The 288,358-nt window shown below is 37.3% G+C and overlaps 10 protein-coding genes, 3 long non-coding RNA genes and 1 other non-coding gene across 18 annotated transcripts in view; 9 read left to right on the top strand and 5 right to left on the bottom strand.

Annotated features, from left to right (window-relative positions):
• LOC123879710 overlaps positions 1–86,798 on the bottom strand; it is a 93,684-nt gene extending 6,886 nt beyond the window's left edge. The window contains exons 1-9 of one of the 2 annotated variants that reach the window (XM_045927694.1): positions 86,470–86,798; positions 67,340–67,841; positions 30,261–30,364; positions 21,451–21,633; positions 20,819–21,013; positions 20,100–20,276; positions 7,319–7,384; positions 3,848–3,932; positions 1–60 (exon numbers count right to left, since the gene is read on the bottom strand). The exon at positions 1–60 is cut by the window's left edge and continues 15 nt beyond it. In XM_045927694.1, the coding sequence (XP_045783650.1) occupies positions 30–60; positions 3,848–3,932; positions 7,319–7,384; positions 20,100–20,276; positions 20,819–21,013; positions 21,451–21,633; positions 30,261–30,364; positions 67,340–67,841; positions 86,470–86,551 (1,425 nt within the window). In that variant the 5' untranslated portion in view covers positions 86,552–86,798 and the 3' untranslated portion in view covers positions 1–29. The remainder of the gene's footprint in view (positions 61–3,847; positions 3,933–7,318; positions 7,385–20,099; positions 20,277–20,818; positions 21,014–21,450; positions 21,634–30,260; positions 30,365–67,339; positions 67,842–86,469) is intronic. The other variant, XM_045927640.1, reaches the window with a different exon arrangement.
• Positions 4,462–28,059, top strand: LOC123879998. The gene is made up of 3 exons (XR_006799140.1): positions 4,462–4,471; positions 5,004–5,007; positions 27,995–28,059. It is a non-coding gene; the product is annotated as an uncharacterized LOC123879998 (long non-coding RNA).
• A 4,904-nt stretch (positions 86,799–91,702) lies between the features above and the next one.
• LOC123879842 (transcription initiation factor IIB) lies at positions 91,703–99,515 on the bottom strand. 2 transcript variants are annotated; one of them, XM_045927754.1, is made up of 6 exons: positions 99,433–99,515; positions 99,122–99,232; positions 97,069–97,369; positions 95,379–95,513; positions 94,579–94,800; positions 91,703–93,789 (listed from the first exon to the last, which is right to left on the bottom strand). In XM_045927754.1, exons 1-6 carry the CDS (start codon positions 99,447–99,449, stop codon positions 93,628–93,630), a joined length of 948 nt encoding a protein of 315 aa, XP_045783710.1. In that variant the 5' UTR covers positions 99,450–99,515; the 3' UTR covers positions 91,703–93,627. The 2 variants fall into 2 exon arrangements, with proteins under 2 accessions (XP_045783710.1, XP_045783750.1); XM_045927794.1 differs by having other exon boundaries at positions 99,344–99,454.
• Positions 99,516–104,971: 5,456 nt separating this feature from the next.
• Positions 104,972–105,078, top strand: LOC123869495. The gene has a single exon (XR_006796905.1). It is a non-coding gene; the product is annotated as a U6 spliceosomal RNA (small nuclear RNA).
• Positions 105,079–116,029: 10,951 nt separating this feature from the next.
• LOC123867363 lies at positions 116,030–117,115 on the top strand. Its single transcript, XM_045909363.1, has one exon. The coding sequence runs from the start codon at positions 116,030–116,032 to the stop codon at positions 117,113–117,115; it is 1,086 nt and encodes a 361-aa protein (XP_045765319.1).
• Positions 117,116–124,469: 7,354 nt separating this feature from the next.
• Positions 124,470–182,865, top strand: LOC123878083 (tribbles homolog 2-like). Its single transcript, XM_045925181.1, has 5 exons — positions 124,470–124,755; positions 124,919–125,327; positions 134,262–134,551; positions 178,519–178,710; positions 180,190–182,865. The coding sequence occupies exons 2-5, from the start codon at positions 125,016–125,018 to the stop codon at positions 180,452–180,454; spliced, it is 1,059 nt and encodes a 352-aa protein (XP_045781137.1). The 5' UTR covers positions 124,470–124,755; positions 124,919–125,015; the 3' UTR covers positions 180,455–182,865.
• A 2,307-nt stretch (positions 182,866–185,172) lies between these two features.
• LOC123864291 (NADH dehydrogenase [ubiquinone] flavoprotein 1, mitochondrial) lies at positions 185,173–190,962 on the bottom strand. The gene is made up of 8 exons (XM_045904628.1): positions 190,826–190,962; positions 190,473–190,688; positions 189,746–190,038; positions 188,841–189,071; positions 188,263–188,495; positions 187,246–187,449; positions 187,020–187,087; positions 185,173–186,608 (listed from the first exon to the last, which is right to left on the bottom strand). Exons 1-8 carry the CDS (start codon positions 190,872–190,874, stop codon positions 186,469–186,471), a joined length of 1,434 nt encoding a protein of 477 aa, XP_045760584.1. The 5' UTR covers positions 190,875–190,962; the 3' UTR covers positions 185,173–186,468.
• Positions 190,963–191,694: 732 nt separating this feature from the next.
• LOC123867950 (beta-lactamase-like protein 2 homolog) lies at positions 191,695–196,034 on the top strand. Of its 2 annotated transcripts, none has more exons than XR_006796541.1 (6): positions 191,695–192,109; positions 192,743–192,903; positions 193,098–193,241; positions 193,851–194,032; positions 194,998–195,346; positions 195,888–196,034. XR_006796541.1 is itself a non-coding variant. In XM_045910286.1 (6 exons), exons 2-6 carry the CDS (start codon positions 191,988–191,990, stop codon positions 195,268–195,270), a joined length of 882 nt encoding a protein of 293 aa, XP_045766242.1. In that variant the 5' UTR covers positions 191,695–191,814; positions 191,967–191,987; the 3' UTR covers positions 195,271–195,497. The 2 variants fall into 2 exon arrangements, 1 of the variants encoding a protein (XP_045766242.1); XM_045910286.1 differs by lacking the exon at positions 195,888–196,034 and having other exon boundaries at positions 191,695–191,814; positions 191,967–192,109; positions 194,998–195,497.
• A 2,155-nt stretch (positions 196,035–198,189) lies between these two features.
• LOC123867912 (mRNA-capping enzyme) lies at positions 198,190–208,231 on the bottom strand. 2 transcript variants are annotated; one of them, XM_045910248.1, is made up of 12 exons: positions 207,901–208,231; positions 207,690–207,826; positions 206,794–206,961; positions 205,776–205,879; positions 205,471–205,543; positions 204,345–204,581; positions 203,780–203,912; positions 203,104–203,249; positions 202,269–202,434; positions 201,826–201,926; positions 201,031–201,218; positions 198,190–200,458 (listed from the first exon to the last, which is right to left on the bottom strand). In XM_045910248.1, exons 1-12 carry the CDS (start codon positions 208,084–208,086, stop codon positions 200,337–200,339), a joined length of 1,761 nt encoding a protein of 586 aa, XP_045766204.1. In that variant the 5' UTR covers positions 208,087–208,231; the 3' UTR covers positions 198,190–200,336. The 2 variants fall into 2 exon arrangements, with proteins under 2 accessions (XP_045766204.1, XP_045766205.1); XM_045910249.1 differs by having other exon boundaries at positions 205,471–205,540.
• On the top strand, positions 204,845–232,110 carry LOC123867962. The gene is made up of 3 exons (XR_006796543.1): positions 204,845–204,857; positions 207,086–207,089; positions 227,257–232,110. It is a non-coding gene; the product is annotated as an uncharacterized LOC123867962 (long non-coding RNA).
• Positions 208,931–223,506, top strand: LOC123867943 (carboxy-terminal domain RNA polymerase II polypeptide A small phosphatase 1). The gene is made up of 5 exons (XM_045910272.1): positions 208,931–209,108; positions 209,434–209,747; positions 216,397–216,578; positions 219,560–219,713; positions 220,253–223,506. Exons 1-5 carry the CDS (start codon positions 209,036–209,038, stop codon positions 220,415–220,417), a joined length of 888 nt encoding a protein of 295 aa, XP_045766228.1. The 5' UTR covers positions 208,931–209,035; the 3' UTR covers positions 220,418–223,506.
• Positions 232,111–235,094: 2,984 nt separating the features above from the next.
• On the bottom strand, positions 235,095–247,586 carry LOC123867904 (alsin). The gene is made up of 9 exons (XM_045910238.1): positions 244,273–247,586; positions 243,844–244,175; positions 243,492–243,706; positions 243,087–243,414; positions 240,315–240,574; positions 239,091–239,267; positions 237,446–237,633; positions 236,582–236,745; positions 235,095–236,178 (listed from the first exon to the last, which is right to left on the bottom strand). The coding sequence occupies exons 1-9, from the start codon at positions 247,343–247,345 to the stop codon at positions 236,131–236,133; spliced, it is 4,785 nt and encodes a 1,594-aa protein (XP_045766194.1). The 5' UTR covers positions 247,346–247,586; the 3' UTR covers positions 235,095–236,130.
• A 592-nt stretch (positions 247,587–248,178) lies between these two features.
• On the top strand, positions 248,179–251,469 carry LOC123867934 (eukaryotic translation initiation factor 3 subunit H). Its single transcript, XM_045910259.1, has 5 exons — positions 248,179–248,328; positions 248,967–249,184; positions 249,685–249,844; positions 250,351–250,555; positions 250,960–251,469. Exons 1-5 carry the CDS (start codon positions 248,251–248,253, stop codon positions 251,310–251,312), a joined length of 1,014 nt encoding a protein of 337 aa, XP_045766215.1. The 5' UTR covers positions 248,179–248,250; the 3' UTR covers positions 251,313–251,469.
• A 15,021-nt stretch (positions 251,470–266,490) lies between these two features.
• On the top strand, positions 266,491–279,699 carry LOC123865186. Its single transcript, XR_006795935.1, has 3 exons — positions 266,491–266,530; positions 273,505–273,507; positions 279,553–279,699. It is a non-coding gene; the product is annotated as an uncharacterized LOC123865186 (long non-coding RNA).
• The last annotated feature ends 8,659 nt before the right edge of the window (positions 279,700–288,358 follow it).

Genomic DNA, 288,358 nt, shown 5'->3' with positions numbered 1-288,358 from the left:
CTATAGTTAAGCCAGGTCAAATCTGGTCACTAGACGAGCATCGGTTCCATTGCTGGCATGCTAAACCAAAAAAAAATTTAATTTAAAATACCAGTCAAGTGCGATTCGGTCTCACCCACGAAAGGTTCCATACCATCGTACAATATATGTAGACCTACCTAACACTTTTATGTAGAACACCGCAAGTTAATCTGATTTAAACACATTTCAAATTTTTTTTATGTGATGTAACCACAAATTCACGGTTTTTGGATTTTTTCTTTACTTGTGCTATAAGACCTACCTACTTACCAAATTTCATGATTCTAGGTCAACGGGAAGTACCTTATAGGTTTTCTTCATAGACACGACAGACGGACAGACAGACAACAAAGTGATCCTATAAGGGTTCCGTTTGTCTTTTTAGGTACGGAACGCTAAAAAGGGAAATGTTTTATGTAACGTAGGCCTATCAAGACTCAAAAATCTAGGCTTGAGCAAGGTTTGACCACCAGTTTATAATCGTCAAATGCATCTATGATGCGCAAAAAATGACTTCTTACGCGCCATTTTAACTTTATGTGTTAAATGTACGATTTCAGTCCTGATTCTTAAGGTGAGAGGTCTATTTGTTATGGACTATATATACCACTGCTTCAAAATGCCTTTCCATAGTACATAATTATAAATTGTAAAAGTAAAATGCTGCCAAGTTGGTATAGATACTAAAAGTTATCAAAAAATGTTTAAATTACAAGGCAACGCAAACAAAGTACGGCGTACTGAAAAATCAATACAATAATTTGCTGGACGTATTTTCCCAGTGCAAACAAACGCCTTGGTCACAAATCAACGTTAATGGAGCTACTTCCTGTGACGTGTGCTAACTGCCAACCACAAGCCACTTTGCACGACGCGACCTGGCTAAATATAGGTTCAATACTGGTATGTTGTGCCTTTCATAGCGATCTAAATCGTGATTAGATGACTAGAGAGGATATTCATACAACCAAACCCAACAAATACCTACTGCCCTCAGCCCTGTAGAAGTTTTCATCAAAGATCAGAAGCGGGATCAAGACTCAGTCGTTCTAACATTCAAAAGAGTTAATAAATTGAATGGCATTCAATCATCCAGAGTAACCCTAGGCGGATTACGAAGACTAAACTGAATTAAATTATTGATTAAAGATATTTTTCCAGGTCCAAACAAACGCCTTGGTCACAAATCAACGTCAATGGAGCTACTTCCTGTGACGTGTGCTAACTGCCAACCACAAGCCACTTTGCACAACGATTATAGATTATAGATCGTCCACTATACTATGAAAAAAGAAGCAATTGTATTAATGAATTTCACACACCCTTCGCTACGTATCCTCGCATACCCTTTGTGCCTAAATCTGGCACTATAAACAGAAACCGTTTCCTGCAGTTTCTGAGAAGTTTGATCAATATATTCGTCTACTTCATAAAGTTATGTCACGTGGCACGCTCTGTTACGTCGTGCCCTGAGGTTATCACGTCGCATACAAAGGAACCATGTGACTCACCAAACTGTTACTGATCAACTAACCTCAACTGCACTAATTGCATTTCTGACAAAGCATTCCATCTGTCACGCTCGCTATAAAGCTACCATCCCTGGACAAAGTGAGTTACTTTTACGATATCTTAACGAAAGACATAGTTTTGGCTATTATTCACCAAGAATGTGCAAGAATGCGTAGACAGAAAGAATATGTGAGACCCAAAAGAATAATCGTTTCATTTATTTTTAAGCTTATAATAGCTGAGACGTTGAACTGATGAAAAAGGTTACATGACTGTTATGAAAATGAAGCGGGTCAAGTATAGGCAGGGCAGCCCAAATGTAGTTACTGAAAAGTTTCATCAATATGTTCATCTAACTATTACTGATCAACTAATCTCCTACATTTCTGAATAAGCGTTCCATCTGTCTAATTCGCTATAAAGCTATATAACCTAGATAAAGCAAGTTATTTCAACTACGTACGTTCTAAGGATATGCATAGATTTGGCTATTATCCACCAATGATGTAAACCAATGAAGGAAAGAGGAAGGAATATGTGAGATCCAAGGGGATAATCATTTCTTTTTGATTACTTAGCTCATAACAGCTCTGTTCAAAAAAAGTTACACGAGTTATGAAAATGAAGTGTGGGTATGCCTAACTTAAGTATGGGTTGCCTGGAAGAGGTCACTATAGTGACAAGGTCGCCCTTTTTTGTAAATCTATCCTGTACCTTATTCTTTGTCATAGTTTTAAGCAATTAAGTTGTTTAAATAAATAAAATGAAGCTGCTCTTGGCAGGGCAGCCTGAACATGCAGTTACTGGAAAGTTTGATCAATATAGTCGTCTACTTCGTGAAGTTATGTCACGTGGCACGCTCTGTTACGTGTCCTGAGGATATCACGTTGCATACAAAGGGACCACGTGACTCACGAAACTGACTGATCAATTAACCTCGACCGCACCAATTACATTTCTGACAGAGCATCCTATCTGTCACGCTCGCTATAAAGTTACAAAATAGAATAGAATTTCTTAGTTTCGAACTGTTGGTAATTTAGTTACAATCAAAATTTTGGTGCTTCAAAAGAGGTCGTATCTAAATATTAATTTGCATAAAGATCACTTTGATTTAATTTTCAAAGAGTTTATGTAAAAAGTTGGCGACTCTACCTTTATTAAATAACAAAATTAGATTTCATTACATTTTTCATCGATCAAAATTACTGCATGCCTTTCATACTAATATTTATTACAAATACGTTTATTACAAATATTACAAAGTGTGTTTGTTAATCATTTATTGAGTAAACTAATAAAATGGATCGATACTAATAAACCGTTTATTTCCAAAGTTGGTTTAAATATTAAAACGTGCTCAAAGAAAAGGCTATTTAAACAGCAATTTGTTTACGAAGCGTGACTTATCGTCCAACGTTTTATTATTTATCGGAATGGTTTGAACTTGAATGCTTGAATCACCGACCCTACAAAAACGACCTATTAAACGAAATAATATTAAACAACCATGCTATTAAGTATAGAATTTACCTAAGTAATTACCTAACTTTTTATAATGTTGACAAGTGTAAATTAAAAATTTATAACACCCCCGACAAGTGAAGGTTACATAACTAGAAAAGAGCTGATAACTTTCAAACGGCTGAACCGATTTTCTTGGATTATAGCTAAGTACACTCTCGATCAAGCCACCTTTCAAACAAAAAAAAAACTAAATTAAAATCGGTTTATTAGTTTAGGAGCTACGATGCCACAGACAGATACACAGATATACAGATGCACACGTCAAACTTATAACACCCCTCTTTTTGGGTCGGGGGTTAAAAAAGAAAATATTTTTTTGAAAAGAAATATATTATTATATTACCATATCCATAACTTAAGAGTGAATGCTGAAGGTGGATGCGACGGATCTGCCCGCGAAAAAATTTAATTTGGTTTTTCGCAATTTGTAAACTAATACGACAAAGTAGGTTTATGAATTGAATGAAAAGATGAGTATTGAATATTTGCATGCTATGTAGTAGAATATGTAGTTATAATATTATATAGAACACCTAGAAGCACGAACGACCTCCTGCCCGCTGGACCGATGACCTGAAGAAGGTGGCGGGGAACGGGTGGATGAGGAAGGCGGAGGACCGTGTTTGGTGGCGCGCTCTTGGAAAGGCCTATGTCCAGCAGTGGACGCATACAGGCTGATGGATAGATGGATGGATAGAACACCTTTGTACTCAACTCACATTCAGCAAATAAATTTTCATTTCATTTTCATGTCATTTCATTTCATTTCAATGGCGAAGAATCTTACCGTTTTCTGTATTTGTATATAATGAGCACGATGAACGCATTTCCAATGAACAGCGCCGCTATCAGTAGCGACGGGATGACGATGTCTGAAACAAAACAATACGTTACTAACTAATCCAAATGTAATCTCAATATTATATGCAAAGGTGATTGACTGACTGATCTATCTGGTTATTCCACTAATCCCCATTGGCAATCGCCGTCATTGGGGGTTTGTGAACTTTTCTTCCACAAATCCCCATTTACGAGCTCTATACATAGAGAGTCCATGGGGGTTTGTGGAAGAAAATGGAGAGTTGTGAACTTCTCAGCACACAGCTCAAACTACTGGACGGATTGGACTAAAATTTCGCATGCAGATAGCTAATATGACGAAGATATCCGCTAAGATGCATTGAATTTTTGAAAATTCAACCTCGGGGGTAAAATAGGGTTTGAAATTAGTATTCAGACGTTCCACATCCCAGCAGTTTAAATTTTTGAATTAGGAACGAGAGAGCTAATCGCTTCGGATACGTAAAACCACAAAATAAGAAATGTAAAAAATCAAGTTCCAAGAGAAGAAAATAATAGAGAATCCACTTAGCAAAGTGACATGAAAATAGCTCAAAATAAAGCCATTTATGTACCTCGGTATTAATACGAAATGTTTCCAAAGAACTCAAAATAATATCCTCCAAGCAATTCAACAAACACCTGCGTCCTTAACGCTTGAGTTCCTACCTACTGTTGTAAATTGCTAACCGCGCTCAAATCTAGCGAGTTCCGCCTCAGCGGATGTCGGGCTTAACTTTGTTTCCAAATTAGACGAAAGGAAATATACGAGGGGGATTACTCACCAACTCATCAACATAACGCCTAAAATAATGTGGCTATATTGTAATGTAAATATTATGGCTTACTTCACCATTGCAGAGCGAATTTGCAAAAGACAACTTAACTAATTTGTCGTTATTCGAAAGTTTGATCAGTATTCATAGATATCATATTATTATAACAAGCTCTGTTCTTCTGTTGGTCTCTCACTCAGCATGAAGACAAAGACTAAAGGCATGGCAACTTAATAATAACAGAGTTGCATAGTGTAAATACAGTGGCAGTGATGGAGGGAGGGCTGCTGGGGTTCAACCTGGATACGAACCTCTAACTTTTCGGAGCTATGTGAGTTTTAAGCAAATACGAGTAGGTACCTAAGGAAACCGGCATGCCTGAGAGTCCTTCACAACGTTCTCAAAGGTGTGAGAAATCTGCCAATCTGCATTTGGCCATCGTTGTGAACTCTGTGAACTATGCGTCACAGGCAGATGTGTAGATGCAGGCTACAACGTATTATGTATTATCAGCATAGTGTGAACAAAAATCACGTTCACACTTCACACACTTCAGTTCACACTTCACAGGGGATCACAGTGAGCCTGACAGTCGGTGGCTGACAGGTGCTTACGGGATGTAAAGAAATTATACCTACTGATAAATGCTGAAAACTGGGTTTTTATTCTATGGCTGAAAATAATTTTATTATTGATGGATAGTTACTAATTTATATTATACCATTTGACATTTTTATATTCCATTCATTTTTATTTCCATTCTGTGTCAATATATGAAGTTTTGACATTTATTTCTTTCTTTTTTTATGACTAGATAAGTCTGAGATAAGTATTGTTGTGTTTAATTTGCCTGATCGCCACCAGCTAAGTAGTAATGTGCGGTTTTAATTAATCGAAATGTAGATTAAGCTTGATTTGTACATCCTTGTATGGTATTGTAGAGTGTGACATGTACCCTAATGTAACTTAAATGTAATGTAACTTTTTATAATGACATTCATACAATAAATAATAAATGAATAAATTTAAAGTCTAAGAAGTCTAAATCGTTATTTTTGTAACTACTCTGTGGTCCTGGCAACGTCTTGGTTTCAACAGGATCTCTTTAACATTCTAATTCTAAAATATCTATTTTGGTCAAATTACGAACGATCCCTTTGAAGACTTAATTCGTAAAGTTGCGTACAATTCTCAGGACTGCTATTAAGGATTCCAACTCTCATTCCTACTTCGTAATTTACATAAATACCTTCTGTTTCGGAGATCCAACTAACGTTTAATGGACTGTTAAATTATTCGTGATACTTTATAAAGACTTTCAAAGGGTATTTTATATCAGATGTTATTATACTATTATTATTCAAAATTACGCCTAATTGCGGATTTCCCCTTTTACATTTTAAGTACCACTACTTAGAGATTTTATAGATCAGTAATGAAGCTCTAATTTTTGTTTTATAACCTCTTTTCTAAACGGGTGCTGAGTTACAAGTCGAGAATGAATTCATTTTTAATCACATATCAAAAATTGCAGAACCGGCAGGATTCGAGCCTGTGTCTTCTGGGTTCGCGCCCGACGCTCTGTCTGATAGTTTTCCGATATTATTTGCCTTCTACCACCTTCTACACTCAGGAAACAAGTAAAACGCACCCCGACAATTTCTGTGGTTGGTTTTGATTACACATATCCTACAAAACTTTCAAAAAAGAAAAGAGCAACCGCCGAGTTTCTTGCTGGTTCTTCTCGGTAGGAACAGCATTCCGAACCAGTGGTAGATTATTTTGACGATTCAAAAGCACTTGTAAAAGTTTAATTGAATAAAAATAATTTGAATTTGAATTTGAACGCAATACACGCAATATTTATTTTTCTAGGTCTCTTAGTAAAAAATAGATTTCGTAAATTGTGATCGGTATCTGATGCTTATGTGTGCAGATTTAAAAAAACTCAATATTATTAATGTACCTACCCAAGGAAGTTTGCCATTGTTCTTTACCTACTCGTTATAATATTATTACCAATATTTTAATACAATTCAAATTACTTGAGATATGTTACAACTTTCTCTCATTCTAAAATTTTATCACTTCTGAAATTTTATACGAATCACTAATGAAACTCTAATTTTGTACTGAGAGTTATAATGGCCATTGTTTTGACCTCTTTTCTAAATGGGTGCTAAGTGCTAGCACTTGCTCTTAATTTTCTCTTACTTACCCTTGTTAGCCCTTTTTAGGTTTCAGTAACGTAGTCAAAAGTTGCCTTATACATATTTTTTGCATATCAATCCGTCCTTCTGTCTGTACGTATTATGTAGTAGGTTTGAGTTACGAGTTGTCAGAATAACAGCTCATTCACACAGGCTGCGTAAGCGTTGCGTAAGCGTAGACGTAGCGCGTACCATTGCGTTGTAATGTATGGAACTGTATGAAACATGGCATATCGCTTGCGTGGCGTGAACGTTCACGTAGACGTAATGCGTGCAGTTACGTCTACGGATTCACGCGCCTCACTACGCACGTGTCACGTATACGTGCTGCATACGCAATTGGTGTTAATCGGCCTTAACTCACATAGAGACCTATCAATGACTAACGTTCTTTCTATTTAGTCGAGTACTTAGTGATAATAACTGACTCACCAACTATCATGTTAGCCTCGTTGTGCGGCAGTTTCGTGTCCCCGGCGACCTTTGAAGCCGCCTCCTCTGTAACAAAAACTTAGTTTTACATCCCTTCCATTCTGTTCCGAACAGTTCGCAACTCAGTTACAGTTTGTGATAAGCTGATTTCCACTTCCGTGGTTTTACTCGTAACTTCAGTTAATCGAGAGCTAAAAGGTAGCCGACTGCACTCAGCAGCCAAGCAACGAGTAGCCGCGACACTACTGGTTTCATAATATGGGTACCACCCAGTATTTCTAATATCGCTTGATAGAGAAACATTTAAAAGAGATGGGCCTGATAGCCTAGGAACCTGTCCCTAATCGGAGGTCGGATTCTATCCCGAGTGCATGGGTAAAGACCTCGAGAGTGACATAGGCTAGCATAGGCTACTTTTTACACCAGAAAATCAAATGTTACCACGGGATTTTTGAAAACCTAAATCGACGCAGCCGAAGTCGCGGACATCGGTTCAGATTTCACAAAATTATGGAATATCACCGGTCAACGCCAACAAAATGCCTCACAGAGCCTCCTTTATTTTAGGTCTTGTAAATATAAATAACAAATTCGAGTAATAAGAAATTTACTATCCGCTCCCGCGGGTTGACCGAGGCAATTTGGCTCAGCACGCGCCGGGGAATTAAACGAAAATATATAATCAATCTCTACTTCGCGAAAGCGAAGAAACCACAATTATTTTTTTCTTATAATGGAAAATCTTAAAAAAACTATCTTGACTGCGGTTGCTCAATTACTTATTTACTAGTTTATACCCGCGACTTCGTCCGCGTGGACTATACTTACGGACAAACTCCTATATTACCCAATTACTCAGCTGTTGAATTTTTAAAAATCCTTAGTAGATGTTACGTCATGTAGCTATCTGCCTTGCATGCCAAACAACCCGATCCATCTAACAGTTTGAGCTATGCATTGATAGCAATAGAATTACTAGAATTTGATATCAGTCAGCCGGTCAGCCGGTCAGAAACCTTTTATTCTCATATATTTAGATATATCTACATGGCTTATTGTTGTAAGTTTCCAAAAGAACAACCGCTATGTTTCTTGCTCGTTCTTCTTGGTAGGAAGAGCATTGCGAACCAGTAGTACATTCACTTAACGAGAGACGACTTATTAGTCATCAGTTATCAGTGTCACACAAATAGATGATACGTGCAACAAGTATAACAACATAGTTTTATTATTCGGGAAAGCAATTTTCGTGTAATTTAAAGGGGTCCATGGCATAGTTCTGACGTTTTTAAGGTTATAATGTACGCATCCCACGGGGCCTCATAAGTCAAGTTCACTGGGCTGGATCGATTTTATGGCTCCGTGAGCATGGCATCTATTACCTTTTATGCCTTTGGAGGGTATAAATCTATTAGTGCTTTGAAATAAGTACCTATATAACGTGTAGTTGGGGTATCTTAGATACTATCTACATATTAATTTATCAATAACACGTTATCTTCATTTCACTACACCTGGTGTCTACACTCTAAAGTAGAACGCGTTAACCTGGAATAGGTCATTGAGTAAACCCTTACATGGAGAAAGGATCTAGTGACCTTCTCTAGGTAAACGGCGTTTGGGTCCCATTTTATTCCTTATCTTTTTTTTACTGGAACTCATCTTAATCGAAGACGTTATGGCCACAGACTAATAGTAGAGATTTCCAGCTTTGGTAACTAATCTAGGCTATCCAGCAGGAAACTAAAACTCAGCTAAATTGCCGTGGCACCCATCAATAAAGCTTGGTATTTGAGGACACTGACACTCGACACAAATGTCGAACTAATTTCGATAACACGATAAGTAATTTGGTGCCATCGTTGTCGCAAACTACGCCTAAGTAGTTATGAAGGGAAAGGAGGAAGAAGAGAAAAGGCCTCACCTTATTTTCAGTTGCAGAAGCACATAAACTCAAATTCAAATTCAAAATATTTTTATTCAATTAGACTTTTACAAGTATGTACTTTTGAATTGTCAAGAGCATCTACCACTACCAAATATTTAATTTACTATGCCCAACCGCACTTGGCCAGCCTGGTGGATTATGGCCTAGCCCTTCTTATTCTGAGAGGAGACCCGTTCTCAGTATTGGCCGGTTATGGATCGAGATGATGACAATGATTCGTTCGCTAAATTAATACATCATAATAGGGCAAGGTCACTACTCACTTCATGATTTTCACCCCAAATTATTAAAGTGACCCTCGTGAGACCAACTTCCACCCTTGGCAAATTAACTCGCATCCCTTTTATAATCAAATCCAAAAGCTTTGTCCCTTTTGTTGCAATATTAAGTTATGTGACTTAGTCAACTTCTAGTAAAGTCCGTGAACTTAGGTAGTTACATAATTTTAGGGTACGATACGTAATTTATTAATCGAAGATTGAATTTCACGATCGGTTCTTGACCAGTATTAAGAATCTTTTACTCTAAGCAAAAGTAGAGTTTCGTGGATTACGATCAAGGGATATATGTCTCTCCTGCCGTTTTAGCTTTATAAAGCTGAAATCTATGTCGCCTCAAACGAAGTTAAAACGAGACAAAGTTATGTTTCGGCTATAAATCTGTCTCCTGCATTAGTAAAGTACTTACCTACACTACCTACGTTTTATAGATCTAAGCCTAAGTCAAGTCAGAAGAAAATATAGTTACGTTCTATATCAAAATCTCAGCCAGCGTTCCCGATTTTGGTGGAACGCGGATGTCCCGATTTTTAGCCAAATATTAAATGACTCGAGACAGCGTCACTCGCAAGAATCCCGCTTTTATACTAAAAAGGTTTCAAAATCCTGCTCTAGCCGAAAAAACCAGGTAATGCATACTCAGCAAAACAAACACTTCTATGACTCAGTAATGTCAGTTCCCGTAAAATGGCCTTGCCAAACCACACACCCTAACATGGCTTTTCCCATAAAATATTAAAGTACCTACCTCCGAGTTAAGTGTATAGGGAGACTGAGTCCTTTACAAATAAACTTGCATCTCTTATCCCTTTTTATAATTAAATCATAAGCCGTCCCTTTTGTAACGGATGAACTTACAAAGTTCTATAACTCTACGCGTTACATAAGTTTGTGTAATTTACAGAAGATTCACAGAGAACTTGTTTCTTATGACCGTGTCAAACTTGGTTTCCAAGTTAGTTTATTAGGGTTTAGACATTGTAACAATATGTTCATGGTACGAGTAAAGAGATTTTTATGATACTCGTCTTCATCGTTGCCAACCGATAGACGCCCACAGCTGGAGAGTTCCTTGTAAGAACTTCCACACGCTACGGTCTTGTGGTGCCTGAATCCAAGGACGGCCTGAGCTGAATAATGATTTCGGCCAAAAGATATAATATTTAATACTAGAGGATGCCCGCAGCTTCGCCCGCCTGGATTTCGGTTTTTTAAATCACGCAGGAACTCTTTGATTTTCCGGGATAAAAAGTAGCCTATGTCCTTCCCCGGGATGTAGCCCATGTCGGTATCTGTGTATCTGTGTGTCTGTGTATCTGTGTATCTGTGTATCTGTGTATCTGTGTATCTGTGTATCTGTGTATCTGTCTGTGGCATCGTAGCGCCTAAACGAATGAACCGATTTTAATTTAGTTTTTTTTTGTTTGAAAGGTGGCTTGATCGAGAGTGTTCTTAGCTATAATCCAAAAAAATTGGTTCAGCCGTTTAAAAGTTATCAGCTATTTTCTAGTTTTCTTGTGGAAAAGAAGGTTAGATAACCCTTAGGTTCATAATATTCAAGTGTCAATTGACAAATGTCAAGCTGTCAAGATGGACGTTGCCTAGATATACATAATTATTTATTTGAAAATGATTTGTCGGGGGTGTTGAAAATTTTTAATTTACACTTGTACATTATATTATAATATCCTCTTTGTGACACTAATTTGCTCTAAAAATAAAATTATTCAAAGGCCTACTGAAACTAAGTATGATAATATTATTATCATCTATGAAAATAATTGACTATCCATATTAAGTTCTAGTGACAAAACCCCAGTTTACTTGAAAAGTTAATCGTGTTTCCTTACAACAATAATTTTACTGTTGTTTTACCGTTATAATTGCAAATTGCTGTTCTTGTTTAATCTGGGCGGTTAACCAAGTTTTGTTATTCTGTATTTAACTTTCGAGGTTTGAATAATAAAGCAATGTTGATGAATAATAAATCTAAGTTTACTATAGAATTTGGTTTTATTGCTACATTAACATTTTTTAGAGTTGCGTACCAAAATGGTAAAAATGGAACCCCTTAGGGTGCGACTTTATCCGTCCGTCTGTCAGTCTGTCACAGTCTTCAGTTCAGTAACAGTATCTACTTTCTTGATTTTTCGGGATAAAAAATAGCTTATGTCACTCTCCAGCTTTTGAACCATACCCGTCAAAAAATCACATCAATTTACTGCCCTGTTGCGATGTGATTGAAGAATAAACTAACAAACAAACTCTTGCATTTATAATATTATGGGTACGTATAGTGATATTCAAAATTTACATTAACAATAATCTCAAATGGCAGGTAGTGGAAAAATAACCCTCTATAAACCGTGCATTTTAGGGTTCCTTACCTCAAAATGGGGTTCCGTACGTCAAAAGGAAAAGCGGAACCCTTATAAAATCACTTTGTTGTCTGTCTGTCTGTCTGTCTGTCCGTCGTGTCTATCAAGAAACCTATAGGGTACTTCCCGTTGACCTAGAATCATAAAATTTGGTAGGTAGGTAGGTCTTATAGAACAAGTACAGGAATAAATCTGAAAACCGCGAATTTGTGGTAACATCATTTAAAAAAATTAAAATTTCAATTTTCAAAGTAAGATACCAATTGTGGGGCTTAACCTGTACATTCTAAACCAGATTTTTATTTATTTTTATGCATAAAAGTTTTAGATTTATCGTGCAAAATGTTGGAAGAAATACCCGAGTACGGAACCCTCAGTGCGCGAGTCTGACTCGCACTTGGCCGGTTTTTTTACCATCACGTTACCATACAGCAACGTCATCAGTCAAAGAAGGATCACGATCGCATCGATTGCATATCCAAGTGATCAAAGTTCGTTATGACAGGCTTCAAAAGCATCAAAGGAAAATAAAAATCTTTTGAACATGTGCGCGTAATGCAGAGTTACTCGTCTGGAAATTGAACGGCTCCGTAAAAAGGAAGCTCAGACTAATTATAGTTAGCTTTCACAGCTCTGCAACAGCTTGCAAGTGATGTTCACTGAGCAATGATACGACGCACTGTTATTTATTTATTTACCTACCTATACACCTTTATTGCTTAGTACTGTGACAACAAAGAATAAAAAACAGGCGGATATACTTAAAAACAAAGGGCGTCCTAATAGTGATACTAATACATTATTAATTCTACGTAAAGAAGCGACACTCACTCCGCTCGTCAATTTGTCGTCGTCCGCAACGTTTTTAATTAACCGACTTCCAAAAAAGGAGGAGGTTCTCAATTCGTCAGGATCGTTTTTTTTTTTTTTATGTATGTTCCCCGATTACTCAAAGACCCCTGGACCGATTTGGAAAATTTTTTTTTGTTTGAAAGGGTATACTGTGCAGGTGGTCCCATATAAATTTGGTGAAGATCTGATGAATATCTTCGGAGATGGAGAACAGAACTCCTCAATGGATAAGAGCAAATTGCTCGCGATCACTGTAATAGCTTAGTAAACAGTAGGGTTTTAACTGGGCATAGCATATTATAGTACAGTGGGGCCACTAAAAGTTGTGAAATAAAAAATTTTCAAAAGAAAAATAAAACCGACTTCAAAAACCAAAAACACTAAAAAGTAGAAAATAATTTTTGTTTAGCTACACATGTAATGTACCTAGGTATGAAGTCGGGCGAGCTTCACTCTTGGATTTCTAATTTTGTTTTAATATGCTCGCTCGACTTCATACCTAGGTACATTACATGTGTAGCTAAACAAAAATTATTTTCTACTTTTTAGTGTTTTTGGTTTTTGAAGTCGGTTTTTTTTTATTTTTATTCAGATACAAGTTAGCCCTTGACTGCAATCTCACTTGGTAGTCAGTAATAATGCAGTCTAAGATTGAAGCGGGCTAACCTCGAAAGAATATGGCAGTATTTAATAATACCCCTTTGGTTTCTACACGGAACCGGAACGTTAAATCGCTTGGCGGCACGGCTTTGCCGGTAGGCCGGTTAACTAGCCACGGCCAAAGCTTCCCACCAGCCCCTGCCGGGAATCGAACCCGGGACCTCCCATTAGTAAGACTACAGCGCCTACCTTGCGTCAGGGAGGTCGTCAAATATGATTTATCTATCAAAAATAAAAAACCGGCCAAGTGCGAGTCAGACTCGCGCACCGAGGGTTCCGTACTCGGCTATTTTGTCCGACATTTTGCAAGATATATCAAAAACTATCGTGCATAAAAATAAATAAAAATCTGTTTTAGAATAATGATACCCCACTTGGTATAGTTATCTTACATTGAAAATTGAAACACGTTTTAATTTTTTTTTAATGATGTTACCACAAATTCGGGGTTCGGGGTTTCGGGGTTTCGGGATTTGGCAGACCTACCTGCCAAATTTCATTATTCTAGGTCAACGGGAAGTATCCTATAGGTTTCTTGACAGACACGACGGAAAGACGGACAGACAGACAGACAGACAACGAAGTGATCCTATAAGGGTTCCCGTTTTTCCTTTTGAGGGACGGAATCCTAAAAAAGGGAAATACACGACGTATTTTTTAACTGAGAGTCAAGTGTTCACAGCTTTGCCAATGCGACAGGTTCAAAGACACGCCGCGCGGCGTGACACTTGTTACAAGTGGCGTGACAGTTCTAATTAATGCAAGTAGGCGTGCTTGCGCTAATTGCGAGTGTCACGCCGAGTGGACACAATATTACACGATTTTTCGTTAACAGGGTTTAGTGTAAAATAAACCGTTGGGAATATCTTTATACCGCTATAAAAATAACAAAAAAAAATTCTAATGAAAAAAAGTGTTATTTCTAGTACGAACGGTACGGAACCCTTTGTGTGCGAGTACGACTCGCACTTTTTTTAGGTCATGTTCGTACCCTCGTATGACGTACTATGTTCAGTCTTATTTTCGTCTTTTTCAGACAGCTTAATTGGACTGTTTTGTCATTTGATCATAACATTTTAGGGCCTTGTTCGTAGGATTTGCCAAATTATTATACTCGTAATTGATAGTAATTATTTTGAATAAAAGGTATATTATTAGATACAAGATTTTTTTGACGTAAGTACCTATGTTTTAAACTAGCGAATTAGGAACTATCTTGTAAGGCTAGATGTACCTAAGTGTTGAAAATAAAAAATGAAAAATAATATCAACTGACAATACTGATAACAGCAAGACATTAAAACTTAACAATTAATACATTAACAAAGTGAACTTTTCGAGCCGCTAAGAAAGTAGGTAGTTAGGTAAGTCTGTTTCATTAAAGTCTACGAAGTTTAATCTCTTATCGGGCTCATTTCAGTGAAACTACTTATAAACTTTTTACTCTATAGATAAAAGTTTAATAGCGGATTTTGTTCGGAACCAGTCTTAATTGAATTTTTAATTACTTATATAAGTAACGATACCATCATTAAGAATTTATAAGATACAAAAGAAAAACTTATTAGGGTTCCGTACGTCAGAAGGAAAAACGGAACCCTTACTCACTTTGTTGTCTGTCTGTCTGTCGTGTCTGCCAAAAAACCTATAGGATACTTCCCGTTGATCTAGAATCATGAAATTTGTCATGCACGTAGGTCTTATAGCACACAATAATATAAGGAGAAAAATCTGAAAACCGTGAATTGTGGTTACATCACAAAGAAAATTAAAATGTGGTCATAAAAAATAATTTGTATTTTGTTTTTCAAAGTAAGATAACTATACCAAGAAGGGAATCATATGAAAGGGCTTTACCTGTACATTCTAAAACAGATTTTTATTTATTTTTATGCATATTAGTTTTTGATTTATCATGCAGAATGTCGGAAAAAATACCCGAGTACGGAACCGTCGGTGCGCGAGTCCGACTCGCACTTGGCCGGTTTTTATTATAAGATAGGTTTGCGCTTGACTATAATTTATCATGTCTGAGAAACAGAGATGGTGAGATCTAGGTTGGGACGCGCTTGGCTGTTTAATTATATTTAATTAATTAAATAAGTACTCGTATATGGGTGGTAGGTACCTGGTACATACTACATAGGTATATTAAAATAATAATATCGAAATCATAGGCGTAACGAATTCGTTGTCTGGGTGCCGTAGAGTAGGTATTGTTAAGAGGGCTCTCTCCGTCACTCGTTTCATACAATCGTAGTTCCAATTTCATTTGAATATTAAGCAACCAAAGTCCATGAAAATTTGCAGACATATTCTAGAAACTAATATCTATGTCTGTGGTTTTCCAGATTTCTGTTAAAATATTCGGTTTCAAAGTTACGCGGTCTTAAAAATTTTCATACAAATCTTTGAGCCCCTGTAATTTTAAAACTACATATTTTTAGAAAAATCTAAAACACCACAGACACAGATATTAGTTTCTAGAATGTCTGCAAAATTTCATGAACTTTGGTTGCTTAATATTCAAATGAAATTGGAACTACGATTGTATGAAACGAGTGACGGAGAGAGCCCTGTTAATTAGGTCCGCTCCGTATGCCCTATTGCGAATGACGAATGCCCTATTTATAGCAGTTATTAAATATTATTACGTGTAGACTCGTAAAGTACTTACATTATAACTACGCTATTATCAAAAATCGACAACAACAACAACAGAAACAACATTATCAACAGGAAACTGTGGGTGTAAATTCTACACACTACTTAATTAGGGTTGCCACACGTTTAGGTTTTTTCGGATTTGTCCCCGTTCGGAGGACGTCTGGGAAGAGTATGAAGAATGGACTATGGAATATAAGTACAGAGTGAGAATACATGTCACACAGAGAGGTTCGACGCAGCCATCTATGATCTAGGCATTAAATGCTGGACAGAGGAGTGATCCGAACTGGCCTACGTAGTTGGGGCTCTATATTAAAGGGTCGTCGTGGTCGGCATTTACCACGAGATCAAAGTCGTCCGACTAAATATGTGTCTCTCTTTATACTGTGGCACGAGCACGCATGAGTATGGAGTTTAACATATTATCTACTGTCCAGATTTTTTTTCGCGCGCTATCCATCGCGGCGCATTTGTATAAATACATAGGTAACGCACTTTGTTTAATTTTTGAATGATATTATATACTTAGATAGATATCATAAATAAATGGATAAGTAATATCGTACCTTATTTAATTTGTGAGATAAAAGGAATAGACGTCATGTGAGATGCGAAATCCAAGATTTTCGATTTTTTTTTAAAACAGATGGCTTTATTGGCAACCCTATACCTTATTAATTATTATAGAGATTCAAGATAGCTTCATGGCGATGTTTTTAAATAAAATTATTTTTAAGCGCCACTAGCGTTTATGTTCAGTTACCATACGGTTACAGATCTAGAGGTCTGTACCTATTTCTCGCCTTCATGACCGCTCTCAAAATAAATAAGAGCCTAAATGGCTCTAATAGACTACAGGCCCATGTTTAAAAATGGGTGGGTCATATGAACCACCAGGTGACGTATACAGGACGATATAAGAGCATAAAATAATAAGTTTCAGCACTATGCCGTCACTTGTAAGCTGTCCAACAGAGTGCTGGTGAGAATTGAAAAGTGCAGGTAGAGTGAGTACATTTTGGTCATATATTTTTGTACGGCATTTTTACCATCGATAGATCCATGAAAAATAATAAGAAAGCGCGCAGTGCCGTAAAAAAATGGTGCGCCACAAAGTCAGTAAATGTTTTGATTTTCTGACAATTTCCGGGGTAAATTTGGTCATTTGATTCTGTACGGCACTAGTTTCATACTGTTTCAATACAGCCTCTAATCCATTATTCCGCAACGCCGTACAAAAATCATGCGACAAGGGGAAAAAATTGAGGGTAGCAACCCCCTCTCTTTCCGTGGTCCGGGGGGTGATTTGAAACAACATAAAATTAATTTATTTTGAAAGTGTTTTATGCATAGATAATATTTTTTTACATGCCGTACATTTTCGTTGGTCCAAAGGTTTGTAGGGGATGTGGATATTATATACACACCCGTTCACTTCAGTTAGACGGCATAGTGATTTTATCATATTATCAATTGTTCTCTTCAAAAATATGTTAATGCCGTACAGTATCAGATGGCCATAAAGTACTACCCTTAAAATGGTAGCGTCATTTTCATCAGCCTAAAAGATATGGTCTGCATTAAAATGTACGGCATAATTTTTTCCTAATTTATTTATCTTAATACTATTTAAAACAAGGGAAAAGCGTAGAAAATTGCTATATTTTATTAATCTATGAATATTTAAACTTTTGCAATAATTTGAAAAATTTCAGTTTTTGTATTTATCTATAATTTTTTTTAGAACAGTTTCTTTTGAACGGCAATACTATATAACAATAGTATTTTACACTATCATGTTAAAAAAAAAGTTGCCGTACAGAGTCAAATGATTTTACAGCTTTAAAAATTAAGTATACCATGAAATTAAGATAATTATTGATACACATTCAAATGAACACTAATTTTTTTACGGCATTATTTTTAATAGTACTTTTGAGTGCTAGATAATGTTTTGGAACCAAAGCCGTACTTTCTCAAATCACCCCCCGGACCACGGAAAGAGAGGGGGTTGCTACCCTCAATTTTTTCCCCTTGTCGCATGATTTTTGTACGGCGTTGCGGAATAATGGATTAGAGGCTGTATTGAAACAGTATGAAACTAGTGCCGTACAGAATCAAATGACCAAATTTACCCCGGAAATTGTCAGAAAATCAAAACATTTACTGACTTTGTGGCGCACCATTTTTTTACGGCACTGCGCGCTTTCTTATTATTTTTCATGGATCTATCGATGGTAAAAATGCCGTACAAAAATATATGACCAAAATGTACTCACTCTACCTGCACTTTTCAATTCTCACCAGCACTCTGTTGGACAGCTTACAAGTGACGGTATAGTGCTGAAACTTATTATTTTATGCTCTTATATCGTCCTGTATACGTCACCTGGTGGTTCATATGACCCACCCATTTTTAAACATGGGCCTGTAGTCTATAACTGTAGATACCTACTTAAGTTTGTCAGTTCTGAAAAACGCTAAATTTTTTCCTGTTTACGAAACATGTGTGATTGATGAAGATTGCTAAAATTACTGAAGTACATTTATTAATATTTATGATCATTATTATAAGTAGGTATAGACATTATAGAGTACTCTATAGATGGTGATGAATAAGCTGATTAAAATTTAATTTAAAATTTGTACATTTACAAGGCTAGATAGAAACTAAACAAAAAGCAACCACAAAAAAAAATCAGTTTAGGTATTAATAACATCGATCTCACCTAATCAATAAAATTCCAAACACTCAACTATCACAAACCACAAAAAAACGTAAATAAAAGATAAATATTATCTGAAACTCACGTTTATACAAAAACACGTGGCTAGCTTTGACACGCGGGACAAAATCGGGACTATCGGGATCCAAACGACCGCTACCGAAGCCAAACACCGAATACTGTTTACGAAAGCGTGCCTGAAGTCGGAAACCGTAATAATCCTCTAATTCAACCAAAACTGAACTTTATTCCATTATCACAAGACTTAAAATACAATTGCAAGAAAGAAACCCCGTCATAATCTATAGCTTTAAACAAAATTAAACTTTATGTCTCAACAATAAGACTTACAATACAATTTTAAGCATGTGACAGTAATAATCACAATGAAACCGTAACGTATCAACGTAGTATGAAGCTGTTGCCTCGCTCGTAAGATATACGACACAAGTGTAAAAAGGAAAGAGAATTTCAATTGCGCATGTACGTTTTTTTTGTCACACGAACGAAAATAAAGTGAGATGACTTTGAAGTTTTTCATTATGAAAGAAACTTCAATAAAATTAAAATTTTAAAATAACTGTGAACTGCACAGTAGAAAAGTAGGTAGATACCTAGCAAACAATTGAAAAAATGTACACTACAAAATAAGGATGTATCTATTAGGAAATAGGTGCTGAAATATTTAGTTTAGTTCTACTAAATATTAACGATTTACAACTTTTCGTTTATTTTAGTAGGTAGGTACTAAAAACTGGAAAAAGCTCGGAAATATCTGAAAAAAGCTGACAAAATATAAAGTTTGTGTAGCAGCTTAGTTATAGGCCTGGATCCACATCATGAGGTTTAAAAATGGGACACGAAGTATTCCGTACCATCGTACAAAAAATAACACTTTAATTTTTTTTTAATTTTCATGGCAGCCATTTTCAAATTTTTATTATTAGTTGAATATACACATTCTAAGACAGCTCTATACCTATTACGGTTCATTAGATACAGCCCGCTGACAGACAGACGGACGGATGAACGGACAGCGGAGGCTTATGGTAATAGAGCCCGGATGGCAACCTTCGGGTTAGGAACCCCAAAAAGCTCGGAAAAATCTGAAAAAGCTCGGGGAAATGTGAAGTAGATAGGTACCTCCGTTCCGTGAAAGTTTGTATAGAATAACTAGAGAAGGGCTAGACCTGGACCCACATGATAGTTTTAAAAAGTAAATCTAGACATGCAAAGCCATTTGCGATCGGTGCTATAAAAAAATTGTCTCACCAATGCATGAAGGTAGAGTTTCATTCCACCTGTTATCGTCGTAGCACCATATAACTCGCGCCCTCTGCCGCGTGTCCTCAAAGACAAAGTTTACATTGCACATGAAGTGGGCGACGTTTTCGTTGCGGTATACCAAGTAGCCGTCAGATGGCGCTGACAAAGTCACACAACCTACGCCTGTTGAAAGAAAATTATTTTAAAAATAACTTAATTAAATACAGAACAGTGCTAATTTAACGTTTTTACTTTAAAAATTCCAATATTTTGCCTTGATACACATTACCGTTAGTGCTGTAAAAAATATTTGGCAGCACCAGATAATATTATGTGACGTACATAAAATCTCCTTGGGCAACCATTGTGAAGAGTTCTCGTAGTAGTACATAAAAATTCTAATAGATGGCGCAGTACCGTGAAAATGGTGAAAAGTTTCCCCCCGTTTCCGAATATCAAAATTATAAAACTGGTACAAATTACTCATTCATTTTACCATACTGATGCGAAAGTATGTGTTACATTTTCACGATCCTACCATTGGGTCAATCTTGAGGAAATTATTTTATCAACGGAACACAAATAGATAAGTACTTACTGCATTTTGGAGACGGACATAGGATACTTTTTATCCCGGAGAATAAAGGAGATACCAGGAGATTTTTAAAATCGAAACCCCCGCGTACCCAGTCGCATCAGCTAGGTGTTACAAAATTTCTACTCACTTTTATAGTGTAACAACACGCCTCTCTTCGGGAAGGCACCCTTGGAGTTGGCTTTGACGACAATTTCCACACTGTCCACAGTGGACGTGAGCTGGAGAGGCCAGAACACCTGCTGGCAAGTGGACAGGAGGACGCTGCCGTTCGAGTCCTCCACCGACACGAAGTCCGTACAGGAGTCTTCAAAGGGCCCAATACCTGCAAAGGTGGAAAAAATACAAATTAGGAGGACTTACTACAATAGGGTCTTGGAATGTAGTAATAAAATGATGTGATGTTTTGTATAGAAGTAGTTTATGGCTAGAATTCATTATTAAACAGAATGTTTAAATAAAAACCATGATTTTTCTTTATCTTTAACATAATAATTAATTATTATTAACATCATACCGTACGGAAGGCGATCAATGACGTCACAAGGCTATAAACGACAAATATTTTTCAATTTTTTACACAAAAATAGAGTAATTTCAGAGGGAAAATATTTTAGCAGCTTTTTAGTTATGTTAACAATTATAGGCTGAGATACTTTTCATAAAACCTAAGATATAGTCTAAGACCCTATTACTGGCTTTAACTAAAGCCTTTAGGTAGGCTCTACCTTTAGGCTAAAGGTTTGGTGCAAGTAAACTTACTCCTCAAGTCAACGTCCAACAAGGTCACCCGTATCCTCTGCTCGGGATGGACACGCAGCCTCCATCTGCACTCGTCTTCGACGTAGAAGTGCGGATACCCCGGCGTGCGGATGTACCCCTCGCTCTCTGGACCCTGCGCCGATATGGAGACCTCGCGGTTACAGTAATGGATCGATACTAAATCTGAAACAAAAAAATAATATGTATTATGTATAAGTAGAGCATAAGAGTCGATTGCACTGAGCATATTATTTTGGCACCACGAAAGAGGAACTCTGACCTTTGTACCGGTGCAGTGGGCGATTTATCGGTCTATTTGATGGTACGTCAGCGAGGATGTCTGTTCTGCTACGTGGTTGGTTCGTTAATCAAACTTTTGTTTCCCGCCCGACACAGACGGATACCTACTTCCCGTTTCAGCCAGACCTCTTTTTATTCGAAGTCAACCGTAATCAACGTTGACCCAAGTGGTAACTAGATGGGTGACCGATTTTGGAGATCTATCGATAAAGAGTACTCTCCCAAAAAAACTCCTGTCACGAGTCACGAGCCGCGACCCTCAGAAATGAGGAATACGATGCAGAGAGGGAGAGAACTATATATCTTCTTACTAGTATCATCATCATATTTAACCCATTCTCCGGCTCACTGAGAACGGGTCTCCTCTAAGAATAAAAAAGATTTAGGTCATACTCCGCCACACTGGCCCATTGCGGATTGGTAGACTTCACACACCTTTGAAAACATTATGGAGAACTTTCAGGCATGCAGGTTTCCTCACGATGTTTTCCTTCACCGTTAGAGCAAGTGATATTTAAATGTTTAAAACTGTGAACCCGGACTTGGGATCAAACCTTCGACCTACCGAATAAGAGGCCGATGTATTAACCACTAAGCTATCACGGCTTATACTAAATATAGTGAGGATAAAATAATAAAAAGAAAACATTAAAAAATAAACGGGCCATTGATGCGGTATCATAAAACCGGTGAACAGATAATAATCCGTCTAATTAATTAAAACAAGTAGGTACGATATAAGAGGTATAAAGAAAACCTACCTTTTCTATTCAGACTCTCTCCCTCTATTCTGTAAATGGGGAAAAAACGTGAAACAAGCTTTATCCGTACTTAATTACTTTCCCGTAGCTACGTCGGGCGACCTTGACCCCGCCCGGAGCTCTAGACGTAGACCGTCTACGAAGGTGATAGAGTGACCATGCAGTTTAAACTTTCAAAATATTTTCTTTTTAATGACCTTATATTATGATGGTATATATACGAGTAATAATGTCTGTATGTCCATAATCATATTATCATTATATCTGTATAATCCATATTTATTTTAAACTTGACAGATTTCCCATGCACGAACTGTCAAAATGTCAAATTATATCGGACTAGCTGATGCCCCCGACTTCATTCACGTGGATTTTATAGATTTTTAAAATACCTTCTTCTTCCTACCTACGTCTTCCTTTCTCGTATTACCGTGGATAGTTCTTTGAAGCACTGATTTGCACTTCACTTTATTTGATTTAGATAAGTTTATGTGGTTTTAATTTGGTTTATTTGCGGGTTTAATCAGCGGACTTTTTGACTGACAGGCGCGAGATAAGTAGGGAAAAGGAGCGTGTGTGGGTGAGTGTTTTGGATGTGTATAATAATAACTTTTACTATGCGGCGTGTACACAAACTATCGCCGCGATAGTATCGCCCTGTGGAGATTGGCTCATAGAATTTGTATAAATTTTGTCACAAGGCGATATATTGCCGTGGCAATATTGCCACGATTCTCTCGTCCGTGGAGATGGCGCCTTATGTAGTCTAGTATAATAAAAGTCCCACAACTTCACTTCTTTATTTATTACCTACTCACTGCAAACAAGTCTATTAACCACGAAGTTATAACTATTAATCTTGCTGCATAATGTCTACCGTGCGCGTTGCCAAGCCTCGCAAACTTGAACTTTTCACGACCTTAAGATTAAATGTCTAGGTTAGTTTCTAGAATAAGTTTATATTTTATTGGATAAGCTTGGAAATTTAAAGGCCTCTTTTGGCCAAAATAATTGGTACCTATATGTATAATATTAAAAAATTATTGTCCCGCAAAATAACTCAGTATAATGGACAACGCACGTATCTAAGTCTATTTTTGGATATTTCAAAGGTATATCTATCTAAACTATATACACACTACTTTATGGCACTTTTTAGGGTTCCGTATCTCAAAAAGAAAAAAGGAACCTTACAGGATCACTTTGTTGTCTGCCTGTCAAGACCCTTCAAGGTTATAGGGTAGGTACTTCTCGTTGACCTAGAATCATGAAATTTGGTAAGAAACGTCTTGCAGTACTTACAAGTAAAGGGAAACATCAAAGCGATTACAAACTCATATTTACAGTTGGGGAAAATTTAATTAAAATAATTACACGCATCCTTCCAAGGTACGGAACCCTCGGTGCGCAAGTTTGACTAGCACTTATCCGGTTTTTTTTTTTTTTTCAAATCCGTAGGTCTACTGATTTAGGCTTTTTCTCTAAACTAATGAGAACGAAATAAAGTAGTGGAACAAATCTGCTATAAATAATAAGGCGAAGGCCCCAATAAGGCCCCTTAATAACTTTTCCACATTATACTAATGTGGTTCGATAACCATCGGCCATGAAAATCAGCAGTAATATTGATATATGAGCTTATTATGCGATCACCCTACATTGTGATCGTGCTTATTATGGACCACGGGATATTATGTACCATGTAATATTATAGGCATATGATAGCAATCATACTTTATCTATATGCTCTTTCCCATGGAACTAATTTAGTAGGTACTAAAGAACATCAATATAGAATCTTATATTTCAAACAAATATCGTGTTCTACAATCTGGCAAAAATCCTCTCCAAAACAAATAATCGATTTCCATCCCAAATAAACTAACTGTGCCAAATAAATCGATACATCGCACGTGCTACAAAACGATAGACGTAATTTACAAAACTCTCGAATCCCGACGTTTCTTGGTAAACGTGTCACTATACCGACAAGAAGACATGTCCAGAATAGCAAGACCCATCAGTGTGGTGGATCTGTTTAATTTTTGTAAAAGAATAATGGGGAGGAAGGGGTCTCAGTGGGGTGGTTTACAGAAATGGCACGGATTTGCAAGGGGAGTCTGAATTGCCACTGCATCGTTTCGTTTATCGCGTGTAACCACAATTTGAAAGAAAAAAATTATAAGCCAACGAGAACATTGTGACTCTTTAGGGTTCCGTAATAAAATCTAAATAAATAAAAAACATTTGGACTCAAAAAACTGTTTCCAGAGGGTTTCTTTATGATGTACAAGTAAAAGCAAGGTAAAAGCCTGAATTTTTCGAAATTCTCACGGAGCACAGCCGCGAAATAACTAGGTAGTCGACCATGATAATATGTAGTTGTCCAAGTTGGAAATTGGAAAAAACACAAGTAGACAATTTTACTGAAAATACAACCTTGTTGTAACTGTTTGTCTAACTTATGCGTGATCTAGCACGTGCTCTTCCAGTTATTTAGTATAATTGTTAAGTATCATAATACGAGTATCTAAGTTACTCATAAGCGTTAGGCTGCTTTTCCACCAGAGATGTGCTATCCTACGTTCATATGGATGTGTGTGATTATCTACCAATCATGTTCATTGCTCCCCAATCCACATAGCTTAGCTTTGGTGGAAACGGATTCAACGAAGCTATATTTGTTATGTGGAAGGAGGCGTGCTGTCACAGATCACTTAACAAGCGTGCTGTGGATGGGAGCTACGGATGGGAGCTATTGATAGGAGCTAAGGATGGAAGCTCTTGATGGGAGCTACGGATTGGAGCTACAGAGTACAGATGCGCGAGTATTGTAGCTACTCGTATGTGCAGACGCCGTGCCCCGTGCTCTCCCTACCATTGCCAATGCATTTTTAGCTTGAGTCGCGCATCTACCTCGCACAAGCTACCTCACGGCAGCTCATCTTCATAGCACATCTCTGTAACACCGCTTAACATTAGTGAAAACGATCACATAGTTTCGCAGCTTAGCTTTGACTACCTCACAGAATAGCAGCATAGCACATCTCTGGTGGAAAAGCAGCTTTAAGCCAACCAGTGCGAAGTCAAGTCATGCCAACTGGTCATTTATATAAATATATTTCAGCGAACAAGACTACAGATGACTAAATACTTTGGCAGTAAATAGTCCTCGTTAGTCCGCACGTGTACAAAATTGCTCTCGTCTGGCACGTGGCATACTAACGCGCTGGCAATCCCTCGCGGGATAGCCGAAATCAAGTAAAAGAGGCGATTGTGGGAACAGAATGTTGATAGTTTACTTGATTCACCCTTTTAGATCCTATATTGTGGGAATACGAGTATAATCGTGAAAAGATTTACTTTTTAACCCCCGACCCAAAAAGAGGGGAGTTATAAGTTTCACGTGTGTATCTGTGTGTCTGTGTATCTGTGTATCTGTGTATCTGTCTGTGGCATCGTAGCGTCTAAACGAATGAACCGATTTTAATTTACTTTTTTTTGTTTGAAAGGTGGCTTGATCGAGAGTATTCTTAGTTATAATCCAAAAAAATTGGTTCAGCCGTTTAAGAGTTATCAGCTCTTTTCTAGTTTTCTTGTAGAAAAGAAGGTTAGATAACCGTTAGGTTCATAATATAATGTCAATTGACAAATGTCAAGCTGTCAAGATGGACGTTGCCTAGATACATAATTATTTATTTGAAAATGATGTTTTGGGAAACTCAAATACTTTGTCGGGGCGTCGGGGGTGTTATAAATTTTTAATTTACACTTGTCACTTGTTGACATCCTCCACATTTTTCTCATGGTTTTCGTCTGGTTATTTATTAGTAGCTAAACTTCGTCAGTGGGTAAAAATCCCGTGAGAACTTTTTAATTTTTGAGCTTTTTTTGAGATAAAAAATAGCCTGTCACTGTTCAAGACTAAGCGACACTTAACCATACAAAATATCACGTCGGTCCTTGCTCCGTTGCGACGTGATTGGAAGACAAGCTAACAATCAAACACACTTTCGCATATTTATAACAAAGGTAGTAATGGGATGGTTTTACCGCGCTTTAGGTTTGGGTCGACCACGCTGGCCAACTGCGGATTGGCACTTGGCAGACTTCACACACCTTTGAGAACATAATAGAGAAATGCAGGAATGTATTATGAATGCAGGTTTCCTCACGATGTTTTCCTTCACCGTTAAAGCAAGTGATATTATAACTGCTTAAAAACATCTTTTATCACACTAATATTATAAAGGCGAAAGTTTGTATGTGTGTGTGTGTGTGTGTGTGTGTATGTTTGTTACTCCTTCACGCAAAAACTACTCGACGGATTTGGCTGAAATTTGGAATGGAGATAGATACTATCCTGGATTAGCACATAGGCTACTTTTTATCCCGGGAAATCAAAGAGTTCCCACGGGATTTTTAAAAACCTAATTCCACGCGGACGAAGTCGCGGGCATCGGCTAGTAGTCTCATAAATTATTATCTCTTGGTTCTTTAAACTATGACGCTATGGACATAAACAATGTCTACTCCAAAAGTTCCCCTCTACCTCTTATAGATTTCTTATACTTTCTTCTTTAAAAAATATAGGATCTTGAAAAAGTAAGAGCCTTATAATTTTAGATAACTTTGTTTGTTCTTCAATACATCGACAAAATCATCTAAAAGATCGTCTTTAAAATTAAACTGGTAAATAAGTTTGAGCAAGCAATTTCACCTCTTGCTTTGAGAAAAATACTGGAATTTTATCTAAATACTTGGGGATTAGAGAGGTTCTTTAGCTTGTGTTTATCTTTTTAAAGAGGGTTTAAACGGATGCTGGACTAAGTAAAATTAATATATAAGTAATAGTATTCTGTTTTTTAGATATACCTACAACATTTTTTTTTTTTGAAAAAAATAACGTTTCTACGCTGCTTTGAAAACAGATCGATCATCTTTCCATACTTAATACTAATATAGTATGTTTGATATTTATACTTATAATAATAATGGTTCAGAAAATTGCATTGAATAACTGACAATAGCCCCTATAACATTTAACGCTTTAGCCAAATAGGGGCAACTATTATACATAAGAAAGGGCATAAAATAGGTGCTTTTACCCCAAAATCGATCTTTTACGCCTTTAGCACACCGACGCATCCAACCGCAGGAGCGAAACGTTTTTTCGATTGCATTTTACCTCTTAACTGGATCTTTCTGATAAGTAATGGTGTAGTTTAAAATACAAGCGCGCTAATGTTGAACGGGTTTAGGTTTTTTCTTATTCCACTACAAGTTAGCCTTTGACTTTGATCTCACCTGATGGTAAGTGATGATGCAGTCTAAGATTTTAGCGGGTTAACTTGGAAGGGATTTAGCAGTTTTTCTTATGCCCATACCCCTGGTAGTTGGATTTGACCCGTACCCCTAATCAGTTTCCATATGACATCGTACCAGAACGCTTAATTCCATGGTGACATATCTTTGTCGTTAAGTGAATATTTTCTCGCTCAAGAAACGTATAATCGATATAGGTAATATGATTCCGTGTCAATAAAAAGATATAGTTCATCGCTCTGCATTCGCCAGCGAGAACTCTCTCTCTACTAGTTTATCAAATGATCGCTGCGACAAGAGCTATCAAAGAAAATTTCGCTCAGCAACGTTCTTTTGGCGGTCAGAACACTCGCGCAGTTTGCGCAGTTAATAATTAATCTATAATGGGCGATTACTCTTCCATCGCACTCACGCTTTCGCTTATAGCCCAGCGACAAATAACTGCCCTAACCACTTACTCACCAGTCACCACTCCACTCCACCACTCTAGTTGCTCACCAACTCGTAGTTTGTTTTTAGCATAACTCGTTTTTCGCTAATCGCCGGCGGTCGGACGACTACCTCTATGCCATAGGCACATAGTAACGCGTGCGAATGTGTCGGTGTACTAAAGAGTTTATACGTGCGTGCGTTTTTGATAAGCGTGACGTCACAATGTCACACGTCACACATCTGCCCATGTATTGATGGGAATCAATTTCACGCCTCGTGCCGACATGTGTAATGTGTGAATGTTATTTATTTTAAACGAATGGGGTAGCTACTAGCTAGTTCTGTTATGGACATGTGGTATCTTCAATGCAATTACGTGATAGTGGGGTGCGATGGAGATCTTAATTGCAAGCAAAACTGTTTATTTAGCTACTAAAGCAACTCGAAGTAATATTAAGGATAGATCGTAAAATGATACAGTTCGCTTGATTAACTATCAATCTTGAACTCAACCATCAATCAAACATTTCAACCCGGTGTCGCCAGCTTATTATTTGAAAACAGTTTAGGCCACAGTTCGCCATACTGGTCAAGAACGGAATGGCAGACTTCACACGCCTTTGCGAACATCTAATAGTCGGGCAACTCTCAAGCAAATCAAATTTAATTGCTTATAAAGTAACTCCAAAAAGATTGTACCCCGGAATAGAAGGTCTTAACCACTACCTAGGCTATAATATGACCCATTTCGAACTAAGAACATATCGATTTATAAGTTATGCATTTAAAATGCATGTCGCATGCTGCATGTTGTACCGTACAGATTTGCCTTTTTCAGTGGATTATAGCAAATTAAGCGTTTAATTCCTTGTATCCACTGTTAGGGCCTAGGGCTCGTATAATGTACGTATGGAATAACAAGTAAAAATTAAAATTAACAAAATTCCATAAAATGTAGAACATGTTTGAGAATAAAATATTATAATGAAAAAAGGCTTCAAAAAAATTCAGTAATTTCAATAACAATTATAACAGACTTACTCGTACATACAAATAATTCAACCAAACCCTCTTCACATAGGTATAGATGATAAAACTATCCGTTGAATATCGTTCCATATTAATATATTTATGAAACTGTGAAGGCTTAAAAGGATTATGTTTATATCATGCTACATCCCGGCGCTCATAAAATATTCTGTTTTGTGAAGCCATTTTAACTGGATTTTAACGTTAAATTGGGTCAAATTACATGGCCCTGAATATAAAATTACTTAATTAAATGACTGAAAATTTTGCTGTAGATAATGATAATTAGGTACAGACTATGAGTATGTTTGTTGGCATATTTTTGTAAAAAATAGGCAAGTATAGTACGAAAACAATTTTATTATAGCAGCATTGGACCCTAGTGCTAATCAATTTATTTGTAACACCCCCGACAAGTGAAGGTTACAGAAACTAGAAAAGAGCTGATAATTTTCAAACGGCTGAACCGATTTTCTTGGATTAGAGCTATGAACAACACGATCAAGCTACCTTTCAAACAAAAAAACTAAATTAAAATCGGTTCATTAGTTTAGGAGCCGCAGACAGATACACAGATACACTCGTCAAACTTATAACCCCCCTTCTTTTTGGGTCGGGGGTTAGATTGAACCGTAATTGTCTTACAGAAAACGCACAAGCTAAACCGATGAATCTAGAAACTTGAAATTTTGCATATAGGTTTTACACCGACGAAATAAGCTTATTTTGAATTTGAATTCTACACGGCATCATACCGGAAAGCAAGAAATCGCTTGGCGGCACGGCTTTTGCCGGTAGGGTGGTAACTAGCTTCGGCCGAAACCTCGCGCCAGACCAGACCAGCGATTTAGAAACTATAAAATTTCAAACCACAGCCAGGAATCGAACCCGGGACCTCCCACTAATAAGACCACAGCGCTCACCACTGCGCCATGGAGGCAGTCGCATTATAAGGAGACTTACCATCAAAACAAGCGTATTTTATATAGACGACGCCTGGTGACCAGCTCATGGAGGGAAGGTAGTCCTCAGCCAGCACGAAGCTGCAGTGATTCACCCCCGTACATCTGTAATAGAGAGACTGACTAAACTCGACTGAAATCAAACAAGACAAAAGTTTTTAGCTTATAACCGATTCGCCCCGACTAGGCAGGTTAAGGCCCTTACTGAGAAACGCCTCATGGGTGTAATGGCAATCTTATTTGACCATGAATCATGGAGTTCCAGATACGAGATCCAGTTCGGGCAAAAAAAAAGTTATGTGCTGCTAACTTTCATTAGGAGCATAGATTGGGGGGTGCTACAACCCGTCGGAGAGCACATAAAGCCGCTGGTCCTGCGCCTGATCTCTCTCCGATCGTGTCCAATGGCAGTCCCACCGGCTAAAAGCCGATTCACACCAAGCACGTACACGTGACACGCGCGTAGTGACTCGCGTGAATTCTTAGGCATAACTGCACGCATAACGTCTACGCGAACGTTCACGCCACTCAAGCGGTATGCCATGTCTCATACAGTTCCATACATTACAACGGAATAGTACGCGCTCCGGCGCTTAAGACAGTGCGAGAATTTAGAGTAGGTACAACTGTGTTTACGTACATATTTAATACACTAGCTGTAGTTGGTAAGTCTCCACTGATATTGGCTACCGTTGTCGAAATTCGTTCAGTAGAATTGCAGTACAGCCATGTAGGCTATATAAATATGTATATGTACTGTACTGTATACATTATTACGAGTTTTCTGTACAATTGTGGTGAAATTGCATGCATTTTCGGAAAATAGCACACGAGATAATATAGCTTAATTTCCTCGGAACTTACCTACTGCGGAAAACGTAAGCGAAGGCAGCGCAGACGTGCGCTAAGACTAGTGATATTATACTATCACGGAATAAATGTATGATAGATACTTTCATTGCGCATATGTTAATACGTGTTCATAGTCATACCATAGGTAAAGTACATGGTGTATACTGTATAGATCCATCCTCGCTGATGGGTAAGAAAGAAGATACAAAAGGAAGGGGATAGAAGAGATAGCCATCTACGAAGTTGAGTCAAATTTAGTGAGTGAGTAGTTTTTAGGTCTTCAATTTAGACACCTATATCTGTATTCTGTATCTATCTGTACGATACACGTGTATCTAACATAATATATGTAATTATTTATTATTTAAGTTATAAATTATGTGTACCTGGACTGCGATTTCATCTGATAGTAAAAGATAATGCTTTCTATAGTGAAACACAGTGTTTGCTATTGACAAAACATATTAAAATTCAATCAACCTAACATGAATATTTACTCATCGTTCAATGAGGATTACTAAACTCTCTTTAATCGTTAAAAAACCTCAGATATCAGAGACTACTAACCCAAAAGTTTGATTAAAGATAGGTACCTAAATAGATTTTATACATGAAATAAATTAAGATAAAAATTAAACCGAAGTAAGACTGTCTTGTCGGAGAGCTGCGCTTTTATAAAGCTATTATATAAAATTAAAAGGAAATGACTGGCCTGAAAGTTGTAATATGAATGATTAATGAACTTTATTTTTTCCGGATATGAAAACGAAGGGCACTTTCAATGCTTTGTGCAAAATACCTAGCAAATAGGGATTTTGAACAGTTTACAATTTTCACAATGATGTAACCTACAATTCCCTTTAATAATATACCAATTGTAAGAATATTTGGAAAAAGAGAAATTGCTAAATTTCTTTATCATTTCTTCATAAAAATTCAGCTGTAGGTAACAGAAGCGACACAAAGTTTTTACCCTACCGAGTAATTCCTAAAAAGTAGAAATTTAAATTTGCCTTTGTGTTTTATCGGTAACAGATTTTAACTTTACCACTATTATACTTTATTTTTAAAATGACTGTGACAGACAATAATCAAGCAGAGGGACTAGATGAAACTACAAGGGTTCCTTGTTTTATAATATTATAGAAACCTAAACATCGAGAGCATACTTGGACGAATAAACGTAGGTATTTAGGTAGGTACCTATTAGTAAGCGACAGATCGAAATGGTAATCGAGATAGGGATGCCCCGCACAGCGCCCGCGCTGACCTTGTGCGGGATAGTACGGGTGAGGTGCGGATGTGCAAGGCGTCCCCCGCCTCATACCAGGATTGCCATCTCGACCTGTCGTGTACTATACTTGGACGAATAAAACATTTATATCGCTGACCTATCTACATCCAAATTCGATGTGTGTGTGAGGGCAGTTAGACTTAATTTTATTACCAACCGATTAGCAAACAACAAACATGATAAAAAAACGAAATTATCAGATACTAAACGTTATGGTAATAGGTGACAGGGCATAAAACCCCCCATCTTTGTGGCAATGCGCCCGCGCGCGACCAACGGAAAACGGCGCTTAAACGCGGCCATTTTCGGAAATGACGTCACGCGCCGCCGTAACGCACTTCCGGTAGTCCCCACCTCGTAAGCTATAACGATAAATCAAGCACTTATCTGAATATGGTACTTAATGAACAGCTACTTAATACACTTTACCCTAACCAAGGTGGATACCAGCTTTTTAGAGTTCCGTAGTCAATAAAAAGAACCATGCGGTTGCGCCATGTCCGTCTGTCCGTCAGTCCGTCAGCGAATTAGTTCAGAGACTCTGTGTAGGTACTACAAAGCTGCGATTTGGCATTGATATAGGTGAAGGTAGATACATTAATTAATCTCGCCGACAAAGTGGTAAAATAAAATCATGGAAAAAATCTAGGGTAAGTACCACTACCTACATGTAAAGTTGGGTCGATTTTTTTTCTCGTCAATATCGTATTGTGGAGTATCGATGGATAAGTCTTTCAAAAATATTGCGGATGTGTAAAAATCATTTTTCTATTTACACTTTTTAACCCCCGACCCACAAAGAGGGGTGTTATAAGTTTGACGTGTGTAGTGTGTATCTGTCTGTGGCATCGTAGCTCCTAAACTAATGAACTGATTTTAATTTAGTTCTTTCTTGTTTGAAAGGTGGCTTGATCGAGAGTGTTCTTAGCTATAATCCAAGAAAATAGGTTCAGCCGTTTGAAAGTTATCAGCTCTTTTCTAGTTACTGTAACCTTCACTTGTCGGGGGTGTTATAAATTTTTAATTTACACTTGTTGCGACATAATATTTCACAATTTCATTATAATGTGCTTGCATCACAAATTCAAGCATTTATAAAATTTACAGTTATTAAAATATGAACCTCAATGGTTAATTATATTTTGGATACTTTCAGAAATGAACCTTTGTAAAACTTATCAGCTTTCCCATGCAAAAATTATGGTTTATCCATACAAAACATATCGTCGGAGAATCAGTTTTAAAAACTGTAGCGTAAAGTGTTCTTTAAATATACTTGTTTCTGAAAATAGACATCATCAAGCATTCACTTCTGTATTTGTGTCAAGTGTCTTTCTGAAGATACTTTTGAATGGGAACGATTTTCTTGGTATTTCTTTAGTATTCGTGACATTTTTAAGAAATGTGTATCTGATATCTTTGCGGAAAATGTAAAAAGAGTAAAGACAAACTGTGCACATTCCTTATATATTTGAGGGATCCCGTACTTCGATAGGAAAAAGAAATCCTTATAGGATCACTGTTTTCTGTCCGTCTGTTTGTCTGTCTGTCAAGAAAACCTATGGGCTACTTCCCGTTGACCTAGAACACGGAATATAAAATAAGTCACACTATGCTAATATTCTAGCTTTTCACGGCCCATCCGTTTAACCAGTTTTGATAAAATTTTGCACGGGGTAAGCTTGCATGAGGGTGGACATAAGATAACCGACTGCTGGACGAGGTCATTTTGTAGAGTCTTCCACAGACCCCGGTCTAGGTTGAATCCAGCGCGCTCTCTACGACTCGTTTGATGTCTTTGTCCACCTAGTAAGGGGTCTTTCGACTCTGCACTTCCCGTTACGAAGTCACCATTTAATTGGTGTTTTGAACTATTTCACAACTAAAAGTTTAAAATAAATTAAAAACATTTTTTATTCAATTGAACTGTGAGAAGTAGGTACTTCGGAATCGTCAAATGCATCTATGACTGGTTTGGAATGCCTTGTCTTGACAACAGATTTAGACGGGTCAATAATATAGAATCGACTACCAGGTACAATATTCAAATAAAGTTAGTACCTACGTTCGCGATGGTAAACATGCAGTGAATAAAACTAAAAAGTTCTAATGTAATAAAGTTTTATCCGGGTTACTTATGCAGCGGCTAGGGTGTTCCAGCTATCAGATTGGCGTGCGTCCAACCGACCGTGCAACTAAACCGGATATGTTTGTGTGCAAATTTTTTTTATTTGCTCACATTAAAACTTAGTTAGGTATAATGTGTAGGTGAATAGCAATTTGAGTTTATCACGCAAACAACGAAGGAGAAAACATGTCTTGAAAAAAAATCTGAGGTACTATATAGCCTAGCTTCATTTAGCAAGATTAGCTTTTACTTTCATAATTCCTGAGAATTTACTTCTGATTAAACTGTACTGTAAGATTAGTACATAATACTTATTGACTACCCATAATACAGACCTATCACACGAAGGGTTCCGTAGACTAAAAGCCATGGTATAAGAAAATAATAACATATTTTTTTGTGATGCAACCACAAATTCACGGTTTTCGGATTTTCCCTTTACTTGTGCTGTAAGATAGTGCCATCTGCCTCTCATGATCCTAGGTCAACTGAAAGTACCCTATAGGTTTGTGATATATTTTGAGATATACGGAACCCTAAAAATTACGTCGCTCCGTCGCGTCGCTCCGTCGTGGCGTGATTGAAAGTCAAATTAATAAACAAACACACTCACGCATATTAGAAGCTGACATTCGTCTCAAACACCAATGTTCGAAGTTATATTCAGCCAAGTAACAAACCAACAACGCCTTAATTAGCAAAATCAGCTAATGATTTAGGTTCAGACTCATAAAGCTTTATCAAGAACCTTGACCAAAATGAATCAAAGCAATGAGCGAAATCAATTTTATTACTCTTGAATCACGCGATCCCATGTTACTAACGACAACGCCACGAAACAATAATATATTTCAAAAATCCTAAAATACTTCCTTACGTAAAACCCTTATATTTTTAGAAAACCCTTCTTTCTTTAGATTTTGTGTCATAATTTTGTAGTCGATGAAGTGCCATCAAGTCAGGGCAGGTTTAATTCTTTTTTTAAAGTTCCGTACCTCAAAAGAAAAAACAGAACCTTGACAGGATCACTTTGTTGTCTGTCAGCTGTCTGTCTGTCCGTCTATCTGTCTGTCCGTCTGTCGTGTCGTACTGTTGACTAAACCACATATAGATGGCGCTTTTACCATTAACTTGCAATGTTGCAAATACAAGTTTTAAAATATCTTGTACGATGGTACGGAACCCTTGCGTGTGCGAGTCCGACTCACACTTAACCGGTTTTACGAGCTTTTAACTTTTCAAGTTAACATTAGGTACTGTGAGGAAATCTACCAAAATAAATGATCATCACTGTTCTCTTACGTCTCTCCATCATCAACTTAGATACAAACAGTTTACCTTAACGTGATCTTAACTTGCAAAATTACTCTAGATCTTAGTTTCTAGACGTATTTACTACCTACAGTTAAACCTATTATGATTGTTTTAATGATTGAAGTTAATTAAAATGTATTAAGTCTTTAAACACCTAAATCAAAGCGTTGCGTAAACCATGAGCCTTGAACAAAATTACGTGAATGCATTGGGCGAAAACAATAAATTAGTAAAAAAGCACGAACGTGAGGCTCACGCGGAATTAAAATTCAGAGTTATTGGGGTATTTCAAGTTAAGTAATTCTTATTTTTGAAAGAAAATATATGGACAGGACAATATGCCTAGGAGCCATGACATGGCGAACTATAAAAAGTTGGCATTTTTTTTAAATAATGAATTTTCCGTTTCTCCTTTGGGGGAAGTAAAACGTAATTTTAGCATACAAATTCGAAGAATACATAACTGTTATGGGAAGTAGGCAAAATTGGTCAAATACGAGTCGGATTCTCACACGAAGGGTTCCGGACCATCGTACGAGAAACAAAACATTTAAAAAATTCATGGCAGGCATTTTGAAATTTTTATTATTTGTTCTTACAGCGATAGCAGAAATACAGATTCTGTAAAAATATCAACTCTACCTATTACAGTTCACGAGATACAGCCTGCTGACAGACAGACGGACGGACCGACAGCGAAGTAACAAGACATCCATCGGGTACGGAACTCTAAAAAGGAAATTAGGCACAGCTTTAAACGTTTCAACAGCGTTATTATACAAAACGAGCTAAAGATCAAAGTTCAGGAAAATTTAATTATGCAAAGACGGCAAAGTTTCCTTTCTACTGTTATTAAAGTCAAATTACCTTTAATTATCTTTGCTTATAATCCTTTGAAGATCTTTTGTTACATAACCCTTTCTCACTATATATTATACATTAATCATCCCTGAAATATTATTATTTTCAAGACCTAAATAATCAGTTCATAATAAGCCTTTTCAAAAGGCTTTTTTAAAATTAAAACCTTGAGACTTTGAATCCGATGTCTTAACGTGGTCTAAAACCTTACCCATAACCTTTTATTCGTCAAAATAAGAACCTAAGTAACATGTTTATTTCAGAGCTGAAAAATTAGGAATCGAACTCTATCTGGCCAATAAATTGGACAGATTTTCAATACTTACAATCAAAATTCCTTACTTTGAGATTACTTGCCAATAAGCGTCATAAGCTTGGTCTCATCCTCGAGCAATAGAAAAATAAACAGAGAGAGATTCTTTAACAATTTATGGACAATTTTATAGCCTACATAATTTTACAGTTTATGTAATGACGTACATTGTTATAAAAATATTTAGACGTGTATCAAATTGTTATTTGATCATCTCTACTTTATGGTTATTGCAAAATAAATGTGCACTTTTAAAATTATATAGATACATTATGAGTTTATTAATATTTTATGGATTTTATATGGTACACAGAAAACTACACACTTATATAAAGAAGCACATAAGTACTGTTTGTACCTACCTTGTTTGTAGAGGTTTTTACAAGTTTTTAACCGACTTCAAAAAGGAGGAGGTTTTCAATTCGTCGGAAGCTTTTTTTTATGTATGTTCCCCGATTACTCAAAGATGCCTGGACCGATTTGGATTTTTTTTTTGTTTGTATGGAACCACCTACATTGCAGGTGGTTCCATATTTTGGTGAAGATCTGATGAATATCTTCGGAGATGGAGAACAGAACTCCTCAATGGATAAGAGCAAATTGCTTGCGATCAGTGTAATAGCTTAGTAAACAGTGACGTTTTAACTGGGCATAGCATATTATATAGTACAGTGAGCCACTAAAAATTGTGAAATAAAAAAATTATACGAAGTACTCCAAGTTCCGCACATTCCCACGAAGCATAGTTTGCTTATCATTTCGCTGATTAATTTTGACAAAATCTCGAAAGTAAATTAATGACATTTGTCCAATAACCATTAGTCATAAAGTTTTATTTTGAACATCGTCACTGCCTCGCCGCGTTGCATGAATTATGAGCTAGATACAATGAGCCGAAATGATTAACGATGTTAGGGAGTGAAAATAAATAGTATATCTTTATCTTAAGTGGCAACAGTCATTCGTATTTAAAATTTATTGAATAATAGAAGAGTCTTGTCAGTCTTGTTTATTTTACTTTCAATGCCAATATTAGGTACCTACTATACAGGGTGTAACCAGAACACTAACAAAGATGAAGACAGGTGATAGTACTGATGTTTACTGATAAGATACCATAAACAAACTAAGATTTTTTTTTAAACCCCTGTATTTTATAAAAGTTCACAATTGTACAGGCCGTGTATTATCAACGATCTATGAAAATCCAAAAAATTCCACTGGATTTAAAAACCTAAATCCAGGCGGCAAAAATCACGGGAGTCATTTATTATTATAATCTTAAATACTGTTCTGCCGTAAGTCCGTTTGAATCCACATCTTATTTCTTGAAGACAATATATTAGCTTTTTTTTTAATCCTTTATTTATAGGCTTTTACATTATATGCATGTCAGCCTCATTGTACCCTATCTTATCATACAAAGTTACTTAGGTAGCCTGTAACCATCTAAATGATCTAAACAGATTGCAAGCTCCGTCTGAATTTGGATTAGCTAATAAGCTATTAAAGCGATTCGTATTATTTTGTTAGGTTAAGAATTTCTTGTTTTAATTTCACGTCCCTACTTAGATTATATTGGAGCTTACATGTACTTAGATAAACAATACAAGTCCCTAAATAAATAAAGAAAAAAAACTGTTCTAATTTTGACAAAAGTCAGCCTAACTACTAGAACGAGAGATACACGCAAGCAAAGCAGAATTTTAAATAAAAACCTCTTTCTGCCATCTCACATACAACTTATAAGCCGTCTATTGTTCTAAAGAGAGGGTAACTCAACCGCACGCAACCCTAATCAATACATAACGATATTTTTAAATCTGGAATTTTCTGGAAAAACAAAGTTGCACATAATTCCTGTCGGACGTGACGTAGTTCTCGGATTCCAGATTTACCTAAAGCCGTCTATAAAATAAAATCAAATCAAATTGAACGCAAACGATTTTATGACTTTCCGAACTGATGCCGATACATAAATCAAGCTTTGATTTATTGTGATCCAATAGTTTTATATTTTAAATTCCGATAAGTTCGGATATAGGATATTTTGTGAACATAGGTTTTTATTACTGCAGTATCCTAGATCGGTGACAATTTAGTAGTTTAGACATCGGCCTCTTTTTTAAGGATCCAGAGTCCTTAACCCCCAGGACTAAACCCCGGATCCTTCGAAAAACGCAAACCTGGTGGAGATTACTCTGAGCAATAAGCCTGCCTTTGCATACAATGTTTTTAGTTTTTGTTTCCTCGTTTTGTCTTGAATATTTCATGCTTTGTGTGCAATAAAGTTTTTATCTATCTATCTATCTTTTTTTTAAATTGCGTACTCCGTGGTTCGTATTCCGTACCGCCACACGCCATATGCGTCACATACAAGCGCACTAACCTGTCTTCACTGTCTGTAACTCAAATACTCAGCTTTGCCCATCTAAAGTTTTTCTTAAATAATATGTATGGGTAAGTAATACGTCTAAAGTAGTAACAGACGATCGAACTGAACCACGAACTGAACCACGACGCGGTTCGCCGTCGTACCAATAATGTACGGCGTACCGTGCGCCACACGATTGAACTGGTACGACGGCGAACCGCGTCGTGGTTCAGTTCGTGGTTCGGTTCGATCGTCTGTTACTACTTTAATAGTACGCGACAGGTTGAAATGACAATCGGAGAGGGAACGACCGCACAGCCCCAACGCTAATCCGATGCAGGCGAGCGCGGGTGATGTGCGAGTGTGCGGGGCGTTCGCTTGCCTCATACCCCGATTGCCATCTCAGCCTGTCGCGGACTGTACGTGTTGAAAATAAATTTACAAAATCTCTGTCCTGAAGTTACTCTGCACCATACATTCTGTACAATGTAATACAAACTTGATACGAGTATAAATTGCTGCCAAGTTATATAGTTTCAGAAACATTATTGCGTTTTGATATAGTAACTATCCAAGCTTTGATAAAACTTTTAGTTTTCAGTAAAAGCTGTTGTCTCGAATGAAAACGCGGTGTTTCAATATGCTATCACAGACTAATGAAATAAGATAGACTGAAAACAGACTGCCAACTTGAATCACATCTTCAAATATCAACGGAGTTAGTAAATAATTATTGTGATAGTCATGATGCTGACAATAATAATTACATTTTTTTTTAATTATATTAATTTTGTTTAATTATACGAACTACAAACTCTATACAAACATATTACGCTGATTATTCTTTTATTTGTTGTTCTATATCTAAAACTGCCAGATATCGATTTGTATTTGCATTATCTTTGCTCGACAACCATACATAATATAGTAAATTTTTATTTTGAAAGTTATGGCCCTTTAAACATCTCTATTTTTGGTCTAATTTTGAGGTGTAAATAAACTATGTAAAAACTACAAAATTAAGAAACGTTTTTATTCTGAGATTTCGATAGTTCCATCTGTCAGCTTTTCTTTAGACAGTGCTATGGTGCTGAATGTCTGAAATTTCAGACAAATGCATCCCAGACTTTCACAATAACCGCAAACAATTCAGCTCTTTTCTTTTGTTGTTTTATGTAGCGATGACAAAATGAGTCTGGTATGAATACCTAAGTACTTTATCATTGTTGCCACCAATAGAAATAAAACACCTAAGTATGTAATTCACTTTAATTTTATTCATTTATTTTATGGAAACACACAGTACAATAATTAACAGGGCTCTCTCCGTCACTTACTCCATACAATCGTAGTTCCAATTTCATTTGAATATTAAGCAACCAAAGTCTATGAAATTTTGCAGACATATTCTAGAAACTAATATCTATTTCTTTCATAAAATATTTGGAGTCCAACTCCTCAATCCTGATGCTGCAGGGGATCTGACCAATCCACGCGGGCGAAGCTGCGGGCATCAGCTAGTTATATTATAAGCATTATTATAAGTCAATGGTTGCCACCGAAGTTCAAGGTTTTCATTCTAACTACTAGGTATGTAGTAGAAATATTTTAAAAGTTACTGATCCTTTACCAATGTCATTTATAATACAAAGGTAGATTCCTCCGTTATGATACGAAATACGAAACAACTTTTTTATTGTTTGATAGTTTCTCTTCAGCAATTATTATTAATTTAGGGTTAACTTTTCAAAAGGATTACGAAACGATTTTATCTTCCGCATTTCTTTAGCGAATTCGAATTTTAGAAAAGAGCAACTGCTGAGTTTTTGCCGGCTCTTTTCACTAGAATCTACTTTCCAAACCGGTGGTAGAGGCCTAACATATTATAAGTGGCAGATAGTTCTACATGAAGTAATTTCATTTCATATCCAAGTTCATATCTATGTATAAGGGTTCCTTTTTTGGAACCCTAAAAATCAAATAAAATTAATTGTCACTTCATTGAGCACAATCATGCTCCACGGAAAAGGAAATGATTTGTTGTTTATTCGTTGACTAAATAATTGAGTTACAACAATCAAGCGTGCATTGCTTTGATTAGTGCCTATTAATTGAGAGCAAAGAACACCCACTTCGTCAATTAAACTTAATAATCGGCCAAGTGCGAGTTGGACTCGCACGCGAATGGTTCCATACCATCGTACAAGAAATAATACTTTTCAATTTATTTTTTATTTTAATGGCGGCCATTTTGAAATTTTATTATTTGTTTTATAGCGGCAATATAAATACACATTCTGTGAAAATTTCAACTCTATTTCACGAGATACATGCCGCTGACAGACAGACGGACGGTCAGCGGAGGCTTAGTAATTGGGTCCCGTTGCATTCTTACTTGGCTTGGATTTTTATATGTACACGACTGGCCAAAAACAGATGTGTAATGTTTTCAGGGTTCATGTATGTAGGTATGTATCTGAGTTTCCTTGTTAAATCATAACTTCTAAATACCTGAACAGATTTGGATGTATAGGGTATCTTTGGAATCCTTACATCATCCTGAGTACCATATTTTTTTTTTGAAAATAATTCAATATGACAGTGCATTCGTGTTTTTTTAAAATTGAAATATTTTGTATCCAAAAATTTACTTTTACAAGTAATTTTACTATAAACGAAAATATAATATGTACCTAAGTATTATAAAAATAATTTAACATAGAAATAGATTACGTATTATAAACCATACACTCGGGAAGGTTTTCTTGACAGACACACGACGGACGGACGGACAGCCAGACAGACAGACAACAAAGTTATCCTATAAGGGTTCTGTTTTTCATTTGAAGGTTCGGAACCCTAAAAAAGTCCTTATAATCAATTAGAAGCCCTGCGGTTACCAGGAAATAAATTTGTTTTCTGTCACAATTACCCACTTTAGATTAGATAGTTCCAATAACGGACAGGCAGGTGTGTTGTGACTTGTGCCTAAACCGTGACTATCACCATTTGTACGTATTTGTTGATACTTCATTTGAATTTCAATTCTGCTACAATCTACATAACAAAGAACATGACCCTAATGACCTAGTAAATGCCAATGCAGAGGACCGGGAGAAATCAGTCAAAAATCAAATAGCTAGTCAAATAGCTGTTTATCGGACTTTTATCTTAAACAAGCTGATGCCCACAACTTGATCCGCATGAATTTCGGTTTGTCGGAGTCCCGTGGGTACTCTTTGATTTCCGACATAAAAAGTAGCCCATATGCTAATCCACAATATTATCTATCTCCATTCCTTTCAGCCAAATCCGTGTAGTACTTAGTTTTTGCGTGAAGGCGTAAGTAACACACACACACTCATACATACTTCGCCTTTATAATATTAGTATATGATATATAAAAGGAAAAGCTGACTGGCTTATCTATCAACGGACAGCGGAAACTACTGGATGGATCGGGCTGAAATTCGGCATGCAGATACTTGTAGCTATTATGACCATAAATATGTAATTATGACGTAGGCATAAATAATAAGTATGTACACAGAACTTATTTATTGGGAAGCTACTTAGAAGATGGAATTACAGATCCGAAATACAATTAAAATTGGGAAGTGGCTACCAAAATAATTTATGAATGATTTAAATCACCATATAAATATCTCTTTAAATGGTAAGTAACAGGAATCGGTTAGCTTTTTCGTTATTAATAACGAGAGCAACATCAGAAGCACCGGCTCTGAGCTTCAATTACTTTATACAATCGCATTCATTTTATATGCGCACGCTTACGTCTAATGTAAAAGACTCGGGTTTAAAATATACTGAAAGATGTTGAAAGCGTAATTATAATAATTATGTTCCTTTTTATTTAAATACTGGCTGATGCCCGCGACTTCGTCCGCGTGGATTTAGTTTATAAAAATCCCGTGGAAACTCTGATTTTCCGGGATAAAAAGTAGCCTATGTCATTCTCCGAGTCTTGAACTATACGCATGCAAAAATATCGTTGCGATTACCAATAAATAACCAACAAAAAAATATACTTTCTTAGTTATAATATGGGTAGTGATAATTATTTAATTTTATGATACTGCCTTTTATTTTATCTACCTATAGGTACAACGGAGATCAGTTTCAGCACGAAAGTAGAATAAAATACCTACCTTTTCATTTCAGATACGCAGATTGGAACAAGTGAAGTAGAAAAGAGCAGAGCTATCACAAAAGAAGTCTAGAGAAGATATTCTTGAAGAGAATACAGAAAATACTAAATCATTTCATTTAAAATTACTTTTTCATAATTTAAAAGACTAAAACATTTCCTTACAAAATACATACCTGCCTCATTTGCAGTCAGCTACTGGACTCTAAGCTCAGCAATAACTATCTAAGACAAGATTAGATTAAAATTATTGGTGTGCTAGGAATAAGACTAGAAAGAAATGGCGTCAACATCTTGAATTTCACCATACTTATTACATTTCTCGCTATCTCGTAACGTTATGTAACTTTTAGGTTATTCCATCAAATCTATTTATCGATACATGAAACACAAAAATAAGTGGCGAATTAAAGAAGAGATTTGCCACTTTAAGCACGGAGATTAATTATTTGTAACCAAATTGTAGGTAGGTATTATGATTTAGTAGTAATCTCTATGATAAACAACTTTTTGCCGCCACTGAAACGATTCCCCAACAAAGCTCAAACATTCATTTTACTGCGCGATTATGCTAAAAGTTTTATCTACTTTTGTCACGACAGCAATGTTTTAGGCTAGTATTTATTGTAACTAAGTTATACCACTAGTCAAAGCCAGATTTTACTTATTTTTAAACTAAGAACGCCCGTAGCTTCGCTCAGAGAAAATATAAATTCAGGTAATTTCAAAAAATCGGACCTTATTCTCTGTGTAAAACTTCAGATTCTCTGACATAAGAGCTCCAAGAGTTTGGACATTCATGAGTCAATCTTTAGAATATAGAAATTTAGTGTAGTATAATAACTTTAGTATAGTAACTTTAGTGTAGTTTAGTATAGTGACATACATAACTAGTCAGTAATAAATTAAATTGTTTTTTACTTTTTTAACCCCCGACCCAAAAAGAGGGGTGTTATAAGTTTGACGTGTGTATCTGTGTATCTGTCTGTGGCATCGTAGCGCCTAAACGAATGAACCGATTTTAATTTAGTTTTTTTTGTTTGAAAGGTGGCTTGATCGAGAGTGTTCTTAGCTATAATCTAAAAAAATTGGTTCAGCCGTTTAAGAGTTATCAGCTCTTTTCTAGTTTTCTTGTAGAAAGAAGGTTAGATAACCGTTAGGTTCATAATATTATGTCAATAGACAAATGTCAAGCTGTCAAGATGGACGTTGCCTAAATACATAATTATTTATTTGAAAATGATGTTTTGGAAAACTCAAATACTTTGGATCGTCGGGGGTGTTATAAATTTTTAATTTACACTTGTTGTTTGTCGTTATGAAGTCGTTTTTTTATTGAAAATTTTTATACTGAAATACAAACCTTTATAAATACCTACTTTAAGGGAAGAGTCAGCCAGTCTGCAACCGTTGAGTTTCATCTCGTATGAAAGAGCATTCTGAAACAGTATGCTCTTCCTATCGATTCCGTTCCGTGCCAGTAGACGATTCAAAAGCACTACTTATTAAAAATTTATTTGAATTAAATTCTTTCTCGTTCTACTTGTTTCTATTTCGAGTTACATAACGTAAAAGGCTTTCTAGCGAAGGTCGAATCTGAAATACGAGCAGCGAGCTATAAATATTCCGCCTGTTATGCCGTTCATTAGGGAGCGTTGGGATATTAATCCGTCAATTAAGATCAATGGGATGCAGATAATTGAGATTAGTTACGATATCGGAATCTGTATATAATCGTGCGCTACCCAATGACATTATATGTACCTAATTACTATAGACATGCCCACGTGGACTTACCTAGGTCTTTTAAAGTTCATTAGGATTTTTCTTCTAGAATTCATTCTTGAAGAGAATTTACATTATAGAGACAGATGAAAATTCTCAAGTTTCTAGACTTAGCGAGTGATTTGAACTGTACGTTCATGTCAGTCAGGCAGTTTCTCCCTTTAGATCCTACTAAGTACTTAAGAGGGGTCTCCCCGTAACTCACTCCATACAAACGTAGTTCGTATCTCATTTGAATTCTAACCAATCATACTCAATGGAATTTTGTAGAAACGTTCCGGGAACTAATATCTATGCCTGTGGTTTTCCAGATTTCTGTTAAAATATTCGGTCTCAAAGTTACGCGGTCTTAAAATTCACATACAAATCTTTGAACCCCTGTAATTTTAAAACTACATATTTTTAGAAAAATCAAAAACACCACAGGCACAGATATTAGTTTCTAAAATATGTCTGCAAAATTTCATGGACTTTGGTTGCTTGATATTCAAATGAAATTGGGACTACGATTGTATGGAGTAAGTGACGGAGAGAGCCCTGTTAAACACTGGTAACAACTAAAAATGTTATAAATACAACTTGATACAGTACAACCAATCTGAAGTATAATTATAATTTCAAATCCAACCCTATTTAAAAGAAAAACGGCACATTTTCCAGCGGAACACTTTTGCAGTTGGCACTGATTTCAAATGTAATTATTTCAACTTGGGTCCGCGGAAACCATAGTAAAGCCAATCGATAGTACATTGTGTTTTTATTGTGAATCCGTTTTGGAACTGGGATAGTGTGAATTCTAATTCCTTTGTTAAAAACATTGGAAATAACTGAATCTCTACTGTTATCATTTATAACTAACATAAGGTTAGGTTGAAGAATAGAATAGAAATACATATTTTTATTCAAATAAAATTTTACAAGTAGGTACCTACTTTTGAATCATCAAATGCATCTACCACTATGCCTAGTACACGTTTGAAATGCCTTTTCTACCGAAGACAGTTTAGTATAGCGTTGACGTAATGACTCTTTCATAGATCAAAAAATTCACTTGGGATAAAAATCAACCAACTCAAAATTAAAATAAAAACCTTGGTCATGATCATGAATCAAGATTCATGAATGGACGATGCTGTTAGTTTTGGATTAAGCCAAAGCCAAACAAACGCATTCACGACGCCGAAAGTTTTTGTCATTTTTTGTCGGAATTTCGTTTATTGTCAAACGCCGCACGTTCTCAATCAATGGCTTCCAATTTAACGCCGATATCACTGCTTAACAAACAAACAGTTAAGAAACGGAGGTATGATCTATAATTGTGTAGACTGTAGAGCAACAGTAAAGTTGCCGCCGCACAACGAATCTCGATTCACAACTCAAAGGTGGTCGCACATGGTAATAAGTTATGAACACACATCTTATATTATAAATGGCATAAAAGTAACGTAAAATATAGCTTTTCAATGCGCAGATGCTTCATGCTATCTAGTGGTAATATTTAGGTAAGAGCCGTCAACCCTTAGTCAGTTTGGCATCAAGTAACAGATTCAAAACTTTATCAATACAATATTTACCTACATTTAAAACTGATGGTAGAGTCACTATAGAGACAGACTTGATCTTGAAGAATCAGCTTGTACCCATAGCGTACAAGCATAGCTAGGTGCCACCTAGCATGTATAGCTAGGTGTCAGAAGGTTTATGGGGGCAGTCACCGATAGTCGTTTCTGAAGTGTAAATAAAATGAAATTAAAAAACCTTTATTAACTGAAAGTTGCAACATACGAAAACTCTTCCAAACTGTATGCTAGCTAAACTGTGGTGTCGCCGATACACAAAAAGGCGCAAACAAACTGCGTAATACCGCCACGTGGACGGACAAAGGTCCCCCTGCCCCACTTTTGTGTTCCCACAGTGAAGACAGAATTATTTATTGCATCCAGAACTCAGAAGAACACTATTTTTATTTATAGACAAAATTTGTATAAAAAACGAATACTGTGGTAGAGCGTATTATAAATAGAAGACAATAAAGAATACAATATAGTCACATCGTAGTCATATTTATAGTAGCGTAATCTTTCAATGAGAAGTTTATTTTTTATTTTTACTAAGGATTGGTCTCCTCTGCGGTCGTAGCATAGTGGGGACCAATCGTAGGCACAGTGCACCTACTACAACTGTGAAAAGGTAGATAATTCTAACACTTGCCTACTTACAAAACTATTTCGAAAAACTGTAGAATAAAAAGCGTTCCAACATCTTTTATATATTTCCTCCTGATTACACAAGTTGCACAAGTAAGTACCTGAAAATAAAACATGCATTTTTGGATCCTTCCAAGTTCCAAGATAATTCAAATTTCCTCACGAGGCTTTCTTATCCACAAATCTTAAAGGATGCAGCTGTACATTAAAATAAAACAGTTGAGCCCCAACTCGTAATAACTGTTATAAAAGTTTCAGGCCTTGGAAATGGTAAAAATAAAGTAAAGACTCAAACACACACAACTGTGAGTGCTGTGCGGCGCGCCGGCTGCGTGTCCAACACGGTTTTTAAATTTGTAATCCTAAGAACCACTGCAAAGAACAGCTGTATGCAGGCGATTGCTAGGCTGTAGCTACTAGATCTGAGGTCTTCGAAGCGATCGTATACTTGCATTGTTCCGATATTTTTCAGTCTAAGCATGGAAAAATGAATGTAGGTATACCTAGTTACTTGTGTAGTATAATTACTTTGTAGTAGTTACACTAGTATATTTACTTTTTCGTTAGTTTGCTGGGAAGATAAAAAAATCGCAGAAATTATTTGGAGAAATTCACTTTAGAAACATCTAGAGTTAGTTTTTCATGGTTTCATTATCAGTAACAAGGTCGTATGGGCCGCGTATAGTGTGTCTCTTAACATTGCAGCGAGAAGCTATAGTACTTGTTTACCTATTCTTCAAGATAAGGAAAGACTTTACATACTTACGACATACAACGTCACAACTGAAACTGAAGTAGGGACCGCGACCCTGGACTTACATTCCGGTTATTACAAATAGAGCACGCGTACGCGCGCGTTCTGCCGTGTTATTTCTGTCGTGCATTACTACTGTCGCACTTCGCGTCTGTTTTGGCTTTAAGACTTATTTTATTACAAGGAATTATAGCACCCCTCAATTAAGTCGGATAATAAAAACAGTGTAGAACAAACCTCCATTGTCATAATTTTAGGACATTATGATGAAGACGACGTTAAAACGAATGGTAGAACTTTGTCAATTAAGGAAGTTGTATCATTTCGTTCCTTAAGTTTTAATTGTAGTATGAAAATGTGAATCCTTGAGAAAACATTACTAAAATATTTAATTAAAAAGTTGGTAGGCGACATACACATGAACTGATGAAAAAGCAGGTAATTTGATCTGATCGGAGTAAAAAATTAGGTTAAAAAATAAAATTTTCGCTATCTACGTAAGTAGCATTTCTTAGTTAAAGCCTTACTATAGCTTCAATATTAGTCAATAGCAAAAAAAAAATTTGGAGACTCCCACTTTTTTTAATGTAACATCCGTTAAGTCATTTTTTTCGTATAAATAAAATATAGCCTATTTCATATAATAATCAATGGGCTATAATCAATGGACACCTCATTCATCACAATCAGCCCAGTAGTTTAGGCGCTACGGTGGAAAACACAGAATCTGTATACAAACACATACATAGACTGCCGAAATCATAACCCTTCCATTTGGCTTTGCTGTAGTCGGATAAAAAAGAGTATCCAGTTCCATTAGTATCTACGATTAACAAGTCACAAAAACTAACGGATAGCCATTAACGAGCGACACATCGACACACTGTGACCGAATTACTCGCAGTGTGCTGTATTTTTAATGAATGAAGCACTAATAACTCGTAAGTCTACATTTGAAGTATTAACTTTATTACTAAAAGCTAGATATCGTAACAACTCTTGCGGTTGAGGAATTTTATGATCATTATGATCGTAAAAACTTGTAGCTTAGTTCATTAACTCTTCGAGTTCAGTAACTGAACCGAATCGATTTTAAGTTAGTCAGTACCCGATGGCCGTCATCATTGCTCACCCAACCAATCCATAGACCCAACCCATAGACGTCGACAGCTGGGCATAATATCTAATTAGGTTTCTTGTACGAACTTTCATTCGCCACGGTCTTGCGCTGCCTAAACACAGTGACACCCTGCGACTCGTCTGATATCGTCTATCACAGAAAGTTTGTCAATGCAACTTGCAAGCTCGCCATTCCATCACTTTGAGACGTTAGTGAAGTGAAAATTTAAAAGTGATCTTATTCGAAGTATAATCACTACACTTATCACTACTTGTAGACAGATGGAAAATGAGTAAGTAATAATAATATTGTTATAGTTCTCGAAGAATATAAAACGATCCCGGAAAGTCGATGGATATCTACCACAAAGCAGAAGAAAGAAAAATATTCAATATAAAGACTTTTAAAAATGTATATAAATAAATAAGGATATAATATATACTCTCTTTCGGAATAAGGTTATATATGTAATTCTTGAGTAGTACTTATGTACTACTCAAGAATTAGATAACCTTATTCCTTCAATTTTTCATGCTATGATTCCGTAACATTTTCACAAAATTACATGATTAATATTTCATATAGGTACCTATGCCCCGAAGCATTTCGCTTTCTCATTTCCAACGCTAACGTACCTACTCGTATATCTATATAGGACGGCCCTTCCGGCATCCGGGTATACTGCCTTCATTTAGTTGAGTAAATTCAAGGTAAGTGAATAGGCATCTTCTAGGCGATAGGATATTACATCTGAAATGATTACTTTCCATCAATTGTAATGAAAAGGAAAGTATTCCAAATGCAAACATAAACCCGAAAGCTACTAAAAAGTAGATTATATATTACGCTGATGATGATAATAGTAACTGATGTGTTAGTGAAAATGTGTAAATAGGTAAGTAAATAAATACTTATTACTAGCGGTAGATCAGGTGTGAGGTGAGTAGCGAAAACAAAAGAAAATGTTTACAAGTTACACAAAGTTTTCTCGTAAAAGTAAAGAACGGGAACGATCATAAATCTACAGGATAATGTAGTCATGGGTATATTTGTATATTAAGTCTAGGATATGACTGTTTCCAATCCATAGTACGAATTGATTGTAGGAATCTTGTAGGAACTTCCACACACTTCCCACTTCCATTAACTTCAGCGACGTAAGCGTGATTAGCAAACATCCACATTGCCAAACATTTTAAGACAGTTTGACAAGAACAATAACGCTGCTTCATTAGTTCATTACAAATCCAAAAATATAAAATTGAAAATGAGTTTAATAAGTCCCAAGTAACCAAGGCTGCCCCACCTGGTAGAATTATTATTAAAGAATCGCATTGTTGCTCTCCTAACCGAATTTCGGACACAGCAGCCAATTTCAACGCAGACTCCTACAACCTGATTCAACATTGAAGTGAGGCAACTTACCACAATTAGGTCTTCCGGCGGAGATCTCCACTGAAACTTGAGCATACTCTTGCATTTAGTCGATTAGTTCAGTTCATTAACAAGCATTAAGGATTCATTAGGTTAAGTAGGACGTTGGTCTTCGATAAATCATAGTTCATACGGGTGGATACATGGATATCTTTTACAATGTCATTTCTGAATCATGTCTAAGGTTTTTTACGCACTGCATCCGATCGGAATCCGAAAAAATTTAGATCTAGAAACCTCGGATCGGATTCAGATGTCAATTTTACACTGCGTCCGTTTTAACAGCTCGGATTCGGAGTGGAAGCAGTGCACAAGCTTTACACAAGTACGAGTAATATTGTGGTTAATTCCTTCGGAAAACGAAATTCGTATCTGGTGCGCAACCACATACTAAGATTTTTGTCTCAGTCATTTGTGTGGGATTACGTAATAAAGACAGTCGTATACTAATTTCTTTCCGTGGATAAAGTATAACATATTTGATTTATCCTAATAAAAATAATGTTTTCTTAGATTTCTTAGATTTCTTTAGATTATGTAATTATGGATAGAATGACCGAGCAGATTTGTAAGTACATATATAAATAAGGATTGTATACAATCTTTATACGAATCTTAATATTCTCAGACCTAATGGCTCGTAATATTTTAGTGATTGATCACTTGCTCATGGATATTTGGGGTCGTGGTCTATACAAGATGATCTTTGGCTCTACCATTTGATAGACAGCCAAATCATCCAGCAAATGGTTGACTTGAATCACCACAATTTTATTATGGAAATAGTACAACAACTACGTACCTAATTTGAAAAAGAATTACGCAAATAAAATTATTTCTTATCTTATACTTACTACAAAACTGCAACTTCATAATATTATGTGTAAGTACCCCTAAGGACCACTTTGAGAATTGCAACGGATATCACACTAATATTATAAAGCCGAAAGTTTGTATGTGTGTGTGTGTGTGTGTGTGTGTGTGTGTGTATGTTTGTTACTCCTTCACGCAAAAACTACCAGACGGATTTGGCTGAAATTTGGAATGGAGATAGATAATATCCTGGATTAGCACATAGGCTACTTTTTATCCCGGAAAATCAAAGAATTTCCACGGGATTTCGAAAAACCTAAATCCACGCGGGCGAAGCCGCGGGCATCGGCTAGTGCAAAATAATGTTGAATACACAAAGTTGAACATTGTAATTTCCCTTGAGGATTATCTATACCTAAGAAGTAGGAAAGTTAAGTAAACGTTCTCATAGTAAATAATAAAGAAGTACTTAATTGTGTAGTAGGTACTATAAAACTCAGTAATAAATAAGACGAGAGGGCTAGGAAACCCGAGTAAACATACTTTAGAAGCGTCGTATATTAAAAGACAGCGTATCAGATTTCAGGGTGTAGAGACAGCAACCCAGTTTTTATTTTCTTCTTAAAAATCAATTCTGGTATTTTAATCTTATTCACTAGGTATTCCTTATTATCTTCTTTACTTTAAAAAAAATTTAATAAGTAATTTTATTATAATTACACTTGAAATTACAAACTAAACCGCATCCACGTGTCTCGGTTTCAATTGATAAAATCTATGACGAGTTGCGAATGGAACGAGTTGTAAATGGGACGGACTTGCTAACAAGTAACAACTCAATCTACAAAGGTTTAGTAGAACAATCTACCCTTAGAGGAGACCACAAGGAGACCTGTCAGATTCTTTCAGCTAGAGCGTTCAAAATACGATGTTTTAAATAGATGTGCTTTTTAAATATGGTGACGTGGATGTTCCAGTCTTTTTATATAAATATAAAAATTCAGCTTCTGTATGTTTGTATCAGCTAAACTCGAGACATAATTGATGGATTAACTTGAAACAACATAATTACTCAACATTCGCATTTTTATATTGAAGTGTTTTTATACACTTTTTATCCCGAAGTTCCCACGGTAACTGAAATTATTTACTGTCCAATTAATATCACACTAAGCCACAGCCAATCGTGGCCGGGTTTGGCTAGTAGAAAACAAAAATAAAAAATTGTTTTGCTATCTGTACACATATTGAGAAAAATTCAATATCAGAGAGCTTTGAGAGTACCTAGTCATCCGTTTGATATCAAAGTGGGGGTGATTTGTTTTGCAACGGGCAATGCAAGAAATGAACTATTTTTTCACTTGTAATAAGTATTTAATAACACTTATAATACTGGGCAATGACTTTCTATTGCAGTAAGGTTATGAAGTTTGAACTTACTGCTCATCTACTCTAGTTAATTAGTAACAAATATGCCGTATATACCTATCAAAGAAGTCACAATGAAAAGTAAGAAAGTATATATACCAAGGTAAAGTACCTAGTAATAACTTCATAGTGTCTCGACTTACGTTACCTACCGGCTATACCGCAGACCATATTAAGTAACTGGTGTGAGAAGGTGTTGGGACTACTGATCATAAGATTACATAATTTCTTTACAGACTTCCACTTAAACCGACTTCTATTGTAACGTAGACCTATAAGCCACCATTCTTACTGAAGACTCGCAAAATGCAGAAAATTCTGAATTTAAATTACCTATAACTACAGTAATCATATACCTAATAAAATCAGTAAAACAATTCATTAGGTACCTAGCCAAAAAACCTCAGTTGTTACCTCATATATAAGTGTAAATTAAAAATTTGTAACACCCCCGACAAGTGAAGGTTACAGTAACTAGAAAAGAGCTGATAACTTTCAAACGGCTGAACCGATTTTCTTGAATTATAGCTAAGAACACTCGATCAAGCCATCTTTCAAACAAAAAAAAACTAAATTAAAATCGGTTCATTAGTTTAGGAGCGACGATGCCACAAACAGATACACAGATACACACGTCAAACTTATAACACCCCTCTTTTTTGTCGGGGGTTAAAAAGGAAGTCAGGCCTATGCTAGTACATTATAGAAAATCGTGAATTTCCATCTAATACGGCTTTTTGATTTGATAAACCCACTTCAATTTGCATTCAAACAACACGAACCTTACAAAGTAAACCTACTAAATAAAGTGGATTAATATAATTGAATTTCATCACACAATATAAAATGGCTCTCAGCCAAATGCTTTAAAAACATAACGAGGCAATGCCATAAAGGCTGTATTTACTTACCTAGGTATGATTCAACCCATCGCTGTCCCACTACTGTGCACGGAACGGACCACTCTTCTCTGAATAAGAAGGGTTTAGGCCATATCTACCACGCTGGCCCAGTGCGGATTAGCAGACTTAACACACCTTTGAAAACATTATAGAGAACTCCCTAGTCCCTGGCAGATTTCCTTGTGCCGATTTTTTTCTTGACCGTTAAAGCAAGAGATAGGTATTCCGTATTTAATTGCTCCGAAAAATTAAAGGTGCGTGCCCGGGATCAAAACTGGATAAAACCTCCCAAATAACAGCCCGACGTCTTAATACAGCCTATACCTACACGATCTTTATTTACATAAAACTATAAAAAAAGAACTGTGAATACAGTATTACAGACATCAGTAAATAGCAATAAAACGCCTTCCGGGAAAACACATATCGATATTCAAAATGTTTCCGAAAATACTAAAAATGCCACTATAAAAATAGTTCATATTTTTTTTTTTAAGTTTTGTAATTTAGTCGATGTTCACTAGCATCGTACCTAAACGTTAAATCGCTACTTGCCGGCCTTTATTGAAAAACTAGGCACTTTTTTTTTGAATAAAATAAAAAAACTTGACACAAACTCGAACCTGTAAGAAACATTACAGTGGCCGAGCGCCACCGGACAACCACGCTGTTCTGACTCAAAACTTCTGAGACAGAATAGCATTTCTGAACAGAATTTCTGAGACAGAGTGACCGCCCCAGGGTACTAGTAGTGGTTCGCGAATTGTTGCAAAATATAATTTCTCGATTCAATTTTATTTATTATAAGATAATACTAGGGTCAATATAAATGGTCGAAATGGATAGTAGCTACTGCTTAAAACGATTCACTTAGCCCCGATTTTATAGCTACTAAAATTTCACCATATGCTTAGGTATCCAGTATCCTACATAGCTAATTGTAGGAGTTTTCTTGGTATAATAATTTGCCGCTAGCACGTAAGAGTTTATTGCAACTCGCAGCCGAAAATTCTTGCCAGACCTAGCTAATTAAGAAACAACCATTGTTTGTACTGAGCCAACCGGAAATGCAATCCGGGATTTAAGCTTCCAGGAGCTTGCAAAGTCAGTAACCGCAGTGCTGTGCCAAAAAATCAATGTAATTTATTTAAAGATTTCGTTCCTTGGCTTTAGAGCCAAAAAAAATTGGTTTCATTAAGTTTTTCTTTTATGCTTTATAAGCAGTGCACAGTGCCAATACAAAAAATCGGTCAAGTATGAGTCGGACACGAAGGATTCCGTAGCGTCGTACAAGATATAACACTGTATTGCTACTTTTATTTATTTTTAACTGGCATGGCTTGAAATAGGTCATCTTGGTTTTTTCTTTGTTCGTACCTATAGCGGTGACAGAAATACACGCTCAGTGAAAATTTCGACTCTCTATCTCTTACGGTTCATGAGATACAGCCCGCTGCCAGACAAACGGACGGATAGCGAAGGCTTAGTAATAGGGTCCCGATCCATCCGCACCATTCGGATACGGAACCCTAAAAATTGAGTTTACTTGTGAGAGTTACTAGAACTCAAGCAAAATCATTAGGATTATAGAAAGTACCTTGCTACAAGGGCCTGAAAATGCTTGAAACAAGAAGACAGCATGTACCTATTCGGTTTTCAACTTTTAATTCTATCTTCCTAACTATTTCGACTGCTTATTTATCTACAATTTAACGGTAAATCCAAAGTTTCATCACTAACCCAGACTCCAGAATCTAGAATTAACTTAAATCAACGTTGCAACAGCGCAATCAACTGATAAACTCTGTCACTACTAAGAAAGACTACCTCATCACATAATTAAACAGAAGGTATTGTATAAATATCCTATAAAGTAAAAAATAGCTTCAATTTAAAAACCATTTGTAAGGAATCCTAGTCACAATTTCTCTCTTCATATAACCTCCATCCCCGTGACACGGTTCCGTTTCTGATTGCAAACGTAATTATTGCAACTCATGCGGAAACCTTACTACACCAGAATAATCGATATCACACACATCGACCATCTTGTCCCTATTTTTACCGTTTTAAATGCGCTTTTACCCTCTTTTTGTGCCACCAAAATCACACTTCACACTAATATTGTAAAGGAGAAAGTTTGTATATATGTGTGTGTGTGTGTGTGTGTGTGTGTGTGTATGTTTGTTACTCCTTCACGCAAAAACTACTAGACGGATTAAGCTGAAATATAGAATGGAGATAGATTATACCCTGGATTAGCACATAGGCTACTTTTTATCCCGGAAAATCAAAGAGTTCCCACGAGAATTTTAAAAACCTACATCCACGCGAACGAAGTCGCGGGCATCAGCTAGTAATACTTATAGCAACCCTGTTCCTGATAATATGACTGTTTTCCGATACCCTATCGGATATGCCTATTTTTAAATTTTTATTAATTTATACTTTTTACAAACTAAGGGACTAAACTTAAAACCGTGAGGTGATTTTTTAAAACTTAACTGTAAAAAACAGTTGTAATTTGTAAAACAGATTTCGCGTCACAAAGTGTCTTGCAGTCCAAATGAGCCTTATGATACCGTTTGAGTTCGGCAAAACAATCTGAGTTTTGCCGAAACTCAAACGCCCTAGACAAAACAGTCAGTTTTGGTTTCTAAATATACAATATTTCCTATGAGAAAATTCTACAGCAACTGACTATAACTTAAAATTACCTAAATACGACGTATACTTAGGTAATTTTATCCCCATGTATTTTGCAAAGAAGTATTGGAATTCAAATGGTTTGAATGAGCTTTAAACCGCACACCAGTTGCGGTTGATTTGTCCTTTAATTTAATACCTTTTGATGCCATTCACTCAAATGAAACCACGACCAATTCTAGTCTTTTCTCATGATTCAACCTAAATCTATCTCAAGCAAGATAATTTCTTAGTTAACGTACCCACTTGAACCCTGCTTGGCGTAATTGCAGCTAAGTGCAAGCCTATATTAAAAAAAAAAAAAAAAACTAGTGCCAATACCAAATGAATTTAACATCAGTTATAGGTAGGTACATAGATTTAGCTGCATTTAGGCGGCGCAAGACCGTGGCGTGTGGAAGTCTCTACAAGAGACCGATGTCCAGCTGTGGGCATCTTTTGGTTGACGATGGTGATGATAATGACATGGATTTTGATAAAATTAGAATAGAATTTGATTCTATGTGCTTTCTAACTCAATTGATCCAATGATAATTACGTAGTGCAAACATAAACAAATTGCCAAACAAACTAAAAATATCTCGTCAAAATATGAAACTTAAATATTGGCGAAACACTTGAATATCCAAAGTAAATTAAAAGTAAAAACTTCATAGTACATAGAGCCACATTTTAAGAAGGGACTCTCCGTCTTTCGCTCCATACAAATGTAGTTCGTCTCTCATTGGAATACTAACCAATCATACTCAATGGAATTTTGTAGAAACGTTCCGGGAACTAATAACCATGATATATGTATATCTATCCAAGTTTTCTCTTGCAAAAGGTAGGTAAAGGTAGGTAATTTAAATACCTTTAAATTCAATGTTTGTGCAACATTCAAAGCAGTATTCCATATTTGGTTACTTAATACTTTACCTTAATTGCCTTTGATAAACCTCAAATCTAGGGAGCTAATGGTTTCTTATTTTGAGTATTTACCCTGAAGAAAGGCCTTTAGACGCAGACAAAAAGATCGCTTTGGCTTGATTCTTGAAGCGCCAGGTGATTATAGAATTTTTAATAAAACCATTATATTCGTAGTCATTCATAGATCTCACATTGCATTTAATGGATCAATGGCTCTGCAGCGCTTTGTGCAAGTATTATACAATGAGGATCAACTCGAAAGTACTTTCAGAATTACTCCCCATTTTTAATACAGCATTTGTGACTTTATTTCTTAAAAAATAGGGTTATTTTTGCTTTAATTTTATTACCCGTACATTGAGTTAAAGATCAGTTCTCTGATTGCATCTTGAACTCTTGAATATACGCATATCTACGTGGACAAATTTAGGTCTTACGGTTTAAGGAATAGAGTTAAAACTTACAGTTCTTTTGGTAAATAAAGTAGAAAGGCGTAATACACAGGGCTGATAGTTCATAATGACACAAATAAGAGCACAGCTATATCTTTATTGTTTCTGAACATCGATGGATTAACAATATAAACATACTACAGATACAACTAAAGATGGATACAAAGCTTTTCCTCTTCTCTTTCTCTATCTCTCTCCGCGTCGTATTCCTCATTGCTTAGGGGTGTGACCCCTTCCATTAACACATATTGGTAAGACTTTCTTGGGGTAATAATGTGGTGAGTTCTAGATCCTTCCGTATACAACTCAACTAAGAGAACGAGATTTCGGCTTTTAGGTTCTACAGTTATTCTCAGTTGTTAGTGATGATAACCGAGACCACCTGATCTCGAGGAAGATCTTCATAAGGTCGATAATTGCACTTATAACCTCTACCTTCCCTTGGCAATTGATTTAGATTTGGAAAAGTCTTCCTTGCACTGTATACTTACTTCTAACTTCTTGGTTTTACTTTCAAATTATATGGGCATCAGTTCAATGTAAATACATACTTAAAAGGAAAAGCTTACTGACTGATTGACTGACAGACTGACTGACTGACTTATCTATCAACACACAGCTCAGACTACTGAAAGGATCGGCCTGAAATTTGGCATACAGGTACCTGTTATGACGTAGAAACCGTAGAAAGGATTTTTGAAAATTCAACGCCGGAGGTAAACTACGGGTTTGAAATTTGTGTAGTCCACGGGAACGACGCCGCGGGCACAAGTTAGTTATTTTATAAATAATGGGTAACTTTCCAGGTTATCTAAATCATTGCGTCCAATCTTAGACAGACATACAATCTTTACATTTTAGAGATGTGATAGGTACTTCAACCTTCGTCCCGTATAATGATATCGATCAAATCACAAGACTGGCAGCTTAGAGAACCGGATTCTGCCATCTAGACTTTCCAAGGACTTACAGGTCAAACTTAAAGTCTATTGAAAGCAACCAAGTGGTCGGATGAAGACAATGAAATGGAAACCAAATATTTCAACGGAAATCTGGAAAACCACTGGCATAGATATTAGTTTCTAGAATAAGTCTGCAAAATTTCATGGACTTTGGTTGCTTAATATTCAAATGAAATTGGAACTACGATTGTATGGAGTAAAGTGACGGAGAGAGCCCTGTTAAAGCTACAAAGTTGGTACTTATACTTACTACGTTTTTGGTAGCAATAAATTATCCATATCAGATAATTTCATATGACACAGCTTGCTACTTGCTATTAATATAACACATGATTTATGATGCTCGATAAATCTTTGCTGTTGTCGCGTGCCGCGGTGCATCTCACTCGTTACAACATGTTCTCAATGAAACCATACCTACTCTTAATATCACGGCTCACTTAGAATAAACGGTGCATTTTTATTGACTACATCTCTACTAGTTATCCAACTCGTATCCAAATCTAAAATTAAGCTGGCAGCTACCTTGGGCAAAGAATTAGTTTCGCCATCCAAAGGGGTAATGCTGCCACCATCTTGGGTACAATGCCTCGCTGCGGTAGTCTCGATGAAATTTTAGATTTAATTTAATTCATTTTAGTTTTTAATTCAATGTTTTTTTAACCCCCGACCCTAAAAGATTGGTGTTATAAGTTTGACGTATCTATCTGTGTGTGTCTCTCTGTGGCATCGTAGCTCCTAAACGAATGAACCGATTTTAATTTAGTTTTTTTTATTTGAAAGGAAGCCACCTTTGATCGAGATCGAGAGTGTTCTTAGCTATAATCGAAGAAAGTCAGTTCAGCCGTTTGAAAGTTATCAGCTCTTTTCTAGTTTTCTTATACCTAGAGGTTTTTGTGTCGGGGGTTTTTTAAATTTTGAGTTATATTGACTACATCTCTAGTAGTTATCCAAATATCCAACTCATATCCAAATCCAAAATTAAGCTAGCCGCTACCTTGTTTATAGTTTTACCTAACATCAAATCCTACCTACTCAAAGTTTACCTACTTACATCAAATTTTATAGTTCGTACCTATGCCTGATTGCAATTTTCCAATAACTGCAAACTTTTCGTTTTAATGATTCCGGAAAATGGTTGTAAAACTAAAAGAGCTACTTGAAACGTTCGTACAATTGCCCTACATTGAATAAGTGCATAAAGTTTGGCCTACAGGAACTCCACCAAACGAGCTCAACAGATTACTTACATTCATAAAACTTCACTTAGTAAAACTCACTCTGGTAGACATTAAAATAAAGAATATTAATTTTGACTACCAGAAATATTTTTTTAACTAGCTGATGACCGCGATTTCGTCTGCGTGGATTTCGGTCTTTAAAAATCCGGTGGAACTCTTTGATTTTCCGAAATAATAAGCTTATGTCACTCCCCAGGTCTTCAACTATACCCATGCAAAAAATCACTTCAATCCGTTGCTCCATTGCGACATGATTGAAGGACAAACCAATAAACCAACAAACACACTTTCGTATTTATAACATGGGTAGTGTACATGGACTACATGGGTAGTATAATGGGTCAGTGATAGCCTTGTAATTCATCAAATGGCGTTCCAAATATAGTGTATGCCAGAAATAACAAATGTGTAGGCATGTTCTGCTGAAACACTTACAGTTGGCCAATAAAAGCAGGTAGGAAGTAGGCGAATGTTGATGTTTTACGTACAGTGTTCGTTTACGTAAGCTCACGTCATTCGTCCATTCCACACATTCAGTCGGGAACGTAAATATCCCTGGTTGTGTATCCAAAAACGAGTCGCTTTTGCTTCGGGTATCTACGTAAATTCAATTAGTTTGGTATTTAAACACGAAAGCCCTCAAAATGGAAACTCCCTGAAATTCTGACAGTAGAAGCGATTGGTTTGTCCTCATGCCGCAACGAAGCAACTGATCGACGTCATTTTTGCATTGAGATAGGCTACTTTTTATCCCGTTTACCCTGTTCCCGGACAGTTTAAACTGCTGAGTCTTGACATTTTACTGTAGAATGTGTACCTAAGTAGGTTTTCTTTATAACGCTCAATAAGATAGGATTTTCAGAATTTCCACACGAGCAAAGTCGGGGAAGGTAAAATAAAATTATTATCATAAAGTTTCCTTAGCGTACAGGTGTACGTACTGATTTTATGAGAAACATATCCAGCTTTCTTGACTAAATTAAACAAACACGTTTTTTTTCGAAAATTTTTGAATGTAGATAAAAATGTTAATTTAATATCCTAAAAACAGTCTAATAACCATATTTCAAACATACGTAGATGGGCAGCTATAAAACTTTACTTGTTTCTATTATGTAAGAGTAAACTAAAATATTTATAGAAGAAGTCAATAAAAGCTGCTAGCATCTGCACAACGCGCCAGGGACATAAAACACATTCCATGGTGAGTGTCACCATCGAAAGTATCAATTTTCGCCATTTGTATTATTCAAGCAATCGTTGGAATGAATGAAATTGCTTTCTACTCGTACCTCCAAGAGACTAGAACCTAGAATTAAACGAATAATTAAATCATCGCAGAAGATAGCAAAATAATATTATATATATGATTATGATTATCAAAATACAAGATTATGAAAAACTAGCCGATGCCCGCATCGCCCGCGTGGATTTAGGTTTTTCGAAATCCCGTGCGAACTTTTTGATTTTCCGGGATAAAAAGTAGCCTATGTGCTAATACAGGATATTATCTATCTCCATTCCTTTCAGTCAAATCTGTCTAGTAGTTTTTGCGTGAAGGAGTAACACACATACATACATACGCACAAACTTTCGCCTTTATAATATTAGTGTAATGTAATTGTGATACGCGTTACAAACCTGTAGATACCTGGTCACAGATATCCTCTAGCGATTTTTCCGAGCCAAAAAATGTAGATACAATATAGAACCCATTAATTAATTATTTTTGTCATAATATATGTACATTGTACCTACATAGCACTGTGAATGGGATGAGCCATTGAAATGAAAGGGTCCATAAAATATTATGACCCTGTGGGACAGGGAAAGCAATTGGATGGAAATTTACACTTTTATGACGTCTAAAATATGAACGCAATAACCTAATGGCAAAGGGCAAAGGTAAAGTGCTACTAAGTTATCAATATTGAAATCTTTATATTTGTACAAGTGCTTTTAGAATGGTCAAATGAATCTACTAGACTGGTATAACCTTTCTACCGAGCCGTTACATACACTCAGAGTCTGATGTTCCTTCTGATTTTCTCCTTCCAAAAGCACTTCCTTTCAAAACGGAGAATATTTCTTTTTCTTTCGGTAGAGCAGTTTTCCGATACATATATTAACGTATAGTCGGAGCAAAAGTTTTCTCTTTTGAAAAGAAACGCTTTGCAAGGAGAAAATCAAAGGATTTTTATCAGTGTATTGGCTTAGTAAATAATAGGTAGGTAAATAAAAAAGCTATTTAACTTATTCTGCATAGAAAGGCATGGTCAATTGGGGAATTTATATAACCTTGCTGGCAAGTGATTTAGCGTTTCTGAACGATGCAATGGTAGGTACGTAGAAACCAATTAGGGGATGGGTTTAATAAAACTGCCACACTCCTTCCATACTAACCCGCTTCCAACTGCACCTTCACTCACCACCAGATGAGATCGCAGTCAACAGCTAACAAAAACAGACCACTCAATTTCGAAGTATCATAAAGCCTTTCAATTATTCGCCCTCTATTTGCACGGGAGATGAAAAGATCAGAGAACAATCAGCGGGATTGTCGACGAGGCAAATATTTGCGACTGCCAGCGATAGTAAATTGTTCCACCAGATACGGCGTTTCATAGCAACAACGTCTTCCAACGAACATCAGTGTCCACACTCCACACTCGTCAATTATTGTAAATCCGCTCTAAGCTTAGTCCGTTTATAAAAATCAAACTTGCGCGATTGCCATAAATTTTTATATTTACGCTATCATATTTGAGTAGGTATAGCTATATAGGTAGCTTTAGTACAGGATGTTCTATTCTAACTTATCTGTGTTCGTAGAACTGCGTTTCAGCAGATTATGATTGAAGGAGTGCGGACACCGATGTTCGTTAGAACATGTTGTTACTATGAAGCGCCACATCTATGAAACATTTATATCGTTGGTGACTGCCAAACTCGAGGCAACACAAATGAAATTACTGTAATGATTAGATACTATTTTTGGCTTCAGATTTTATCCTTGTATATATTTCAGTGTAGCAGTTCAGTCAGTAAAGCCGTCACACAGAAGATAATGGAAATGGATGACGGATAATCATAATATTTTGGACAGTGTAGTAGCTATTATACTACTAGCTGATGCCCGCAGCTTCAAAACAAAACACAACTTACGTGCTAAGGGTAATCACCAGTGTGATTCTGTCTACATTCTCGAGATACGATACTTTTCGCAGGCAGACAGACATCCAGTACATAGGTTTTATACGATTATGCACCGACCATTGACATAATCTGTTCAATGCCTTCAATAGTCTGGCCATTGTACGTCGATTTCCTGGTCCGTTTCCCACGGGACATTGTCCTTATACGATATGCAATGAAAGGACATCGATAGCTATTCCTAGCACGAATACAATAGGATGATCTCTTGCATTTGAGTATTGGAATGCTACAAAACAAGCGTTCGATCACACTTTTTGGTTTTCGTCGCCCTTTCACCATTGGAGTGAAATTGATTACGAAATATCAATAACTAGGGGATGCCCGCGGCTTCGCCCGCGTGGATTTCGATTTTTTTTAAATCCCGTGGGAACTCTTTGATTTTTCGGGATAAAAAGTAGCCTATGTCCTTCCCCGGGATGTATTCTAAGTCTGTACCAAATTTCATTAAAATCGGTTCAGCAGCGACGAAGCAGACAGACAGACAGATAGACAGACAGACAGACTTTCGCATTTATAATATTAGTATGGATAGTATGGATAATCAAATCAACATTATAATATACCTATTAAGTATTTCAATTGTATGACCCTTTGTAACAATAGGTAGAAATAGGTTACTACTTACACTATCGCGTTTGTGGTCATTTAATATGAATAAATAGCTGATGCCCGCAGCTTCGCCCGCGTGGATTGGTCAGATCCCCTGCAGCATCAGGATTGAGGAGTTGGACTCCAAATTTTTTATGAAACAATGTCGCAAAGTTCCTCTATCGATTAAAAAAAAAAATGACGCAAATCGGTTCAGAAATCTCGGAGATTTCGGTGTACATAGGTAGAAAAACACAACTCCCTTTTTGAAAGTCGGTTAAAAAAGTAGCCTATTTTACGCCCTGGTCAATCCTCTACTTGCCTGTGAAAGTCCCGTCAAAATCGGTTCAGCCGTTCCAAAGATTAGCCTTTTCAAACAGACAGACAGACAGACAGACAGACAGACAGACAGACAGACAGACAAAAATTTTAAAAACGTGTGATTCAGTTATGGTATCGTTCAAATAACCATATGAGCTTAATATGAGGTAGTTATTTCGAAATTACAGACAGACACTCCAATTTTATTTATTAGTATAGATTATTCCAAGAGCTAAAGGTTATCTATTAGTGTTAGATATTTGGAACAAATGATAAAATTACGTGAAATTTATATTTGTGTAACGTATTTTATTCGAGTATTGTGAATTTGATCACGTATTTCTTGGTACATTTGTTTGTAACATTGTAATTGAGTTTGAATATTACTTTGTAATAGGTTTTTGTTTTATTTTTGTTGCATTGTGCCTTTGGCACTCGTAAAAATGATTTCAGTTCAATTACCTACCGCTTGGGTCACTTTGATATTTTCTATAAAACTGACTGAGTACCTACCACTCCGATCGTTACTGAAAAATACGCCATGGATCTGCAATTTTTTTTTCGTATAAAATGTAGCCTAAGTCACTCGGACCATAACAACGACTCGATTGACACCTCGTTCATCAAAATTGGCCGAGTAGTTTAGGCGCTACGGTGGAAGACACAGAACCCGATACAAACATACATATATAGTTACATACATAGACTGCTAAAATCATAACCCTTCCTTTTGGCTTTACCGTAGTCGAGTAGAAATCCTGTGGGAACTTTTTGATTCCCGGAGTCGTGAGTTAGGATTTTTTGTTTAAATAATATTAGAAATTACCCGCGACGTCGTGCACATGGATATAGGTTTTGAAACTAGAAACTTGAGATGTTGCATGTATTTAGGTTTAGGTTTTCTCCCACTAGATCCTACTGAGAAAGGATTTAATTACCAAATTCCACCGAGTGAAGGCGGAGCTAGTTATTATAAGTAATCACGGCTCTATAATTAGTTTAATCACATCTAAATTAGTGTGGAACTTTTTTAACTAGCCAACACTATCATAACGCGATCTTCAGTAATAACAACGGTTTACTGTCGAATTAGGAGATCGACCCGAATGGAACTCAATTAGCCTCATTCTGTATGGAACCGAAGTAGTGTTGGCATTGGGAAATATGTAGTCTGAGGGACAACCATAAAATAATACAAGTCTCTAAACTTAATTGAAATATATCGGTAAGTAATGATACCTAAACCTTTGTTGACTAATATATTCTCGTGAATATATTATTCAAATATGTTCATAACTTTGGAGTTATTTCCATTGGCCATAGTTCCATTTTAAAGTTTTACAAAACATTTACAAAATACAGACTGACCTTTCATTGACAAGCTATTGCCCGAACCAAATCCAGACAAGTGAACTTTATCCTTGCTGCATTTCGTAAAGTATTGCTTGTGAAATATTTGATAGGTAAGTACCTAGGTACTAAATTATGGTAGGCACAGAGCAAATAGATATTAAAAGTAATGCAAACAGTGGAATTTATCATGTAATATGTGTAGACGGTATGGATATTAGCCTGTAGTTATATAAGTGCCTTGAAGTTTTGATAAAATGTAATCATGCATATTTTTATATTTATTTTTCACGAAAAATTAATATTGGCTGCGGTACGGCCGATAGTAGGTACGCTATTAAATAAGTTCAATTACTTCATTTCAACGTTATTAGTAAAATTGTAATTTTTCTTTAAGAAAAGTTGCCTTAGGCTCTTGGTGTATAATGTTAAACTGTGTTTACCGTTACAAAAATGCTCGGGAACCTCACAGACCCATAATTGGATGTCATGCAGCATGCTCTCGCAACTGTTTCGGGAAGTTCTATAATCGATTGATTATACATTATTATTGGGCTTGTAGCTATGTTGATAAGTATCTAAGGGCCACAGCAGACGGTGTTTCTAGCATCAGCGATCGGTGATTTACTTGTTTCTCGGAAGCTCGATGCCGCGGTTGAAATCTCCATATCCATATGCATACAATCTCGAATCTCAGCGATCAAGTCGATTTTATTCATAACTAGCTGATGCCCGCGACTTCGTTCGCGTGGATGAAGGTTTTTTAATAATCCCGTGGGAACTCTTTGATTTTCCGGGATAAAAAGTAGCCTATGTGCTAATCCAGGGTATAATCTATCTTCATTCTCAATTTCAGCCAAATCCGTCCAGTAGTTTTTGCGTGAAGGAGTAACAAACATACACACACACACACACACACACACACACACACACACACACACACACACACACACACACACACACACACACACATACAAACTTTCTCCTTTATAATATTAGTGTGATTTCAATACAACGAACAAATGCAAAAAGTCGTCATAAGGCGATGCAACACGCGGAAACTATCGCTAAAACGCGCGAACTCTAAAATCAACATCTAATATTATGAAGAAAATGAAATTCCGGAGCTCTACCATGAAGTACCTACTAATTGCTATCGTAAAATATTTTACGTTTTCTTTAATCGATAACAATAATTGACGGCAAATTATCTTGGTCTCGTGGTATAGATGTGGTAGGTAAGTATAGCTAGAGTTACCAATCACAATAATTATTGATGAATACAACATTCCTGAAATAGAAGTCGTTATGGCTTTCCATTAATTAATGTCGAGCCTCTGAATTAATTACTTTAACCACTTGAAGTTTACGATTTAAACTCAGCTTGTTGTTACTAAATTTTTGTGTTCAATATTATTTTTTGTAAAATTTCGTCAAAATCTATAAATCAGTATTACCTAAATAAATATGAAACGATTTTAATTAGTATTTCATAATTTTTAGACAATATTTCCAAAATTCTTGAAGTTCGATAGGTATAAATTCTGTATTGTTATACCTGTGGTCCTACCATAGAACCCAAACTCACCTATAACTCAGCGGCGCTCGTAAGTTCATAGCCGAAGCCTTTGACACGGGCTTCTTCCGCTTCTCACCCTCATGCCAGCTCGCGTAACTTCGCGCAAACGTCTCAACACCACACCCTTCACTCGCGTTCACAAAATCCACTGATATATCCACACTATCAAAAGTATCATTAAAATTTAAAGTATCATTCACATTGAAGTCAGTCAAATTTGATGTTAAAGTTACGTTTACATTGTTGGTAGAGTTATCACTGTTCTCGAAAATGGAATGGTTCGTCAACTCGTAAACACCGTTGTGTTTGGGACTAGAATACACGTACACTCGATCGAGTTCAGAATCGTTCTCGGTGCTTATCATACTGGCGTGAGTTGGAGTGTCGTTCGAGATGCGGTGATAGTCTTCTGCGGAGATGTACCACGCGTCTAGAATGGCTATATGCGTGTCTAGTTCTCGACACGTTAGGCGGAACTCGTAGTCGTGACATCGCTGCTCTTCCACGATTTCTGAAAGAAATACAGAACTACATTAATATTTATAGAAAACTGGATGAGACCATATTGTGAGGACCGCGACGGACGTCTCCTTACATTAGTGCACAAGGAAGGCAGCCTTGCCTTCGTTGTGCACGGCAGAGATGCCGTCAATGCAGCAAAGTCCTGCAATGACGATCACGACCGCTTTATCAAGAGCCGTCATCAGCGGTGGGATGGAACTTCGTGAGGTTTTTAGTCGGTAGGAGTCCGACATAACCACTGTGCTCCCCCGTAGTCAGTGGTATCCATGATGGATTTTTCTCACGAGAACAAAAAAAAAAAGGGTTTTAACAACCCCGCGGAAACTTCCGAGATAAAAGTAACCTGTGTTATATTAGGGTATTAAGCTATTCAGTTAATGTGGTGTGAAAGAGGCAGAAGTAAGAAAAATCTAAGCATCCAAACTAACCCACAAAAAAAATACAGTTCTATTAGTTATATCGTTCATAGGTTCATTAGTGCTAACTGTTTGCAGACTTGTAGACGACAAATAACTCTTTCAGAATAAGGAACGCAACCATAAATTGTAAGATATCTCTGCGTAGCAATCTTTTCCGCACGACTATTTCTGATTAAATAATAAACTAAATAGGCATCTGAGGATAAAAAAAAGTGAGTAGTTACTCGACCGTAACGCAAAATAAAAATAATAACATAGAATAATAAAAAATGGATTATATTAGCTAGAGCATATTATAAAGTCTTTTATTTTAGGTAGGTATTTTTTTGAGAATTTTACTGACTTTAATTGCCACAAACAAAAATAACATAACATATCGTAAACCATCAATTGCCTACTATAAAATGGATACCTCGAATTGGCAGACACATAAAAAGAAATATGATCTCTTAAATAAATTTTACGACTGTATACCTACCAAGACACCTTACACGGTCATCAAAAACACATAAACGCATACCATATGGTCAATTTATGCCATTGTACCGAATACAATCTATTAACCTCTCCGCAGGTTAAGTTTATGTCACTATTCAATAAAAGGAATGAATACTTAACTAGAATTTTAAACTCTACGCATATGTTTAGGTTGAAAATCATAAGTAATCTCGCAGATAATAGTAGTACAGAGTCGGCGCCTAAATTATTACAACCATATAAAGAAAATTTCTAAATACTATAGTGGCATTCTCAGATAGAACTTAGAATTTAAAGTCTGTTCTACAGACATCGAGCTTAGCTGGAATAGCAACCTAAGTGGAGCTACAGATATAAAAGTTTACATAGTCGTTTGATGTAAACTAAACCTAGGTATATGGTGCTTCCTTAATACCACCACAGTCTAAATAAACCAATACAGTTGACCAGTAGAGACATCTAGAGTCTAGACTCTAGACAGAACGTGACTTGTAAGGAGCTAGACCGAGACGCGGAAGGGACTGCTCCAACAGTATACACGCCACTTTGTACTTGTTTGGATAAGTATGGTGAACCATATGAACGACCATGAGTGTCTTCCGCAACGTTGGGTTGCGGAAGATATTCATGGTCTTGTTGCGCTTCTTCTTATACTGTGGTTATCATACTCGTATAAGAACTGTCACTCTTTTACGGAGTTCAACGAGGTAAGTAGCGGGATTGATATTATGCATTTCAAAGTTTGTTTTAAAACTATAAAAAACCGGCCAAGTGCAAGTCAGACTCGCGCACCGAGGGTTCCGTACTCGGGTATTTTTCCGACTTTGCACGATAAATCAAAAACTATTATGATTTAAAATAAGTAAAAATCTGTTTTAGAATGGACAGATAACGCCCTTCGTATGATAACTCACTTGGTATGGTTATCTAACTTTGAAAATTAACAAGTGTAAATTAAAAATTTATAACACCCCCGACGATCCAAAGTATTTGAGTTTTCCAAAACATCATTTTCAAATAAATAATTATGTATTTAGGCAACGTCCATCTTGACAGCTTGACATTTGTCTATTGACATAATATTATGAACCTAACGGTTATCTAACCTTCTTTTGTACAAGAAAACTAGAAAAGAGCTGATAACTCTTAAACGGCTGAACCAATTTTTTTAGATTATAGCTAAGAACACTCTCGATCAAGCCACCTTTCAAACAAAAAAAACTAAATTAAAATCGGTTCATTCGTTTAGGCGCTACGATGCCACAGACAGATACACAGATACACAGATACACAGATACACAGATACACAGATACACACGTCAAACTTATAACACCCCTCTTTTTGGGTCGGGGGTTAAAAATAGTAATCATTTTGTTCCTGAACACATTTTAATTTTTTTTGTAATGTAACCCCAAATTCACGGTTTTCGGGTTTTTTCGTTTTCTTGTGCTATAAGATCTACCTACCTGCCTAGGTCAATGGAAAGTACCCTTAGACAGACAAACAGACAACAAAGTCATCTTATAAGGGTTCCGTTTTGCCTTTTGAGGTACGGAACCCTAAAAAACACTATAAAACTCAATTGATTAAGATGTCTGTCTATGTAAACTATAAAAAACACTATAAAAGTCGATTGATAAAGATGTTTGTGTGTTTAAAGATTTTACTAGCAATAAAACTAAATTTACGTCATAGCAAGCGACCGGCATTGCCCATCTCTCCATTTCTTTTACTGCTTTAAAAGCAAGTTGACTATCTTTTTTTGTAGGCAGATACATCCCCATAATTTTATCATAAACCCAAATACACCGTGGTCCAAGATCGGCATGTCTCTATGAACAAGGAAATAAAACTACATTAGGTTAGCAAGTTTTTACGGCCTTCAGAACCCTTGTTTACATACTACTCCTGATAATATATTGTTCAATCGTGAATATTTCCGTTTCATCAGTACTTTTTTATGTTTTTACTAAGTAAATCTTACTTTTTCTTGAAAACTCACTTGCCACACAGCTCTGTCTAGTCAGATCACTGAACGCCATTAGTGTTTATGCTAAGTTTAGTAAAAAAATATGTCCTATAAAGGCGTAAATTAAACTTACGTCACTATAGCCTCCCCTCAAAACAGACCACAGACAATTTCGAAATAAATTAATAAATTCCCAAATTGCCCCTGCCTGAAATCGAAACCGGGACCTCCCACTAAAGTTATAAGATCACAGCAGTCATCACTGCGCCAAGAAGATCATCAAACAAAATCATCAACAAGTGTAAATTAAAAATTTATAACACCCCCGACAAGTGAAGGTTACAGTAACTAGAAAAGAGCTGATAACTTTCAAACGGCTGAACCGATTTTCTTGGATTATAGCTAAGAACACTCTTGATCAAGCCACCTTTCAAAAAAAAAAAATTAAATTAAAATCGGTTCATTAGTTTAGGAGCTACGATGCCACAGACAGATACACAGATACACACGTCAAACTTATAACACCGCTCTTTTTGGATTATTCGAAGTATACACAAAATTCAATTTAGCTGAAATAGCCTCATGATATTCAACAGTAAGAGTGTAAACTCTTGCTGGCTCGTATCGCCTGCATAATTCAGAGGCCGGCATTCCCAAACGGTCTTCTCTCTTCATGCATATGATATTTGGTTGAACCTAAAGCCGCGTTTACACGGGTCGACCTAGAGGGTGGAGTCACTTTGTCGTTCAACTGATAAAATCACTACCCATTTACAAATGCGAAAGTAACTTTGTCTGTAGGTTTGTCCTTCAATCACGCCGCAACGGATCGGTGTGACTTTTTGAATGCATATACGAGTAGTTAAAGACCTGGAGAGTAACATAGGCTAATTATTATCCCGAACAATCAAAGAAAATAGGATTTAAAAAACCTGAATTCACGCGGACAAACCCGCGAGCATCAGCTAGTAATAAATCCGTTAAGCAATATTTCGATTTTAATTTTACGGGACGGAAAATCATGGAAATCTCAATTTCATAGATCCAGTTTAAAGGTGCCCACGCACTTGAACTGAACTGCAGCTGAACTGCGCGTCGCGTCAGCGCCCCGCACGATATTCTCTCCAGCCGCGACGCGCGTACGTCACTGCCGCGCGGCGCGGCATGAGAGAATATCGTGCGGGGCGCTGACGCGACGCGCAGTTCAGCTGCAGTTCAGTTCAAGTGCGTGGGCACCTTTAGTCGTTTAGGCAGAATTTATTTAATCTCAGGGGCAGACCGCAATCTATTTTTCAAGGTATCACAAAAAAGTGTTATCTAAAAAGCCTTATAATAGAGCCTACACGGTTCAAAGGTCGGAATTCCCTATAGGCCTATTTAATGCATGCGACATTTTTGTTTGGTTCAAGGCAGACACGCAACCGTGACATAGCCACGGAGTATTTTATACATACTTACTTGCTTATACCATAGATGAATAATACTCGCTTATACGTAATTATTTTACTATATAATATTATCTAACAATGAAATTGTGATGCACCGGAATAAAGGCAATTGATACAAATGAAACACCAAACTTTAAACACCTAAAGCGCCGGCCAAGGCATTTCTCCCAGAAATTTTCTACTCTTTACTTTTAAATGTATAGGTTAAATATATAGTTTTTTAAAGATTTTTACCTATATTTAAAAAGTTTTTAAGACTTTATGATTCTAGGATTCTAGGTTTCTAATAACTACCGTAAAAAATTGAAATGAGCTAGCATACTTACTACGTCTTATAATACCGTCCTTCAAAGCAACCGTGAATGGCATCTCATATTTAAGGAAGCATGTTTATTCAAGATGCTGTGCTAAGATTTAAGTTTGTGTCTTCATGCTCTGCTCTGAAGCGAGATTGTACTTAGCAAACCTTGTATTTAGCAACTCTTCCCTAGTTCTTTTTTATTTATAGAGCGCTTGGCTGCATCTGGTCTACGATCACACCTGATGGCAATAAAAATGCAGCCTAAGGTGGAGTGCCTAGAAGATGGTAGTTCACTTTTAATTTAAAGAAAATATATGTGGAAGGGAAAGGACATGCTATAGCCTAGCCTAAGTAATAAAATAAGAAAGTGGGGTTTTACAATTTTCAGTTGAGCTCGTTTTCATCAGAAAAGCAGCTGCACCTTGGCTCCACACCACTCTGTAGATGTGCGTCGAGGCTAAGAACGACATATTGTATCTGCTGCGTTCTTGTTAGATACTTAAAATTACTTGGAAGTTTCTCTTGAAAGAATTGAAGAAAAAGCTCTATGTCGAAACCCTTTTAAGACCTTTCCCGTTAATTTATAAAGCAATAGACGTATTCGGGCGGGTTTAACCTAAACAAATCTTATGGATTACAGAAATAATTATAGGGATCACTGTTGGCTTATCCCGTGAAAGATATATGAAGATATTTGACTCAAATACCGAACGCTAAAGGTACTAATTGCTCTGGTATTAGGTACTTTCATACATCTATGTCTCAGAGCAAACAGACCATAAAATTATTAAGTGGGCACAATGCGCGTAAATCAGCTAAAATAGCATGGAGCTGTTAAATAATGCGGTTTATCTTCCGCTTTTTTTTTTCTATATTAACAGACTAGCGGCCCGCCCTGACTTTGCCCAGGTTATCAATAAATAATAGGTATATCCATCTGGAATAATATACCTTTCAAAAGGTAAACCAATTTTTCAAATAGTGCCGTGTGGTTCCGGTTTTCCTTCATCATTAAAGGAAGTTATATTTAATTGCTTAAAATTAGGTACTAAGAAAAGGTAAAGGTGCGTGCCCGGCATCGAATCCTGAGTCCGATCTTAACCAATTTAGCCTGTACAGCTATTTTCTATCACCTATACGAAGTTCTAAAGAATTTAACAAATCCAGAATAACTCAGGCTAATGACCTTTCTGTAAAAACAATTGCGCGTTGAAAAACAAGGCGCTGCTAGTAATTAGACCTCTAAGCATACCAATTTACCGTTTACTAACATTTAGCACGACCTGGGTAATTACTGTTATATTTACCTAACGTCGTAAAAAGTTATATTACCTTTGTTACGAATGCTAGCCTATTTCCAACTGCAATCAGCACACGGACATGGACGCTATCGAACAGATTCGAGGCACTCATCCAAATAGCAGACTAATGCAATTTAACCCAAAGAGGAGACTCGTCTTAAAGGAGAGAAGGCAATGTGTGCGCTTTATCATACTGCTGGACCACTGGGTCCACAAGAATATGGAAGTATGTTCGCTTGTGCAAAGATTTTCCTTGTAGATTGCCCGTTTTCTATTTTCAAATGGTGAATTTGAAGTGAATGCAATAAAAAAGAATCAACTCTACACTGCAGATCAAACTTTGACTAAGCAAAGATATCTAAACTAATTTGCATCGTAATTCTTTTTAAATAATTTGCTAGTAACCAAACTCTCGACAGACGATGATATTTATTTTGTTTTCTGATCCACTTGTCGACTTACATTGAAGTTTTAATCCATTCAAATTTTGTATTATGTTGTAAACGATCGATTTTGCCAAATTTCGACGATAATGCCAAGTCTTTTCACGGTTTTGAGCTCCAGTCGAGTCTCTTCTAGAATGTGTTACTTGATGGAAATAACCAAACACAGCCAAGTGTGCACTGCATCAACCCCTAACACCTGATTTCTCTTTCACACTCACACGTAATCTTCTTTTGTCCCGTTTCCACGAGAGCTCACCCCTTGCTTAATTTTGATCAAGCGTTACTATAGCTACGACCCACAAGGACTATACTAGCATAGGAGACACCTGTAATAATTTCTATGTATTGAATACATAAGTACATGACTTTCATTTATACATTATTTTTTTTACTAAGTTGAAACTACGTGCCCTCCCTATGAAAAAGTGAAAAACTAGTCGGACTTAGGCAGACTTAACACGTCAGTAAAGCCGGATCCTTATTATTTATAATGGAAATCTCCCACGATAGTTTAAACACTAAAATACTGAAAAGTTGCCCGAAATAAAAATTTATTTTATGGTAACGAAATATATCCCTAGTAAATATTTACTAAAAACTTGCCAGAATTAAGAAGAAAATTATGACAACGTAATAATTAGACTCCTACGAAATACTGAAAACTTACCAGAAATAAGAGAAAAGTTGTGATGTACTCGTAAAATAAGTAAACCCCTAGTAAACCTACTTCCTATATTTTGTAGTCTCAATAAAATCAATCTTGTACTAAAAACATTTAAAATCTGACCACCGTATCTGAAACTATTACTAGACGAACCAGTAGCAATTGACCTTTCTTAAATCAACACTTTGATAAATATCGCAAAAAAGTTGTACATAATCAAAGATCAATTAATGTTGGACCAATTTGTTCAGAAGTGGGATCAATCACGTCTTGATTACAGCAAATTAAACGTTAAATAGACAGACTAAAGGATCATTTTGTTTTCATTAATGGTATAAAGGGAAGGGACAGGTCGCAGGGGAAGGACGTTAAGAGAAATTAACGAATTTGGGGAGAAAATGGAGGGTCCTACTTATGTTGTTAAGGAATAGGCAAGTAGGAGAGGTATAATTGTCATGTTAAACTAGCACCACAGTTTACGACAGAGGGAACTTCTATCAAAACGTCGAGCAGGAAGCTTCGACGTCACTGGCAGGCGTCAAATGTTAGTACATATTATGACGCCGGTCGCCCTAAAGTAGTCCTACTTTTCTTGTTTGATTTTACGTCACCATAGCCTAATGTTTGACATATCGTCGATTCAGGATCAACGATCTTATATCTTATCAACTTTTTAACTCACTTAAAAAAAAATTGTTCAGGATAAAAACTTGTAAGAATAAAAACACGGTGAAGTCTTACTTTTTGTGTTTGTTAGTTTGTTCTTCAATTATACCGTAATTGAACAACGTAATTTTTTCACATGGATATAGTTAAAGACCTGGAGAGACACATAATTCCGAAAAATCAAAGAGTTTCCACTGGATTTTTCAAAAACCTAATTTTACGCGGACGAAGTAGCGGTCATCATCTAGTAGCTTCATAAAACCCCTCGAGTTATATTAAGATCTGTAAACTAACCCAAATTCGCAATAATTGAATTGAATTGAATTGAATTGAGTTTTCGTGGAGCACCCAACAGAAGCAAAGCTGCTCTGTGTGATAGTAAAATTGCTGTGTTCGTTCGATCGTTTCACTTTTTGGCAACCCATTCCAAAAGGCCGTAGCTACATTACAAAAATCAATACGTGGGTACGTACGCTGCACCTCGTAAATTAAAACATAATTACTCGTATGTAATAATTATCGTGGTTTGCAATACAGGCCAAAATGTGTGTGAAACAAAGATAATAAAGCTCACCGAATAAATAAAATATTCATATATTATCAAATATGGCAATAACAAATTTCACATGTCTACCTAATCCATACTAATAGTATAAATGCGAAAGTGTGTTTGCCTGTCTGTCTGTTACCTTTACAAGGCCCATCAGTTTAACCAATTCTGACGAAAGGTACAGGGTTATATCCCGGGGACGGACATGGGCTACTTTTTATCCCAGAAAATCAAAGATTCCTAAAAACCCATCCGCTTAACCGATTTGTATGAAATTAGGTACCGAGGTAGCTTGTGCCCCTGTAATTGACATAGGTAACTTTTTATACCGGAAAATCAAAAGGGATCCTTAATATTCTAAATCCACGCGGACGAAGTCGCGAGCATCATCTAGTACTACATAATATTACATTCTGCGTTGCAAAACTTTCGCTTTTCGACATGAAACAAACAAAAACACGATCCTCTCTAACAACAGACATCATCAGACAAATTGGTTCGTTTTCCCCCATTTTCCCCGTGAAAATACGCGGGAAAAATAAGAGTAGAAAACACAAAGTGTTCGCGCCGAATATATCAGCACTTTGAACACATTTTGTCAACTGCACTGCACTTCTGTACACTTTACTTCACTTTGCACACAATACGTGAACACAACTTTCATTCAACCCCAGTTACCGCTGGGCCACGGCCTTTGACGGTGTGGCAGGCGGCGCAAGTACAGCTGACAAATCTAAATCTATCCATACTTCCATAATATTATGTACTAGAGGATGCCCGCGACTTCGTCCGCGTGGATGTAGGTTTTTGAAGATCCCGTGGGAACTGTTTGGTTTTTCGGCATAAAAAGTTGTTTATGTCAATAACATGGACGCAAGCACCTCGGTAAAAAATTTCATACAAATCGGTAGAGCGGATGGGTCTTTAGGAATCCCGTGGGAACTCTTTGATTTTCCGGGATAAAAAGTAGCCTATGTACGGACATAGGCTACTTTTTATCCCGGAATATAAGCTAACCCTGTATCAATCGTCAGAATCGGTTAAACTATTGGATCGTAAAAAGGTAGCAGACCGACAGACAGACAGATAGACAGACAGACAGACAGTCACAAATTATATTTACACTTAAATAGTAAGTATGGATGTAGTTTTTACCTTTTTTGGCTTCCAGATGATTCCAATCGTACTGAACTGGACGCGCTAAGTTGAAAAGTCATGCGAATCTAGTTACTAGATTGGAATGCTAAATGGATTCGTTACTGAGCTGAAATCAGAACGCTGCGTGCGTTATTCCAGCAGCAATACCAGTGGTCTTATTAAATTACTGGACTGAAATCTACTGGAGTAATGTAAACCTTGAAATGTTGACTTTGGGTCATAGTAACTACGCCACATCGCACCAGTCGCTTATGCGACAAAGTCGTGGCTCTATTTTTAAAAAGTAGGGAGGGGGGTAGGGAAATCAATTCTGCGTACAAAACATAAGCTGTATTGAGAGGGGTGGGACCCCAGACTGGGGCCAAGATGCAATGTTGGTGAATTCCCTGTGCCCATTGTCACCTACCTCGCGCTTAGCCTTAAAACTCCTTGAGTAGGTATTAATTGCGTCCTGAAGCTGGTATAAATCTATCAATTTGAATAAAAACCGATATGTCATAAATTGAATGGAGATTTTGGGCTAAAGGCCGAGAAAGGAGCGAATAACAATGTGGATTGGAGTCCCACGTTTCACGAATGGTTCAAAGATTCGCAAGTCGCGCATGATTGAAGATTGGGAATACAATCTTTCAGATCATCATCATTGTTCCCTAAAGAGCGTCCACACCTGGTCCTCAGCCTTCCTCATCCAACCATTTCCGCTAGCTTCTTTATATCTCTGATAAATGACTGTATTTTTTAGTACTTAACCTTTGTTTAACATAGCTATAGTCATTTTATTTTTATTTTTTATAATGTAATTATGTTTCATATACCTATTATTTAAGTAGGTACTTGTATGTATCTATTATATCTGTTAAGTCTATTGTAATATAAAGTTTACCTGGCGCTTAACAAAAATGTTGTGGACGCTAGTTATTGATATACATATCGGTCATATAATAGTTTGTAAGAAAGTATATATAAAATGTTAATATAATTGTTAGCGTTTCTTAATAAATAAAATAAAATAAAAAAATATCTTGTGTTGTGTCTTATACCTTCCAGATACAACAACCGATAGACCTCCTAACACTTTTAGAAAAGAGCTTTTACTTCAAACAGCATTGCAAGCTGTGTGTGTAAATATACTCCACACGGTCTGTACAACATTATATAATTTTTATCATCATTTTCAAATTACCACAAGTACAAACAGCACACCATTTTTTTTTCGTTTTGTTGACGCTGGGGAATGCATTTACGCATCCCCCCCCGGAGGGAGGGTATGTGGGACTCGCCGGCCGAGAGACGACCGGAATACCCACTAAACCCCAGCGGCGCTACTGCGCGTCGCCTGGCGACTGGGTCACGGGAACGGCCGAAGCAAACAACCGCAACCCAGCCAGCGACGTCTGCCGAGGCAGACCCTCCACTGGGGACCTGCTCGGTCCCCACCACCGCACCGGGACGCACCAAGGAAGTGCGTCCCCCGACCCTGGGACGCGCACGTCGCCCGTGTGCCGTCCTACGCTTCGTCCACTGTGCCCTCTGCTAGTCAGAGGGACACGCGGAGAAACCTCCCCCCCTGCCAGGTCATTAGCCATAGCCAACAATATCTCCGAAGAGAAATTATTAGCCATGTTACCGGGGCGCACCGGCCCGAACACTGCTCTTCCCCTCGGACGCATCCAAAAGGGACCAGCAGCATCCAGGCACACTGGGAGGTTACCTGGCTGGCGCTCCACAAACAGCACACCACAGAAAGCAATAAAATTCAGAGCTTTTTACGAGTACATTTATGTTTATGATTCTGTGAACACTTTACAATAATAATTATTATTCAGTGATTGTTTGGCGCAAACAGAAAGATTTATACTTAGTTTTTTACTACTTTGCACTAGGTACACAATTACGATTTGTATTATACATATTACACCAATGCCAGATTTTTTCTTCGGACATGCCAACTGTGGAATCCAAGGGGTGGATCAACAAATTCTTGAAAAACTGGCAAACCATTAATTAGTGGTTCCTCTGGTGCTGCAAATATTCATGGGCGGCGGAAATCACTGCTCGATTGCTCGCTATTATTAAAAAATATATATATCGATTCGCGTAAAGTTATATCACCACAAAAGTCGTTTCGTGTATGAACGTGGACCCATGCAACAGGACGTGACCCACTTCTTGAGTCTCCCAGATGAGCACGAAACTTTGCTACGGTTTCAGTAGATTTTAGTAAAAAGAATTTATTACTTAACTTACTACTAACGTCCGGATGATGTCATAAATTAAAACTATCGTGGAAATAGTTTTCAGTAAAATAAGAGCTGTCCTTAGCTCGCTCTATTTAATCATAGTTTTAGACTAAGTATTTATCTTTTATCTTTATTTTGTTGTTTTTTAGAACAAGGGAAAGGTATTAACTAATAATTTTTTAGCATCAAATTTTTTGGTAATATTTTTATGATTTTTCTTTTCACTAAATAATAATAATTATTTTTCTGGTCTTGCAGGATGGGATATGATCGATCTGAGAAAATTATACTTGGGTCGTTCAATAGGAAAACGCTCTGTTGTCTGCTCTAAGTACCTATCGCTGGATGAACAAAACGTGAAGAGACATACAAGTATAGAAATTCTACGCCTAAGTACAAACTCTCGAAAGAGTAGATAGGCGTGAAGTGGCGCAGAACAGGACAGTGGTATGGAGTAGCAACTTCTAGTGTAGAGGTTAGGTCTTTGGATCATTGAGCCGACAAAATAGGTATTTGCAAGCAATTCTATCTCAAGTAGTTTTCATTTTACTTCTTACTGGCCTCTTCCAAAATGTCACCCTATCTTATGCTAGTAGAAACGAAAACAATATCCTAATGAAGTGTTAAAAAGTTATTAATCGAGCACCCCATGATATTGATTGAGTGTCTATAACCTTAGAAGCCAAATACGAACTGTTTGATAGTTGATAAATGATAAGGATTAATGATCTTTCACTCAATTTGTACGATAACAATAGACAACATTGTTTTGTTTGTTTCCTATCTGAAGACTGTGATCTGATGGTAGTAAGGTGCAGAACTGATAGAAGCAGGGGTAGATAGTTTTATTAAAATCAAATGCCTAAGGTCAAGGGGCAGACACAATGCTTTTATAGCATCATGAACTCTGCACACCGCATGCACAATCTCCAGTTACAGCAATGCCCAAACGCGATGTAGCATCCAAACATTCGCTAAAATGCGTGATTTCAGTATACTTAGCGAATAGCGATCGAAAGCAGAAAGTCGTCAAAACGCCATGCAGATGAGAATAGCAGAAAGCTTTTCATTTGACCTTGACATTTAGAATTCCAATCGCTGATAAGTATTTAAGAATAAATATAACATTGATCATATTATGATCGAAGTGATCATTATCCAACAATAAATTTTCTCATAATTTTCGGCGTCTTTGAGTAAAATGGGTCAGGAATATTGTCAAAGACACCTCTTTTGGATCGCCGCCAGCTTCGCATGTGAGAACACATATCGAGGATGTACGGAATACGGATACTTCAAAGCGAGCCAAAACTTCTGATTCGACAGAATGTAGGAAAACTAATAAAACCAATAAAACTCAGAAACAGCGGGACAAAGAAGATTTTTCCCTTTAAAGCTTATACTTTGTGGATTTCATTTGCTTCCTATGTATTATTACCTATTTTTTCTAGCTTTTTCCATCGGTTTTGCTTACCTGGAATTAAGCTATCTATTGGATCCTGGCCCAATTTTAATCGATACCGATAACGTTAAGAATAGTTATTTTTAACCCCCGACCCAAACAGAGGGGTGTTATAAGTTTGACATGTGTATCTGTCTGTGGCATCGTAGTTCCTAAACTAATGAATCGATTTTAATTTAGTTTTTTTGTTGTTTGAAAGGTGGCTTGATCGAGAGTGTTCTTAGCTATAATCCAAGAAAATCGGTTCAGCCGTTTGAAAGTTATCAGCTCTTTTCTAGTTACTGTAACTTTCACTTGTCGGGGGTGTTATAAATTTTTAATTTACTTTTGTTAGGTATATAATATAGATCTTAATAGACTTAGTATCGACTAGGGAATCGGTAATAAAAGAGAGATAAAGACCTAGAGAACAGATAAATAAGTAGATCTTGAAAATTCTAACATCGCATTTCGTATGCAAGTGTCATACGTTAAAAGCTCTTCTTTGACTTTGCAACGAAGGCGCCTGGCGTGGAATACATTATTCACTGGGACTTACTGGATCCAGGTTAGGTACCTACTTGCATGTATTTATTCTGTTTAAAAAGTCCATATTGGTGGCTAAAACAGCTACCAGATTAACAGTCGTTACGAGCTCGAGCTTTGAATATGACTTTTTGAATAAATCAAATAGTCCATACCATAGATGTGTATTAATACATTATACAGAAAATACGCTAGATAGATTGACGATCTGTTTTTGAAGCAACTTGGTTATCTCCATTTTGGCGCTGATAGCAGTGCAGAGGTGAGCGTCATATTGTGAGCGTACTCGGAACTAAAATATGTTAGTGATGAGAGATATTTTGACACACAAAGAATCCTGGTGCTCACTACTCGGTGGAGGGCTTTGAATCTGCATAAAAATAACTGTCGTTTTAAATGGCACGCCAAGACACGCCATATTTAGTTTACTATGTATACTGTCTAAATATCATCATAATAAGCTGGAAGAAATCTCTGTTTAGAGATATAAGAATTTCCTTTGTACATAAATTAATTTATCATAACTTTTTAACTACAATTTTGGTACATGAAAAATAAATATAAATATATAATATGTATATATATGGGCCATGCACTTACCAGTACACTTTGGCGACTTTACTTTTAGGAAATTCTAGGGTCCCAGGAACTAATAAACTCTACTCTGTAACTCTAATAATTACAATTACAGTGAATAAGATTTAAACTGTATCCTGAACCTACTCCTACCCAGTTAAAAATCATTTCCGAGATTGTTAGCTGACTGTTGACTGAATTAGTGGCATTAAAGCACCATTAAAGCAATCAAAGAAACAAAAAAAAACTCCAACGATCAAAAGTTTTGGGAATTATTGAAATTTAATTGCGGTTAGCTAACGAGAATGAAAATAAATTTTCCAACCTCAAAATATAAGAGAAGCGTGGAAAAACATCATCAATCATAGCCGCTGCGCGTAGAGTGGCCATCTTCTCTGTACTAAGGCCCACTTGCACAAGGACAAACTGATTTATATAGGTTAAAAGTGATTTTAAGTGAATGCGCTCTGTAGAATAAGCGATAATTGTCAAAATAAGTTAAAAAAAACCGCCCAAAGCTTTTTAAAAGCTCTATCTCTGTACCAAAAGTTCAAATTGGTTAAACGGATGGGTTTTTTAAAATCCTGTGAGAACTTTTTGATTTTTCGGGATCAAAACTAAGTACCTGCCCTTTCTCGGAATGCAAGCTATCTCTGTACCTCTAAATCTTAACTTAAACGGATGAGCCTTACAAAGCTAGCAGGCAGTCAGACAGACAGACAGACACACTTTCGCATTGATATAATATTATGTTTAGATTTCTCCTCTAGATGAAAATTATGTTAATATCGTCTTTGACAACTTCTGTTCCAAACTGTTCACGGTCCGTCGAGTTTGGAATTATTAAGTTTTGTGAAGTCCCGTTTGACAAATGATCCTAACCCAATTTCCCATAGAAAACTTCAGAGCTTTGTTCCCACAATGACTGTCACAACTCAAAAGCTAAAAATATTTCATATTTACGGTTGTCTCTAGTAAAGAATGCTCGAAAGGTACTTTGTGGGGAACTACTCGACTACTTCTCGCCCGCAGCCTCGCTTAAGAGTGCTATTCAAATGTAATAATTACCCATTTTTTATAGTTGCTCGTGATATTGTCCGTATGTATTCAGGTTTTTAAAAATGTCAGGCGAATATTTTGATTTCATAGGATAACTGTAAATTAAAAATTTATAACACTCCCGACAAGTGAAGGTTACAATAACTAAAAAAGAGCTGATAACTTTTAAACGGCTGCCCCGATTTTCTTGGATTATAGCTGATAACACTCTCCACCAAGCCACCTTTCAAACAAAAAAAAATTAATACACAGACAGACAGATACACAGATACACACGTCTAAATCATAACACCCCTCTTTTTGGATCGGGGGTTAAAAAGTATCATAATATGACTGTCACTGTCCTCTGTCACTAGATTGCAATTTATACTATCTGTGTGCTAAATTTTGTAGACCAATTCAGCATTTGAGTCATGAAAAGTCAAAGACGGATAGACACTCTTCCGTATTCATAACAATTAAAGTAAGTATGGATTTTTTATGATCTAATGTAAAATTAGGGACCCATTTAACTTCATAGATCATGGCCTGAATGAAGAGAAAGTGATAGAGAGTAGTGATAGGTAGAAAGTGATAAATATCAGGTCAAAAAATCATTAACTAACTAAACTAGTTAGTTTAGTTAATTACTACTAGTAAGTTAACTTAAATAAACTAGTCAGTTTAGTTTGCATTTAATTATTATTTTTAACTGGAGAAAGGTGTCTAAAAAGTTTAAACTAACTAACCACCATAGCTAACCGCTATATATAAATTAATTAAGATAACATCTTAACAACTGTCAGATTCAATTATAAATTATATTTGATAATAAGAAATCAATCCGCACATCTGTGTTGAGAAGCATTGAAACTCTATACAATAGCATTCTCCCTTCAATTCAATTCAAATCCAAATGCTACAAAATAGATGCATTTTTTTCACAGATCGCACATGCTGAAATAGATTTTATGGCTCAAATTTTAAGGACTATAATTGTTTATAAATTTAGTTTATTGCATTATTATTAAGTATTTTCTAAAAAAAAACTATTATACCTTTGAGAATTTGCAGCCATGTGCCGCTTTAATATCATTTGAGGTCAGAACACATCGATGAAAATTTGCGTTCAGTTGAAATATTTAGTTTACATACAATATAATTAATTTTGTGAAATAACCGCCTTATCTTGCACGTTGTCATTTTTAATTTTTAGACATTTGTAAAACTTGATAAAAAATAAAATATTTCTATTAGATTTTATATATCTAGAGGTAATTAAACATCTCACCTACACCTCCCTTGTATTCTCAATAATTGTTGTATTTCATTGTTCAAGAATTTAAAAGAAAATCGGACCAGAAATCTTAATCGGTTCGGTATACGGACATAAACAATCTTCTATTTATTGGGTGTTAAAAAAATTAATTTAAAAATCCGGTCATATTCTCTACGTCCCGGTATTCGATCGTGTCTACCTACGTGGAAGAATGTCAAAATCATTTTTAAACACGCACCTTGCGGCGCCTTTGACGTTCATCAAAAACTGACAGCAATCGAAACGCGTGAGTAGAATTATGGAAGCTTTATATGATGCTCATTATTTTTATAGCACAGTACTGTTATAATCTGTATTAAGTAGTTTTTAAGGTACTTGCATTCAATGAAACGACCTGTCAGAGCCGCAAAAGGCGTACGCAACACAATCTATACCTACTATTATATTATATTATCATGTTTAAATGGAGAAACTAACTGACCGACATATCAATGTGCAGCTTTTTTTTATAAATATTAGTCAAAATCAAGATGACTAATATTCCCCTTTTCGCCTCCCACTAAACGCCAAGCTTGTGCTAGGGGTAAGTATTACGCAACGTTGGGTTTGAACCGGAGACTTTCAAATTTCAGTCCAATCCTTTAATCGTGGAGCTATTGAGCTTATAAACTATGGCATGTATAAAAAGTTTTCTTTGTAATGTAAGCTCTCAATAAATTTAAGAAATTCCAACGGGATCTTAATAAATCATATCCACTTAGAATTCACATTGATTGATGTCAGAAAAGAAATTGACGCATCGAAGAAATGCTGGTTACATCAGCAAAGGTCATCGCTGAAGCAACCTCTGCTTACGCGATTTAATTTGTAAATAGTCAAAATGCGTTATGTGTCTGACGTGCTCGTCCCTTTGAATTCAGTTTTATAAAAATCCTGTGGGAATTCTTTGGATTTCCAGGATAAAAAGTAACTTTGTCATTCTCCGGGTAATTAAACTATCTCCATGCAAAAAATTTCGTCAATCCGTTTCTACTTGTGGCGTTATTGAATGACAAACCAACAAACAAACACATTTACGCATATATGATATGGATAGTGGTAGTAATAACTAATACCACGCTAAAGTTGTATTAAACGCACACCACAATTTGTGTAGACCCAGCCTATTAATGTTCGCAAGTCACTCGTTGCAAATTATAACGTCGAAAAATTCTAGGGGTCGTAATGTGGTGATTTGTCAATACTTCATCGCGTAGGAAAGTATTTAGTGTTTGTAAATATACCTAGTTATGTACACAAGTTTTTTTAAAACTTTTACCTAAATAGGTAGCTACATCCTACATCAAAATTAATTTATATCACACTAACACTAATATTATAAAGGCGAAAGTTTGTGTCTGTGTGTGTGTGTGTGCGTGTGTGTGTGTTTGTTACTCCTTCACGCAAAAACTACTGGACAGATTGGGCTGAAATTTAGAATGGAGATAGATTATACCCTGGATTAACACATAGGCTATTTACTTTTTATCCCGAAAAATCAAAGAGTTCCCACGGGATTTTTAAAAATCTACATCCACGCGAACAAAGTCGCGGGCATCAGCTAGTACTTAATAAAAACAATTAGGTGCGTAGTAAGAACGTGTACTTAATATAGTTTGGAAACAAATTATTTCGATCGTACTTGTGATTAAAATCATAACTTATAATAAACATTTCTAAATTCCAATGCAGGAACTCTACGTAGGACGTAGCTCATTTCGTTTAAAAAATCTTTTCGTGTATGAAAGTAGTTACCATTTAAATAATAATATAACAAATAACATGACATAAAGCTTAAATTGTGTATGTACCTATATTATGTGTACTTTTCATAAAAAAAGGCAAAAATAGAGTCAGCTACGAACTAGGGACATAAAAAAATACTATTATTAAAATTGAGTAGTAAAAAATGGATCAGAAATCATTCAAAACTCAAAGTCAAAAGCACAAAAACAAATCGGGAAAACACATGAATAGATATGCGAAAGCTCACACTGTATGACGGTGTAAAGCGTGGAGAAAAGCTTACGTTGCATAATACCAAACGTGTCACAATACCTATCAGTCCTGGGACACCAAGGGCACACAGGGCCAGCAACAATCCACCGAGCGCACATCGCGTTTGAAACGCCTTCAACATTTTTCCAAACTCACATCATCCCGAAACATTTTCCACCAAAACACAATGAAACTTTAGACCGGGAAAACCTTTAACAGCATATTAGTTACCAACGTTATCCCATTATCAACCATAACCCAAGAAACGTGTCATTGACCCTTCATAATTTTAACCTATAATTGGATTAAGGTTGTAACTTGTACTGCGTAAATGAATACGCGCGTGAAATGGGGAATAGCACCGCGCGAGATACACCCTGCCCGTTACAATGCTGACACGGTACTAAAATTTCTGCAATGGTGGCATAAAAACATGCGGGCCGTAGCCAGTCGTAGCTCTCCGTAGGCCGTAGCATTTTGGGAAAGTCCAACACACATTGATCGAGTTTCCGTGGAAATTTGTTTCTTTTACGAGTTCTGTGAAAAGTTTGTAAGACGGACCTTTCAGATCTTTCGTAGCAGCTTCCCACAGAACAATGGAAGCTTCCCTTTAAATATTGCTACGACTGACGTCAGTGTAAAGTTTTCAAGAGAAGAAACCCTAGCGCACTCCTCAGCGCTTTCCAAACAAATGTAATTTGGTGCTCTATTAAATTCTAACTAAACTCAACGAAATTTTGTGAACTCGTTCTCGAAATAAAATCTGTGTCTGTGGTTTTCCAGACTTTTATAAAAATGTGTAGTTTTAAAGTTACACGGGCTCAAATAATAAGGCTTATATCAAGAAGGGCATAGGCTACTTTTTATCCCGGAAAATAAAAGAGTTCCTACGGGATTAAAAAAAACTGAAATCCACGCGGGCGAAGTAGGTATAGTATAATCTGCTTTAATTTTATTATCATAATCCATATCCATACTAATATTATAAATGCGAAAGTGTGTCTGTCTGTCTGTCTGTCCGTCTGTCTATCTGCTACGTTTTCACGGCCCAACCGCTGAACCGATTTTAATGAAATTTGGTACAGACTTGGGATACATCCCGGGGAAGAACATAGGTTACTTTTTATCCCGGAAAATCAAAAAGTTCCTACGGGATTTAAAAAACCGATATCCACGCGGGCGAAGCCGTGGGCATCCTCTAGTAAATAATATAGTGAACGCTAGTCTTGATTTGCTATAACAACCTTTACAGAAGGCCCATTTGAAATGACTTAGTCGTCTATTTATATCTATTAAACATCTCATACCATAAGTTACTCCTGCCCAAAATTACCGTAAGGCACCTATAAAGGGCCATAGAGACATCGTGACTGAATCAAAATCACGATCGACTCGCATTGGTATGTGTTAGGGCCTATAAGGGCCATCGATAAGGTTTAAGAGCTACATTTAATAAAATGCGCACGTACAGAGTCCTGTGAACTAATGTCGGTCTATCAGAACCATCGGTCAGAACCGTAATCATTGGTTAAATAGTAAATATATTCGATACTAAATTCCCTGCTTATATTTTATTCGTGTGAAAGCGTTTTGTTTGTTGGTTTGTCCTTCGATCACGCGGAACACCGCCACTGGTCGACCTGTGGTGTATGTTAAAAATCCCGAACTTTTCGGATTTTTGGGGTTCCGTACCTCAAAAGTAAAAACGGAACCCTTACAGGACCACTTTACTGTCTGTCTGACTGTCTATCTGTTATCGGTCTGTCTGTAACTAAAATGTGTTTCAATTTTCAAAGTAAGATAACTATACCAAGTGGGATATCATATGAAAGGGCTTTACCTGTACATTCTAAAACTGATTTTTATTTGGTTTTATGCGTTTTTGATTTATTGTGCAAAATGTTGGAAAAAATACCCGAGTACTGAGGGTTCTCAGTGCGCGAGTCTGACTCGCACTTAGCCGTTTTTTTCGGGATAGAAAGTAGTAGTCTATGTCACTCTCCAGATCTTTAACCTTATCATAATATGATCTGAAGAGTGACATAGGCTACTTTTTATCCCGGAAAACCAAAAAGTTCAGCGAGTGAAATTGCGAGCATCATCCAGTAAAGAATAGACGCTATAAAAGATAGAGTAGGTACGTACATACTTACTTCTTCGTGTAACGGATTTTTCGGCGTCAGTTTACGGAACGTACGAGTAGGAATTTAGTCATTGGTTCTTGCGTTATAATAGCCAGGATAGCCTAATAGAACATTTGGACAATTGGACAAAATATCAGAAATCTCGAGGCTCAACGGAGACTTCATTCCATAGAGCGCCATACATTTTGTCTTTACAGCAGCGCGCCCGGGGCGCTTGCCATTTCAAGTTCTTTTGAATTAATAAAGTCATAACCCTTCCTTTTGGCTTTGCCGCAATCGGGTAAAAAAGAGTAATAGGTAGGTACAATTACTTTGTACAAATTGATGAATTTCGACTATGTAGGGGTGTCAGACCTTTACGATGCCTCGCCGTCCAATAATAAAATGCCGAGGCGGGTACTAGGACGAAAACTTCCTTAGCAGACTCATCAAAATATATCCTGCACAGTTAAATTACTTACCTATAAAATATTGTGACATCGTAGTTAAGGGAAGGATGACGAACATTGAAAACAACAAGAACTCTTAACCAAAGACATTTTATTGGAATACTTATTTTATTAGTAAATAATATACTTAAATCACAATAACAAAGGTTGGTTATTTAAATGTATGTCTACACTTACATAATATAATCATAACCACACATCTCACGCTCTGTTAACCACAGTCTAGTAATCGTACAGTTGGATAACGAACGTACATGCGCAGAACTGACGGCTCTTACGAGTCCGCTTGAGGTAGACGGTCCAGTCGAAGTGAAAGACGAAAAATAATAATGTCCAAGCATGACATATAGACGTATAATGAAAAAAATGGATACAAATAATCTTTTGGAGATACAATAATTTATCTTCATCAATAACCCGCCGAATAATCCTTTAAAAGTTTCAGATGGATGGAACGAAACTAGATGGCCAAATTTTAACTAGAAGCGTAGGTTCTTTGGACACTGCAAAACAGCTTTTAAAAAAACTTGAAACTACTAATTATTATTAATATTGTTTAGAAATTTGAACTTCAAAACAAGTTACTGAATTAGGCAAACAAGGCAGTAAAATAGCAGCTCGGAACCAAACCTTAACAAACTGTATGATTCCTAAACTGTGTTTATATTGTACTCATCTGAACACATTTTGTATATTTAAAAATTCAAATGAAACGCAAATTATAAGGGTGCAACCACATATTGCGGGCGTCGAGTTTTTTTTTTTTGACAATGTCGCTGACAAAAGTAAAGGTTCCCAAACATAAAGACGTACAAACCGAAGCTCAACTGTGCTTGTCCTCTGTCAAGGCGCTATGGTTACCTAAAATCGGTTCATTAGTTTAGGAGCTACGATGCCATAGACAGATATACAGATTCACGCGTCAAACTTATAACACCCCTCTTTTTGGGTCGGGGGTTAAAAATGGAGAAAATGTTCAGTATTATTAATCATCATTTTTCTCTAACAAAACAAGGTGGCCAGGCCGCCTATTACGATAAAAGTATGTTTAAAATGAACGTATTTTATAATTTAGGGCTTGGCTGAGCCACATTTGTTAAAAGTGTACTGATTCTTTCACAATCATTGAAAATGTTAGAATGTGCGACAGAGAAGGAAAAGGTAACCCATAGCGCTTTAGCACAAAAAACAGCCATACAAAATCACATATCACATAATAGTAAATTTTTACTCTTGGGAACCAGCGGGAACAAAAAGTGCAATTTATAGATCAAGATAGATTAACAAATAATATTATAACTTTTTTAATTAAAAAAAAAAACTTTGATCTAAAAGTGAAAAGAAGCATTATTGAATGCCTAATTGAGCTATAAAACCTAAATAAACAAATAAATAGCAACAATTTGTGAGTTAATTTATACTATATATCACACATAATATTATGTATATTACATAAGTATTATAGGTAAATTATACTATAACATAATGGTGATTATTATTCTATGCTGTTTCACAAACTATTCTGAATAGGTATTTTTTTTTAATATCTTTGTAATTTTATAATTTTTTTTATATTGTTGATTAATTAGGATTGCCTACTTACACCAATTACTTATCGAAATAGAAATTTCAACGAAAGCCGCATATGTAGTATAGGAAAAGTCTAAAAGCAAATACAATATTATGTAGTGGCAACAATTCTTTTGATTTAGTAAAAATTGAACTACCTTAACAAATCTCAAAAAGCTTAAATTCTGAAATAATTGAATGTCCACATTGCGACTATAAAGTTTAAAAACAATATGGATTAAAAAAAAAGAATATTAGTCATGTTAGTCATGACTAATATCCCCCTTTCCCCTCCAACTAAGCGTAAAGCTTGTGCTAGGAGTGGGTACGACAAAAGTGCAATGGGTGGGATTTGAACCGCCGACCTTTCGGATTTTAGTCCACTTCTTAACCGTTGAGCTATTGAGGCTATATTAAAATTTAAATTAAATGTTGTAAGTACTAGAAATAACAATAATAAGGAAATGTCACAAAATCAAGTAAAGCAAGCGCGTGCCAGACTTTCGTTATTTTATAAAAGCTGAAAGTTTCTCTGTGTACAATACACAGTCCAACACAGGATGGAACAATCAGCGACTATGAAGTTTGGATCATGGTGGCTTTGGGAGGTATAACAGGTAATAAAGGTGTAAAAATTTTACGTCAAAGTAGTTATTATATTTCTTTACATATTGTTATTCGTAATTGCTGTACGTACTCTTTAATTTCTCTGTTAAAGGTTTACACTGCTTGAGCACTACAAAAGTATCACGCTGATGATTCTATTATTTTTCTATTGTTCTAGATCTAGATAGTTTTGATTAGTGCGAAAGCTGAGCCGGGTGGTACGAGACACCAGGTCAGTGCAGAGCAAGTCTCTTCGTCATAAATAAAAATATGTGTATGGAATGACTGATTAATAAATCATTCAATCAAACATCTTGGAAAAGCGGTAACAAATCTAATATCTATCTTACAAATTACGATCTAATAATAGCCTATTTACTTACTTAGTAGCAATAGAAATATATTTGTCTTAACAACGTTTATTGAACTGCATAATATGCAAGGTGTTACCAGAACGCTAGTAAAAATGAAGACAGGTGATAGTACTGATGATTTCTGATAAGGTATCACAAAAAAAAACACAAAAAAATCCTGTATTGTTTAAAAGTTCACAATATATTGCAAATAAAACACTTGACTGACGCAAGAGGTCAACGAACTTTGCGTAAACAGGCCACTCGGGGTCAATGCCGCGTCGAAGGTGAGGCATTGACCTGAGTTTTGAACGCTGTACATTGCGGGTTTGAAAAATACTAAACCACTAAAATTACAAGATAAGGCAAGTGGTTATTGTCATATGATTGTGTTTAGGTAGTATAATAATAACCCTAAGTTTTTGCTAGCGTTCTGGTTACATCTTGTATTATTTTTATAATACGTATTTAAAAAAAACTGAAGAATGATAATTTAAATGCCATGACGCATGCATGTCACTAGCATTGTCAATACAGTAGTAAAAACTGAGAGTCAGTCAATATTTTATGATTGGCTTTAGCTCTATGTGCAATCTCCTTTATAATTCCAATAAACTGTAATGAAAATTCAGTACAGATGATAAGATAAACATGCATTTTGAGGAGAAAAATCTTAACTTAGAATGGTATCTTAAACTACTTAATACTAACATTTGACCGTAGAACAGATTGACGGGTGCATAACAAATTGGCCCAATGTTAAAGTCATTACACACTAAAGCCTGAAATATATTAAAAACGCGACTGCACGACAAGCCATCACACAGAAAGCGCGCGTACGCGAGTCAGATTTGCGGTACACTTAACGGCGCTTATCATGCCGTCTCACTCACACACTACACAGGTATAATGTGTACAAGTGAGAGAGGATGATTATAACCGCCATTTTCAATTCGTTTAGTGTCACAAGATATTATATGAATGTGTGGGATTGTGACGTCAGCCACGCCCGCTACGTCACCGATATCCTGACTGCGCTTGTCTTCGGAGATCTTTTTTTTTTTTAAATTGGAAGATTCATGCCTGGAAAACAGTGCAACGATGAGGTCTACGTTGGAACAACGCTTACCTATTCACTTTTGCTTTAAAGGTATTAAGTTTTACATGCCGGAAGGGTATTTCTTCAACAAGGGCAATCGCAGCGCGTGGAAACGATACACAATACGTGTTACTTCAAGATACGTCAACAGAACGCGCGCCTATCACTTTTATGTCACATCGACAAAATAAAAAAAAAATTACACCAAGCGAGAAAAAAATCAAAAAATGTACGTATAAACAAGTTAGTATTAGCAATAAGCAATCGAAAAATAAGTCAACAAAAATAAAGAATTTTATGATTCATCTTAAGGATTTCACTTTTTTTTCTACAAATATTCGAAACGCACGAACCTGCAGCCGCCACGATGAATTTCGACTGTGACGTCACATGGACAGTAGTTGTACTTGTAATGTATTTCACTAAGAGAATTCCGTTTTTTTCCTATCTGTGTGACATTATGACAGCTGATGAACCTAAACAAAATGGCAGTTAGAATTTCGCGAGGTTTAAATCTTTATTGCATTTATCGATCGAATAAATTTTTTGTGATTTTTTTTGTAGTTTATTATCTATTAGGATCAAATACACTTTTCAAAAAAGGGTAAAATACCCTATTCGCGCAGAAAAGAGCGACTAAACCCGAATATGAAAACCAGTAAAATACAGACCTTGTAGCTTGACGTTAAGATTTGAAACACGAACGAGAAAGAGACCCTGCAACGCAGCGGGTTTCGAACATGGCGCGTAGAAAACAACCAATAGCGAGCGAAGGCGCACTATGATTGGCCGAGATATTTCCGCGCCATTCGAATATAAGATTTCTGTGCAAGTACATCAGCTAACTTACAAAAGTAGTAGTACACGAGTACAATTTATAATTTACGGATCTATATCTGAATATGAAGACTGTAGGGACAGGAATCCGACGCACGTTTCAAAGTAGTTTTTTTTATTACAATTTTTAGTCGCTGACGCGCATTCTCTGCGTAGCCGTATCACATCTGTGGCAGGAACTCGATGGGCGTCGCGAACTTGAAGTCCTCTGGGAACAGTTTGGCCGCGAATGGGTACATGAGCTTGTATGATTGTCGGATTGTGACGTCGGCCACTCCTGCGATGTCACCGATCTCCTTCTGACTGCGCTTGTCTTCTGACGCCTGGTGATGGATTTAAAAAATTATGTAGCTTGTAGCAAGTGCGCAAAGTAGAGCATTAAAGTCGAGGCACGTAATATCCCCTCTGGAGACGGATACGTTTTAGTACGGAAACCAGCCCAGAGAGAAAAGAAGAAAAAGACCCCCTCTGGAGGCGAGGATTTTTAAGTAGCATTGAGATTCTAGAGATTAATTTTCACTATGTATGTTTATCTTATGATGATTTTCAATACATTTGTGAGTAAAAACAATAAGACGTTATCACCAGTACCATAGTATATTTAGGTCTTGTACAGTACCCGGTCGTAAGTTCAATAGATTCTAACTAGAGAACAGAGATGTACTGACTAGTCAGAAAAGCCAACGATGTAGCCATATTGGTAGTCTACTTAACCATTTTAAGAGGTTAAATAAGAGGCACTTTACGAAGAAAATCCATATGAATATAAATGCAAAAGTGTCTGTCAGTCTGTCTTATAGCTTTTCACAACAGTTTGAGCGATTTTGATGAAATTTAGTACAGAGTTAGCTTACATTCCGGGGGATGACATAGGCTACTTTTTATCCCGGAAAATCAAAGAATTCCCACGGGATTCTCAAATGCCCATCCATTTAACCGATTTATATGAAAGGTACAGAGGTAGCTTGCATCCCGGAAACTGACATAGACAACTTTTTATCCCGGAAAATCAAAGAGTTCCCACAGGATTTATAATAAAACCTAAATCCACGCGGACGAAGTCGCGGGTATCATCAATACTGAAATGATAGTAATATTATTTCAACAATTACCTGTGACGCCATGTAAATAGCAGCAGCGGCCACCGAGATGGGGCTCCTGCCCGACACTATGTCCAGTTCCCCGGCTTTCCTCGCGATGTGCGTGGCCGCGCGCTGCACGGAGTTGGGCAGGCCCAGGTTGGCGCAGAAGCGGCTCATGAAGTCCGCCGTCGTGATCAGGTCCACGGATGTTTCGAGCGCTTTGAGGATCAGTTTGAAGCACCTTCCAATTTCCTTGAAAGATAAAAGGTAAAGATAGATATAGAAGAAGTGTGGTGGAATTAATATTCACTTTTCTTTAAGTCACTAAAAATATTAAAGTCGCAAAGTGTGTTTGTTTGTTGTTTTATTGGTTTGTCCTTCAATCACGTCGCAACAGAGCAACGGATCGACGTGATTTTTTTCACGGGTACAGTTAATAGATAGCGCTTTGATCTACAAAAGTGTGGTGTCAAATTCAAATTCAAATTATTTTTATTCAAGTAAACTTTTACAAGTGCTTTCGAATCGTCAAAATAATCTACCACTGGTTCGGAATTCCGTTCCTACAGAGAAGAACCAGCAAGAAACTCGGAAACTCGGTGTAATTTATGTTCGCTTTTCGTTAAGTCACTAAGCATACTTATTATAAAGGCGAAAGTGTGTATTTGCTGGTTTATTGGTTTGTCCTTCAATCATGTCGCAACGGAGCAACAGATCGACGTAATTTTTTTTACGGGTACAGTTAAAGACCAATAAAGTGCCGCAGTCTACTTTTTATACCGGAAAATTAGAATCCTCAGAATTTCGCGTGATATTTTAAATGAGTGTACCTTCTTGCTGATTTTGCTGACGGCGCAGATCTCCTTGAAGGTGCGCGGCACGCCCTCCTGGCGGCACGCGATGTAGAGGCAGGCGGACGCGATCGCGTCGTTGGCGCGCCCTTTCAGGTTCTTGCCGTCGTGCACCTGGAATTATTCAAAATGGATAGATCAGGCGCAGGATCACTAGTCATTTTTTTTTCTCGTCTGACTTTAAACAGACTAGCCAATGTCAAGTTTGTAGTTATTCACAAGTTAGGGAAACTATATAAATATGGACTTCGTCTGTGCCGGCGCTCGCCGACACACGCGGCGCCCCTTTAGAGCGCTTCCCAGTCAGTTCCACCACCAAAGAACACCAACTAACACAAAAACCGGCCAGTTAACAAAAAAAACACTCCAAAAAGGCACGCGCGCCAGCAAACGCCAACACAGACGCAGTCTCACTAGTCATTGGAGTTAAATGTAGTAATACGTGTACGTATTAAGGTATGAACTTATTTTCTGACAGGTCTTTGTTGATTTATTACGATTGTAGGCAGTAAGTACTTTTATATGTCTTTGAGCTGCATCACTGGTAATACAGCAATAAGCTGCAGTGCACTGGAATGCCATTGGAATTTGACGGCCTCCGTAGCGCAGTGGTCTTATTAGTGGGAGGTCCCGGGTTCGATTCCCAGCAGGGGTTTGGAATTTTATAATTTCTAAATTTCTGGTCTGGTCCGAGGCTTCCATGTAGAAACCGTAAGTATGAGTTTAATGAAAACTGTCATACCCCTTTCCAGGTTAGCCCGCTTCCATCTTAGACTGTGTCATCACTTACCACAAGGTGAGATTGCAATCAAGGGCTAACTTGTATATGAATTAAAATAAATAAATATGTGAATACCATTCAAAGTCATTTTTAATTTTATTTGACCTTAGTACAAAAATGTAATATACCAAAGGTAGGTAGGCAACAGTATGTAGGTTGAAATGAAGCTAAAAATATTTTCTATAATTATCAGTTGTCATAGAATTTGTGTTATTTGTGTCACCACACATTCACTAAGTGTAAACACAATTAGCATTCTAATGAGCTTGAGTGATAAAACTAGTATTTGAATAACTATAAGGTACGTCAAAATTCTAAACGTTTTTAAAGTGAAGTTAAGAAATATTTCATTCATTTAAATGATGTCCTTTGGTGAGTATACAAAAAAATGAGTAAATTACACAGTGGTACCCTACATAACCCAATCCATCAATCAAATTGAATCATATCAAATTGTACTACTTTAGCAACTCTAAAGAAATGTGTCATTTTGTTTTAGTGCAAGATAGTTGACTTGATATTATGATAATTGTCATGATTTATTTTGTAAATAATCCATTATTTTTTAAAAAGCAATTATAATAATAGCCTAGTGGTAACACTTTGGCCTCCTATTATAACAGCCTAGGTTCAATTGCGGGCATACACTTGTAACTTTTCGGAATCATGTGCATTTTAAGCAATTAAATATAACCAGATATAACAGTGAAGGAAAACATTATGAGGAAACCTACATGCCTGAGAATTCAGATGTCTTAAAATTCATATTTGACCAGCATGGTGGACTGTGGTCTAGACTCTACTCTTCTCAACCTGAGAGGAGACCCAAACTCCGTAGTGAACCAATGATGGGTTGTGATGATAATTTGAAAGTATGTATTGTCTTACCTGTTTGAACAAATTGTTAGCTCTGTCCACAATAGTTTTAGGTAAGTTGATCCTGTCGGCCATTGTATTTATTTCCCTGAACGCATTGATTAGAGCTCTGTCTGTGCTGCTTATGTTCCTTCTATTCTGGTACTTGGACACGCCGAAGCTGTCGAAGGAGGCATCTCCACGGCCAGGACCGATGATGGTGGATAGATCTCCACCAGATAGAAGAGGGTTTTCTGGGCCACCCACACGGGACGGGTCAACTCCTGACTTCTCGTTACTGAAGGTACGCCACTCTGAACCCACGTCAATTACTCTGTAGGAAATTTCAAAATAATTTGCTTAGATATTAATTACTGACTGATAGTTGATACACACTCCCAGTGAAAAGAATAGCACTTTAATTGGTGCCAAGTCTGTAATCAAAATTGGAAAGTTTAACTTTTTATTATGAACCATTGTAAAAAGAATGTCATTCCTTTAAGATCTTTGAATTTAGTTTACCACTTTGTATACTAATGTAACTTTGTATACTATAATGTACTGTGCAATGAAAACCTTATCCTATCCTAATCCTGCTAGTAGTATTATGTATAAGTGTGATAATTTGCATGTTTGAATGTTTGTTACTCCTTCACACAACAATAACTGAACCAATTTGGCCGAAAGTTGGAATGTAAATAGCTTATACCCTGAATCGACACATAGCTTACTTGTTACCAGCCAATCAAAGAGTTGCTGCAGAAAGTTACAAGACCTATATCCACCAATGAAATCATAGGCATTTTACATCTAGTTAAGAACTAACTACAGGAATCAGCTTTAACAAATACAAATGAGAAAACCTCAATATAATTTAGCAGTTACTGAATCTAAAGCTTAACTTTCCTAAGTATGGTTACAAAGGTGAGCTGACCTGGTTACTGCAAAATTGTACCAAAAGATTACGTAACTTTTTATGCAATTATTTCAATTATAGCAATCAGTCTAAGTAAATGAATTATAGGTATTCTTGTGAACAATATGAAACACAAGTTATATTGAAATAATGTCAACAACCAAAAAATTTTCTGTCAATTGTGTAATTCAAAAATAGGTCACGTCTGCATAACTAATATTATTTATTTACTAAATTTCACATTTACGATGCATCAGATTCAGCAAAATTCACATGGTGTGTCTACCAGATCCCAAAATGTATAAAACACTATATATCTATTTTATAATTTTACTGTGTTTTACATACACTTGAAGGAAATTTCAAAATTAATTTTTATACAGTAGGTATAAATATCAATCAATAATTCGTTCTATGCTTTATGTACATAAAAGTGAAGAATAATACTGTACAATCAATGTGCAAAGAATACATTTCAAAACCTTCCATATCCTTGCATTTATAGGTGATATAATATAATGCGCTGAGAAATTTAAATGTAACAATGTATCCATTTTTCTTTAGCCACCTCAATAAATAGATAAATAAATCCCAGAAAACTTCTCAGAGGCATAATATAGCAGAGCATGCCACCAACATGCTATAACATATTTAGTTGTAAATAGTTACAAAATGGACTCAATACCAGCATAATACAAACAAAATACAGGTATTGCAATTATCTCTTGAACATAAAAGCAATGAAATTGTACAATCAAATGTGCAATTGATATTTCGAAATCGCCCATATCCTTACACAATTATTATTGGCCTTGGCACATAAAACCTTTATAGGTGATATAATTCACTGAGGATCTGAAATGTACTTACCTGTATAATAATCTATTTTGCTTGAGTAAACTAAAAGGAAGTAAATCATAGGACCTTCTCGGAGAAACGAATAAGAGACGCACTTTAAGAAGTTAAGACATTCTTAGATTGGTATCTTTTTCACTTGTATTAGTTTCATTGTTAGTTTGCTGCAAGAATCTCCTCTACATCACGCGTAGAGCGTCGTTTACGAGTTTTTGCAATAACAGACTTGTTTACCTTTTCAAATCAACTAAGGGAGATTGTAAGTAGCTATAATATACCACAAGACAAAGTTGTGATCTAGTTATTTCAACTCACCTGTCGCCAACCACGAGCCCGCATTCTGAGCAGATCATGTCACCCGCTCTGTAATCCTCAATAAGCGGTGCATCTGGATGAGCATAGCACACCACTTTATTCGCTTCAATCCTAAAACCACAAAGAAAGTTGACTAGTGAACACTGCACATTAGAAATCTTAACATAAGGCAACTTTTTTATCCCTCTCAAGAGCCAAGTTGATTCACAATCGTAAACTTACGTAAACTCATGTTTGTTACACACATTAATCAGGTTTTAATTGTTTAAACTTTAAAAAACAGAATTAATAATAATAAATAGAAAACAGACCTCGACGTGCTCGCCATGATTGTCAAGTTGCATAGACAATATAAAATTATTGTGTGATTGTGTGCATGTGTGCTGCCACGGTGTTGCCGCTAAAGAAGCTCAAGTTGCATAGATAGTCAATAAAATTATTGCTGTCAAAAAAACGAATATATTTATTAATTATTTCAAATATTTTTTTGCCGTCAGCGGAGAAACCATTTATCATTTACGAATTAACTAGTTCAATCGAGAACAATAGCATCGCTACCTATCTATCAACGTTAAATAAGGTAGTTACTGTTACTTTTCAGTAAAGATCAACGATCATGCGAGTTCGACTCATACAATCAATGGATAAACGACAAAGACTAAAAGCGCTATTCAGTCAATGCCAAAAGCTAGTAGAAAAATTAACCACCGCTTGATGACTAGGAACTTATAATATAACGTTGACGAAATTTTTTTTCTTTAGAATTTCTCTACACCAATCTACTCCACTTCGCCATAAATTAGTTCCTATAGTCGGTTAAAAAGGTAATTTAGGAAAGAAAATGTGGGAATGCATGAAACTTAGTAAAACCCCATACTTATGTGAAAATGAATTTTGTAATAAATACATTGGAGTTTTTGAGATTTTACTGTGTATTTTTTAATTAAATGAATATTTAATAAAAACCTTTTATTTTTCTAATTGGTTTTAATTTTGTTTTTTAGTTTTTATTTGGATTAAGGTTCATTTTATAAAAAAAACTTATGTTAATGTCAATTTCAAATAAAATATAATACTCTTTTTGTAATAAACTATTTGAATAAGAACTTATATTTACGCATTTTAATATTACGCTTATTAGATAATACATATTTCGAGTAAAACTAGCGTTGTACCACAACTACTATTTCCCTAAAATTTGGAAAAAAAATTATACTGGCCACACCAATTTGAAAACCATAGACAAAGATATTTCTGTTGATTTATTTTAAAATGTACCGGCACTGGATGTAAGGCTTTTTCGATTTCGAAAATTATAGTACAAATAGCCCGTGCAAATCGATGACTTATGAGCTGATTATATTAGGTTTATTTTATTTATTTTTAACCCCCAACCCAAAAAGAGGGGTGTTATAAGTTTGACGTGTGTATCTGTGTATCTGTGTGTCTGTGTATCTGTGTATCTGTGTATCTGTGTATCTGTGTATCTGTCTGTGGCATCGTAGCGCCTAAACGAATGAACCGATTTTAATTTAGTTTTTTTTGTTTGAAAGGTGGCTTGATCGAGAGTGTTCTTAGCTATAACCCAAAAAAATTGGTGCAGCCGTTTAAGAGTTATCAGCTCTTTTCTAGTTTTCTTGTAGAAAAGAAGGTTACATAACCGTTAGGTTCTTAATATTATGTCAATTGACAAATGTCAAGCTGTCAAGATGGACGTTGCCTTGATACATAATTATTTATTTGAAAATGATGTTTTGGAAAACTCTGATACTTTGGATCGTAGGCGCGGAATAGTCCAAGAAAATCGGTTCATCCGTTTGAAAGTTATCAGGTCTTTTCGGTCTTTTCTAGTTACTGTAACTTCACTTGTCGGGGGTGTTATAAATTTTTAATTTACACTTGTTATTAATAAGTTTCACTAGTGATTATTACAATAATTATCTTAGATTATATAAAGTTAATTTCATAAATAATATATAATATGTACTGTCATAAACTCATAACTCAGGCATTTCATATCCCAGTGGTTTGAATTAGAAACGAGGAAGCAAATCGCTTCGTATGTCCGTTGGATTTCGACTTTATACGGGTGCAGACTGCAGACCTTTACGATGCAAGAAACTGAACATACTAAACATATAAGATGGGAGCCTCTTACTACTAAATTCTTTAATGTAATGATACCTACCTGACCACCAGTTAGGTATATAAAATAAGTCGCTGCAAATCAAATCCACTCCCTCGAATTTTATTATTACATTCAAGTCAAGAGTGAATAGGCATATCTTCTAGGCAAGCACGCTCCATCTTAGGCTGCATCGTAACTTGTAGTAGCCAAGCGCTTACTCAACTCTTTATAAATTCAAACCATTTCAAACCGTATTCTAACCATTTTCCTACTCTACCTACAAAATATATCTTCCCAGACTTAAGTGTGGGAATTTGACAATGTGATAACACTCACATTATTTAAATATCAAATTCCCAGACCGAGTCCGAGGGAAGGATTTTACCGTGATTTGTTATGCGTCTGACTCTGGCCACGGAGGGCACACGAGCGGAACCGGCAGCGCTCCGCTGCGCTCGCGCCGCTGGTTTCAACTTCAAGGACTTTTATCCTTGGCTGGTTTTATAATATTACCTACTAGCTGATGCCGGTTGCTTCGTCCGCGTGGTTTTGAAAAATCCCGTGGGAACTCTTTAATTTTCCGTGATAAAAAGTTGCCTATATCAGCCCCTGTGTCTTTAAAGTAAATAGGTATAAATCACGTCCGTTACTCAGTTGCGTCGTGATTGAAGGACTGACCAATAAATAAACTATAACACATTTTCGCCTTTTAACCCCCGACCCAAAAAGAGGGGTGTTATAAGTTTGACGTGTGTATCTGTGTATCTGTCTGCGGCATTGTAGCTCCTCAACTAATGAACTGATTTAAATTTCGTTTTTTTTTTTTTTGTTTGAAAGGTGGCTTGATCGAGAATGTTCTTAGCTATAATCCAAGAAAATCGGTTCAGCTGTTTGAAAGTTATCAGCTCTTTTCTAGTTAATGTAACCTTCACTTGTCGGGGGTGTTATAAATTTTTAATTTACACTTGTATAATATGGAATTGGGTAGTGCACCTACCGCTAAAATACAGTCCTACCAAGTAGGTAAATAGCTTGTAAGTAGTTACCTCGCAATCCCCGGCTCTCACTGCCCGACACTCGCTCACTTGGCTACAATCTTAGAATAAAAACCCAGGCTACAATGTATTGTTACAGCAAGAATATCATAAATTCAGCCAATCACAACAATTGCGATTGTGATATGATTAATGCACCTAACCTACAGGTGGTCGAATTTATATCTGCCATTCTATTATATCCCATAATTTTCTTTCTAAAGTAGGTATGATACGGAACGGTACTTTCCCATACCGTAGCAGCTAAGTATTTTGAAAGGACAGTTAAGAGAAAGTTGGTTCTAAAACTTATTTTTGCAGAAACACCTGGAATAACGGGAAGAGGAATAGGTAATATCTACCAGACATCCAGGATAAGTCCGTATGAGGTAACACTAATTACTGAAGTATAGTAAACAATAATAATACTTATTATTAGGTTATTTAATAAGTAGGTCCTTACTTAACATTTCAAGGTTTGTTAATTGTTCCAAGTTACAATGCCGTTACAGGTGTATTAGCTAACTTCACTTATGATTCAACAATCAATTCATTATGGCCCAATGAGACACTCAGCAGAAAGCGCAAAGATTTCAAGAGAATCTGAACTGAACTATGTAGGCCACTAGGTCGTTGACGAAACTGTACTTAGTACGACGTGATATTTGCAAAAATTGTTATATTAATATTTTCGCGCGCTGCCGGCATAAAAATATGTCGCCGGTATCGCAGTTTGAGCCATGTGCAGGTGCGATAGCTCGAGTAAAAATTAATAATAATATATGTAAATACATAGGTATCACACGAAACGACAGCTCAGCGACACGAAACGACAAATAAAAATCTGTTCAGACAGACAGACTACAAAGTGATCATATAAGGGATCGGTTTTTCCTTTTGAGGTACAGAACCCTAAAAATTGCGAAATTCGCGGGTGCGCAAACTCATTTAAGTACCTTCAAAGACAAACGAAGGATTTTTTTCAGATCTCCTGTCTGACGATATAGTTTTCTTGCATCAGTTTTTTAAATTTAGGTATAATATGTATAATATTTGGCAACATTTTAGAAGGTCAAAACTAGATAGGCAATCTAAAAAAGGTTTGGTAAGGTAATCACTAAATAGATCTGGCCTTTAGGGTATGGTAAGTACCTTTGCCTAGTTAGCATCTAGTTTCCACTAACTTGTTGCCCTTGGTTAGTTCGGGTCAACTCTTTAGGCTTGGACTGACAAAACTAGTATTGGCGACGCGTGACAGACCCCACACTATGAGAAAAAAAACGACTGCACTTCTTCAACAACTTTTTTTTTTCAAAATTTTACCTTTTCACTTTGTCTGCGTAGACAAATATTTAGGTAAGTATGCCCATGCCAAATTACAGACTTCTAGTATCTACCTAACTAATAGTCTTTGAGCTAAGCCGCGGACGGACGGACAGACAGACGGACATGGCGAAACTTTAAGGGCTCCTTGTTTACGACGGAACCCTAAAAAGATTTGAAATGTGGTCATCAGATACACTTCGTAACTTTAGTCTGTAATCTGTCAAACTAAACTAAATCACTAGCAACAACTTTATTCTATCTCTTGGTTTATATTTAACTGTTTTTATTTTTAAAGAAAACCTATTACCAAAATTAAGAATTACGAGAAGGTATTTGTATGAAAAATAAGCAGTATTAGCACATTTTTTTTTTTCATACAAATACATACCTTCTCGTAATTCTTAATTTTGGTAATAGGTTTTCTTTAAAAATAAAAACAGTTAAATATAAACCAAGAGATAGAATAAAGTTGTTGCTAGTATTAGCACATGGGGCGCCAGCCAGGTAACCTCCCAGTGTGCCTGGATGCTGCTGGTCCCTTTTGGATGCGTCCGAGGGGAAGAGCAGTGTTCGGGCCGGTGCGCCCCGGTAACATGGCTAATAATTTCTCTTCGGAGATATTGTTGGCTATGGCTAATGACCTGGCAGGGGGGGAGGTTTCTCCGCGTGTCCCTCTGACTAGCAGAGGGCACAGTGGATGAAGCGGAGGATGGGACGCGGGCGACGTGCGCGTCCCAAGGTCGGGGGACGCACTTCGTTGGTGCGTCCCGGAGGTGCGTCGATGGGGACCGAGCAGGTCCCCGGTGGAGGGTCTGCCTTGGCAGACGTCGCTGGCTGGGTCGCGGTTGTTTGCTTCGGCCGTTCCCGTGACCCAGTCGCCAGGCGACGCGCAGTAGCGCCGCTGGGGTTTAGTGGGTATTCCGGTCGCCTCTCGGCCGGCGAGTCCCACATACCCTCCCTCCGGGGGGGATGCGTAAATGCATTCCCCAGCGTCAACAAAAAAAAAAAAAAAAAAGTATTAGCACATAATATTATTAGGCTCTATAATATTACTATTGACGACAGGGGCGACAGGGGAAGATAATTAGTGAGATAGGCGTATATTGTACATAGGCGATCATAGATGGCGCTGTTAGCTTCAGATATTAAGTTGTGGTTAAAGTATGAAAAAAAATATAATTCTATATTTTTTATTAAAAATAATTGTCATTATTTTATATCTATTATTGCTTAGGTTATTTATAAAAAGTTTAAAAAAGAAAAAAACAATAATTAATTAAATAATTTAATTAAGTTCTACATCGCGCTATTGGAGTTTTTTCATATTTGTGCTATATATACAACAGTCATTACTTAGTAAGTGTACTCGCTTCGGCAGTACATATACTAAAATTGGAACGATACAGAGAAGATTAGCATGGCCCCTGCGCAAGGATGACACGCAAAATCGTGAAGCGTTCCACATTTTTTGACGAATGTTGAAGCAAGTCTTACTAATGACGGCTACTTTGACCTAATTTTTTTCTAGTCTTATGGTCACATGCCCACACAACAGCTTACCAATTTTATTCTAAGTAGATCACTGACAACTTAGTGTAAACGATAGTACGCGACAGCTTGAGATGGCAATCGGGGTGTAAGGCGTGGCAAGTCACTCGCGCTATCCCGTATATAGTGTTAGCGCGGGGGCTGTGCGGGGCGCCTCCCCGCCTCATACACCGATTGCCATCCCAACCTGTCGCGTATTATAGGTGTAATTCATGAAGCACGTCACATTGCAGAACGCGATGGCAGTTGCAGTAGCGGGACTACTATGCGCGCTTTACAGTGTACCTAATCAACAATAAATATATAAAAATACGGGGAAATACGGGAGCTTTATTTACCCCGTATTTTATTTTCGCAATTACGGGTTCCTGTATTATCATACCCTGAAATACGGGGTAACCCGTAAAATACGGGGCATCTGGCAATCCTAGTTCCCTTCCATGTACCTATTAGCTTGTACTTTTGTAGCAACAGCGCTGCCATCGCGAACTCTTTTGTCCAAGGCTTTAATATGTAGGTACCTTCACAAAGACAAGCCGAGAGTCACGTAAACTTAATCAGTTGTTTCACAATATTTTTCCATACGCCACTAGCAATGAGGAAGCGGTTTTGATGAATCAAGTCATGACTTATCGAGAAGTATGTTAATACTTCCCTGTCGTTAGCAGAAGTTGGGTAGGTAAGTAGGTAGGTAGGTATGCTGGTAACAGATATAAGCACGTACGCCAAATTAATGTTTTATTAATTTGAATCTACGATTATTGAAATAGATAAAGTTTGTAAGTTTGGATGTAGGAGGTAATCTTTGAAACTACGCATCCGATTTCAATTCTTTCACAGATAAATATCAAGCTAGTAGATAACTACATTATTTCTGAGTGCTATTATTAATTATCCATACTTCCATATTCTCCATACTAATATTAGAAATGCCTATCTGTTTGTCTATCTGTCTGCTAGCTTTTCACGGCTCAACAGATTAACCGATTTTGATGAACTTTTGGTACGGGGTTAGCTTATATCGCGGGGACGTACATAGGCTATTTTTTATCCTGGAAAATCAAAGAGTTCCTACTGGATTCTTAAGGTTCTAGCCGTTCAACCGATTTATATATGAAATTTGGTACCGAGGTGAGATTGCAGTCAAGGGCTAACTTGTATCTGAATTTAAAAACTAAGCTTTCTTTGTTTTAGCCCAAAGTATGTAATTTTTGACGATATGAAGTGTATAAGTGGATTCCGCTGTTAGCACCATGTTTAGGTATCTTGTATCTAATTGGTAGATCAAATTCAGATGATTTCGCAATAATAAATTAATGTTATATCGATTAAATGCCAGCATCTCGTTGAATTTCAAATTAGCCTCATAATATGCTTGAGAAAAATTTTAAACTTTTCAAAAAAAACCTCATTAAAACCTACAAAACGTGTTAAAATGTTCCGATATTGATGATGAGAGTAGGTACCTGTATCTAGTATAACTAGGAATAATACCTACGCGGTCGAGATATCAATCGCGGTGAGGACACCCCCGCTCACTCTCACAGCCCCCGCCCCCTGTGCGCAGGTGATAATGAGGGTGTGCGGAGCGTCCTCCCGCCTTATACCCCGATTGCCATCTCGACCTGTCGCGTACTATATGTTGTGTGCGTGAAACGGTGATAGCCTAGTTTATCTCGTCTCTCTGGATCCGGGGTTCTCATCCCGGGCACGTACTAAGATTGCTTAAAACGCACATAACTCCAAAAAGTTATAAGTGCGTAAGCGTTGTGGTCTTAGTAGTGGGAGGTTCCGGGTTTGATTCCCGGTAGGGGTTTGGAATTTTATAATTTCCAAATTTCTGGTCTGGTCTGGTGAGAGGCTTTGGCCGTGGCTAGTTACCACTTTACCGGCAAAGAAGTGCCGCCAAGCGAATTAGCGTTCCGGTTCGATGCTGTGCAGGAACCAAAGGAGGAAGGGTTTAATGAAAAGGTTAGCCCGCTTCCATCTTGGACTGCATCATCAATCACTTACCAGCAGGTGAGATTACACTCAAGGGCTAACTTTTATTTAAATAAATAAAAAAATATATCGAATGCGGAAGCGTTCATGGACAATAGTAAACGTAAACAATAAACGTGATGGATTTATTATCAGCACGTACGACGTACGTAAGTGTAGTGTGTGTGAAAAAGTATAAAAATATAATATTGAAGTAACAACAATAACAAAACCATAACAAAACATAATAATATGTAGGTAGTTCTCAGGCAATGACCCCAATATAAACTGGGTCAAGAATTTACCAAAAGTGTTTGAATCGATCTAGGTTTTAGATAATATCGTATCGGACGAAAAGTTTCAAATAGTTTCAATCCAGTATTAAAAAAAACGGACAAGTGCGAATCGGACTCGTCCACGAAGGTTTCCGCTTCAGCGTACAAGAAAATATGTAAAACCAGGATAACACAGAGCAAGTTAATGACGGACAACGCGATCTAAATGTGATTTAGTAAACTAATTATTATTTGAACGGGAACACAATTCTTTATTAGGGTTCCGTACCTCAAAAAGAAAACGGAACCCTTATAGAATCACTTTCTTGTCTGTCTGTCCATCTGTCGTGTCTGTCAAGAAAAGCTTTAGAGTACCTACTTTCCGTTGACCTAGAATCATGAAATTTGGTAGGTAGATAGGTCTTAGCATCATAAGTTCCGGAGATTACCTATACTCTCTACATTCAGACGTGATGTACAAACACAATATTATCTAGTGCTATTCTGTCGATTCTATCTAAATTAGCCTGTGCTGTCCCACGTCTAGGCAAAGGCTCCCTTTCCACCATTCCCTATGGTTATTCGAGCCACGTTATTGTAAATTATATTTTAATTCATCACGCCATCGTCACCTCGCCTGCCACGCTGGCGTTGATGATTCTGGGGACTGGGGAGTCCAGAAAGAAGCAGATTTTCCCCACAAGTTATACGACACGCAATATTATGAGTTATGACCTGCCTGTTATTATCTGTGATTATTCAAAAGTAGCACGGAAGTGAGAGTCACGCGTGTCAAAAAATTAGCATATCTGTGCATATCGAGCGTATGATAATAGATGATTCAGTCAGTGTTATCAAAACATACTGACGTTGCCCAAGCAAAGCAAGCGTGATTATCATAACGATCTTGTTCGGAACATTCGGAAAATTACAGCCTTGAGCCTTCTGTATCTATAGATAGATAGATAGAAACACTTTATTGCACACAAAAACACATGTAAAGGATCACAACACAGAAGAAGAAAACAGAAAAAACAATTGTGTGCAAAGGCGGCCTTATTGCTTGGAGCAGTCTCTACCAGGCAACCTTTGCTGAAAGGAGAAGTGCTAGGGTAGGCCTTCTGTATCTATATTATTTAGTGAAAATCTATAGGTACACATAAAGGATAAACTGACTTATTGACTGGCATTATTAGAGTTTTGTACCTGAAGAGTACCAACGGGACCCTATTTTTAAGACTCGGCTGTCCGACCGTCCGTCCGTCTGTCTGTCAGCGGGCTGGCATTATAGCTGGTAGGGTGATTACTAGCCACGGCCGAAACCTCCCACCTGAGTGGAAGAAAACTACACTACCCACGGATAATAAGTTTATTGCATACACCGATTGAAAAATGCACCTCTTATTTATCTAGCTCATGAAAACAACTAGTCCACACAATATTCATATCACGCAAAAACTCATAAATTTCTCGTAATATCATTCCATACGACAATCGTGTATGGAAATACCTCACTCTAATAAGAATAACATGACGTAAAATAACGCGGAAGAGTTCTCTGTACTTGTATGATTCACGCCAAAGGAGGACGCCGCCGCGCGGCGCGAGCGCAATCTAAATCTCCATTTTATAATGACTTATCACTTCAATACTATAACTAATCTTTTTCTTTGTCGTAACACTCTTGGCAGAGCGGTCCTGGTCATCACGCAGTGACGTTTTTGGGGGCAGATCGCCACTTCTGCCTGCTGGTCGATAGGGTAGTCTGGTACACTCGTGCATGGCACCGCCCACAGCGGACTTAATTCATCAATAATCACTACTTACTAATTATTAAAATGCAAAAGTGTGTCTGTTTGTTATTGTCCTTCAATCACGTGGCAACAGACCTTTTTTTTTTTTTTTGTTGACGCTGGGGAATGCATTTACGCATCCCCTCCGGAGGGAGGGTATGTGGGACTCGCCGGCCGAGAGGCGACCGGAATACCCACTAAACCCCAGCGGCGCTACTGCGCGTCGCCTGGCGACTGGGTCACGGGAACGGCCGAAGCAAACAACCGCGACCCAGCCAGCGACGTCTGCCGAGGCAGACCCTCCACCGGGGACCTGCTCGGTCCCCAACACCGCACCTCCGTGACGCACCAACGAAGTGCGTCCCCCGACCTTGGGACGCGCACGTCGCCCGCATCCCATCCGCCGCTTCGTCCACTGTGCCCTCTGCTAGTCAGAGGGACACGCGGAGAAACCTCCCCCCCCTGCCAGGTCATTAGCCATAGCCAACAATATCTCCGAAGAGAAATTATTAGCCATGTTACCGGGGCGCACCGGCCCGAACACTGCTCTTCCCCTCGGACGCATCCAAAAGGGACGGAAGCAGCATTCAGGCACACTGGGAGGTTACCTGGCTGGCGCCCCACGTGGCAACAGACCTACACATTGACGTGATTTGTTGCATGGGTATTCTCAAAGACCTAGAAAGTGACATAGAACGATATTTTCTATACCGGAAAATCAAGGATTTCCCACGGGATTTTTTTTTTGAAAATATAAATCCATGCGAACTAAGTCGCGAGCATCTGTTACTTAGTTCATAATACATATATCTTACTTTACATTGTTAATGATTAATAATATGATAAAAGCTAATATTTCCTCTTTCTTGTCAGCTGTTTTTCATATAAATGAAGACAAAATATCAATTCCTAATAGATTACTTTGTCATCAGTCATCACAAAGTGCCTACCTAGGCAATTTGCCAAAAAAATCAATGGTTTTAGGTTTTGACATTTTGGTCTAAGTACATGACTTTTGATGATTTTATTGTGTACAGGAATAATAATGAATTGATAATGACTCATGCATCTAGTTGATTTTCCACATCCGTGTAAAATACTGTGCAATGTGAATACGTCACAGAACAGCTAGGTATAAGATTTCCTGTAATAAATTAAATATTTACAAATGCTAGGCATGTGCTGCATGGGGCGCCAGCCAGGTAACCTCCCAGTGTGCCTGGATGCTGCTGGTCCCTTTTGGATGCGTCCGAGGGGAAGAGCAGTGTTCGGGCCGGTGCGCCCCGGTAACATGGCTAATAATTTCTCTTCGGAGATATTGTTGGCTATGGCTAATGACCTGGCAGGGGGGGAGGTTTCTCCGCGTGTCCCTCTGACTAGCAGAGGGCACAGTGGATGAAGCGGAGGATGGGACGCGGGCGACGTGCGCGTCCCAAGGTCGGGGGACGCACTTCGTTGGTGCGTCCCGGAGGTGCGTCGATGGGGACCGAGTAGGTCCCCGGTGGAGGGTCTGCCTTGGCAGACGTCGCTGGCTGGGTCGCGGTTGTTTGCTTCGGCCGTTCCCGTGACCCAGTCGCCAGGCGACGCGCAGTAGCGCCGCTGGGGTTTAGTGGGTATTCCGGTCGCCTCTCGGCCGGCGAGTCCCACATACCCTCCCTCCGGGGGGGATGCGTAAATGCATTCCCCAGCGCCAACAAAAAAAAAAAAAAAAAAAAGGCATGTGCTGCATTTAGTTTATAATAATTTATACTAGGTATTACCTAGGTACTTATCAACCTATGTAGGTATTGTGAAAAATGCTGAAGTCTGTAAAGATCACGTTTGGTAATTTGATGGCAAAAATAAGATTAAGAATAGAGAATAAATGTTATGATGATTCATAAGTCATATTATGATGATTCATAAGCCATATTTTTATTGGTCTTATTTTAAAAAGATTATTATTAGCCATGTTAATTATTTACGAGTGACTAATATTCCCCTTTCCCCTCCTACTAAACGAAAAGCTTGTGTTAGGCTGTACGACATTATTAGTGCAAAGGGTGGAGTTTACGACATTAGTGCAAAAAGAGGGGTGTTATAAGTTTGACGTGTGTGTCTGTGGCATCGTAGCTCCTAAACTAATGAACCGATTTTAATTTAGATTTTTTTTGTTTGAAAGGTGGCTTGATGGAGATCCAATCCAAGAAAATCGGTTCAGCCGTTTGAAAGTTATCAGCTTTTTTCTAGTTACTATAACCTTCACTTGTCGGGGGTGTTATAATTTTTTTATTTACACTTGTTACGTAATAACTTCTTAAATGTTGAAATACTTACCTATTGTTTATAGAGCAAACGATTTAATTGCTGAATTAACTGATTTAATTGCACCGAAGTGTGACGTAAGATAAGTGGAAAATATATTTTCAGGCCAGAGTTCAATTTAGATGGAAAGTCTTTCTTCGGACCTATGTTTATCATCAAGTCTAGATAATAATATTACGTAGTTAAGTGATAAATACGTTAAATTAATTAGGCCATTTTATGAAATCAATTTTTTATAATTAAATAGGGGAATACTTACTAACTAGGTTTGATAAAAGACCAGTTGTAAATGATAAAATTTTAAGAATTCGTGGTTTTACATTACTCATATTTGTACGTATCTTTTACATGTCCATCAAGGCATAACATGCCCATACTGTCAAAATAATACAATACGAAAGTGTCGGTCTGTCTGTCTTTCTGCTACGTTTTCTCGGCCCGACCGCTTTACCAATTTTGACGAAATGTTAGGATTTCCAAAAACCTAAATCGTCGTGAATGACGTCACAGTCATTATCTATTTGGTGAAGAGACAGCTTGCATCCTGTATAATATGTATACCTACAGGCTATTATTTAAGCAGAAAAATCGAAGAGTCCCTTGGGATTTTTAAAAACCTAAATCCACGAAGAAGATTAGGTACCGTGATGTTACCATGTTATTTATATGTAAGTACCTACTTCCTACATATATCTTGCCTTTGCATCTTTGTTTTGCTTTCGAGATCACGTACGTACCACGTTGATAACCCAGGAATCAATAGCAGCATCTGATAATAAGTGGAAATTATTATAAAAATACCTACGTGCTTTTATTTTATCTTCAACCCATTGTGGAGTTCATGTCATAATCGCTCCGTGAACTTTTGAATATGGGTTAGTGTAAAAGGGTATAATATTACGATAGGTTCCGTAAAGAGTCGTGATAGCCCAGTGGTTAAGACTTCCGCCTCCTATTCGAGATGTCAGGGGTTCAATCCCGGGCACGCACCACTAACTTTTCGATTTGTGTTTTAAGAAATTAAATATCACCCGCTTTAACGGTGAAGGAAAATATCGAGCACACATCATTAAGAGCCTCGATAGCTCAACGGTTGAGGAGCGGACTGAATTCCGAAAGGTCGGCGGTTCAAACCCCACCCGTTGCACTATTGTCGTACCTACCCACTTCTGGCACAAGCTTAACGCTTAATTGGAGGGGAAAGGGGAGGATCAGTCATGATTAGCATGGCTAATATTCTTTAAAAAAAACACGTGAAGGAACCTGCATGCCTGAGTGTTCTCCATAATGTTCTCAAAGGTGGGTGAAGTTTGCCAATCCGCACTTAGCCAGCGTGGCGCACTATGGCCAAACCCTTCTCATACTGAGAGGTGACCCCGGACCCATGTTCTGTATTGAGCCGGGCGGCGATAGGTTAATCATGATGACGATGATGGTGATGGTCGGTTCAAGTAGATATAAAAAACGCTACATCTCATAAACTTGTCGCCGCTTTCCGCTGTTCACCGGTCACAATGAACACAGTAGCAATAGGTACAGCCGACTTCCAAATAAATCTAAAATTCCTCTCTAATTGAAAGCGAAGTAGTTTTCCTTGAATATTTAGGCTCGACTTATATTGACGTGACCTTACTTTGGATGCAATACCTACCGATGCACTGTACGAAATATTATACTTGTAGGTACCTACCTATAGAGCCCTAACACACTAGACGCCATGGTGACGTTGCTGGCTACGTAGCCAAGCTTACCTCTGGCTACTAAGTAGCACAACAACAGAATAGCGAACACAAATATGCGGGCGTCCGTCCTGGCGATCAGTTGGCTATAGCCAATATAAGTGGTAGGTAACTATCTATGGTTGGCCACTGAGTGAGACAGGCATAACTTACTTGTATATACCGACGCTTCTAAAATGGCGACGTCGCCAGACCGTAGCCAAGTGGCGTTAACCGTCTTAATATATTTTCAATACGAACTGTTTGGATTGGATACGTAGCGTAGGCGAGGTCACCAAGGCGTCCTAGTGTATTAGCGCGCTTATACTATGTCAAAGCAATGCAACTATGAGTTGCCCAATGTTCGTGTCATTTGATAGATTTCATTGGTTTCAATTTAATTAATATCGAATGCATTGTTAGATTCGGTCAATTGGTAATAGCCTAACCCCGGTTCGGAAGGTCGGGGGTTCGATGATCGATCACCTCTAAGATTTCGGAATTTGGTGCGTTTCAAACATTCAAATATCACTTGCTTAAACGATGAAAGCAAACATTTTGAGAAAACCTGCACGCCCAAGAGTTTTCCATAATGTTCTCAAAGGTGTGAGAAGTTTGCCAATCCGCACTTGGTCAGCGTGGTGGACTGTGACCAAACCCTTCTCATTGAGAGAGGAGACCCGTACTCAGTAGTGAGACATGATATGAAACTATCATACACGTCACAACAAAAAAAACTTTGTAGTGGCTTTACAAGTCGGTTTTTGGAAAATAATTTTTATTATGTTAGCTATTTAATTTTGGTGTATAGGTACCGTATAGGACTTCGTCTGTGTTGGTGATAACTGGCGGGCGTGCTCTGCTTTTTTGGAGTGTTTTTTTTTTGTTAAAACTGACTGGAAAACACTCTAAGGGGGTACCGTGCGTATATCGGCGAGCGCCGACACAGACGGGGTCCATACTTGTATAGTTTAAGAAACTTGTGTTAAAAATAACTACAAACTTGACATTGGCTAATCTTTGTAAAGCCAGACGAGAAAGAAAAAAAAATAAAGGTACCTACCGTATATGTATGCCATACGTACATCCTATATCTACAAGATATCTGCCTATAATGGCGTGGATCATGGGATTAAAATTTCAAAAATTCAAAATTACTCATAGAGAATGCATGCCAAATCAAAATGAATAACTTCAAACAAAGCAGTGTATCATCTCTCCATGACTCACGTACGGGAAGGATACCTTGGATGGTTCAGTTCAGAATGCTCTTGACGTAGAGCATTAAAAAATGACCTCTACGTTATGTACTAATAAAGTTCAAGTTCCTAAAATTAAAGTATAGGATGAGTATACTTACTTAATTATTGCTTACACTTATTAGGGCATTGATGTTTCATGTTTGTCGGGTATGCTGTTGGCGCTTTCCTGTTTAAAACTTTAAATCTAATAAGAATAAGAATGATTCACTTCAAAAAAGATTTTTCAGGCTTGTAAGTTGTATTGTATGTACTCATACGGCCTTGGTCCTCCGAACTGACAATGAAATCATGATACGAGAGAAAACCTAACTCCAGATTAAGGTCTAAAGTGTTAGGTAAAACGCGTCGCTTACCTACGTATTTCTCCGAGAAGGTTTCTGCAATCACACTAATCACACTAATATTATAAAGGCAAAAGTTTGTATGCGTGTGTGTGTTTGTGTGAGTGTGTATGTTTGTTACTCCTTCACGCAAAAACTACTGGACGGATTTGGCTGTTTAGAATGGAGATAGATTATACTCTGGATTAGCACATAGGCTACTTTTTATCCCGGAAAATCAAAGAGTTCCCACGGGATTTTTAAAAAACTACATCCACGCGAACGAAGTCGCGGGCATCAGCTAGTCTTTTATAAGCAAAGAGAAATAAAACATTTTTGATCCATAGTTAACTCAACCATTTTGGTCAAAAACTGCAACAAACATCGATGTATATGGATGGGCCCTTCGAAGATAAAAAACGCGCTCAAAAAGTTAAGAGAAATTGCAAAAGTCTCTTGACTTTGTCAATGACGATGACGTAAGATTCAAGCGTATTTTTGCGGACGGAATTGTATGAGAAAGGCTAATCCATAGTTAAACGAAAAAAAATCAGTCCACGAAAAAATATGTTTTTTGAACCATAGGTTAGCGTAAAAAAATATGGTCAAATATTTAGCCATTGGACAAAAAAAATAACCACTATAACATGGCAAGATAACATCTGTCCTTTTGTGTGATTTTGTTGAAGTTGGGTCAGCAAGTTGGGACACCATTACCGCGCGCCGCGGGTACATAACTTCAGTGTAACATCTCCGTTGCAAATTTAAGTTTTTAAAATAAATTAAGCACAATTCAGCTACCAGTTAGTGTTTATTACGTTTTTGGACACGAAAGCAAACTGGACAATCATTATATTAGCAATGTGGAATGCAGTAAAGTGCTATAAACAGTGAATCAATTCTTAACCAGTGCACAGTGTATAATCTAAATGAAGTGTCAACACTCAAACTACCTTCTTAGATATACATATTCTCTGACGTAAACAAAGTTCACGATTCCGAAACATATTTTTACCAGTGACTATTGTAACTACAATGGCGCAGTGTACAATGTAGCAGACTGAATATCTATAAAGCCCGTACATTCCTGGTTCAAACCTCACTCATCTAAAAAATTTTTTTTCTTTTTTTAATCACTTTTTATGATTTATCTGATATATTTTAAATAAGAAAAATATTTTGAACTTTTGGCTTTTATAGTTTTGTTAATTTAACCGAAAATGCCCGGCTTATGTGCAGCTTGTAATAACAATGTCCTAGTTACGCAAAAAAGATTGAATTGCTCTGTCGGGAGTTGCGCTCTGCTGTACCACAGTGAATGCGTAAACTATGACGACGTCAACCCATCAATTCGAGCGACATGGGTCTGTCCTTCTTGCACGGCTAGCAAGCCTAAACAGGATAACAGCAATACACCAATTCAAGGCAAAAATCGCAAGCAGCAATCGCCCGATAATGCAACCATCTTGCCGCCACTATTGGGCACGACAAGTAGTCCAAATCAAGATGTTATTATAAACGAGATAAGGCGTCGAGAAATGAAGGAACACTTCGAAAACCAACAAGTAAGCCTTAATAAGTTCGATGCCAAGCTTACCGAAGTCCAAAAAGAAGTAAGGGACCTTGGAGGCAAATTTTGTACACTAAAGGAGGAAGTGGATGAGCTCACAAAGTCTGTGCAATTCTTGTCTAATGCTTATGATGACCAGATTGGGTTAAATGAAGAATCCAAAAAGTCCCTGTCGAATTTAAATACAGAAAACCAAAATTTGCGATCGCAAATGATTGACTTGAATAGCAAAATTGATCACCTTGAGCAGCAAGCTAGAGATTGTAACGTTGAGCTTCAGTGCATTCCGGAAACCAAAAATGAGAATATCCTCACCATTGTCCAGCAGATGGCATCAGTTGTCTCTTGCGACCTAACAGATGGCAGCATACTGAACTTTCACAGAGTTGCTAAGATGGACACACAATCACAACGACCGCGAAGCATTGTAGTGAAATTGTCCAGCCCAAGAGTACGAGACGATTTACTTGCGGCCGTTAAACGTTTTAATAAGAAAAATCCACAGAACAAGCTGAATACGTCTCATTTAGGTTTCGCTGGTCAGACCACACCTATATACATCATGGAACATTTATCCCCGAAGAATAAAAAATTACATGCTGCCACTAGACTAGCTGCGAGAGAGAAGAAATACGAATTTGTATGGATAAGAAATGGTCGTATATTTGTTCGTAAAAACAATGGAGCTGCAGCACTGTGGATAAAAAATACTGAAACTCTAAACGGCTTACATTAGTAAATCAATTCTGTATGCATGTATTAACATTTTTACTGTATAAAATTCACGCTAAATATTTTTTACCAAAATGTACGAGGTCTAAGGACCAAAACAGAAGATATCTATACAGCGGCTCTATATCAGGACTACGATTTAATAATTTTAACCGAGACTTGGTTGAACAACACGATTTTTGATAATGAAATCCTAGATAGTCGTTATATCTTACACAGGCGAGATCGCTCTTCGTGTCCACTATCTTGCCATAAAAAAGAAGGTGGTGGGGTAGCAATTGCCGTTAGTAAAAAACTTGAGTCCGTAAGGAAGTACGAATGGGAATCTGTATGTGAAGATTTATGGATAGCGATTAAAGTCAGTCATAATATTTTTATATATGTTTGTGGTGTCTATGTTCAAGGAATGTGTTCTGTCAAGGAAGATTACTTGGAATGCTTTTTTAAAAGTGTGACTGATATTTGTAACAACAAAATAGGTCAAGATTCACCAACTCTTATCATTGGTGACTTCAATTTACCTAACATTTCTTGGGCAACCGATTCGAATAGTAACGGCTTAATGTCTGGTCAAATAGGTAGTAATATAGATAGTCTTTTTTTGGAGCACATTGCTTTCAATAACTTGAAACAATGCAATCCTATTGAAAACATAAACGCCCGTATTTTAGACTTAGTTCTTACAAATAATACTGATTGGATACAAGTAAAAAAAGAAGATAATGCTTTGGTCACAATAGACAACCATCATCCACCACTACAAATTATTTTAACATTAAATTGTAACCGCTACATGAAACCTTCTCGTACACCATTTCTCAATTTCTTCCTATGTGACTATGATAATGTCTGTAATGAACTGGATCAAATAGATTGGTTGTCTCTATTTCAAAATTCTTATTCGGTCGATGTAAAATTAGATATATTTTACCAGACACTAATGCCCATTATTTATAGACATACACCCATGCGGAAACCGCGAGATAGTCACTATCCTATATGGTTCTCAGGTCCATTATTACGAGCACTTAAGGAAAAGGCAAAAATCCACCATAAAAGCAAAAAGTACAATAACCCAATGGACAAATTTGCATACGAATTATTGCGCGAACGTTGTGACATCTTGATAAAAGGTTGTTATGACAATTTTAAAAAACGAGTTGTTGAATGTATTCGTGATGATCCTACCTACTTTTGGAAATATTTTAAACAACAGCGTAAAAATGGTACCAATTGTATTCCGAATGAAATGATTCTGGATAATTTTGTAGCTAAAGGTGGAAAGAATATATGTGACGCCTTTGCTAAACATTTTTCATCGGTCTACATAGAGACCAGTAACTGTCGAGTAGGAAATTCGCCACTCCCAAGCAATATCATTCCCAATGTTCCATTGGGTTCTTGTATACTAACTGAAGAAGAAGTTTTAAAACATCTTTTAAACTTGGATTCACTTAAAGGTCCCGGTCCAGATCTTCTTGCCCCAATATTTCTTAAAAAATGCGCTCACAAACTAGCTAAGCCACTTACCCTCATATATAACTATTCTTTGCAAACGGGTACATTTCCTACCAAATGGAAAATTGCATATATCACACCAGTGCATAAGTCTGGCAACTCAAAAGATAAAAAACTACCGACCTATATCTATTTTATCAATCTGTGGAAAAGTCTTAGAAAGCTTAGTTCAGAAAATAATTTATTATCACATAGCCCCATATCTTGATCCTAACCAACATGGGTTTCGTCCTCGCAAATCAACCACTTCTAACTTAGTTAGTTATATATCAGACATCGCTGAGACTGTAGATGCTACTGGTGAGGTACATGCAATTTACACCGATTTTCGAAAAGCATTTGATATGGTGAATCATGACATTTTGTTATTGAAAATTGAGTCTTTGGGAATTCATGGCTCATTGTTACGTTGGTGTGAATCTTACTTAAGAAATCGGTCACAACTTGTTGCTGTTAATGGTTTTAAGTCTTATGAGATAAAAATATCATCGGGAGTCCCTCAAGGATCTCATCTAGGTCCCACGTTCTTTTTAATTTTTATAAATGATTTGGCACTCAAGTTAAAGTCTAAATTTAAAATGTTTGCAGACGATATAAAAATTTACAAAACCATTAACAGCCAAGCTGATGTGACAACCCTACAAAACGATATTGATGCTGTTCACTCTTGGTGCACTACAAATGGTATGTACTTAAATATTGAAAAGTGTTTCCACATTAAATTTACCAGAAAAAAAAATCCGGTAGACTGTGTCTATAAAATAAACAAGGTTAGTCTTAAGGAAGTTTATAGTATGAGAGACCTTGGTGTTACTGTAGACTCGGCTTTAAGTTTTCGTCCACATATCGAGCAAATAACATCTAAAGCTTCAAAAATATCCGGACTAGTATTCAGACAAATGAAAATATTCAAGGACCCCAGTTTATCTATACTGGTCTTCAACAGTGTTGTCCGTAGCATCCTTGAATATTGTAGCACTGTATGGAGTCCAGGGTATCAAGTTCATTCTGATAGAATAGAACGAATTCAAAAAAGGTTTCTATACCATCTAACTTACAATGACTTCAAATGTGACAAATTGTTTTCATACGAATCTCGTCTCTCTTACTATAAAATGAAATCCCTTAGAGACCGTAGAAAGATTACGGATGTCATTTTTCTGGCAAAACTAATGAAGGGTCTCATTGATGCGCCTGAGTTACTTGAACGCTTGAAGTTCGTTGTGCCCCGTGACTGTAGCCGCTTACACAATCGCAAGACGTTCTGTTTGCCTCAAACCAAAACCAAGCTTGGGCATCATAGTCCGCTATATAGAATGCAGTCTCTTGCAAATAGTTACAGAGATGTTATAGATATCTTCTGTGACAATATACCAAGAATAAAAAGTAAGTTAAGTACACAGATAAGTAATTGTTAGAAAGTAGTTTGTATAAGGTTTTTCCTATTTTGTTGGTAGCTGTTCTGGTTTAAGTTTTTGTTCCTTGTTTGTTAAGTTTATTTTGTGTTGCGCTGTAGTTTTGTACCTACATACTTTAATAGTGCATGCCGAGTCCACATCGAGAAGACGCAATTGCGCGCATGTATCTTTGTCCATTTATCATATTGTATTTTTTCTTACCAATTGTAGTCGGTTTTGTGGACTGAATTAAAAAAAAAAAAAAAAAAAAAAAAAAAAAAGCACCAGTTCTTTGTTTATTTTTTGCACTTTTTCAATGATTATTAACTAGATATCTACCAAGTTAATTTCTGTGAACAATGACACTCTATCATTCATGTATTGCCACTCAATGATAAAAAAATTAATTGCACAACATTATACAATTAAAGACCAGGAAAAGCTTGTAGCAAAATTTTCTGTCAGTTGCATTATAACTACATATAGGTAGGTACTGTAGGAACGGTGAACTTCTATGTAATTTAAAAAGATACCATACCTACTTATTTTCTGATCTGGCATCGGTCTGAAGATATTCCTCATTTAGGTAAGTACAATTTATTGGCAGTAGGTGGAACTTTACCTATACCTACCTATTTTTTCACCTGTGTAATCGTAGGTATCATTAAGATACTACATGTACCTAATTTAATAAGTATAAACGTACAGGCCGAGTAAACTAATGAAAATTATTAATTTAAGTATATCGAACTTAATGTATTGTGCTTAATTTGGTAAGTAAAACTTCCAAATGGGTAAGTAAATTCCAAGTAAATGGGTAGTTCATTCACACATTGAAATTTTTAAGGACATCAATATCTACATATTTAGGTACCTACGTAATTATAATTATTGGTATGCCTTCGGCTGAGATTCTCTTTGCCGCTGAATTTTTTTAAGTTTTAGAGGCTTAGGTAGTTAATATATATTATTGAATATTTTTTTTTATTTCATTTTAATAAAGTTTTATTTTGGGAGACTTTGCCGTGAAGTAATCGCTTGCACTGATAAGTAATTTATATGTTTACCGAACCAGTGGATAGTAGCATTCCGAACCAATGGTAAATTATTTTGATGATTCAAAAGCACTTGTAAAAGTTTATTTGAATAAAAATAATTTGAATTTGTATAAAGAAAAAATATTTCAACACTTTTTCTTTCCATTTTCTGTGACGTTGCGTAGACCGCATGATTCGAGAAATGGGCACGTCATATAAAAGGGTTGAACGTCGTCGGTGGTATGTAATCACATTGCGAAATTTTAAAAAATTGCGATCGATAGAATTTTCCAGTTTCCTATGACGCATGACGTGACATTTTGGTAATGTTTCCTCAAGTTTCTATGGTGCAATGAATTATTTCCCTTTGTCGCTTCATTAGAAACTTTGAGTCGCCTGCTTTGTTGAAAACAAAATCTGTAGCAACTCTTCGAGTTTGGTTTTTGTGTTGCAATTAACAACGTCATAAAATCGTACATAACGAAATAATAAGAGGGCTACCATAGACTGCAAACTTTATCTAAGGCCATGCTAAGACCACATCACATCACACTTCACACTAATATTATAAAGGAGAAAGTTTGTATGTGTGTGTGTGTGTGTGTGTGTGTGTGTGCGTGTGTGTGTGTATGTTTGTTACTCCTTCACGCAAAAACTACTGGACGGATTGGGCTGAAATTTAGAATGGAGATAGATTATACCCTGGATTAGCACATAGGCTACTTTTTATCCCGGAAAATCAAAGAGTTCCCACGGGAATTTTAAAAAACCTACGTCCACGCGAACGAAATCGCGGGTATCAGCTAGTGAGTAGATAATTTTACTCTGTGCTAAGGCTCTGTAGCCTGTAGGTATATATCTATTCTATACATTGTACAGAGCCTGGGAGCATTTTTCCAAATCAAAACAGGATCACACGTAGGCAAACAGAGGCTCGTCCTGAATGTTTGTCGACTTCCGCCTTTGGTAACGAGGTGAGATGCGGGCCGCTAACAGCTAGCTCAAACAGCCTCGAACAGGATACAGGTCAGGAATTCGTGTAAACTCAAACAGTTTTAACATATTTACAGGCTTCTACCTTATGGCCATATTTGACCAATGTAAGTAATTTACGAAAGTAAATGACTGTTTCAATAGTTTATGTAAATGCAATAGGCCACTTTTGTACGTAGTACGGGCAGTGACGAATTAAGACTACTTGGTGCCCTAAGCAATCCATGCCTATGGAGTATGGGCCCCCATATCCGTATGTCAACTAGAATCGGTCTTTAAACCTTTACCGCCTAAAAACATTAGTTTTTTGTAAAATAAGATGATGAGATGTAACTTACTTTGGATGTGGAGTAGTTAGGTGCGACAACAATAAAAACCAAAGCATAATTTATTTATTTATTGAAATGCGCCTTGCGGCTTTCGGGGGCATTCGAATTGTCGAATGCACAAGCGGGCAGCGAGTGGGCAAGCGGGAGTGGGGTTATGACTCTAGATCGGACTCTATGTCAACTTAAAACGCGCGAATTTTCAAATTAGTCCTAGAAACTCTTTTTGGTGTGGTTTTTGGTGACGTGAGTGAGACGTGATGCCCTAAGGGCGGATTTTTTTTGTGCTTCTTCTGGTGCCCCCTCAGACGTGACGCCCTAGGCAATTGCTTAATTTGATTAAGGGTTAATCCGTCACTGAGTACGGGTAGTACGCTGTTAGCCCGAAACATTAGGATGCAAGCCAGAAATCGAAATTCTGACCTTCCAGATAGGACGTCTTTTCAACTAGTTATAGACTATTGAAAGGTGACTTTGATCGAGAGTGTTCTTAGCTATAATCCAAGAAAATCGGTTCAGCCGTTTGAAAGTTATCAGCTCTTTTCTAGTTACTGTAACGTTCACTTGTCGGGGGTGTTATAAATTTTTAATTTACACTTGTGCAATAATGTTATGTCGTAATTTAAAAATTTTATTTTTGCAGTAATAAAATATAAAGGCAAACCACCCAATATTCAGCTTTTTAGCGGAAATCGAATTATAACTGTAGTTTAAATGTTAATTGCTAAATAAAATCAAAAGCGATCGAAAGTATTTTTTTTTATTATTATAAAGATGCAAGAGTTTATATATTATCACAGCAAAAAACATCATGAAACGAAATAATGACACTTTTCTCCAGTTTTTCTGATAGTTGACATTCTCAAAGTCCTATAATACCTAATATAGTCAGCCCTAACTTACACTTTTTATGGTCTTGACAATAAGGTACGCTTTGACTTTGTGTGATTTCTTATAAATAAACTAGCTTATTCCTGCGACTTCGTCCACGTGGATTTATGATTTTTGGAGATCCCGATGGAACTTTTCTTTGTCCTTAATACAATACGACCAAGGTACCTACTTAAAGAATAGGTACATCAGTTCAAACTCCTATTAGTTATTTCATGTTTTACATAGCTTCTCTTTTATTCCTTTTTTTCATCAGGATAATATCATATCGTTTTATTTTGGTCCTTGATTTCATATTTCTGTCGACCTTAACTTCATGAACCTAATTACCCTAATTCTAAATTAAACAGAGTTATACATATTATAGAAATGCATTCTTAGCTTTACCTAATAATTATTATCAAAAAACATTCAAGAGCTGCATAAAATAAAAATCTATAACAATTTAAATAAATCAAAAGAAACCCAATATAAACACCTCAAGCATACCTCAGCTTTCCTAAGTGCTATTGATTTGTATTTGTGAGTGAGTATTAATTAATCATACCATAACGGTTCGCATAAGTACATAAAGAAAATACTGTTTATGTGTAGACCAATTAAAACACTATTTATATTGAGATACGGTAAAGATCATCGATATAATATATAGGAAAGGCGGACTACTGGAGACGGGCTGACTACTGGGTGGCTTACCCTATTCTGTGGCAATATCTGTAAGGTACCTAGTACCCACAATGATGAAAGTTGCCGAACACTTGCTGATTAAAACTTAATAATAAGTAATAAACGTAATAAAAAACAAAATGATGTGAATATTATGATGCGTTCCGTAGGTATAGGTACCTAGATAGATGTAAAATGTAAGCAATAATGCCAGTCCATTTCGGATTTTAGACTTCAAATCAAAGTTTTTGCAATCATTACATTTTTGTAAAATACGGTGCAATTAATTTTTGTTGTTTAATAATAATTTATTTATTGTTGTGAAAAATATTGAAATTGTGGTACACAATATACATTTGACATCATTGCATTGCCTTTGCCAAACGTAAATGAATGGTCGAGTGCTATCCCTCTCTAAGTGGCACTATATTGCTCTGTTAGAGCGAGACAACAGGCAAGCGCTCGTACCGTCTTTAAACCGCATGGCGTATACTTGCGTAGTACGGAGTTGACGGTGTGTCGACATTGTGCATTGGACGTTGGATCCACGGTTGCTGGCCCGAGGCTCCGCGAGCGCCGCGTCAGCTTCGTCACAAAACTCTCGTTTAGTCTCGCAATGGCGTTAGTGGGAGGTGGTTGTGTGTTCGCTTAGTTTCACTTCAACCCGAGCGGACACCGGCCCAAAATATTGGCCTGTCTATTCGTGTTCGGATTACTGGAATTAAATTCCTGTAACCCCGTGCTCAATACGCGATATTCGCCACCACGGACAGTCAAATTTTGGTACGATCTCCACTCAGGACGAATCATTTCAAGGTTCGTACCGTATTCGTACTTTAATACTTTACATTTCCCCTTACTAAACCGCGTTACTAAATCGTCGATTGTCTCATAGTTTCGTTTCGAATTTTGTAATTTTTATGCCGTACGAAAATTGCGGAGTGATGTTTCTAATACTTCTTCGTTGTTTCTGTTGCAGATCATGTTCATCTCATCATAGTTCCTTCTTCGTTTTTAAGTGTTTGTGTTCTGTGAACATTAGTGTATCGTGACAGTGACAGTGTGACAGTGTAGTGATGGATCCCGGATCGCCCTCGTCGTTGTGGCCGCTGCGCCGGAGCGGGTGCTGCGTGACGGCCCAAGGGGCTCCTTCGGGAGAGCACAGCAAGACCGAGGACAGAGCGCCTTCGCCGGTCCTGACCGACCGCTTGTCGGCGGCGCCTTCGCCGTCCAGCCCCGCTCCAGCCAGTCCCGCGAGCCCTGCGCCCCCCCAGCACCAGTTCCAAGCGGCTCTCGTCGCGGAAAAGTATCTCCTACTGGAACAAGTCGAAGGGTCATCGCTTTGTCGGTGTGTGGACGTGCGCACGCAAGAGGAATATGTTTGCAAAGTAAGTGACCGATCTATATCGATAACTAAAAAGTAAAACTATAAACGAAAACCAGTTGGACCGCGTCTCAACCACGCACAATACCAAATTGGTAGCATTAACAACTTAATAGCCAAGCTTGCATTCTGGCGCAGAAATTACTGATGCTCAGTCATCAATTAAAGGAAATGTTTAATTATAGATCCCACTTTGTTACTTGAGAGAAATACCTATCTGTTACGATTTTAAATACAACTTTACAACTGTGCCTAGAGGTACACAAACATACAATTCATCTCAAGACATAAATAAAACCACTAAGTAGGTAGATTAAGTACTTAATTTAAGTAAATAACTTACCCACATGTAAATAATCAAGTTCATTTAAGTTGTGAACGCGAAATTAGCTTGTCAGTTTTGAGTCTTTGTTTAAAGACATTTAGATGCAACGATTTATCATACGACAAAAATAATACCTACCTACTCGATAGGGATACGTAACGACTAGCGCGTCTCGTGTCGAAATTATACCGGGTTTCAATAGAAGTTGCGTACTGTTGTTTGATTGATAGGTACCTACTACCTACCTGCACTGTGTAATCTCTCGACCTCTCTCTTCGTAATTACTTAAGTAGCTTGCTCATCACAAGCACTAATTTTTAAAAAGGAAATGACATTGATAGCCAATCGTTACTTAATATTATGTAAACTTTTCAGTCATTGAAATATTAGAAGTACATACTACATACATAATTTCCAACTCTTTTAAATAATAACGCTATCTATAGACGTGCCAATAAGTCGGCTGCCGAGAGGTTCCAACTAGTAAATGGCAATAATTATGATTGTCCAGCCCAAACCCACAGACATACACATGTAAATATGAGCGATCAAACCAAGTCTGCATGTCTGTAGACAGCTGAAATTTTGAAGTAGTGCCTGCCTACTCAATATCCGCTAGTTCAATCTAGAAGGGTTCCATGTATCCCACGGGATAGACACCCCATGGAGATAAGCCCAGTTCCCAATAATATGCCCACATGGTGTTTCCCTTTCATTGCAATTAATCAATTGTTACTCAAAACCGAGTTAACTCGGTAACTCGTATTAATTGCCCTTGAAAATGAATTCTCACACTGATAAGTGATAACTAGTGGCTTATCTGTGGTAACAATATCAAGGCTCCGTAGGCAGTACCTAAAGACTTAATTTTAACATATAACTAAGTAAGTAGGTATTTGAATAAGCAGTTTAACATACCAGCATTACTATATAACATTTATTCTACTATAATATATTTTTATAACCAAACCAACTAAAATCATCAAAAATGTATAGTAATATTAGTGTAGTAGGTATGTACTTATAATCCAACAGACAGGCAAATATCGCTTATCATTGTTTATTTAATAGGTAGCACTAACCTGCGGGGATGACTTTTACCTCACATTGAGCCAGTATAAATTAATCCATCAATATTTCACACATCTCTACATTACAAAGGCCAAGTTATAATTGAATTTAATTCTCACGTAGTCTGATATTTTTTCGGGTTCCTTACCTCAATAAGAAAAACGGAACCCTTCTAGGATCACTTTGTTGTCTGTCTGTTCGTCTGTAGTGTTTGTCAAGAAAACCTATAAGGTACCTACTTCCCGTTGATCTAGAATCATGTTTGGGAGGTGTCTTATAGCACAAGTAAATAAGAAAATTCGAAAATCGTTTTGTGGTTACATCAATAAAAAAAAAATTAAAAAGTGTTCATAACCAAAAAATTAGTATTTTCAAAGTATCATAAATATTCCAAGTGGGGTATCAATGAAAGGGGTTTACTCGTACATTCTTAAACAGATTTTTGTTTATTTTTATGCGTAATAGTTTTTGATTTATCGTCCAAAATGTCGGAAAAAATACCCGAGTACGGAACTCGCTCTAGGCCGATTTTTTTAAATTTTAAACCACAAGCCTTATCAAAACTGGTTGAACACAATTTCCTATTATTTTGAAATAGTGTGATAACATTGCGTGACTTTGGCTTCATATATCCACAATCTTATTTCCCATACTATGCCACTTATAATCTTAGATGACTAAACTAAGTGCCTACCTACATTCATTCATTTTAACCCAATTAATTACTTAGACCATAGGTACATCTTTATTGAAGTAAAACTTCTTTTAGTGCGACTTAAGAGTAAAAGCTTTCTTTGAACGGAAGTAACGCGAACATTACTTCCGTCTTTTATAATGGCTATCAATTAGAACAGCTATTTTGAGGACAGCTATCTTTTATCTAGATATTTAAAAGCACTAAATAGTTAGTGCAATAGATTAAAAGCTCTGTTTTTAATTTACTATGTAGTTACGACTTATTTTCAAAACTACTAAAATCTAACATGACTAATCTGCCACAACGCCAAAGTTTTACTTCAACTGCGCGTAAAGGTCACACGCACTAATGTTTTTGTATAATGTTATCCTTAATAACGATTATGCCCTCGTATGATATATATTTTCTCGTTAAAAATATCGATGTCAAACTTTATATGTCACGGTCTTCGCGCTGCTCGATCGCACTTGTAGGCCAGAGCCATCGTTTACAATGTCATGTGTCGACTTTCGCAACTGCAAACAATAACGTTAATTCCAAACGTCACAACATTCACACCGTGAGATTAACAAGGATGCCAGTCAGAGATCTAATCGAATGAGTCATTTGATAAAATCAAACTGAACGAAAAGCTTCTACAGATCTGCCAATGACACTGTCTACCACAGCTTCCGACTTTGTGACCTTACCAGCCAATCTACATGCTCGCGAAAAAAATTGCAAAAGCATCTTATAGATCTGCCAAATAACACTGCTTACCATATTTTCCGGCTTATGAGTGAACTTGCCAGTCAACCTAACATGCTTGTCAAAAAAAATCGGCAATTTATCCACATTCCATTAAAAAATTCGTTATACCAAAAATCCAAATGATTTTAAGTAAACTGTCCAACTTATAGACGTTCCAACTTGTAGTTTTCCCACCCCTTTCAACAAAAGCATCTATCTACAGATCTGCCAACAAGACTGCCTATTAGGTATAGTTTCGGGCCTAAAAGTGACCTTGCAAGTCACCCTACATACTTGCAAAAAATTGACTATAGAACTAACCGTTATTATCTCTAATTTCAAAAAAATCATTATATCAAAAATCCAAATGATTTTACGGAAGTAATTTTCTCCAATTTATAAACGTCCCAACTAGTAACTAATGTTCCCACCCCTACTAACAAGCAATAATCAAGTTGGGTTAACTATTAAACCTTCAAATAGAATCACCGAGCTGGATTGGAAGTTGGCACGTCTATAGTTACTAATAAACGATCCAGGATATCAATAACAGATAATTATTATCAAATGCGTCATCTGATAAAATCAAAGGCTAAATTCGAGTAAACTCCTGTTTTTTGCCAGCGAAATCTGTTCCGCGTCCGTTGATTTGAATCATATAGGCGCCAAGGCAACGTACAAAACTACAAACCAGTTAGGAAACTCGTTATTTTGAAGATCCTTGCAATACATACATGCGCACGAACCTACCTATAGGTACTCTTATGTAGTTTATACCTAATTATACCGATTCGCCAGGTGCATTCGATAAAAACTGGACGAACATCTAAAGCTAAACAATGGAGACTTTTGCAACTTTACATCGCTTCCTTTGTAAAACTGGTGTTAACTTTGTCAAAAGATATTTATCGAGTATCGAAAACGCAAGACCGAAAAAAAGTTACACGATAGTGATAATTTTATAAGATGCCAATTGACTATAATGAATAATGACCTGTCTCTGTACCTACTCCTAGCTTCGTCTAAACTGTGATAAATAAAATAGTGACTAGTTAACTACATACTTCTAACAAAATATTGTGACATAATTAAACATTTCTTAAACATTAATAATAATCGTGACATTTAAAGAGACCTTGAAATTGTTACAGTTTTAATTATTATTGCTCTACTATTTACACATTTTAGTTTAAATTAGGAACTTCAAAAATCCTGGAACCCTAAACCGCGAAGCCTATTTAAATAACCGGTCAAGTGTGAGTCCAGCTCGCACACGAAGGGTTCCGTACCATCGTGTGCGAGCACTGTATTTTTAAATTTTATTGCCGGCCTTTTTGAAATTTTTATTATTATTTTGTTGTGCGACAATAGAAATACAGGACACTCAGTGAAATTTCAACTCCACTTATTACGGTTCATGAGATACAGTCTATTGATAGACAGACAGACGGACGGACGGACAGCTGAGCGGAGGCTTCGGGTACGGAAATCTAACACTCGTTTAGCATTGCAATTTGCAATAAATTGATGTGATGTTTTGTATAAGTAGCTGTAGTTTATGGGGCTTAGAATTTAAATTTAAAACAAATTTAGTTTTTTCGTTATTGTTATTTTTCACATAATAAATTATTAACGTCACTCTATACGGAAGACTTACGGAAGGTGATTAATGACGTCACAAGACGTAAGCGACAAATATTTTTAGGGTTCTGTACCTTAAAAGGGAAAACGGAATCCTTATAGGATCACTTTATTTATAACGTCACGCGCGCTGTACGGAAAAATCATGATTTTTATTTTATTACTGTCCAGGAGTAGAAAGTGGACGCATACAGGCTGATGGAATGGAAAAAAATGGAATGGTCTTTAATTATGAATTCTAGCCCCATAAACTACCACTATACAAAACGTCACATCATTTTATTACTGCAGTCCAAGACCCTATTTAAGTATGGTCACCATTACTAATAACTATGTTGGCTTTGGTTTAGGCAACACAGGATACATAGTTCCAGCACTCAGTACCACTAGTATAGTAACAAAGGCCCATACAGGTATTGTCAAGGCGCAGAATAGGCACTTCCCTCGTGAGAACCCCGCAAGGTTAAGTGAGGCAACGTGATCGTTGCTTAAACGCCGTGTATTTACAACATCGACTCTTGCCGACACTACTGCCACATTTGTATTACATTACGCCGAATATTATGATATTTTACCTGGTATTATTTATTGCTTAGGCCTTAGAGAATAGAAATCGTTAGAGCAACACTGGCGTCGTCGGTTGCGTCGGCAATTTCTGATGTCTTTCTCTAAACTAAATTTAGAGAATCTGCATCATTTCAGGGTTCCGTATAGTTATATATATTATATTCCGTATATTTTTCCCTTTACTTGTGCTATACGACCTACCTACCTGCCAAATTTCATGATTCTAAGTCAATAGGAAGTACCCTATAGGTTTCTTCTTGACTGGCAAGACAGACAGACATATAGACAACAAAGTGAAACTACAGGGTTCCTTTTGAGGTACGGAACCTTAAAAAATTAAAAAGTGTTATTTCGTGTACAATTGTGATGGTACGGAACCCATCGTGTGCGAGTCCGACTCGCACTAGATGGTTTTGTATTTTAAGTAATATTGCAAATTAAATTAAAATAAATTGCAAAAATTGAAATTCCTTTTTATAAATTAAATACATATTTAATCTCTTTCTTGAGCAAATAATGAAAACTATTAGTAACATAATTTGTGTAACTTAAAATTTAAAAAAACCCCCGACACAAAAACCTCTATAAAAAACTAGAAAAGAGCTGATAACTTTCAAACGGCTGAACCGATTTTCTTCGATTATAGCTAAGAACACTTTCGATCAAGCCACCTTTCAAACAAAAAAAAACTAAATCAAAATCGGTTCTTTCTTTTAGGAGCTACGATGTCACAGACAGATACACAGATACACACGTCAAACTTATAACACCCCTCTTTTTGGGTCGGGGATTATAAATTGGGTTCAAATGGTAGAGTTACGATGTAGGTAAGTATGTAGATTTTTTCAAGTAACTAAGTAAATAAATAGTAAGTAAATAAAATAGTTGGCCATGTGTAAGCTTGTAGATTTCACAAAATAAAACTGACTTCGCAACTAAGAAATCCGATCCAAGGTGATCAGATGCATGTTGCAGCAGACTGAAGGAACGTTCGTTATTTGAAAAAGGAGTTTTTATAAAATACCCGTAACTTTTGTTAATAATACAAAATGACTGTTTAAAATACAAATAAAAGTATTAAATTCACAATAAATAAAGAAATATTATGTTGGATGAGTTTTGTTTTGTTTATTTTATGAAAAGTACTTTTAAGGATCAACTCAGGTTAATAATTAACTTTTCACATATTTTTTGCCATTACCGCCATTATTATGCCGTAACCAGAGAGAGCCAAAAACCATAGACTAAAAAACGGCAGAGAGAGTTAGGCCGTGTATAGACTATTGAAAATTCCATCTTTACAGTTGATTTACTATTAAAGGTACCTATTATGTATGGCTAATCGTAATCACGTAGTGGATGCGCGTCGAAAATAAGCGTGACCTTCTCATTGACATTGTGAAATAGACAAGTTGATAACGCACCGATCGCCGAATGTCAAAGCGAGGCTAGCGGGCCCCCCTCTTCAGTGTCCCCCCACCCGCATTGAAGCCGTTCCGTTAACGTAACAGAATTGTGTTACAAGTTCATTGCTGACTCACTAACAACTTTGATCCGTTATCAGGAAACTAAATGAGATATGAACTCGAATCTAATACAAAAATTAGTTTTTTTTGTAAACGAGATCATAAAAAATTTATGACTTGTAAATAAGCTATTTTTATCTTTTGATACACGTGTTTGAAATAGTTATTATTATGTATTTTGTAAATTGAAATAGGCATTAAAACTGTGTATCAATTCAAAATTAGACTTAAAAGATGCAGATGTGTTCAAAATTAGTAACTCCACCACCTAGGTTTAAATGTTATGTTAGGTACCTACTTACTTAGTAATAAGTAGTTGCGCTATACTATACCTACCTACACAACCTTTAAAAACACTAGTTCATTACAAGGAGTTCACAATTTATCTTCTTAATTATTTATAAATATCCATATGTACTTAATTTAAAACAATCTCTTGTGTACAATGACTTTCTAAGCAAGTCATTGCTTGTGTAAGACAGATTTTAACTACCTACTTCACAATTTTTGTTGTATATTACCTAGGTACCTACTTAGGTATATTCAACAACAATATTTTACTCTCAAATCTTTTGTAAATTATGATCTACATACGTATCTAAAGCAATGATGTCCTAGATAAAAACTCCTAGATTTATTAATCATTTTACTAATTATATTTGACACACTTTTAGGTTAAACTAAATTTGTACACTGTTTGTCTTTAATTTATAAAACCTTCATAACCATATTTTACACTCTTATTCTCTCTTTTGTATTTAAGATTTTCGTACATATTTTATAGCAATGATGTCCAAGAACTCCTATTTTAACAATTACCCACTTATTTGAATGCACTTTTAACTTTGAGCATTAATATTTTTAACTTTGCTCGAAAATGTAGATCGGTAAACATTTTGCAACAGTACATACCTAACGATTAAATAAATATTGATATCGCCGGTAAGTAGGTTAGCTGCCGTGTACGCATATGGAGCCAAATATTATCAATTGCCTCAACCAACTATTGCGAATTCTTATCGGTTCTTTTTTCGCAAACACTTGACAAATAGGTCAAATAGTATTTTCGTACAACGCCCAAGTATTATAAAGTTCACTTAAGTACTCATATTTTTTATTCGATGAAAAAAATACGAGAGAAGGAATTGATTTCTTCGCAATATTTCGCCCAAAATATAATACTTATACTTACCGATTGTAAGAGACATGAAATACGAACTCCAAGGATAAGTTCCAGACCCTAAAGCATAAGGAGGGAGCTTTGCTGAGATAAGAATGGATTTTCAAGAAAGTGGTCAAGATACCAACAACACTAGGGATTAGGGAAGACCCTTACGTCATCTTTTTAGTTCATTGGTAAAAAAAAAAAATCACTAGCAACCTTCGACACGACAAAACGGACGCATTATATCGTGTCGAAGGTTCCCGTATGTCTACAAACAATTAATTTCACAAGCTTTCTATAAATAGGCAAAGTTTTCATAATAAACGCTCTTACGCACGCGATGTGATTCATCATTAATGCCAGTCGGAAAATCGGTTTTGGTATTTTGTATATTTGCGTTCACAATGTCGTTGACATTTCGTGTTAAGTTCGGAAATGAATTGCCGCCCTGTCACCCGTTAAAAATAATCATCACTAAAAATATAACTTGACGATCGCTATAATATTTTTACTAACACATCATCACTTTAAGTATTTATATTTTAATCTTCAATGGTGTTCTTTATTTAAAGAAATGACTAAAGTACTAACAAACAATTTTTTATATTTCGAATTCAATAATAATGCATCTGTCGACCATAGCCAGCCAGCCAGGCATTCCGCTTAGAAATCAGTTCGCGTCCAGTAGTTAGTTATTAATCTCTAAAGTCTAAACACAATAAATAATAGGAATGCTTTAGCGTCCAGTATATATTCGCGAAGGGTCAGCATTCATTCATTTTATTCATTTAAAAGCTTAGACTCATTCATATTAGACTTATATAGAAGCCCTTTCAAATTCTTTGAAAATAGAATCTCCTTGAGATTTTGTGACGTATCAAACGTAGGGAGTAGGGAGAAGATGATTCCTATTATGTAATCTATGAGAATTGAGAATAGATTACGTCAAAGTTTTGCTGTTCCACTCATCGATGTATTAATTTTTCAATGGGTGATCTACTCGTGTAAGACTCAGCAACAAAATTGAGAAGGGGGTAGTCAAGGACGGGAATATAATATTTATTCGAAGCAACCTTATTAAACCATACTACGAAGTATTTCTAAGGTTTCCCAATTTATCGTAACATACCTAACACATAAAGTCATGATAGATCCATTGTCCCTAAAATATTTTTAAATAGAGACACTTCTCAGTTTCATAGAAATGTTCTTTCCAGGTGGTATCAAGAGATTGCAGTAGTCTTCTACAAGCGCACTACCGTTTAGACGGCCACCCACACGTGAACCCTATCCACGAAGTGCTGGTCGGCGATAAGAGGGTGTACCTCATATTCCCGAGATCGCACTCAGACCTGCACTCGTACGTGAGGGCGAGGAAACGGTTAAGGGAACACGAGGCGCGGAGACTGTTCCGACAAATGGCAGAAACGGTAGCGGCATGCCATGAACAAGGCATCGTATTACGGGATCTAAAGCTGAGAAAGTTCGTCTTTGCGGATCCTCAGAGGTGAGTCTTTTTGATGATTGAATAATGTGTAAACAGCTCGACTAGCTAAAATACCCTTAACTATAAGTCAAAGGTTAACTCTTTTATCATAAACGTGGCAGGGGATAAACAAAGGGGGGATTTGTTTGTAACATAGGATTGGATTTGCATTACTTTTACTCATATGATGCGTCATTTACTTTTTCCTAATACGAGTGTCCACTGGTACAAAATCTGTTAGCGCTATTATCAATGCACTGGCATGTCCAACTTCTGCGATCGGTTTAAAGTTGTTAACTGCGTCTATGCCTCGAGTAACTTTGTCAATGCAAATTACACAAGGTAAACGATTTTCGATTGCGAGCGGGAGATATCGTCTGTAGGGGAGCGTTGCGACACGTCAGTCAGTTCATTGGCAAAATTTAGCACACGGCAATCCAAGTGGCTGTGTTTGTACTACGATAACGCTGTATTTCAACCGATTGCGATTTATACTAGGCAAGATTTCTCTACATTAAATCAAAGTCCTTGCGAAAACATAACATAGTGTTGGGAAATCATCGACGGTCTATTCAATGGGTGGAATGGTGTACGCTCGTTCTAATGAGGTTCTAATCTACCCTTTGTATTTATGATTTCGGCGTTTGATACATAACTTTGATACATAACATTTTTAATAATAGTACGTACCTATTGAATTTTTCCTCATCATCCCAGGAAAATTTTAGTATAGTATCAGCATTAAATAGAATGTAGAACATTAAAAAAGTCTGAAGTTCACACGTGGTATAGAAGCGAAATCTTCAGAAAACTAAACTTCCAGAGAATACTAATTAATATGACAAATGCAGAACGTCAAAAATTCTTAACACGGACACCATTTGAGCGATAGAAATTGAATGTAACCTTATTTAACGTACCATATAAATCAATCACTTATCTCTTTATTTTTTTGGTGATCCGCCCACTACAGAAGGTCCGTGAGAAAAAACTTATTTCAAAGACACAAAAACGTCGGAAACGGAAACGATGTATGTATCAAGTAGCTTCATTTCCTTTGTAACCGATAGGCCTGTGTAAGAAGACGATAAACTGTTATCAAGTAATTTATTGTAACCATTTATATGGCATCCTGATAATGTACCTACTGTTGAAGTCCTACTACCTATTAACTTAAAGCTGTTTACTGATACTTATTTCATTAGCACTTTTGTTTAAATACTTGTCCTATTAGCAGATTCGATTGAACTTAGTGCAATAGTAAAGCCTACCTTAAAAACAAAAGTGCACGCGCAGATGTTCTCTATTGAAAATAAGGAATAATATAGTTCATATAAACTTTATTGAATTTTGTCACTATTATTAAGAATACATAAAAAACTTATAATGACAGGACTTAAAACTTATTAAATAATTACGTATTATTTTGGTCATCTAAACTACTTCTCAGGCTATATTCAAGTAGAACTAGCAAACAACAACTAAATATGGATTCAGAAGTTTTAATCTGGTCCTTTTAATAAAAAGATGAAAATTCGGATACGAATAGATGCAGTTAATCATCTAAATATAACGGAGTATATAATAATAACGGAGTGACCCTATAGAGGTGGTAACAGTTTCAAAAATTAATAAATATCGATACAAAATGCACAGTATATTGAACAAGAGTTGCAGTAAACAGCGAAGGCGCAAATATTACAAATAATTACCCAACTTTATTAATTACAAGCAGCCGGTAGGAACCGGCGGATTTTCGACTTTTGAAATGTTATCTGGCCTCCATTGTTGCGAATATCTCCGGCAATGCTAGCGGCTCAAGGCGAGCGGTGTCATTGCTGCGTACAATACAATCGGGTCAAGGGTGAGCGGCGCAGCGCTACGCCCGCGCGCGACCCCATGCGGGCACCACTACCTGCCTCCCTTATCCAATCACCTGATCCCCATTAATAATATCAACAAAATTACATTATGCACCCCTTACGCTATTTACATCAACAATCGCATTCCTGTAAGGTACAAATAAAACTCCATCATTCACCTGTCCCGCATCCCCAACCCTTATATTGTTTGATTTAATAGATCGTTTATTTTGATAACGAACTCAATCTCGCTTTCTAATAATATAATGAGTATTGTGCTCGGGATTTCGAAAACTTAACAGTTCGGCTGAATTTGTTCATTCGGATCCAATCTCATTCGGATTGCCCTCCCACGACAGGGGCAACAAACCCACCTTTTGTATATTGCGGTCTCCTTGTCATCACAGCCGAGACAATTTTCATTACGCCTCCACAAAACTCAGTCAGACAATAATGGATTCTTTGACCTGTGTGGATATTCCATTTGTCCTAAGTGACATTCGTCAAATGGATTTAAAAAATGCCTTTGACGCGACCGCTAAACTCCAAAACGGCAACACGTCAAAGCCGAAGTTACATGAACTGTAATCCCGTATCTATGTTTACGCAACAGTATTAACTTAGTCCGCTTTTGAGTGGACGTACAGTAAAAAAAGGGTAAAATTTAATACCCTTCAGCGGAGTATCATCAAAGCGAACGTTGTCAAAAGCGTCGTTTCGCGATGCGGAACGGGAGCCGTGCCTCACATGTAAAACTTTTGCTTCACCTTTTACGTAATAGCAGAGCCGCATAGCCAAGCAAGTACACCGCAACTTGAGAAGCCTTTTCAAAGTTGCTGCTCAAAGCCGGAATGCCAAAACACATTCGGTTATTATACAAAAAGCCTAATCTTAAAACAACCGAACCAAAGTCTTACGTCTGGAACTTTTTGCTATTTATGGAAGAATATTTGCGTAATGTTTGCCTTTACTTTACATGCCAAGAGATGAAAAAACATCTGATGGCAGCTTACTATTTGCTTCTTATGAGAGTCACAGATTGTCTACAATGATAAACGCAAGCTGCGGAAACGCGTCCAGTTCGCCATATGCCGCATTACTCCAGAAAGGAAATGTAACTTTTTGTTTCCGTGATAATAACGGACCGCTCCATGTCAGGTAGCCAGCTGTGTCGACAGGATCTTGACCTAAAATAATTTCCCGTTAATGGGCGTGCGTCTAACTTTCCCAGAGAAATTCTGTCGTCTGATCAAACAACCGGTCAAATTTCATTTGCATACCGGCAGCTGACCTTGCGTAGCCCTAATAAATTCTAATGACGCTATGCACATGTCGCGACGGTCAAGATTATTCTTCAACGCTCTTCGCTGCCGTGAGAATGGTCACATGTCTGATCGTGGAAGGTGCAATCCGAGCAAGTGACCCGCCCTTTCGACCTCCGTTCTCACGTCTGGCATAAAGGCACCCCTGATTATAAATTCGAGTCATCCGGCAGACTCCACGCGACGCTGTCCCGCGATTCGCACCGTCTCAAAGGTAAATAAGAACATTAATATTGATTCCGCGTCTCTTTGACGCTTTGAAGTGGATTTTCTTGACACTCGTCCGTAGTTTTTACCCATCCTTTGAGACTGGATGAAATTATTTTTCCCCGCTGATATAAGACCGGGTGCCTTGCTTTGACATTATAATTAGGTGAGATGTATAACTTTGATAAAAGATGAATATTTTTATATGCCTTCAGTATTTCGGGCATAATAAAATTCAAATTGAACCGATTTTAGATTAAATCTTACTTACATCTTACTATGTATTGGAACTAGGTTAAATATTCGTGGGTAGAAAGGTGTTAAAAGACTGGTTCCGTCGCGTACTTTCACCGAGAAGGATGCAGAATCTATTGAATATTATTGTATCAAGTAACAAAAAATATTAAAGGAAATCTCAATCATAGCATCCGGACAAGGATCTTCAGAAGACATCCAGGTAGGCTTGTGTCGATAACGCAGGTATCTGATCCCAAACGGTGAATCAAATTAAGGATCACTGCACATGGCATTTTACGCTTTTACCTACTAAGTTGTGAAAAAATTAAAACGGTTCTTATAAGTTTGTCCACGCAAATCCATTATGGGTAAGCTTGACGCAAAACTTTTTTCGAAAGTCGGATGTTTCCCGTCGAATACAATTTAAAGTTTTGCCAAAACCGACAGGATATTGCGAGCGGAAGTATCTGATTATAATAAAAGAGCTTATTGTAGATGCACACGTCTTCAAAAAATTTAATTTGCTGAACGCAAGTTTACAATAGGCTTATATTAGATGCACCAGACTCGGCGGAGCCCGCGAGTTCTCTCTCGCTGGTAAACACAACGAGACCTTTGTAAACAGTCTCAGGTATAAAATATTGTCCTCGGCGTATTGTTCGGGCTCATCCCGCCCACTCCACGCCAAAATAATAATACCGCGGCGAAACGTTCCAGGTAACAAAACAAGACCCGAGGTTTTTTTGCGTAACACGGTGTTTAGAAGCCGGATCGGGTGATCGCATACATCGCAAACAATGAGCCGCTCGCGATACGGCTTTTGATTACGCAACTTGATACATAATAATGTGGCAGCAGGAATACTCCTCGTATTGACTTCAAGAAAGTGGAATTTATAAAGCGCCGTGTTGTACTTTGAAATCGTCAAGCTAATTCAAGTGAGCATTCTTGTCGCGAAATTATATCGGCGCGTCTGCGTGCGGTATATTTATGGCTCTGGTTGAGCTGGCACTCTCTAGCGGATGTGCCAAATTGGTTCGCGATAGACCCGGCAGACGCCGTCGCGTCGCATTCCGGCCCGGCCACCGCACTACATTTCCCTCAAACAACACAGAGTTTTCAAACCCCTCGTTTAAAAAATACCAACGTACACTAGACATCTCTGTATGAATGCCACAAATCATATCGTGCCTTGAACGCCGCCCGTAGCGATTTCTGATATTGGCAACGAAAGCGTGTATAGCTGCACCCACACCGGCTGTTTTGAAAACCTTTTGAAACCAGGTTGCCAAAGTATCGTGGTGTAAGCCACACCGCTGACTTACAGCGACGCATTTGCATAATACCGGGCTCTGTGAGTAACCCGTTCGCGTCAGTGCGTCTCTCCATTTCGACAGTTGTATAACTCCAGTGCAACATAAAAGGTATTGTTAGAATTGCATAATCTTCCCTTGGATACAGTTTTGGACGAAGAGTTCGGCGTAATTTCTCTTGGCACCCAGCGAGGCGCCGGTATCGGTATAATTCGGGATCTAGTTTGGAACGCGATTACACATCAAGTTTACTTTTGTACGACATGATTCAGGCGTGCCGGAATTCCGACGTCTATGTTATTCGTTTTGGGGCGTTTGTTGTGGCCTCGGTCGACTTGCGGCTGCTGAGGTCGTGCGCAACTGTGCCAATGTCGCTGGCGCCGACGCTGCGCGCCTCTTCGCTCGTGCGGAACCGCCGATTGAACTCATTTGGGAAGCGGTGCGTGTACCCTACGTCATGCGATAGAGGAGTCGAAACAATGCAAGTGCCCGTGCGAATAAAGCAGACGGGCATTTTCTCGACCACCTACACCTCTCCTCGTTCCGTAAATACTTACATGAGTTAGACGAGGGCGACGGGCGAGCATTCGTCACTACTATAAATAATACATGTTCGCACCTTTTTTGGTGATACGAAAACACCGGACGCGGCTACCGGACGTGGACATAGTGCATTGATCTCGAGCATCACTACTTACTACTCGAATCACAATGCGGGCGTCATTCTGGGAAATGAACTGCCGGACATAGCTGTCGCACATACAAAAGTAAATTTTATTTTTGCGAGTCTGAAAGGCGGTGTTTGCAAACACCTGCTCTTAATATGTGTAAGGGATGTAATGGTTTTTCTCACATCGGAAGAATTGATATCCGGTCCGGGTTTTTTCTTAGCAAGTTCATTTGTCTTTTATGTTCCAACTTTCAAGGCGCTTATTGTATAGAGGTGTTTCAGTGCACAGCTGAGAAAAGACCTAGCTATTAAATCGATCGCGTTGCGTAAAACAAAGGTCTGCGAAACCTTGTGCAAGCGAGTGCGGCGCGCCCGCGCACTGCCGACATATCTGCGGATTTGCGTAACTCCACATTTATCCGCTGATACGCGCCCGTGTGTTGTGACATTCAACCTAACAGCTATCTACCGCTGTACTTCTGTACCAATTACATTTTATTGAAAAGAACGGCACATAATCCCAATAAGCCACCGAATCTTCATCGTCGGGGAATAGTTTCATTTCAAGTTATATTGGGTAATCGTTGGGAATGTCATAAAGTTTGGAAATACATAGCTCATGCCTGACTAAACTTACAACGAGGCTTATGGAAAAGAAGCGAGTGTCATGCTCATGTCATTATCATGATATCACGTGGTGAGTCAACCTTCGTTAGTTCTTACAAAGGCGTCTACGTCTAGGTCCTTGTACCGGCGTAACATTTGCAACGAGGCCAATGACTAACTCATTAAATAAAGCACGGCTTTGGCTGGCACGCGTTCTTTCCCCTAAATCCCTTATGGATGGGTGCATTCACATTTCATCGGGCAAAAAAATATGCACGTGCCAACAATTACTTAGGGACGAGGCCGCTTTTTCTGTCTGCGCCCTTTGAAAGCGTCTCACAAGAGCGCTCATCGAGAACGGTGGATCGCCGAAGGTGGAGACCGTGTGACCGTCGGACACGCGCCCGCCATTTCTTAATCATTATTCCTTTACACTTCGTTCCATACGAATTAGCGCATACTATACGAGCTTTTCCTCCATAGCAACGTGCTACGAGGAGCTTATGGCTGCCCCGATTTATTTTTTCCCATAAATTTGTTCCGCTCTCGTGCAGGCTCGCTTGGCTTTACCACTCGCTGCATATCCGAGCTAGGGTCGCTGACCGCTCAAACCCATCTAGCGTAACAGAAACATAAATCTTTGCTCTTTATTGATAGAAGTTATCTAACAATATGAACGCCGCGTACGCTGTATACTGACTATCCTTGTTTCAAAGATAATGTCTTCTAATAATAACACTTATCAGGTTTCAAACATTATCAAGTTACGACAAAACAAGTAATATTATTGTGCTTGTTACAGTAACGCAAGCTCCGCTATATTTGTGATTAATTACTCTAAAAATAGGAAGCAATTTGTAATATTAGACTGGTAACTTCGCCAAGTTTGGCACAACAAAATTACCCAAGAATTTCTGGCTCCCGAATTACGCACGGCTTTATTTTGTGGATTACAAAAGAAACTTTGAGAATACCCATTAACCTGCGGTCTCGCTGTAAAAATAAAACTGGAGTGTCGGTCTTACACAGCAACAATGCGGCAATGAATCAGGGCTATGACAGGACCCTGACGAATACCGCTCGATTCGAGGGATCGGATGCGTCACACTCACTGCATTCGATGACGTCATTGAGAGGGAACGCATAAAAAACCTAAGGGCGATTACGGAGGGTCGAACTTCCAGATGAATCATAGATGCTTCTAACAGGTCACTACCCCGGCTATTTACGTTCCCCTTCATAACGTTTTAAAATACTCCCCCACCCTCGAAATTACCTAGCGCCTAAAATAGCAAAGTTAAATGTGTGGGATTTATTAATACGTTACCGGGGCTAAATATACCTAAAAGAAGCTTTGTAAAATACGACTCGGGAACCAAACTGCGCGTTGAGCCTCCGTGAAATATTACGTGTAATTAATTAGCTATTTATAGACTCGCGAAAGCTCTACTCACCAAAAATGTTATTGGTCGTCTACCTTTGTAATTTATTTGCTTTATTTACTTGCACCGGCTAGAATTTCTCAAAATCCTTTTTTAGCTCTCAGAGTTTTAATATAGTTAAACAAAAATCTGTATGTAAAATCTCAAATTTCTAGAATCTAAACACTGAAAAAGCGAAGTACGGGACAGCAATAATTCCCTTCAATTTTCCTCAACACTTGTAGGTATATACTGCGAACACTCGCAGTTTAAAATGCTCCAATTGCCGGTTTCCAGACAAACGTCTCGTATTCCCAAAAACAAAAAAAAAAGAGTATAAAAACAAAGATAAAACCCAGGTTCGCGTCGCGTCGTCTGTATTTTGCACACTATCCAAGTTTATGGAGACTGAGGTTGAAATCTATAGACCGCACTTTGACTTTGCTTAGACTTAAGTTTCAGTTAAAACGAGACAGATTTATGCCAGCGGTATAACGCTGTCTCGTTTTAACAGTGTCTTAAGTCTGAGCAAAGTCAAAGTGCACTCTATAGATCTCAGCCTGAGTGCTCATTACTCAAATGCTCAGATTGCTTAGTAGTTTATGATTTCCGACAGAGAAGGAAAATTTTACAATATTGGTCTAGGTCAGTTATAGAGTTCTTATATTTGCGATAGGGTTAACATACCATAATCATTACGAGAGATAAGTCCCAAAAAATAAAACGTGAACGATTAATAATAATTAATCGTTTACGTTTTGTTTTTGATTAGTACCTATCACTACCCAAATTATAAATGCTGTTTGCTTGTGGGTTTGTCGTTTTATCACGCCGTAACGGAGCAACGAATCGACGTTTTTGGCATGATTTTTATTAAAAACTTGGAGAGTGACATAGGTTACTTTTTATCCCGGAAAATAAAAGAGTTCCCACAGGATTTTTAAAACCTATATCCACTTGGATGAAGTCGCGGGCATCAGCTAATAAAATTATAAGGAAAACGATGCTTTTTTGCCTGTACTTTACGATGATGTATTCCGACTTGGGGCCACTTTCCTGTAGTTTTACGATAAGGGGCGGCGACCGAGCTACCGATTTATTGTCATAAATCTTGAGCCTTTTTTACGTCCCAATACATTTGAACGGGTTCAACAACTTCTGATCTTCTTCGAATCTTCCAGTGTTATTGCATTGTACCTATAATATAAGCTTTGGAATAAGCAGATGGATTACTTTAATACTAATCAAGTCTGACTCTATATGATAGTTAGCAGGGGAAAAAAAATTTTGTAGGTTATCATTTACCAATGAAACAGTGTAGGCGGTCTAACTCATGTTCGTACCCATCTAAGATATGGTAGGTAGGTAGATATATTCGTAAATGTGTTGACCCGAAAGAAACATTAAATTACAAGTATTCTTTGGGATCATCCAACACGGGGGCGTTAGCAATTTCGTACGTCCTTATTTTCATTTGTGTGAATATCTGCGTTTTCCACCTACGCGGCACGTTTGACTCAGAAAATATTTTCAGCGAAGGCGGCGGTTAAATATAATGTTGTTTGAAAAAAAACTTCTAAATCCGTACTTTACCTTTGCGGAATTTGGTAATCGCCCACGCAATCCCGTAACTAAGCTACTTCGTTAAACAAAATTGTATTACAAAGTCTAAAAAACTTAATAAATACCTAAAGTTAGGGCGAAATGTGAACAGTTTTATTATTAGTGGTTTTCTTTTTCATAAGTACCTACCTAATTTAGTTATATTTAACAATTTAGACAAAAATAATGTAAGCATCAAATCCCCAACAAACGACAGGACCGAATGAAATAGAAGGCAGCCAATTTCCCTGTACGTCGAGCGTTTACCTCGAGTCTCGAGTTGAGAGAAAAAAAGCAAAACCGGTCTGCAAGTGGCCAGAATTGCGATTAACCCTTCAAACCCGATGCGTCGCCACTAAAAATACTTGACGTCTGCGTCTGCCTCATGAACTTAACTTTTTGCGTATTACATTTCTCTTATTTGTGACGCTACTTCTCTCAATAGCTTTCGGGATGCCTAAGTTTTGGGCATTTGTAGTCGAGTGTTTTTGCTTTGGCAAATTTAAAAATAAACTAATAAAAGTCCTTTGTTTACTTCAAGTACCAAAAATTCATATTAGTTGTACTAGTAAAGTAAAATCATTTTATTTGCACTGGTGTTATCGATTTAGGGTATCGTAATTTTATCATAACACTAGTCTTTGTTTTTAGTTTCTTACGCCATTTCTATGTGGTAATTGCATGTACAATAACTTTTTTGGTCAACAACTGCGATTATCTTTGATTGTGCTATCTCTGTATATTTTCGTCGATTGACTTTCGTAGACTTAGTGCATGAGCTTATCTTTTAAGTGCATTGTTTGAAGGCGCCTGTGTCCGTCTGATTAGTAATGAGTTGGACATTACGTGTAATGGCTCACGTTTGCACCTTAACAATAGCCCATATTTGAACATTTATTACTAGTCGAGTCACGGGTGTCTGCTCTATAAAGAACTTCCTGTTTAGGTACACAATCGACTTTTTAGTACTAACCTCGATATTGAATGCAATCACTATTGGGCTTCATTTCATTATCATGAGGGAATTGATTAAGTCTAATGGGAGTTTGTTTATGTGCACACTACACTTCCTTATATTCCTTGGAATAATACTAACAATGATCGTTTATAGCTAAGTTATTTTTACCTTTGCATCATTGCTTGGTTCATTTCTTACATCATCTATACCTTGAAATAGCAATGTAGGTACAGTAATAGTGCTTGGTTCGAAATGCGAGCAATATGTATTTCTATTGACGTCAGTACGTTATCTCTTTTTCATTGCGGAAACATAAAAATTTGTTGATATAAGATACAGCTATCTAGACAAAGTATCTGTATCTATACTCTATTATGCTATTTATATAACCGATTGCTGTTCAGGATTTACCGTCAGCAAAAACAATTATTTGTCATTAACAAAAACCGATTTAGTAGAAATCTGTGTTAGAGGAAATTACCGTAACTCTAATTAGTAACTTATGATGTCATCCTACTGATTTGGTTTAATGTTTAGCATCCGTTTTTGTTTTAGCTGAGAAAAACCTCGGTGCATCATTTAATCTGTTTTATGAATCTGATTTATATTTACTGCTAATTTTATTACTCATTAAATTACGGACGCGATTACGGAAAAAGATAACGTATTTGACGTCATTGTGTGATATTTGCTCCGTGTAGGTTTATCTACCGGTAGTAGAGTTTAGATCACAGTAATTGTGATTTTACGTAGGTTTTATTTTTATTGTGCAACATTTTAGCTTTAAGTAGCTTTAGAAACATTAACAGATCATAATGTAAAGGGAAACCATCGCAAGCAAGGCAAAATTTAGAAATCCGGAATAGATAACTAAGTAAAATCCGAAAAACAATGCGTGGTTGTGGTGTCTTAAAATTCGGGTTAATGGATTCAAACTTTATAACCGAAAAAAGACGACATCCCATTATAATTCAGCCTGCGCAGTCCAATGTTTGTGATAATCTTTATGCATTACCATACCAGTTCCTCATCTGTCTTCAATCAATATGTTCGATCCATCGTGCTTGACTATGCTTACTAATTTACTATTGAGGCATCAGACAATTACAAAAGTAGTTGTTCATTTTAATGGAGCGTACTTATACGATATTATTCAATTAGTTGAAGAGGAGGGGGCCAGAGGCGAGTGTCCTCTACATCGATAGCGTAGGCGCATCCTAATCTCTATTCTCTGACGTAACTCAGTTCACGGTCAGCAGGCGGAAATGACGCACGGCTGCCAACATTACGAAACAGACTTGCGGCTTGCTTGAGTTGCCTAAACAAAATTCATGTGAATGGGCTTGGTTTGATAAGTAATTTGTTTTACCCAAAGTTTTACCCCAGTGTATAAAAAAAATTATTCAGTGCAATTAATTATATTAACATGAAAAATACACTGCTGTTATTTTTTTTATTGCAACTATACTACACTTTTTACGATATAAAATATGCAATTAAGATAATTATTATTCGTATTAAGATGGGCTCATCTGATTGTTCTATTTTTGTACCCGCTATTACCGCTAGCAGCACGCTTAGTCGGAGGGGTAACAGGAATAAAAGTCTTGTTTTAAATAACAACTGATACACTTGAAAAGCAAAATTATATGTTAACTACTCGTTAAATAATATTTTATACTGAATAAAGATCGAGAAGCTACATAATTAATTAGTAAATTAATAATTTAAAAATAATAACTGGAAACTATTTATACCTCAAAGCGGTTTGAAATATAATTACAAAATGTATTTTGTATAAAGTCAGAAAGCTTGCTTCTTTAATTGCGGCCAGCTACCTATGTCCTAGACCGGTTCTGAATCCAGTCTAGCAGTTTCATGGCCTGCAATATTTTCAACTGTCAAACCTACACAACGCTGGGCAAAGTAATACGTAACATTAGTCAAAGCAGTAAGATTCGAAGTCCTTTGAAACTTTGCCAATGTTATAAACAACAAAATAGCGAACACTTCTTATTCTGTTTCCTGTAAAATACAAGCTCAGAGCACTAAGCCACTAACCACTTTTGATTAGGATTACCATATATCTGGATTTTGAAAATCAAGAGAAGGTTTTTGCCGCATCTTATTACAATTACCGAAATAATTGATATGCCAAGTGTTTTTGTGATATGGCTTACGGAAATTACCGCAAAAAATGTATGAAACGAATGCTACTCAACAAAAGTACAATATCACTATAATTACTTATATCATGGTAAATTGCAGCGTTTACTAATAGCAACATATACTTACAAAAATTAATGTTTGCTCGTTTGAGTTAAAACTTTGTACAGTTTTTGTTCGAAGTACATAATATATATGAATATAATAACCTAAGCGCTTACCTTATATTCTAATTTAATTCCCAACTAACCGGGTCCGGATAAGAAGAACCTACCATAAAAATCGGAACACGTCCGAGAAAAGTTACACGTTGGGTATACCTACATATGCGAGTAGTTGCATTGCACGGAGGTTAAACTACCACTACGTTTTCTTAGTAAATTACTCACTGGGCACTAAAACTTGCCCATACCTCATAAACCATAATATTAATATACATTTTCCTGTGTATTAAAATTAAACATAGTTACTTAAAATTCATAACGTCCACGCAAAAAATCAATTACGAAAACTAAGCACTTTTAAAACTGGAAAACTGAAAATATTAAGAAAAACAAAAAGTTACATCACCTGGTGTAAAAAAATATTATGGTCCGAGTATCGGAAAGATTAAAAAAACGCAAATGGCAAACCTAAAAAACAATGGTATTAAATATTATGGTACGAGTATCGGAACGGTTTGAAAAAAACCGCGAACGGCCATCGGCTGTGTTCACAATGACATTGAATTGTGCTCCGTTGCGAAACCTTACTCTTTTCGTGGTTCTGGCCTCGCGTTCGAGATTGAAGAATACGTATATAAATATGAGAACGTACACGACCTCAGTTCGCGGTCACTTCTTGCGTAACCGGCCGCGACAGCCGACAACAATATCTCTATGGCATGCACTTGTATTATTACCAAATTGACACTGTAATTCGGTTGATTGACACGCTTTTAAACAAATCGAATTGTTAACACTTTGACCTTTGTTAGCTGGTTAGTTTGGTTATTGGGCCCGTAGTGCCAGCAAAGGCAAGCAATCGTTTGTTCGCTAGTGTCCTGCGTGAAATATTGTATCTTAGTAACAAATAACTACTTAGTTAGTTATAGATAGACATTTTATGCTGACGCAAAAGTTTACCCGTTTTGCGTTTGGAAACTACATTGAATATAAGTAGGTTATAGTGTCATAGTCACATTCTTATCCTAGGTTCAGGCGACCGATTTGCTTACAGTCTGCAATCAATGTAGATTTAGTAGTAAAAATATTAAAAGTAAAAAAAAAAAACTATAAATGTGTGTTCAATAAATCTTTTTTTATAATTTAAAACCATGTGCTCTGGCCAGGTGCATCGTAAATTACTTAGTGCTAAACCTTAGATTAAAGTATAAATTAAATTGGATGAGCACTAAAATCTTCTGGCCTTGATAATGATATCTCTGCGTATCCGAAGTCGGGCAATAAAAGTTATATCATGAAACAAGTAGGATCGTTAGTGCACTAAGTGAATCTTCTTTAGGACTTATCCATATGCCTGACCAGGTGCATCATAACTTAGTGCTAAGCCCTAGTTTAAAGTATAAATTACATTGGATGATCCCTAGAATCCCGTGTCTGTCTGGCTGTGATAATATATCTCTGATAATATAGGTATCTCTACGTGTCCGGAGTCGGGCAAATAATAACATACGCATCTAAATGAGGATTTAGATATCACTACCCATATTATCACTACCCATCACTACCTATTTTATAAATGCGTAAGTGCGTTGGTTTGTTGGTTTGTCGTTGTAACGGAGCAACGGATTGAGTGATTTTTTGCATGGCTATAGTTAAAGACCAGGAGCGTGACATAGGCTACTTTTTTTCCCCGGAAAGTAAAGGAGTTCCCATGGGATTTATAAACACCTAAATCCACGCGGACATAGTCGCGGGCATCAACAAGTCAATAATAAAACCTTGTAACATTTATGGGAGAGGTTTGCGGCTACGATTCTCATGTATAATGTAAAGACGGACACTCCAATTTGGGATTTAATTGTGGCATATTTTATTCAAGTATTCCTTTTTAATATGGGCCATAAAAAGCGTAGTAGGTAAGTATAATAAAGCTGATTTGCTGTGTGATTAAGATCTTTATGTATTAACAACTGCCTAACTTTAGAAGATTTAAATTTAAAAATCGTAAAAGAAACTAACGCTACCAGGTTTTCACAAAATTTCAATATGACCATACAATACTCACTTCTAGTTTCTACGAATAAAAATAAGGGCTTTCTGGAATTTTCGATGTGTTTTCCTACGGTATCTACTTACATTATTATTTACAATCTTATATACCTAGAAACACATTGCGTCGTTACTATTTAACAAAACAATTTAGCGTAGTAGGTACATTACTCTCTTGTTATTCCATCGTATGTTTAAAAACATTTTCCAATAATTGTACAAAAGCCATTAGGAGTAAAGTCGAATATTTTAGAATACAAATATGGCCGTTTGTGGAAATTTCGATATGTTTTCCGACGGTATCCACTATCTACATATTTACAATCTTATTTACCTAGAAATATCAAAACAATTTAGCGTACATTCCTCTCTTGTTTTTCCATCGTATGTTTGAACAGTTTTCCAATAATTTGCGCAGTTGTCACTATAGTAGGTAGGTGCTATTGAAATACAAATTAATTCGCACCGCTGATGTAATCGTGTAGGAATGGTCCCAGTGCAGTCGTACGCAAATTCAATTAAGATTTTGACACGTTGAAGGACAATAACGTTGCTGTGTTGAAATGAAGCCCTATAAATTTGAATGGAGGTACCTACTTTGTCTGGAGCTCTAGCGAGTAGCGACACCGAGGGTGCCTCGGGGTTGATTACTGATTACATAAGAGATAGTCGTCGCTCTACAAAAAGTACAGACGACTCTACATCAAGCTTATAGTAAAGAAAAAAGATTCCGACGAATTAAGGACCTCCTCCTTTTTGAAGTCGGTTAAAAAGACTCATATACCCACGAACGGTACCATAAGACTTGGAAACATCAATATTTTTACGAATTATAGTCACCTACCTACCTACCTACCTATGCCACCTTTGAAAAAGATGAATTGATTCAACATGTACTAAGACACTACGTTTTCTGGGGGTGTACGCTTACCGCCTACACAGTAAGCCTTGTTGAGCCGAGCACGTGACTGACGTCACAGGGAGAATTTCCCCACGGGCAGTGACGCAGTTACTTATTTCTTTGGAGGTATTGATCCCCCATGCCCTTATAAAACGTGAACTATATTTGTATAACGAATGTTTTCAGACTTTTATATAATCCTTGGCAATGAATTTTCGTCAAAAAATAATTACGTTCGAAAATGAAATAAAAGCTCATGATGGGACACAAAAAGTGGGTCCTAATTGGATTTTTTAAGTCGTTTTTTCATCTTAAAACTTTGCTAGCTACGTTAGAAATAAAATGAAACAAAGAATCCCAAGTAAAAAAATTATTGCGTAACATTATTTTTAAACAGGGTTTAATTAAACTACTTACTTAATTTAATTGTGTAGTAATCCTTCAATAGTGAACAATGAGTAGGTATTTAATTAGTGAGGAATATATAAATAAATATATAAATAGAATAATAAGATATACATGATTATCACACAACATATCCGCTAGCAATTAAATTACACGTGGCATAAGCTATTGAAAGAATCTAGTAGGCAATTAAATTCAAAGAAATGACGACACTATTAACTGTACAATAATAAATGATAAAACATTTAGAGAAGCTTGTAAACTGGCATAAAAATTGCATCTTGCTAGTTATAGATTTACAATTAAAAAAAATTGCAAGAAATTTTAAATGTTTAACAGATTCAGCTTGACCATTGTTTTATACATACACTATTGCTTTTATAAAGCATAAATTACCCGAAAAAGTAACCAAAATAGTAAAGCTACGCTAGATCGGCCATTTCACAAAATTAATAGCTATTCACGCAGTACATATTATACATACGATAATTTCAGATAACGTTCCTCAATGTTTCTTACCCTATTTTCGTTTTGCGGACACGGGAAAATTAACTTATATCCGTTCAGTATTCTAAGAAATGAACGTAAACAATTTAAAGAACACCAAAATTTTATTTACTGACTCATAACATAATTTATACGGAAAATTGCGAAAATATTATTAATAGAATCTTCAATTTTCCCTTACTCTATTCCCATTTAATCCCTACTAGTAATAACAATACGGGAAACGTAGCCCGTACCCGTTCAAGTATTCTAAGAAATGAATGTAATTTAAAGAACAGCAAAATTTTATCTAATGAAAAGACATTCATACGGAAACATTCGATAATATTCTCATTAGAATCTTCAATGTCTCGTATTCCTATATTATAATCTGGTAGGGAAAAACTACTACGGGAAACGTAGCCCGTAGTCCATACCCGTTCAAGTATTCTAAGAAATGAATGTAATTTAAAGAACAGCATTTATCTAATGACAAGAGATAATTCATACGGAAAATTTCGATAATGTTCTCAATAGAATCTTCAATGTCTCGTATTCCTATATTATAATCTCGTAGGGAAAAACTACTACGGGAAACGTAGCCCGTAGTCCGTGCCCGTTCAAGTATTCTAAGAAATGAATGTAATTTAAAGAACAGCATTTATCTAATGACAAGAGATAATTCATACGGAAAATTTCGATAATGTTCTCAATAGAATCTTCAATGTCTCGTATTCCTATATTATAATCTCGTAGGGAAAAACTACTACGGGAAACGTAGCCCGTAGTCCGTACCCGTTCAAGTATTCTAAGAAATGAACGTAAACAATCTAAAGAACACGTGGTCGTGACGCAAGTGGGGATGCGGAAGCGGTTACGCTCGGTCGCGTCGCACCGTGAGCCGTGGCCAAGGACGCTTGCGACACGCCACCGGACACCGATGCGGTATCGACTGTCGAATTATCGATACCACGCCCGATACCGATGCTATCGATAGTGTTCACGCGACGGCTTCGATCATAATAAAATTTAAGATATGGGACAAAAACCGGCCAAGTGCGAGGCACACTCGCGCACCGAGGGTTCCGTACTCGGGTATTTCTGCCGACATTTTGAACGATAAATCAAAAACTATTATGCATAAAAATATATAAAGAACTTTTGAAAATGTAAAATAGTAGGTAATTATTTGTTCATTAACACATTTAATTTTTTTTGTGATGTAACCACAAATTTACGGTTTTCGGATTATTATTTGTTTTACTTGTGCTATAAGACCTGCCTACCTGCCTTTCATGATTCTAGATCAACGGGAAGTATCCTATAGGTTTTCTTGACGGACACGACAGACGGATAGACAGACAGACAACAAAGTGATCCTACAAGGATTCCGTTTTCCTTTTGGGGTACCGAACCCTAAAAATTAAACTAGCTATTACCTACTTACCTATCTAGATTCTAGACTATCGATATCGATCTTGATTGATTGACGGCTTCGATTAAAATTTAAAATCCATGAAATTAAGAAGACCTAAAAATGAAACTGTTATATATAATATCTAAAATCTAGACTATCAACGTTCTGATTTTCATCTTACCGATAGTGTTGATGGCTTCAATCGAAATAGAATTGATAAAATTGAAGTTAGGTATACATATATATCTAGATTCTAGACGATCTATATAATATCCTGATACTATTGCCAGTGCGATAGCACTCAGGGCTTCGATCAAAATAAATGACGAAATGAACTTTAAAGTGTTCTCTAAACTTTTAATAATCTTCTGATATTGTTTCTCAAGTAGACGACAAAATATTGCAATGATTCTACAATCTATACCTACAACATATAAAACGTAATTATTTATTAATTAATTTATATTTAGGTTACTTTTATCAATTCGCAATTTCCCTGTAAAATTACCATACATAATAATATTCATTAATTTCACGGTAATTATCATCATGTAGGTGACACTTGTCTCTACCGCAAATGATGTAATTAATTTCTAGTGTTACGAAAATATTGGCTGATGTAACTTTTAATAAAACTAGCATGTATAGTTTAAAATTCGCCACAGCCAAAAAACGACTGTATCATCCAATAGATAACAACCAAAATCATACAACCAGAGAAGTAATTGTATAATTAACATGTATTGTGTGTTAATTCAAACATTTTAAGTCTAGAATTTCTGGTTTAGTCAACTTTGGTAACACTCAAGCAGGTTGCAAATATAACAATTAAGGAAACGAAACGCGACTTCAAAACTTTCTTCGCAATCGTATTTATGTAAGCTGTGGACGTAACCGGCTAGAAATAGACAAGCAATTTCCAAGGCGTCTAATGAATCGTCCTACACTAATTGTGGCTGGCATGCCAGTGATTTACAGCCTCACCAGCTTTAATAACAAACTATTATTACAGTTGAAGTACGAGATAGGAGGTACGAAATTATATAACACCTTCCTAATACGGAAAAACTCCAACAACCAACAACTTAGTTTGATCCACTTGACAATTCAAAAGCTTTATTTAAACAAAAAATCTTTCTCATTCAAGTTACTCTATTATTTTGTTGAACAATTTGCAGATAAAAAGAAATTCTGGAAGACCCAATATAAAAAATAAAGAGTGAATATCAGACATGAAAATGCCACAATGCTTTGTAAATGTACCTAGCACCGAAACCCAACAATGTATTCGATAAGGAAAACATTAATGTGTTTTCTTTTGATAACAGTTAGGTATTCATAATGCTCCCTATTTCAACTGCGTAGTTTATAGCATCCTGCTACTAAGAAAATGTTCGATTTGTTTTGAATTTACTGTTTTCCTGTTAGCGAAATGGAAAGCCAATCTGTTATATTTTATTTATTTACTATATTGATGTCAAATATTTTAATCATTAAAGAGCTGTGACTAGTATTTTTTGACGATATTAGTTTTCTTAAATTGCGTAGTTAATCACATCCTGTTACGGAGAAGTGTTTTGTTTGAATGAAATCACAGTTTTCCTGTTATTCAGAAGGAAAATTAAACAGTGTTTTTTTCGATAACATTTAGTCGATTGCGCACATTAAAATGTATAAGATTCCGGCGTCGACCTCCGCGTGGAGACTGCTGGTTCAATGTCAGTTGCGCAAGCGCCGCTCTTCCGCCTTTTCGTTGCCCGACTAGGAACCGCCAGACGTTCCATTTGAAACTCAACGTTTATTGCCTCTAAATTACTGCAATATACGCAGCGTGTTTATAATTTCTATATTAAATCTTTACGAGACAAATAAACGGGTAATAACTTAAGTAATAAACCAACAAAATATGATAAGAAATCTGCATGCACTGGTGAAAATAAATGATAAGAGATTATTATAAAAATAAACATCGTGTGACTTGCAAATCTTCTAAGCTTTTAGGTTAAAGTATTTAATTTTTTTTTTAAATTATGTTCATCCGGTCATGGAATTTCCAAAGGATAACAATTAATCTAATCGTATATTCCTACCTGATATTGGGTGATGCTTTCGATAGTGTAATTTTATTATTCTAGCCGATACAAAAACTTCTGAATAAATCTTGTAATTGTAAAATGAATAACAGATAGTAGTTCTTTTATTTGAATGCTCATATTATCGTGGTGATACAATTTGTTTTATGAAATTAAATCATCCTATCACGTCTGCAAAGTCGTAAACGATGACGGAATTAAATCTTTGTCCGAGGTGCCTGACGTAACCGTCTTGGACTTAGCAATTATTAACACATTTGGACGCTTCAACCGTGATCTTTTGCGTCCGTGTACGGTGTTATTCTGTGTATTCGAGAACATTACTGGATGCCTTGACGTGCTATTTTATTTGTGAAGTTTCATACAAAAGTTATGATACGTGATTTAATTTCGATTATCGGCCAATTTGTGACGTCAGCATGATGATATACATATAGACTCATTGTTGATTGTCGTGCTATTGTGGCTCACCGTGATCATTATAATATGATAATGCTATAATTTTAATTGCATGTATAAGAGTGACGCTTGCTGTCATGTCAGGAAGAAGTAGTCTGGTGCTATCATTATTTCCTTCATTGACATTGGGATTAGAACCATCCATGGAAGCAACTATCTCATTTATTCCTTGTAAATAAACAACAGACGTTATTAAGGTAAATAGAATTACTAATTTATTTACTTAGAAATACTTTATTTACCATTTAGCACATGTATCTCAGGTAGGACAAGTAAAATTGCTATTTTTATTCTTTCTTTACATTTACTGTTCGTAATACTTTATTAAGGCATATTAGTCTTCTATTTGGACTACATTTATTAAATCGGGCACAGTAAGTCGATTAATATTTACCCGATATTTATTCCTGTTTATAGTATTACCTTTCAATGGCAGATGATTGTGTTATATTATTGTATTCAACTTTACTTCCGGCCGCCGTTATATCTGGATCGCGAAAGTGCTTAACAGCGTACTTCACTATTGTTTTTTTAATAATGGAATCTCGAAAGCTTCGCTTACTTTTTGTTTGGTTTCATATTAAAAGTACTTACCTAGGTATATTATTTTTATCGCAAATCTTTTTAAAGCTAAAGATATTTTTATAACTTGAATAAACTTGTAAGAAGTAGAGTTTTATGGATAAATATTTAAATATAATATAAATGTAAATTAAAAAAATTTTACACCCCCAACAAGTGAAGATTACAGTAACTAGAAAAGAGCTGATAACTTTCAAACAGCTGAACCGATTTTCTTGGATTATTCATTAAGAAATGATCATATTATACCCTATCACTACCAATATAGGTGTCCAGTATATTCTGTCCACGGTCAATGGTCTTGAGGCTTATCACGCATTGCCAGAGACACCTAGTCAACACTTAAAGGTCACATAATCTTTTTTATCGCCAAGAGATAACGACTTAAGGTCGTGTTATGCCGCAACATACGAGTCTTTCTTACGCACTCAGTATAATGCTAAGTCAGTAGTACTAGCAATAACAAATGTAAATTAAAAATTTATAACACCCCCGACAAGTGAAGCTTACAGCAACTAGAAAAAAGCTGATAACTTTCAAACGGCTGAACCGATTTTCTTGGATTATAGCTAAGAACACTCTCGATTAAGCTACCTTTCAAACAAAAAAACTAAATTAAAATCGGTTCATTCGTTTAGGCGCTACGATGCCACAGACAGATACACAGATACACAAATACACAGACACACAGATGCACACGTCAAACTTATAACACCCCTCTTTTTGGGTCGGGGGTTAAAAACTTTAGAAGTCGGCTGTCATTGACATATCAAGCTTCTGCTTGCCAATAGACACTTAGCTTTAATAGCTTTACTTTGCTGTCCTATAAAGAACGACATATATTATCTTGCATATTAATATTATGTTTAAGAAGCAAGATGAAACTAGTGATATTAATAAAAATAAAAAAAACAATTTGCCATTGCCATTAATTCGGTTTAAAATAAAAAAGTAAAGGTGTTTCTCACTTGCATTGTTAAATCTCGTATCGGGTTAATCTTTTCTGAATTACCTGAACGATGACAAAGCTTTTATTGTAACGAACTTGCCAATTGTGTGCCATCGCTCAAAATTCTGTGGATATATCACAGATGTTCCAGTAAACAAATACAGCATTGAAATCTCCTACGCTTGATATACAGGCTGTAACCAGAACGCTAGCAAAAACGAAGACAGGTGATACTACTGATGATTATAACTACTGATAAGATACTATAAAAATTCGAAATTTAAAAATATCCTTTATTTTTTAAAAGTTAACTATATGATATTTCAAATAAAACATCTGACTGACGCTAGAGGTTAACGAATGTTCCGTAAATAGGCCACTGGAAGTCAATGCCGCGTCCTAGGTGGGGCTTTGTCCCGAGTTTTGCACGCTATACTATGCGGATTTGAAAAATACTAAACCACTAAAACTACAAGATAAGGGAAATGGTTATTGGCATTGGATTGTGTTAAGGTAGTATAATAATATCGTTTTTGCTAGCGTTCTAGTTACACCCTGCATTTTTTGGATGCTTTATTAAATAGACGATGCGACACGGTAGAAAAGAATTGTCCATTGTGCAAGGGACTCGTATTCACGACCAAGAATAACACCTATTCTTAACAACACAATAAACTGCACATGTGGAGCTCTACCTGCAAAACGCACGTGTTCAAAATTCGCATTCCTAGTGTTCCGAACGCGAACCATTGTCAGACTATTGTTATGCTCTGCCATCACGAATTAAACCAGATATTATATAGCACTAGGTGTCTTTTACTTCGCTGTTAAAGAATCAAGTTTAAAGTCGATCGTAAATTCAGATCTACAATAGGGTTTTTATAGTCGATAGTTATCTTGTACAAGCCATGGTCGGTACTTATTTTGATGTTTCATTATATTATGTAACAGTGAAATCTCTGTTGGCACCATAATGTCATAAAATTTATAGCTATCGTAATCCACTTTGCTTTTATTTTTTTTATATCTCAGTATCAAGAACTATTTAACGATAAGGTCATCTTATTGTATAACCTAGTTTGAATCATGTTTTTCCTACTTGTCTGCTTTAAATGTGGTTAATAATAAAGGCTATACGAGTATCTCAAAACTCAATCTGCTTTGTTGCTCGATCAATATTTCAAGTTATATCCATCAGACAATACAAAGTTCCAAGACTGTTTGGACATCTGACGACATCTCTATCTGGGTGCATACAACCCGACATTCAATACGACGTAAGGTCAATAAAGTTTCGTTACTATCGCAGCGAATGTTTATTCAAATGCACGCTGTAACCAGTCTTTAAGTTTGACTTTCGACATATGCTGCGAGGTCAATATTTGTCGCTTTTAGGGTCCCGTATCCGAAGAGTGCCAACGGGACCCTATTGATAAGCCTCCGCTGTTCGTCCGTCCGTCCGTCTGACTGTCTGTCACGGGCCTGTACCGCATGAATCGTAATAGGTAGAGAGTTGAAATTTTTACAGAATGTACATTTCTATTGCCGCTACAACAACAAATAATAAAGAATTTAAAATAACCAACATGAAAATAAAAATAATAAAAAGTAAATACATAATTTTGTACGACGGTACGGAACCCTTGGTGTGCGATTCAGATTCGCACTTGACCGGTTTTTTCGATCCTTCCCGTGCAGCTCTGGCTGCTCGGGGCTCTTTCATTTCGTGAAAGCTTTATGTTACAATCAGACGGACCAGGTGAAGGAAGAACTTGACTCTGGCATCTACTGTGCTTATCACATGGCGGAGAACAGGCTACGATGGTAAAATATTAGCAAGAGGGTGTTATCAGAAATGAGTCCACAATCCTCAGTAATGAGAGACGCAAGGAGGAGGAGGATGTGACAGTCATCTTACAGAAAGCAGAGATCATAAGCAATTTGTTCTCTAGAGATGGAATGAGTGAAAATGGATCAGATAGTCATTATGCGCCGCATTTGCACAGAAAACAATCGAAAATTCAGCTCAATAAATGCGCCGGCAGGATATTACGGCGATCAAAGTAAATTGCTTTTGCTGTTATTAATTTTGATAACTGGGATTCAATTCGTTTCTCTCTTTTGTAACAAAGGGAAGCGATTGTATTTAATTTACTGTAGTCACACGGTAAAACAAAGCCACGCTGATACCGTGGAAATTGAATTTTCAATCGATCCCGAACGCTCGTATAATATGTAGACAAATATACATGCGTAGGTGCTTATTAATCTGGCGTTGATACATTTTTTGTGTGGACATGTGCTCGGCCATCTGTTGGGTCAGATTAGAATATTTTTTCTGTAGTTTCTTGCCTAAAACATGTTATCATCTGAAAAAATGACACGTAGCACATGGCGCGGTAACGTCCTATGCGTCTACCTGCTTTTGTTACCTTTACTGTACTAAACTGCATTGTTCGCGAACATCTGCCGCCGCCTGCGCATTTCATGGGACGGTGCATGCTGCTGAATGCAGTTGCTGCTAATGCAAGCGGCCGTCAGATGATCGATTGTAGTTCTTATTCTGAATCGCTCACTCTTGACAGAGTGGTCGTGGCTATAAATTCGTTACTGCTGCTCGTGCGATCTCCCTTCAGCGACTTCTGTTGGTGGCATTACGCGCGCACACAGAGACAAGCGTGTTCGTTGCGGAACGGACCAAATGACCTAGGGAACGACCATGTAGATGTGTGCCCTCGCCTTCACCTTGTACCATGAAAAGTTCGATGGTACCACCTCTCTTCCTCATCACAACAATTGTGGTTATCACACTTTTCCCAAGTGCCTATAGTATACAAGAACTACAAGCCTAGTTTGCTATAATCCGCCAAAACATACATAGAAGTCATTGGCCAAAACAGACAAATCTGTATACAACCTGCAGCGACACCGGAGCATCCTCAGGATATGTAGACTCCACAATGCAAAATTGCAAACTACAACAGCTGTGCAACTATACAAAAACAATGCACTATTGCAGCTTGCTATTGTGCATTGTGGATTCTACGTCTTCTGAGGATGCTTCGGTGTCGAAGTGAAACGTGCGTTGAATGTGTTCTAGAAGATTTGTGTAGTGTTGTGTGTTGGTGGTATGTATTGCAAGCCTTTTTTGCTTTTTTAACAGTGGCAAGGCGGGCGGTGCATGCATGCTGCACGTTGTACCAGACAGATTTGTATGTTTTGGCGGATTCTAGCAAATTAAGCTTGTCCAAAGTACCTGTCTGAAGTAGTAACGCCTGCTTCTATCTAGCTTGTTGGTAGTCGGTTGGTCACATAGCAACACGCGGTGCGACAAATATAATACGAAATTAAATTTCAACCATCTGAGGCCGTTCAGTCGAAGGTCCTACGTTTATTTATTTATTTCACAAGAACTTAGTTGCATCATCCCTGAGCACTTTAACACCGAAAACGATACAGAGATAAGTAACGTTATTATTGTTGCAATAACTTTAATATTTATCGTTAATTAACGATATTATTAATAATATTCTATATCTTGACCCATAACTGACGGAGGCAATGCACTAAAAGGTATACCTATTAACTTAATATTATAAATAAATAAGGACTTCATCAATAAAATAATACAAACACGATAACGTAAATTAATTTATTATAGTAAACGACTCGTAGGTACCTACCTAATGAGAATGATCATTAGACCTAGATGTGATGTCTATTACTTACATAATTCGTTCGAGGTCAGATTGCATTGCTAAAACACAAACTCGTTCAGCCATTACAATATATTTTAATAGCACTCATAAAAGAATCGTTATTGAATATCAACAATCTTGGGCAATAAATGAGTCCAACTTATAGTAAATAATAGTTGCCTGGTGCAGATTGTGGAGCACCCTCTGCGGTGACAATGAGCTTTGTACGAGAAACAAAAGAATCGAATAGTCGATGTTTTACGATAGAAACAATTAATCGAGTGGTCCGGACGCTGCGATGCGAGTTGCGATTGTTGCGAAACAATTGGCCGTGTAGTTGCCAAACGGTTGTATGCTACCGCTTTTGTAATACATATGGATCGTTTTGAAACTTATTAACCTGTTTGTTTTGCGCTCAATTTTCGGTACTTACCGAGTTTCAAAAGGCTCAAAGGACTGTGCCATTGTGTCCTCAGTGCCCGCACAAAGGGGAGCTGTGATCGAGTTACTTTTGTTTGCTGGACGCTAATTAAACAAAAGACTCCTTGCTTCCTTTGAGTTGAGGTTTGTAATTGTCATCGGCAGGTGAAGGAAATTCGACTATCATAAATAAGGAGCTGGCGAGGAATACCGGTCTAGTCCACAAAAATAAATATGTATTACAGGATAGCGAATAAACTGAGACTGACAATAAAGAGAAAAAGAAAGAAAAAAGTGGTCAAGAAAGCACTTATCTCTATAAGAAATCTCTACTATTGACCCTTGGCAGTGGGGGAGAGGTTGTAATGGGAGTAGAATAGCTACAACAAACTTTAGTATTGGACTTATTGCGTTTTGTTTGAAAACGCACTTTTTCAGGTTAGTGTTATCCCAATTCGAGCTAGTTTTCATTTATAAATATGTGGAAACAGGGATCGGCGTAATTGGATCAAGACTGATCTGTTCGAGTTAAAAAATGACAGCCGGTTCTGTTAGCCAGCTCACACAGAAAAGTTTGATCAAGGAAAAAGTTTTGGTCCATGCATCCCCAAACTATTAGCAGACGGTTCGTCGCCATTAATTGAAGAACAGTCCAAGTCCAAAAAGGTCTGTATTGCAAAAGGCAATGAGCAAATGCAGCGGAACCAAGGCGTGCAGTTAGCTTACAGTAACCGACGCTCGGTTTTGGAGCGGTGTTTTGCCGCAACAAATCCTTGATGAAACCTTAACCCACTTGGATTATTACATGCCGACACCGGACGCCGTGAGCCTGAGCGCTGCAAGCGGTAAGCAAGTAAATTTTTAGGGTTCCGTGCCTCAAAAGGAAAAAGGAACCCTTAGAAAATCATTTCGTTGTCTGTCTGTCAAAGATCCTGTTTTTCAGTTACGCGTGCAAGTATCAAGTTGAAGTTAATATGAAGTGCTCAGATCATCAATACCTTGGGGCTGTGAAAAAATCTAATTTGTAATAGAATAGAATGGAATAATTTTTTATTCAAATAAATAACCGGCTTTTTAACCGTCAAAATAATTTACCACTGGTCCAGAATGTTCTTCCTACCGAGAAGAACCAGTTTAGTCAGCGCAATAAAAGATAAGCCGTTTATGCCGCATCATAATTGACCCTCGCAAAGGAATAAAAACTTATAGGGTACTTTCCGTTGACCTAGGTCCTAGACTCATAAAATTTGACAAGAAGCATCGTCTTACAGCACAAATAAAGGGAATCCGGAAACCATTGTAATTATGTCTCACTTTTATCACATTAAAGTGATTACAAACTTATATTTATTTACAGCGGGACATAATTTAAGCTACAAAATAATTACACATAACTTCAAAAATCCGGAACCCTTGGTGCGCGAGTCCGACTCGCATTTGGCAGTTTTTTGTTTTGTCACATAGTGTGTATTGGTGTCTTTATTATTAATTTAAAAATTTCGTTGAATAATTTCATCAAATGTTACTCGACAGGTGCGAAACGTCGGAAAGAGTTCCATTTTGGCCTTCAATATAGTAATGAATGAGTAGGCCTCTGTACAAGCTGATTGTGTATAAGTGAGTAGGTAGGTATACGTGTAGGAATAGTAACGGTTACATTGGCCAGTGCAAGCAAGCGCAGGTGCATCTATGACCTTGCGTAACTCCACATTATAAACAGGTATGTGGATATGACAAACCACTTACATGATACTTTACATGTGTTTCGACATGTATTTAATAACTTCTACCTTCTGTGAAGATTCAAGAACATAATGAACACAATCAGAAACAATGATATCACGAGTTATGAAAGAACGCGCTGACGCATCTCCCGATTTATTATTAAAATAATTTCTTGATCGACGGAAACCTTAGCCGCTTCGTGCCAAAGATGTTTTTTACCGTGGCCTAGTGAGCCAATATGCCAATGTCAAAGCTGTCATAAACTATCTTTGTGTAGCAGCAGCAGCGATGCGAAAAATATGAACGTCTATTCGTGTCCTACTTTTTTTTTGTTCAGTTCTGATTTTATTATTGGGTATTTGTTAACTGGTTCGGTAATAGTTGCAAATATACAGAGTGTGCATAGAACAAATAGCGAGTGTGACAAGTATCATCATTCATCATCGACGGCGGCTGCAGCGGGCCGCGCGGCGGCGAGGCTGGAATACTGGGTCAAGTACAACGGTGCTTGCCATTCATTGTCACTGCGCCGGCGCCGCCCGCGCGCCTCGCCCGCCTCGCCCGCCTCTCGCACACGCTGAACTTGACATATCCGCTCTTAAACACGTTTTTCGCCCATTTCTAAGGTCACCTATCATTTTATGAATCGCCGCCGCCGCAATCGCTTTTCCCCACTTCGCACGTCGCATCTTACATCACCGTTGTAATTGCAACAAACAAGTGTGACAACACACGTTACCTAAGCGCTGGTTGCGATCCTCGACTCGATGTAATGCAAGCAATGATAACATGCCCTCCCTTCGCCTAGATGCTGATCGCTAATTCTGCTTCGCAATTTTCTTCACAGATTGTATTATATCACACGAGTCGCGGTCGAGTGCAAAATATACGGCCTGCCTCCGAGAGCGCGAGGTCGTCGCCCGCCGCGCCGCTAGAGCCTTTGCCGACTCGAATGATACACAGCTAATGGCCGAGTACATTCACCGCGTTAGAAAACCTACTTCAGTTCCGCACTTTCTTCATTGCATCACAGCAATGTGCCGTTTAGCCGCACTCTCTTCCGCCGCGAGCTTGTGCAAGCGGGTCATCGCTGCGGCATTCGGAGTGCGTCCGTAGTTCTAATTTCAAAATCGAATTATTTTCATAATAATCGACCGCCTTCGTAATCACTCGTGATTCAATCAGATATTACAGCGCTTTCTTCATTACATCGGGCTCTTTGTTTCGCTCCCCTCGGCTATGACAGGTGAAGTTTCGCAAGTTCACTGACCTTTTCCCCGCCGAGCATCCGCGAGAAGTGTCCGGGCGTGTGATAGTAGTGAATATCTTTGGTATCTCACAGAATTACCATTTCCGCACTTTCCAAGTTACGTCATTGCGTAGAAAAAGAGTAATCGCGAGGTTGACGACCGAGTTCGAAGACCGCTCCTTAAAACGTATAGCGATCATCGCTTCGGCATCCGCGTGGAGCATTGATCCTTATGATCTCATCTCGATTCTTGACCGAATGAGTAGCGAGCGTTTAAACTTCAAGATAGAAATTGCGCGGTTATTAAATATTATCGGGCTTAAGATTAGAGAGTTATCAGAACTCTCATCGGCGTAGAATTAATTTGCTCGGTTGAACGGTACTCGAGAAAGTACCGCTGTTTGGTGTTCCACATACAGTGCTGGCAGGCGGCAGCATTCCTCGGGTTGAGGTCTTATCAAAAATGATTTCTTCTATCGTAATCTGTGTTGCAAAAGGCATTGTTCAGAATTACACTATTTACTTATCAAGCGCGATCAAATCGTATTCGATCCACGTCCACGATTCACACAATCGTACGGTGTTTGAAATTCTTCGACGTAAGGCCTATGAACTCTCGTGTTTTGAAGCAAACATTCCCAGTACAAGTTCTAGCCTCTACTACGTATGAATAAATAATGTTGATGTGTTATTGACATGCGTATATTTTTTGCGTCCTGCCGGAGCTTGATTAATAGTAGGCACCTATTTAAAATTTGATTGACACTGAAGTCAAATTAATTAATCAAACGTGTATTGAAAATTGTGCGTACAATGGTGCTTGAACGCACACTGTTGATCAAATCAAGCTACATAACAAACACGAAAAAGAGCAAAATTCCAATTAATTGTACCTATTTACTAGTTAAGTAGTTTCTTAACTTTTATCCAAATATCGCAGTAATTGTAAGATTTGAATGATAAAGCTAAGGTTCCCGACGCGACGAAAGCCGTGTGACAGCCCCAAAAAAATGTTCAGATGGTTAAAAAAAATAATCAATTGACCCGAGATGATTGATAACTCGGCGTAAACGTAGTATTTTGCGGAAAACCAATAAAGGAACCCGTTCTGGGGCCAGGCCGCGTGTTTCCGCGTTTCAGCGGTTAACGGTACAAACTGGCTCTTGATTCGCGGTATTTCAACATTGTTTTGATTCGCGATAACACATTTACGAGTATTTACAAACTGCGTCGTACGCGGCCCGAGTAATGTTCCCTTGACTCAATCGCTTCCAGCCTTCCCCGGGGTTTTTACAATTTCCTTGTATTGTTTTATTTACATCGAGTATGTGGTGTTTACCGGTCCTTTGTTTGACATTACATCGAATTCAATGTTTAATTTCGATTACCCACTGTATAAATGTATGTGCATATTTTGTGCAACCTTGTTAAGGTTTTGCGTGTCTTATCGCTCGGCTTTATATAGTTCTGCAGCATTGGGGTCGTATCGTAGCCTGTATACAAGTACTTAGTACCCGTATTTATTGAAGGCTTTCTTTGGGGTCGCAGGAAATACTCAGTTCCCGTATTTACATATTAAAGTGTTATGTATTGTGCATAGGTATGTACTTACTGCTACATGTTTATCAAACAAAATATAGCATTTAAGTTATCAAGATGTACTTATAATACCTACTCGTATACGACCGCATGATTATCTTGATAGTATTATTAAACAACTTGTGATTCTTGCACTATCATAATATTACGTTGCCAGACTACTATTTACGCACGTCTTTAATCCCCACATTATCTTAGGGTGGGGGCCTGTATTATTATAATTCTTTATTTGTATATTTTGGTCTTGAAAACTAATATCGACCAACATAGATTTTTTCAACAAAGGGCTTTATAATGTTCTTATTACAAATATTCAATTGTCTGAATCTGAAAATCTGCATGCAGCTTTTCTCGGGCAAATAAACTCTTGAATTGAATAGAAAAGAATACATTTTTATTCAAATAAACTTTTAAAAGTGCTTTTGGATCGTCAAAATAATTTACCACTGGTTCAGAATGCCGTTCCTACTCCGTTTACAATGTGCACTTACTTATTCTTAGGATTAACTTATGATTATACAAGTCTCAGATTTTTTACATTAGGTAATAAAAGTTGATACATAATAATTGCATACTCTCTTGCGTTCGCGATACAGCTGGCAGGTTGTTTTGTAAAAACATTAGTTAGAGCACTATCGCAAACTATATCGAAACTCGTCTTGGCTAGGCTTACCAAATATAAAGTTTTTTCCGGGACATTTCTATTTGCTACTGGAGTATTTATAGCTGTCAAACACTACCATAGTACAAGAGTACAGATTGTTCACTATAACTTGTCCTCTGACGTTATGTTGGCACCATGGCAAATCACACAATAATAAACCCTAAGTTCTAAGGAATAAAGCATGCAAAGCAATAGTGCCAACATGTTACAGTGAACGGTCTGTAATTCAGACACTACCACAGCGCTGTGAACTGTGACAGTGCCTCAGATTTGACGTTATGACTACGGTAAATAGTAATTATTAATAGCGGCATATAAACTATTTTTCCTTTCGAATTAAGTTTTAACTTGTGCCATTAGAATTAAAAGTTTATTTATACTTCGTTACTTTTCAAAGAATTGAGCGATTACAGATATTTCAATATGAATATTTCATTCTTGTAAAAATATGTGTTTCAAATCGTTTAAAAATATCAACATTAGAGCCACTCTTTTATTAGCCTACACTCGGCATTTCTTAATCCGGGAATATCCTGTAAATGATGCATGCCTAGTATCCTTAGTGGTGAGTCCAAGTCGTTCCAGCATAAAGACTATAAATAATTTAATTTATGCGTTCACGCACTGGCCCAGCATTGCCAATAATATTACCATATCAATATACCAGCCATGAGGCAAATCTGAGGGTAGTAACAGCTTAGATGCGACATCAAAGTGAAGCGTTAGCTTATCCTGAATTTATTTAAAAAAAAATTGTAACGTCGTCGCGAAGTTGACCAAATCGGTCTTCAGTTGCGTTGCGGCCGATATTTTACAAGTTCTTTCGAATCATCGTATATTTGATATCAATTGGCTGCCTTTTAGTTCAGTAGATACTATTGCTATGATAAAAGTTTAGTTTACAAGAAGTAAATCTTGTAATTTCATTTCAATGAATAGAGTAAGTAATAACTAAGGCAGTCGCCACAAAGATTTCATTTCTGCAGGCTTTTGTCTATATTGTATGTAGGGCGAACGCTACTTTACATACTATGGGTTTGAATTTCAATGAAAACAACAATAACATGTTGTAAGTACTTCGCGTTGTCACCCAATAGTTAGGAATATCTGGATTGTGTAACTTTGGCAAACACTGCCCGCCTTCCATCATTACAAAATATTTGGTTATCGTATCGCGTTTTGAAGGTACTAAACAAATAAACAACTGGTGAATTTTACTGGTGATAAGATATCAGTGAAATGGTGATAGCGATAAATGTGGGTTGGTAACAGTAATTTTGGTTAGGCGCTTTACCTATTTATCCAGAAAAAGTAATGAGGTTTATTTTTCATAAAGAGTCCATGTTATGTGTAAAGCTAGAGAATATAACTAAGTGGTAAAAGAAGAGATATGGATGACAGGTAAAGAGTAACAAAAAGTCAAATACTTTCATGTATGAGAATACCACTTGAAATGATCCAATACGAACGATCTATTAAACATGTAACGGTGTTACAAACTGACAGACATTAAACCTATTTGTCGTCCCACGCGTTTCTGCAACCACGAGGCAAATGTATTTCGTAAGGCGAAATTGCAACATCGCTTATTTTGCGTTTTCGAAACGCCTGCGTCATCCATCCAAAAGCTTGCTGCATTTACATCAGAGTTTAACTGACAATTGTCTTTCAATATGGTACCTACTTGCTTTATTGAAATGCATTGACTCAGTAAATTAACTCTACTAGATTAGTTATTTGAGCGTCTATTCCAATAACAAAACATTGACAAATCATATGAGGCATGATTGCAACAACAAGACATGTGGCAACATTTGGTAAACATGAAGTGGTCCATTATAGTAAAGTAACTATTTTGGAGGTGTTCCCTCTCTTTTTATTTGAAGCTAGAAGCTGATTGACTCACTGTGATCTATAAAATCAATCATAATTCATTCTCAAGGACTGTTAGACGCTTAAACTTGGCTTTGACCTGGTTCAAAACATTAACATTTGATAGATTAAGGAGCATGAGACGGGTCTGTCCGCGTATTTCAAATTTAATTTGGTTTTTCGCAATTTGTAAACTAATACGAAAACGTAGGCTTATGACATTTTAATTGCGCCAATGGGTACCTATTATTTTATTTAAAGCTAGTTATAGGTCGATTGACTCTAGTCTTGGGTCACCATCCCCAAGGCCTGTTAGGCTCATAAACTTGGCTTTGGCCCGCTTCAAATCACTTGATAGATTATTTAATGAAGTTAAACGGTAGCGTTGTAATCATTTGCAAATAATTAAACGCAATGGCACCAGGGTTGCAGACATAACCAGTCGCATACTATAGCCTATAGGACAAGCGCTCGATTGTTTCGTCTTGTGCAAAGCGTTATGAAATAGAACGCAAGCAAGGAGCAACGTTTAATGCGGCTCGAAGCACACGCGGGTCGTTTTGTAAATCTACAGAGGTTACAAAATATACAAGGATTACTCAAACACGTGACACAGAGTACCTTGGCCTGTCCCCCGCATATTAATCATCTGCAACCGAACGCTTATTGTATCATATTATTTTACCATACCTTCTTTTCTTCGGCGGTGACGCCAATTTAGACTAAGTGACCGTCTGAAATTAAGTAACTTAGACTATGCCATGTAGAAACCGATACGGGGTATGGGAATCAATAAAACCGTCATACCCCTTCCAAATTTGCCGAGTTTATACAGGGTTACTGGTAATATGTCGGCAATCTGTTAAGGGGGTGTAGGCGAAGTAATTTGCTACCAAATGACCTCTAATGACCCCTAGGCAAATGTCAACCATTTTCGAGTAATTTGACTTTTTGTGTTTTTTAGAAGAATTTGAGGTATGCAACTTTGAAAATTTATAAAAAAAAAACCAATGCATGAATTTTTTTATTTTTATTATTATTTGCTTGCTAACATTTCAATACATAATAATCAACCATAAAATGATACTTATCTTTAATAGTTTTCAAATCACAGCTACAAATCTGTACAAGTTTCATAATTTACACCAGGTGGTCTGACAAAAATGGTCGATTTATGTAAAAAAATACTGAAGAACTTTATCGGCAGAACACATGAAAAACATGTACAACTTTTCAGCTATCCAACGAGATACAATATGGTACCAGAAATTAGGAATTGGCCGAAAAAAATGCAATTATTGTGAAAAAAATGGAATCGTCTTAAGAATACGAAATAATATCTCAACGTCGAATTTTATGGTAATATTCTTATTTCTTATTTAGGATGAGTAATGAGTTATAATTAATCTTACAATTCATTTTCGAAGTATAAAACTCTAAAAATAACACTCTAAAAATAATGAGAGTTCCAAGAATGACATTTTTAATCCTTTGTGTGAACACGTGCACCAATCAGCGCTCTCGGATAAGAAGAGCTTAAAAACATTATCTAGTGACTGGATAGAAAAAACAAAGGCATAAATAGCCAGATTTTCCTAACCATTTTTCAGAGAATAGGATAATAATTAAAGCACTGGCAAGTACAATAACATTAGGTGAAGGGTGGGATCCTTAACTTATTTAATTGTATTGTATTTATAAATTCTAAGACTTAAAAGATAAGACATTTAAAATGTTTCATTATTTGCGCAAAACTGCAAAAATTTACAGTTTGCTTGTGCCACTCGTACTGTACAGATCATCTCTACCTAAGTTGGTACCTACATCATTGTGAATTTGGAAGTGAATTGACCTGGCTTTTTCTTATGGACTGTTTCTGGCATACTCTGTGATTTGGCTTGTGATTGGACTCTGATTTATTGCTCTCCCGACAATTTGGCGCGTCAAAAGGACTAATGGCTGCAGAAAGAACCCAGTACTCCAATGAGGAATACGCCAATATCCTTTTTTGTTATGGATATTGTGACGGCAATGCTTTGGCCGCTCGCCGTGAATATCTTCGCCGATTTCCTGGCCGCCGAGTACCACACAGGTCTGTCTTCAGTGATGTTTATCGAAGAATTAGAGAGACGGGACGGGTGCAGAGGAGACAATCCGATTCTGGAAGACCACGTGTGTACGCTCCAAGTGACGAAGTGCTCGTATGAGACTTTTTTGAGAGAACATTTATTTGCATTAGTAGAAAACGTACCTCTGGAAATAAGAAGAGGAATGAGATTCCAGCACGATGGATGTCCAGCACACTGGAGAATAACAGTTCGGCAATGGTTAGACACTAATTTTCCCAATCGATGGATAGGCAGAGGAGGCCCAATTCCTTGGCCAGCAAGATGTCTAGACCTGACACCTATGGACTATTATGTCTGGGGACATATGAAGAGCCTAGTGTACGATGTCTCACCAGTGCCATCAGTCGAAGAATTGAAAATTAGAATAATAAATGCAGCTAATTCAATAAGAACCAATTTGACTAGTAATGTAGTAAAATCTCAGTTAAGAAAAAGAATGCGCCTGTGCATAAGAAATAGAGGGTCACATTTTGAAAATGAACTTTAGAATTTAGTTTTAATGGCTTAGTGTAACTTATCTACGTAATTATTTTAAACTTCCTAAACGATTATTGTAATTTTGGATTGCAGACGATTTCGTCTTTTTAACAATAATTGTATTTTTTTCGGCCATTTTCTGATTTCTGGTACCATATTGTATCTCGTTGGGTAGCTGAGAAGTTGCACATGTTTTTCATGTGTTCTGCCGATAAAGTTCTTCAGTAATTTTTTACATAAATCGACCATTTTTGTCAGACCACCTGGTGTAAATTATGAAACTTGTACAGATTTGTAGCTGTGATTTGAAAACTATTAAAGATAAGTGTCATTTTATGGTTGATTATTATGTATTGAAGTGTTAGCAAGCAAATAATAATAATAATAAAAAAATTTATGCATTGGTTTTTTTTTTATAAATTTTCAAAGTTGCATACCTCAAATTCTTCTAAAAAACACAAAAAGTCAAATTACTCGAAAATGGTTGACATTTTCCTAGGGGTCATAAGGGGTCATTTGGTTGCAAATTACTTCGCCTACACCCCCTTAACGGATTGCCGACATATTACCAGTAACCCTGTATTTTAGACTGCATTATCACTTACCACCAGGTGAGATTGCAGTTAAGGTTAAGTTTAAGGGTTAAGTGCAGGTTAGGGCGGAAAAGATCAAATCGCAGAAAACTTCTCGAAGAGTGTAAGCGACGTACTTAGTACGGCGCTTTAGGTGTAGAACTTCAAAGTTTCGTGTATCACTTGTAAGTTGTGCCACAGTTTCATTTTAAGAACCCTCTATGCGTCGTGAATTGCGCGTCGCTTACACGTTTATGCGGAAGCTACTTGTATATCCTTTAAATCAGCTAAGGAAAAATAGTTTATACTTTTTATTGAATCACTTACTCCATAATTTAAGTTTTTTCTCCGGGAAAAAGAACTGGCTTTTCAATTCAATCAATTTTCAGTCCCTGATGACTGTACATTTGCCATTGATGTTATGTTCACTGTGCGGTCTTTGCGTAATGCATTTGCAATAGCTTTTGAAACGGATACTCGGCTTGAAAACACGTAATTACAATTCTAATTATTGTTTGATTAATATATTCAGATTTCAGATCAATGCGTATCACTGCAAACCGCGGATGGTTTCGGATATCATCGTAAATTAAATTAAATTCATTATACGACTGTGATTATGTTTACTTTTTGTTAAAACTGTAGATCGACAAAAGTATTTATTAAAGTTAGATACCTACTTAAAGGTTAAATCAGAGTTAGATATTTTTCCATTTGCCTAAAACTCAATGCACGCCAATGGTTGAAAGGAATCTAAGGAATTGCTGAAACCGCAACCACGCTTGTTATATCGTAACTCTACGCAAGCTCTTGCGTCGGAATTCGCAAGAGTAGCTTTATTAATGATTAACTATATCTAATTCTGTTGCTCGCAATAATCCTTGCATAACGTCTCGAGTTTCGTATTTTGGTAAGCTCTCAATATGAAATATCACCTGGCGAAATTATTTCGTACGATATTTTACAGCCATAGCCATCATACTATTGAAAGGCATAGACGCTCCAAATTGGATTCAACGACATCCATGACTCACAGTATTGCAGTAAAATAATTGGCAAAGTGGAGAAAGAGTAGCATTGACTACAAGTCTTGCTTGCGTAGTATTAGGGAGTGGACGGAAATCATATAAATTCACAAGTATCGCTCAATTATTGAGTCTTATCATTATCAACCGATGGGTCTTTTGTAGGGACTTCCACACGCCACGGCCAGCCTTGCGCCGCCTGAATCTAGCGGCTCCCTACGACTCGTTTAATATCGTTTGTCCACCTAGTGAGTGGTTTCCAACGCTGCGCTTTCCGGTGCGAGAACGCCATTTTTAGTATCTTGGGACCTCAATATCTAGCGTTTTTTTCGAACTATTTTGTTTTTAATACTAAGTAATCAGAATTGTAAATTCCTTTTATTGTATAACTTCATTTATTTCAAACAAGCAAAAATTTTACTTTTAATTTAATTTGTCTATTCACTATTTTGAACACAAAATTAATGTATTTGCATGCCAGCTTGGCGTGATACAGCTGGACTATTTCTATAATTACATCTGTAAAACCTGTATCAGCAAATATATAAATTGATTGATTGAAAAAACTATGCCCTAACGTATTGCCACTTCAGCTTCGCAACCCGCTGCTGTCATCTATTCTGATTCTCCCACGGATCTTCTTATTTCTGATTTCTCTCTCTCCATCGCCCGCCGAGTGACTAAATTTTCTTATGAGGCCGTGTGTCGGATCCATATGTCATCCTCATCCCTCACAACACGCACTGTTGAGTCTCGCAAGGGTTTGATTCAACTTCCAATTTTCGCTAGTCGGAGAGGTGCCTGAAGAAGAAGTAAAGTATTCGCATGGAAATATGTATTTCGCTGTGCTGGCTAGCCCTAAACAACAAACAAGGAAGGCCGGCACACATCTTAGCGTTTCCGATTTAAAGTAAAATGAGACGGAAACGATTGCACGGCTGAACAATTGTCCATTCCGGCGGCGTATGGCCGCGGCGGAAACTGCGCGCGGCGCAGGCGCTTGCGGATGTGGATTTACTCTTTTATTTATCGCCCGATCTAGACCGCATCTGTCGAACGACAAACACACACTCTACCAGCTGCCTTTTATGGTATTCTCGTGGCTGCGACTCGGTCCTCAGCATACAAGAGCGCGCGCACCTGTCGCCAGGTGGCCCATATACGATACCTAAAGCGGAGGCGGTTATGACTTATGAATGAGATAGATATTCTTGTCTAGGTGCATATAGGAATATCTATTTATATAAAAGGAAAAACTGGCTGACAGGTATCTACGGACAGCTCAAGTCGCTTGAGATTCTGCATGTAGGTTCAAGGATTTTCCGAAATTCTATCTGAGTGAAGCCAGAGCGGTGTAATGATGGCTTTCATAGGTATATAGAGTAATAGCATCATGTCTGTATAATGCGTCCAAACTAAGAATAGGAAAGCCAATGACCTCTATCTGTCAACTGACACTCGAAAATTACGGTTTGAATTTGGATACTTTGAAGTACGTTATATAAACGTTACTTAGTAAAATTATAATTCCAACTAAAACCACAATATGGTGGAAAATCATTTCTATACTTAGTTCCAAAACATTATAACCAGACTTGTTGAAAACAGATCGGTTACTAAGGTCCTCTTTGTTCAAAATGAATAAAATATTTTCCCTCACGGATATCGAATCACCCGCTAGTGTAATTATAAAAGTATCTGTAGTTACGTATCTCTATCGACGTGAAAGTTATCTGAGAATCATCAGATCACACGAGCAATACACTTTTTACGCATGCTATGCTATGCAATATGTTATATGCATATGCTTACCCATCCATGTGGGAGCAGAGTCAGCTTTTTACGCGCGTTTCACAACATTTAGAAAAGTTGATTATAACGTAACTGCTTATGAAAGAGAATGAACTAGTGTAGTGGCAAACTGCGCAATTTCTTCGCATAACATCTTGCATGAAAGTCCGTAGGTAGGTAGTTATACCTACCACTTGTCGCTAGTAGGTAGCTTTATATGGATTGGCTACGTTTTCTTTGGGCGTATCTTCTTAATGAACCTGAAAGATCGGCTATAGATTAAGTCTGTAACTGCACCTAGTTTTCTTCTAGTCTTCTGTATTTAGTTTCTTTTCTTTTTTGTGCCTGCAAGTTAGCTTTTAATAACATTTAACACTAGGTACTATAAAACTTAATTTATAAATTACATTATTGGAACTATAAAATAACTAATTAGCAATAAACTAATTTTAGTACTACATATTCTCAATCTCCAAATTAGGCACCTAAAAAAAAAATCAACCTCATTATTGTTGCCCAAAATAATGAAATTGTCTAGAGTTGGACCCATGGACCCATGCGGCGCAGGTCCCTGAAATTAGATATTATGGACTTTTTTTGCGCGACCCAAAAGTTTCTGTCGACCCCGCACACATTTGTGGGCCAGAGAAAGTATTTCGACACGGATAAGCAGTAGACCGTAGTTATATCGGGAAGAAGTCAATGAACGGAAGCAATTCACGCGTGGTGACATGAGGAGTTTATCGCGGCTTGCGTAATGGTACCGATTACTCAATTCCTATTCGTACGACACGGTAAGCCCTCTGTAGGTTTGACGTGCCCGTGGGAATGAGTCAGCTTTCTAATTAGTTTCCTCTGTGAGTTGCGGTGTACTCGTAAGTTCACGTGCGCTTTCTACGACGCTCGCTCGGCCACAGCGCGCTGCCGAGGCGCGATTGCAAAACGCAGAGGTCGCGCTTTCTTCGTTCGCGACGCCGGAGAAATTGTTGCGACACGCCGCGTCGTACACCGACCCCGCGCTAGAAAGTCGACCGCTCACCGGAATTAACACTCGCGACCACGTAACGGAGTAATTGCAACAATTCGAGACGGGGAGGTAGATCAATAAGAGCACGAAAACTTTTTTGCGGACGTCACATTCCGGGCGCTTTCTTCGGTTACGCAATTTTCGCGTAATAGAGCCTCGGGGTCGTCGAACGGTTTCGTAAACGCCGCCGCGTGCGTAGCGAGATGACATCGAGCAATTGACCAATTACGCGTTGTTGCTGGCATTTGCGCAACGGCGCTGGAGTGGCGCCCGTTCCGCACTCCCGTTGCAACACGGGACTATTTCGGCGGCGCCTTGGACGCCCGCCCGGGCTTGCAACACGCCATATCGCAACGCTCATGCCCATTGTTGTGACACGCGGACGCTCCCCGCCGAACACGGCCGGCACCCGCACAGAAGCGCACGGCTACTCGATCTCCTTACCGCGATAAATGTCACCGGCCCATTGCCGCCGCATTCGATTTTAAAACTAAAACAATTTTGCAACCGATGTTCACATTAGCGTTTTCGCAAGCAGCCCAGCGCTCGGTTTCAAAACTTACGCCTTGCGTTATCGCGACTCCGATAAAGCGAGCCGTGCCGCAGCTTGTGCGGTTTTGAGACCTAAATTCTGACGTTGATATAGTACGCGAGCAAATGTAGTTATCGGGAAACCTTGTTTGCCTGCGTATGGAAATCGCAACATTTCATAAGATTTTGACATAGCTCGACATTCAGCCTAGTCAGCGCTGGTACTCTAAGGTTGGAGTATGCTAAGATAAAGCAAAAGTGCCATTATGATATTAGATTGTGTTGACAATCGATGAAGCCTGTTATCACATAGTAGCGGCGCGTTGTGATTGCACAATGCGCGTGTAATTGGGCTGGCCGGCGGGATGGTTTCCCAACTTATCCCGGCTGTCGGGCGTGTGGCAAGGCTTGCGACACTGCTCCTACATGCGGGATACGACAAGCGATGACTAACTGCCGACGCAGGGCACGGAACAATCCGTAGCGGGCGGTTCATGAATTGCTGACGGAGCGATTAGCGTTTCGCAAGAGCACGCATCGAGACGGTTTAGTGTATCGTCGCACAAAGCGTTAGCCGTCCGTCGTTGCGCAATGCGCCTACCGATATAAAGTCGAGCAGGAAGTGCATGCATGTGTGCTGCATCTGTGTCGGCTGCCATTGTTTGTTACGAAACTGTCAGGGTTGAGTTGAGCAATGCTGTTGCGAAACTGCGCCGGCGCATCCCGCTAATTGTGGGCGATCTCCCACACTACCTACCTATTACGAATTAACATATCAATAACGCGATTATACAACACTTTTAGCATTCCTACTAAACAATTGTGGCTATCACCCAAATAAATATAATACTTAAATGTTGTTAGCAAATCAGTGATATTGAGCAAATACTATTAGTAGGTACACGTAGAATACTCGTATCTTGTTCTAAAATGCAATAAACGCTAATTAGTTAACATTATTTCAACAAAGACGTGACTCAACGATCGATGACCTAGTAGAGCTGTTTGTGTTAATTTCAATCGCGACAATATTAAATTACCAAAAAGTTAATAAGTACAGTACAACTTCAGTTTTAATTGTGCCAAATGGCGTGATAAGGTTACTCGCACAGAAGGTTTAAGTGTCAAATTCGGTCTACATATTGACCTCGGCCGCGTGGCCGCTGGCAGGTTTAGCTAGTACCGCTCGACAGTCCGCGGGCGGCAGGCAGATTTACTGGAGCGTGCGGTGCGAACTGCGAAGCTGTCCTTTCGCGGTCCGACCGAGAATCCTTCGAGGCCACGCCGCCGCCGCCCGCGCCGCTGCGCTCGGAACACGCTCGGAAATCCGGCCAACCTTCCGACCGCCTTACGACACTCTGTAACTTATTTACACGTTGCGAAATACGAATCGATTGCAACTGCAGACATCGCACTTTAGCCTTGCTATAAGGGATTTAATTAGGATCATTGCGCACTCGCCTAAAACGGACACGAGGACTCCGGCTCCGCTCACTAGAAAAAGGGCACAGCGACGTCACCGCGAAGCTTTCCCACAAGCTCCGAGCTACGGAACCCTGCACGGAGACTAACGAACGCGTGCGGTGCACCGATACGCATCATTGCACAATAGGAAAATTTTGAATCTTATTACTTGTTGCCCAAGAGCACCGCGCAATCTGTGCACGAAACATAAAACTATGAAATAGGGATTGCGCTCGCATAGATGTGTGTACAGTTCGGGTATGAGCAATTTTCATTGGCGCGCGTATCTTTCGCGTGATAAACAGATTGCGACACCGCTAACGAGGGTAACCTTTACTTAGAGCGGCGCTCAATATTGTCACGATCGATTCATAAATATGTATGTTAATAAATCACTATCTCCTTATCTCGCTTCTCAAACGATCCACGCTGGGCCTTCGTACGGTTGTGTGAGCGACGTCAGCGCCCGCGCCTCTGACTAGCGCACTATTTGTCAAGCAGTTGATACCGCAACTTGCACGTTTTGTAACTGCGCTACGGGCGAACCTGATATTTACTTGCAAATTTCGGAATCCACGTGCAATACTGAACAAGTTTCGCTGGGCTGTATTGGAAAGCAAAATTTGCAAGAGACGACGGATCCTTGTCAAAAATTGTTCACCTCACCGTTTTCCTGCAGGCTATTATTAGGTCGCTCGAAACATCGCGTGCATCCGCTCAGTTCTGCTGCCGCGCCATGCGCACCTGCCTCCCCTAATACCTAGGTATTATTTACATATTTAGACTGGGCTTGACTTAAACCACATTAAAGTCAAACCACTGTTCCACTTCGAAAGTATTGATTCAGTAAGCTATCCGCTATAAATGGAAGGCATTATTCGTGCAACTGAATAAATATTAGTAGTTTAATAACACTCCCTTGGGAAAGAAAGCGTCTCGCTCTAGTTGCCATTGGACGCCTAGTCGTTCCCTACTCGTATGATATACATTATCACACAAAACGGTGTACTGTTTCCAAGTGTGCATTTAATGCATTTCGAAACGATGCGGCGGCTGTGAAATACGAGGTCGCGGTACTCGCGGTGCGCCCAAAGCCCGTGATGTGATGAAACGAAACCTATTGCGTCATCAGCAGCTTTATGGTTCGCCATGTAATTATTTACATGACGTTACAGTTGCATACTCGGGCCCTCGCACGAGGAAACCATTTTGCAGCAGTACCTCCCGCTTTACTAATGATAAATAATAATTAGCCGTACGCGCGAATCGTTAATAGCGGGCCGGTCAAAGCCATGAGCACAAAGGGATCCATTACGGACGAGCGCGCATCGAGCCGTATAGATATTACGAGTATATCGCCGTAGGCCGCATATTCGCGATTTATTTGGGTCACCGGTCAATGCACGTCAAATGCAGTTGACCTAACAATATAACGGGTTAAACGAACCTTCGATTGTGATGCGCCTATACCTATATTTATGTTACTAGCTCACCCGACTCGGCTATACTCGAGTGGAATTTTTGAAAAGGGTGGAATTACCAAAAATCATGAAACATGTATTTCTTCATTTTTAATCAAACCCCCAAATACCAATTTTCCTCGAAAAAACTTTACTCGAAAAATTACGGACTCCTAAATTTCCATCCCCTATTTAACCCGCGTAGGGGTAAAAATTTTGAAATTCCCTTCTTAGTGGGTGCCTACAGCCTACGTTACAAAAGGAACCTACTGTTAAATTTTCATGTTTCTAACCCTGGCGATTTAGGTTATAGGTTGACAGATCAGTCTGTCAGTCAGGACGTCTTTAAATAGGTAACTACTCATATCAGCATCCTGTAGGTTGCAGTATTTATAAAGTTGTCTCTCTTGTTACAGAACGACGTTAAAGCTCGAGTCGTTGGAAGACGCCGTAGTGTTGGACGACCCCGAGGAAGATCTCCTTCAAGACAAGAGAGGGTGTCCGGCGTACGTGTCCCCCGAGATACTGCGAGCTCATCGGACGTACTCCGGCAGAGCTGCAGACATGTGGTCGCTGGGCGTCATTCTCTACACCATGCTCGTCGGAAGGTACGTTCCCCCACTTAGAATTGAACATTATCATTATCAACAACCCATCTCCGGCTCATTACTCAGAACGGGTCTCCTCTCAGAATCTTTGGTCCACCACGCTCAATTGTTTGCTCAATGTTTCTGATACGAACCGCTAAGGTGTGGAATTTCCTTCATTGTCAGTGTATTTCTTGCCACGTATAACCTAAATAGCTTCAAAACAAGAGTGAATAGGCATCTTCTAGGCAAGCGCGCTCCAACCTAGACCTCAGTTTTGCTTTTTAAGCATGATGTCACCCAATGAAAAACAACGCTGACCAAGTGCGGATTGGCAGACTTCACACAGATTTGAGAACATTATGGAGAGCTCACACGATGTTTTTCTTCACCGTTAAAGCAAGTTATATTTAATTGCTTAAAAGCACATAAAAAGTTAGAGGTGCGTGCCCGGAATCGAAGCCCCGACGTTCCGAATAGGGATACTGAAGTCTAGTGGTTATTAGAATAAACGCTTCTAAATTACAATCGCTCGATTATCTTGCACGTTCATTAAAACATTTAGGTTAGTCGCAATTAAATGCGCATAAATAATCCGTAGGGCAGTAGGGTGGGCGTCTTCACCTGCTAGGCGTGGGACTTACCGTTTTTAGAGATCGCACTAAGGGTCGCCGCGACCGTTGGCGACACACAGGGATGATCACCTGTCGGCCGTTACGCGCCAACGGCTAGCAATTATATCGCCCACATGTATACTGAGTCGAGTCAAATCTTCGGCACCTGCCGCCGGTCATGTGGCGAAGACGTTCGTACCCCGCCGCCCCGGGCCTCCCTCGCACGCACCTGCCGTTCGCGATCCTTTGTTTTCTACGTTTTTTCGAGTCCGAGCACCCGTAATTTAAATTCGAAACTCGGGATTTCGCCGCAATCGTCGGCATCACCTGTCGCCGGAAGGGTTCCATCGAGTTAACCTACCTGAGTTTTTGTTTCGCGCATCTGCCGTTCTCGAACGACAATCGGATAGCCGTCATTAACTTTGCTTTAAAACCCTCACCAATTTGTGGAGCTCTATCCTAACGTCGGTAATAATGAGCTCACCTTATCTTTAAAAGGCGATAAGCGTTCGAGCCAGTTCTAAATCAATCCGGTATCCCAAATGGCATTTTAACTAATAGCTTCGAGCGGTGGTGTAGTAGAGTTCCGTGCTGTGCAGAATGCAGATATCATCAACTCATCACCGGTTCACTACTGAGCACGGATCTTCTCCGAAATGTGAAGGGTTTAGGTCATACAGGTTTTCTTACATCTTTGAGAGGATTAGGTAAGAACGGAGTTTTGGAGTTGTGTAAACGTACACCCGGGTTCGAAGTCCCAACCGTCAAATAGGAGGTCAAGGTCTTCACCACTAAGCTATCATTTTCCATGCTGATATATATCATCATCATCAACCGATAGTCGTGTGACGTAGTTAGCTGACGTAGTTTCCCCTTGTTGTTACAGGTACCCGTTCAACGACTCGGAGCACGCGTCGCTGTTCGCGAAGATCTCGCGCGGCTACTTCGTGGTGCCGGAGTGCCTGTCGTCGCGCGGCAAGTGCCTCATCCGCTCGCTGCTGCGGCGCGAGGCGTGCGAGCGGCTGAGCGCGCGCGACGTGCTGCGGCACCCGTGGCTGGCGCGCGACCCGCGCAACGAGCTGCCGCCGCGCGCCGCCGCCGGCCACGACCGCCTCGTGCCCGACGTGCCCATGGACGACGACTACGTCTAGCGTCCGCAGTCGCCGCCGGTGCGGGCATCGGCCGACTCCCAATATCGCATCGTCGCGCAATAGCATTAGGGTTGCCATTTGCTTGCGGACGTGTTCGAGCTGTGACGAGTGTTTAGGAATCGAACGAGCCGTGTGCTGCGTCTAGTTTACTGGGAAATCAGGGTTCGTCCTCCGGGACGGCTAGAATTATGAGCTTCTAAGTTAAGGACATGAGCCGAGTCAAATGGTAGCCCTTCCCGGCGCGGTGAATCCACCGAGCGCCTTTAACTTTTCGGTTAAATAATCTGGCCTAATTTCGTGCAAGCTTGCGGTTGCTCACTGAAATGTCGGCTCGAATCACACGCTCCGTCAACGTTCAAATTTCAGATAGTATCCCAAGCCAAATAAAGGTCTCTATCGAGATTTTAATTTAGTGAGTATAGGCCGGGAGATGGCGGCTGGCCCGCTCGCTCCCGCCGCTTAATTTATGAAGTAGAAACGAACGCTACCACGATACGAATCGCATAATCCGGCAAACGCAAAACACGCTATTCAATGGAGTTTCAGTTTTATGCGGCTTTTGGCGCTCCGTGTCGGCTTTTACGAGCTGTGTATGGTTGTAACGTTCGTAATGACAGAATAAGTGAGACTGATAACGCGTTCTTGTGATCTAACTATGAGTGTTAAGCGATCCATCTGTTCCGTGCAAGCCGAACGGCTGCGGGCTGTCAGCCAGTGTACCAATTTGTTGTCCGATCGGTCCGCGAGGGTTCCGCTTAGTACTGTTACACTTATCATTATATACTTTAGTTTTCCTTAATTTACTTAAAATATATACAAGTAGATTCTTGCTGAAATGCGTAAAAGGCTCTTTAGACGCAATTACATACAACCTTGTTAAACATAAACATAAACATACGAGTGAAAAACCGAACTCCAGAAGGTCTAAAGCGCCGTGCAAATCGCGTCGCTTGCGATTTGCTCCGAGAAGGTTACTGCGATTTAGTTATCTTTTAAACAAATTAAGGAAATCGGACTATAGCAAGTTGTAGTTTATAAAAAGATTATTTTTCCTCCATTCGTGAAAATCTTTATCCTAACCTTTTACCTGATAGTACAGACTCGAAATCTTTGGAAGTCCTAAGCTTTTGGCGTATTTCCAAAGACAAGTAGATTTCTGCCGCAAACAACTGAATTAAAAGGTGTAACACTACGAAGCGTTCTGTTAACTACTGCGTTAATTCCTGTTAATTGAATCATATCAATTTCACATCAATATAGATGGATATATTGCATTGAAGTTGCTACATAGTGTTAGGTGAAAAATGCATAAGTGTATATTTTGTATTTATATTTAAAAGAAATATTATGTCGTGTAATTGTGATCTCCACCGATGTTATTTAGCGATTAGTATTGATTTGATCTGAGAGGTGATGGACAACTTTTTCAATTGTTATGTATCGGTCATAATTCGTTTACATTTCAAACTTTGGGTAACTTGGCAGGGCAAAAAAGCAAATTTATATTTTTGCTAAATATTAATTTGCAGTTAAGTTGTATTCAGTTAGGCATCGCTTATTTGGTACATAGTACGTATTCTTAAGACAAAAAAATATAGGTAATGACTAAATTGACGTCTCTTGACAGTAGGTTTAAAATCCGCAATCGATTCCTAAATTTTATTATTTTGTAGAATAATTGAAACCGGTATAAATCCTAGGAATAAATTGTCCACCAGCTCTCAGTGTATTGCCATTACGTTGTTATATGCAGAAGCATTAGCCTTTTTGTTTCACAGCGATCAGTTGCTTCCATCATAGAGTTATTTATAATATTTTATTTGAGTTTTGGTTATTGTAAATCATTATGTATTAACATATTTCGATTATTTTGTTATAATACATTATATCAATCAAAATTTTTATATAATTTTCATCACCACGTACCGAATAAGATCGTAGTTTGGTTTGTGCCATTTAATTTAAACTAATTAATTTATTCGTTGTTTTAATTGATAGTGTGATGGCAACACTTCTTCCTATTAATTAATTATAATAATATTATTATTACCATTTGGTACTTGGTGTTGATGTTAAAATCGATTTGAGAAAGATCATCTCACTTTTTTTTTTTAACTAAATCGAATTGTTCCAAAAAATCGATAATGTTACCATGATTATCAAAATTGTTATTTTTTTATTTTCAGCCTTTGTTACATTATCTTTTTTGGATTCCTGTTAGTTCTTTCATGTAGTGAAAGTGTATCGAAGTCAAGTCTTTCATTGAAAGCGTACTGTACAATAGTAGTTTATTGTAAAATATACTATTAATACTTTAATTTATACAAACTGTAAATAGAGCTTAAGATATGAATAAGATTATCAAAAAAAAGGAAGATTGATAGTGGGAATAAATAATTTAGAAAATTAAACCTTACTTTCATTATAAAAACCTAAGTAGGTACCTAGACCACGTGAATAAAATATGTCCTACATAGACGGTGTACCGTGCTTGCTGCTTGACAATAGAGAGCACTCTGACTTTGCTTAGACATAAGACTGAGTTAAACGAGACAGAGGTATATCTCTCACATAAATGTCTCGTTTTAACTCAATCTTAAGTCAAAGAGCGCTCTATAAATCTCACCCTTAGATGGTTCGTGAGATAGGGTGCGGGTTGCGAAGGGTGACAGAGAATTCCTCGATTTTAACGTCAACTGTCACCCTTCCGCAACCCGCGCTCTACCTCACGAGCCGTCTCAATGAAACGTCAAACGGTATAAATACATACCTACTGCCAATCCGCCAGCGCGAGCGTGGTGGACTGAGGAGACCTGTGCTCTGCCGGTGGACTCTTAGGGTGAGATCTATAAACCGCACTCAGACTTTGCTTAGACTTAAGCCAGAGTTAAAACGAGATAGATGTATATCTCTCACATGTCTCGTTTTAACTCAATCTGAAGTCTGAGCAAAGTCAAAGTGCGCTTTATATACGTAAATCTCACCCTTAGTGCGCCAGCGATGGATAGATGATGATGATAGTAAGTAGGTAGTAACTTCTTCTTCTTTGTCGTAACACTCTTGGCAGAGCGGTCGTGGTCATCATGAAGTGACGTTTTTGGGGGCAGATGTTACGCCTCACGAGCAGTAACTAGCGAGCACTAAACTACTAAGCGAGGTAGTAACTAGTATAGGCAAAACTATAAGACTGGTCGATGCATAAGGATGGAATGGACTGGTACTCTTTTTGATAAAGAAATTCTACATTATACACTTTTCTACTTTATAGACTTGACATACGGTTGAAAATGGTATACCGAAAACAAAATATGGCGGAAACTTATAGAACGCAGCGCCGCCGCTGTTATGCCAAAGTATAGTCCGCGACTGGTTGAAATGGCAATCGGGGTATCAGACGGGGCGACGCCCCGCACTCCTGAACCTTACCCGCATCAGGTTAGCGCGGGGGATGTGCGGGGCGTTCCCTCCCCGATTGCCATGTCAACCTGTCGCGTACTCTAAATAAAGCTTAGTTTGAATTGTTATCAACTAAGCTGAAAGACGTATAGTGTACTCAAAACAAGCAGTCCAATATGAATTCTGATTTCTGAACATGAGACGTATGACTGCGCATTGTACGAAAACAGATTTGTGTACTTATTTAAAAGTTAACTCTTATTCTATCTGACCTGAGTAAGCTACCATGTTGAGACTTCTGATTGGTCTACTTGTTTTGTGAACACTAAGTTTATACCTTGGCTTCACTCCACTCTGCGAGTGTTACGTCTTGGCCTGCGCAGTCCGGTGTGAATCGGCCCTTATGCGATGCAGTTCGACCGAGATGTCCCCCAAGTCTTGACCCATTTTTGTCCTCCGCGGACAGTTGTCCCTCGACTGCGCAGGCCATAAGAGAATTTGCCTGGGATTTAACCCCGTAACCTCATGGACCCATGGGCATTTTTTGTTTTATTGTATGAGCAATGAGCATATTGATATGTTCATACAATAAAACAAAAAATACTGAAATTCTAGATGAGAAAAAACTGAGTAACATACCTAGCAAAAAAAGGAGGAAAATGAACAATAGGTATTATGATACTGATAGCTACCTAGCAAGATTACTTACCTAAGTATACCGAAAATGAATTGAGGAAAATGATACGAAAACCACACAAGGAAAAGATATGATACGAGTTTACATATTTAATAGATAGGCACGATCATCTAATAATAATATGTTTATAGTTTATATACGGTAGTATAATTAAATACGTTGATGGGCACGATTGTTTGAGTCGGAGATAATGTATAAAAGGATATAGCTTCTATCATAAATACTTACAAACTAGGTACTTTGAAGGAAAGCAAGCGGAAAATCATCACCGACCCACTACTGAGCACGCTTCTCCACTTAGAATGAAAACACTTTGGACCACTACTCTACTTTGGACTGGGTACTCTGGCCAAGTGCGGATTGGCAAACTTCAAACAGCTTTGAAAACATCATGGAGAACTCTCAAGCATACAGGTATTCTTACGATGTTTTCCTTTAAAGAAAGTGATATTTAATTAGACCGCACATAAGTCCGAAAAGTTAGACATGGGTGCTTGGGATCGAACACTGGACCTCCTAAACAGGAGCCAGCTTCTTAACCACTGGACTATCACTGCTATTTGGAAAATAGCTACTGGCATTTAACCATTTTTGTTTGATTTTGGTTCTAATTAAATAAAACAAATGAATTTGGAGGGTTTATTTATTTAAATATTTACACTACTATTGATTAACTTAATCGAACAAAAATAATGTACAAAACATCAGTCAGATTCTGCTGAGTACGATACGAAATGACGACAACCAATTTACGGCAAATTCAACTTTCAAAGTTGCTAATAAGTTACAATTTAATTTACAAAATAAATAGTAATAACTTTAATATGTAGGTAAGGTAGGTATTGATTTTCAAACGGAGTCTTATTAAAAACATGGCGCTCATAATTTTTGTTTTACCTAACATTGTTGACACTATCAGTTTTACAATCTTGCTTTGTCGGCAAAATCAAGCCTTTTCATAAAATACATAGACTGCTAAAACCATAACCCTTCCTTTTGGCTTTGCCGCAGTCGGATAAAAAGTGAAATATATTTATCTTAACAAATTGTTGCTAGTACACGTTATATTAAACAAACTAGTGAGAATCTTAGCATTTATATGTATCTGGGTTTAGTATGACAGCAAAACGCAACTATTACTAGGAGGAGCAGACAACCGCAATACTTTTTTAAACTCACTTTTGCTGACCCTTACTTATACAATTTTTTTTTTTTAATTTAAAAACCACTCCTTCACTTCGTTACATCTTTAAGACCCTAAGGTGACGTACACGACGATACACGTCTTTTCTTTTGGATCCAAAGGTTTCATCAAAATTATTATCATTAGGCTTTTTTAGGTAAACTTTTACGAGAAAAGACATTATTGCTTATTATGTTTTTATTGGAGTAGGTTGTTAGATATTTTACAAAATGAAACTATGGTACAGTACAACCACTTTTATAGGCATAATTCGGCAGAAAAACGCAACCTAACGCCGCCTAAAACCGAATGTACACAGGACTTTACTGCTTGACGTTAAGGTTTTAAGCACAAGAACAAAGGAGAGTCGTGCTATCTCGCTCATAAATAATTCGCGCGTAAACAACAACCAATAGCGGACGGACGCACGCTATGATTGGCTGAGATATTTTCGCGCCAGTCAATAATAATATTTTTTTGATTTGAATTCAATAAAATTTTGGCGCAGGAACAGTCAAAGGCCACAAGTTGTTTAACACCTTAATGATCATATTTCCGTGGCACGGTTATGCATATGCATGAGGTGTGTGTGGCGTGTTTACAGCAACGATCATAAGTGCGACAGGTTTTTGATGCAATAGTTTCGCGGAATTGCTACTCGAATTCTGAGGCCGACCGTACGTCGGCGTATCTTATAAAAGTGGTAGTACTGTATGTATAATATAATAACTAAGTTGTCTAGTATAGTCGCTCGGCCTTGCTCGGTCCGTGCGCGGCCGCGTACTCCTGCATGCGGCGCTCGAGCTCGGGCCGGAAGTGCCTGATGAGGCCTTGCACCGGCCACGCCGCGCCGTCGCCCAAAGCGCAGATCGTGTGTCCTGTCGACGGAAAATATGTGTATATGTACAAGCGACAGATGTGAACCTACTATGGTTACATTCATAACGCTCATTACTTAGCTGTTTTTTTTTTAATTCTTTTTTCTATGGTTCTTTTTTTAACTCTTGTCATTAATACAATGAGGCGGCTACTATCTCTGATGTAGTGTCAGAGACGTTTATCTTTTTTTTCTATGGTTCGACTACAACCTCCAGATATCGATTTTGAAATAATTTAGCAAAGTAGAGAATTTCAAAAACACTTTTTACAGTTAATATAACACGACATGCATGTTTAATATGTCAAGTTCTCCTGGTGCTCACTTGGAAAACTACAATTATTAATTATTATTATTATTAGCAATATTTTCAAACATTAGGACAATATATTATTACACAGATAATACCAACCTTCAATTTGTTTGGAAAGCTCCCATAACATGTCAATTTCTTTAGGCGATGCATTGCCATCGACGAATCTGAAAAAATATCATTAGATGTACATATTTTCTAAAATACCAACAACATGTATCATAAGCACGAGCGCAGCGAGCGCTATGTTTAAATATAAATTTTAATAGTGTTTGAACCTACTAAGTACTAGGGCAACACAAGTTTACAGAGTCAGCTAACTGACCTGTACATGATCTTGTTCATCCACGACACGCCCTCGCGGCACGGCGTGCACTGTCCGCACGACTCGTGCTTGTAGAACATGATGAGGCGCGCGATCGCCTTCACGATGTCCGTGGACTTGTCCATCACTATGATGGCCGCCGTACCCAGCGACGTCTGCGCCGCCACCAGCCCGTCGAAGTCCATTAGCACGGTCTCGCAGACGCTGAAAGTAAATGATAAGTTATTGAAGTGTAACTTCTATATCCGAGAAGGAATGACAATACCGCATGGAGGTGCTACGACAGGCTTAGATAAGAAAGCTTTTTTTTCTCTCTCGTCTGGCTTTACACCGATTAGCCAATGTCAAGTTAGGGAAACGCGGCGCCCCTTTAGAGCGCTTCTCAGTCAGTTCCACCACCAATAAACACCAGCAGAACACAAAAACCGGCCACTTCCAACAAAAAAAAAAACACTCCAAAAAGGTACAAACACGCGCGCCTGCAAACGCCACCACAGACGAAGTCCCTGCAATTGCAAGAAAGCTTTTGTTATGAGGGGAAAAAACTAAACAGAGTTCTATTTTGAACAAAAAAGATTGAAAAGAAAAATAAAACCGACTTCAAAAACCACAAACATTAAAAAGTAAAAAAATAATTTTTGTTTAGCTACATGTGTAATTTACCTAAGTATGAAGTCGAGCGAGTATAATAAAACAAAATTAGAAATCCAAGTGTGAAGCCTGCCCGACTTCGTACCTAGGTAAATTACATTAAAAAAAAAAGATTCTGACGAATTGAGAACCTCCTTTTTTGAAGTCGGTTAAAAATATAAAAGTGTGGTTACTGGATGTTTCTATCAGGGCACCAGAGAGGTAAAGTTACTCAATAGAGTAACTATATTATTATTGAGTTACTTGTTAGATTGAAAGGTGTGGCGGAGGATGGTTGTCCGAGCAACGGGTGCCCCCGTATCTCTGCTCATTACTCCTCTACTGTACAGGGAGTATTCATGTGAGCAAAGATGATAAGCTACTTACTCCTTGGGTATGAGCGGTGTGGAGGAGCCCCCAGGGATGATGGCCAGCAGGTTGTCCCAGCCCCCGGTGACGCCGCCCGCGTGTCTCTCGATCAGCTCCTTGAGGGGGATGCTCATCTCCTCCTCTACGGTGCAGGGAGTGTTCACATGACCAGAGATATTGAACAGCTTGGTGCCGCTATTACGGGGCCGGCCGAATGATGCGAACCATGAGCCACCACGGCGGCAGATTGTCTGATAAAATAAATATGTTTTATAGTAAGGGCAAGTTAGACCTTGACGTCAAAATAAGTTAGTTTTGATTTCTGGCACAAATGTGCCTTCGGATTTTAAAAATATATCCTCAAAGGGCCCCTACCCCTAGGACTTGGCTTGTCCCCTTTTCCTCCCCAGCCATGGTGATTTTTAGATCATTTCAATAAGATTTATAGTTTCGAAAATATGTCTGAATAAATAAGTTTTTTTTAATGTGTTAGTTTCTTCTAATTTCCGCTATTAACTCTTAAGTCCAACTGATCCTATAAGGATTCCTTTTTACTTTTGGGATATGGGAATACAAAAAGCAATACTATAACTTACCGGGGCCACAGCAATGGTCTCGACATTATTCACAGTGGTGGGGCACCCAAACAGGCCCACATCAGCGGGGAAGGGAGGCTTGAGGCGCGGCTTGCCCTGCTTGCCCTCAATGGACTCAATCAGTGCTGTCTCCTCCCCGCAGATGTAGGCGCCTGCTCCTCGGTGCACGAACACGTCAAAGTCAAAGCCCGATCCACACGCATTTTTGCCGATCAAACCAGCTTGGTAGGCCTGTAATACAAAGTTGCTGAATTGTGAACAATTTTAAAATGTGAACATGTCCTAAAAAGCTACATCACTACCCATATTATAAATACAAGTGTGTCTGTTTGTTGGATAATTGGTTTGTTCTTCAATCACGTCGCAATAAATCAATATAATTTTTTCAATGGGTATAGTTGATGACCTGGAAAGTGACATAAGCTACTTTTATCCCGGAAGATCAAAGAGTTCCCACAGGATTTTTGTAAACCTAAATTCACACGGACGAAGTCGCGGGCTTCAGCTAGTAGTGAAATAAATAAGGAAAATAATGTAAAATCTATATTTCATCCATGCACTGAATCTCCTGTACCAAAATTGTCAAAAACTGATAAGGCATTTTCGGAAAATACAAAAAATTAGAATGGATTTTTATTATTACAATAAATTGACCCAAGGTTGGTAGATTTTGACCAGATTATGAGATTTTAACTGTTTTAAAATACTGAAACCTCAATTAATATGACAATAGTAAGTTTGTATGTACTATTATTGTCATACCTTGCGCTACACTTGGTGGTATAACATACACAATAGATTGTGTATGGAGAAGGATTCATTTAGAATCAATCTAAACAGTTTACCATAAACCCATAAACTATTGAAATGGGTGACTTATGTTTTAGATAGTTTGAAAAGCATACCTCAGCAATAGCCACTTGTAAGTTACTGGCTTCATTATAAAACTCTCCTCTGATGTAAATATAAGCAGCCTGGGCTCCTATAGCCTTCCCGGCCACTAAGCAGCCTTCCACCAGCTTGTGAGGGTCATGACGCATGATCTCTCTGTCCTTGCATGTGCCAGGCTCTCCTTCATCTGCGTTAACCACCAGGTACTTGGGTCGGCCACCTGAGGGCTTGTTCATGAATGACCACTTCATGCCGGTGGGGAATCCAGCGCCTCCACGACCTCGGAGACCAGATGTTTTAAGTTCATCTGTAATTAACATATTTAGATTTAGTGAGTTTGATTTATAGATTAATAATGGTAGCTACCTGTACCCTCAGGAAGAGTTTGGAGATGGTTTCTGTGAGTTTCTTTAATAAGAAATTTATTTATTAATTAATTTAGTTAATTTTTATTATTATTTGAACCATCAGTAAGCTCAATGGCCAAGGCAGACAGATTGACAGTTCAAGCCCTAACTTTTACACTATTTTTCTACCTACTCCTAGCACAAGCTTTACGTTTAACTGAGAAAAATAAAAATTAATATAATTCATAGGTCTGTTATAGCTCTGTAATGAAATTCAGTTTAATCTAAGTGACCATCAAAACAGCCAAGTTGACCAAGCTGCTAAATATGTTTCAAAATATGGTGAAATTGGAAATCTACCAAATAGTGAAAGTTCAATAACACAAACACTTACTGACAAGCCAATCGGTGCCCTTTAGTAATATCTCCTTGGTCTTATACCAGTCCCCGCGGCTCAGCGCTCCCTTCAGTCGCCAATCATGTCTTCCATACAGGTTCGTGAAGATCCTGTCACTATCACTCAAGGGACCAAACTTCGTTTTAGTGCTCTGGGTTTGTTGGAAACGTACCGAACCATTGTTGTTGATACTTACCAAAGGCCCGACAACTCCTGAAACAGAGAAATATGTCAAAATTATGTAAGTCGTCCTACTACGCACCTATGGCAAGAGTCCATACAAGAGTCAAGATTCAAATAAGTTATGATTTTACCATAAAATTGTATGAAAATAGTACGTTTTTACTTACCGAGATGAGTTTTCGTGGCCTGAACCACCCTTGCCAGAGCACCAGCCATTTTTTTAACTTTTTCAAAACTCAATGGAAAACATGGAAAAATTATTGATTGAATGTCAAAAAACGTCAAACGTCAACATCACCATCACAGACAACATAATATAAAGAAAAAAAATACATATTTTCAGTTTATCAGTCTGGGATGTACATCTTTTATAAAATCAGAGTGTAATAACTAACTTCATATGCATTTCATATGCTACTTAACTTACTTATGAGTACTGAGTAGAGTATAAATGTTCCTTGCTTATGAGTAAACCAAGTTTAACCAGGCGTAGTTAAATCTCTGTGGTGAGTCTATGATAATATGCATAGAGAATATAGATATACGTCATCAGCAGCAATTTTTTTTTTTTAATGAAAATATTACAGTAAAACTTAAAGCTAGCCTATTGACTGGGATTTCGTCTGTGGTGGCGTTTGCTGGCGCGCGTTCGGGGCGCCGCGTGTATGTCGGCGGGCGCCGGCTCAGACGAAGACCATACTTATACAATATAGTTTCCATAACAGTAACTTGTAAATAACTACAAACTTGACATTGGCTAATCAGTGTAAAGTCAGACGAGAGAGAAAAAAAAAGCCTATTGACTTTGACAGATGAGCTGTCATAGTCAATTGCGGAAAAATTGGATCAATTATTATTACAATCTCAGGTATTGTGATTGGCTAAATTTATGGTATTCTTATTGCAACAATGCGTTAAAGCCAATAGCAAGTGAGTATTAAGAGGCGTCAAGCAATCAGAGGCCGAGGTGATTGCGAACGTTCAACGTGCGGTTGTGGCATTTTTAGACTGGTATATAGTGATCTGTGGTGGCATTGTAGCTGTCTAATCGTAATCGCCCTTTCCAAAATCCAAATATTTACCTTTACATAAAAACAAAATATTTTTGCCTGATTCCGTCTCTTATTGTATACCTAATTTAGTAGTATTAGGAAAGATATTTTTCGCTTCTATTAATTTCTACAACTAATTGTTTTCAGACCAATTGTTAGGCGGTATTCATCTTAGTGCTTTAATTAGTATCTTCCAGTATCTTCATTCGTAACGTAGCCTGTGCCTTTGGTTCTTTAGACTACTTATTGCTTTTATTATTAAACTAAAAAGAACAGAATGGCAGCTGTAATCCCTGCAGTCACGAGGTTATCAAGCAGAATTATACGAATTCTTGGATGCAATCCAGGACCTATGACTCTACAGGGTACTAATACATATTTAATAGGAACTGGGAAAAAGTACGTAGAATTTAGTTGTTCTGTGTTGTATTAAACTTTTATTTTAGGTATTTAATATGCATATTCCACAGAATTTGTAAAATAACAGTATAACAGTTCATTATCAAATATCAAGCCATTGTCTCAGGGTCTCCTCTCAGGATGAGAAGGGTTAGGTCAAAGTCCACCCCGCTAGCTGAGTATTGATTGGCAGACTTAACATACCTTTAAGAATGTTCTGGAAAACTCTCAGGCAAAACAAGTTTCCTCACAGTGTTTTCTTTCACCATTATTTATAGGAAGTGATATTTGAATGCTTAAAATGCACATAACCCCGAAAAGTCAGAAGTGTGTGCCCAGGATGGAACCCCTGATCTCCCGAATAGAAGACCAATGTCTTGACCACTATGCTATCATTATCATTATTTTCTTTTCATTCCAATGTAATCTCACCAGGTGGTAAGTGATAATACAGTGTAAGATGGAAGCGGGCTTGGAGGGGGTGTGGAAGTTTCATTAAACCTGTACCCCTGATTGTTGTCACTAAAAGTTATTAGTATATTTCTTCTCACTAAGTTATCAAATTATTTATAACTACAGCTACAATACATCAATTTGATAAACTCAACTAATATCTTTATCTGATATTTTCAGCCGCATTTTGCTTGATACAGGTGACAAAGACATAAAAGATTACCAGGAACATCTGTCCAATGTGGTTGCATCTGAGAAGGTTAACATTGAACACATTGTGGTGACACACTGGCATCACGATCACATTGGCGGAGTGGAGAACTTATATGGATCTATTGCAAGTTTGTAAAACTGAACATTTGCTTAAAGACAGGTAAAACCTAAAACATAATGGTTTCCAGGGTAAAAATAACACTTATATTGCAAGTTGGTAAAATATCTGACCCCTTTTCTAAACTAAACAACATCATTTCATAAGAAATTAGAAAAAGATAGAAAAGAAGATAGCATCCTTATTATGATTTGATATTTCTAGAAAGCCCGAAGGTGTGGAAGCACAGACGGGACCCAATCGACATGCCTGACAGTCAGCTGCCCAACACAATCCCACTCAACTGGCTCTCCGACGGACAAGAGATCACAGTTGAGGGAGCCACAATCAAAATACACCATACACCAGGTCATTATAACAGAATTATAGGTTTTTCACCTTATTCGCTAAATTTTTACTTTTTATTTTTATTATTAAATTTAGTATTTAGTACCTACTAGCTAATGCCCGCGACTTCGTCCATTCGGACCTCACAAATTACAAACCCTATTTTACCCCCTTAGGGGTAGAATTTTCAAAAATCCTTTCTTCTCAGATGTCTGTGTCATAATAGCTATCCTCAAGCCAAATATCAGCTTGATACGTCCAGTAGTTTGAGCTGTGCGTTGATAGATCAGTCAATACTTGGATGTGACAAATGCAGAACAATTTTCAGAAGTATCAGTACAGAACCACTTGGTCAAATGATCCGAGAATTATACCTACGGCGCCGCGCCTGTTCGACGGCTCCCGCATAAATCTTTTCTCATAAGAAAGAGAGTGAGATTAGAGTTTATGAGATAGAAAGAGAGATGTTTATTAAATTTTAGATTGCAGTATTGTGCAAGCTGAATTGCACTTTATTTCGCCGTGACAAGAGTCGCTATTTATTTGGACGTCTTTAGGGAATGTTTCTTCTATACCTGAAAGGTACTATTAAATATTCTTTGGTATAATGACTCTTTTATTTACCCCCAGGTCACACCACAGATCATGTAGTACTAACCTTACTTGAAGAGAATATACTCTTCAGTGGTGACTGTATACTGGGGGAGGGGACGGCAGTGTTTGAGGATCTCTACACGTATATGAAGAGTTTGCAGAGGATACTAGATTTGAAGCCCACCGTTATTTATCCTGGACATGGAAATGTTGTTGAAGTAAGGAACTTCTCATCATTCTATTTCTTGTCACCTCATTTCTCTAAAGTTGGTAATTGAACAGGAGACCAATTTAGAGATCCAAATTTAGCCATTTCATTTCCTGCATACTGTTGGCCTTGCTTCATGGCTATTATCACTAACATTTGATAATAATCATTAAACATTACAGTTGAAATAGTTCCTACTGTTAAACAAGTCATAATAATATGCGGAAGGAGCTAGGAATTACTAGGAATTGCATTACTATCCCAAAAAATTCCTACTATAATTTTTTTATTAAATCTCGAACCAATAAAGTAAATCCTTAAATAAATAAATAAAATATAAATGGTAAAGGAATCCTATAAGGGTTTATTTTTTCTCTGGAGAAACGAAACTGAACTATTGAAAACCATTGACTACTAACCGATTGTTGGTGCTAAACTAAATTGATGAGTAAATCAATATGCTAAATGAACTGTCATGCTTTTCACAAAGATACTTGCAGAATTTTTTTGACTTGTAAATAATATGTATTTGTTTCATTTATTTATGGTCTAAATTAGCACTACTGTGGCATTGCGGCAGAGTCAATACGTCTTTTCTAAAATAATTTCCAAGTAAACTGAACTTTAAATCCTCTGTGTAAGGTACAAAACTAGCCTGTCAAAATATCTCCTTCTGCCTGACCTTATTCCACGCTACGTGGGGTCCCGGTTGGTACAACATGTCTTCTTTTTCCACTCATTTCTGTAATCCACCTATACATTATCCACTCCTTTTACACCAATCCATCCACCTTTTCTTTGGTCTTCCTCTCCTTTTTTTTCCTTCCATAAGCATAAAATATGGCAGTCTCAAAGCAGCTATTCTGTTTGGCGGCCTTTTTCTGCAGTTGTAATATTTGAACTTTACTTCTAGCCGAACAGGATTTCTGCACTTTGAAGCACTTCAAATCATAATTAATGAATCTTTTTTTGCAGGATCCGATACAAAAGATAGAATATTACATAGAGCACAGAAACCAGCGTGAGAAGCAAATTCTTGAGACACTGGAAAAGAATTCAGACAAACAACTTAACGAGATGGATCTAGTCAAAATTATCTACACGGAGACTCCTGAGCACCTGTGGCCGGCCGCCGCCTACAATGTCAATCATCATCTCACGAAATTGACCAAAGAGAATAAGGTCAAATGTGTGACCGTTGATGGAGAGAGCAGATGGCAGTTTGTTGGCGCTAGGAGTAACTTATAAAATGAAGAATTTTATGACTAGTCCTAAGAAAAACCATTTAAATCATTGCGTGATGCATTAAGTGACGTTTGACAGTGGCTTGAGTATAGTCCCTACACTGTGCAAAAATGGACCACTTACCAAGTCACGGATAAACGTTGGGTATAAAATTAAGCAGGTCTTAATATAAAATTGACCAAAACTGATTCAGAAACAGATTTCTCTTTTTCGAATTAATTAAAAGTTTATAAATCACACTAATATTATAAAGGCGAAAGTTTGTATGTGTGTGTGTGTGTGTGTGTGTATGTTTGTTACTCCTTCACGCAAAAACTACTGGACGGATTGGGCTGAAATTTAGAATGGAGATAGATTATACCCTGGATTAGCACATAGGCTACTTTTTATCCCGGAAAATCAAAGAGTTCCCACGGGAATTTAAAAAATCTACATCCACGCGAACGAAGTTGCGGGCATCAGCTAGTCTAAATATGTAATATGTAAGGGGAAAAGTGACTGATCTATCAATACGCAGCTCAAACTACTTAATGGATTGGTTTGAAATTAGGCATGCAGAGCTATTATTACGTAGACGTCCGATGAGAAAGGATTTTTGAAAATTCAATTCCTAAGGGGGCAAAATAGGGGTTCATTTGTGTAGTCCACATGGACGAAGGGATACAGGGAACGCGTTGAAGAGGTGATGCGTAAGGTGGACGGTTACAGATATGATATTATATTAGATGGTATTATTATGGAAAATTAAAGGTTTTATATTCTGTTAAATAAAATGATGTTTAATTTATACCTATTTATTATATATACCTTTGTTCTTTGCCTTTTGTTCCTATTTCCTTATCACCTTATTAATTCGGATCAAATGTTAGTTTTACTAGGAAGTAGGTAAAGTTCAATGCAATGAATATACTTCTCTCTAGGTCCAATGTTTCTGTCTGTCTGTTCGTTACCAATAGCTACCTAACTGCGTTCGCACATCGTTTGTGATTTTGTTGAAACTTATGGTTACCACTGTGAAAGGGTATGATGCTATCAACGTATCGTGCGCGAGTCGAATTGTAACACTTGCCGCGACGAGGATGCGACTAGCTATTGACTATTTTCTCGCTCAAGAAACGTAGGTATATGTATGATTCCGTGTCATAATACCGTAGCTGACTGCACACTGCCGGCGAGAACTCTCTCTCTCCACTAGAGCTATCAAGAAAAACTCGCTCAGCAAAGCTTTATTGGTGGTCAAAACACTTGCACAGTTTGCGCAGGGATTAATGTATGGTGTGCGATTACTCGCCCGTCGCACTCGCACACTCGCTCATAGCCCAGCGACAAAACTATCCCTATTAAGTACACATTCGCTTCTCGTTTCCCACCAACTCTCTAGTTTTTTAGCTCAACCCATTTCTCACAAATCGTCAGCGGTCAGCCAACTGCCTAAGCTAGTTAGAAATAAAACTAAACAGTTTCCTTACAACACAAAACATTTATTTTTTACATTGAGACATAACAAATAATAAAATTGTTTATTATTTTTATAATCTTATACAAAATTGTATTTTTACCTAAATTATAATCTACCTACTTAAAGTTAGAGCTGTACCATACCCGTCACAAAAGTTGAAATTACAGATACACTGGTAGTAACGTACCTACTGTATCACATGCCGATCTGTACTATAAAAAATGATAATTAGCGATATTTGCACAAGAGTCACGATTTGTCATCGCCATAAACAGCCCGTCGATTCCGAAGAAGTTGTATCAATCATCATTACAATCTCAATCATCATTGACTGAATTTATGTTCATTCTGCAACAATGCATTTCACCCCAATAGTGAGAAACGACACAGGCGATAGCGATCGTCACGCCTGTCAATCTTTACGGTAGAATGACAGCTATGCATAGCCGATCGCAATCGATTCTGATTGACTGATATTCTCGCTTTTGGCTAAAATGCGTTGTTGCAATAAAATTAGTCATCTACAACAATTGAGATTGTAGCAATGATTGATGCACTTTTCCGTAATCGACCACGGGTCAGGAACAACCTCAACAATATTATAACAATCTCAATTGGGGTAATTGCCTGAATTTAAGGGGATTTTAGCTGCAACAATGCATTTTAGCAAATAACGGAAGACAGATTGGCTGACATGCCATGAAGTGTTTGCGTGTGTCAGTCAGTCAGTGATTTTATAGCTGTCAATACTGAACCGCAGTAGGGCCCCTAGAGCAACAAGAATGCCATAAATTCAGCCAATCATAACAATTTGAGATTGTAACAATGGTTGATGCAGATTATCCAGAATCGACTTGCTGCTATAATAATAATAATCAGTGCCAACATAAAATTTTGCATGACAGATCGCGATTTTACACAAAAGTAGCATTATGTCAAAAAAGTTACAGCATGAATCTTACTAAAGTGCGGTCTAAAACGAATTAGGTATCGCGGCGTACCCGCATAATCGATGTAACCGCCAACTTTGTCAACATTCGTGACGCGTATTTATCAACTGTTTACAATTTACAGTTTGTGAAATACTGTGGCATTGGATAATGCCGTTACGAGGATTTGATTTCGTATTCAATCAAGAGCCGATTTTTCGATCGTCAAATAAATTTTTAGCTGAGGAATAAGTTTCATGTTTGATTGTTTTCGTTTATGTTTGCCAAGCGGCTTCCTTATGGCTAAAATTAATAAAATCAATCCTATCAGTAATCTGTGGATGGATTACTCAGCAACGTTGTTGTTTAACCCAAATATAAGTCTTGAGAAAATATAAGGTCGCTAAGTACCTAACTTATCGAGAGATTACGGATAGATTGATTGTGGGATACTATTTGATCCTCTAAAATAATGATCCATCTTTGGATGAGCACTTTTTAAAAATCAATGATCTTTTTTTTTATGACGTGATCGGCCATTTGCCGAGTCAAAATCTTAGGTTAGGTAAGATTTGTGGCCAAGCACTTAGGTACTATTGGGTTAGGTACTAATTAATATACCTAAAAGTATATAAAAAAAAAAATTCAAAGAAAGAAGTTCAATCATTGAAAAGAATGATCAATCATTTGAAAGGATGACTGTTTCGCAAAAATAAAAAGATCGTTTAAATACATGCCATGGACTATATTATTATTAATTTTGGCCGTTAGGTTGCCTGACGATTGAAAAATCAGCTATACGGTCTAACTATACTGGTATACGCTTTCAACTGGCGTAGAGGTATGCGTCATGTAACCTGCCGAAATAATGCAATAGCGTATGCGTCTACGCATAGTGCCTATTAATTTAGTTTTTTTAAAATTTAAGTGGAAGGAAAAGTTTTTCTGGATTAAAAGTAGCCTATACCCGTTTCCAGGATACAAGCTATCTTATTACGAACTTTCGTCAAAAACGGTTAAACAAATGGGCCGTGAAACGCTAGCAGATAGATACACTATACAGACATACAGTCCGAGAAGGCTTTGGCACTTGAGTGAGAGCGCTGTTGTAGCTTTATGTCGACACAGCGAACTGTCAACAAGTACATTTCTTTAGATGGCGGCTTTAGTTCCGATTTTGGCCACGCGCCAAAAGAGAATTGTCGGACTGTATATACTTTCGTATTTTTTAATATAACTATGGATGAAAGTTGCGTGTGCTTTAAAAACAAGGGAGAGGCTGCAAGAGAATGCGTGCGGTATTGCGTGCATGCACTATTGCCAGTGAACATGAGGCATACGTCTGGGCACATGCGTCTAATACAAGTTGAAAACGCACCAGTATAGTAAGTAACCTATAAATAATCGATAAATTAATACATTACATACATACAACATAAGATGACGATGGATTTATAAAAAAAATCTTCCAATTTTTTTTTCTTAAAAAATGTGTCTTTTTCATCTATTCATATACCGAAAAATGCGAAATTCTCACCGAAATCGGGAAAATTTATCCATTTTGGTAAAAAACGCTTTTGAAAAGCGAAAATCAGAATGAACATCCAGAAATTCTGTGTAGATTCAAAATATTGAATTTACGAGTTTCGTATTTCTTTATATTTATAATCATAAAATTAGAAGTTTAAAGAATAAGTATCTATTGAGTATTGTACAGTAATTTTATACACCAGAATAAAATAAATAAATAAAGGCAAATGATAACAAAGGCACTTTTGACCAAACAAGTAATGATGTCATATGATTTATAATTCTGTCTTGTTTCACGGTAACAACTAAACTATCTTACATAATGGCATGTTCACATTATGCCAGTAATATTCCAGTCTAGTGAACTGTTCCAGTTATGTATCAGTCCAGTGAACTATTCCAGTGATGTTCTAGTTGCAGAGTACCTAATGAATAAAGTTAGGTGTTGAATCCAACCCCAGAAGTAGTCTTCAATCCAGCGCATTGGAATCATAAAGACCGATAATCCAGTGTCACAAAATTATTAGAGTTATTGTTACATAATATGTTGTGCAACTTATATGTCTGCGAGTGTTATGAGTTAATGCTACATAAATTGGGCTATTCCCGTAATTTTAAGCACAGGGAACTTTTATAAGTTTTGTGCCCAAATATGCACGAAACAATTTATACAAAATCGTCAAAATAAACGAATTCACTTTTGAGCCAGGAAAGAGAGTCATTTCAATCACGTTATTTAATGAGACTGTAAACGGCACATTTTGATTCATAGTTGTACTTTTAATATGAAACTGCGACTAAATAGCGACTCAAAACTGATAAAATTACGGCAGTTTAGCCTAGTGGCCTAGTCTTTAAACGATGCCATTTATTTCTATTTTCAGTCCAGCGTTGAGAACTTGCTGGATTTAGTCACTGGATTAATGTCAACCGGCCTTACTATTTCAAAACGGATTAAATGTTTTGCATTATAATTGAAAAAATAGACCGTACTTTTATTAGCTGCGTAATTGAAGGGAACTTACAGTATCCAGTGACTGGAACAATGTGAACCGGCCATATTGATTGAAATGGATTTTTTCATAAGATGAAGAACCATTTCTCCATTTTATTGTATAAATAATTAATTAGTATAAATAATTAGCTATGCCCTATCTGCGCCCGCGTTTGGCGGGCGGCGGCATTCGGTCCGTGTCGTCCATGAATCTGTGCTTGTCGATGTAGTCCAGAAGGAACTCCTGAGTCACCGGGTTCTTTATACTCTCGAAGACCGCTGAAAACAAACATATATTACAACTTATATGCAGTAATCTAAACATATATCTATCTATCTATATAAAAGGAAAAGCTGACAGACTGATTGGCGGATCTATCAATGCACAGCTCAAACTACTGGACGGATCGGGCTTTTGGCATGCCAAAAGTTTGGTTATGACATGACGTAGACATTCGCGAAGGAATATTGAAAATTCAACCCATAAGGGTGTAAAATAGGTTTTTGAAAATCCGAATTGTTTTCCGGAATATAAATAGGCTTCAGGATGCAAGCTATCTTGGTACCAAATTTTGTCCAAATTGGTTATATGGATGGGTTGCTGTTAGTATTTAGGTATTATATACACCACCTCCCACTGACCATCTGTTCGTTTTCTCCTTTGTGTTAAGGTTGTCTGGAAGAGATAGCTATTTAGCAATAAGACCGCCTATTTGTACCTACATTTTAAGTTTTCTTTTTTGTAACCGGTCATTTGGGTTTTGTGGTGCAATAAAGTATATTATACATACACACATACATATAATAACAACAGACAGACTTTTGAAAATTCTGAAAAAAAAACGACGTACATTTGGCAGTATTGTAGCTGTTGGGGAAGCTCTTGTCGGTGCGCTCGCGCATGAACACCCACTCGTTGTTCTCGAACTTGCACTCCACGATCTTGTTGTTGAGCTCCCGCACGGCTTTGGTGACGCGCATCGTGGCGAAGAACGTGTCACCACCCACGTACAAACAACCGATCTTCTTTGGCAACATACTAGAGACAAATGGAAATAATTATAAAAACCGGCCAAGTGTGAGTCGGACTCGCACGCGAAGGGTTTCGTACCATCGTGCAACATATACCTAACACTTTTATGTAGAACACTGCAAGATGATAACGATCTATGCTGATTGATCTACGTGATTTAATAAATTAAATTTCTCGTGAAAATTTTAATATTTTTTTTTCGGATTTTTTCCTTTACTGGTGCTATAACTTATAAGACTTACCTATCTGCCAAATTGCATGATTCTAGGTCAACCGGAAGTACCCCATCTTTACAGATACGACGGACAGGCGGACAAACAGACAACAAAATGAGCCATAAGGGTTCATTTTTTCCTATTGAAGTTCGGAATCCTAACAAATAAATTACCTCTGATATGTGGTTTGTGTGGACCCATATTTTAAATTTTAATATAGAATTGTTTAATATACAAATTGTAAAAAAAATGTCACTCAACGATTTTATTGATTGTGGAATTTTGTAATAAAAAATTATACTTATTCCCTCCCACAAACGACTTTTGGACTTTCTTGAGGCGAAGCTTATTACGGACGATCCTAAGTGTAAGAAACGTCTGGCAAAAACAGATCTTACCCCGGTCTGTTGTCGATAGTGATCTTCAGCTTAAAGTCTACACTGTTCATGTTGCTCGGCTTCCACTTCAGTACGTCTGCACAAGGTCCGGGCACGTACGGCTGAAATTAATCATTTATATCGTAAAAAGACAGATGGCGGAGAACGCGTGTGATGGCGCATACTCGAGACGGGCTATGTCCAGCAGTGGACTCCAACAGGCTGATTTAAAAAAAATAGTGAGTGTAACCTTTATTAATTTATGACACTAACTACTCTGTCCTACTAATATGTTTGGCGACCATTTTCGGTAAGTGAGTCCATCCGAAAACTTTAAGTCACTCTCAAGCAATCTCTCAAGTTGCGCCTAAAGAAGTTCTATTTCGGAAATATTGACCTCCTTTGCTATCCTGGCTCCTGCCTTGACGGTGGGCAGGATAGCAAAGGAGGTTTGCCTGCACTACCTCTTTGGAAGGCTGGAAGATGAGTCCGTCGGGCTCGTGGTGCAGCGTGCGCGCGAACTTGTCGTCCAGCAGCTGCCCCGCCATGGTGACGTCCCAGAATCCCTTCAGGATCACGCCGAACGGCTCGCGTTCCTTCGCTATCCTGCCCTCCGTTATTGCCCTGTGCCTGCAATGTGGTAATACCTACTATATATAATAGCTGATAACCTAGGAGTATTTTTTCACATCGTTATGTAATACTGTATTCTTAACATCTCCATAACCATTCTGAAATCGAATATGGCTGTGGTAATTTTTTAAATTGCTATGCGTGTACGTCCACGCACATATAAAAAAATATGTCGGCCATTTTGATTTGAAAATGGACGCCATTTTTACAATCAGCCCGTAAATGGCCATCTTGGATTTCAAAATGGACATCATTTTCGTAAATAGCATCCTGAAAAGTTTCGCAAGACAACCAATAATCCATATCTATTTCTGCAAAAAAAAACGACGGTTTTAAAAAGACATCAGTTTCGTAATCGCATGCCGAAATACCTCGGAAATGAGATTCATATTTTCTCAAAAAATGTCATTTTTATAATCAACACCACAAGCAAACGACACTGTTTTAAAATTACCCTCATTATAATAACATATGAATTTGGTCACCCTGAGATGTTTGGTTGAGGACCTGTTCAAATAACTGATGCACTAATAAAAGGAAGTATTTTTCTGCCGACCGTCAGTCCCAACATCCACCTTGCCCCTGTCAAGTAACAGGATTTCTCTGCCAAGACTTATTCCTTGGAAGATTGTATGACTTATCTCTTTAGGCTGTGGTATGGCTCACCTAGGCTTAATAATCTCGTTTTCTATGCAGTGCAGCCGGACGGGGTGGAAGGGCTCTTTGCCCACGTTGATGTTGTCAAAGCGGATGATGTCGTAGCATAGATAGCGCGGCTTCTCCACGCCGTCCACTTTGTCTATTACTAGCTCCTGGAAACAAAACTTTCTTCAAGGACAAAATTTAGAAGCTTCCTAGTTTATCGGAAAAATAAAGATCTTGTATAATATCATGTTCACTTAGTCCTGTCCAATTATTCATGTCTATCATATTTATTTCGTCCTGTCTACCATATCAAATTAGTCTTGTCTATCATATTTATTTAGTCCTGTCTATCATATCCAATTAGTCATGTCTATCATATCCACTTAGTCTTGTCTATTATGTCCATTTAACCTTGTATATTATGGTCAATTATTAGTCCTGTTTATCATATCCATTTAGTCCTGTCTATCCGTTTAACTTAGTACTGTCTATCATATTCACTTAGTCCTGTCTATTAGTTCACTTAGTCCTGTCTATAATATTCACTTAGTCCTGTCTATCATGTTCATTTAGTCCTGTCTATCATGTTCACTTAGACCTGTCTACCATGTATACCTCGTCATGTTATCAAGTACACTTTCTCGCTGGCGCTCAGCATCAACAATTTGTTGTGTATTATGAGTCATGTAGTACTTACACCGTCAAGCAAAGTGTTCTTCAAATGCCTGTCGTCCTTATTGTGTAGAAACTGCAGGTTGTGCACCTTGAACACGCAGTTGTCCCTGTCTATCATGTACACCTCGTCTTTGCCGTCGATTAACATCATGTATCTGAAAATCAATTTATCATGAATCGGAAAGTTATTGTTTCATTTAAATACGAAAAATCATATACGGAAACCTACGTATCACGATTCATGAGTTCAAAAATCATTATAATATGTATCATGTGATCGAAAATCAATAATATTGAAAATAATTAGTAATCTTGCAAATCACTGCAGTTAGTAGTAGATTCACAATTAATAACACTATTAAAAGAGTCAATGCTTCACTTTATTTTTTTATAAATAGCTAGCAAATGAGCAGGCAGGTCACCTAATGTTAAGTGACTACTGCCGCGCATAAACATTTGCAGCACCAAAGGGGCCACCAATCCATTACAGACTTTTCAAGAATTTGTTGATCTACTACTATTACTGTCTACAGGTATATTAGATAACTTATTTTATCTAATAGGTAAAACATTTTAAGGTGACATACCTGACGCCGTCGGCCTTCCAAGACACTCTATAAGGCTTGTCGTGCAGGTACGATATATTCTGCATGTCCATGGAAACGGGCTGGGCTCCAGGGAACTCCTTGCCGGTCCACTTGCAGAACTCCTTAGCTTTCTTCTGGACCTCTGTAGCTTTGGGCTCCACTTCAAAGAGTGACACCCCACTCACACCAGCCATGAACTCCTTGTTCTTTATACGGCGTTTCTTTCTGCTATGACCACTGTGTGAAATAAAATTAAGGCTTTATACCCTACTAGCCGATGCCTGCGACTGCGCTCGCGTGGATTTAGGTTTTTCGAAATCCCGTGGGAACTCTTTGATTTTCCGGGATAAAAAGTAGCCTATGTGCTAATCCAGGATATTATCTACCTCCATTCCAAATTTCACCCAAATCCGTCCAGTAGTTTTTGCGTGAAGGAGTAACAAACATACACACACACACACACACACACACACACACACACACGTCATACAAACTTTCTCCTTTATAATATTAGTGTGATTCGCGGAATGAAGTTCGTATAGTGCTCTCTCTGTTCAGTAATCCCATACAAATGATAGATTCAAAAATTTCAGTTGGCGTTAACCATTTTGAAGCACCAACCAATCACAAAGATGTTTTCAAATTCAATTCGAAAATGTTTTCAAAAACATTCGAAATTCAATTAGAAAACATAGTTTCGTTTGCGATTGATGGCGACCTCTTTGACGCAGTTGTGTGCACTGTGGTATTATAAATGGGAGATGCTGGGTTAGATTCCCGGTGGAGGTAATCTGCGAATTTATTTTTTCTAAATTGTCTCTGGTCTGGTTTAGCAGGAGGCTTGTACCATAGCTAGTTACCACGCTGCCGGCAAAGCTGTGCCGCCAAGCGATTTAGTGTTCCAGTACAACGCTGGGCAGAAAGATAAGACGTTAATATAAAAGATAAGACATTAAGGGTTTAATAAAAACTGCTATATCCCTTTCAAGTTAGTCCACTTCCATTTTGGACTGCATCATCACCAGGTAAGATGTACCATTTTCATCTCATTTCATGATCTAAGGTTGTATCATAGAGGTACTCTGATCATAACAAAGAAAGTTTCTAACTATAGCATGTCACTTACTTGGAACTTTGTACAGGCACACTCTGTGAATAACTCGGTGCATCATCGTCATCATAGTCAACTTCTTCTTCTTCTGAAAATATAAGAAATGATTCTATGATAAGAATTTTTTGATATCTTAAAATTTAATTCAGCAATTGTTTCATCTCAAACTCAACCCTCCAAAATCTATTCAACCTGTTCCCCTGATAGTTATTATATATTTTTTTGTAAATTGATGTTGAATTCAACACTCGGTATATTTTACTTTTATCACAGCAGTCAAAGTCAATATCAAATGTTTTGTAGTATTTTAATTAACCTACCATTGCACCAATCTGGCCTCTCAGGTGCAGATATCATATCTTTAACATCGTCATATCGTCTATACAATTCTTCTATGTAGTCCTGCTTATAAATCCCTGGAGCTCTGAAATGAGTTTACTTTAAACTATCTGATCACTAGACTCAAATGCATTGTATTAAAAAATTATGATTCATTCTATAATCTGTAATTCATTCTATAATTTTTATTTATCAGAGTAGAGACTATTGATGCTGATTCTGATATCACTGACTTTAGACCAGACATGATTAATGATAAAAAGTGAAGACAAACTTATTTGAGTTTAGAAGCGTCAAACTTTGACTTTAGGTAGAGTGCACCTAGTGAGGAAACTCTCAGTTTGATCCTGCTATGCTAGGGGTGATGTGAAATTAAAGATACACAGTTCACTTGATAACATGTCTTACTGCCTGGCCAATGTAGGTGAAGCCCAAGGTTTTATTACAAGTTTCATAAGTGTCATGAATTGTGCTTTAGGTACCAGTCTCCATCATGGGTAGCTCTAAAATTATTCTAAGTTGTCTATTTCAGTAGGTAGTAAATTCTTTTTTAACACCACTAATTTAAAAAAAAAGATATAAATACTCCTGCTATTTTTTTATAGCAATAATCTAGAGGTCTTACCCGTCGTCCTAATTGGCAACGATTGTACGATGGCGTGATGCATTTTCGTCGCACGATGCGTTTGATCATCCGATCATTTAATCAAATATACCGATCGATCTTTAAGTGCGGAAACCAGCCCAGAGAGAAGATACCGATTGATAATTTAATCAAATATAGCGATCGCTTTTGAGTAACCTAATTGGTCATGCGTCATCGCGCGAGCACCGCAACGCGAGGGAGAGGGTGAACATTGCTTGATCTTTTAGGACACCCCTGTTGGATCATCGTACGACAATTTTCATCACACGACTAAAACACACCTGCCATCATACAATTGTAGCTGATTAGGATGATGCCTAACATATTATGCTAGCAAGTTCAAAAAATCTAACCTTTTCTTAGCAAACTCCAAGAGAGCTGCCTCCAAGCTGAAGTCCAGCTGTTCCACCATGTAAGAAACTATGAGGAATCCTGTTCTATTGAAGCCATGAGTACAGTGCACACCAATTATTTCATTTGGCTTCTGATTCATAAAACTACTTACTATGTGTATGAATTGTCTGAAAATAATTACCCCTTATTATCTTTTGTGCTTGATAAGCAGTGATAGCCTAGTGGTTAAGATGTTCACCTCTTTTTTGGGAGGTTGGGAGTTTGATGACACACACCTATAACTTTTCAGAGTTATGTGCATTTGAAGCAATTAAATATCACTTGCTTTAAAAGTGAACGAAAACATTGTGAAGGAACTTGCATGCCTGAGAGTTCTCCATTATGTTTTCAAAGGTGTGTGGAGTCTCCCCAATCTGCACTTAGCCAGCGAGGCAGACTATGGCCAAATTTTAAGAGACCCATGCCAATTAGTGAGCCAGTGATGGATTGATCATGATGAACCTTGTGCTTCTTCTTTCTTTTTCTTGTATAGTGGAATAATTTTTCTTCCGTGTGAAGCAGGGGAAAGTCACAAAACATATGCAAAAGAGCATTTTTTATTGAGTGTTTGTCTATCTATACATATAGATTATAGACTGACTGACAGGTACTGCACAGCCTACATTGATAGATTTGAAATTGGGAGGGCATATTCCTTGAGTACCAAAGTGTGCCAAAGCTCCTGTCACTTTTTTTGGAGGAGGGAGGGTTTGAAAAATTCTTAGTCTTTAATAACTAAACCTATATAATGCATTATGTTACATTATAAGGCGTAATTTTATAAACACGTTTGTTATAGAGTTAGGGCTGTGGTAATACATATTTATAAATATAATGAAAAATTTATTTTACGCACTGTGTTTGTTGCGCTGAAGGTGTTTCGCCGTGACCACGACATTGCATTTTAACATATTTACAATCCCTCCTCTCTATCTCCGCTTTATCATAGAATCGGGACGTGTTCGTCAGGTCGATCCAGAGGCCAAGCTTTCTCTAAAACCGAATTTACACACGTCAACATCGCGAAGAATTTTTGTCCTGCAAATTGTGTCAAAAAGTTCACTTACCTTAAAACTTTTTACACTGTCAAATAGCATAGTAGGCGTGAAACGATATATATCCTGAACTTTATCATTGTAGCGTGAATCAAGAGGAGTTTTAAACGCTAAAAACTGGTCTGCGAACAGACCCGTGGCTTTCCGTGGACATTTCAACCATCGACTTGGAATAGGGCCTGGATTTCTGTCCGACATGATCACGGCTGTGGCAGAAGTACACAGTTAGTTCATGAATTTAATACTTAATGAATTACAAATATACGGTTATCAAAACAGCTTCATCGTTGGTTAAAAAAATTAGGGAAAATTACAAGAGAATAACAATGACCAACGAATGTCAAATTTCAAGACCACAAATATGTCAAATTGAATTGACGTAACCATAGAGTAAATTTTTATATTGTATTTTTATTTTCAACTAGCTTCACGGCTGTGGATTCTAGTTTTTTTTAAAAATTAGGTAAGAAATATTTATTGTAACTAGCTTTCCGGCTCTCGATTCTAGTTCTTTTGAAACTGGTATGCAAGAAAAAGCGTAATTACTAAATAGCAACACCTCCAAACCTTGCGAAACCAGTAAATTCACTGTCCCTTTCCAGCATTTAATTTATCTCTTTATATGATTATTATTAGATAACCGTGTGGCTAATTGCTATAGGTTTATCTGTCTCTAACTAATACACTTTTTCTTTTTCTACCCAGGCAAGCCATCCAGCCTAATAAGAAGGTCTTATTTTAAGCAACTGGTCGCAGTGTAAACTTTCCACAACTTACCACCATACCACTACAATAATGTTGGGCAGCACTATTGCACAGTACGTTCGTGACAGTGGTAGAAACTTGAAAAACTTGAATCTATCTTGGCCATGAACGTATTATAACTATATACCTCTATGATCTTGGCACTCTTTTTTTCTTTACTTAATATTCTGATGTGAGAAGGAGATAAAGAATTAAGTAAATAATAAGTTGGCGACACTCAATTTTGGTATTTGTCCCAGAGCCAGTCCTGTGTATATTATTATAGTCTTTGGCCAGCCTGCCATTTTGTAAAATAGAAGGGAGATAAAAAATAGTTTTATGGTGTTAAAATTTTACATAAACGCCGTTGCCATTTCTCTAAGGGCTCATAACAAATGTTTAAATGGACGCATCGTCCATTATAACTCAAGTGTCACGGGATGACGAACAATTAAACAACTATGGATCCGATCGAGGTAAAACTAAACCCAGTTACACCTGTTACCTACCTAGTGCCATCAAATTGGAGCGTATAATGTTACCTCGTCGTAAAAGCTGTGTGTTTGTTGATCGTGACCAAATCTTATTAAGTGAATTGTGAAGCGGCTTATCCTTGAATTGTGTGGTCGTGTACCGTGAGAACGGATTACGGAGACGAGGTAAACAATTGGAACGTGTTGCTGCGATAACATACCCAAGCAACCTTGAGAGCCTCGTCTCACCGTCGATCGTACACGGATTACCGCCCGAGCTTCCGCGTGTGGAATAGTGCGAAGTGATGATGTATAATGTTTGTTTTAGGGCCCTCCCCTGGCGGGCAGCATAATGACGGCGATGGAACTCCCGTGTCAGGGTCCACGCCCCTCGGGAGCAAGAAGTCGAGCGGGAGCGGTGGGTTCCTGCGCTCGCTGCTATGCTGCTGGCGCGGCGGGCGCGGCAAGGGCCCGCCCGGCGGGAATGGCACCAGCAGCATCGACGGGCGGGCGTCGCCCCCGCTGCTGGTCATGTCGGACCATTCCCCGCGGCCATTGTTACCACCAGTGAGACACCAGGACATGCATAAAAAGTGTATGGTCATTGATCTCGATGAAACATTAGTACACAGCTCCTTTAAGGTATGTACTTATTGTAATTTGCACTGTATTTATAATGTTGGGAAGTGATATGAAACAATCAGCTGTCAAATATTTCTAACTAGATCTAGACCTTTAGAAGTAGCAGACGAATCAGTGTGGCTCTTGGGCTAGAAAGTTAAGAGACTCTTGCCTAAATGAACAAAATCAATCTTGCCATGGTTGTATATGTCTAGTCCCTATACATTATCATGGTTACTCTGGTCCACCTTTAAATTTCCACATTTCTGATTTGATCATGTAAAAAAAAAAGTATAGCTCTCTCCATCACCCTAAACATACATTGTTCAATTCAAACTAAAAACAAAGTATATTTTTGATACAAAAGCTTCAAACATGTACATTAATGCTTTATTTAAAACATTCATTGATTACATTTACAATGAGAGATGTTTGTATTTGTATCAGAGTGTCAGTTCCTTATCAGTGTATGAATTTATCACTTATCAAGATGTATCAGTCAATGTCATATGCAAATACATAGTTGCTAGTATGTCAATTTAATAAGCTGTTTATGTGTTTTGTAAAAACTTGATATAAATTCAATTATAATTTGCTTTATGAGAGTTACTAAATACCTACACCATTTTGCAATAAAATCTGAAGAAACTATTATGCTCATTTATCAAGAGCCTTGCTAGTAATAGTGGATAGGATTGGGTTAAAATATATTAAAATGTACTGCGATCTAATTAAACTAGACCAGGGTAGGGTATGTAAGACAAGTCAAATATTGTAGATAGATACACAACAGAAGGAATAACATTTCACAAGTAAGTACCTTAGCTTGAGGGAGAGGACTATAGTAGCCACTGGAGTTGCTTATCTGTAGGTATATGTCTGTGGTTTGGACCCTTATGTTATTTTTCTTCATGCCTACCTTTCCACCCACTGCCAATTTTAATATCTTTTATAAGATCAATACAGCATAGAGACTTGAGAAAACATGGGCTAAAAATACTTTGAAGTAAATACCAGGGGAGTAATTTATCTACACAATTATTATAGGGTCTTTCTGTTGTTTGTTTCATTTTCTGATTGATACATTGTGAATGTCGCAATAGTGTTACCTATTAACTGTATAAAGCACACTTTGACTTTTCTTAGACTTATGACACTGTTAAAACGAGACAGCATTTCATTGCTGGCACAAAATTGTCTCCTTCAAACTGAACATATTCTTTGCATAGTCAAAGTACACTTTATACATCTCAACATGTTTAATTCATCCAAGACCTCAGCTCTATTAGAATGTTTGTGCACTAATCAAATACAAATTAAAATACAGGTCATTCTCATTCCACTTAGGAGTTAATAAAATTATTTGTTTTATGTGTCTCACATACCTAAGTCCCACGCGAAGTCTAACACTAACATGTGTATAAGACAATAATTGTATTTATAAAAATAATTGTAGTTACAACAGGTTTTTATAATGAGTGAGATTATACAAGTAATTAAAGTTAATCATCTCTGGACAGAATTATATTCACACATACAGGGATGTTAAATCGGAATTTATTGTTTTTGAAGTTGTGCTGGAGTAGTTTAGTCCAGTTAGTTTTTGCCCAGGCCTTTCTCGAAACCTTTTTTTTTGTATTTTTATTTTGAGAATAAACCGTTAATATAGCTTAAAATAGGTAATACTTTCTTTTATTCTGTTACAAGTTGTTAGACCTTACTCGCAAGCTAACCTAGTGGTATGTGATTATGTAATCTATTGGAACATAAAATCGCTTAGTGGGCGTGGGAGATCTTATAGGTGAAAGAATGATTAAAATCGGTTCAGTAGTTTAGAATTTATTTATTACGATAAACAAGCAAACAAACAAATCTTTGTAATCTGATTGTACAGACTATAGATGTATAGAAATCGTCCAGTTATTAGAGTTCTGTACCTGTAAAAGAAAAACGGAACCCTTATAAGATGATTTTGTTGTTTGTGTGTTTGTCTGTCCGTCTGTCGTGTCTGTCAAAAAAACCTATAAGGTACTTCCCGTTGACCTAAAATTATGTCTTATAGCACAAGTAAAGGAAAAAATCAGAAAACCGTGACTTTGTGGTCATATCACAAATATAATAATTAAAATGTGTTTCAATTTTCGAAATACGAAAGGGCTTAGCCTGTACATTTAAAACAGATTTTTATTTATTTTTATGCATAGTTTTTGATTTATCGTACAAAATGTCGGAAAAAATACCCGAGTACGGAACCCTCGGTGCGCGAGTCTGACTCGCACTTGGCCGCTTTTTAAAGTCTAAGTCAGCTACACATATTCAGGGTCCAGTGTTTGTTTGTCAGCACGCAGATTTGGTTAACACCTTATGTGTCAAGGCTTCAGCCTTGGTCTTGTTTGGATACAACGATCTTTATGTAATGTTTGGATAGGTACACAATTATGAATCAATTCCGGTGATCATTATTAGCTGTATATACATCTGTAAGGTATAGATAATATTGTATTGTATTGGTCTTCATTCAGTTGATAAATTGAAAATATTGAGTACAAACTACAAAGAATCTCGTTGATCATACACACACATTGTATTGTGAAAATTATTTTTTCTTATTTTTATCTCTTTAGTTATTTTTTAACCCCCGACCCAAAAAGAGGGGTGTTAGAAGTTTGACGTGTGTATCTGTGTATCTGTCTGTGGTATCGTAGCGCCTAAACGAATGAATCGATTTTAATTTAGTTTTTTTTTTGTTTGAAAGGTGGCTTGATCAAGAGTGGTCTTAGCTATAATCCAAGAAAATCGGTTCAGCCGTTTGAAAGTTATCAGCTACTTTCTAGTTACTGTAACCTTCACTTGTCGGGGGTGTTATAAATTTTTAATTTACACTTGTTCTTATTTTTATCTCTTTAGTTATTTTTCATCTCCTAAAGCACTCATTCTTCATTTTCATATAGGTACTGTGGATTTAAGTAAGCTAAGTAAATTTGCTAGCGAAAAGGGATGGAAAACTTTTCCCTTTCTCGTCCAAACTAAATAACAGATTTACGCACAGTTAACCACTTGAAAAGTAACAGTAGTAGATTTGATTTTGATACCTTTAGAGGTAGATTTGCCTAAATATTTAGCATTTTAGAAAAGATCTATCTATTTTTAGGGTTCCGTATCTCCAGAATAAAATGGTACTCTTATAGGATCATATACTCATAGATACTTCTAAAATTCCAACTATTTTGATGCATAAAATTGAATTAGGCGGGTAAGCCCCGAGCTACACTGTTGCTCGGCTCGGCTATAAAGTTAACCCGTCAATCAATCTAAGCCGCAGGCCTCATAGAAAGGATACGTATTTCTGTCACAAACTACATTGTTTTCCTTTTCGAACAAAGGCGCAAGACGTGCCGAGAAATTCTAAAGGTATATCGAGCCTATGTCGTATGACTATCAACTATTAACATTAATCGTCGACCTCTATTGTTAGGCTAGTTAAATAGGATCCTTTGAGCCAAGTAAGTAGGTACTAGCTTACAAAGGTTTTCACGGACCTAACTTATTTAACAGTTAAAACATTCGTCAGTGCAAAAACCATGGTTTTGTCGTCAATGTTAACACAAAAGCACAAAATAAGGCGACAGAACTTTGTCACAGCAATATTTCGATGCCGGTAATCTACATTTTAAAGGAATTACTAAGTTTATTATGAGTCATCATTCATCATTATCCACTGAAATTGGCCTGTCAATAGAAGGAAAGCTTGTCCTCTTCCCTTATTTGCGACTCACCCATTTGCGACTTGTGCGAGTTTTGCCTGACACCTCTCTTTTTAACCGACTTCGAAAAAAGGAGGAGGTTCTCAATTCATCGGAATCTTTTTTTTGGACTAAAAATAATAATTGGACACTTGCAGTGACCAAAAACAGTAACACTTGCTTTTTTCCGACAAGGTGGACATAAGTAGTCACATCTTTATTTTTTTCAGTTCCTGTCTGATGTCTAATTGCCCAAGTCATAGAATCTGTTAACTTTTAATTACATGCCACGGGTCGTTTAATGCTAATTCGCGGGTTTTCCGTGGCGTACTGAGTCATTGTCTCATTGCAATGCGCATACCTTTGATTTATTAAACTTAACGCGCTGGTTTCTTTAAACGTATTTTGGTGTCATTATCCTTGTTGTTTTTAAACACTTATTTAGGACAGTAGGTTACTATTGGGAATCTAAAATATCCCCCGCAATATGGGCCAATATGCACGTAGGTACGAACAGTAAGCCAATTATCTCAGTTGACCTGATATTGTTTTTTTGTAGAAGTCCTAATATTATGTTATTTGATGACTGAGACTTGAAAGCATGCATGAAGTTACGTCATAGGCCCTGAATGAGTGATAGACAACGATAATGATGACGGCACCGTAACGCAGATATTTGTTGAATATTTTGTGAAGTGTTGAACTAAATTATGTTCACTGATGGCTTGTGGACGTGGTAATGGAAACGATTCCGTACATCTTAGATTCTAAGCTAACAAATTCGTCTACACTCCATACCATGCTTACAATAATTTGTCTCACCAAAGGTACTGAAGATCGAACTTAAAATTTGTCCCACCTAATGCTATATGTACTAATTTAATTATGGGTTGCAGAAGATACCTAATTGATTTTAGGGGACATAGGGAATATCACACGAAGGTTGGAATGTTAAATTGAATGAAGCCTCGAAAATTAATAAGGTAAAATTATATATTATATATAATTATATATAAAATAAAATAAATTATATAAAAATAAAATAAAATTTTTATATTATATTATAATTAGAGAGTCCTCAGGACAAAATCGCAGTCATCTTAAGTATGGTACTCATGAATTGATAGCATGGATTGCATAACCGTCATTGCCTTTTGTATTATAGCACACCCATTTATTGCAACATTTAGATTGTTTTAGTGCCCAGCTGGCACACCTAAAACCAAATATCTGGGAATTAAATTGAATTGAATTAGACTATTTTTAGTTCCCGATCGACAGATTTATTTGCCAGTATCGTTTTCCATTCCAGCAGTGGACTGGTTAACATGTAACACTAGTTATCTAAAACTATTTGTTGCAAAAAGTGATGCACAGTAGGAGAGTCATTATCTTTTTATTACTCATTTAATTGCTCGTGAGAACTTATATTTTCAAACTATTGTGAATAGTATTCCTACACATTCCTCTCTTTTGCATTTCCAAATGGTTCACTTTTAAATACTCAAGGGAGAAAAAAGTCTCTTAAATAAATGTTAACCTTATACCCTGTCCTCACGAAGTGAAGGCTAGCATTCGCTATTATACTCTCGACAAACCAGAGAATCGATTATGTCTATCATAATCGATTAGTTGTAATCGTAGGTAAGTATCAATCTAAGCGAAACAAATCAGAGGACAAGTGTAAATTAAAAATTTATAACACCCCCGACAAGTGAAGTTACAGTAACTAGAAAAGACCGAAAAGACCTGATAACTTTCAAACGGCTGAACCGATTTTCTTGGACTATTCCGCGCCTACGATCCAAAGTATCAGAGTTTTCCAAAACATCATTTTCAAATAAATAATTATGTATCAAGGCAACGTCCATCTTGACAGCTTGACATTTGTCAATTGACATAATATTATGAACCTAACGGTTATGTAACCTTCTTTTCTACAAGAAAACTAGAAAAGAGCTGATAACTCTTAAACGGTTGCACCAATTTTTTTGGATTATAGCTAAGAACACTATCGATCAAGCCACCTTTCAAACAAAAAAAACTAAATTAAAATCGGTTCATTCGTTTAGGCGCTACGATGCCACAGACAGATACACAGATACACAGACACACAGATACACAGATACACACGTCAAACTTATAACACCCCTCTTTTTGGGTCGGGGGTTAAAAAATGAAATAATTTTTGCAGTCTTGTAATCTTACGCGCTTGACTGTAAAACCTTTTAGAACGAATGGTAAATTGACGATTCAAAAGCACTTGTAAAAGTCTATTTGAATAAAAATCTATTCTATTCTAACGAAAGTTTCAATTCATTTCGCTACAGTTTCAGTTATAACAACACAGTTACTACAGGTACACTCTGCTACAGGCTACAGTTCAGTTATTGTGATTGGTTGAACTCATGGTATTCTTGCTGCAAAAGTACATTTTAGCCAAGCTTCAGTCAGCCAATAAAAGGTGACTGCGACTGTTATATTAGAGCCTCAATAGCTCAACCGGTAAAGGAGTGGACTGAAAACCGAAAGGTCGACGGTTCAAACCCCGCCCGTTGCACTATTGTCGTACCTATTCCTAGCACAAACCTGACGCTTAGTTGGAGGGGAAAGGGGAATATTAGTCATTTAACATGGCTAATATTCTTAAAAAAAATAAAAATTGTAGGTGTCAAACTGCTAGATAGACCCCCAGCAGCTAGCAGAAGAACTAGAAGTGACAATGCTTGCAAAGTGAATAACCACTGTTCCAAATGTCGGTCTAAGTGTCTAAGTGTCTAATGTCCACATTGTCGTATCTTGGTAATATTCCACCGTCCATTTATACAATTGGATCTAAGCCCTCTCATTCCTAGTAATTCTTATTGCAACATATTAGTTAGAAACTTACTTTGTTGCAAATTTTAATTGTTAAATTTATTTTACAGCCCATAAACAACGCAGACTTCGTAGTGCCAGTGGAGATAGACGGCGCAGTGCACCAAGTGTACGTGCTGAAGCGACCGCACGTGGACGAGTTCCTGCGGCGCTGCGGCGAACTGTACGAGTGCGTGCTGTTCACGGCCTCGCTCGCCAAATACGCGGACCCCGTCGCTGATTTATTAGACAGGTAATTATATAGAATGCGAATTTGTAGTGCCAGTGGTGACCGACGGTGCGGTACACCAGGTGTACGTGCGGAAGTGATCGCACGTGGACGAGTTTCTGCGGTGCCGTGGCGAACTATACGAGTGCGTGCTGTCCACGGACTCGCTCGCCAAGTACGCGGACACGGTCATTGATCTTGTAGGTAGGTAATTATATAAAACGCAGACTTCGTAGTGCCAGTGGAGATCGACGGTGCGGTACGCCAGGTGTACGTGCGGAAGTGATCGCACGTGGACGAGTTCCTGCGGTGCTGTGGCGAACTATACGAGTGCGTACTGTTCACGGCCTCGCTCCCCAAATACGTGGACCCCGTCGCTAATCTTTTATGCAGATAATAATTATTACTGTTCACTGCCTCGCTCCCCAAATTCGCGGTTCGCGGACAGGTGCTTGCATTATTTTGAATGGGAGTCGTCGTTTTGTAGTATCTTAAAGAAAAATCTAGCAAATTTCCGTGATTGTAAATACGTGTCGAAAAGAAACCCAGGGCAGTAGAACGTGCGCTGAAATTTCTTTGGCTTTTTATCCGCGGAGATATGGCGCTCGCCTATTTAAAAACGTCAAATTGCAGCAGAATTCTGTTACATTTACCCTTTTTTTCCGCTGGTAAAAATGCAATTACGCATCCCGCTCGAAAGCAGGTATGTGGGGCTCACTAGCAATGCATTTGATGCTGCATAATATAGCATACCCACTAAAAAACCCAGCGGTGCTGTCCACGTCAGGTTAGAGGCGTCTCAGGATTGTTACATTTACCCAGGGTTACTAGTAGGTATGCTCTAGATCATTCATTTGACGATTCATTCGCTTGTTTGTGAATTTTAAAAATTCATTAGTGTGATATTAAAAGAATTCACTGAGATCGATTACGGCACAGGCTTGAAGAGGATTGCGAACAACTCGCGTAGCCACTACAGTACGAACTTGATCTTTACATTCGAAAAATACGACCAAAAATAATTCTGAAACTGAATCTCATCTGAAGAGTTCGTGTTCCAGCCGTAAAATCTATAGCCTTTGCATAAAAATACTTGACATTTCAAACATCGTAATAATAAAGATTTGCAAAGATTCAATTTGCAATGTATTTAGTCAGTCATTATAAATTATAAATATTCCAAATACGACAAACGTAAGCTTATAAGTTAGACATTAAAATAATGGGTTGAGAAAATGAACAACAAATAAATCTTGAGACTAAAAGGCTGCTGGCTAAGCGTCAAGTGTGCTTTGTTCTTCACACTTGGCGTTAAGAATGTGGGCCTCTTGTTGAAGGGTTGTGAGAACTAATGGACCAATAAATCCGTATTGGAATTAAAGCGGCGATTTGAAAGCCGCAGATGCTTGTATGTGGTGCATTGAACGCCTAATTGTTTGAATTGGGGGACGTGCTATAATGGAATGAATTTGGCTGCCGAAAATTGAAGATTGCTTATAGTCGTCAAATTAAACAGGGGCGTTTTACAGCCACGTTTTCCTTGTGTGCCAATAAAATTTAAAGAAATAATTGGTGTTTTTAACCCCTGACCCAAAAAGAGGTGTGTTATGAGTTTGACGTGTGTATCTGTGTATCTGTCTGTGGCACCGTAGCGCCTAAACTAATGAACCGATTTTAATTTGGTTTTTTTTTTGTTTGAAAGGTGGCTTGATCGAGAGTGTTCTTAGCTATAATCCAAGAAAATCGGTTCAGCCGTTTGAAAGTTATCAGCTCTTTTCTAGTTACTGTAACTTTCACTTGTCGGGGATGTTATAAATTTTTAATTTACACTTGTGTATGCCTTGGTTTTAATTTGTGTTCTGTGCTGTGACTTATCTATATTACCTATCTATAAATATTATAAAGAGGTAAAGTTTGTAAGTTTTGAAAATTCTTTCACCGGTAGACAGCTACATTATTCCTGAGTGACATAGGCCATAATTTATTTTCAAAAAAATTAGAGATCCGTCCTAAAATTGTAATTTGCTACCAGTGCAAAGCCCGGACGGCTCGGTACTAAATGATATAATTACCTATTGAATTGTTTGCATTGTTACTCAATCGATTACAATATCGACTGCAAACTGGCAACCGGTACCATCTTAATTTTAACAACTTAACAGGTTGATGAAAAATATTTTTCCCTGGATTGTGTTTGTATACACTTGGCATGTGGCAGTTGCAGGTTAAGCCTCGCTATAAACTCTGCCACATGCCAAGTGGCCATTCAAATTTTTGTTTCAAGTTAGATAAATGTCTTCAACTGTGACACTGGTCTGTGTAGTACAAAATAGTATTTTACTTAAAGTAAAATGGTCAAAAAAACTGTTCAGCGTTAATTGCTGCCGCCATTACAAGATGAAAATCCATAACTTTTTGTACATGTAGCGAATTCCTTGAGCGATTGTTCGTTGTACGTTAAAAATAGCTTTTGCGTAAATCAATACTCGACGCTAATAATAGTAACGATATTCTATGCCATCACTTTTATAGTGCGACTAGATGATACGACGTTAAAAAACCGGCCAAGTGCGAGTCAGTCAGCGAGGGTTCCGTACTCTCGTAATTTTTCTGATAAATCATTTTGCACGATAAATCAAAAAGTATAAAGCATAAAAAATAAATAAAAATCTGTTTTAGAATATACAGGTAGAACCCTTTCGCATGATAGCCCACTTGGTATATATAGTTCTTACTTTGAAAATTGAATCACATTTTAATTTTTTTTAATGATGTAACCACACATTCACGGTTTTCGGATTTATTCCTTTACTTGTGCTATAAGACCTACCTACCTGCCAAATTTCATGATTCTAGGTCAACGGGAAATACTCTATTTTCTAGACGGATACGACGGACGGACGGATGGACAGACAGACAGACAGACAAACAACAAAGTGATCCTAAAAGAGTTCCGTTTTTCCTTTTGAGTTACGGAACCCTAAAAATCGCATCTGCTTTTTCAGATGGGGCGTTTTCCGTGCGCGATTGTTTCGCGACAGCTGCGTGTTCCACCGCGGCAACTACGTGAAGGACCTCAACAGTCTCGGCCGCGACCTGCGCCGCGTCGTCATCGTCGACAACTCGCCCGCCTCCTACATATTCCACCCGGATAATGCTGTGAGTAGTTCCGTCCTATGTCACACTAATGTCACGCGACAAAGCTGCGCATTCCACGCGGCAACCACGTGAGAGACCTCGATAGCCTCGGCCGCGACAAGAGCCGTGTCATCATCGTCGACATATTGAAATGTGTGAAATGAACGGGTGAAATATGTAGGACGAGTTCACCCGGATAATGCTGTGAGTTGTCCTGTTCTATGTGACTTACGAGTATGTCACACTAGTGTCAACTTCGCCAACCACACCGCGGCAACTGCGTGTAACTTTCAGTCGGGAACCTTTTTCGGTTAAAGTTCATAAGTTTAGTTCCAGTTGGAAGTCAATAGATTATTATTGACTTCAATGCCAATTTCATGCGCCCATCCTAGATAATCTACTTACTTTCGAACCAATTTCACTCCCGGACTATCCTAAGTCAATTTTGTTCATTCGATGATCCAATTAATTTCCAAGAATTCGTCAATATTGTTAGTGTTAGTGTGTTTTTTTAAACCGTTACTGTACACAGTGTTAAAATGATTGGTGTACATTTCCAGGTACCTGTGGCGTCATGGTTCGACGACATGACAGACTCAGAACTGTTGGACTTAATACCGTTTTTCGAGAAACTGAGCAAGGTGGACAGTGTGTACACAGTGTTGCGCAACTCCAACCACCCCTACAACCCCACACAACACAACAATAGCTCCCCGCCCACATAGCCGCGGCCGAGCCGAGCGCACGAGCGCGTGCGCTACGTGCGCTGCGTGCGCTACGTGAGCGTGCCGGCGAGCGAACCCGCGCCGCGCGACCAAGTGTTCCGCGAACCCGCGCCGCGCGAGCAAGTGTTCCGCGAGCACGTGGTGCGCGAGCACGTGATCCGCGAGCACGTGGTCCGCGAGTACGTGCTGCGCGAGAGCCGCGTGGGGCTGGAGGTGGCCCGCGCTGCGCCGCGCCCGCTCACCCTGCTCGAGACGCTCATCAAGAAAGGGGCGAACTTCGTCTTAAGTGCCAATTTTGCCTTCTGGTTAGTAAGGACGTTATTTGTACCTATTTTACATTTTAGGTATTTCCTAGTACGTAAGTGGTCTGTGTAGATGTATGCGAACTTTTTTATTTAACCCGACTTCTAATCATAGGCCTGACTGTGGTATCAAGACGGAATTTTTGAGATACAATATGTACGCAAAGATTTCGACTTTTCAGAATGTTACCAGTAAATATTCCGAAATTTTTTAACGATTGACGATTTATTTGACAAACTTATATTTATTTTATTATCGATTACTTGTTTTCTAACTTACTTTTGCCTCAAAGTATAGTTGATATCGGTACCTACTGTAGTCGTCAAAGCTGTAGTAGCAAGGTACCGTGGCCCCAGACCTCCCTAGTAACGTCTGCTTTTCGCTAAGCTTCCGTCACTAGCGATGTGCGTCTAGTTATCCGATAATTTCGCAATTAACAGTAAAAACATTACGATTCGATGTTTTGTAAACGATTTAAGCGAAATCGATTTCAACTTTTTTATATCGTGCTTGGGAACAAATATAAGTAAGTTAAGGTATTGCAGAGATCGCCCATTTCAGATTAGGGGCATTTCGAGTTTTACGTAAGCATAAGAAATAATGAAAAAATTACTGATTTCCCAAATAATAAAACCCTTCTTCCTGTACTTCCTTGTCAGTATCAATCGCTAATTCTGTACTTTCCCTTTTACCTTAATTTTGATGACAGAGGAGCAGTGATTTCCCTTATTTCGTCACCAAAAATAAGGGAACCCCCTCCACCCTGAAGTATGTTTACATAATACTTGAAAGGTACCTCACTCTGCTATATGGGAATTGTTCGTCTTGGTTTGCTTTGTTCTAAATAAATAAACTAAAAAAATCTATAGACTCGATGTAATCACGAATTTTTGCGATTCGGCTGTTATTTACACGTAAGTTTTACGCAGCCGTACTCTAGTGTATATATTATAATATTTTTATCGTGTATTTGTAAGCAGGTAATATGGTAGGCACTTATGGCACTCCCACATCAGTGCGAGATTCCGGTACGGATTTTCACTGTCAGCTGGGTATAAACCATTTTCGCGAATTCGTAGAACTTTGTACTTTTGAATAGCTCGCATTGATTCATTTTCTGCGCACACTACGCTAATTCCTGCGCCGCGCAGTTTTTGCGCATAGACCCACACTGCTCAGAACAGTTCTAACTCTTTCAAAGCACTAGATTATATGTGAGCTGAGTGCTACAGGTTTGCGAAAATAGTGTATATGTAGCTAAAGATGAATAAGGATTCACTGAAGCGTAGATGATATTGTGTATGGTCGACCAATCAGATTTTTTTGAGATGACGTGACAATTTTATCACGTCATCTTTTAATAATCTGGTTGGTCGACACACGATATGAGTCCGCTCTTCGCCGCTTCACTGAACGAGTTCCACATACGACCGTGCCGAGTTAGGAACATTGTCAAGCTTGGGTCGAAAAAATCGCTTCTCTTACTGCGGTAAGACCGATCGGAATTCGTAGAGGAATTTGTTCATATAAAGGTCGATATTTCGGTCGGAATTTTCACTTGTTTGGGAGACAGCGGTAAATATTCGGTCAACTTATGATGTACATAAAGTATTAAATAAGAGTTAAGGATCATAACGGCTGAATTATTCTAGCACTTTAGATTGTATAGGATCGTACGATCTAAAGCCAGTGTTACAATACACACAGATAATGTGTAAGTTACAAACTTAATTGAACAAAATATGCTTTTTTTCCTTTTTAACTCGACAAAATGGACAGCTGAACCTACATTAAAGTATGTTTGATTTAATTATGACTTAAAAAATGATAATTATTTATTTATAACAAACAAAACAGTTTATGAGATATTATTAAGAATTTTATTATGTTAAACAAACTAAATGTACAGAAAGAAATAGGGGAATAAAACAATACAATTGTTTCTATTAATCTAAATGCAAATTAGGTTCTTTACGTGCTTTTGACTTAGCTTTTCACTTTTAAGATTATATGGGGTTTTCATAAAATTATTAAAGGGTTAGTTATTATTGAAAAATAAAACTATAGGTGATAGGGAATAAGTTAATTATTATCTTTGGTGTGACATAATGTTGATGTAAGCACAGAAAATTTTAAGAAATATATTTTATATGTGACTTAATATTATAATGACTAATGAATTAAAATTAATTGTCATATACGTATTTCAGTGGTATGCCATATTTCATCGATTGTTTTTTTTTGTTGTCTACAGTGTAACATTAGCTTTAGATTGAGGTCTGTGCACATAAGCGTCGATGTGATCAGTTTTACATTATCATAATGTATGCATATTGTACAGTGTTGTACATACCTTTTATTTGCGAGAAACGTTATGAAGTTATTCATAAATGAAATTAATTTTTAAACGCTTTAATGACAATAAACGAGTCAATCGGGTCTATGTCGTAGAAGCTTTTTAAAATAATAATGCAAATACTTAATTCAAATTGTGTTGCTAATGTCTGTACTCGGCTTAATAATACTGGCTATATACAGTATGATGATTTTAACTACGTATTTAAGAAAATATTCAAAACGATGGATTTGATCAACCAACCAAATTAAATGACGATATTTTTATAATTATATTGATTATATTGGCACCGATTCTGTTGTCTTCCTCTAAACTAAATTTAGAGTATCTGCTCTGCATCTTCCTCCTTTTAGTATTGTTGAAAAGGGACGGAACATAAATTTTACATTTAAAGACTCTAAATTTTAGTGCAAGCTATAAATTTAAACAATAGGCTCGCGACTGGTCGCTAAGGTCACGAGGTTTGACAGCTCTAAATTAAATTTAGAACTGTCAAGATGTGCCTGTCCTTTTCATATTACAGTAGTAAGAAGAGGATGCGAATACTCTAAAATTTAGTTGCCAACAGAATCAGTACCATTGATTGTTTTTCAATTCACGTTGAAAGTTAGTATTTTGCAGCACAAGATGTTATATGATTTGAATCGTCTCAGTATTACCTAGTTTTGTAGAGAGATTGATGCCATTTTACATAAATATTTAATAGATTATCCACTAAATATAAAAATTTTCATATTTTTGCATCGTGGCGCGAATTGATAGGTTCTATTGTTACACAAGATTTATAACACTGTAATTGAAGTTCTGTTTTAAAATCAATCCTTTGATTAATATATAAATTGCCCCTATTCATAAATAACAAACCTACAAAATCCAAGTCATATATTTTAAATTCCATCGCTCAAATACTGGAGGATGTGACTTGTGGGTAATTTTGAACTAAAATGACAGGTCTAAATGTATTGCTACCCCTTTCATAATGCTTCCTGCGAAAAAGGATCGCGCTAGATTTACACCTATTTTCGTTTGTACACATACAAAAGAATCAGTGACAATTTACATCAACGGCAAAGTTACGAATCTAATAAGTATAAAATATCCATCATCGTCATCATCATCACGGTTCGACTCTCAGAATAAGAAGGGTTTAGGCCAACAGTCTGCCACGCTGGCCCAATGCGGATTGGTAGATTTACATAACTACTAGATGATGCCCGCGACTTCGTCCGCGTGGATTTAGGATTTTAAAAATCTCGTGGGACCTCTTTGATTTTCTAGGATAAAATCCTAGATTCAAGTCAAGTCAAGTCAAGATTCAGCTTTCCCTGGGATGTAAGCTAACTCTGTACTAAACTACATCAAAATCTTAAACTATTGAGCTGTGAAAAGATAGCAGACAGATAGACACACTTTCGCGTTTATAATATTAGTATGGATTTAAATAGTAGATTCGCAACGTTACCATGATGTGTTTAAATACTAAATAAAAGTGTGTTTCTGGGATCGTAGAAGTCATTTTTTTAAAAATCACTAACTTGTGTAAACCTTCATTAATGATTATAGAGTTTTTTTGAAAAGAAACGAAATTATACGAATACATTATTAAATAAATATTAGGGGAAAAACTAAGTGGTGCTTTCAGTATTAGTTGGATAAGCAACTCGAAATTTTACTGAACAAATTGTAGCACTATGTGAACGCACATTCTTTTCTTTGTTGGCAATTTTTCTTAAAGTGCTGAGGTCAATAACTTTTGGGTGTAGCCTTCTTTGTTCTAAAATATGATAATTCTTAGAGTAAAAATATGATAGAGATGTACTGAACGTGTCTGACAGATCGTGCTTCGCCAGTTTAAATGATTTGAAATAGTAATAAATAAATAAAAAATGATCCCTATCCCTATAAAATTTAGTTTCCTATACTATTTAGAGATTATCTAAATAGTTTAGGAAATAAACTTAAATAATTTTAAAATATAACTAATAAAAATTAGTTGGTGTAATCTTTACGCACGTTTGAAGTGAAACTTCTTTGGCGTGCCATATATTGCGATTAAATTAAAAATAAATGTCATGTTAGTATTAAATAGCTTTGAAAATGAGTCATAGTAAGGAAAAATGGAGCTTTTAGTCTATGACAGCAAATAAAAGATGGCAGCCTCAAAACAGCAGTTCTGTTTAGTGGCCATTTCAAAGTGATGGAAGTAACGTTAACATTACGTACTTCCCTCCAAAAAAATATCTGAGTTACTCTCAAGTCGTGGCTAAATTAAAATTTTTATTTTATTTTATTTAATTACACTTTTACAACTACTTTGGAATAGTCAAATGCATCTATTACTACACTGAAGAAGTTTGTACTTCGAAAGAAATCACAAAACTTAACTAACTTGAAAAGGCTGAATATACTGCCGTCTTTTTCTGCAGCCAACAGAGTCTATTATTAGTCACGTGAGTTTATGTTTTGCTTACAAGCGAAAGAGCATCTCATAGTATTTTTTTGGCCCAGTACATCTCTAAAATAATGATGGCAAATGGCAGCCTATTTATTGTTTGTTCTTGATTGCTAAGCAAATATTCGGTTTATTGTTTTATTTCAACACCTATTTTATATTATTGTTTTGGTAGTGGGCGTGTAAATAAGATTTTATTGACTAACTTAAAAACCTTGCAAGTGTAAAACTTGAGTTTGATTATAATTTGGACACAATATTTCGATTTTACACTTTGTTATTTAGTGACTATCGATGTGTGTATATATACCCTTATACATATTTTATTTTTAGGTATACACTATCGCTAGTATTGTAACCTTGTCCTTATGTTAATGATGCTCTGACATAATATATTATCTGCGATCATAAGTAATGCCATAATGAATGTCAAACGGTCAACGAACCGCAGAAACGTTTCTGATTGGTCCGCGATCACGTGATATTCACAATTAGCCAATAATAATCGTCGTCATTTCATTGACGAACCAGCCGTCCCACTCATATCGTGTAATCGTATTAAATCACTTATTAATTTCTAAAGTTCATTAACAATTGCATTTATACTTGTGCGTATAATCTAACATCATTTCAGCTTTAAATCGCATGTAAATAACATAATAACTATTATTATTGTATATTAATTAATCTTATTAAAACCTTATTGTTTCTTTCATTGTATCATAAACATTGGATAAACTATGTTATAAACACGATTTACCAAATACCATGTTTTGGTGTGTGATTTGAAAAAATCGTGTATATTTTTATAATATTAAGAATAGTTATGATAAAAAATTGTTGGAAAGCTGTAGCGATAAAAAGTTAGAAAAAATGATTGTCGTTTTTTAATGAGCCTCACTCACTATGACCGATAAAGGGGTACCAACCCCCCTTCCAAGATCAACAGCTACGACCCTGCTTAAATTAAAATGTAAACATATCCACTAAAAATATTGAAATGCAAAGACAATATAAGGAGGTCTTTTTAAGAGCTTACATTTAATTAAAAATGTCACCGTATAAAAAAGCGCAAAAGTGTAAATGTAGTTAGTTCGTTTTGTGTGGACTATTCATTACCCATAGACCACGGTAGAGCATTTATTTTGTAAGCATTAACACATAGTAGTAGGATGTTATAGTAATATATACGTTGATTTCTCTAGTTTTTAAGTACTCTGTTGTTCATAAAAAATCTGTATGATACCTATTTAACGGAATATTTGAACTTGAACACAATTTTTTAAATTATATTTCCTGTGAATTGCAACATTATGTACACTTATTATGTTATGCATTTAGAATAGCCAGTCAAAACTAAATAAAGAGTAAGGTTCTTTATACACTATCCAATCTGAATCCGATTTGATGAAAGATGAAATTTTCGATCGGAAGTAACCATAAGTACCATTAATTGTATGAGGGGTTACACACAAGATACGAATTTCGGTCTTCCGAAACCGTAAAACGATCGAGGATTCGGATCGGATTGGATGCAGTGTGTACAAAGACCCTTAATTCCAAAAAGTATCGAGTCTCAAACGTGTTTGTAATTTGTTACTTAACAGCCTTATGTGTAAGATTAGCAAACGCGTTTTTGGAGTTGGGGTTAATATTATGTCATATTGAGCTGTCAAATCGCGGTTTTGCGATATTTAAAATCCAGTGATAAGTTTTACTTGATAACAGATATTCAAGGTTCTCTAAAAAAATAACATGGCTGTTTATTCTAATTGTATGACATTATGAAATCAGCACCGAAAATCGTCCATTCTTATTAGGAATTTAATTGTTAATTTTGATATAAATAAAAAATAAAAATTATTAATGCATGCAATAAAATTAAATTGATATTTTTTCCTAATTGTATCATAAGTGTAAATTAAATTACGTTTCTAACATTATTCGAGAATTCATTGTTATATAATTGATTTGCGAATGTTTTTTTATATATTTGTAATTTAATATTAGTAGTAAGGTATGTGAAATAGTGATTTTTAACGCAATAATTATGGTTTTTGTGTTTGATATATTAGCTAACTCCTTTAAGCGTACCCAGATTATCCTACCCGATATCATGACACGTAAAATGAATAAATTATTGATAATACGGGTTAGATAACGATAACGGTATCGGGAACGATACCGATAACGTTATTTATACCGGTTAAATACTTCATACAGTTTCAAGTCTCGACATCGGTTCGGATAATGTGGAAACGTTTCAGAGCGGTACGGAACTCGATTTTGTCCCGGTGCTTTTTTATAACCTAATGGTAGCCATATTCTAGTGTGAGAGAAAAGCCATCAAACCCATTATTAGGTACAAGGGTATAGTTACTAATTAAATTCCAATCTCGGATCGTACAATGTTTAGGCTGAGCGTTTTTCGATATGCGTAGGTATTTTTAATGAAGTTATTTAATCTTGTAATGATAAAAACGAAAACATTCTAGAATAAGAATTTATTTTACATGTTAAAATCTTATTTTAATTAAATTACGTATCCACTGCTGCGCAATAGCCCTGCTGATATGATAACGTTGTGCAATTAATGTACAGTACCGTAGTTTGAGGTGGGTTGTAGCCCCCCTTTTTAGACTCAATCATTTATCTGTGAAATACGGTAGTGGAACTTCGAGAGACGCTCAGTTGAAATATCTGCAGTTTTTTATGTCATTCATATATTTCACAATTCAATTTTTAAAACCTTATCCTTACGTGCTAAAATAGTCGAGTTCTGTGTTACTTCCCAAGTTTTTAGTTTGCTTGTAAACAAAGTACAAATCAGTAAATAGTATGGCAGTGGTTAATGAACAAAAATACTTTTAATATAATATTTGTTTATTATAGTGTAAGATTTCTCTTATGCCGTGCACGCATCTTTGAAATTGCAGTATAACTAATATAAATAGAAGACTATTTTTTAGAAAAACATATTTGCGTATATTGTTTTGCGTGGTTTCCATACTCCATTTTACGACGATCATGTTGGAAACAATTTTTTTTCCATTAATAGGAATAGGTCACCCTGTCGAAACTTCGCAAATACGTAATAAAGAAGCTGAGATCAATAGCGTATGCTATGACTTTACTTAAAGCGAGACAGATTTATGTCAGAACTCAGAACTTAACTAAGCAAAGTCAAAGTGAACTCAATAGCTCTCAGGCTGAGATCTATAAAGTGCACTTTAACTCGGCTTAGACTTAAGACACTCTTGAAACGAGGCAGCATGATACCGCTGGCATAAATCTGTCTCGTTTAACTGAAACTCACTTAACGCTTTGTCGTATGTATAAAGTTAGTTCACTATTTGTACATGTTATACTGCCGGACAAAATGGCTGCTCTCCAAATGTTTCTTACCTCTATTTAGTAACGAATGTTTGGGAAACACTCGAGTTTTACACATATTAACTAACAATAGCTACCCACCTACATCACTGCCTTGTTGACCCCCTGTATTTCACCCGCGGCTAAAGAAGCTAAGCTAGTAATTACTTAGTTTGATTTGCTTTACAATGATATTTTTTATACTTTTATTTCCGCGAGTGCAGTGTCACAAAATAGAGAGGTCAGTGAACGAAAAATCATGGAAACCGCGTTTCTAACGATTGCCATTCAAAAATAGGGGCCACAAACTCACGTTTTAAATACGTAACTTCAACCAAAGCCTCTTGAATCATGATTGGTTCGCAATGTGTCATGCGAAATGAACCGCTGTCGTGATTGGCCGATTCAGAGTGACAGTTAGGGAGCTAGAATCGAACTGAAAATGCGTTCGGTGGAGTATATAAATATGCACCACTCACCACCTTAGATTTTGTTATCTATAATGGAGCGTACGGAATATTTCTATGCTTGGTCGTTCACTGAGATAGCTACAATTCGCGTGATTTTACTTGGTCGACCCGAATAATAAACTAGTGCTTAACAAACGATTGAGAAATCGATATCGAGCATCCTTAGAGATTCAGCTAGTCGAGATTAATTTCTGGCCGGTCAATTGAGATCGCTCACAAGGTCCGTTCAATACTACGCGCGATAAAAGGCGTACTCACAAATGAAATGGTGCGACAACAAAGTTGACTAAAAGCCAGCTAAATGTCGGCTCCGTTGAGTAGGCTGAGCTCCAAGTCGCAGATGTGTGAGTGCGCCTCAACTCGGCCGATTATTTTTTTAAATGTCGGCTGAGTTGAGTTGGCTGAGTTCCAAGTCTCAGATGTGTGAGTTCGCCTGTTATGCAACTTTTTATGGAGTGTAAAAAGAGGTAGCTAAACTAAATAAATAGCACCGCCTAACTTCTTTAGCCATGATATTGCAAACACGCCTTGAGTGTAAGTTTTTGAATTATCTCGTCATTGAAATGTGTTGATCTGCCGATTTGTATTGATGGCAAGATTTTGCCATCCATACAAATCGCCAAAGTTCAGATTTTTGATGTACTGATCATCCACAAAGAACAACATTTTACTACGACCCAACATTTTCGATCCAACGTTTATCATCATCGCAATATATAGGGATGTTGTATTGACATAATTTCGTTCCAGTGACAAGTTTAGTGTATATCTATAAAAAATTACACTCTAGGCTTTGCAATATCAGTTAAATAGTCATTATTAGGTACATGAAGGTTGTAAATTATAAAAATTATTATCGACACCAATTTATGAAATAAATCTAATTTTATGGAATTTAATCGCAGTGTATTGTTTTTGTCTATCCCGTATTTTACTAGAAATTGTGTTAATTTTAACTTAATCCGTAATTGTCCAAGATCCTGGGGCCGCCAGAGGTTACTTATTTTTTGAGAAACAAAATGTGTGGGATAGAGTAGTGTTGGTATGTACTTTTAACATATATATATTTGCTAGGACTTCGTCTGTGTTGGTGTTAGCTGGCTGGCGTGCTCTGCCTTTTTCAAACACCTTACACAAGGTCTTTGGCCTTTTTGGAGTGTTTTTTTTTTTTAAACTGACTGGAAAGCGCTCTGAGGGGGTGCCGTGCGTGTGTCGGCGAGCGCCGGCACAGACGGGATCCATACTTGTATAGTTTAACTAACTTGTTACAAATAACTACAAACTTGACTTTGGCTAATCTTTGTAAGGCCAGACGAGAGAGAGAAAAAAAAAGATTACTCACTTTTCTACTCTCACTTAAAAGTACACACTAACACTAATCTTTTCCGGTTGTCCTTTTGAGGTACGGAACTCTAAAAAACCTTCAGAAATACAATAATTTTGTAAAAAGAACAAGAATAAGTTTGAGATGGTGATGGCCTTCATATGGTCGTAGCCAGTAAGCAAAGGTTGCAATACGCGTAGCACTTGGGGGTTGTTTACTTCTCACCATTCAATGAAATTTTCATCGAATTTTTCTTAATAGCAGCATAGGTCAAAGACATTTTTGTTTGTAATTTTTATAATTTTTATCTGTACCCAATAACTTGATATCTGATGTTATTCGCAATAACTACTTGTATTTTTCAAACTATTCATTTTATTGAATTTTCAACATTATTTTAAAGGCATCTTTTCTACTAGGTATTTATTAAAATAAATGATTTTATAATCCGACATGCTTGACAGAAGATATTTTCCCAATTTCGTAGCAAAATGAAAAAGTACTAAAATCGTGCAATATTGATACACGGCCGCTATATCAGCAAGAGGTGCAAAAGCTGTCTTAGCCATAGAAGTCGGTCGCATCGGGCGCATTTCAGAGCCTATATCTGCTGATATCATCAAAACTTCTTCAGTGCGCTGGATGCGGCCGACTCGTGCATTTGCATCCCTCGTAAACGACAATGCCTTGCCTGCGGCTCGTGTCGTGGTCCAGTCGTCTCGTAATATTATCGAGATTATCTTATGTGTTTAAATTATAGTTGTGAAAAAGATTTTGACTTCATTATCATTTGTTATATTTGATTGCTTCTTAATGAAAATACAATAAATAGGTGTCGGCATTGTAGATATATTGTACAGCATTCTCAGAGGACTTGTCGTGTTATTTTAAAGAACTATTAACTGAATTTCAAAACATATTGAAGTCCAGAATGTAAGTTTGAACCATAGACTAGACGAAAGTGATAAATTAAAGTCATTGATGTGGCATAGACTCACTCCCACGCACTTCTTTTACTTTGGATCCTTTTACGGCTCTTTTTCCTCTGTAGTTCAAACTTATGTGGCGCGTGAGAAGTCATTTTTTACGCATTATACCAAACTAATAGATTACGGATATGAAATTTTTTAGTGCAATTTCATCTGCAATCTCTTAAGATAACATGCAAAACTAAAAAATAACGCGATAAGACCTCCTTATTTTTACCTATCAGAGATTAGGCAATTAAGAGGACGATTATTATAAAACTATTTATGAAATGCAATAGCAAGGAAATAGGAACGAATCGCTAGCAATGGGTAACATTTACCCGAGACGAAATTTATATAGTGGTGTACATTTTTGATATGATGTTGTACAAAAGAGACATTTGGTATGTTATTTTATAGGAATGAATAAATAGCCTTAATAAACAAATCGTTTGTGTTATTTCTTTCACTGACTTTTAGGGTTCTGTACCTCAAAAGGAAAAACGGAGTCCTTATAGGATCACTTTGTTGTCTATCTGTCCGTCCGTCCGTCGTGTCTGTTAAGAAAACCTATAAGGGTACTTCCCGTTGACCTAGAATCATGAAATTTGGCAGGTAGGTCTTATAGCACAAGTACAGGAGTAAAAAATTAAAATGTGTTTCAATTTTCAAAGTAAGATAACTATACCAAGTGGAGTATCATATGAAAGGGCTTTACCTGTACATTCTAAAATAGATTTTTAGGTATTTATTTTTATGTATAATAGTTTTTGATTTATCGTGCAAAATGTTGGAAAATTCCCAAGTACGGAACCTTCAGTGCGCGAGTCTGACTCGCACTTGCATGAAAAAGCGATCTCGTGCTTTCATTCATCGGTAGGCCGAGGCCACACTGGCAAGGTGACAGCGATTTTGTCGCGTCATCGTCTTCTGTGTTGCAATGCAGTTTCGGCTCTGGAGATTAGTAGGTATATAAGATTTTACATCTTATCAATGTTACGTCAACGAAAGGATATTATCACGATCATACCGGAAAAATTGTTTGGATAGCCGCGACACTAGTACTGATTCTGGTGGCAACTAAATAGAGTAGGTTCACATCTTTTTCTTAACAATGTTGCTATGTAATAAGAAAAGGACAGACAAACTTAATTAATTTAAAATTGTCAAACCTCCTGACTTTAGGCGCCATCCAGTCTTGAGCATTTGTAGAGTAGCACTACCACTATTTAGTCTTTTATTCGTCCAAGTCTTTAATTTAAAAATTCATTTTCCATCCTTTTTTAAAATTTTAAAAAGAAAGTTTTAATAAAATAACCTCAACTCATAAGAACTGACTTTATTCCATAGCTATACAATGCATGATAAACTTTAACTTAAATTCTAAACTACTAACTTCTTGAAAACATATTAATAAATTCAATCTTTTCTGCTTTGAATCAATAACGACCACTTTTCTTGCCGCCAATTTCCCATCTCCTCCCAATTGTCTTTTTTTTTTTTTAAATTCTACTCTAGGCAAAGGTAATGTCGCTAACAGTTTAGAGAAAGACATCAAGATCGACTCTACTAAGTCGTATCCATACTTGCGCCGTCTACCAAAGACGGCGCGAGTGAAGGACGGGTATATAAAAATAAAGATCTAAACTTTTATTGAAATTTTAATAAATATTCTTTTTAAAATTTAGACACACTACATTACATTTATAGCTTGAAATATATGTTTCTTCATTTCACTCTTAATAATATGATATGCCAAACATACTTAATCATACAACAACTTTTTAAAGAACTATCTTGTATTGTTCTAAGGAAATTTTATTTTATAATATTAAAATTTAATACCTAAGATCAGTATTATATTAAATGAAATTATAGTACTGATCGTAGGATCAAATTCATTACAGCTATGAATTGAAAAAATAAATATGTAATTACTTACTTTTGTACTTATTACTTTGGATTACTTAACATGTATAATAAATATGTAACTACTAAAGAATAAGGACACATCCAGACAAGCGATTAGTTTGAAAGTACATGATAACTATATTATGTATTGATAACTCTATTAAAATCTAAAATATACAGGGTTGTTTAGCTTATAAATACAATTTTCTCAATGATAATAAATATAATTATTTGTATGAACAGAAAACTTAGTATAAAACCGGTCCTTTCTATTTTTTATGATAACGATAATTTAAGTTTAAAATAAAATGTATCTGTTGTACAGATGTCTCAAAAATCTGGCAAGCGTAATATTAAGAGTTACGAACTTAAAATTTAATTAAAGCATCATAAAATAAAAATTACATTTCAGACAATATTGATACAGGTATCTACATAATTTTAAATAGCATTAATTATTTAAAACTTAATTTCTATACCTACAGGTGGTCTTGTATTACTTAATTATAACTAACAGCTAAACAAGTGTTATAGTAACTAAAACAGTCTGCAAAACAGGTTTCAAAAACCGTTTGCTTATGAAAATTGTATAGTATACAATGTCTTTGATTAAAATTGATCCGCTTTTCTGGTTAGGTTAAATTTGTTCTATTTTACACTTATTTTCAAGACCTTATATAAGCAGTACTTCAACAAAAAAAAATACCATACTTAACTAACATGAATTTATCTTCATTAAATTAATAATATATTCGCATGATAATAACCGCAACAATAATTATAAATAATATTTTTTATTTGCCAAGCTACGTACGTTGCGCTAAACGAGTAGGTAGTCTACCTAATATTTTATAAGGCACGCAAAATAATATTGCTACTCGTACATTCTTTGGCACATTTTTTTTAAAACAATTGAAAATTAGGAATAAACAACAATAATTGCAAAAAATATACGCGATAATGGGCACTGTATATTTAATTACGCTTACCACGCCAACACGTATACGACTTTATTAAAAAAAAAAAAAAAAAACTACAAGAAAAATAACTTACGACTTACCAAGCTGCATGGTGTACGACATTTGCCTTTCCTGAGGGGTATGAAATATGAATTTAACAACTACATAAAAAAAATACAGACAAGCCGGGAAAGTATCCCATATTTTTTGCAAACAAAACATTGCTACAACGATTTTATTAAATCGATCATTACGAGTTTAGTAAACAAAATCGCAAGCGCAGTTTTTGTTCGATTAGAAGAACTGTTGTTGTTTAGGCTTTAGATAAATATTATTTATCTGTGAACCATAGATCATAGAAAACTTTAATTTTCTTTCTACTGTAACAGTAAATCTATTTTATTCTCTTGGTTCTAAATTCTAAAATTTAGAAATTACATGTTATGAGCCTCCGAGACAGTCAAGCGGGTTGACGTCAAGCACGTAGATTCTTGCTTGAGTCAAGCATTTAGACCGTTTACAGAGTTTGCCTGATGCTTGAGTGAAGCATTTACGTGATTGATGCGTCGAGATATGAGAAAACTGCCGTTTGCTTGATCAAGCCATTTGACGGGAGCATCAAGCAGCATGATCCAGCAAAATGATCTACGTGCTTGATCGTCTCGGAAGCTCTTTAGAAAATGACATGTTCCATAAAAATGTTGGAGAATATATACTTATCTATATATATCTGTATATATTTATCTACCAATCCGCACTTTAGCCAATGCTGTAGTACGAGACTGGGTATGTTTATTATAATTTTGGGGCAGCTTTATTAATATGAATGAACTTAAAACTAACTTAACTTTATTTAACTTTAAATTCAACATTCATACTTCAAATTTTATATGTATTAAAAATAATTTGTTTGGAAATGTGGACATACATAGAATACAGGGAAACAGTGTCATCTAGCGAATTTGCATCAATACAACCTATGCATTGCACCTTAAACTTATTGCGAGATCATTCTATTAACAATTCTGTCTTTTCATCGCTTTATTCATGACATTAAAACATTGACTTACTACAGAAACAAGACTTTAAATCTAAGTTCAACAAAAACCGTCTGCACAGGATATGATAACTAGCAATAACAACGGCACGCAAATTTAAACTTTATTTCGTTATGGTAAGGTGCTATTTCGATTGTACGCAATATGGACAAAACTAAACAAAAAAAAAAGCTTTAGTTGCATGGGCACTTTCGTCTCAACCACTTTTCGAGCATATGCGGGTCTTGCTGGTATAGTAAGTCAATGCGTTTGAATCTTCCAGGTTAACGAGCAAGCCATAAGCCAGTATATTTCCAGCTTTAAAATTTCAATAGTGGGACATTTAGGCCGGCCGCATAATATTATTATTAGTCTATTTAAGATGCGTACCAGAAGGCAATCTGCTTATACATTCTGTACTAGACTCCGCAGACTGTCAGAATGTTACCGGATTGTACGTACGCTTCGGATGTTTGTGGAGTGAGTAGGACAAAGTTTTCTGGCAAACAATGTCTGGACATATGGTATATGCGGCCGGGCTTACAGACAATTAATTTACTACTAGGAGTTGATTGACATCTTCTCTTGTAGAATTTGGAAGTAGCATGCCTGAAAAAAAGAATTAAAATAAAATTGGTTTTATTCTCTAACTTACCATCCACATGTTATGTATTGTATTATTGGGCATATATTCTATTTTGAGTCTTCATTTAGCAATGTAGATATAATAAAGTAAAAAGTGTAAATTAAAAATTTATAACACCCCCGACAAGTGAAGGTTAGTAACTAGAAAAGATCTGATAACTTTCATACGGCTGAACCGATTTTCTTGAATTATAGCTAAGAACACTCTCGATCAAGCCACCCTTCAAACAAAAAAAACTAAATTAAAATCGGTTCATTTGTTTAGGAGCTACGATGCCACAGACAGATATACAGATACACAGATACACACGTCACACTTATAACACCCCTCTTTTTGGGTCGGAGGTAAAATAGTTCTTGACCATACCTTTAGTGTGGTGAACATGAGTCCTAACTCTCCATGCTGCATGCCGGGTTCTAGGAAATCCTCCACAAAATGTATTTCCGAACCCAGCTGCAGTATCCTTGCGCGAACTACCACGAAATGAAAAACAGGGAATAACTCGTCCATACTCCATAGGTAGTGCTGGCCTGTGGATGTTATTATAAATAAGTACATGTTTTATTCTATATGTACCATACAGTGTGTATGCTTACATCACAAAAAAAACCGGCCAAGTGCGAGTCAGACTCACGCACTGAGGGTTCCGTACTCAGGTATTTTTCCAACATTTCGCACGATAAATCAAAAACTATTATACATAAAAATAAATAAAAATCTGTTTTAGAATGTACAGGTAAAACGCTTTCATATTATGATACCCCATTGGTAAAGTTATCTTACTTTGAAAATTGAAACATATTTTTTTTTTAATGATGTAACCACAAATTCGCGGTTTTCAGATTTATTCCTGTACTTGCGCTATAACACCTACCTACCTGTCAAATTTCATGTTTCTAGGTCAACGGGAAGTACCCTATAGGTTTTCTTGACAGACACGACGGACGGTCGGACGGACGGGCAGACAACAAGGTGATCCTATAAGGGTTACGCTTTTCCTTTTGAGATACGGAACACTAAAAAATTACATTAAGGGCAGCCGCCCTTTGCGGCGTTGCGGCTTTGAAGCCTCAAAGCCGCAAAGTGCTGCGCGGAGGCGGCGCAGCTGCACCGCTGCGGCCGCATGTCAACTCATCGATCGAAATTATACGGGTTTACAAAGCAACCCTCATTGCCTCCGCGCGGCACTTTGCGGCAAATTGAAGGCGGCCTAACAGTTTGTTTACTCGCCTAATTCATGTTGCACAGCCGTAGTCATCTTCTGGAAAGTGCTCCTGATGACAAGCAGTTTCTCTATCGGTGAGAAGGTTGTCTTCAGTTGCTGCAGAGTCTCCACCGCCTCGTGGAAAAGCTGCTCTTTCAATGGGGAAAATGTGGGTGACGCCTGAGGGTTCCTGCTCGTTGTAGACCAGAATTTCCTAGAAATACAAAGCAAATTGTTTTTTTGAAGTATGACTTTTTTAGGCTTTAGGATTCTATAGTAGAATCCCGAGCGCAGTGAGGAGTTCTAAAGTAGCGTCCATAGCGTAGAGAGGAATTCAATATACGCCGTCCGACAACCAAATATTTTGGCCCCGAGTGACACACTATTTTCATCACTACTTATGAGAAAAAAAAGCACGAACGTGAACCAATCAGAAGGACAAAGCAAGATTGAAGCTCAAACTTCCATGAGAACAAAGTGGAATTTTCCTCCCGCAATCCCCTATAATATCAGTTTGCGTTATTCGAAGTATGACGAAAAATGAACTTTTACTCCAATATAAATTACGTCACACCCTCTAGCTATTGCCTAATAATAATAAAAGACTAAGTTCATAACATACAGTTGGGAGTTAGGATACCTGACAGAATTGTTACATTTGTATACCTATTAAATAAGTAAATAACAATTGCGATGTCTGTTGCTTTCTTTCTGTCTCTCTTATACTCTGTCTCGCACATTCACATAGAAGTGGTGATGGGTATTATTATTTCATATCCCTATCCGAAAATATTCCATACTTATCAGTTATCACACCATTTAGAAAAACTCATTCATCATTAACTTATCAGAAAGATAATTTAAGTACAAATCTGTCAAAAATAAAACCTAAATATTTTTTTTTTAATTTTGGTATTTGCATGTCTTTATTTGGATAAGACATAAGTTATTCGATAAAACATGTAGGTAACATCTGTGCAATCATTGTGTACAAATAAACGAATTCTTGTTCCAATTCTGCTAAATTCTTCGGCCAATTCGATCGATTCGTGGTTTTGCACTTTGAAATATCATAATACATAAATAAAAAAACGGTCAAGTGCGAGTTAGACGCTCACACGAAGGGTTCCGTACAAGATATTTTAACACTTTTATGTGCAACTTTGGCAACAAAGGCTTTCAAATTAAATGAAGTAGGTATATACTTTATTGCACCACAAATGGCAGGTTTGTGGTGCAATAAAGTAACCAAAACGAAAACTTAAAATGTAGGTAAAATAAAGCGGTCTTATCGCTAAATAGCGACCTCTTCTAGACAACTTTAACGCTAGGGAGAAAACGTACAAATGGACAGTGGGAGGTGGTGTAGGTATATAATAAACCTAGTGTTTTTTTTTTGTTGTTAAAAGTGGCCAGTTTTTGTTTTATTTGGTGTTTTTTGGTGGTGGAATTGACTGGGAAGCGCTCTAAAGGGGTGCCGCGTGTGAGTCGGCGAGCGCCGGCACAGATGCAGTCCATACTTATATAACTTCCCTAACTTGTAAATGACTACAAACTTGACATTGGCTAATCTGTGTAAAGCCAGACGAAAAAAAAACTAAAACATATATAATACAATATTAACATATTAATACACTAATATATAGATTATAGGTAGTTGGTAACACTCACTGATCTATCCCCAGAAAAGCCATGAGGGTAGTATCAGGCTGCCGGTTCCACTTGAGCAGTCTTCTCCAGTACAGGTCGTCCTCTCTCTTATTGTGCAGAGCGTAAAGCACGAACAGCGCTGGGTGCACACGGGGTAGTAAGGTAGGCTGCAGGAGAGAGGCGGCCGACACTACTTCCCTGTTGAATAAAGATTGTTGGATTTTGATTATTCTTTGGAACACAAGTTTCAAGTTCAGTACAAAGCCATAGAGAAGAAAAGAAGACGAACTAATCAGAGATAATTGCGATTGTGACTTTGTAGCTGTTATTTTATCGTAGCCGATGCATGGCCAGTCGATGCATAGCACTATGGCCTTGTACAGAAGATGCACAAGACGTTTAAATAAATTGCTACTCTTGTTACGCCACAATAAGGTGCAATTCAGCTTGCACAGCAGCAGAAGTTTAACAAACGCCTCTCTCTCTCACAACAGTAGTTTTTCGCTGGGTTCTAGGGCATGCTAGAAGAGTCGGCAACGAAACCTGCATAGCTCCAAAAAATAAGAAGAAAAACGCCTCTCTTTCTATCGCGTAAACTTTTGTATCTTAAGTATATCTTTCTCTCTCTTATGAGATTAAAGGAGACCGGAAGCTGCTAGCGGTTTGCACCGCTTCTAGAGTCACGTGACGCAGTGAGGCCAGTCTGTAGGTAGGTACGCTAGAATCAGAGCTATACAGCTAGATTAAGCAAAATCTAGTGAGTACCTACCTAGTAGCTACTCATTGTAGATGCAACTGTCCATCATATGCTTATAATAAAATATCACGTTTTACCTAAGTAAAAGATAAAAAGACGCCTGAACGACGATTTGACGATTATGTTTTTGGCAGATCAAGGAATCTTGATAAGTACTATCTGTAGGTATAATAATTTGAAAATATTTCGGAGGCATAAAATAGGTAAAAGACCGATAAAAATGCTATCACAAGGAATTTATATTACTAGGCTCAAAACCCTTGATCAAGAAATACGATAAAAATTGATAGTTCAAATCCGTTAAATCTAGTGTAGTTAATTAATTAAGCTCAACATACATACGTAAGTATTTTACTGATATTAGGTATTAGAATTAATTAGGGACAATACATTCTACCTAAAAGAAAACCCGAAAAAATTTTTTAGGCACAACCAATACAAAATTCATTTTTAGAAAGTTTTGTTTTGTAGAAATAGTAAATACTTACCCATCTATAGGGTTGTTATCTTCTCTACCCTCTGAATCATTTTCTGCTTTATATGGTAACACCATATCGTGGCCCTCTGGCGGCAGAGCGGGGAACAGGAGTTGAACCACCTGGTACAACCTCGTGGTGATACTCTTCAGCTCTTTGACAGCATGGCTCAACAACAGAGGATGCACTCGAACGCCGCCGTATGTAGTGTTGAAAGCATTGGTAAGACTTAGGACCAGTTGGCCGAGAGGATGATGTGTGGATTCGCAGGCCTGAATTGTGAAAAAAAAAATCAGGCAAACTAGGTATCGTGGGTCTACACAATACATGCTGAATAGAGAGCTACTTCACCACTTTATAAAAAGAGTAAATTCAGAAAGTATTTTTTAACTTGGGTTGACTTGGAAAAACCAAAATTTTATTTACTGAGGAATGCAGTAGGTACACAAAGCAAAATAAATCGGTTACCCGGCAACACAACGAAGCATTATGTGTGTGCATAACTCGTTTACTTATTATTTTACACCTATCTCTCTTTAATGCATTGTCGGTCTCTTTTCACCATACCTACTTGCAATAATTACAAATTACATATTTCGCTGATTTCCCCAGAGCAGGCACTAGCGTGGGTAAGCGGCAATACTACGCGTATTGCCGCTTACCCACGCTGATAGATTCCGATCATCGAAGCACAATAATGTCAGAGTAAAATGGCCTTAAACTACCTTGAGATAACGTCTAAAATTCACGACTTTAATTTGCAGTGCTGGCTGTAGATATGTGCACGAATTTAAGCTTTAAAACAAGTCAGTTAAGGTCTATTATAGTTATACTTCATCGCTGAGATGTTTCGAGCTCACAAAACAATAATTTTTTTTTTAAATCTACCCTACCTATTTTATAAATTATTGTCAAATAGAACTTGAGCACGCGGATTAATAGATCCTAGTAGTGAATTCATTTATGGTGTGTTGTGTTATTTTTCACACTGAATAACTACTGAACTTCTCACCACAGTGGAACACTTATTTATCTTTGTTTAAAAAGCAGAGATTGTAATTTGAGCGGAATATTTCGATAACCAAAATCGATGATATCGGTAAGTAAACAAATATAACCTACTCGTATTGAAATTATGTTTATGCTTTTTACTTATGTGTATTTAGTATTTTCTAAATATTAGCGTAATGTTTTTAATCCATTTAATACTTTTAATCAGACGCATAACAATATAGTATAACAATGTAACCAATATACTAAATACTAGCCAATGCCCGCGACTTCGTTCCCGTGTATATATGTTATTAAAAATCTCGTGGGAACTCATTAATTTTCTGGGATGAAAAGTAACCTATGTATTAATCCAGGGTATTAATTCATTTACAGATGAATACCGTGCGCTTGTGGGTCTGTCACTACGGAGAAACGGGGCATGTAGACAATTGTTGACCTGGGCCCAAACCATCAGCTTATAAGATGGAGTCACATCACCACCAAGACATCGTTGCAATGCATAGCGTGGATTCCTTTTTAAAAACTTGGTTGACAGCGACCAAGCACAATGTCGCTCTGCAAACTGTGCGGAACTATTTGCGTGCTGCCGGAATACATTACAAAGAAAATATTACAAATGGTTTGCACCGGGAACATAGACTTTCATTTTGCAATGGAATATATAAACTGTGACTGATGTAATTACATTGCTATTTTTACCAGTGAAAAATCTTTTGAGTCGGACAAGGATGGACGTAAAATATAATAATAGAACTACAGGCAAACGATATATACTTTGAATAACTGGTAACTTCAACCTGGGAGTCTCTGCGGGGCAGCATAGACTTGCTGGAATATGATTACTAACATGACGAGTCGATTACAAGAAGTAATAGCTTACGAGGGTGGCCTACCTTTATACATTATTAAATAAATATAGGTTATTAATTTAATTCTATTTGTGAGTGATATTATTGTTATTGCAGTTAGAAGTTATAATTGATTTTCATTTCTAACTAAGTAATTAACATGTTGATTCATCTCACAAACCTAAAAGTAACCCAAAACGTAAATAAAACATTACGTTCATACTTGACTGACTTTTAGCATACTTCACATCGGTATTGGTTTTAAATTACTATAGAAGTAATAGGAGTAGATAAAGTATGTCAATTTTTTTTTCCTCTTTTGTATACCTTCTGTTAACTTGATGTGTTAATTTTTTGACAAGCGTCTTATTTATTTCTTGCTTATTATAATAATTTATGAACTGCACAAAAGACAAATAAATAACTTCTAAAATAAAAAAGTTTTATTATTTTTGTTTTTTCTTGCTTATAATTATATTGTTTGAAAGTATAATAATTTTAACTGTATAAAGAAGACAAAATAAATAATTACAAAAATAAAAACGCAAACCCCCACTAGGATTAGAACTCACGGCATGTTTAAGAACTTCAACACTATTACCACTCGGCCATCAGAACTATGTTAACCAAAGTGAAATTTGCAACCCTATACGACTGGTAAGGTTATCTAGAAGTGTGAGTGAGTGTAGTAAGTGTGAGTGTATCTATTATCGGATAGCATCGCGTCGTATCTTTGTGTGTTAAACATACGCACGCATTAGTATGCTCTGTCAAGCGAATGATTTTTCCGAGTGTACCTACAGGTTTCCATCTCCAAAATGAATTTCATAAATTGACAGGACAATATAGATTTTTTTGCTGAAATGATTTTTCTTTGGGTTAATATTAGTCAAATGGTGAAACTAAACAAATTTTGACTTACATTGAATAGATATTGCTTCAGTTCTGAGTAGTCATTTATCGTGAGCGTTTGCTGACCAAACTGTGGGATGACCTCTAAACAATCAACCGACTTCTCTATATCGGAACTATTTGATTTCTTAGCAGGTTTGGCGTGCTTGTCTTTATGGGAGCAAGATATGGCGACTGCGACATTCTGCCAAATTTTCGCGTTTTCATTTGATGGGCCATTGATAAGGTGGTTACCAGTTGGAGTCAGAGCAGTGTCGGAAACTCCCATGCTTTGGAAACATTGACGGAATAACGCGTTCCATTTCTGGTCTGAAACCACGCTGAGTTTTCCAAATGAACTGAAATAAATCATGTTTTATTAGACGTGAACGTTTTTGAAACAACTATTTCTGATTTTATAGTCAATAAAACTTGCTTAGGCTTAGAATTCGGAGAGAGCGCAGGATCAGAAACATTCAGGTGCATGATCCCATTGGATATTTTTATCCCTTCAGTCCAAGGTCCGCTTAAAGAGCCCTCAACTTTGTCACCACTTGAAAACGTCAGAACACCTTTTCCCGAGAACACCCCCGCCGATCTGAATTCTCCTTCGTAATGAGTTCCGTCTTCAAAAACCATCACGCCATGTCCCTGAAAGTTTTTAATAAAATATTTTTCCACACAATGGACCATCCATTCATCCTGAGTCCATCAATGGACTCATGCAGGCTGATAGATTTGACGAACATTGTTGTACAAATTTGAATTAGTTAATGACCACTACTTACAGTTAAAACATCTTGTGTAAACAGTCCTTCATAATAAATTCCATCCAGTGTAACTATAAGCCCACATCCATGCTTTTTGTTGTCACTCCAGTTGCCAAGATACTTCTCTCCTTTACCAATATCGTCCATAACGCCGTAACCTTGCCTCACTCCGGCAACCCATTCCCCTGTGTATATTGTAGCTGTGGATGTAGTGAAATCTCCTTGTCTTTTTATTCCATGGCCGTGGGGATGGCCATCTTTAAAATATCCTTCATAAATGTCTCCTGAACTATATTTCATAATGCCATAACCATTTTGAAGATTGTCTTTCCAGTGGCCTTCATATAATCCTAAAGACCAATTTTTTATGTTAGACTTTGACCAATTTTCAACAGGAAAAGCGTTTTAAAGCGTAAAAGAAGTATTTTAGCTAAATCATTAACTTACCTACTCCAGGGATTTCCATTTTCCCATGACCGCATAATGTGTTTAACTGGAACTGCCCTACGTAAAATTTTCCATCTGGCCATTCCACTTTTCCATTGCCATGTAATTTACCATCTAACCATCTTCCAGTGTATTTTGCGTCTTTGTAGAACACATTCTTAGACGAAAATGTGTATGACGCTGTTCTAATAGCTGGAGGTTTATATGCTGCATCTTTGTTTAATGCAGATTTAACAGACGCATTAAGAATATGTATCCATTCAGTCTTTTCTTCTTCTGAACTTGTGGACACACAAATAATTTCTTCTGGTGTTGTGAGCTGTATAGCATTTTGTAGGGAGTCAGTGTTAGGAATGGCTTCAACCCATAATATTTCTAATGGATGGACGTTAGGAGTGCTTCCACTAACATGGACAAATAAATCATTAAACAGAATAAACCAGTGGCTACTGAATCTTCCAGGATTAACTAAACTTAGCGGCCGAGATTTTGAGTCCCTAATCAATCGTCTTTCAGGTGTTCTATATTGATCTAAGCTTTTTCCTATCGTCTCCCAGAACAGTTTTGTAGCATCTGCTTCCTTTCTTTTCTTCTCTTGTTCGTCAATTAAGGCATCAAATGATGTCACAACTTTGCTGATTTGTTCTTCTATATTATTATTTTTGGTGTCACCTTTTTTCCTTTTAATTTTGTGTCGTAGTAGTGATTGGGCAATGCATTTGTAAGAACTCAATCGTGTCAACGGCTGTACGAACGCCAAACCTACTAGCGCTTCCGATGTTTTCTTATTATTTTTCTGTTTATTTGTTGGTAGTTGATCACTAAATAAATTATAGATACTTGATGGAACATCAACTATATTGTTGATATGAGCAAAACCACCAATAACAATCAAATTACTTATAGCTACATAATACTTTTGATACAAAAAAATAAACTCTTCTAAATTTTTTATCATAGAAATATCACATTCATTTACATGCTTCTCAGCATATTGCCAAGTTGACAGAACATTTAAAGCGGTTATATTTAATATGTCACCAAATATATCACAAACAGTTTCATATACATTGGAATGTGCAGTGATTGCTTTGCTTTTCTTTAGAAAAGGCTTAACTAGTGAATGATATATTAAAAGCATTTCTTCAAGATATCTTTGAGCAATGGACAAATTTTGAAATTCAGGACAAATTGTTGATTGCTCAACAGAGCAGTAACTTATATTGCCAGAAGATAGTACTCTCCAATGATAACATAGGTTTTCAGGCTTATTGCCATGATTTTGGGATTCATTGCAGTTGATGGTCAAATCGTTACTTTTTTGTTCTGTGTCCTCAATAGCTTTCTGGTTTAAATTAACAACAGATTCTGTAAATCCATCTGTGTGCTTTCCCATGTAGTAAATATTTTCATTATGAGTGTAGGCAAGAGTGTGGTTGTCTGTTGCTATCATGTCTCTAACTCGGTCACTGTCAGAATTTTCAGTAAACTGTTTAGGACTACTTTTGTCCACTCTTGATTCAAAACTGACTTGCTTGAAGTGGTTGTACCCCCACATATATAGCCTACCATCTAATGTTAAAGCAGCACAATGCCATTTGCCACAGGACACTTTCTGAAGCCCAAACCCAGATAAACTCATGACTATCATAGGTTTTACTCTTTTGACTGTATCCCCTATTCCTAATTGACCATGAGATATATCTCCCCATGTCCACAATTCAGTGGCTAGTATATTTTTTCCAAGTTTAGACATGTTCTTCAGGTTACCATTTTTTCTTACTGCTTCAAAGTCTTTCTCACTACTAATCGTACTTGTTGAGAATTGTAGATCTTCAAACTTATTAGAGTTACAACTATACATTAAAGAACTATTTTCTGCGTTGAAATTGCGATTTGGAAGCTCAACCATGTCATTATTTTCACTACTCCCACTCACATGCCTCGATAATGTAGCTACTTTATCCCCTACAGTTTTGACACCTTCATAAACAAAATTTGTTAAGTTAGAAACATTTTCCTTTATTATTCTCGTAGGTTTCTCTGTGTATTCTACTAAATAATCTTCACCTGCAGATACCCAGGACAGCTGTCTACTTAAGAACTGCCTTGCTGCATCAGTGTTTATAAATATATTATTAATCTTCTCTGTACTAGCACTAGGAGTGTCAATAGTTTCATTAATTTCATTAACATCATTTTCTTCTTGTAACTGATGATTTGTTTCTATATTACTATTTACATTTTGTATGTTATCACATTTTGCAACTTTAGATTCTTCAGATGAAGGACTAGAATCTTCTGTAAAGCTGTGTGCATCAATATGGACATCAGTTTGGGGAGCTGTTGTACTGCTCGAGTCTTCACTAGACTTACTTATATGGACACCTAGTGGACATGTTTCTGATAAGGAGGGAACAGAAGCAGGGGATGCCAGTCCTATGATGGTCTGACATTGTGAGCAATTTGAAGCAAACACCTCTTCATCATCATTATCACTGTCCGTATCACAGTTACCAGATTGTTTCACATTTTTCCTTGCTATCACAGCAGCAAAATTTTGGCCTACAGAAGCACTGTACACTGTCCTTCCCTCAAAAAATGGGACTTTCTTAATACTACTAGTATCTAATGCTATTTGGGGCATGACACCTGAACCCCACAAATGACCATCGATGCTTATGAACAGCTGCCCAAAATCACTTGTCACTACATTTCTGAACTTCACTTTATTGCTAGTACTTTTAAAGCCATGAGGACAGCATTTCGAGTCTTCTTTTACTACGATTTCTTCTTTGTTTTTAAAACTAGTATTTGTCTTATAAAGACGGCCGTGTACATCTACAATATAAATGATATCATGGTGATGCGATATGTCGATAGCTGAAATACCTGAGACTTTTTTAAAATTCAAGCTGTCTTCTTTGATATCGCAGTAATAGAGGCCATGGTCGTTCCCAAGAACAATGAAATCACCACCTAGAGAACAAAGCTTAACAATCTTATCAGGTACTTGTTGCGACGAGGGTACATTCAGCGTGGTTATTCCTTTCCAGAATTTGTGTTGACTCATTTTAAGAACACTTTCTCATTCCGTCTAATAAAACTAGGCGGATCATCGTGACCATAAAAGGCGCTCAATTGCCTGAACAAACACCAATTAGCCCAAATTTCCTCGTGGGTATTCGATCAGCAGTTACAGTTCTTATACACAACACTTATTATAGAGAAATCATTATTAAATAATTATTTTCTGGTAATTGTATTGGGAAATTGATTTTAGTATTTTTAGTGTTTTTATGGTGGGATTGGGTGGGTGACAGCTGATTTTGTTGACATTTGTTTCAAATCGGGGAATGTTGGCAACATTGAAGAATTAAAGGAGCTTTTTTTTTTTCTTTAGTCTGGCTTTACTCTGATTAGCCAATGTCAAGTTTGTGATATTTTCAAGTTATTGAATTTATACAAGTATGGACTCCGTCTGCGCCGGCGCCCGCCGACATACGCGCGGCGCCCCTTTAGAGCGCTTCCCAATCAGTTCCACCTCCAAAAAACACCAACTAACACAAAAACCAGCCACTCTTAACAAAAAAAACACTCCAAACAAGCACAGCACGCGCGCCAGCAAACGCCATCGCAGACGAAGTCCTAAAGGAGCTTTACACCACGGGACCCAGGTTCAACAAGTTCCAACCATAACAAACGCAAAACTTTTACAACCATTTTACTATACATACAAATACGTAAAATAAACTCAAACCATTTTTTATACGTGACTTTATATGCTTTCAATCGAAATTATACAAAATCGAACAATTGTATTTCATTGTGTAAGTATGGTACAGGTATTCGAACATGAATTTGTAACGCGGATGACATTTTTCTACAATCTATGTTTGACAGAATTATCAACTTGTCATTTATCAAGTGCTTGTCAAATAAAACAACCACGAAAATTGCCCTTTCTTGATCAAAAAAATGGCGAGTCGCGGTGGAGCATCTAGGCGTGTTCCTGAAAATGAAGCCGCGATCACTTACGTCCAGTGTGATGGCCTGGTAATTAAGAACTTTTTATTCCTAATGTTAGAAACTTTAGAACATAGTTAAAAGTACTTCCACAAACTTTTGTTGACACGTCATGTTATCTTCAAAATCACTGTATTTTTCAAACAATTTTCTGTTTTCATGTGAAAATCAGTGGTCATACGAAGTTGGCACCTATATCAAGTAATAAGTACTTGATGAAATTACCATTCTTCGGATTAAATGTCTGTCGTGTATAGGTTATGTTATATATCAAACTTAGGTTTATTTACCTGAGAGGTTTATTCTGATAGATGAGTCATGAACTGTTTTGGGAGTCTCATCTCACTTTCTAATGATGGTATACATTGTATACACTTTTTATGTGGCAATGAACTTACTGTACATGATGAATATTATGCTTTTCTTAGAATAGTTGAATCTGATCTTGCATATTAGTATGATTATAACAATGAGGCAGTAATAAACAATATTGTTTACTTTAAAAGGAAACTGCATGCCTGAGAGTTCTCTGTAATGTTCTCATAGGTGTGTATAGTCTGCCAATCTTGGCCAATGCAGTGTACTATGTGCTGATCATTCTGAGGAGACCCATGCTTAGTGGACTGGCAAGGAGATGAGATGATGATGATGATTGTATTAAATTATAGGCGGTAATGAAAATAGTGAAGCACTGTCATGAGGAATCATGCAGCAACATGGAAGTAGCTCAAGGGGCTCTGTTGGGGCTGGTGGTGGACAACCGGCTGGAGATCACCAACTGCTTCCCCTTCCCCAAGCACGATGAGGCCATGGATGAGGAGGAGTACCAGCTCGACATGATGCGCCGTCTGCGCAGGGTCAACGTTGACCACTTTCATGTTGGATGGTGAGTCTAGGACTTATTTCTAGATATTTTAGTCATTTAGTCACTCATACCCTCAATGCACTTGCATCACTCGTAGCAGAGTTTGATGAACCAATTTTTTTGTCTATTCTCTCATATAAAGTCACACACTCACATAGAAGTCATTGATTTTACTTCTATCCCACTTATAGGTGAGATTAATGAACCACTAATGAAATGAGAGTAAATGTCTTTATTTCATGTAGGAAACTTATCCAGATTATGATATTCAGGACTTCATGAAGAGTTTGCAAGAAATGCTTGAACTCACAAAGCAAAATGTTTAAATATTAAATTTCAAAAAAAGGTTTTATTTTTAAAAACCTGGAGCATAAATGCTGAGTCGTGGCCTTTCGTGTGCGCGGAATCGAATTGTTTGTCATGCCAATCAAAGTGTTTTGGCTCGATTCGGCGCGTCTCGCTCGGCTTCAGGCTTTATACTTGAAAATGCATTTTTATAAATTAGTTGTTCTCCATTACAGGTATCAGAGTGCGGATGTAGGCAACTTCCTGAGCCAGTCACTGTTGGAGTCACAGTATCACTATCAGACCTCCATTGAGGAGAGTGTTGTAGTCATCTACGACACCAAGAAGTCTGCTCGAGGCTTCCTCACTCTGAAGGCATATCGCTTAACTCCACAGGTAATAACAAGAAACATTTTTTTCAGCCAGATACACAATATCAAAGAAAACAATCAAAAGGATGATACCAAAAAAGTTCCGATAAAAACTTTCAGTGTTTATATTGTAGTTCACATGGACATAGGTTTTCTCTAAAATCCTGTAGGAACTGTTTGATTTTCCTGGATAAAAAGTAGCCCAGCCATCAAAATCAGTTGAACCAATGGGCTGTGAAAAGCTATCAGACAGACAAAACACTTTCGCATTTATAATAAATAACTAGCTGATGCCTGTGACTTCGTTCGCGTGGATATTGCGGTTTTTTAAAAATCTCTTTCTTTAATTTTTCTATGTGTCAATCCAGTTTATAATCTATTGCCATTCTAAATTTCAGCCAAATCAATGTAGTAGTATTTTCGTGAAAGAGTAAGAAACATACACACAAACTTTCGCCTTTATTAGTGTGATAATTATTAATTAGTATGCATATTTCTTACGTGACACCGATTTCATGTTTAACTTTCCAGGCAATCGCCATGTACAAGGAAAATGACTACACACCTGAGGCTCTCCGGAACCTTAAGATAGGTTACGAGAGCCTCTTCATAGAGGTGCCCATCGTGATCCGCAACTCGCCGCTCACCAACATCATGATGTCTGAACTCTCCGAGATGATCCCTGAGGAAGAAGGCTCTAAGTTCCTCGACCTTGGAACTGCGTCTGTGCTTGAAGGTAAATCTTCCTCAAGATAGGTTATGTTATAACACAAAAATACGCGAAGTTAGAGGTGCGAGCCTGGAATCGAAACCTAACCTTCCAAATAGAAAGCCAACAACATGAGCCTCAATAGCTCAACCGGTAAAGGAATGGACTGAAAACCGAAAGGTCGACGGTTCAAACTCCGCCCTTTGCACGATTGTTGTACCTACTCCTAGCACAAGCCTGACGCTTAGTTGGAGAGGAAAGGGGAATATAGGGCATTTAACATGGCTAATATTCTTTTTTAAAAAAAAAAAACCACTAGGCTGTCATTGCTATAATACAATTAAATAAAACACTTACTCTTCATCTGTAAAAAACAAGGAAAGTACATGAAAAAATGCTATCAACTTATCAAGTAACCATTTCACTTCCAGGTCAACTCAGAAGCCTGATGGAACGTGTGGACGAATTGAACCAGGAAGCTATTAAATTCAACCGCTACCAGCAATTGGTAGTCCGTCAACAGCAAGACAAGCACAGATGGTTACTGAAGAGGGCACAAGAGAATGCAGCAAGAGCAGCCAAGGACGAACCTCCCCTACCCGAGGAAGATGTCAACAAGCTCTTCAAGCCTCACCCAGTCCCGCCCAGGCTCAACCCGATGATTGTGGCTGGTCAGATCAATACATACAGCCAGCATATTAGCCAGTTCTGCTCGCAAAGTCTTGCTAAGCTCTATCTGACGCAAGCTTTACAGAATGCTAAGGATGTTAAGCAGAACATTTAGGTGTCTATGCAGGGTCAGTGCAGACCAGGCGACAAATTGTTGGAGCATTACGTCATTAACGTCACTTATTAATTAAGAAACGCTTGAGCAGTTTACTTGCTGGTCTACACTAACCCTTACAAGTATTTGTATTTGTAATAAATCGTGGAATGTGTAATTTGGTTTTTTATTTGCAACTATCCGATGTCTGGTGATGCAATGCAAATTGTGCTCCACCATTGACTTATATAATGATGCTCCACCTACTTGATACTATGTCAAAAAATTACTCAAGTTTCAACTCATTAATGATGCGCGAACGTACAGGTAACGAACGAACACATCATAAAGTTTTACGTGATTAAGTTTTTATTTTTTTAATCAAAGCCTGTGGTTTGGATTCGATTCCCAATAGATCTAATTGGTTTTAAATATTGTCTGAATGTAATAAAGAATAGTCTTGTTGGTATAAATATTTCTCATGTAGGTAAATAGTGCCTACTGATTCTGAACGCAAGAAAATTTTATAGTATTCACATCTTTTTCTTACCAAAACCAATGTGGAAAAGGAAGGACGGACAAATCTAATTTAATTTAGAACTGTCAAACCTCATGATTTTAGGTGCTAGTCGTGAGTATTGTTTTACAGAATGCACTAAAATTTCGAGTCTTTATATCTAAAATTCATGCTCCGCCCTTTTTGCAGTACTTATTAAAAAGAAAAACTTGCTCTAAAACTTTAGAGAAAGACAATAGAATCGACACCACTATTTTAAAATTAGAATGAATAAATAAGTTGGATTAATATACTTATTATAAACTAGCTGTGCCCGCGACTTCGTTCGCGTGGAATAGTGACCGCGCTTTATATTATAGCCAAGGACGCTCAGGCGCGCGTGATTCTTTAAATTGACATAACTTTTTTATTTATGAACCGATTGACATGAAATAAACACTAAATGCTAAGTGAAGCTTACTACAATATATTAGTGAAAACCGTATCTAAATCGAATAAGCCGTTTCTGAGATTAGCGTGCACAAACACACAGACAAACAGACAAAAAAAAAATTAATTACAATTTCGGGTTCGGCATCGATATAATAACAACCCCTGCTACTTTTTTTTTATATATTTCCATTGTACAGACACCACTTTTCTACAATTTTATTATATGTATAGAAGATAAAGTCATTTAGGTGAAATAATCACAAGTGTAAATTAAAAATTTATAACACCCCCGACAAGTGAAGGTTACAGTAACTAGAAAGAGCTGATAACTTTCAAACGGCTGAACCGTTTTGCTTGGATTATAGCTAAGAACACTCTCGATTAAGCTACTTTTCAAACAAAAAAAAAAAACTAAATTAAAATCGGTTCATTAGTTTAAGAGCTACGATGCCACAGACAGATACACAAGTCAAACTTATAATACCCCTCTTTTTGGGTCGGGGGTTAATAAAATATTGGCCCAAGCTTCGAAGTTCAATCATAAGGTATGGAAAGTTAGGTATTATCCTGCATCAGTTGATTTCGGGATGGTCACCCTACAAAGGTAGGGGCGGCATAGTTAATGGCAAATAACTGAATTGTCCCTTGATTGCCACAAATTGCTCTATCCCGGCCGAGCTGGAGGCCGCCTCTGTATAATTGAGGGTAATTTGTCCCGAGTCTTAAATTATGTGTTTTTTTATACCTTCATCATTCTATCGCCTATCTGCATAGAACTAGAAAATATTTGAAACTGCTATCACTGTTACTAGTTTGTAAAAGAAATGCAGTTAAATCAACTCTACTCATAACTCACATAGGTAATTTAAAAAGTTTTCAAAAACCCAACTGTGGTTTGCACTGTAATGCATCAGGTTTATTAGGTGAAAAAAAAAACGGGTCTTTTTGACTAAAAATCACACTAATATTATAAAGGCGAAAGTTTGTATGTGTGTGTGTGTGTGTGTGTGTATGTTTGTTACTCCTTCACGCAAAAACTTCTGAACGGATTTGGCTGAAATTCGGAATGGAGATAGATAATATCCTGGATTAGCACATAGGCTACTTTTTATCCCGGAAACCAAAGAGTTCCCATGGGATTTCGAAAAACCTAAATCCACGCGGACGAAGTCGCGGGCGTCAGCTAGTGATTTAATATCTTCAATGTTGCTTGCAAGACTAAGATAAATCTATTAATGCAAGAATCATTAAAATCGGTCTACGCGTTTATAGAGAATAGAATAGATTTTTATTCAAATAAACTTTTTACAAGTGCTTTTGAATCGTCAAAATAATCTACCACTGGTTCGGAATGCCGTGCGTTTTAGTCTTTTTAGTTAAGTGCGCCACAAAAAGACAAACAAACATACTAAGTAAATATGGACTGATGAACACATTACTTCTTTGCGTGGCGCAGTCTAATAACTATTAGATAAAGGCTAAAACACAACGCCTTGATAACCTACTAAATAAGTGTTCTTAGGTAGTTAAATACCTTCCGTCCTTTTATTAGCATTTTTTTGCTTATCCAGCTGCAAATTCCTCAACCGCAGATATTAGTCGGATTCAGGGATAACTTAATAATCCTGCGGTTGGACCTGCTCACTAAAATGCGGTTAAGAGCGATCATTATCAAATTATATTCTATGAAATAATTTGAATTCATCACGAATGTCGCCGTTGACCATCGACACAAACCTCATTTCCTCCCTGAGCTTTCTCTGTTTGATAGGACACGCATATTATTTAATAGGGCTCTGTCCGTCACTTACTCCATACAATCGTAGTTCCAATTTCATTTGAACATTAAGCAACCAAAGTCCATGAAATTTGGCCGACATATTCTAGAAACTAATATCTGTGTCTGTGGTGTTGGAGATTTTTCTAAAAATAGGTATGTAGTTTTAAAATTACAGGGACTCAAAGATTTGTATGTGAATTTTTAACACCGCGTACCTACTTAGAATAAGAATTTGTAATTTTCAGCTAGGTATTTTGTTATTAACTCTAACTCTATAACTTAAAACTAAAGCTATGACGGTTCCAAACGCGCCCAGGTCGGAGAAGAGCCCACAACAAACTCGGCCGGGTATTCTTTTTATTATCACTACTTCTGGATTGGAACTATCAAAGCTGTTAGGCAACTCATTTCCAAGCTTACTTATCATTTATTTAATCCATTAACATTGTAATAAGATTTTTTCAATGAAACGTTCTATGAAAACTTTTAACATGTTGAGAGGGGGTCGTGAAATATAACAAACAGACAGACCATAATTAATACCTACCTCTAACTATAGACCTATAATAAGAATATAACTGGAGAAATTATCAGCTGTTTCACACTAGATTACCTTATTTGTAAGGAATAGTTATAGTTAAGTAGGTACAGTAAGAATTATAGTCCACTCGCTATTACAGCCCGCTTAAATTAACTCTAATTGTGATGGTGGAAGAAAATTTCTACCGGTTTTCCTTTGCGAAAGGACAGTGTTTAAAAAAGTGTAAGCGGCACATCTGCTACACCGGCGTTTATGATGTGAAAGAAATTAACGTTGGTGTTCATTAAAATGTTTATTTTAATGATTGTTTTCTACGATATAATTAATATGCCAAGATGGCGGACTTTACCTTAGTAGTCAGCAGATACTTAAAAACCTGGTGCTTCATTTACTAGTCTATGGTATGGTATTGAAATAGGTAGGTATTTAATATTTATCGAATCAAAAACCAATCGAAGATATTCAGTTACGAAGATAGGTACCTAGGTCGTGTAGTACGGTAGAGCCATGATAGCCTAGTGGCTACGACGTCCGCCTCCTATTGGAAGGTCGGGGCTTCGATGATCCCGGGCACGCACCTTGAGTACCTATGTGCGTTTTGCTTTAACGGTGAAGGAGAACATCGCAAGGAAACATGCACGCCTGAGAGTTGCCTTTGCAGTTAGGTTAGGTTAGGTCTACACTCTACATCTCCTGAGGATGCTCCGGTGTCGGGATGAAACGTGCGTCGAGTGGTGTTGGGATTTGTGTGGTGCTGCGTGGTGGTGGTGCGTGTGGCTTGTTTGGTGGCTGGCTTTTCCTCGATGTTTATCAGTGGAAGGGCGGGCGGTGCATGTCGCATGCTGCATGTTGCACCATACAGATTTCTTTGGTTTGGCGGATTATAGCCAATTAAGCTTTTGGTTCCTTGTATGTTATAGACTTCCGCAAAATAACGCCTGCTTCTATACTACGCCTGAGAGTTCTCCATAATGTTCTCAATGGTATGTGAAGCCTGCTAATTCGCATTTGGGGTGGCGGACTACATCCAAACCCTTTTCATTAACCCTTACCCTTCAATACCCTTCAACCTAAGAGAAGACCAATAGGAAAAGTGGTCAATAGTGAGCCGTCGCGAGGGGTTGTTGATGATTATGATGATGTAGTAAAACCTGGTTCTTCGTTAAACCTGAGTACGTAAAAATATATGTAGATAAAAACAATGTATACTAGATAGGTATTAATAATATGTACATATAAATTACATTACACTTTATAAAATACCAATAAATACTAACTTTCAACCTACGAGTAGGTGCCTAAGTAAGTAAATAGGTAAGTACTACTTATAGCTATCTTAGATTAAGAGTCCCTATGTTGCTAAGGATTTCGCACCTAGTTTAATAATCTAAGTACCTAAGTAACTTTATGTTATAGCATCTCATTAGTGCTACAATGTACCAATATTGTGTTACATAATATTAAGTAGGTATGTACTTAGGTATCTAATAGGCTATTAGATGATTCATGAGTCGTCTTCGACTTTATTTGGTGGAAAGGAAACCCTCAGCCAATGCAGGTGATCTCTACATTTACATTACACCAGCCGATGCCCGCGACTTCGCCCGCGTGGATTTAGGTTTTTTGAAATCCCGTGGGAACTCTTTGATTTTCCGGGATAAAAAGTAGCCTATGTGCTAATCCAGGATATTATCTATCTCCATTCCAAATTTCAGCCAAATCCGTCCAGTAGTTTTTGCGTGAAGGAGTAACTAACATACACACACACACACACACACACACACATACAAACTTTCGCCTTTATAATATTAGTGTGATACATTAAGGACACTAAAGCCTTAGAATCTCGCTGACAACCCAAGAAAGAACTGGCGCTTGTGTACAAGAAGATCCGACCTCAAATGAAATGGGACAAGTGCAAGAGAAAGAAGAAGTAGAACAAAATATAAATCATTAGATATAGAGCAATGAATTGAAGCCTCAATAGCTCAACGGTTACAGGAGCGGACTGAAATCCGAAAAGTCGGCGATTCAATCCCCACCCGTTGCACTATTGTCGTACCCACTCCTAGCACAAGCTTTTAACGCTTAGTTGAAGGGGAAAGGGGAATGTTAGTCATGATTAAAATGGCTAATATTCTTTAAAAAAAAAAACAGGTATTCTATAATTATTGCTCTCACATGCCAATTTCACCGCATGCATGAAACTTCACTATGTTGTTCTCAAAGGAGAGAGTAGGTACCTAGGCTTCGATGATACATCTGTTTGATGAGCATCATTTTGGCTAAATTATGTTACAAAATACTTTTACCCATACGTAGACAACCTCATCGTAACCTACTTTATGGGAAGAATCAATATCCAATCACGCAGTTACTTAGGTAAGCAGGCACTTGTGCAATCTACACTGAACAGCAAATAAACCGGGCCACCCACTACCTTGGAAGTCTGATTCGATTTTCTCAAAAAGTATAAAACTTACAACTATCAAAATTATACCTGCAGAAAGTGCATTTCATAATGAATAAAATGAATGGAAATTCATTGCGATTAATCAATTAATTAAGTGTTTATTAAGGATTTTACAAGGAAGAGTCGTTTTCCAGCCATGTTAATCGTAAGTAATCATGAAATGAAAACAAAAATTAAAGCCAGAAACAAAGATAAAATTTAAAAAAAGTTTTTGGTCAGTATTCAGTATTCCCTCCCCTTGCTCGGATAACTGCCAGCATCCTCGTATTCATCCACCTCACGAGCCTGACGATGAAATCTTAAGGAATTGCATTTCGCTCCTCTTCAATTGCGATTCGCAGCTCTGGAAGCCTTGTTGGAGCCGATATTCGGGCTCGAACCCGACGTTTCAGCTCATCCCATAAGGGTTCTATCGGATTCAAGTCCGAGCTTCGAGCTGGCCAGTCCATTGTACGAATTCCCACGTCGCATACATACTGGGTCACCACATGAATAACGTAACGTCGTGCATTATGATGCATAAAATGGCATATTCTGCGCGATATATCCTGCGTAAGATACCACATGGTGTGCGAGGATTTCAGTAATGTACCAATGAGATCAATCCACGTGTACGACCCCCTGGTTCGATGAAAACTAACGCTGTACATGCGGTTAACGAGATGCCGCCCCAGATCATTACAGATCCTTCTTCATTAGCAACAGTTTCCTCGATGCAACACTGAGAATAACGTTCTCCAGGGCAACGATATTGTCTCAGACGTCGATCATTTCAATGTAGACTCACCCTGGTCTCATCAGTGAAGAGTACATTACCCCACTGTCCTAACGTCCAGTCCCTATGCTCTCGAGTAAATTCAAGTCGTGCTTCATGGTGGGCTACCGTCAATGCTGGGCCTGTTGCAGCTCTCTTTGGAGTCAGGTTCCATTCAACAAGTATCCTTCTGATGGCGTCTGGGCTTATGACCACTTGGCGTTCGTCACGCAGACTTTATTGGACTTGAACTGCGTTGAGGCGGCGATTTCGCAGAACAGAAGTTGGATATCGGGCGTCGGCATTCATACAATGGACTGGTCAGCTCGACGCCCCGACTTAAATCCGATAGAACACTTATGGGATGAGCTGAAAAGTCGGGTTCGAGCCCGGATAACTGCTCCGACAAGGCTTCCATAGCTGGAAATTGCAATTGAAGAGTATTGGAAGGCAATTCCTCGAGATTTCATCGTCAGGCTCGTGAGGTGGATGAATACGAGGATGCTGGCAGTTATCCGAGCAAGGGGAGGGAATACTGAATACTGACCAAAAACTTTTTTTTAATTTTATCTTTGTTTCTGGCTTTAATTTTTGTTTTCATTTCATGATTACTTACGATTAACATGGCTGGAAAACGACTCTTCCTTGTAAAATCCTTAATAAACACTTAATTAATTGATTAATCGCAATGAATTTCCATTCATTTTATTCATTATGAAATGCACTTTCTGCAGGTATAATTTTGATAGTTGTAAGTTTTATACTTTTTGAGAAAATCGAATCAGACTTCCAAGGTAGCGGGTGGCCCGGTTTATTTGCTGTCCAGTGTAGTTGCACTTTTTAATTGAAACTGCGCCGACAATTTTGCGTAAGTGGCTCAAACTGCAGGATATTGGATTTATTATCAGCCTCAACACCGCATTTAGTGCCATAAACGGCGCTCGACGCGGGCTGCGCATATATTTTTTGTGCTGATGATACCACACCGACGGCCACCGGTAATTTTATTATGCAAATGCAGCTTAAAGTGTTGCCAACCGTAATTGCTCAAATTACTGGTAAATAGGGCTGCTATGCTTACGCTTTTTCTAGTTACAAATATCCATTACCTACCTCTTTTCAAATCACCTAGATAGGAGTAGGACCTATTTAGGTACCTAAATATTATTGTTGATAGATAAGGCTTATATTATGACGTACGAGTGGATACCTTCGTTAAGAAGAAGTACATGTAAGAACACCTACATGTACCTACGTAAAAGAATGTAAGCTTGCTAAAAAGTAAGTACTTATTAGGTACCTATTTATCTAAATAATTATCCTAATATATAGGTCATATGTTCATCTAATTTTGATGAAACGTACTGAGGACCAGGGATGGACATCTTATGGATATTTTTATCTTGGAAAATCAAAGAGTTCCTTCGAGATTTTTAAAAATCCAGGGACGAAGTCGAGGGCATTATCTATAATTAGAACAGAAATAACTTGAATCCCGGGTATGAATATATTTTAGGCTAAGTACTTGCGTACTTTTCTCGTAAAATCAACTAGTTTTTTATAATGAGCATTTATATACTTCTATTGTATGAAAATTAGTACTAAAAACATGTTCACTGCTTTTTAAAGTTAAGACAACCCTCATGTAATGCAAAGACAAGCGTAGAGTAGAGAATGCACCGTTCAAAAGTGGCGGGAACTCGTAACGTTCAGTAAATACAGCAATCAATTGGATTGATGAGCTTATTTACAAGTTTTATACGTTCATGCAAATTAGCAGCGAGTGATAAAATTGATAATGCAAGTATTTTCAATTTAAAAGAGGCTTTGTGAATGTCTGCCTTGTGGAGATCAATATGGTAACTTAATAATTAATTATTAAAGGAGCGCTTTAGATTCAGGACTCTAGGGCTAAACAAAAATTGGCTTGCAAAGTTTAAGCTTTGCGTATATTATGAAACTCTAGGATAATGGTCATCGGGCATGAAAGCTTTTATCGTGTCCCACAAGCAGCTGATCCACGCGTCAGGACGCCAAGACCTGGGTCGGCTAAACCTAGCCATCCAGCGAGGCAATAGCGGCACTGTATTGGGCACCATGTCCGTTAATCACCACTTGGACGGTGTACCAATTTTTTTTTTGTAAATTTTAATTTTTTATTTGTATCAAAGTTTTTTATAAATGGAAGCATTATTAACCTTTTTCTTTCATAGGTTTTAATCTAAAACCAAAAGCAGAGCCAAAATGACGCCAAAACAAGTCTTCACTCTTCACTAAATGAGGACATTGTTACGTGAGACACCAAAAGGGAGGTGCCGAGTCCCCGGTCGCGGTCGATAGAACGAGCTACCTTTGATAACAGAATTTTGATAATGCTTAAATATTGGTTTTGGCGGATTTAATCAAAAACCTGCATATTATAACAGTTATTATGTCGGCGGGTTAATTTCAAAATATACGATAAAGGCGGGAAAAATAATATTTAACGGAATTAGGCTGCCGCGGCGGCGCGGGCGCAGCGCAATTTGGAAGATTGCGCCGAAGCTCGTTTTCCGTGAATTTTTTAATTGAATTACGAGCCAGATGCTGCGCTGGTGTGCTGTGCACAACGTTTATCCGTCCTACCGCATAATTTATTTATGACGCTTTGTTTGCGTCCCAAAATTACCCTGTGTGTCATGCTTTCTTCTTGATGTCATTTCAAAGGGTTGTGGACCCCGTTTCCATTATTCACCTTAAGGTGGTTTCTTGGAATTGGTATTATATTATAATTGACTCATCAGTCATCACTCATTGACAAAATATAGGTAATTGTTTGATAATGAAGATAGATAGACCTATCTTCCTATACTGGGCTGATTTCGTGACAAACGGATGGATTCAGAAGAGAATATTTTAGGTAACTCTACCTATTACATAAAAATGGAATCTAAAAGTACCCTTACCATGTCTTAAGTCCTGTCCTCCAGTCCTTTAAGAAATGTACTTATTTTGATAGGAAAGCAGGAACGACTTGTCTATACAAGGTCAAGAAGTGCTAGTACAAAACTTGGCAGCCGGTCTATACCTACGGGCCGCCAAGTTTTTGAACGTTTTACGCTAGGTGCGTAAAGACCGCGCCAGTATCTATGCAGTCTGTGCGAGGTAGTATGTGCATAGGTTACCTAGTAATTAACACACACAAAAGCTTCTTCACTTTTTCAAATACGAATGTAGGTATGAGCTTTTTGGTGCTTTGCCTATCTGGAGTTTTATAATATCTTTGGAAAGGAGAAACAAATTCGTAATTTTGACAAGATAATCGCGACCTTTACAACTTCAGTGGAAATAGCTCTTCATACACAAATCTGCCAGTTAGGAGGCTGATAAATTGCGAAATAATATCGCAGGGAGGGTCATAAATCAGCGGGAGTGCACATTCATCGACCCTGATACCAATTCTAGTGTATCTTTGCTTTAGTACATTTAGAGCGACCGCAGTAACGACCTCTGTCGTGCTATTTTAATGGCTTTGTAGTGGTAGTAATATGAACTAAGCAGTCAGTGGTTCACTCCAATTCAAAGTCCTTACGAAAAAACCGGCCAAGTGCGAGTCAGACGCGCGCACCGACGGTTCCGTACTTGGGTATTTTTGCTCTATAACAAATATGACAAACTTAACAAAACATATTGACATAATTCTAACAACAAAAGATTACCATGCACCTGTTTCTCGAACTAGTAAAAACTGTGTCTCGGAAAACAGGGCTTTAGTATTCTTGGCACCATTCCACGTGGGCATGATTTTAAAATAAGGTTAGCTTTGAGTTTTATTGTAACAGTTCTAAAATGAGTCTAAAGGTGTCTAGTGCAGTTCGATATACCCGTTTAGCGAAACGCAATTGCACGATAATGAGTGATGAACACCGAGATACCATTCCTTTGTAATTGTGTACGTACGGTTTATCGATTCGATTCACGCATTTCGCGCATTTTCTATCGCCAACGAGCGGTGCCGTTCAGTCTACGTATCTACGGTACTGTCATAGAATATTTAATTGCACTTTCCGGGTACAGAAGGATCAATACGCAAAGACCTTTAAATAAATAGCGTAATAAATACTGTAGTTTATAAGTAACTTCGACAGCTGGCCACTTTACAACTCACAACATGACCAGTCGTGGTCCTAGCCACAGCTTGAGCGGAGCATCTGCGACTCGGCAGCTCGATTCCGTAAAATTTGCATCAATCATTATTACAATCACAATTGTTGTTATTGGCTAAAACGCTATTTTGTTACAGCAATGCATTGTAGCCAATAGTGAGCGATCATCAACCAATCAGAGGTGATTGCGACGTGACATTGTAGCTGTCATTTTACCGCAATCGAGCTGCAGGTTGCGCGACCACGACTAGCCGTAGTCGTGGCCGTCTAGTGCGCGAAGTACCTAAGGGTGGATTTATATTTGTCTGACGTGTCTGCCCTGACGCATCGGGTTTTATATATTTAGTATGGTTACGTTCATAATATTATTAGTAATGTGCAATGTGTTGTGATGGCATCTGTTGTGTCGCATCAGAAGCAATCCCGGTTCGCGTCAGAGCAGCGGGGTTCTAGGGGCGGGGGGACGGCACCATCACGACACATGCCAATGTGCAAGCGCCAATGCTGTGGTCTGATGCGTCAGACTGTTATTGACTCAAAATATCATCAGAAGGCGTTAGAACACGGCACATATAAATGTGCAAACTAGCCATCTTGTCACAACACGACATGTCGTCATGCCAGACAAATAGGTATAAAGCCACCTTTATTCACATTTCGCGTAATCTGATGTAATGAAACATTCGCACGTCGTAACTCATCACGCTCCACGTTTCTATTTCTAATGACTGGTTATGATGAGGAATGGTATATTAGCATGTTTTATCGGCGTTCTGTAATTTATTTGCGCATTTGCGTGCAGTTATCTTTGTATTATGAGTATAGTTACATGAACTTTGCTAATACGTTTGGAGATAATGCGTGTGGGATACTTGGTAGAAAGATGTTATCAATGCGTATATGTTTTGCTTTTCTTTTATGAAGATTAATTTAAATATTACTTGTATTTTTCTTTGCCGTATTTAATAATTAGTAGTTAGATGATATAGGTATTCGTACATTATGCTTAAGATAAATAGCCCATTACAGAATGTTATACAAAGATTTTTTTGTTAGTCATACAAAGGTTTAAAATATCTTGCTAGTTAAAAATTAACAGTTGCTTCACTTAACCTATCTACCTACTTTTTTTCCTGTACAGAGCCAACATTAGTCTTCTAATTTTTTTATTATGTAAGTATAATAATTTACAAAAGATTAAATATATAAGTAGTATTTTCTTTAGTATACCTAGTCAAAGTCATTTATTCAAATTGGGTAGTTACTATTTGTACACTTTCTGATTGTCAGACAATGGTTTAGTGGTGATAATTAACTAAAACTATAGCAAAGATTAATAAGATTTTTAAACTAAAAAATATGCTTACCTACGTAATAATCTTACATTTGTTAATCTTAGCCCATAAAAAATAGTCCAGAATCAGCGTAAGAATGGTCAGCGAGCGCCTGGGGCGCGCTATTACCTGGTCGCGAGGTGCCGCTCTGGCATTAAACAATTTGGAACAATTAACTGGATGTGCGACGTAATTACATTTCAAAACATGCTACTGCCGCTGTAATTTGCGGTAATTCTTGTGTTTGAGATGTCCTCTAATTGACACTGAATTTGTTTAAGGCGCAGACAATCGACTGCTATTAACTAAGCTTATTTAATACGAGAGGAAATGCCATACCCCTTCCAGGTTAGCCCGCTTCTTAGACTGCATCATCACTAACCTCCAGGTGAGATTGTAGTCCAGGGCTAACCTGTATCTGAATAAATGAATAAATAAATGGTATAAATCGGTCAAACAAAACCCAATTCAAAGATACTATTGTACCTACCTACTTAAATAATTATTTTATTATCAACTCATTGTCGACTCAGACTGAGACGGGTTTCTGAATGGGAAGTGTTTGGCCATCGTCCACCACGCTGGTTAAGTGCGGATTGGCAGACTTCATACACCTTTGAAAACATTATGGAGAACTTTCAGGCAAGTAGGTTGGTTCTAAACTGGTGTGTGGCCATCGTGGTAGATCGTCGCTACACCTACGTTTAACGGGAAACGCCGTTGAACATCACGATCATTTTCATCCGTGCAATGAATGGAAATCTCACAAAAATCTGTGGTCTGCGTTGGCGGCAAGATATTCGGCCTCGAAAATTGAGGTCTCTACTTTTTTCTTAACGTTGCTGCACGCAATATTAAATTAAATAAGTATTTAATAAGTATTTTATGAATGGATATTTAATAATCAACAGTTATTATTTATTATTAAAATCCATAGAATATTAAATAAATGTACGCAAAAAAGCTGGGTGTTATTTGTAAGGCAATTATTTGTCAGTGACAATAAAGATTTGTAACTTAATTGATCAGCAATTTGTTATTAACAGTAGCTAATTATTTCACTATAAATAATACAATTACTTTATAGACAATGGATTAAAATAATGTAATTACTTGATAAATAATAGATTACAAATTTATTCAGTTATTACTTAGGTACTGATTTAATCCATTGACGTAGTAATCAGTGCAGCCGAGAGCCCATTGCTGTCTTTCTAAGTAGGAAATAAAAATATCACGTCTTTTTTTACTTACGTCGGGTTCCAATCATAAATCACTAACCCATAAGCACATACACGTATTTGGAGTTCTGTGTCCATAATATTATAAAGAAGTAGATACGAAAGTGTGTTTGTTTGTTGGTTTATTAGTTTGTTGGTTTGTCTGTCAGTTACGTAGCAACGGATTGACGCGATTTTTAGCGTCGGTATAGTTTAAAGACCTGGAGAGTAACATACCTATGCAAATTTTATCCCCTAACATAGTTTTATTATTTACTACGAACCCCCTAATTTTTATTTTCCAGGATATGTGAAATAAGAACCTATCTCTTAGGTTTTTCTTTTTTCCTGAGTTTTTATTTTTATAAAATGGTTTGGATTGGTTATGATAATATACCGTCGTGGTCATCATTTTAATTGTGACTCGCTTGATAAACTATTTCCACGCCTTTCTTGTACAATCGTAGGTAGCTACTTATATTTTATGCTTACCTTTGTTTGATCTGCCCAAGTCAATGGTTGATCTGCCGTTTATTCTGGTGCCTTCGACTTTCCCTTGCACCTTATTTTACTTATCATAAATAATTGTGCGTGACATCGAATTAATATGAACATCACATCCAAGAACTGCATTTTCCCTACAGCTAATCAGATCTTTATTGGTACTTCCTGGTTACATTTTGACACGACAGCGATATTTAATTAGCTAATAACAACATTTGTACATGCGGTAATTGGCCCCATGACAGATATGCTTTAGCAACAAACTGGAGGTTAACGCACGTAGCATTAAAGTAAACCGTCATTACGCTCCCATTCGCAGCAGAGTAAGCGGACGGTGGAATTATTTAAATGTCAGATAAATTGCTTTAACAGTTCGAGAGCAGTAATAAGGTGTCCATGCAGTCCGAGCCTATAATTTGCTCTCGCATTCAATCATTCGGGTACACTGGAGGCGCGTTGTTGCAGAGATTAATTTGCGCAGAAGGCGCAACCATCACAAATTAGCGATGGGTGATTCATTCGAATAACAATCGGAGTATTCGATTGTTGTTATTATTTGATAACAATCGAAAAACAAATAACAATTGATCAAACGGAAAACGATCGATTGTTCAATTGTCACATAGCACGTGGCTCAATTGATTTAGATTTTCGATTTATTTTTTACAGACACTGCGCTTCGTATTCTTAAGACTTAGCAATCGAACAATATACCAATCCAGTGCCGATTTTTATTCGATTGTTTTTTGTGAAGACGGATAAATCGTCAATCGATTACCCAATTGTTCGATTGTTTTTTTTTGCAACAATCGCTCAGTTATCGCTATAATCTTCTTGGGTTCCTTGTAATTTATAGATTAGCGCTTGGCTGCAATATACATGCTGGCAAGTAATGTGCAGTCTAAGATGGAGCATGCTTGTCTAGAACGTGTCAATAAACACCTAGTTATGTCAAGAATCACATAATATTAGGTGTTTACTTGGGATTGTAGGTATTGCGATAGATTCCCAGACCCTGACAACTTGAATAAGACAATTATTATCTCCGTTGACATAGCATTCAGTTAAATATTTTGCATTAAATAGCGCCTGCCAACTTCAATTAATATTTAATACTTCATTCGAAAACATCCTGAAAAATTACGGATGCATTGTAGGCATACAATAATTGAAAAAATATAATCTTTGGTAACACAGTTGAAATCAACTTTCGTCTTACAACCTGTCCCCGTGTTGTGATAACTTTTAATAGAAGCGGCAATCATGAGCCTATTAATAAATGCTTTAAGTCCCATCTTTTCGCTTTAATCAACATTTTCAATGAGATTATTACAAGGCATAGCGTCAACGATTACAAGATGGCCGACGCAGGTTTAAAGCTTTGGTCAAACTCAACTTGTGACGGGGCAACGACGTCACTTCGCTGTAGCTGTACCCCAGGGTATCACACTGAACCCATGTTACTGCCACACAGAAGCCTCATCATCCACATGACCAATCCATCGCCGGCCTATTACTCAGTACGGGTCTCCTCTCAGAGTAAGGAGAGTTTGGGCCATATTCTGCCACTCTAGCCCAGAGCGGATTGGTAGACTTCACACACCTTTGAAAATATTATGGTGAACTTTCAGGCATGCAGGTTTCCTCAGTGTGTTTCCTCAGTTTCCTGTGGGGAGCCTTAGGGTATATATTGTAATGTGAAGTGCTCAGATACAACTTCTATGAGTCACTGCTACGTTGCAGATTTGCAGCCGCGTCCCAGTAACACGGTTTCAGTTTCATATCCCGATGACCTGTTACCGCGATATCGCGTATCTGACCAGGTCCTTACGCGTCCAAGGGTTTTATGATGTGACCGGTTGCGACGCATCGCGTCGTGGCGATGTTTTTATGTTCCACTCAAATGATGCCTTGAAATTATTGTCATTAATGCTAAAGGTGACGAAAAGGACGACAAGTAAAATTTAACAATGGACCCACTGTATTATTTTGTACTAGCCGATGCCCGCGGCTTCGCCCGCGTGGATTTAGGTTTTTCGAAATCCCGTGGAAACTCTTTGGTTTTCCGGGATAAAAAGTAGCCTATGTGCTAATCCAGGATATTATCTATCTCCATTCCAAATTTCAGCCAAATCCGTCTGGTAGTTTTTGCGTGAAGGAGTAACAAAAATACACACACACACACACACACACACACACACACACACACACACACACACACACACACACACACACACACACACACACACACACACACACACACACACACACACACACACACACACACACACACACACACACACACACACACGCGCGCGCACACACACACACACGCGCGCACACACACACACACGCGCGCACACACACACACGCGCGCACACACGCACACACACACACACACACACACACACACACACACACACACACACACACACACACACACACACACACACACACACACACACACACACACACACACACACACACACACACACACACACACACACACACACACACACACACACACACACACACACACACACACACACACACACACACACACACACACACACACACACACACACACACACACACACACACACACACACACACACACACACACACACACACACACACACACACACACACACACACACACACACACACACACACACACACACACACACACACACACACACACACACACACACACACACACACACACACACACACACACACACACACACACACACACACACACACACACACACACACACACACACACACACACACACACACACACACACACACACACACACACACACACACACACACACACACACACACACACATAAACTTTCGTCTTTAATAATAGTGTAATTAAAACGCACAAATCTTAAACCCAATTTTTTTATTGATCTACTTGATTATACGTATTCGTAATAGGAACCGAAAGAGTTTTTAGTCAACAAATGTACATGTAAATGTTTAATGTATAAGCTTGTAGGTACATATTTAATGACGTAGGATTCAATTTTTATTTAGCTTTTAGCTGTCATTAATTAAAAACATTTTTACGAAAACTTTAGTAATGAAGCTTAGGTGCCCACGCACTTGAACTGAACTGCAGCTAAACTGCGCGTCGCGGCAGCGCCCCGCACGATATTCTCTCCAGCGCGCGGCTGGAGAAAATATCGTGCGGGGCGCTGCCGCGACGCGCAGTTCGGCTGCAGTTCAGTTCGAGTGCGTGGGTACCTTTAGACTGGGTGTCTTAACCTCACCAGACACACTCATACCTATAGTCGTTTAAAAATTTTTCATAAATTAACGGTTAAATTCAACACGTTACCACCTTACTGTCCTACACGATCGGTAATTAAATGTCAAATTAACCTAGGAGAAATAGAAATTATTATTTTAACAGTAAGTAGGTACGAATAAGCCATCTATACTATACGACATGATAGCGACGCGACCATTTATGGATGCGACGATTTTTAGCAAACAGTCAAATTAAGCTAACTAGGTACATAGCAACGTTGATAGGTAGTTGTTCGTAAAACGACAGAACCTAGATTGGGATATTTCGGCTGTTAATTATATAAGTTTTAACTCTTTAAATAGGTACAATATGAAAGATTCTGAGTTTGACTTTATTATTTCAGTTTAAAGACCATTTATTTCCAGCTAAGAGTTTCTTTCTGGTTCTTCTCGGTAGGAACGGCATTCCGAACCAGTGATAGATTATTTTGACGACTCAAAAGCACTTGTAAAAGTTTAATTGAATAAAAATATTTTTAATTTTGAACTAAATACCTAACTACCTACCAATATTCGATTCTAACTGTTGTAATCTAGTTATAAAGCGTGCAAAACAAGTAGTCCAATCTGAAGCTGCAACATGACGGTTTGCGCAGGTCATTGACTAAGGACACACAAGTCCAGCTGAGATCTGTTTTTCTACATTACACAGTCATATGCCTCGTGTTCAGACTGGATTAGTAATTACTCGTTTCACGCACACTACAGTAGGGATCTTTACTTATGTCTAAAGGATTAAATGGGACGGGAGGACAAATTGTGCAAAAGGAGGATTTGTCCTCCATTTGGATAACATGTGGCAACTGGCAACCCTATAGTGACCTCATAAGAATCTCTCCCTCGGTCTACTTGTCCGCAGGTCGTATCGTTGTCGTCGTGAGTAGTGATAATCGGACATTGGCGTACGTTTGTCGACCGCGAGGCTACTTTTTTTTAATTTATTTAAACCGCGAGGCCACGCCGTGTATGTAACACAGAGCTTTGTCATGCTCGCGCAATCTGCCCCTGCTGTGCGCCACCGCTGATGTCTTATTCTGTGGTGTCATAGAGTAGAGATGTAGATGAGAGGCAGAAAATAAGTGGGATTCACCTCCTCAGTAAAATAAAATAATAGTTCTCTTCTTCTTTGCCTTGTTTCCTTATTACTGGGAATCGTGCGGGATCCTAATATGATGGTAGCAGATCATCTGTGACGTTCTTCTGCCGGTTTTCTATCAAAATGGAAGTATTATAATATTAGTGGAAAGTGGTAAAGAGTTGGCTTAGTAGGTACCTACAGCTTCACATTTCAGGTTTACATACACACATGACACAGCATTGGTTTTTCGTTAGATTCTTTACCATAATGAAACCAAAGGAAAAAAGTCAGTAGATACTATATTTATTTGTCTTTAAGATTTTTATAACATGGTTGAAGAGAGCAGAGATTTGCTATGTAGGTACTTATGTACCTAATAGTTTAGAAAGAAAGACGTCCTTTAGATTCTACGCTAATATGCCTTCAATTTCTAACTTTGGATAGTTATGTGCATTAAGAAGGAAAAATCGTGAGGAAACCTGCATGTCTGAGAGTTCTCCATCATGTTTTCAAAGGTTTGAACAGTCTGCCAATCAGCACATGGCCAGCGTGGTGGACTATGGCTCATACCATTCTCATTCAGAGAGGAGACAGCTACGCTCAGTAGTGAGCCGGCGATGGGATAATCGTGATGATGAGGATGCCTTCAATTCGTACAATACCTATTATACCTATTACACTTTCTACTAAATATAATAATCTCTGACCAGTCGGCAAGTTACCCTTTGCTATTATCAGTTTTAATTGAAACTCACCGCAAAAACTCGAAAAGAGGGCGAGTGAAGACTCCATTAGAGTCCAACTAGTAAGCTTCGCCCCACGGCGGCTTTGTCCACGCGAATGTACAAATCAAATAAAAATACAAATAAAACCACGCCAATGGAAGAAAGTCATGATCTAATTTTACGGATTCTAATATAGACGTCTCAATTTAATTGCATTTGGCTCGAACGTGCAGCGTTTTTCAGCTAGATTGCTTTTTTGTGTATGTTAGGTACCTACCTACCTAAGTACTTAATACTGTTATTTTGTGTGTAAAATAACTAGAGTTACTAAAAATCACGTTTTCTCAGGACATTTCATGGTTTTAGAAGGCCATTTAGTGGAAGTAATACCTAATTTAAACAATGTTCAAACCCTAAAGAATAAACGCATTTAAAAATTTATTAAATTATCTGACCGCGGCCCCGACTTCACGGGAATGGAAATCCTAAAAATCCTGTTTAGATCCTACGTAAAAAAAACACGTAAAATCTAAAACCCAGGAGTTTGAGTTGTATGATGATATGTCAGTCAGTCACTTTAGAATTATCTTTAGTACCTACAGATAATTACGCAGATAATAAAATGTACGTATTAACATACTTAGTAGGTACCTATGCAAATAAATACTTACATAGTATTTAGCTTATTAAACAAGCCATAAATGGCTTGTTAAATGAAAAATAAAACATGAGCATTCTTTAATTAATACTTTTAAATGCCAAGTTTCAATTGAGAACATTAGTAATTTTTCATAGGAATTAAAGACAGGCCGGTGTTGCATTACGAAAAGTAATTCCTCATTCAATCAAGCATCGCTGAAAGGCCTATTAAACCAAAGACACGCTATTGCCTTGGTAATAGCAGAAAACAACATTTAAGCCACGAAACGACCTACCAATTTCAAACAACCATTTTAATTAGAACCATCTTACACCCTCGCGTTCACTTCCACTTGGCGGATTTTGCTTCTTTATTCGTAGCGCACTTCATACACACCTAGTTTGGCTTTCATGTGAATATTCACCAGTCAAATTCAATGAAATTTTGTAAATATACGTTCTAGGAACTATCTTCGTCTGTGGTTTTCTAGATTTCCGAAAAACTTAAAGTTACCTGGTCTCGAGAATTTACATACAAATAGACTTTAAACCCGCGTAACTTTAAAACTAGTTATTTGTAAGCAAATCTGGCAAACCACAGACATAGCTATATTATATGATAATATATGATATTAGTTTCTAGAACGTGTCTAAAAAATTACATCGAGGTAATTGGTTGTATTCAAATGAGACCCAAACTTCGTTTGTATGGAGCGTGTGACAGATAGACCGCCGTTAAGCGGGAGGGTTGGGAGGACGAGCGTTACCGGTCGATGGAACGTCTACGAACCGAGTTGGGAGGTCCCTCGGTCACCTCGCTAATTGAATATGTCAATCACTTTAACAACGCAAATGAATAGCGTTTCAGAGATTTATAACCAGTGTAGTTGGATACTTAAAAACTGTATTGTATCATTAATCTTAGAGTTATGAAAGGGTCTCGGTACGGTGGTAGCGCGGAGTGACAGACGCCTGGAGGTATCATCGCTCACCGGTATATTAATGTCCATTTAAATGGGACAGTACTAATTACGCTGGTACCTATATTTTCCAGTTAACTAATTAAGAAATGAGCTATGATGGTCTAGTGCTCACAACATGTGGAAATTGGAATACCATTGAAAGAACATCAATACTTTCATTTCATAAATAAATAAATAAATAAATTTGCATTAGTTTCAGGAGCCTCTCCCTTAACAAGTATTTAATGATGACTTTGTGTGAATTACAAGCTATTGTGTGCGCTTAACAGCTCGCCAACTGGACACAGGCAATCGTTGACGAAGAGACGTATGAGTCATAGTTGGGGGAACAGCAAGTTGACCACGCACCGCATCGCGGTTCCTAAGCTTGTGGCTTGTCCTTGTTGAGACAAGTCAATTATGCTAGGATTCCGATTAGTGTGCGTTGCAGTTAAGAGTTTCATACAAAGAATACTGGACGGCTCGAGTAGATACGGTGACGATCCCTTTTCGAGTTGATATGTGTGCTATGACCTTTAAGGCTTTAACCACTAGGATATCACACTGATGACTCCCGCTATCGCATTACTATTATTTACTATTATTAAATCACATGTCAGACACCGTATTTACATTGCTAGATTGGTGCGTCGGGGCTTGGGCGAGGTAATTTGTTATAATAAATCATCGATAGCCCATACATCACGTAGCATGGAGTGACGCCGCGTATCCTCTGTCCTATTACAATGGTAAATGACACGAGATATCACATGATTAGCCTCCGTATGTACGAGTTTTTCAGAAAAGTTATATTTATGACTTTCGACTAGAGTAAGCGTAGCTATCGTACGTAAATCTTGTGTTTTTTTCTTAATCGAAAGGCAATCAATAAAATTAAGTGGGTATCAAGCAAATAATCATGGACTTTTAAATATGCCCAAAAATATGCCCCAATCTTTTTTATTACATTGGTTTATTGGTTTTTAATGAAAACGTCAGAAAATATGTCACAAAAAAGAACACCTGCCCTTTTATGGGCGAAAAAAATACTTATAATTATTATTTGCACCAGTTTGCACCTGTGACTCGTGACCGATTTATTTACTGTTATATTATTCCGTTTGATGGGAAGCGCCATCATGCGGCTGGCGTCACGCTGCGTGTGCGCACCCTTGCCACGGTATCAATTTTGCGATAGATGCGTTTTAGGGATGCGTGTTTTAGAAACAAAGTTGGAAAGGTGCATTAAAATCCCACCCTGTTACACTATTAGCTTAGGTAAGTATCTATTTAAAATAAGTACAAGCTTTAAACTTTATGTATAACTACGTAGATGATCCCACCACTTCACTCGCGTGGAATTAGATTTTGTAAAAATCCTGTGAAAGCTCTTCGATTTTCCAGGATAAAAAGTAGCCTCAGTATATCCGTCCCTGGATGCAAGCTATCTCTGAACCAAATCAGTTAAACGGATGGGCTCTTTTTTCTTGGATAAAGAGTAAGTAGCCTAAGTTTGTCCTCAGGATGCATCATGCAAGCTATCTCGGTATCTTCCGACAAAATTGTATAAATGACCGTGAAAAACTAGCAGACAGATAGACAAACAGACAACAATAAAAAATAGGTATCTACTGAAAATTATATTTAGACTATATTTAAAGAACCAACACTAGGTACCTACTTACTTCTTCATTAAATTATATTATACTGGTTATAAATATCCGATGTCATCATACCTTTTACAAGAGCTTGTAAAACGTACCTACTTGTACAAAAGATGTAATTAAGATGGTCTCAAGACAATAGCATGTCCACGAGTTATTGATATTAGGGACCGAGTCCCAATAAATTCCTGCGTTAATTATATCGTGAGCGGCGGAACAAAGCGCGGGCGCGCGGCGTGTTGATTTTCAGTTTATTTCATTAGATCGGCGCCGCGGGGTGCGCTGGAGTCGACGCCGGGTCGACCAGGGTGACCATCCTGTATGTATTTTACAGGATAATCACACTAGATTGGAGAAAATCTATCCTTAAAATTCTCATTTATCGGCATTATTTTTTACAATCATAGCACTTGTACAAAAAATGTGTATGGTGGTACAACATTTCATTTACCTACTGTGTGAATTTTCTCTGTGGTTGAAGTGTGTTGCCTGAAATATGGGATGAAAGTTGTGTATATCATATTTTCGTAAAACTAATATTGTTTCGAAATATTATGAAATTGTACTGGAAAATATTGGAACCGAACTCATGAGGATACTATCTTTAAAAAACCGTAATATTGGTTTTCTAAAGACAGTGATATATGAAAGAAGAATCTCGATAATTTTCATTAACTTGTGATAAAATTGCGTAAACCTTAAAAATCGAAATCGGGTGAGTACATAAGGTCCAACATAGTCGAAGGCAACATCTCAGAATAGTCTCACGGTACTTAGTACTCATGGCCACCCTACCCCCCGCCATAATGTTCACCTGCCTGCTTAAAAATGGTAAAATATAGCATTTTTAATGAGCACTCTTTTCAATTTTCGGCTCTGGGCCTTTATCGGCGTGACATCGACCTAATCAACTCCATGCTTGTTGCGATGTTTATTTTTTCTAATATTTAATAGCCCGAGAGCTTATAGGCTGTTGTTTTGAGGAGGTGTTTGATGCAAGCTGAACGTGCAAAAAGTTAATATGGTGGTTCTTCTGGCGAACTGCCAGAAAGCCTGTTGAGAATTCACAGTTTTATACTTTTAGGTGGAACTGCCAGGTCGACTTAATCATATGCCACTGTAACAACACTTAAATTCCATGAAAGGGCATCAAGATTAAAATTATTTTAATTTTTGGCATTTTTCTGAAAACAACTGCCCGATCATCTCCCGACAGGATTGTCTGCCATTTTGTTCTAAAATTGAATAAAACTCATTATTTCAAATTAGGTTTTCAGTTTTTGTCACTTAGTTTTATAAAATTGAAATTAATTATCGTAGTTCGTGAACCCAGATAGTACCGTACCTAAGTAGGTACTTATTATAATATTCCCTGAGACAGGTAACGCTGACCTTAACTTAACCTTCTTAGCCGAGAGAATTAAAAAAATGATTTTTGGCTGGAGAATTTCCCGGAAAGCGGACAGACTTTTACATTTATGTAGAACAAATATATGGGTTCATATTATACCAAAATCCAGCTTGCCGGGAGTTTTTCTCAGAATGTTTAATTTCCCAGGGCTACTTTCAAATTATACACTTCTTTAACTTTAAAAAAAATTATAGCTTTTAGGAAACACCTCCTAAAATTTTCAACGGGCTCTCTAATCATAATTTAATGCTCACGTTGATTACCTTTCTGTTTTATATTCAAATTCGTTTGGAAAACATATGTAATTGAATTTCTGTATTATGGCGACGCGTCGCGGCATCGGCCTGTCTTTTAATTGGATTATGAGTTGGAAATGTCGTGGCTGGCAATCAAATGCGTTTTATGTGAATGAATCCATGAGAACTGTTTACCAAATATCTACACTCTTGATTGTAATTTATTTGCAATCAAGTGTAATTTGGGCTGGATTGCTTTACAGTAAAAAGTACCCATATAATTTCCTATGCTTGGTAACAAGTTAATTGAAAAAAAAAAAGGAAAATAATGTATTAAAGTTAACATTATACCTACTTATATAACTTTATTTTGGAAAAGTTTATAGTATCTATCAATGTAATGTACTATGTAGGTTACGTACTAAATATTTTATGAGAAGTGTTTTTGAATGAAGGAATGTCTGAGAGTATGCTTTTTATAAACCCATATTTACAAAAAAGTCCGGTATTTTTTTAAAAATGGAGATTAAATATTATTTTCAATTACACTAAACTTATTAATAAATAATTCTATCTCGGTAAAATCTGCTCTGTGAATTATTATGTCTTGAACGAATATAATACTTGACGGTAGGTACCTCCTCATAAGCGCCTGTAAAACAGGTCTACATGAAACTTGAATTATTTTATCAAAAACTTAATAATCTAACTCCACGCGGGCAAAGAACGCGTGCGGTCATTACTTTATTATAAAAGTCCACAAACAGTTTTTGCAACGCCGGCGTCAGTTACAATTTGCATACAGATGCCATTGATATCGAAAAACCGAGATAAACAATGCTATGAAATGTGTTTAAGCTTGCTCATTTTATACAACTTGCAATTGTACCTATATTCATTATTTACTATAAGGTATATAACAAGAATTGGAATGCCACAATTTTTAACTAGGTCTGAAAATAATGTGACATTTGTAAATAATTTAAATTAGACAACATTTAAGCTAACTTTAAGTTTTATTGTAATATTTTCATTAAAAAAAATAATTGTACAAATAAATAATAATGAACTGAAGTTGGTATAATATGAGGAAGGCGGAAGACCGTGTGTGGTGGCACGCTCTCCAAAAGGCTGAAAGATGGATGATGAACAAATTAACGGTCAGGGAGAGCATTGGAAATTGGAATCCAAAAGGTTGTAGATGTTGCAATGTTATCGCACTTATTTACACCTAACTTTACGCTAAGTTTAAATGAGATGAATCTTTAGTTTACGCTTAGTTCCAAGAGAGGAGTTGGTAAGTACCTTTTGGATTTCAGCTATAGGTACGTACTTATACCATTTTACTGAGGAAATTAAGGAATTCAACATCCCTCCTGCTGCTGCAACGGCTTGAGCGGGTGATTTTAATTGTATCTTGGTAATTATAATAATCAACGGTGCACGCAGACGCATTAGAGAAATCCGCGCGTTGAAATGCGCAAAAACGTGAGATTTGTCGCGCGGCGTAATAAATGATCAGCACCGCGCATTATCGGCAGGAAAGAAAGTTATTATGCAGTGCAAAAAGACTGTTAGCCACCGCCATCAGCGAGATGAAGCCGTCACCGAGATTGCCAATTATCTTGACAGTATTTGTGCGGATTGTTCACTTACTGCCAAGTTACTTACTTCCGCATTACACTCATGCAAATTATACCTAATATTTATATTGTATTGCAATCAAACTGCAAAGTCAACGTGATGACAGACGACATCAAGCGAGGCGCATTTGGTTTCAGGCGGCGCAAGACGTTGTGTATGGAAATCCCTACAAGTGATCTATGACCAGTAGTCTATTGTCTATCGTCGTCTAATAATGATGATGATGATGATGATCCCTGTTAAAACCATTACATGAACAACAATGTACGCCTCGGCGAGTCGCAATAAAGAAGATTCGCATACATACGCTACTTTACTGTGAGCTATAAACAAGCGGTAACACACGAGATCTCTTCGTTAATGTGTAATACGCAATTAATGGCTGATTCCGAACTCTGCTGTTATGGGAAAGGTTTACTACTTATAATAAACGTCAGGTGGGTTTAAATTAGGGTTACCATATGCATGTTAACAATTTTTTTTTCACTTGAAGGAGGAAAAAATCTCTACGGACACTGTGCGATTCGCACTTACTACAAGTGTACCTATAAATTAATTTATAACACCCCCGACAAGTGAAGGTTACAGTAACTAGAAAAGAGCTGATAACTTTCAAACGGCTGAACCGATTTTCTTGGATTATAGCTAAGAACACTCTCGATCAAGCCACATTTCAAACAAAAAAAACTAAATTAAAATCGGTTCATTAGTTTAGGAGCTACGATGCCACAGAAAGATACACAGATACACACGTCAAACTTATAACACCCCTCTTTTTGGGTCGGGGGTTCAAAAGAACCTCAAGCATGAAACCGTATTATAACATTACTTCTTGCTGACACACTAGTTGCTCTCGCTCCTTTTTTCTTGCCTTTCCTTGCCCTCCCTTTTCATCATTATGGCCCTCAGCGTCTGACCGACTCAATAATGACCTTTGGTGCGGAAAAATGAATACTGACAACGAGGCTAGTCTACCGACATCAAATAACTCAGCGTGCTATGGAGAATATGATGACCTCCCAGGAGTGGTGAGCGTGAGGTCTTACAAATGGGAGGTCCCGGTTCGATTCCCGGCAGGGACAATTTTGGAATTTATAATTTCTAAATTATCTCTGGTCTGATCTGGTCTGGTGGGAGACTTCAACCACTCTACCGGCAATGCCGTGCTGCCAAGTGATTTAACGTTCTGGAAAAATGCCGTGTACCTACCTAGAAATCGTTAAGGGGTCTCTATTCTCTATGGGTTTAACGAAGTTAAGCAAGGTATAGTATTTTGAAATAAAGACCTTTTACCTTTTGCCATCCTTTTACCAGTTTTTCACACTACCCTTAGGCGCTTTGATTAAAAAAATAAAAAAAAACTGAACCAGCCCAAACCCCGACTGGGAGGATATCATTAATTAGACGACTACCCCCAGTAGAACTCCAAATTGTTTCTACTTATAATTGGATATTATAAAAATGTTCAAAAACAAAAATGAACTGATTCTCTCCGCCTCATTTGTATCTGTTTGTGTATAGATTTCGTTAATTTTAGAGATCCGCCTCGAATTATAAGTAAGTAGAACCTTCAATTTTCATCATAGTATCGTTTTTTCGTTAACAGTGAATAGAACTCTTAGCGTTAGACTGAAACATTCTTAGATGATGAAAACCTGCCTGGTGAACTTAAAAAAAATACTACTCCAAGAAGTATATTATTTATCTAAGAACAGAGTTTTCCTCAAAATTCTTTCGCACTCGTAGCTCTACTCTACGTAATCTCTACACAGAAAAATCTATAAGTTATAGAAGCCATAGAAGCCTAAGAAAATAATATTTTAGGTTATTTATTATTAGAAAAAAAAAATTACTAAATAGGTAAGTAAATGGTGTTATAATTTTTATAATTTTTTTATTAGGCTAGAAACAAAATAATGTAAATTATTATCTAACTAATATGGAAGAATGTAACTTCATATTATCATACAAAAGAAACTTGTGTTTGTTTATGCAATAGGTAAATAAATTTTGTAATGAATCCAGTCATCATCATCGGCATCATGGATTAACCACTGGTTTATTACTATTCAGTAAACTATCACTAACCAGTAATTTTCAGTTATTCTTTATACGGAACACTTATTGCCACACCAGGTTCACGCCTGGCCGTTATCCTCGCCAAGCTGCTTAAAATGAAAAATGGTATCCAATTTATTATTCCAATTTACGGGTCGGCGTATTAATATTTGAATAGACACCGTGATTTATCGCAGTTATGAATGTGTTATATTAGATTAGAATTATTGTTTTTTGGAATTACTTCTGATCATTTTTGGACAATGAAACTAATCCTTTATTTAAGATCTATGGCCCCTACATTCTTTCTATTGGGAGTCGCTTGGCTGTCTGATAATCTAGCGCAGTAGATTCTGAGAGCAGACCATGGGTTCAGTAGTGGGCCAGCAATGTTGATGACGGCTGTACGTTACTGTGGCAAAAAAGAAAATAAAGAAAAACTTGAGGGACTAATGACCTACTGCCGGAAGTATGGAAACCGGTCTAAACTACATACTTATATTTGTACCTAATGTAGGTATATCTTCTACTACGTGGGGTCGGCACAACATGTCTTCTTCTTTCATTATCTTCTATCATTCGTCAACGTATCATCCACATCAGGTATGTAGGTATATCGATTTATATTATTTTTCATTTTGTCCAGATCCTCCAACGCTCGACGACAATCGAATTCACTATGCTTACAACTTACAACAAATCTTAGCTTTGGAGTCGACCGCAATCTGAAAGTTTCAGTCAAACCCACCGTCGCCTCCTCATCATCATCATGATCAACCAATAACCGGCTTACTCCTGACTACGGGTCTCCTCTCGCATACAGAGAAGGATTTGGCCAGAGTCCACCTCGCTTGCCAAGTGCGGATTGGCAGACTTTACACACCATTGAGAACATTATGGAGAACTCTCAGGCATGCAGGTTTCCTTTCGATGTTTTCCTTCACCGTTAAAGCAAGTGATATTTAATTGCTTAGAACGCACATAACCTTGAAAAGTTAGAGGTGCTTGCTCGGGATCGAACCCCAGAACCTTCCGAATAGACTTTTTACCACTAGGTTATCTCGGCCTCTTCCTCCTACGGTTACATAGGTATTTTTTTTAGATTTTATCATCTTTGATTTTAATTATAGCTAAAGGAACGTTTACACAGACCACACTTAAAAAATAATAAATGACTGTTAAAGTTAAAGTCGTGATCTTCAACCGCCATTACGTGTAGACGCGGGCAGGGTCCGGGGTAGCGGCCGAGATAAATCATTGTGGCGCTTCTTCATGATTATCCGAAGCTGTGATTGATTGAACCGCATCTCTGACGGACGAGCAATCGATGCAGGGCGACGAGATTTGCACGGTAGAGCGGCTTTTGGTAACATTTTCCCTACTTTTATGTCGTGTTATGGAGATTTTTCATCTCACCAAAAGGCGATAGAATTATAGAATTCAAGCGTTGAGACACTTTAGCATTAAAATACAAGTTCGTTACGTCTACAGCCAGCGCTCTTCAAACGACAAACCTCACAAAGTTATTGAAAATCGATGGTACCGAATTTATGACTTCAAGTCTCTTTACGTCCATTTCTTGTTATTTTTTGACTTTTGACGCTCGGATTAACGTTTATTAACGTTAGTACGGTGTAAAATCTTATACAAGCCTACGGGTCTCCGTTTTTCTTTGTACTTACAAGGTTTAGAAGCATAGTATTTCCTTACATTGTCTAATTTGGTATCTATCGCGTCTGATGGGAGGTTTCAGCCACGGCTAGCTGTACTCTTGTCTTGTAGTTATTATTTAAGTACTTTCCGGAAAACGGATGAGCGTTTCAGTGGAATGCGCATTTTGAATCCTTGTAGGTTAACGCACTTTAAAGTTACACTTAGATATCATCCAGTGAAAACAGAGTCAATTAGTGCAACGTAACTTATTTTTGTTTGTTTTATCAAAAAGAGCTTGAATGTAACCTTGCAAGTCTTTTGGCACAATAAAAAACTTAAGTAAGCAAAAAAAGCTTTTTTTTTATGGATATTATTATGACACTTCGTCCCGTCTTTCGCTAAAATGTTTAAATATCTTGGACGCAGGGGTTAAGCGATGTGATGTAGCCATTAAATTCGCATTTTCTTGTGTTTAACCATGGTTTAACCTCATGTGTGTTTTGACTTTTTGTGCAATTTAAAATGTATTAAATCTGGGTGGTTTCCAAAGATAAATAATATGTTTAGGTATCAGCGATTGAACGTAATAAATACGTAAATGAATTCGTTTTGTTATTATACGCTTATATTATATCTTTACAAGTGTAAATTAAAAATTTAATACAACCCCGACAAGTGAAGGTTACAGTAACTAGAAAAGAGCTGATAACTTTCAAACGGCTGAACCGATTTTCTTGGATTATAGCTAAGAACACTCTCGATCATGCCACCTTTCAAACAAAAAAAACTAAATTAAAATCGGTTCATTAGTTTAGGAGCTACGATGCAACAGACAGATATACAGATACACAGATACGCACGTCAAACTTATAACACCCCTCTTTTTGGGTCGGGAGTTAAAAATAGCATACTAATACTTACTGTACGTGTAATTTTGCACTTTATGTATCCGATACCAGAAGTTACTGTAAAATATCAATGGCCGGGGGCACTACCGTGCCCCCAGATACAGTACCTAAGTACTTACTACGCTTATACGTGAACTTTAAGTTAGTTACTAAAATGCGTTTCGTAACATTAGATATACCAAAGAGATAAAAAAAAGATTCCAACGAATTGAGAACCTCCTCCTTTTTTGGGAGTCGGTTAAAAAAAAGGCATTTAATCAAAGTTAAAAACCATTAATTAATAACAGATTTTTACAATCTACAAAGTTAAACATTCTTCAGTTTTCATTCTTCATATTTTTCATAACTACATTCCAGAATCATGACTATTACCTTAAAAATGAAAATCAATTTTACAACCGATTATTCGGTTAACGATTTGACACGATACATCGAGTTCGCAGCGAATATTCAATTTTTAACTATTTAATAGGTAAATTGATTAAGTGATTATGCAATTATCTTTTATGTTGTTAGGTAATTGTTAGATGGCTATTCACATACATTTTTAGAGTTGCTTAGATCACTTTCTTTTAAAAAGCCTTTCATTATTTTACCTGATGTAGCTATATTATGATTCCTTTACAATAATTTACGCTTTCATTAATTATACCTTATAAATCTAAGTAGTTAGTGTTCTTTTGCTCTCTCGTCTGGCTTTACAAAGATTAGCCAATGTCAAGTTTGTAGTTATTAGTAACAAGTTAGGGAAACTATACAAATATGAACCCCGTCTGTGCCGGCGCTCGCCGACACACGCATGGCACCCCCTTAGAGCGCTTTCTAGTCAGTTTTAACAAAAAAAAAACACCAAAAAGGCAGAGCACGCCCGCCAGCTAACACCAACACAGACGAAGTCGTGTTCTTATATTATAATATAGTTTCATTGGAGTAACAGTTTAATAAACTTAATAATTACATTAACTAAAGCAGAGTTTTTAGTTTAACTAGTAGGGTAGGAAAACATTTTTCGAGTCCTGCATAGCTTCACCAATTAGGTACCTACATACTTAAGTACTTTATTTTGTACGGAACATCCAGCATGGAACTGCACTATTAACTTGCTAAAATTGAGTGTTTCGATTGATTAACTCCATCAAAAATTTGGTCACAGATTTGTTCCAGGAGGTAAAAATAAAATGAAATTAATTCGCCGCAGAAGTGATTCGTTGTAAGCTGAAATAACTTTATAAGTATCTATAGTTTATCCCCGCGATTTTGTCCGCGTGGGCTATACAAATTTCACACCCCTATTTTACCGCCCTAGAGGTTAAATTTTCAAAAATCCTTTCTTAGCGGATATCTACGTCACAACCGCTATCTGTATGCCAAATTTCAGCTCGATCCGTCCTTGATCAGTCAGTCAGTCAGTCACCTTTTCCTTTTATATTTAGCTTAACCTATTCCCATTTTATTATAATTAGAAACAGCCTTTCACTGTCTTCAAAGTTTACCGTTGCCTATTAAAAATAGGTCTCAAACAAAATAACGGTGGTCTGCGTAGGATACCTAACTGCCTATAGGTCACTTTGTTATGAATTAATGGATGAAATTGACAAATATTAATTGTATTATTATTTTTGGTAAAACTTTTCTTAAATAAAAATCAGTCAAGTGCGAGTAGGACACACGAAGGGTTCCGCACCATGGTAGGAGAAACAGGTATCACTTAATTTGCCATTTTGAATTTTTTAGTTGAAGCGGCAATAGAAATACACAATCTGAAATTAACTCTCCTCTCTGCCTATCAGATACAGCTCGCTGACAGACGGACGAACAGCGGAGGCTTTCTCGATAGCACCCTTTTGCTATGGAACCTTGAAAACTAGAAGGTAGCGTCAAATTAATTTCTTACTTGCGATGTTTTAATTACTTATTTTGTAACCTTTTACGTAAAGAAAGTTGCAAGCACCTGCTAGTATAAAATCAAGCAGTCAGTCACACGAGCTTTTTATAGGTACCGTCATCGGAGCTCCATCGACACGATTATTACAATCATTAATCGGGCGGGAATCGAAGCTTAATCGATATTTCGTCTTAGAGCGAGTATCGATTAATTATTCGAGTAGATTAGCGGTGGGCGGGGCTGGTCGGGACCAGCCGGACCGTGTTTGTTTAATTACGACGATATCCGCCTTAAGGACTTGTTGTTCAAGAACTTCTGGTCTTAAAAGGTAACCCAATTATAATGCTGTGGAGGTCTTAGTATATATCTACATTCTACACATTATGTCTCTAACTACCGTATCTCCTAATTTTTTTAAGCATTGATTGGGTAGGTAGATTCTATCTAGTCCTCACTAGGGAGTCACCAGTAGATAGCTAATTAACAAGATTGTGTTGTGTTAGCAATATTACTTCTGCCCAATCCTACTGCCATACCTATACAAATAATTACACCTGTGCTTAGATTGCTTAGACGTTTTGCCTTGAGAAAACACTTCTATCTACTGGAGTTACAGGTAGGAAAGTGCGAGTCAGACTCACGCACCGAGGGTTCCGTACTCGGACATTTTTTCCGAAAAATAAACATCTTCTTAAGAATGTACAGGTAAAGCCCTTTTATATGATACCCCACTTGGTATAGTTATCTTGAAAGTCATCTTAGAAAATTGAAAATACTAATTCTATATTTAGTTCATGAACACATTTTAATTTTTTTTTGGTGATGTAACCACAAATTCACGGTTTTCTGATTTTTTCATGTACTCGTACTATAAGACCTACCTACATAGCAAACTTGACTCTAGGTCCACGAGAAGTACCCCATAGGTTTTCTTGACAGATACGACAGACGAACAGACGGACAGACAAGAAAGTGATCCTATAAGCGTTCCGTTTTTCTTTTTGAGGTACGGTACCTACCCTAAAACAAAGAGCGCTCTAGGAAAGCTCCATGTACCTAGATGATGCAGAGAATAGAGATGTTAGTTAGTTAACAAGTGAATATAATATTAAAAATCAAAGACTTACACACATTGCAGTTTGCAGCGTGTGATATAAAACTTTTGTGCTAAGAATGCTGAACGAAGAAAAAAGAAAGAAAGAAAAGACAGTAAAGAAATGCCATTTTATATTAAAGTAGCGTTCGTAATAGTACGTGCCTTTATAATTATTATTTTTAAAAACTACCTTGTTAAAGTTGTTAATTAAAGATAGGCACGTTGAAAATTAAAACGAGTTTTTATTCCATCCCCAAATTGATTAATTAATGCCGCAGCCAAGGCTTCACACGAAACTAGAGGCAATATAACTTTATAAAACATACAAAAATGTTTTACTGGAGCTCAGTTTTTTAGAAACCTTAATTAGATTTGGCGAAGGAACGCCCTTTAAATAAATGAGAGATGGTGAAAGTTAAAGCTGGTGGCGGGCGGTAAATTTATTTATTTATTTAAACATCTCTATTGTTAATAAAATTACAAAGAGTAAGAATAGAAGATACACTTAAAAACAAAGGGCGACCTTATCACTAAAATGATCTATCTCTTCCAGGTAATCCATACTAAATGTAAATGTTTAATTATAGATCAATGCTAGTTAGATAGGTACTATATTGCTGAGATAAGTCACATAATATATGAGAGGTACATATTCTGTTCATAAACGTCGCGGTCTTTTTGAAATCGTAGCATCAAGGTGAAAATTCTGAATAACAGTTCTGCGCAGGATAAAATCTCAGTAATAATACGAAGGTACAAATTTAGGGCCCCGATTTCAATTTAACATCGATCTACCGAACCCATAGTCCAGTCATATTAAAATAAACTTTCTTGTGGCTACCACTTAGGCATTGTTATCATTGTGCCTCATGCGAGGTATTATTTTTGATTAAAAATGTTTATACTAGTGTAAGTGCAATAAAAGCTTTTCACTTACAGGCACAATACCAGAAAGCCACACACACATTTCGAATGATTTTAGCAGTATGCGTCGTCTGCTACATATGCGCTGACCTCTGCAATTCACGTTATCTTGCGTTTCTTGCTTTTTCAATAGAACATGCAATCAGCCTTTGAATTTGATAAATCCCAAACAAAATCGCTTTCTATGAAACTATCAAAAAACGTCAAGTTGTAAACAAAAATGAGTTACAGCCCGCGTTTTTTTTTTTGTTCAGAATGTCCGGTCAGGTGAGTAGTAGGTACCTATTACAGATCAGCTTTATAAAATCGCTTTCGCTTATAATTGAGACCAATCGACCAGACCCAGTCGGTAGGCGGGCGTGTGGAAATGACCTGGTAGGTAACTTGGTAAGGATAAAAATTCGATTACAATTAAATTAACTATTTGTTTTTCATTAGCTGTATCTGATTTAAATATAAATAAATGATAAAAATATTTCACACTAGCTGATACCCGCCAACTTTACTCGCGTGGATTTAGGTTTTTAAAATGCCATGGCAACTCTTTGATTTTCCAGGATAAAAAGGAGCCTATATGATTTTCGAGATCTTTCACTATCCATGAGAAAAAATAACGCCGATCCGTTGCTCTGTTGCGGCGTGATTAAAAGACAAACCAACAGCCCAATAAACCAATAAAGGGTAAGTAGTGTCTAGTAGTTCACCGTTCAATTTCATGATGTCTTTGGTTTAACACGCATTGCGGTATGGATCAATCGTTATCTATTAGAATTCAACATCTACCCCAAACCATATACCTACTCACTCGTAATAAAGTTACCTATGTGTCTTGACTGAAGGCACGATGGTGCTTTGAAAATCCCGGAGCTTCTTGATGCGTGCAAGAAACACAAACAACTTACACAAAAAACTTATGTTATGCAGGTTATCTCAAGATGTTTTTGTTCACCCTTAAAGCAAGTAGTAAATATTTAATTGGCTATACTCCGAAGAGTTAGATCCGTCCCCGGAATCGAACTCTGGACCTCCCGTATAGATCAAAACATTCTCTTGCAACAAATTCTCTACGCGTTGTTATTTTCCTGTGACTCTTGAAGTAACCATCCAAAAAAATTAAAGAAGCTGCAAGACAGGTTATTAACTTTCAATGAACGCATTACAATAAGTAAATGGTAAAAAACAACTAAACGAACGTACCTAATCCAATTTCGATTTCCGACATTAAACATTAATCACCATGTTATTACTTACACGTCGGCAGTTGAAAAATATGGCAGCTCAGTTTCAAGGAGCATCCATCAAGCATCGAAACAATGACGGTGGCCACGAAGATACATGCTCGACGAGCAAGTTCATAAAGTAGATAGGTACTACTTACTAGCTGATACATGCACCTTCTTAGTGGATTTAGATTTTTTAAATAAGCCCGTAGAAACTCGTGAGCTCGTGAACTTAAATCTCCTTGCATAAAGCAAATTAGATATTTGCATTCCATTGAAAATCGTGAGCTTAGACATAGGTATACTTACCTACCTATGTCTTGTCTTGACTTATGACTTAGTCGCGTCAGGTTGAGATGGCAACCGGGGCGGGGACACCCCACACACACACAGCACCCGCGCTAACCCGCTGCGGGTAAGCACGGGTGTGCGGGCCATCCCCCTCTCTTACCGCGATTGCCATCTAAGCCTCTCGCGTACTATATAACATTAGTCATTGTCGCCTGAGCTTCTAGCCTCCAAATCAGGTATAACCTATAAGTAAGTAGCGTCTAAAGTCTAATCTTGATAAGGAACACTCAAAGGCTACTCTTCGAACGCCCAAGCCGCATCGCCCCCGAGCATTTGGATGGAAACTTAAGCTGCTAAAACTTAGATTACGAATATTACGATACATTTTTATCAGTGTTTCTGATACGAACCGTTAAAGTGTGGAATGCCCTTCCTGTGGCCGTATTTGCTGCCATGTAAGTATAACCTAAATCCCTTAAAGGCAAGAGTGAATAGGCACGTTCTAAGCAAACGTGCTCGTACACCTCATCATTGCTTTTGATTAAGCTTGATTGTCCTCAGGCGCGAGCCTATCGCGCAATAAAAAAGATTTTCATTAGCTTAAAAGAAGCGATGGCTCAAGCGCGAGAAAAGCTATAGGTTTTTCACTAAAGTCCAGGTTAGCATTTCTACAATACTATCTTTTCAGTACTGTACTATATAGAAGTAAAATCCAAGTATTCGACACTTGTGTGGGAGGTCTCGTAATACTTGTACGCTTATTATAAACGTCGAACTTGTACGAACGTGGAAATCTCGCATAGCCGTCAGAGAGCTATCCATCAAACATCGAAACAATACCGGCTCGGATGTCACTCATTAATAACGTAATCGCGCCTAATTAAAATGTAATCCAATAAGAAATTCAATTACGGCCCCTCCGTGGGAAGCGCGTGGGCAGACTGAAAAGAGACTATTAATCTAAAATTCAATTATAATGTTGCTTTAAGCCAACGATTAGTATTTGGTCGATTGATTCAAACATGGAGTCGTGGTTTATTTTATTGCTGCGTGATTACCAAGTTGATTCCAGTTCGGGAGAAATTATTGTTGAAGGCTTGGACAGATACAATGCGCAACGGCAGCGACGGAAACGTGTCGTACGCGAGTTTTAGGGACTGCTATACCAAGCGCCCTGGGCGCGCGTGTGGACAAAATATATGGCATTCTATGGGACGAAATACAATAAGTGACTGTCCCGCACCGGTTTCGTTCTATAGAATGCCATACATTTTGTCTTCACAGTGTCCCGTTCGCACGCCTAGGGCGCTTGCTTTAACAAGTCCCTTACCCTTCATTTACGTATTCGTCATCACGGCACGTCGCGTGACGTGATGCATCATTCGTCGCCATGTTGATTATCTAGCTTCTGTGCGGTTGCAACTTGTAACATGTAAAATTAAACTAAAGACGAATGTCTGAATAGGGATGCTTACTGACGCTACCTTGTATATCGTTATCGTTACATACAATCGCTCATTGCGACGCCCAATCGCATGGCTGCTACCAAAAGTCGCTGCCATCACGCGTTATGTATGACCAAGCCTTAAGTTTATTGAGAAATAAACGCCAATTTCCAACAATCAAGATTCAATATAACATTAGAGAACAGA

This window comes from Maniola jurtina, chromosome 1, assembly GCF_905333055.1.
Source record: "Maniola jurtina chromosome 1, ilManJurt1.1, whole genome shotgun sequence".
NCBI classification, from domain to species: domain Eukaryota; kingdom Metazoa; phylum Arthropoda; class Insecta; order Lepidoptera; family Nymphalidae; genus Maniola; species Maniola jurtina.
The sequence above is the reverse complement of the archived record's forward strand: the minus strand, read 5'-3'. Positions and strand labels throughout refer to the sequence as shown.

Excerpts from the sequence above, each read along its gene's own strand:
- LOC123864291 (XM_045904628.1), bottom strand. The coding sequence starts at position 190,874 with ATGGCTGGTGCTCTGGCAAGGGTGGTTCAGGCCACGAAAACTCATCTC. Across the intron at positions 190,039-190,472 it reads GGGCACCGATTGGCTTGTCA|ATGAACTTAAAACATCTGGT; the intron begins GTAAGTGTTTGT and ends TGTTAATTACAG. Across the intron at positions 186,609-187,019 it reads GCTTTCCAAACAAATTGAAG|GACACACGATCTGCGCTTTG; the intron begins GTTGGTATTATC and ends TTCCGTCGACAG.
- LOC123878083 (XM_045925181.1), top strand. The coding sequence starts at position 125,016 with ATGGATCCCGGATCGCCCTCGTCGTTGTGGCCGCTGCGCCGGAGCGGG. Across the intron at positions 125,328-134,261 it reads AAGAGGAATATGTTTGCAAA|GTGGTATCAAGAGATTGCAG; the intron begins GTAAGTGACCGA and ends TGTTCTTTCCAG. Across the intron at positions 178,711-180,189 it reads TACACCATGCTCGTCGGAAG|GTACCCGTTCAACGACTCGG; the intron begins GTACGTTCCCCC and ends TTGTTGTTACAG.
- LOC123867912 (XM_045910248.1), bottom strand. The coding sequence starts at position 208,086 with ATGTCGGACAGAAATCCAGGCCCTATTCCAAGTCGATGGTTGAAATGT. Across the intron at positions 206,962-207,689 it reads CCTTCAGCGCAACAAACACA|ACAATTCATACACATAGTAA; the intron begins GTGCGTAAAATA and ends AATTATTTTCAG. Across the intron at positions 202,435-203,103 it reads AACGAGATTATTAAGCCTAG|GCACAGGGCAATAACGGAGG; the intron begins GTGAGCCATACC and ends ACCACATTGCAG.
- LOC123879842 (XM_045927754.1), bottom strand. Across the intron at positions 95,514-97,068 it reads CTAACAATTTGTTCAAACAG|GTGCACGACGGCAAGAACCT; the intron begins GTAAGACAATAC and ends GAATAATTCCAG. Across the intron at positions 93,790-94,578 it reads CTATTTACATGGCGTCACAG|GCGTCAGAAGACAAGCGCAG; the intron begins GTAATTGTTGAA and ends ATCCATCACCAG.
- LOC123867904 (XM_045910238.1), bottom strand. The coding sequence starts at position 247,345 with ATGAGTCAACACAAATTCTGGAAAGGAATAACCACGCTGAATGTACCC. Across the intron at positions 243,707-243,843 it reads TTACACAAGATGTTTTAACT|GGACATGGCGTGATGGTTTT; the intron begins GTAAGTAGTGGT and ends AAAAACTTTCAG. Across the intron at positions 240,575-243,086 it reads TGAAGCAATATCTATTCAAT|GCCTGCGAATCCACACATCA; the intron begins GTAAGTCAAAAT and ends TTCACAATTCAG.
- LOC123867950 (XM_045910286.1), top strand. The coding sequence starts at position 191,988 with ATGGCAGCTGTAATCCCTGCAGTCACGAGGTTATCAAGCAGAATTATA. Across the intron at positions 192,110-192,742 it reads TTAATAGGAACTGGGAAAAA|CCGCATTTTGCTTGATACAG; the intron begins GTACGTAGAATT and ends TGATATTTTCAG. Across the intron at positions 194,033-194,997 it reads GACATGGAAATGTTGTTGAA|GATCCGATACAAAAGATAGA; the intron begins GTAAGGAACTTC and ends CTTTTTTTGCAG.
- LOC123867943 (XM_045910272.1), top strand. The coding sequence starts at position 209,036 with ATGGACGCATCGTCCATTATAACTCAAGTGTCACGGGATGACGAACAA. Across the intron at positions 209,109-209,433 it reads CAACTATGGATCCGATCGAG|GGCCCTCCCCTGGCGGGCAG; the intron begins GTAAAACTAAAC and ends TGTTTGTTTTAG. Across the intron at positions 209,748-216,396 it reads TAGTACACAGCTCCTTTAAG|CCCATAAACAACGCAGACTT; the intron begins GTATGTACTTAT and ends TTTATTTTACAG.
- LOC123867363 (XM_045909363.1), top strand. The coding sequence starts at position 116,030 with ATGCCCGGCTTATGTGCAGCTTGTAATAACAATGTCCTAGTTACGCAA.
- LOC123867934 (XM_045910259.1), top strand. The coding sequence starts at position 248,251 with ATGGCGAGTCGCGGTGGAGCATCTAGGCGTGTTCCTGAAAATGAAGCC. Across the intron at positions 249,185-249,684 it reads GACCACTTTCATGTTGGATG|GTATCAGAGTGCGGATGTAG; the intron begins GTGAGTCTAGGA and ends TCTCCATTACAG. Across the intron at positions 250,556-250,959 it reads AACTGCGTCTGTGCTTGAAG|GTCAACTCAGAAGCCTGATG; the intron begins GTAAATCTTCCT and ends TTTCACTTCCAG.